We start from the raw sequence: 288,358 nt of genomic DNA on the forward strand, positions 1-288,358 counted from the left end.
AGTAATACAAAATACTCATGGTTTGTACAGTATATAGTACTTTTGGTAAGGGACACAAGGGGTTAAGATTGATTCAGGAAAAGCCTTCATCCCTTACACTCAAGTCAGAAACAGTATGGGTTGAGTGAAGCCTGGGGCCCCATATTTTTTTCAAAATTATGAGGTTTATTTAAAACAAATTAATCTTAATGTATAAAAGTGTGTATAAAATTGTATTTCAAGTACAAATCTCAATTTTCTTTGTGTCTGATTCTTATCTATGCATTGCAGTTGAATGTGTTTTTAAAGAAATATAAGGGCCCATTTGCATCTAAATGTGTGGGTTACCACTTGCGTTGTAAAGCACACATAATAAATTTGCTCTTAAACATCTGCGAGTGGTCAAAAAACTAGTTTAGATTAACTACCTCTTGACGCCACATTATAAATCTGCATTTGTAACTACCGTACATTCTTTTTATTCATGATAAATCTGCATTATGCAGATATTAGGTAACTCATGAGAAAATAGACTTTGAAGCTTCCCTATGGGGAGACAGAAACCAGGTACAAGTTTAGGACAATTATACTGTTACAAGTAATAAAATAGTAGCCAAGGGTGCCATATGCGTTGTAATTTTTCATCTTGGTCATAAAAGAATTTATTTAGGTCCTCCAAGTCACATAATGTTTTTAGTTCTAGACACCAATAGGGGTATTTGGCTACTTCCAGAATTTCAAGATTGGCAATGATCATATATACGAGTACAGATTTTTTTTATATGTAGATGGGTCTGTGTCATTCGGATGTAGAAGGAAGTAATAGGGTTATCCGAAGGTTGTATATCAGTTATGTACTGCTAGGGAAGAGAGAATGCTAAATTAGGATAATGTTCAGGCAGATAAAAAATTGATGGATTAATAGTGTTCCTTTAGACTTGGATCATCTCCAGCATGATGAGCTTGTGTCTGGGAACATTTTGTGGAGTTTTCCTGGGATAAAATACGAAAGAGATAAAAACTTGCATCTGGATTCTTGAGATCTAGTAGAGATCAAAGTCTTATGTGTGAGAAAGAAAATGTTGTCATATTGCTAATCTCTGAGTTGGAGCTCCTTCTCCCAAAAGTGATAAAGGAGGAGGTCAGACAGTTATCTGAATGGAGCCATTTGTAAATTTGAGAGAGTAGGCAATCGGGAACAGTGACGTACCAAAAGAAAAAACTGCTCCAGGCGTTGAGTGAGCTTAACAATCAGTCGTTATGGTTGAATATTATTATTTTTTTAGTGAATGCATAGAATATTACAAAATGCACAGTGGGTATAGATTAAGACAATAACCTACAAACAGAATACAGGACATACATAAGGTCAGAATAATGCATGACAAAAAAATTGATAAAGGAAGAATATTGCAATGTATAACAAAGAGAAAGATCCATAGAATGTCAAAGACATAACATAAGACACATAAAACCCCTGACATAAAGATCAAGCTGAGTCATGCAATCAAAAGAGTCCAGCATGCGGGAGAATGGCATGTAGCATTAGAATGGGGGGGGGGGTAGCTAGAGAGAAACAAGACCATCATCATATGCCATTCATATTTTAAATACCGTATTTACCGGCGTATATCGCGCACTATTTTCCCCTTAAAATAAGGGGAAAATCGTGGGTGCGCGATATACGCCGATAGCCACTTCCCGCACTCAGTTTGAAATCCTGCGCCGACATATACCGAGTGCAGTACACTTGGGTACATTCGGCTAGTCTCGGCTTCGCTCGTGCTCACGCATAAATGTCACAGAGCGTGAGCGCGAGCGAAGCCGAGCCTTGCCGAATGTACCCGAGTGTACTGCACTCGGTATATGTCGGCTGAGGCGTTCGAACTGAGCGCGGGAAGCGGGGACTCGACTTGAGGTGCGCGCTGGAGAAGCCGGAAGGACACCATCGAGGCCGCAGACGGACGCCGGACTGGACGATGGACGCTGGGAAGACACCAAAACTGTAAGTAATAAAATCATATAACATTTTTTTTAACAGGAATTTCGGGGGCAACTTTAGGGGTGCGCGGTTTACGCCGGAGCGCGTTATACCGCGATAAATACGGTATGAGCCTGCTACATTACAAATAAAGAAGGAGAAAAGATAGAAAGGAAAAGAGTGGAGAAGAGAAATAAGGAGGAAGATAAATGGTGTGTCTGAAGAAATCCCGAGAGTGCAATCTACAGGCATAATGAATCCAACTGGAAGGAGGGCTAAAAAGGTATGGCCGGGTGTCATGCATCTCACATTCATCTCTTAAATGAGTCAGAATAATTAGTCTCTCAGGCTGGGTTCACACTACTACACTACTTTCATCCTACTTTGCTCTGCTACATTGGTCCTACATTGATCCTACATTGGTCCTACATCCATCCTACTTTCATGAACAGGATACTACTTTGGTCCGACTTCAATGATATTCAATGGGCCTGAAGTAGGATCAATGTAGGGCCAAAAGTAGTACAGGGAGCATTTTCAAAGTCGGACGGACTTGTGTAGGATGCTACAAGACGCTCTCATAGGGAAACATTGAACACAGAGCAAAGTAGGATGAAAGTAGTGTAGTAGTGTGAACCCAGCCTGAGAGGTAATAGGGTTGATTTACTAAAACTGAAGAATGGAAAATCTGGTGCAACTCTGCATAGAAACCAATCAACTTCCAGGTTTTATTGTCAAAGCCTAAATGAACAAGCTGAAGTTAGAAGCTGATTGGCTACCATGCATAGACACACCAGATTTTGCACTCTCAAGTTTAAGTAAATCAACTTTATTTATTTAATAAAGTTTGTGGTCTCGAGGTAGCCATATGGATCAAGTTTCTGGCATCCAGAGGATTTGTAAATGTTGTGAAGGGAAATACAACCCCGTCTTCTTGCTTTAACGTGATGGGTGACCTCATTGATCACTAGGGTGTTGAGAAGGGAACATCTTGTTTTCTTAAATAACCTCTTGTTAATGTTTTTTTTTATCATATTTCCAAGATTTACTGCTACTTACTAATTATGTTTTTCTGACCACTTTAAAGCGGGGGTTCACCCGAAAAACAAATTTTTAACATTAGATTGAGGCTAATTGTGGGAAGCACAATCGGGTGTTTTTTTTTTAAATCAATGCAGTACATACCGTTTTAGAGATAGATGTTCTCCGCGGCTTCCGGGTATGGTCTGCGGGACTGGGCGTTCCTATTTGATTGACAGCCTTCCGACCGTCGCATACATCGCGTCACGAGTTGCCGAAAGAAGTCGAACGTCGGTGCTGTCAATCAAATAGGAACGCCCAGTCCCGCAGCCCATACCCGGAAGCTCTAAGACGGTATGTACTGCATTGATTTGAAAAAAAAAAACACTCGATTGTGCTTTCCGTAATTAGCCTCAATCTAATGTTAAAAATGTGTTTTTCGGGTGAACCCCCGCTTTAAGTTGATTAAAGTTCAGATGTGACAGTGGTATGACTTACACTTTGTACTTTTGTCTCATAAAATAAGACAGTAGTATAGTTAGGACACACACTTATGACCTATTTCCTTTTGTAGCACACATGATCTTGGGTAATCTATCCTTTAACTGCGATTATGATTCACACATCCACAGGTTTTTCCTTCTTACGTGACATAAATCATGTGCAACTGTTCATATCCAATAGAAATTTCATGAGGGCTTAGAACAATATATAATGGAAAGGCAGCTTATTTGTCCAAGATATTGTCAACTTGAATGAATAGTTATATTTTTAGGTACATTCATACTTTTCATTTTCCCTATTCTTTTGAAAGTATGGACATTTATAAGCCCCTCAAGGACTAAACCAATTAAGCGGTGGAAATTTAACAGGTAAAATGTTAGGAATGACATCTTAAAATAGCTTAAAATAGTATCTATATGTTTTTTCTACTTTAGTTCCCATGGTAACATAGTGCCTTGCAGGGATTAAGCCATATTTACTGTTAGCTCTTCTGAAAACAGTTCAGGAGGTTGCATTCAACCTGTCAGCTGGTGTTTGTCAGAGACCCTAGGGGTTTAACTCCATCATAAACAAATGTTAATGGATAAAATCTACATTAATTGCTGCTGAGTGAAATTCTTTGGGGAATGGTAACATTCGGAAGAGATATTGTACATGCTGCTATCCTACCTAGTTTATCGACCCAGATAAAATATATGTACTCTGATAAAGTATTAATGTTTGACACATACAACTGTTTATTGGTCACACAATAGATGCATGTCTTTTTTTGCTACCTAACACTGTTATGGCCCTTACACATGATCCGAAAATCAGAAGTTTTTTTGTTGCATGCTAGTCGCATATCGAAAATGGAGAGGTTACTAAAGTGATGAAAATGAAATAAAAATTTGGAAGGGATGTCATGTGTTGTAGTGTATTTCTATTGTATTATCGGACGACAACTGTACTGATTGAATGAAAATCGTACGATTTGGTATCGTACTAGAAAATTTCTCGTGTTTGTCTGATCGAATAATATCAGATGAACTGTCGTGATCAGCTCTCGAAAGCTCTGTACTAAAGATCTGATTATCATACGATCGCTTCGAAAGCGGTATTTTTCATCCCATTCTAGGATCGTGTGTGTGTGGGCCATTAGGCTGGTTTAACATTAAACTGAGCTTTTTGCAAAATAGCATAGAGGTAAGTGCACAGGTGCCTGAGTTGCATTCACTATGGGCCGGATTCAGATACATTGGTGTATCTTTCCGGGTGGAGTACGCCGCCGTAAATTAGGGCGCAAGTTCCGTATTCAGAAAGAACTTGTGCCTTAGGTTACGGCGTAACGTATGTGTGTCGGCGTAAGCCCGCCTAATTCAAATGTGGATGATGTAGGCCTGTTTTATTTAAATTGACCCCGAGTATTTGACGCCGTCGTATCTCCTTTCTGAATCCGGGCCTATGTGTGTAACATGCATTTTTGATACATTTTACATAGACGAAAGCGACTTAGAAACATCTTTTAAGGGCAAGAGTACAGGCAGATTTCATATTAGATCACTCTGTGCTTTCCTTTTCTTGTCACAAATATGGTATATGGTAAAGAGAATGTATAGTCTTTTCGGTTTCCTTTTTTTTTTGTGTGGGGTCCTTCCTAAAATCCATACCAGACCCTAATCAAGGATAAGGGAAACCCCATGCTGTTTGTCTTTTTTCTTTTGTGGGCCCACCCACTTAACAGAACCATCAGAATGCTATACTGATAGTACAGCTTTTGCTATATTTCCGCGCTCTGACAGCAGACCTGTGGTTCTCCTACAAACAAGCTGCACTGCTTGCCCCTACTCTTCCCTGTCTATTTACAGAATGCTTTGTATATTCTGAATGGGGTCAAAGAATACAAAGTCTTCTGTAAACAGACATGAGAAAACGAGGATCAGACAAAACTCAGGATGGCTACTGTATAGTAGAACTAGAAGTCGGCTATGTGAGTGCTAGAAATATAGCTGAATATGGGTGTAACTTGGTCACACTCCCCAGCCTCAAACTGCCCCCTCCACTTGTCTGAATCGTGGGTTTTTTCTCCACACAACATGCTGCACTTGTACAGCCACGTCATCTATTTACACTGACTTGTAAATTGAAGACTACAAATCCCATCAGCCACCAGAGTGACTTGTAGCTCTCAATAAAGCATAGGTGTGGTGATGTCACTGCACTCGTAGTCCACTGATTACTTCCTCCAGCCCTGTAACTGCAGTTCCGTACCTCTGTAAAAACCTGGGGCTGGAGGAATAGTCTGCAGGAGCCCACATATTGCACCTGTGATCACTGATTGGGGTTGCAATGCATTGCAGGCTTCAATGCAACAAAATTGTTAAATGCACATTTTTTTTTTCTTTTTTTCAGTAGGGTTGAATGTATTTTTAACTATTTTTTTTTGCAAAATGGTGAAATATGCCTTCAAAATAAGCCCTTATTCTTCTCTGTATCTAATGTGCGTTAGAGCTCTTTCACATGGGCACAGAGGTCCGTACAGTGAGAAGAGCGGTTTGTTGAAACAGAGCAACACTGACAGTGCATTCACACCTAGGCGACAAGTAACGCCGCGTACGCGGCGTATTTTGCCGCGGTTTCGTTAACTTTTTTTTTTTTACAAATAATTAAACATTGCTGTCTATGGCCGAACGCCAATGCCGCCTGAAAAAAAGGGTCCGGGACTTGTTTTGAGGCGGTAGGCGTACGGCGTTTCGGCGTGAGATGTGAACCATATCATAGACAGCAATGGAAATTCGCCCCTCCAGCGTATCGAGCGTCGGGCGTTTTGTCGCCAAGGTGTGAATGGAGCCTGAGCCATGTGCATGCAGCCTGTGTTGGTAAAAGGATAAGTTCACCTTTCATAGCTTCAGCATTTTTATATACATTTATTTTACTCTAAAATGGGTTCACTTCATAGGGACTTAACTCCATATGAGTCTCTTTGTATTGGGCATGCAGAGTGCTCTCACACTATCTCTAAAGCCCCATACACACCATCAGATTATCTGCAGATTTTTTTCTGCAGATTTACCAAAACCATCTAATAGGAGGTCAAACCTTAAGAGTTTCAATTTGTATGCAATCAGGCAGGCCCTTGTACTACATGGTTTTGGTAAATCTGAAGACAAAAATCTGCAGATAATCTGATGGTGTGTATGGGGCTTTAGGCCCCGTACACACGAGAGGATCCATCCGCTGAAAAATCTCAGTGGATCGGTTTCAGCGGATAGATCCCCTGGTGTGTACGTTCCAGCAGATATTTATCCGCGGATATTTCCGAATTCCAGCAGATAAAAATTTGAAGACATGTCTACAAATCTTTCCGCTGGAATCGGAACCAGCGGATCGATCCGGTGGTCTGTACAGACCCCCCGGATCGATCCGTCCGAACCCATCCCTCGCATGCGTCGTAATGATTGGACGCATGCGTGGATATCCTTATATGACAGCGTCGCGCACTTCGCCGCGGCACGTCACCGCGATGGGATTTCGGCGCGGATTTCGATCCGATGGTGAGTACACTCCATCGGATCAAAATCCGTGGAAATCCTCCGGTGGACCGTATCCGCGGATAAATCCTCTCGTGTGTACTAGGCCTCAAATATAATGTATACTGTTACCAATGCAATCCCTTATTGCCCGTACTACACCAGAAATTGGGAGAGAGAACTGAGCCATATGATTACCACGGAAGACTGGAAGAAATTATTCTTTCTAATCCTATCTTTAAAGCAGAGTTCCACGCAACTAAACAACTAGCTCATAAACTAAAGACCACCCCACCCCCCTCATTTTTGGATATATACCCGGCATTCCTTGGCCGGGTAAAAGAAAAGCTCCCCAGGTAGACATGCGTGTGGTAGGTTTCTTTTTTTGGGGGGGCAGTCTTTTGTCAATGGGAAACACTGGTTACTCTAGTATAGCTGTTCTTGATGAACAGGTGGCAATTTATATTCATATTGATTTTATTTTTAGCTTGTAAGAACTGTTTTGAAGGATTGCCATATTCCTATTGTATTAATGTTATGATATATGGGATTATGTCCCAGACTATGTGCTTTTTAAATGTAACCCTTAAAAAATATTTAATAAAATATTTATATTTAAGCTTACCTTTTGTAACATGTTACATCCATATTCAGGGTGTAACATACGGACCAGCTCCCGCTCTCCCCCCACTCTGACAGCTAGTGGAGATCTTCTCTCCCCCGCTAGCTGTCACAATTTTCCAAGTTTTTTTTAAAGTACAATGCTCAGCAGTATTTGCGGCTGTCAGCTTGTAGTTTTCAGTGAACTACCACAGTGCTGTCTTCCTGTCAGATTGTATCTGCTATAAGGTATGGGCACACAGATACACTGACAGATCTGCAGGAGACTTGCATGGCACCAAGGATCTGCTGGTCGCGGGTGCAATGCTTTAGAGGCTCCGGAAACAAACAAAAAAATTTTTTTTTTTAACCTGCAGAAAAATGTGCATTCATTATTTTATGTTAAAAGGTATCCTTTAACTGCTTGCCGACCGCCGCACGCAGATATACGTCTGCAGCATGACACGGACAGGCAAAAGGACGTATATATACGTTCCCCTTTAAGAAGCGGCATTGTGGACGCAAGCGCGCAGGCGCTGTGAGCTCCATAACTCCGAACGTGTGTCCCGCGGACCTCGATACCTGCAATCATGTCACCATGAGAAAGAACGGGGAAATGCTTCTTAGTGACAGGACAGTGACCACAGCTTCCTGTAATCACTTCCTGTCACACACAGTCCATCCCCCCTACAGTTAGAAGCATTCCCTAGGGCACACTTAACCCCTTCAGCGCCACCTAGTGGTTAACCCCTTAACTGCCAGTGTCATTTTCACAGTAATCAGTGTATTTTTATAGCACTGATCGCTGTATAAATGACAATGGTCCCAAAAATGTGTCAAAAGTGTCTGATGAGTCCACCATAATGTCACAGTCACGATAAAAATCGCAGATCGCGGCCATTGCTAGTAAAAAAAATAATAATAAAAAAAAAATCCATAATTCTATCCCCTATTTTGTAGACGCTATAATATTTGCGCAAACCAGTCAATATATGCTTATTGCGATTTTTTACCAAAAACATGTAGAAGAATACGTATCGGCCTAAAATGAGGAAAAAATATGTTTTTTTATATATTTGTTGGGGATATTTATTATAGCAAAAAGTGAAAAATATAGATTTTTTTTTAAAAATTGTTGCTCTGTTTTTGTTAATAGCGCAAAAAATAAAAACTGCAGAGGTAATCAAATACCACCAAAAGAAAGCTCTTTGTGGGAAAAAAGGACATCAATTTTGTTAGGGATCCACATCGCACGACCACGCAATTGTCAGTTAAAGTGGCACAGTGCCAAATCGCAAAAAGTGGCCTGGTCTTTGGCCAGCAAAATGGTCCGAAGGCTTAAGTGGTTAAAGAGACCGTACAGACTTATCCACACATCTGATTTTGACAGGCATGTGTGTATGGCCCCTGAACACACATACCGCCTGCTTACCTGTCAAACCGGGTGAGTCCGGGCAACCACTGCGTCTCCATAGACTAGCATGGGCTGCCTGCACACAGCTCTGCATTAGGGATGAGCTCAGACATGTTCTGATCTTAGAGTGAGCCCGCCAGGAAGCTGTTACTGTACCAGTGTTGCCAACTGTCAGTATTTTTACATACATACGTAAAAAAGGGCACTTTTCTCCTGCCAGTAAATGCCAATGACAGGAAAAGGCTGCCAGTAAAAAATACGGCTATGACGCCCAGCCAAGACCATCCGAGTGCCTGCTACAGTGTGTTCGGGCGGAGTAAGGTCTGGCAGAGACAGTGCTGTGTTGTGTGACGTCATGGCGCAAGGGAACCTGAGCAGAGCAGCCGGACCCTTGCGTGCAGGTCTGCAGGATGGGAGCAGGGGTGCCTGCCCATTCTAATTCCTTTTGCTATATCGAAAATAAAATAAGAAATATGTTTTTGTGCCCTAATATCTACCTTAAAGGGGCTGTAAAGGTTTGTTTTTTATTTTCTAAATAGGTTCCTTTAAACTAGTGCATTGTTGGTTCACTTACCTTTTCCTTCCATTTGCCTTCTAAATGTTTTTTTTGTCTGATTTTCTCACTTCCTGTTCCTCCTCAGTAAAAGCTGTTCTGGCTGACTAACCCCCAGTCAGATGATGGGGGAAAGCTTACTGAGGAGGAACAGGAAGTGGGAAATTCAGACAAAGAAAAAAAACATTTAGAAGGGAAATGGAGGGAAAAGGTAAGTGAACCAACAATGCACTAGCTTAAAGGAACACATTTAGAAAATAAAAAACTAACCTTTACAACCCCTTTAAATCACATTGCTGATTACATATCATACTTGTTTGTAAGTACTGAAATTTGCACTTAAAACTTTTATTTTTGGAAATGCCAGTAAAAACTTGGCTGTGCCAGTAAATTTTGAGTAGCGTGTCAGTAGGTTGGCAACACTGCACTGTATTGGTCCAATCATCTGCGGCTTGGGTGGTCTCCACCCTGCAGCGGCACATATAAAAGGGGCGTGCATATATGTGCAGCTGTAAGACAGGGAAAGCCTTGGCGGCTTCTGGTTGGCTTGGTACAGTGACAGCTCACAGCGGGCTCGCTCAGATGGGTTGAGACTAGGATCTGAATATGCCTTAGCTCCCCCTATTTTGGATTCATGAACACATAGGGCCAGATCCACGTACAGCGGCGCATCTCTCCGCCGGGCGCAGCGTATCTAAGATACACTACGCCGCTGTAACTTATTTTTTTTTTCGAATCCTCAAAGAATTTGCGCCGTAAGTTACAGCGGCGTAGTGTATCTTTGGCGGCGTAATGGCGCGGCAATCAAATCTCCTTGATGGGGGCGTGTTTTATGTAAATACGTTGTGACCCGACGTAAACAAAGTTTTTTTTTTTTAACTGCGCATGCGCCGTCCGTGGGGGTATCCCAGTGCGCATGCTCGAAATTAACCCGGAACAAGCCAATGCTCACGACGGTGACGTCATTCTACGCAAATCCCTATACGCAAACGACGTAAAAAATTCAAAATGCGAGGCAGGAACGACGGCCATACTTAACATTGAGTACGCCACCATAAAGTAGCTTTAACTATACGCCGGAAAAAGCCGAACGCAAACGACGTAAAAAAATGCGCCGTTCGTGGATCGCCGTAACTAGCTAATTTGCATACTCGACGCGGAATTTGAAGGAAACGCCACCTAGCGGCCGCCGAAAAATTGCATCTAAGATCCGACGGCGTACTAAGACATACGCCTGTCGGATCGATCCGAGATGCCGTCGTATCTTGTTTTGTAGATACAAAACAAAGATACGACGCGCAAAATTTGAAATTACGCGGCGTATCAAGAGATACGCCAGCGTAATTCTTTTGTGGATCTGCCCCCTAGCTGTCCATGCTGTAAGGGCCTCTGCGCCCACGTGAATGAGCCCTGCACAAAATATAACAACATTTATTGTGTGTGAATTTCCACGCTGGATCTTTGTGAACCTGACCTACGGCCTTACATACATGGGTGCCCTAAAATTCAGGCGTGCCCAATAAACACAGGTGCTCTGCGCCCGTAAAAAGCTGCAGCATTACGCCAGTACTGGAATAAATACGCACTTCTGTATAGACCTACGACCTGCGATTGTACAATCAGATTGCTGCATGTATCACATGCTTTTATCACTCCCCAATCAATCTCTCGGCCATTACTTTGGCAGCCCGTGTCATTCCCGGCCATGCTATTAATGGTAAATGAAAGGAGAAGGCAGCGCTGTTGTTTACATGTTGCCCCATGTCCCAGACTTGCTTTGTCACGGTGTTTATAAGTCCAGACAGCAGAAGGGCGGGGCAGTGACCTCAGTCCGGGATATATTATACATAAGCCTGCACCCCATCCCGCACAACACAGCGGCCTTCCTCCCAGCACTGACAGCACTTCGCCCCGCCCACCTACAGCCAGGTGAGTGACCAGGAGCCCCCAGCAGGTCAGCAACACACGCGCTCCAATGCACGGACACGTCTCTCATAGACCGTCATGGGCAGAGGAAGCAGGGAGAGCAGGAAGTGCTGCAGATTAACCCTTCTATTGTCACACAGCGGAGCTTCAGTGGTTAACAGGAAGTGAGGCGCGTCAGGGGCCGCGGAGCATGCTGGGGGATGTAGTTGTTGCTATCGCGGCGGGATATGAATAGGGCTCAGGTAGGGCTCGGCTCTGTCAGAGGGATTTCTTCTATTTGGGGGGGCAGTGTATGAAACATGAGGGCTGTGTGGGGGTACAGCGGAGTGCTATGGGATAGACGCTGCCTGTGTGGCAGGAGCAAGAACATATTGTTTATTATGTGGTTGTTTTTCTATAGGGGGGTGGTGCTATATAGAGAGGACCTATTGTGGTCAATTCGTTACCCTGTCTGCTGACACATAAAACTTCCTGAAAGGAGACCTGTCTTCATTGCTGACCTCCTCCTGGAGACAAGAACCATTCCTTTTATGGGGAACCGAGCTCTAAACTCTCCCCACTGAACCAGTGAGAGCTGATTAAAGTAACACTATAGGAAGATATATTTTTTTATGGTTATGGCTAGAGTAAGGCAGGCTATAACCCCCATCATATTTTTTTTTTGTTGCTATCTGTGTCCCCTTGGGGAGATTTACCTCCACTTCCTGTCTCATAACCAAAGTAGGAGGTTGGAGAAAATCCCTGCAACTTAAAGTGGTTTTAAAGGCATGAATGTTTATTTCTTACCTTAACCACTTAAGGATCGGAAGGATTTACCCCCTTAACCGCTTCCCCACCGCCGTATAGTTATATGATGGCCGCAGGAACCCTTTGTTCCTCTGGGTGGCCGTCATATGACGTCCTGGGATTCCCTGCAGTTGCGGCGCACACACTCGCCACATCACTGGGGACCCGATGCATGTGCCCGGCGGCCGCGATGTCCGCCGGGCACCCGCGATTGCTTGTTACAGAGCAGGGACGTGGATCTGTGTGTGTAAACACACAGATCCATGTCCTGTCAGGTGAGAGGAGATCGATCCGTGTGTTCCCATTACAGAGGAACACTGATCGGTCCCCTCCTTCTACAGTTAGAATCACTCCCTAGGACACACAATTAACCCCTTGATCATCCTTAGTGTTAACCCCTTCCCTGCCAGTCACATTAATACAGTAATCAATGCATTTTTATAGCACTGGTCTCTGTATAAATGTGATCGGTCACAATCACGATAAAAATCGCAAGTCGCCGCCATTACTAGTTAAAAAAAAAAAAAAATCCATAATTCTATCCCCTATTTTGTAGACGCTATAACTTTTGAGCAATCCAATCAATATATGCTTATTGCAATATATATATATATATATATATATATATATATATATATATATATATATATATATATATATATATTTTTTTTTTTACCAAAAATATGTAGAAGAATACACCTCGGCCTAAACTGAGGGAAAAAAAATGTTTTTTTTTTAAAAAAAAAGTTGGGATATTTATTATAGCAAAAGGTATTTTTTTTTTCAAAATTGTCGCTCCTTTTTTTTTGTTTATAGCAAATAAACTGCAGAGGTGATCACATACCACCAAAATAAAGCTCTATTTGTGGGGGCAAAAAATGATCAAAATTAATTTGGGTACAAAGTCACATGACCACACAATTCTCATTCAAAGTGTGACAGCGCTGAAAGCTAAAAATTGGCCTGGGCAGGAAGAGGGTGAAAATGGCCGTTATGGAAGTGGTTAAAGTGGATGTAAATATTTATTATTATTATTATTATTATTATTATTATTATTTTATTTTTTTTTAATTAAGGATTTCACCTTGTACAGTATAGGATTTCATGTCATCTGTGCCCAGTCTTGCCACAAAGAGTTAATCCAGCTCTGAGCAATCCTCTTTTATTGTTCAGTGAGGTAAAAACTGACACACAGAGAAATAGGACTCTGTTAGGTAGATTCAGAAGGAGTTAGGCCGGCTTATCAGTAGATAAGCCGACCTAACTCGGAATCTAAGCCGACCTATGTTTAAGCGTATGCTCAAACAGAGATACGCTTAAACATATCTAAGATACGACGGCTTGCACCGTCCTATCTTAGATTGCAATTTTTCGGATGGCTGCTAGGTGGCGCTTCCATTGCGGTCGGCGTAGATTATGTAAATGAGTTTGTACGCCGATTCATGAACGTACACCCGGCCGCCGCAGTCAATTTACGCCGTTTACGTAAGAGATAGGCCGCGTAGAGTTAGAGCTAGGCTCTAGTGGAATAGTAATGTCAAGTATGGCCGCCGTTCCCGCGTCGAAATTTTAAATTTTTACGTCGTTTGCGTAAGTCGTTCGTGAATCGGGATTTACGTAGTTTACGTCCACGTCAAAATCAATAGGCCCGTGCGGCGTACTTAGCCGCAATGCACACTGGGAAATGTAGTCGCCCGGCACATGCGCAGTGAAAAAAAACGTCAAAAACGTGAGGTCAAGCCTCATTGCCATGAAACACGCCCCCCCTCCAAGTCATTTGAATTCGGCGCCCTTACGCCCGCCCGCTTTAGGCTACGCCGCCGTAGATTAGCAGGCAAGTATATTGAGAATCATTACTAGCCTAGCTAATTTACGGCAGCGTAGCCTAAACAGGCTAAGCTACGCCGCCGTAACTTTACACGATTGTACCTGAATCTACCTATGTTTCTCCCCCTTGCTGGGAGTGACACGTGATTTACATATCTCAGGCGCTAGTGTGAGAAAGACATTCTGTGTACTTCAGATCCCCCTCCTCCTTACTTCTGCAGCTCTCCCAGGATTGGCTGCTCCACACCTCAGCATGATTGGGCATGCTGAAGTCATGTGGTGACTTTTCTGGGTTTTGACTAGATGTTGGTGATCATAGCAGAAGTTCAGTGTAAGGAATACACAGGATAAAATGCATATTGACAAGGGGAGTGTAGAGGTGGGCGGGGAGTCTACTGACATCATGACTCCACCCACCGAGCTCCGGAAAACAGACCCACCCACAGAATCTGCAGTTTTTCGGGTCTCATAACAGACAGAGGGGAGACATTTGACAGGTAAGGATACATGCAGGAGGCATGTATATCCCTATAGATAAGCACTATAAGAGTGGGTTTACATCCACTTTAATGACCAGGCCATTATTGTGATATGGCACTGCGCTGCTTTAACTGACAATTGCACAGTCATGCGACTCTGTATCCAAACAAAGTTTATGCCCCCCCCCACAAACATAGCTTTCTTTTGGTGGTATTTGATCACCTCTGCAGTTTTTATTTTTTGCACTAAACAAAAAAAAAAGCGACAATTTTGAAAAACAACATTTTTTTTTAACTTTTTGCTACAATAAATATTCCCACAAAACCAATAAAAACAAACACATTTCTTCCTCTGTTTAGACCAAAATATATTTTTCATATGTTTGGTAAAAAAAAAATCGCAATAAGCATATATTGGTTTGCGCAAAATTTATAGCATCTACAAAATAGGGGATGGATTTAGGGACTTTTTTTATTATTTATTTTTTACTAGTAATGGCGGTGATCTCTGGTGTTTTTTTTTTTTTTTAGCAGGATTGCAGCTGACAGATGGGACACCTAACTGACAATCTACCAGTAGATTGCAGACAGATGACTTGTAGATCGCAGTCTGGGCTTGCTGACCCACCATTCTAGAGCATCCAGTGCAATGCACGTGGCTAATTGTAAAGTTGGAGCTATAGTAGGGAGCAAGAGCCGCATAAGCCGATGCCTCCTCTGTAGTGCCGGCTGCTATACCATGCGGAGTGATACCAACTGTATATTTTATCCCAGCTAGTGGTCTCCAGAGTGGTGCAGGAAAGAAGAGATCTTCAGGTCAGTGTGGAGCATAATAGTATAGGGCTGCTTTCACACTGATGTGCTGCAGTTTAAACCCATGATTGCCGTGCAATGCATGCGATTGCAACACAGTAGTACGGCAATTGGAAGTTTAAATCAGGTGTGCGGAGACAACACTGTGCCCGATGATCTTTGACTTCTCTTATGATGTTCAAGTAAATCTCCACCTCTTAACCTCCTTAGCGGTATTCCCGAGTCTGGCTCGGGGGGGATTTTTCATACAAAATGAGGTATCCCCGAGCCAGACTCGGGATTGCATTGCAGGATACAGGGGGAAGTTACTTATATTGTCCCTGGATCCTGCGATGTGTCCCCGCTGTGTGTGCGGGCTCCTCCGCTGTGTCTCCTCGCTCGATTCACAGTGCCGAGCTCCGTTCCCTACGACGTTACGACGCATGGGATGGAGTTCGGCGGCAAATTCAAAAAGTGTAACACACAATACACATACAGTATACTGTAATCTTACAGATTACAGTACTGTATAAAATAATTACACATCCCCTTTGTCCCTAGTGGTCTGCCCAGTGTCCTGCATGCAGTTTTATATAATAAAAACTGTTCTTTCTGCCTGGGAACTGAGATTGTCCATAGCAACCAAAAACTGTCCCTTTACATTAAATGCTTTTAGAGCAGCTAGAAAACAGCGATAATAAATTACAATCATTTGCAGAATTGAGCGATATCGATTTGTGGGGAAATTCGTCATCAAACAATAAAAGTAATGACAGCGACAATTCTGCAACTGAGAAAATTTCAGTGTTTTTGATTTGATTACATTATTGCTGAATTTTTATTATTATTACATTATTATTTTTTATAGTTATTTATTATATTATAATTTATGATTTTGTGTTTCAAACTTTATCATACCCGTGATGTCTACTAGACTCTTGTTTGGACAGATTTAAGTGAGTTATTCCTAAGAATTGCATGCCTACAGTATAAAACGCCAAATTTCCATGCAAAATAATGGTACCGCTTTCAGCACCTAAAACCAGAAGGAATCGTACCACCAGGGAGGTTAAAGCTTGCCTACCCCTGATGTAAACCATACTTTATTACAGGTTAGTTACAGTGCCTTGCGAAATTATTATTAGTATTATTTGCGACCTTTTGCCACATTTCGGGCTTCAAACATAAAGATATAAAACTGTAATTTTTTTTTGAAGAATCAACAACAAGTGGGACACAATCATAAAGTGGAACGAAATTTATTGGATATTTCAAACTTTTTTAACAAATAAAAAACTGAAAAATTGGGAGTGCAAAATTATTCAGCCCCCTTAAGTTAATACTTTGTAGCGCCACCCTTTGCTGCGATTACAGCTGTAAGTCGCTAGGGGTATGTCTCTATCAGTTTTGCACATCGAGAGACTGAAATTTTTGCCCATTCCTCCTTGCAAAACAGCTCAAGCTCAGTGAGGTTGAATGGAGAGCGTTTGTGAAAAGCAGTTTTCAGTTCTTTCCACAGATTCTCGATTGGATTCAGGTCTGGACTTTGACTTGGCCATTCTAACACCTGGATATGTTTATTTGTGAACCATTCCATTGTAGATTTTGCTTTATGTTTTGGATCATTGTCTTGTTGGAAGACAAACCTCCGCCCTGTCTCAGGTCTTTTGCAGTCTCCATCAGGTTTTCTTCCAGAATGGTCCTGTATTTGGCTCCATCCATCTTCCCATCAATTTTAACCATCTTCCCTGTCCCTGCTGAAGAAAAGTAGGCCCAAACCATGATGCTGCCACCACCATGTTTCACAGTGGGGATGGTGTGTTCAGGGTAATGAGCTGTGTTGCTTTTACGCCAAACATAACGTTTTGCATTGTTGCCAAAAAGTTTGATTTTGGTTTCATCTGACCAGAGCATCTTCTTCCTCATGTTTGGTGTGTCTCCCAGGTGGCTTGTGGCAAACTTTAAACAACACTTTTTATGGATATCTTTAAGAAATGTCTTTCTTCTTGCCACTCTTCCATAAAGGCCAGATTTGTGCAGTATACGACTGATTGTTGTCCTATGGACAGAGTCTCCCACCTCAGCTGTAGATCTCTGCAGTTCATCCAGAGTGATCATGGGCCTCTTGGCTGCATCTCTGATCATTCTTCTCCTTGTATGAGCTGAAAGTTTAGAGGGACGGCCAGGTCTTCGTAGATTTGCAGTGGTCTGATACTCCTTCCGTTTCAATATTATCTCTTGCACAGTGCTCCTTGGGATGTGTAAAGCTTGGGAAATCTTTTTGTATCCAAATCCGGCTTTAAACTTCTCCACAACACTATCTCGGACCTGCCTGGTGTGTTCCTTGTTCTTCATGATGCTCTCTGCGCTTTTAACGGACCTCTGAGACTATCACAGTGCAGGTGCATTTATACGGAGACTTGATTACACACAGGTGGATTCTATTTATCATCATTAGTCATTTAGGTCAACATTGGATCATTCAGAGATCCTCACTGAACTCCTGGAGAGAGTTTGCTGCACTGAAAGTAAAGGAGCTGAATAATTTTGTACGCCCAATTTTTCAGTTTTATTTGTTAAAAAAGTTTGAAATATCCAATAAATTTCGTTTCACTTTATGATTGTGTCCCACTTGTTGATTCTTCAAAAAAAATTACAGTTTTATATCTTTATGTTTGAAGCCTGAAATGTGGCAAAAGGTCGCAAAGCTCAAGGGGGCCTTATACTTTCGCAAGGCACATATATATATATATATATATATAAATTACAGCGCTCAACAATGTCCGGGCGCCTGGTCGCAATTGGCACAAGAAATAGTGACCTGGCACCCGGGGAAGCTTAGGCCTGCCTCAATTACCGGCCGTGCGCCCCCACCTGCCCCGCAGGCCGGTAATTGAGACCGCGGCTTTGCGGCCTTCTGCAGGCCTTGGCTTCCTTCTGTGATCTGGCCTCATCTTGTGGTGGCTGTTGGCATTACAAGTAAAACAGCAATCCAGCAATTCTAATGTGTTTTTCACTGCCATCTCCTTCCCTCTAATTAGAGCCCCCAAACATTATATATATTTTTTATTCTAACACGCTAGAGAATAAAATGGCTGCTTTTGCAATACTTTCTGTCACACCGTATTCGCGCAGCGGTCTTCCAAGCGCACTTTTTTGGGGAAAAAAATACACTTTTTTAATATAAAAATAAGACAACAGTAAAGTCAGCCCAATTTTTTTTTTTTATATTTTGAAAGATAATTTTACGCCGAGTAAATTGATACCCAACATGTCACGCTTCAAAGTTGCCTCCGCTCGTGGAATGGCGATAAACATTTACCCTTTTAAATCTCCATAGGCGACGTTTAAAAAATTCTACAGGTTGGATGTTTTGAGTTACAGAGGAGGTCTAGGGCTAGAATTATTGCTCTCACTCTACCAATCGCGGCGATACCTCACGTGTGGTTTGAATACCGTTTACATATGCGGGCGCTACTCACGAATGCGTTTGCGCACGAGCTTGGCGGGACGGGCGTGTTTTCTGGCTCCTAACTTTTTTAGCTGGCTCCGAGATTCCAAGAAAATTTGTCAAACCCTGTGTGTGTGTGTGTGTGTGTGTGTGTGTGTGTGTATAAAATATATATATATATATATATATATATATATATATATATATATATATATATATATATATATATATATATATATATTAAGGAAAATAATGAATTTAATCCATTTTGGAATAAGGCATAACATAACAAATTGTGGAAGAAGTGAAGCGCTGTGAATATTTTCTGGATGCACTGTACATTACCATGTAATGTCTGATAATTTTATTTTTTTCTATCATTTTGAGCTACGACTTTGTGCACTTTAGTATTTTATCAATGTTGTTTTTATTGTGTTTTGTTTTATTATTCCTTGTCTCAAGCAACATATATTTGCTTTTATTTATGTATTATTTTTACAAATTTTTATTTTCCACAGGTGACTACAGTTTTATTGTTTACACTTGACAAGTTGATATATCCTGTCACCTAAAAGCACTTAGAAATAAATGAGAAAATGGATGAAAGAGCCCGCAGCTTGCTGCTGCAAAACCGAGCAGCACTGGCAAAGGACATCAGGACTGCCTACATCATGGATCACATGATTGGCGATGAAGTCATTACACCGCAAGAGGAAGAGAAAGTGAAAAGTCAGGTAACCTTGATATAGCGTTTCATAATATTTAATTTTATTAACATTTTTACTCCAAACATCTATGTGTGGACAATTTTTCTTTTTGAACAGACAAATCAGGATCTATAAGAAATCCGAAAGTTGCTAAACTAAATGCTCTAGTAAATGTTACCTCTCCAAAGATATACAACATGTAGCACCTGGAGCTCCTGGGCAGGGAAATGTGCCCAAACCTTATTGTATGGCCCCAGGCTGCTATATGCATGAGTCCTTAATCTATTCTATCCTGTAAAAACCTCATCATTTCCTATGTTTTATAAACTTTCTATGTTGTGTGTTGGTTACAATTTTTATATTAATTGTAGGAAATATCACAATTAATATATCAGTTTATCAGCTGTTTGTTTATTTAAATATACCAGGTTATCAGCCTATTCCCTTTGTGTAAATACTGTTTTTTTATTTTGTGTTCTATCCTTTTTATCTGGTAGGTTACTCACGTTGACCGAGCCCACCGGCTGATTGATTTGCTTCTCGGCAAAGACAATCGTGCATATGTTTCCTTTTACAATGCTCTGCTACATGAAGGGTACAAAGACCTGGCTGCACTTCTTAAAGGAGCTACTTCTATTGATGTGACTGGTAGTATCAAAGCTGCAGTGAATGGTATTACATCATTTGGTGAGTGTTTACAGCAGAAACTGGTGCTTAGTGGTGCACTATGAGGCAGTCATAAGCTACTAGCAATGCCAAGATTGGGGAGGATGTTTTGTCATAAAAAGTTGTTGTGACAATGTTTGTCTCTTCCTTTTGAATGTTGTATACAGAAGAAGAAACATTTGTATAACAAACAAATCCACATTTTAATTATGTAGCAGCTGTAACTTCCTGTTGACTATCATGTACCAACAGATCATTATTTTTCAAAGTCTTATACCGGTGATCTGCCGATATGGTTTCTCCTATCGATATGGTTCCCCTCTTGACTGCACAGGCGCAATCCGAGCCGACGGAAATCACCAAACCTGAGCAGCTGTAGCAAGAGGTCCAGGGCGGCGTGGAATGTGCTGTAAGTGGCCAGTCGGCGCTTGCTCGGCCTCCTGGCTCTTTTTTTTTTTTTTTTTTTTTTTTTTTTTTTAACATCCTCCAATCCACGGGGATGTCAAGGAATGAGCCTGGATGCCACCCGAGGTTCGGAGATTTCCGTGGGCTTCGTCTGCGCCTGCGCAATGAAGCAGGGAACTATCTCGCTAGGGGAACTAGATCGACAAGACACCGGCTCTCCTGACTTAACAACCAGGTTCCGTTCCAGTGACCAGGTTGTTGAACGAATTGGTCGCTAAACATAGAGCCATAAGCAATCAATATTTTAAGCATTCTTAACTACTGTACTGTGTTCTGGAAGGTCTAAACACACAGCTCCAATTCAACGACATTGTTTAATTTGCATAAATACAGAACACTATAATATAAACAACACAAATCCTGTACTGTATGTAGCGCCCTGCACCTGTTGATCAGGTGCTGCTTTAAATTTAGTGGGGTCTGAGCTGTTATTTGGCTCAGACAAGAAGGATTAAGGGCAATTTAGCCTCTGTTTCAGCCGTGACTGTGCTGGGAGTGTCCACCGTTGTTCGCCTAGGGGTGTCATTACCATCCCAGGCCAAGGGTGGCAGCAGCAAGGTCAAGGTGCATTGGGTATTCCCCTCGGCAGCAAATCAATGGGAGTGGTTGCTTGCTGTGCATGCCGGGGAGGGGTGCTTAAGGGACAGACACCATTAGGGTGAGGTCATCGGGGTCTGTCGTCCCACGCGCCTCATGGCCCGCCTGGCCTGAGGTACGTGTTTTGAATCCTGGTTCCGGGACTTTGTTGGCCCGGGGCTGTGACTTAGTTTGTAAGCCCAGTAGTCTGGCTGGGGCCTGCCTTGCAGAGGTGATCCTTTGCTGTCCGTCCTGCGGGAGGAAGCCACTTGATGAAGAAAGGCAGGGGAGGACCTATCCTGGAGAGGGCCATGCAAGAGGCTGGTACCTTAGGTGAAGGCCTGGAAACTTCATCGAAGGATGCACCGCACACCGAGGCTGGACAGTGTCGCTTGTCGGGCCTAAAAGTTCTACCAAAGCTAAGCTAAAGAGATCCGGGTGCTGAATCCTGTGGCAGAGGATTCCGGACCAAAGTGTCTCCTAATAAAGGAAGGTCCGTGGCAGAGACTGTACTTTGTGCGCCATCCCGGCTGCTAGGCCTTGGAGAAGGACCTCTCAGGGTGAGCAATACCCACTCTGGCTAGAGTGGCGACGATAACTGTTTGCTGGAAGCAGGAGTGTTTCCCTATTTGTGACTACACATCTGAACCTACCTACCTTTTCCACCCCTTCTTCTTTTCTACTGAAATTCTTCAAAATAAACCCAAGAAAAAGAAGTGCATTGTGTTGACATTGAAATTCTTCAGGCTCTCTTTTCACCCTGGACAGCGAAAATAACCCGCAGCTCCTCCGGGGGTAGTGCTACATGTACAATACAATGATGTATAGTGCCCAAAGAGCTGGTCGTAAGTCTGAGCGGTCCTTAAACGAGGAAAGTCTGTATGTGGAACAGAAATTATTCAGCATGCCGGAATGCTTTTTTTCCAGCGCTTCTACACACTGTCAGTTTTGCAGGCTTGCTGACATTTATTTATAACCTACATGGATGCCACCCAGTAATGCTGGCAGTGCTGAGATCTTTCTGTTTACGTAAAGTTGGTTAGCATAGCATGATTTCTTTCATGCACTCCTAATTTATCATGTATCTAACATCACAGCAATGTTTGTACACTGTTGTTTACAAGCCATAAAACGGTCACACTGCTGTATCAAGAATGGTGGTTTGGTTTGATATGGAAGGGTGGTGAACATATAGTAAAACATTCTCAGAGATCATTATATTTTAAACAACAAGGAAAACCAATTTTTGACCTTTGTATAGTTCCCTCATTTTGGTTTGAATTTACTTTTTTATTTTTATAATCCTCCCATAGAGAGAATTCACAGGGCACCTCAAATGGACAGTGGAAGTGTGCTTCGTGAAACCTTTCCTGTTTCACTACCTCTCCCTATATCTTTTATAATTCTTGCAAAAGTGTGCACAAATCTGCCAAATCATAGGGTATCTCCAAACATAACTATTTCTTTTGACAACACCAGAGGAGGCCACAGCTCTGCAAAAGGGGTTAGTGCAGTTTAGGGTGGGTAGATTTATTGAAGTTTGTATAAATCTTCCAAAGGCAAGCTGAACTTCTGAGCCATGTGCTTAGAAGACATAGGGGTAGATTTACTAAAGCTGGTGCACTCAGAATCTGGTTCAGCTGTACATGGTAGCCAATTGGCTTCTAACCTCAGCTTGCTCAATTAAAGGCGTTGTAAATGTACAATTTTTTTTTTTCCTAAATAGCTTTCTTTACCTTAGTGCAGTCCTCCTTCACTTACCTCATCCTTCAATTTTGCTTTTAAATGTTCTTAAGTGAAGGAGGACTGCACAAAGGTAAAGGAAGCTATTTAGGGAAAAAAAATTGTACCATTACAACCTAAAGGTTGATGAAGGAAGGCAGGGGAGGACCTATCCTGGAGAGGGCCATGCAAGAAGCTGGTACCTTAGGTGAAGGCCTGGAAACTTCATCGAAGGATGCACTGCACACCGAGAGGCTGTCGGGCCTAAAAGCTAAGCTAAAGAGATCCGGGTGCTGAATCCTGTGGCAGAGGATTCCGGACCATAGTGTCTCCTAATAAAGGAAGGTCCGTGGCAGAGACTGTACTTTGTGCGCCATCCCGGCTGCTAGGCAATACAACCTGGAAGTTGATTGGTTTCTATGCAGAAGTCCTTTTGCACTCTCCAGCTTTAGTAAATAAACCTCCATAATGTATACCCTGGCTGCTCCCTCACACTCATCTTCTTCAAGTTCTGTAGTTAACGCTCCATCTCACCAGGCAACTCTCCAGACCACTTATTGAAACCAGTGCTCTGTCTGTGAAGCTGATGTTCAATCACAAATTTAGCATGATATAAAATCATGTAAGTGTAACACATATATTGCCTTACAGAGAAATCTTGGTACACTGCTTTTCTCTCCGGAGAGACAGCGCCATCTTTGTTCAGGAATAATGTAGGGGTCAGCACTTACTTTAGGCCCCTTTTGCATGGGGCGGATGGTCTGCTCCACTTATGCAGAGTGGACACAGACAAAGCCTGATGTCCTTTTATGGAGGGTTGGATGTAAATGGGCCGTCTCTCCGTTTACACCACGCAGCCATTTGATCCGATCTGCTAGACTGATGGGGAACAAATCCCCACTTGTCTGTTTTTAGTGAACAAGATCGGATCACATGTCTGACACCTGCCGCTCCATAGAGGACAATGGATGGTCTGATCGGGTCCACTTTAAAAACTTAAAGGGCGGACCCGATTGGTGCATATGTGTTAAAGGGGACTTATGGATAAAGATCCTGGCTCATTGATAACACAATTATGTTGATCCTGGTGCAATCCTAAAGCCTAGTACACAAGGGCGGAATGACGTTCGTGTCGCATGACATTCGACCCGTGTGTATGGCAGTCAGGCTAGGCTGGCTTCTGTTGAAATAATCAACACGAGCTGGTTATCTAGCTGACAATTTGGGACCAGCAAGGCAACATGGTAACAATGTGCAATCTTACAAACATATAGGGGGCAAACACTGCAATAATAACCAAAATATGTATTTACTGAAAATACTATTTAAAATCGAGCTGCTCTTAGGAAATATTGCCCAAAGCTTTGTATGGCCTTTTCTTAATCGCCGTCTATATATAATACATACATTGCTTAACAAGCTGTACTAGTGTTCTCCTAGCATGCACAAGCTGGATTTACACAAGGTCACACATTTGTACAGGAAGTGCCAGACGACAGTGAACCAAACCAGAGCAGCAGTTCCACAAAGTTGTGACTTTAATAGTGTGGTATCCCCAAAAAAATACCACATTGAAGCCTTGCTAAGTATGGTACAATAAATGTCTGTGTGTTTATTTGGATAAAAGCATTTTGGGGGAGTGGAACCCACATGCAAAAGGTGAAAAATGGTTTATTATGTCTATCAAAAACAAAAAATTAACAGTGTTTGGGTGGTTTGAACCATGAAAGTATGACGAACCGTGTTGAATGAGTAAGACAGTGCAGCATGAGGTTAGAGAATTGGTACCTCCACTAAAAGCCTTTGGGTGAAAGAGAAAATAATTCTAACGTTCTGCTTCAGTAAGGTTTTGCTTGAGCTTAGTTTTTGGGTTTATACGAAAATTGCATTCATGTGGATTACTATGTTGTAGTGACAGATTGCTTTCTGTTCTGGTGACAATGTAAAATCTTCCCAGCAGGACACAGATAACATTAAAAAGCTTTGGCTAGAATTATATTACAGGCATACCCCGGTTTTAAGTACACAATTGGGTTTATTTACTAAAGCTGAAAAGCAAAAAATCAGGCTCACTTCTGCATAAAAACCAATGAGCTTCCAGGTTTTATTACCAGTCTTAATTGAACAAGCTGGGGATAGAAGCTCATTGGTTTCTATGCAGAAGTGAGCCTGATTTTGCACTTTCCAGCTTTAGTAAATAAACCCAATTGTGTACTTAAAACCGGGGTATGCCTGTATAATGCCATCACTGACTTTTTAATATATATAAAAACATTTTTTTTGTCTCTAGTAAAAACAGCTTTGTGTGAAGGTGGGGTACCACAGAGACCTGTCGTGTTTGTCACTCGGAAGCATCTTATACAGAATATCCAGGACTGCTTATACAGTTTGAGCAACGATGCTGGTTGGGTTACAGTGTATGGGATGGCAGGCTGCGGCAAGTCAGTGTTAGCGGCTGAAGCACTCCGGGACCACCAGATCCTAAATGGTAATGCTGACAAATCTCTTCATCTTTCATTAATTTGTTTTTTAAAGTGTTTTTCTAGGCAAAACCTAGACCCCTGGAAAAAAAAATCCATGATCAGAGCTTAGAGATGCAACGGCTGTAAGATCTTACTGCACATCTCATTGTTGACATCCATACAGGGATGGATGCACTGCTTTGGATGCAGATAGACTAGCTGGTAAACACAGGCTTGCTGTCAGGTGGTACACTTCTTCGATGCCTTGTGGCTGTGTCCTCGTATACACATTTTTGTCCCAAATATGCTACTTGAATTGGCACTAGGTCTCCCAAATGTCAATTGTCCTAGCATTTGCCTGTTGGGGTTGGTGGGGGATCTTGATTGGCTTCCATACTAAAAAAACTGGAAACAGCTGATTAATGCTGCCTTTCTATTGTATAGCCTATACCACTAGGGGTACACCAACAATGTTTTGATAAAATATTCAGCCCTTGGATCGATTCTGCTTTTACTGCCCGACCCTGCTGGGTTTCCTGTAGCCCACGATTTCCTTTTGTCAAATATATTCCTATAACTTTGACTGTTTGAGGCTGGGTTCACACTGGTGTGCTGTGAGAGATCACATGTGATTCGCACCGCACTGCAAATCACATGCAATGTCCGTGCAATGCGATTTCAGCCATACAGATAGTATGGCTAATATCGCACCACATTTAGACCAAACGCGCACAGGGTCCTTTTTTTGGTCTGCACCAGAATCGGATCGCATGGGTGTTCACACCTATGCGATCCGATTCATGTCCGAACTGTCAGTTCGTAGTGCAAAATGCGATCTGAAATGGGGGTGTCGTTAATGTTGTTTGAAACTCCCCAGCAGTTCGCATATGGCAGTGTGAACTGCCGTGCGAGTCGGGTGCGATGTGGGAACCCGCGGTGGATTCGCAGGGTTCTTGCATCGCACTAGTGTGAACCCGTTCTAACAGGATATATTATGTAATATTTGTGAAACTTGTATCTTACATGTGGGATACGGACACTTAGGCTCCATGCACACTGAAGCTTAAAAAAAAATGCCAGTAGCTTTGCAGGGAGCCTTTCAATGGTTTTTAGCATTTTTGCAATAGTTTTAATCAGCGTTTTTCAGTGTAGCTTTTTTCTCCTTAGTACAGTAATTGGTTGGTTTTACCAATAACGAATTTCTTCCATATTCTTTTGTGCAGACTGTTTTCCAGGGGGAGTACATTGGGTTTCTATTGGGAAACAGGACAAAGCAGGACTGCTGATGAAGCTGCAGAATCTCTGTACACGTCTGGATCAGGACTGCAAGTATTCACAGAGACCCCCTCTCAACATTGAGGAGGCAAGAGACCGCCTGCGACTACTCTTGAACCGCCTTTTCCCTAGGTAAATGGTGCACTTAGAATGAACAGTACCTTTTTATTTGTTTACAAATGTTTTTTATTGAGACAAAGTAAAATATACAGTCATAGGACAGTACATAACATAAAATGAATGATAAAGAAACAATCATGCAAATCAAAACAAAAAAGAAAAATATTGAAGCATACAAAACTAAAATACATACAAAAATAAATAAAAAATGCACCGATCATTAATATTAGACATTAAATACACCTACAAAACCGTAGGGAGGGTATACCTGAGAGTACCACTCATGCATGTTCCGGTGACCCGGATTGGCCACAGTTGTGTGGCAGTAAAATTTGCCTATGGGTTTTCCAACCTTCCCATCTACTCTCGAACAAGTGCATCTTATCCTGTAGTGTATACAAAATCCTCTCCATAAGCATAATCAAATCCATTCTATGTAGAATAGAGGACAGGGGTATTACGGGAGTCTTCCAGTGCAGAGCAATAGCCCATAAGGTAGAAATACAAATGGTATGTATAAGACATTCTTCTTTACGGAATATACCTGGGATCGGTGCACCAAGGAGACACATGGAGACTGTGAGCTGTAGAGAGGTACCAGGGATTGCAGAAGCAATGGCGGTTACTTTCCTCCAAACTGGGGAAAGTAGTACACAGTCCCAAAATATGTGTTTAAAGGTACCTGGGAGCTGACAACCCCTAAAGCATAGTCCAGATGTTCCTGGAAACATGGCTTGAAGTCTACATGGGGTATAGTACCATCTAGTTAGTACTTTGTAGGCCGTTTCTCTAACCGCCAGAGATTTTGAGGCTTTGCTCAAGTTATCCAACATTATGTCCCATACCTCCAGGGTGAACTGTTCATTACAGTCCGATTCCCATTTGTGTTTATATGGAGCATCCCTGGGGGAAATACGAAACCAGTGCCAATTTATACAGGCTGGAAATTAGGCCTTTGCCCCTGGGGGAGTCACGGCAGATCCGTTCAAAGGGAGTAGGAGGAGAGGATGGGGACAGAGCAAAATGAGAAACATAAAAATTTCTTATTTGTAAAAAATGATAGTGTTCCCTAAGTGAAATCTGTTTTTGTGAGCGGAGGAGGTCAAATGTGGCAAATGTATCCCCAAGTTGAAGATCAGCCAGTGTGACCAAGGAGTTAGAAATCCACCACGAAAAACTCTCAGGATGCTGAAAGGCCGTGAAAAATAAGGGTTCTCCCAGAAAAGACGAGCCTCTGGGCGCAGATGACTTCAGGCCAAGTCTATTCTTATAGCGATACCAAAGGATGAGAGAATGTGTCACTAGGGAGTTAAGGGAGGCTAGTTTATGTGCAAAGTTGGAAGGGGACCATAAAATATATGGGCGAAAATAATGTCTGATCGATAACGATTCGAACCTGACCCAGGGTACCTTGGAATCTGGAATATTCCATTGAGCCATCTGAGAGAAACGAGCGGCCAGGAAATACAGGCAAAGATTTGGGAGGCCAAGACCCCCGGTGGTTTGAGAGTTATATAAAGCATGTTTGGAAAACCTGGGCCGCTTGTCCTGCCAGATAAACCTATTGACCTCCCGCTGTAGTTTGTCAATAAGGGATTGATCATAACAGGAAGGGCTCTAAAAAGATACAAAAGCTTTGGTAAAAGGGTCATTTTGACCGCCGTGACTCTCCCAAGAAACGAAATGCGGTAGGAGCTCCAAACCTTAAGCAGATTACGAAGACGGGACACACATGCCGGATAATTTGCAGCAAAAATGGAAGACCAATGCGGTGTGATATAGACGCCCAAATAGGGAATCTTATTGACTGACCACTGAAATGGGAAGGAATTACGGAGAGTCTCACACTGAGCAGAGGGTAAGTTAACGGGAAGTGCAGTAGACTTTGTTACATTAACTGTAAGTCCCGAGATAGAGGCAAATTTGGAGAGAAGGGTGAACAGATTGGGTAGGGAGATCTGGGGTTGGGTCAGAAAGAGCATGACATCATCCGCATACATGCAAAGTTTTGAAGTAGTGGAGAACAGTACCTTTTTATGAAGACATATGAACTTTTTATAATATTTTTTGGTCTCTCCCAATATTAAAGCATATTTAAACCTAAGAAAATTGTTTAATAAATGCAGATTACTAATCCTTATAAAACGAATGCAGCCACCAGATCTTTTTCCGGCATATATTTTCATCTGGTGATCCTACCAGTAACACACTGGTTGATCCTGCCAATAAAACACTAGGGGGTGGATTCAAGAAGCAATTGCGCCTGTGTAACCATAGGTTACACAGCGCAATTGCTTACTTGCCCCGGCGTAACGAGTGCTCCTGATTCAGGAACCTCGTTACGCCGACTGCAGCCTAAGATCTGCGCGGCATAAGGCTCTTATGCCCGCATATCTTAGGCTGCATTCTTGCAATGACCGCTAGGGGGCGCTCCCATTGTGCTCAGTGTATAGTATGCAAATTGCATACTAACACCGATTCACAACGTTGCGTGAGCCCTGCGTACGCAATTTACGTCGTTTATGTACGGCGGTTTTCGCGCAAGGCTGCCCCTGCTATTAGCAGGGGCAGCCCATGTTACGTATACCCGTCGTTCCCGCGTCGCGAAATTAGAATTTTACGTAGTTTGCGTAAGTGAATCGTGAATGGCGCTGGACGCCATTCACGTTCACTTTGAAGCAATTGACGTCCTTGCGACATCATTTGCCGCAATGCACGTTGGGAAACTTTCCCGACGGAGCATGCGCTCTACGCTCGGCACGGGAACGCACCTAATTTAAATGATTCCCGCCCCCTACGGGATCATTTAAATTGCGTGCTCTTGAACCGGGCATTTTGCAATTTACGGAGCTTATGCTCCGTGAATCGAGGGCAGCACAAAAAAATTGCGGGGGCGCAGGGCAAAATCGTTGCCCTGCGCCTCCGTAATAAATGCGCAAATCTCTTTGAATCCGGCCCAAGGTTTCTAATGCTCATTCACCATACTGCATCTATGGAGGAGCAGTTTTCACACTCAAGGACAGGACTAAAGAACACCTTAGATTTCTTCTTTATAGCAGCAAGGAGGTGTTTTTTCTTAGTCCACAGAAATAGCTGGGAACAATGTAACTGAAAAGAGTACACAGGAAGTCGGGTTAGAAAATTTCTGTCAGGATCAACGATTTTTTTTTTTTTTTTGCACTTATTAAAAATGTATATAAACAGTTAACATTGTTGTGTTACAGTAAGCCTTTTTGATAATTTTTTTTTCCCATATAAACACTGAAAATAATGCCACACAACTTGGACATTCATTCCAGCTAAGATTTTACAAAAGGATTATTAAAAAGTATTGTATGTTAATGGTCCCGGAAAAATGGCAAACAATTACACATTCTTTTTTTCGTAGAAGCCTTTTAATATTGGATGATGTTTGGGATCCCTGGGTGTTGAAGGCATTTGACGTCCAAGGCCGGGTCCTCATTACAAGCAGAGACAAAAGTGTAACGGATGCTGTGTCTGGTACGTACTACGTGGGCAGCCACCATTGATCTCAGGTGTTCATTGTTCTCCTAATGATCACGTTATGTAAAATGTAATAAATTGCTGTAATCTTGGCTTTTAGTCATGGTATGATTTCTTTCACTACCACCATGCATTCACCATTGAGTGACAGTGTTGGATTTCTTCTCCCCCTTTTTTCTTTTTTTGATAGTTTTTTTTTCTTTATTTATCTTTTACTAGAACATTTTATCCAGTTTTAAAGTCATCTAGCCTCACTGATACAAATGTTCTCTCCCAAAGGAATAAAACGCTTTGTTCATGTGGACAGTGAACTAGAGCACACGAAAGGCCTGGAAATTCTGTCTCGTTATGTTGATAAGGGTGTGGAAGAACTGCCAGAAGAGGCGCAACAAATCATAAAGGAATCGAAAGGTAAAACACTCTGGTTATGTGTTTCAATATGCTGTATCAAGCTCTAGGCAAAGTCAGATCTCTAGTCAATGACATCTTTGCCATGCACACAGCTGTCCTGAGTGCTAAAGCCTACTACACACTAATGCCCTGTACACACGATCGGTTCGTCTGATGAAAACGAGTCAGTTTTCATCAGACGAACCGATCGTGTGTGGGCCCCATCTGTTTTTTTTCCCAGATGGGAAAAAAAATAGAACCTGTTTTAAAATTTTCTGATGGTTAAAAAAACGATATTTCTGTGGGGAAATCCATCGGTCAAAAATCCACGCATGCTCACAATCAAGTCGACTCATGCTCGGAAGCATTGAACTTCATTTTTCTCAGCACGTCGTTGTGTTTTACGTCACAGCGTTGGACACGATCGGATTTTTAACTGATGGTGTGTAGGCAAGACTGATGAAAGTCGGCTTCATCGGATATCTGATGAAAAAAATCCATCGGTCTGCTTTCATCAGGTGAACCGATCGTGTGTACGTGGCATAACAGTTTTTTTTTTTTTCATTCAACCCAACAGGTTGGATGGGGAAAAAAACTGACAGCTCGGGTCAGATCCCCTGTACTAACAATCTGATGCTAGTACAGCGATCTCCTCCACTGAGCTATTGTGTTCTGAGAGGGGAACCCTCCTGTCAGCACTGAACGGGAGCTGGTTGGCTGCTGGTTTTTCAGCATGCTCATCCGACGGAAGCCAGCCAAACTTCTGGCTTCTGTCAGACCATCTCCCGTACACACAGGTCAAATGTCTTGTGTGTGTTTTTTTTTTTTTTTTTTTTTACTGCCCGATGTTGCCCAGCATTAGGCTCGTGTGTACTAGGCTTTAGCGTAGGCAAAGCAACTGAACTTCAAAGACCTATTCCGCAAGCCAGTGCCAATAACTATGGTGCTGACCTAAATTGTTGTAACCATTAGGATCATGTCATGTTTCAATTTATTCTGTAGTCAGACTAGTAAAACTTCACACCATATGTTAATAAAATTTTGCACATCAATATTTGCCTTCTAAAATAAGCCCCTTACTGGAAAACAGTCAAATAAGTTCCTATTTTTATTTATCAAACTATTATTCATTTAGCCATATAAGTGTCCTTTACCATGTGTGATGACATCGGGAGTCTTCTCAGTACCTGAAAAGTTTTGTAGGAGAGATTATTGCAGTATACGAGTAGTTTGTGGCATTCAAGGCTAAATCAAAAACGGTAAGGAAGTATGAGTTGTGTCCATAAAGTATTGAGAAAGATATATTTAAATGTTTTTATTGAAAAATATTACAATTGAACATTGTCTTCTTCAAAGTATGCTCCTTGTGAGTGTACAAAATGCTCACAATTTTTCCATTCTTCAGAGCATCCCTGGAAGTCTTCAAGTGGGATGGCATTCAGAGCCTGCATAGTGGCTCTTTGGACGTTATCCACACTACCAAAATGGTGCCCTTTCAAATCCTGAGTCACGATTTCCTAACCAATTGACTTTGTAATTCTGTTTCCTTTGCAGTCATTCTGATAGGTAGCCATCAGTCCAAAACAGAACAGGATGTGGATGCAGTGAGGTATGTTCTCAACAGTGACCGATGGCTCACTATTAGATGGATTGCAGAGGAAATGGGAATTGCCAAGTCAATTGTTCATGAAATCGTGACTCCGTTTTGGTAGTGTGGATATTGTCCAAAGAGCCTCTAAACGCCATCCCATTTAAAGACTTCCAGGGATGCTATGAAGAATGTAAAAATCGCTGGGAGCGTTGTTTACACTCGCAAGGTGCATACTTTTTTAAATATTTTCAAAGGATGAATTTTTAAAATATCACTTATTACTTTCTGGACACACCTCCGTATAGCAATTTATATTAAACAGTAACCCCACAAGGGAAAGGATATACAGTATGTATACATACTTTTATTTATTTTTTATTTTTTGTCAGGTAGTATTGTTTGAGACTAACCTAGTCTTCTAGGCTTAAGACTTCTTTTAGGGCAGACGCAGTTCCGTACAGTTTTGTGTGCATTTTTTCTGCACAAAATGCATGCAGTGTTTTCCATGTATTCCAATGGCTCTAGTTGGCACCATGCAGTCAGTTTCTGCACTGGAAACTGACCGGAAACTGACTGCATGGTGTGAACGAACTAGAGCCAACTAGAGCCATTGGAATACATGAAAAGCACTGTACATGCATTTTTAGTGCAGAAAAAATGCACACAAAACTGTACGGAACTGCGACTGGTGTGAACTGGCCCTTAACATAAAAGATTGATATAAAAAATGCTTTTGAACCCAGAGCTCAGTAGCTAAAGCTGAAATTTACACACAAAAGTAATTAAGACAAAAATGCATCATCATCCAAGCAGTGTTCTGCCGCAAAAGAATAAAATAAAAAATTCAGCTGCTACAGATACTGCAGCTGCTGACGTTTTTAAAAATATTCGGACACTTGCCTGCCTGTCCAGGGCACCTGCGATGTCAGCACCCAAAGCCGATCTGTCCTGCTTTCGGGTGGAGGTGCCACCATCTTCTGTAAGGGAGTCAGGAAGTGAAGCTTTGTGGCTTCACTTCCTGGTTCCCTACTGAACATGCGTGAAAGTGCTGCGCTATCTCCTTGGTCTCTGCTGTCTCCTGGGACCTGTATGTCTCCCAGAAGACGGGGGGGGGGGCAGAGGAGGGGCCGGACATGGCGTAGATCGCCATGGATACTGCGGCGATCTATGCCTGGAAGTGGGAGCAAATACCTGGATTACACAGGTATCTGCTCCCCCCCCCCCCCGAAAGGTGCCAAATGTGACACCAGAGCGGGTAGGATTTCGAAAAGCGAAGTTGCATTTTTAGGCGGAACTCCGCTTTAAGATGATGGTTACATATTTTATCTTAGATTATGTTCATATATGTTAGAATGGCACGTTAGAGAGAGCAACCTAGTTTTCATTGTCCTCTTGTCTTTTCACAGGCTCGCCTCTTGTTGTGTCTTTGATTGGTGCTCTGTTGCGAGAATTCCCCAATCGCTGGGCCTTCTACCTCAAACAGCTTCAAAGGAAGCAGTTTCAAAGAATTAGGAAATCTTCCTCCTATGATTATGAAGCACTAGATGAAGCCATGTCTATGAGTGTGGATAGGCTGAAAGATGCTATCAAGGAGTTCTACAATGATTTATCTGTTATAGAGAAAGATGTGAAGGTACCAACTCAGGTAAATTTGCATTTTCAACCATTGGAGTTACTGCTTATGCTTCACAGTAAATATTCTACTTGATATCAACCTTGCAATGGAAACCTTTGTTGGATTACATTAGAAAGATTGGCAGGTATTGATGCTGCCAGTCACTCCTAAAAATACTTTTTGACTGTAAGTGGTCACCCTTAACCTACCTAGATAACATCCAAATGCTAAAGGAGCCTTCTAATGAAAGATTTATGTACAGTACAAACATACACATTTGCATTGGGTTTGTCTGGGCTCTTGCCTATGCAAAAGGATACCATTCCTTATGGTCCCTGTAAGGTTGAGCCAGCTTGCTGTTCCACTAATTCTCTGTGGCTCAGACAGATTATTACACAAGTATATGGTCTCAAGAATCAAATGTCACCCTTTCCTGTGAAGGAACACACCACTAGATCTGTAAGTGTCTCTTGGGGCTCTTCTGCATCAGACTACTGTTTCCCAGATATGCAGGGCTGCTACCTGGTCTTCTGTTTTACACTACTGTATAGCACTTTATTTGCTGTTGGATTGTTTTGGTACTCCCTGACAGTATAAGACCTATGTGTCCTTCAATGGACGAGAAAAAAAAAAGATTTTTATGCTCTCCATAAAATAATTTTCTAGGAATCCTTTGAACAGCGCCAGTTTCACTTTCCTGTGTTTTATGATCATCTTGAGTGCTACTTTGCCACAAAACTGAGGCATGCTGGGAGTAGGAGGGGTTATCCTGTGCTGCGCTCGTTATTTGTTTGTCTATGTCCAATCCTGTAGGCAGCAGTATCATCAAAGGTGAAGGACTTCCTTAATGACCCTGAATGGACTCTAGGAAAAGTGTTTTTTGCTAAATTTTATTTTCATATGTGGTTTTAACTGAAGGTTACTAAAATTATTTTACTTAACGGTATTGTTCACCTTTACCAAAAAGCTGCCTGTGCAGATAAGGGACATCTGTAGATGAAAACAAGCTGTGCAGCTTACTGTTCACCTTCACAGTAGAGAGCACTTACTCTGATTTGAACCACCCTTACGTGACCTTTCTCTCCCCTGTTGCAGTAGCTCTGAGCTCAGAGTCTGAGGCACACGGCCTTTCCATATGGTGACCTGTTCGGATCTCGGATCATTTACCATCTGTTGCACCACTATTACCGATCAAAAGAATTAACGATTATTCGAGGAATTAATCTTTAATTTCCACAGCCCTAATTTTTTATTTTAAACCCGCGAATGTGACATTGACCAAATACTTAGACTCCTTTCACACTGAGCTGCTCTATTCATTCTATTCGGTGCGCTGGCAGGGCATCAGAAAAATTCCTTCCAGCATCTTCTTTGGAGCACATTAGGAGCGGCAAACTCACGGCTCCTAATGCACTACTGCCCATTGAAATCAATGGGCAGCGCCGGCAATATTAACCCTTTTTTTGGCCGCTAGCGGGGGTTAAAAGCGCCCCGCTAGCGGCCGAAATGCGTCGCAAATCCGACCGTAAAATAGCTGCGTTTTACCGATATTTTACTACCGACGCTATAGACGGCACCAGTGTGAAAAGGGTCTAACTGGAGTAAATCTTCCTGTTTTTCATGAATTTTAAATTATAAGGGATGATTAACCACCTGTGAATGTTTGTTTGGTAATGTATCTCATTTGCTGCTTTTATAAATAATCCCCAATGTCTGACTGCAAATCTATTTGTGGAACTCAAATTGGACTTGGACCTCTCCTAGTGTAGGTGCTGTGGTGTTCACTTTGTAAGTTATGTTTATCTAGTAGTTTTATTGTATTGTATTGTGTTTTTTTGTATTTTATTGTTGGTATCAAGCTGTTGCTTAGAGGTGGTTTTCGAGTTATAGTAAATATAGTATTGATTTTTGGCAATGAATTTTTGCTTTTAGTGGTTTATTCTACAAGATATTTTAAGGGGCTCCTTCACACTGCCCCGCTGCGCTTTTCCTAAAGAGCAGCTTACCCTGTGGTTTTCGTGTATGCTAGCTAAGCTTTCCCATATACTTCTACGAGGTCTTGCAGTTTTGGCTCAGTTTCAGAAAGCGCGCCAAAACTTCTGCATGCTGCATCTTTTTGTACTGCCCCCTGAATGTGACCCATTCAAATTAATGGGGCTGCACCTCAACTGTAAGCAATGAAAATGGTTGCAGCACGGTAGTGCAGTTTTTTAGGGATTAAAATCTGAGGCAACCTGGCGCCTACTTGCCTTTTGTCAAACGCTCTCTCTGAAAAGTGATCTACAGGGGATTGATTTTCAGAGGACACCGCTAAAGGAGTTCAAAAGTGTTCCTTGGAACATTCATCCTTTATTTCTAGTTTTCCTACCTCCTGCAAATTTGTCTCTACCTTCTGGTTTTTATTTTTTGGGAGGCATCCCTTTTGCCAGGCCAGCATGTCTTGCCAATCTGAGGTTGAGGACCCTGTGGAAAGGGTGTATGGTATTCGGTCATGATAATCTACACCCCACGGTGCTCCACGGCTGCGTTCCACCGCGCCGAATGTGGCGTTTCTGCCTCCCCCAGTACCAGCGCTGTGATACCATCCAGGGACCTCCAGAGACACCGCCCTCGGCCCCCACTGTGTGGATTTACCATCACGCTGCCTGAAGCCTGTGAGAAGATCTCTCCAGCAGAGTTTATGCACTCCAGACGCCAGCCTCAGATGACACCAGTATTCCAATACCTGTATTGCCTGTATCTTTGTGAGTAACCCCTCATAAGATTTGTTGTCGTTTGTCCTTCTTATTAAACTCCATACTACGCTTAGAGGGCGCCGCTTTTTGTTTTTCTTTAATACCCCACAATACTCTGCAATACCCCACAATACCCTGCAAAGCCCCGCAAAAACCTTTCAATACTCTGCAATACCCCGCAATACTCTGCAATGCCCCGCAATACCCCGCAATACTCTGCAATACCCCGCAATACTCTGCAATACCCCGCAATACTCTGCTTCCCAGCCTAGAAGTGAGATATGGGGTCTTATTGGCCCCATATCTCACTGTAAAGAGGACCTGTCATGCCATATTCCTAATACAAGGGATGTTTACATTACCTGTAATAGGAATAAAAGTGATCAAAATTTTTTATTTTTTTGCAGAAAAACTTGTCAAACTAAAATAAAGTAAAGTAAAGTGAACAATAAAATATATATTTTTTTTTAAAGCGCCCCTGTCCTCGTGTGCTCGCATGCAGAAGCGAACGCACACGTAAGTCCCACCCACATATGAAAACGGTGTTCAAGCCACACATGTGAGGTATCGCTGCAAACGTTGGAGCGAGAGCAATAATTTTGTCCCTAGACCTCCTCTGTAACTAAAAACATATAACCAGTAAAAATATTTAAAACATTGCCTATGGGGATTTTTAAGTAGCGAAGTTTGGCGCTATTCCACGAGCGTGTGCAATTTTGAAGGGTGACATGTTGGGTATCTATTTACTCGGCATAACTTAATCTTTCACATTATGCAAAAGAATGAATAAAAAATACTAAATTTGCTAAATTTTCTAACAGAAACAAAGAAAAATTCATTTTTTTTACAGAATTTTCAGTCTTTTTTCTCTTTTATAGCGCAAAAAATAAAAAACCCAACTGTGATTAAATACCACCAAAAGAAAGCTCTCTTTGTGTGAAAAAAAGGACGAAAATTTCATTTGGGTACAATGTTGTATGACTGAGTAATTGTCATTCAAATTGTGAGAGCACCGAAAGCTGAAAATTGGTCTGGTTATTAGGTGGGTTTATGTGCCTGGTGGTCAAGTGGTTAAGGGAGGCGACTTGAATACAACTTTTGAAGTATTCAGAGATTCTCACTAATGCAGGATAGCCCAGTTGGAGAGGACTGGATGGCAGGTCTCTCAGGATTGATAAATTCTCATTTGTAGGAAATTAGAATTCAGAGTCTTGGAAAGACTTTGCGTTGGAAAGAACCTCAAACCCTTATTACAGGGACTGTGGTCCCGAAAGGTTTAACCTGTCTACAGAAGAGTGCGGGAAAGGAACAGGAAACAGCCAGCAGTTGTCTCTAAGGTGGGTGGAGTAGACTACAGCTGTGAGAAAGTGTAGGCTGTCTGATACTCTGTTTGCTGAGCTTCCGCAGCTTTTCTTGTACCTCAAAACAGACAGGAACCCTAAACCCAAGTTTGGGACCGGTATGCTGATGGGGAGCCATTTTGTGGCCTGGATTATGAACTGTTGGCATTTACTTTAGCTGAAAAAGCTATTTTGTTTGCTTGTCTTGAGAGACCAATAAAGACTGCCTACTTTTACAAGCGTCTGGCTGGTGATCTTGGTTCTCCATGTTACACCAGATAAATCTAGCTCTACTCAGCCACCACATTCTCCTATAGGGACAAAAAGGAAGGCAATTCTTATAAAGCCTTTCCCTATCCTTAATCAAGCCGATTGGACTGTATATAATGGAAAACCAAACGGGGGGGGGGGGGGGGGGGAATCAAAAAGTGCCTCTAAATGTAATAGGTTTAATGTAAATGACAATTGCACTGGCAAATGGTAACTCACAGAAGCAGTATATATACAGTATATAGGCTCATCGATATTATAATAATATGTGATCAATGAGCCTATACATATACTCCTTCTGTGACTTACCATTTGTCTGTGCAATTGTCTTTTACGTTAAATATTACACTTGGAGGTGTACTATGCATACAGAGTCGGCTTTTCTCTCAGAAGAGACTTGCCTTAAGTGTTTGTTTCCCCTTCTCCTGTTTGAGTACCTGTAGCCTGACAGGCTTTGAACTTTCATGCACTGACATTATGTGGACGCTTTATGAACATTACTGGTTATCACATCCTAATCCTGTGCGCATGCATCAGTTCCCCCTGGGCTGTTTATAATGACTTGCCCTACTCTGGAATTTTTGCTGCCTTGTACTCTATGGAAGAAAAAATTAAAAAGAAATGTACTGTTCCCACTGTGGACCCAGACATTTTTGAATATTCATTCTATTGTTTCTATTGAGGGCATTGCAACCTCTCAGGATTCAGTTGATAAGTGTTTGAAGAGTAATTTGAAGTCCTCCTTTGCTCTGGCAGGCCCAGCTTGGAGTACAATATAGGACATGGGTCGTTCCCCCTCCTTTTTTTTTTTTTTTTTTTCCAGTGATCCTATTATTGTTCAAAAACTGGAGCCTAGTGGAATTGACAAAGGCTTAATGGAAACATTCAGGGATGTACCCAGCAAAGCATTTGCCAGTGTCTTATCTGAAAATTCGACATGTAGCTTATGGTCTAAGAACCAATCCCTGTTTCCTGTAAATCTACTCCAAGACATGGAATTTACAGGTGTGTCAGAATTCTCCTCTTCTTTTAATTTTTTTTGGTACCTTTTTAAAGCTCGCCCTAGTTGAATACCCTTTGGACAGAAGAGAAGGTGCTTTTTTTTTCTCTGCACATGCAGTAAAACCTGAGAAAGTTGGGTGCACTGGCCCACGAATGAAACTTTGACCTTGCATATGCTTTCCCGCAAACCAGCCTTCAATGGAAAGTAATCAGGAATATCAGCTCATAACAGTGCAGAGTGATCCTTGTGGCCAATGGCCAATAAGAAAATGTTTTTTCTATTTCAGCAACTGGTAGAGGAGCCATTAATAACCCTGCAGAAAGGACTGGACCAGATCAAATGAATACCACTCTTACAAAGTGCCTTAAAAACTAGATTTCCTCCAGAAAAGAGCCATTAAAAGGCTGGCTACCAGCCCCCTCAAAGTTCAGGTGGCTGCACTATCCATATTTCTGGACAATAAACGTATTTAATCGCTAGTCAAATGCTTCTTCAGAGCATTACTCGAACTAAAGCTCAATGCTGGATTACCTCCATGGGACATTGCAACTGTCTTGGAATGACTTACAAGGCCACCCTTTGAACCTATCCAAAACATTGCAATGCTCTAGTATCAGTGCATCAATACTGTGCTGGTCCAGCCAGACCTCACTGCACACCAGTTGTCGCGTTGCAGTGCAGTGGCTGGTGTAAACAAGCCTTTAATATACGCAAAAGCATACTTTGTTACATAGATAACACAAGCGACTTCAGAAAAAGACGTGCCCTATATTTTATTTCCAGTGGTCCCAAAAATGGCCCAGTGGATACATAGAGATATCCGCTTTACCAATGCATATGCAAATAAACCTTGTCCTCTATGCATTACTGCTAACCCCACAAGAACGCTGTCAACATCCTGAACAGAAAAAGATGGTGCTTCAGCAAACCAGATATGCAAGGCAGGCATATGATCAAACCTAAACACTTATTTATGAAACCCTGTCATTATCCAGTCAAGATCAGGCTTTTTGGGAGAAAAGTATCTTCAAAAGTGATCGCACCCTAGGTAACATAATTGTAATCTCTAGTAAACCATCCTAGAGAGTAATTAGGGAAAACCTGACTTATTATCTGATTGCTGTTCCCAAGAATCTTCCAGGATGGGGAGTTCCCTAGTATTGATTATATGTTTTTTACTTCTAGTGTTCGGGTTTATATATTTTCTTGTAAATTACTGAAGCTGCTAGCTACTTGGAGTTCTTTTTAAATACTTTTAGGCTCTATTCACACTTTGCGTAAGAGGAACTTTTTTTTTTTTTGCACGTTTTCTATTTGTATCTAAACGTTACACATAGGGCAGCCCCTTTGCACAGCAAATATGCCAAAGAAGCTCCTGCACCTTTTCCAGGTGTGAAGTGTTGCACGTTTTTTCAACATGCATTTTGGCTCGTTCAAGGGGCATTTGCCACACAACAAGACCTGCTAACAGCGTTTGGGGTGCCATTAACATTTAGTGTGACATGCGTTTCCAAAATGTGCAGCAAAGCGTATGCATCCTGTGCATTAAGAAACAAACCAGTGTCCCAGTGGGACCTAAGCCATGTTTTTCATGAAGGTGGGCAAAATCATCTCTAGTGAACAGTCCTAAAAAATGTAGTTAAGTCCCGTTGGTACAGGACGCCGGCCTGCTGCATAACTTATTCCCTACGACGTCTGACCGGTGCTGGTTTTGGTCCTGCGACCTACTTCTGGCAAGAAGTCCGGCGCATTACCCGGAAGTTCACTGACCGCATTCTTGAGGATGATCCGGCGTTCCTTTTGCTCCACGCGGCAGTCGTGCCGGCGCGGGTCTATAAGAAATCGGTAGTGCGCCACCTATTAGACGCGGCTAAGGCCAGCATCCCACTGTGCTGGAAGTCCCAACACCCGCCTACCGTGGTCTAGTGGCTTAGGCGAGTAGACGAAATTAGTCGAATGGAGGACCTGATCCTCTCCAGTCAGCAAAGGGAGGAGACCTGGCGACCATGGAACATATTTAAATACTCTGACGAGGGACGTGCCCTCAGGGGGGAGTCCCTGGGGACTAGTAATTACGACCCGCAGGTGGAGACCCTGAGGCCAGACGTATAGGGCTCAGAGATGGGCGCTGTGGCGATATGGTCACATCGAGCCCCTCCTTGTCTCATGACTCGCACCTTGCCCCCCCCCTCCCCCATTAGCCTGAGCCCTCCCTCCCCCACCCCCCCCCCAAACTTTCGATCTCCTATCTGTGCTCTAATTCCCCCTCTCTCTCTGTCTATAACCAGGGGGGCACCTCCTGTGCCCCCCCCCCCACCCTGCATCCTATCTCTTCACTTTTCTCCAATATCTTTTCTTCCTCTTCTGTTTTCCAACTATTGAAAATGCGGTGCGGCTGGCCCTGCTGACCCTAGACCATCTGGGAAGACACAAACCGCTGTCCACTTGACATCTCTCCGGCATGGGCATATGTTCTCCCACACATATCTCTCCTAGGCCCCGAGGGGCCGCAGGTGCCCAGCCACCCTGCCTGAGTTCTATCACGGACCCATATACTTATGTTTGTTTACTCTACTCCTACATGACTGTTTTTAGTATAATGTCTCAGTGACTATGTTTTTGATGTACTTTGTTATTGTGGTCCGTATGGGCCAGTTTTCTCTGCTTTTGAATAAATAAAAAAAAAAAAATGTAGTTAAATATTTTTAGTAAATCCTTTTTTTTTCCTGAACTACAAATGTTTATCCATCTATCCTCCCCTTTATACCTTATACTTTTTACATGCTTGTCATAGTTGCAACTATGGTAGAATATAGATGGATTGTCATTATTCTGATGGAATCTTTTTCTGCACTATATAGCTAACCACCTGACTTTACTTACAGGTTCTGTGCATCTTGTGGGACATGGAAAGTGAGGATGTAGAGGACATGCTGCAGGAGTTTGTCAACAAATCATTATTATACTGTGATCGCAATGGAAAATCGTTCCTGTATTACTTGCATGATTTGCAATTGGATTTTCTTACAGAGAGGAACCGGGATCAGTTGCCTGTATGAATTGGCTGCAGTAATTTCATTATCAATATTATACAGCGTAAAAAACACAACTATTTATTTCTGTGTGAAGTAGTGCTTGTCATTTAAAGCTCATGGGCATTTAGCAGCAATACTATATGTACAAAAGTTTGTGGACATCTGACAGTCACAGCATTATGAGCTTGTTGGCCATCCTGTTCTAAAAGCAATAGGTATGTCTTTGATCAATGAACACAAACCAAGGCTGCTTGGGGCCTGATTAATTGACCATACTCTCAATACCCATAAAATAGATGACGACCTTAAGGTATACTTCGGGAAGATCTTTGCTTTTTTGAAACGCAAATCTCATTTACACTGGCATATTGAATATTTCAGACGTTACTTATTGGATAACATCTGTCCTATTGGACTACGTATCCAAATCTTCCCTACCATCAAGGAACCTTCACCTGACTTCAAAAAGAATTGGGAAACCACCCTATTGGGGTGTAGTACTGATTTAATGAAGTCATTAGTGATTCAGTATACTTCAGATATGACCTTACTTGATACGGAAATCAATGACCTAAACAGTCAATTCCAACATTTGATCGGCAATACTTTATATACCGACAAATGGAAGGAACTAAAAACCCGTTTAGAGACACTCAACAGAGACATTATTGTGAGTAAACAAACAAAATTCAACAAAGATAAATCAGCATATGCAGATGGTTATGCATACAAATGGTCTACCAATCAGAGCAATAGGAGGAGTAACAGACGCACTCAACATCCTGGTAATTCCAACACTGAAGTGGAATCCGACTCCTCTATTTCCTCTTTAACTTCCCAACAAAGCGGAACAAGACCTCCCACTACTTCCAAGGGCATTAAATCCGCCCGAAAAAGGTTGAGATATGGAGGGACTACCCCTCCACCCTTACCAGCTAAAAAGGATAGACAAACTGCTAAGGCAATAAAGACACGGGTACCAACTGCACGGGATCTGGTGGACACCAACTTGTCTACCGACAACTTGGGTAGATCCACATCCCTACATGGAGCAATACCCAAAGTCCTCAATTCATCTTTGATGACTAATAAACATACAAAAACCAATGATGAGGCCATTTTTTTAGACCTGAAGAAGCAGCAGGGAAACCTAGATACATTTGTTCTAAAATCAATGCCAAACCTACCGCCCCCATTACAACCAACTCCTCTGAAAATACCAGTCTTAACATAATTAACTTGACTCCATTAATACTATCCGAGGATCAATCTTCAGTATTACAGCTTGGCTTAGGCTTTTGTCCACTTGATCCCTTGAAAATCACTCATACTATCAAAGACCTTTATTTGTTTGCTCGCAACCTAACATATAAGTTTATTTTTGATAGAGACCGTGGCTTAATCAATTTAGAACGTGAACTAGCTGAAAGAACTAAACAGTTCACTATGAACGAATTTCGTGCCCTCCGAGACCTAATGCTCTTATATGATGAGAGCAATCCAGACGATACCGATTCATTATCGACCGCTGTAGATGATCCTATTGTATCTGTCCCAACTACTAGACCTCCACGTAAACCCTTTCGACTCCCTTCTAGGAGATTCCCTGACCTTATGACCTGCCCATCGATTTGGGCGTTTGTACAAGCTACAATTCGAGATCTTAAAAGACAGGAATGGCATACAATATCTCCCAACTTAACCATCAGACAGACCAGAGCCCTTAAATCTCTGCAAAAATGTACCGATATTGTAATCAAGCAATCAGACAAGGGTGGAAATATTGTACTTATGACCCATGAACTTTATCAAAACATGTGTTATTCAATATTGAACAACACCGACTGGTATAGTCGGATCCCTTCCACCTTTGTATCTAACTTTACTACAGAACTCAGGTCTCTCTGTACAGATGCTTATTTTCTAGGATTGATTGATAAGGATACTTTAGAATACTTGATCCCCAAATTTCCCCGATTAGCCACCTTTTATTCTTTACCTAAAACGCACAAAAACGTACAAAATCCCCCCGGCCGACCTATCGTGTCCGGCATGGGATCCCTTACAGATAATGCTAGTAAATTTGTAGACGCCTTCCTTATGCCTCATGTCACGAGCCTTCCATCGTACATTCGCGACACCGCTGACCTTTTGAAACATGTTGAGGGGACCCAAGTCCCTCCTGACGCCCTGCTCGTGGCATTGGATGTCGAGGCCTTGTACTCGAGTATCCCCCACGAGCAGGGTGTCAGAATGGCTGGGTCCTTCCTATATGAACAGGAAAACACCTCATGGTCATTGGTTAAATTTATTTTACAGCTATTATCATTTATTCTGACAAAAAATTATTTTACGTTCAACGACGAATTATTTTTGCAAAATCAGGGCGTAGCGATGGGCACATCATGCGCTCCAGCTTACGCCAATTTATATCTTGGTGGCTGGGAACGTTCATTACACGCCAACGATATTTTCCGAAGATTTTTGGATAAGGTTTTACTTTGGTATAGATTTATAGATGATTTGTTTATTATTTGGACCGGTACTTCGGAATTCTTACTAGAATTTGTACGTCTACTCAATATAAATAGATTTAACCTTAGATTTACCGTCCAATTTGATGACACTCAGGTCCCATTCCTTGACCTGACTATCATCAAACATAGTGACGGTATTCTACATACGGACCTCTACCGCAAACCTACGGCTGGAAATACCTTATTGTTTGCTACCAGTGCCCACCCCAAGCCACTAATTAGAAGTATTCCTTTCGCCCAATATCTAAGACTACGTAGGAACTGTACACTACCCAGTGATTTCAAAAAGCAAGCAGACGCACTAAGGCTGCGCCTACTTGACCGTGGCTATGCTCGGACAAACCTTAAAAAAGCCTATAATAGGGCCTGTTTACGTTCTAGGAATTCATTATTATATGATACACCTAAACAGAGAAATACAATCACTTCAGCTAATAATCCTGTACGCTTTATCACTACTTATTCTGCCCACCACAATGTCTTACGAGACATTCTCAACAGACATTGGCATATCCTCACTGATGACAACACTTTGTCCAAACATGTGAAGGTACATCCTGAAATGGTCTATCGCCGTGCATCTTCACTGCGAGACAGACTCACTCAGAGTCATTATTTACAAGAACGCCCACCCCCTCCAACACTCAGGGGAACTTATCAATGCGGCAATTGTCCGCGTTGCCCGTGGATATTGGAGGGCAAACGGTTTATTTTACCTAATAATGAAATTTTTTCTCCTTCCTTCTTTGCTGACTGTGGCACCAAGGGCGTGGTTTATTTAATGGTGTGCAAATGTAATGCTTTTTATGTTGGAAAAACAATTAGAGAATTCCGCCAACGCATTGGTGACCACCTGTATGACACAGGGGTGGGTAAATTGACTACCATCGGACGCCATATAGGACTTTATCACAGATATGACTTGACAGTGATACGATTCCTTATATTAGAAGTCATCCCACCACATCCACGTGGTGGTGACTGGGATAAATCCATTCTCCAAAAGGAATGTTTATGGATAGAACACCTGAATGCTATGACTTATCCAGGGTTAAATGAGGTCAATTCATATAAGTCCTTTATTTAGGGGGGACCTTAATTGATTGACTATTCATTCACCCATAGCCATTTTTTGATATACCTGACTGTTCTATTACAACGTCATTTTGTATCCAAACAAATCCCCCTTGCACCTCACCACTTGCAACTTTATTCAATTATCATTTCTATTACTGTTTATAATTTTATTATGTCCTATGTCACCATTACATTATAAATGTCTGTTACATCTCATTTGAATCTTTTTCGTTTCAATTGTCTCTCTCCTGATTTTTTTGAAATGCTGTTGTTTAATGACTCCACAATGAAAAGTATTGCAGGTATATCCCCCTGTATATATTTACAATCTAACGTTTATGATACCTGTATATCAATGATTATGCTGTAATTTTCCTCTATACGTCTCAGTGCTGTGCCTTGTCAGCATAGGACCTGTGTCATGTGTTCGGACCAGCCTCGGCCTCGCCCCCTGTCTTTTGATTGGCGCACGCTGGACCCTTCAGACCACGGGCTCCAATCGGCGCCCGTTGTTTGCAGCACTGAACCCGGCCCCCGGCCATTGGGTGTCTTGTCTGCAAGGCCGCGCATTGACCAATGCGCGACCGTCTGAACGGTGAGTCACGTCTGCGTCACGCCCACGTGACGCATGACGTGCCTTGGGATTCCTCACTTAAGCTGCTCCACGAGCGGCTTGTAGTGAGATGCACGGAGCTCTCCCTGGGGACGGACTGACACTCCACACTCTGTGGTAAGTAAAACCTATATATACCGACCCCGCATCAACTACCTCTGCGCCAGTCTATTACCTTGGAAGAATTATTTCAAACTAATGTTTGATGTTACATCTTTCTTAGATTGGTTCCTGCCGGTGCTTATTCACACTGGCTTCTTGACTGCTTACCGGTATATACCTGGTACTTTTATGTGTCCATCACCCCAGTATCAATTAAATTGATTAAATTATCCTGGACGGTAAGCTGGAGTTTATTATTTTTAACCCCCTCCATCCCAGCACTGAGTGTCACCTCCTGATGGTCACCCCCTGGTGTCTTGTTGCTGAACTATCAATTCCTTTTGGTTATCCCTTCTAGTCCTCTGTTTGGGCATTTTGGATCTCCACTATTCACTACCCCACGATGACCTCTCTTCCTTTCCATTTTCCTCTTGTGCTCAACTAATTCTCCCCTCTTTTTTCATTTCCTACCTTTTCCTTTTCTTCTCCCCCTCCCCTTTCCTTCCTTCCTGCCCCACCCTTCCTTCTTACTTCATTTTCCACTCTCAACTATACCCTCTTTCTTCTTTCTTTTCTCTTTTTCATTCCACTCCTTTTTACCCCCCACCTTTCCCCTCCCCCTTTTTTTCGCCCCCTTTTTCCCCACTCCCTCTTCCCTTTTCTTCTTTTATTATTATTTCTTCGTTTTCCCTCAACCTTACTTTTCCACTATCCCTTTCTTCTTGCACAACCGTCCCTCATTACAATCACTACTAGGAATAATCTATTAACCCTTTCTATCAGAGCCCGTTCCTATTATCCCCCACGTGCGCCCTAGGGGGCCACCGCCCTGGCCGATCTACGACCACTTTGGCAAATTAAGGTGAGTAGTCCGTTGACTCTCCTACAAGACGCAACACTGAGTGTTTGAAATTTCTTTATTAAACTATTGTATATAATTGCTTGCGATTTACCTGTTCATTTTTCCATATCTCACCTATATACCCTATAGACATTCTCCTGAAGAAGCAGTTTTACACTGCGAAACCGGTCGAGACTACAACTCCACCAAAAATGGTCCTGTGATCAATGTGATTAGTGGGGTTTGTCCCAATTGTTTTGTATATCTTTTGTACAATTTGTATTAATATAATCTGTCCAAATAAATATTTATATATATTTTTTATATTGTTGTATACCAGTGCCTTCAAAGTCCCAAACAACCTTCCCTCCTTTTCTTTCTCGATCTATGGTCAATTAATCAGGCCCCAAGCAGCCTTGGTTTGTGTTCATTGATCAAAGACATACCTATTACAAATACTAGGGATGTTGGCATAGTTTATAGATTTTGTTATTCAATTTTAATGAGGCAATACTCACAACTTTGACTGTTCTAAAAGCACTTTTTTGGGAGATTGTTGTAGACATTTTTGTATGTCTGTGGGAATTAGTGCCCATTTAGATAAAAGAGCATTTGTGTGGTCAGGTACTGGCTGGCAATTGCATTTCAATATATTATTGCATCTCATATGTGTAAAAAAAAAAAACTGTAAACAAAACATACAAAAGTGCTTAATTGCTAGTAGTGCAGTGAAAACAATGTGTTTCTATGGATAGACTAGTAATTAAAGTGGATGTAAACCCGATTTTTTATTTTTTTTATTTCGCTATGTACAGTATAAGATTTCCTATCATCTGTGCCCAGTCTTGCCACACAGTTAATCCAGCTCTGAGCAATCCTCTTTTATTGTTCAGTGAAATAAAACGGAATTACACAGGAAAACTTTGGTCCGTTCCGCCCCCTTGCTGTGAATGACAGGTTATTTACATATCTCATGCACTAGCTTCAGACGGGCATTATTTTTTTAATTCCCACCCCCACTCCTTTTCTGAAGCCATGTGGTAACTTTTCTGGATTTTGACCGGATGTTAGTGATCATAGCAGAATTCAGTGTAAGAAATACATAGGAAAAAATGCATGTTGACAAGAGGAGTGTAGAGGTGGGCGGGGAGTCTACTGACATCACGACTCCACCCACCGAGCTCCAGACAACAGATCCACCCACAGAATCTGCAGTTTTTCAGGTCTCATAACAGACAGAGGGGAGACATTTGACAGGTAAGGATACATGCAGGAGGCATCTATATCCTTATAGATCAGCACTATGGCAGTAGTTTAGAAAGGATGAGAGTGGGTTTACATCCACTTTAAGCACTTTTGTATTTGTTTACTGTTTTTTTTTACATATAGAGTATTTTATGTAGCTGCAGTGACTTTTCTGTGTGTGTGTGTTGTGTTTTTTTTTAATGTATTAGTATTTTTTTATATGCTGGCTAATTATTTATGAGATCACCTTTTTAGGTTCGGTTCACACCTATGCAGTTTGCTTTTGATCGGTTTCAGCAGTGCACTTTGCGTTTTGCACACGCGTTTTGCATTTTTTAATTTTTTTTATGCTTTTATTTTGTTTTTGTTTGTTTTGCTTTTAAGACCCTCAACTTCCTAAATGGACTAGTGTCATGTTGGTCAAAGATACAGGGGAAGGGGGGTCATAAACACATGCTTCTTTTGTTATTACTGTTGAGTCAGTCGCCATCAGATAGCTGGGTGTTTCTCTCTCAGCCAACCTGTAGTCCTGATACTAAAAGGAACATGTTTAAGGCTGGACCTAATGTGTGGAGGAGAAATAAACATAACATCTCCCAGCTAGAGCATCTGCAAAATATTGTCTGTTGTATACAAACGTAATAGGATTTTTGTGCACCTAGGCTACTATTTACAATAATGCATTGGACAAATATTGCAGACAATATATTTAGGTTGTGCATTCAGCTTTAATGTTCTTTGACTGTTCCTGAATCTTCTTCTTCCTTTTTTTTTTTTTTTCTCTCCTATTTCAGGCTCTTCATGCCAAGCTTGTAAATCAGTATAAAAAATACTATTCTCGTGGGCTTCCTACTATGGAACAAGAAGATTGTGCATACTGGTACCATTACCTAGCATACCACATGGCACAGGCTAATATGCCTAAAGTAGGTAAATTTACAAATACATTTTAGCAGGTATACAAGGAATCTTATTAATGGCATTAAACAATATGTGAACCTATTTTATTTCTAATGCTGAATATGTAGTAATAATTGTGGGTATTCTTGCTATTCAGTGGTCCAAATACTAAATAAGCCCTCTAAATTGTGTTGTTTTATAAAAGACCTCCACTTGTGGTATGTATTTGAAGAAAGTACAATAAGTACTAGGGTTGTCTTTTTTTTTTTTTACACTTTTTTAGGGCTGTCTGTATTACACCATACCAGTAATACCTACTTTTTATGTTTAAGTATTGCATTAAATAGAAATGGCATAAGCTCTAATAAAGTTGTTAAACACACAGAATTTCCAAGCTCAACTTATCAACCAATCGGCAACCAACCAAATTCACCTGTCTAACAGTGAGTTAAAAACAGGGGTTTAGTTGCACGCATTTGCAAATACATGCTTAAGGTGCAGGCCCCGTCAAGGCTCCCTGTGTACTGCAGTCCTAACTCTAAAATGTAAAGTCTCCTCAGTGGAAGCACATGTATGCTGATGGATAGATGAAGGGCAGATGGAGACGCTTTACATTTTAGAGTTAGGACTGCAGTACACAGGGAGCCTTGACCGGGCCTGCAGCTTACGCGTGTATTTGCAAATGCGCCCAACTAAACCCCTGTTTTTAATGCACTGTTAGACAGGTGAATTTGGTTGGTTGCTCCTTGCTGTGAAGACCAGTTATAGGTAGGAGCAGTGACTGTTGTGTTGTTGTTTTTTTTCTAATAATGTTGTTGTCTACCCAAATTGTATTGTAAAGCTTTGTAAACAATCTTACTGGGATAAATAAAAAGTGATTTCCAGAAGAGTGTATGTTAACCTAAATATGTTAACCTTTTTATACGATCCTCTGTGTGCTGGCGAATATATTCACATGTATGTTAACCTAGACACTTGGTTATGTGATCTCTCCAGAAAGCGAGGATCGCAGTTTAGATTTGCCGACCTTCCTTTTTATCAGAGTGCATGTGACCAATTGCCTAGATTTTCACACATGCAGTTAGCAGTGAAGAGAGCCTCAACACAGCATTTTCTCCTGAAAAGGGTATTTTCAGCTCCTTCCTTTTTTTTTTTTTTTTTTCCTTAAAGAATTCTCCATAACCTCTTTCTAGGTGCCATGTTACACTAGCTGCAATGTCGGACAGGGCACCTCCTCTCTGGGTGCACGGCCACCTGACATCGCGGCTAGCAAGGGAATGGCTGTTTTGCTATCCAGCACCTCTCTCTAGCTCTCGCCACTTTCCCAAACAAGCACCGTCACGATGAATGCAGAGGAAGGTAAGGCCATCAGAGGCTAGCCTCGGCCAAGTAAGGAGGCAGGACAGGCGCTCGCTAGCACAGCAGCTTTCTCCTTGCTAGCTGCTGTTTACAGTGTGTCCTGTCTGACATCGCAGCTAGGGTTAAAGGGCACCTAGTTAGATGGGACAAAGTGCTACATGTTTCCATTAAAAAAATAAAGTGATATTTCCATCTTTCCTAGCTACACTGTAACAAACTTTAGGTTCACATTTGAGTATGTCTGCTTTAAGGGCCAGTCCACACCACATTCAGTGCAGTGCGGTTTTTCAATGCATCAAAAATGCATTGAAAGTAGGGTCTATGGTTTTCAATGGCATAGTTCACACCAGTTCTTGCAGTTCCAGTTCCAAAAAAAAAGTAGAACATGCTATATTTTTCCTGCACTGGATAGTACTGGAACGCACCAAAAAAACACACTGGAACACACATGTCTTTATTTAAGGTTAAGAAGAAAAGGGGGGGGGATGCACTGGACTGCATCAAAAACGCGCACGCCAAAAAGCATCTGGGACACATCCCGACTGCATTTCTATGGTGTGAACTAGCCCTAATACTTGTGTTTTTATTTTGTTGCATAATGTTAAAAGGTAAATAGATTGTTTCAGATTTATTTCCAATTTTTCCAGGACCTCTGTTCTCTTCTGTTTTCTCTGGACTGGTTAAAATCTAAGATGGGATTATATGGGCCAGCACATCTCATTCATGAGTTTGTACGTTACCGGGACATTCTTAATAAGCAGGTAAAGCATTTCCAGCAAAGCAGATGATAGTAGAAGAGATCCAGACAATGCAGTAGACTGAAGAAAGTGAAGGGAATATTAACTGCATATGAAACGGCTGCAAAAGTATGTTTGTGTTTAGGCATACAGTAAATTAGGTACAGGTACATAACATTGTTATTAATGGGATTCTGATAATAACCTAAAAGCTGCTACTTTTTTTTTTTTTTTTTTACTGGTACAACAATCACAACAAGCATTTATTTTGATCTAATGTACCTAAAATATACTGTATTTATTGGCGTATAACTCTCACTTTTTTACCATGAAAATAGAGTGTAAACTGTGCCTGCGTGTTATACGCAGGGGGCTGTGGAACGTTTTTTTTCCTGAAACTTCCCTCTTAAAGTTAGGGTGCGTGTTATACGCCTGTGCGTGTTATACATTATGTTGAGAAGCTGATGTGAGCTAAATGGCAACTTAAATACTGTGAATTACAGCATTGCCTTTTAGAGCACAAGATATATTTTTGTTCTTGCTTTAATCACAAGTCCAAAAAGCAAGTGATTTATCGACCATTTATGACTATGTCCCAGAGTCTTGCAAACAATTTCTTGGTGCTCCAGTGCCAACTCTTTCCCCAGTACACAGATCTGTTTCAGGGCTGTTTCATCGCAAATTGGCTGCTTTAGTAGTTTGCTTAGCTCCACTCACTAACCAGTTCTTTTGTTTGTGGTTGGATTTGAGCACAATTTCAGCCACTTAGGGGCTTCTATAAGAAAGAAATACTGAATTTTAAAGTGTGTGGTTAATACTAGAGGTTGACCAAATTTATGGCCATTTTTTATAAATATTTGATGCGTTTAGATGCTCTCTGGTGTATTTTTGATGTGTTTAAATGCACTCTGTATTTTTGATGTTTTCAGATTAGAGGTCGGCCGATATTTGCCCATTTTTGATGCATCGGCCGATTTATTATACAAATTAGGCTGATATTTAACACTGACCGCACCCACAAGTGTTCCCCCCTCCCTTCTCCAAACTGACATGTAATAGAGAGGAGAGAAAGAGGAGCTGTCAAAATTGAGGTTCGCCCCTCTTCACAGCCTCTGCTCCAGGGAATAGCACCAGTGTCACTCAAAATAAAATGCTGAACTAACTATGGCCCAATATCTTCCATAACATATATTTATTATCTAGTGCGGTACTCAAAAGCAACAGCTGAATACAGGTATGTGAAAAGGCAACACCCACCCGCTGACGGAATGCGCAATGATTCATGAATAAGCTTCGCCTTATGTGTTTCATGGTAAGCATATCTTCAGGGGACCAGATCCTGTACCAGGACCTGTATTTGGTTGTTGCTATTCTGTTTTATTAACAGATAATTGGCATCTCATTCCTTAAGGATTTTTTGGAGCATGTCCTACACATTTCTCCTCTTGTGACACTGGGAGCTTAACCTGGTTCTTTCTGCCCCTCCCTCCTCAGAGGCTACCCTTTTGTATCAATTAGTGACATTCCTGTATCTAACCTCACTCAAGGTGGCCTTTGTGTTTGCTTCCACCTCTGTCCAGAAGAGTTAGGGGCCATATCCTGTAAATAACCTTTCCTAGTATTACACAAGAATAAGATTGTCCTAAGACCAAAAGCCTTTTTTTTATTTTTATTTTTTTCCCCCTAAGGTGGTTTCTTTCGTCTACTGCAACAAGGACATTGGCCTTCCCTCTTTTTTTTTTTTTTTTTTGTCCTCTTCAAAACATCTTAAGGAAATTTTATTCCACTGTCATGACATGGAAAAAGACGTGAAAGTCTCCCTCTTGGCTACATCATCTTTGAGACAGTCTGATCACCTCTCTGTACTTCCTGAGGGTTCCCACAGAGGGCTTCCTGCTCCATGCTGTATCATTGCTAGTTGGATTAGACAAGTCTTCATTTGAGGCTCTGATCTAATGGATAAGGTTCCCCCTTCTCTGTATCAGATCTGTTAGTGCTTTATGGGCTTTTCAGCATCAGGCCTCTGTTTCTCAGATTTGCAACACTACGACCTGGTCTTCAATTTGCACATTTTAAGTTTTACCAGGTGGCTGTTTAGGGCACTTTTGATGCAAGTTTTGGGTTATAAGGTGCTACAAGATGCTCTCTGAATTCTGTTGAGCTCTTCTTGACCCATTTGTTACATGGGTCTGTTAACATTTTTATTGCTCTGTTGTAACCCTTCGGTTGGACTGCTCTTGGACATCCTTTGAATAAAGACTAAAGATCCTGTGCCCTGTACTGTACTAATGATAAAATAGGATTTTTGACATGCTGATAAAATCCATTTCTTGGAGTATATACGTATAAGATGTCCCTAAGGCTTTCTTTTTTGCCAACATCATATACCCTGATGATAGTTGCATAAAATGCATTGTCAAAGACTATCAGGATCCTATGTCGTATACTAGGAAGTCATAAATCCTATTTTATGGTTCAACCTGGGGGTTTAGGTGTTCTTGGGAACTATATGGAGGCTTAAAATCTGGTACATACTGCTAGTTTTTCGTTTTGCTGACAGCACAGTTCTAAGCCACTGTACTAACAATCCAATGTTAGTACATCGATCTCTCCTGCTGTGCTATTGTGTCCTGACAGAGCCCCCCCCCCCCCATTGCCAAAACACTGGTCAGCGATCTTAGCCATCGAGTCGTCGGCTGCTGGTTTTCCAGCATGCCTGTCCAACAGAAGCTGGCTGATCTGTGTACACGGACCGAATGTGGGCTGTTTTTTTTATTGATCCAGCTGGTGTTTCTTTACATTTGGCCCCTGTGTACTAGGCTTAAGTCTTGTATTCAATCACCAGATATCTTTTTTTTTTTTTAAACGGCAGGTTATAATGAGATGATAGTAATGACATCTAAATGCATTCTGTGCTGAGAAGTCAGCTCTGTGTTTATTTGTAGGTGGGCATTACATTTAAAACCAATTTTTGTCTTGCCATTTCTTATAAATGTATGTTTGATTTTGAAGTTTTTGTTTGAATTTTACAGGACAGCAAAACACGGGAAGATTTTCAGGAGTTTCTGTCTGTGAATGGCCATCTCCTGGGACAGAATTCTCACATTAACCTCATTCAGTTGGGTCTTTCTCAGCCTGATGACTCCATGGTATACAAGCAATCAATTTGCCAAGCCAAAAATGAGCTCCAGCATGGAGCTCTCTATGTGAACTGGATGTAAGTATTGAGAACACAAGATGACATGGATACAAAATTCCCATTTAAGCAGCCATGTGCTAGTACATATAGATCACAGGTAGGATCTAAAAGCTTCAACTTGGTTTGACTGGCATATCCTACCTGTACAGTTAAAGGGTCACTAAAGGAATTTTTTTTTTAGCTAAATAGCTTCCTTTACCTTACTGCAGTACTGGTTTCATGTCCTCATTGTTCGTTTTTGCTTTGAAGTAGCTGTAATTCTGCTGTGATCTCCACACTTCCTGGTTGCCTGTTTCCTTATAAGCATGGTACTGGGAGATTTTCACGGTGGTCTAAGCTGTCATTACTGTGTGTCTAAAACTCCTCAGAACCAATCAGATTCATTTTAAAAACAAAACACTGCCCTGGATTTGTTTGTTTTTGTTCTGTGAGTCTTCCCGACTCACCTCTCACCCGGAACTTCATGTATGTACCTTTAAAACCGAAAGTGAAACTAGAGGCACATTATATGATAGATTAAATTCAATTTTTAATCATTTTTAAAAGGAATCAGTTAACTTTTATGTCTCTATACCCTGTAAACAGTCATTTCAACAAAAAAAAAAAATTCCTTTAGTGACTCTTTTAACAGTAAAAGCTACATTTTACAACACACTGTAACAATGCCACATTCATTTTCAACAGAGATAAATGGGAGAAATGTCTGTGGGGAAGTGTTTTGGATGAAGTGAAAATGCTTGTTTCACATATAGTAAATAATTGTAAAAGCTGCAGAAAAATAGGTACCAAAAGACTGAAATGTACATTTCCAATTCATCTGTGATCTTGAATACTAAATTCATCTAAATGACCCTTTTGATTTTTTTAGAAACAAACAAAGTATGAAGAACTTGGCCAGCCTGGCAGTGCGTCCTCACACAGAGGCAGTGTATAATGCGTGCTTTTCCCATGACAGACAGAAAATTGCATCCTGTGGAGCTGATAAAACCTTACAGGTAACTAACTGGTCATGATAATGGGTGGATGTGTTTTCTTATAATCCAATACACAGCAGGTTTCTTCTTTTTCTGAGATATACTGCGTTTTAGAAATTAAAAGGTCTGTTAAGGCAGACCTTCACCCTAAACTATGTCTCATATTGCCTTGCCCCTTTCCCTCACAATTGGATATACAGTGCACCCGGAAAGTATTCACAGCACTTCACTTTTTTCCACATTTTGTTATGTTACAGCTTTATTCCAAAATGGACTAAATTTTATTATTTCCCTCAAAATTCTACAAACAATATCCCATAATGGCAATGTGAAATAAGTTTGTTTGAAATATTTGCAAATTTATTAAAATTAAAAAACGAAAAAAAATCACATGTAAATATGTATTTACAGCCTTTGCCATGACACTCAAAATTGAGCTTGGGCGCATTGTTTCCACTGATCATCCTTGAGATGTTTCTACAACTTAATTGGAGTCCACCTGTCGTAAATTCAGTTGATTGAACATGATTTAGAAAAGCACACACCTGTCTATTTAAGGTCCCACAGTTAACCGTGCATGTTGGAGCACAAATCAAGCCATAGTGTGTTATGGATTGTTTAATACTCAAATCAAATGGCTATTTCTATTATGTACCATATACATGTTAAAATCCCCTTTGCTCAATATGCTGACTAGACACCCCCCCCCCCCCCCCATCAAGGAAAACAAGGATTGCTGAGACGTCCAAAAGACTGGATAGATCTGACCAGAAGATTGTAGATAAGAGATCACCAATCCATGAATGACAACACGAAGCTACAACTGTGATGCTTATGCAAACAATGACTCATGCTTCACTATAAGAAGGGCTATATGTCCAAGCAATAAACAAGAAGATTCATTTAGCTGAACAAAGCGTCCCTGTGTTTTCTTCTTCTATATGTATATATATTCACACTTCCAGTTAGGCCAGGTGCAGATTCTCAGCATTTGTCTGAATCTAAAACAAAAGTCCAAGGAATTGTCTGTAGACTCAGGATTGTATCGAGGCACAGATCTGGGGAAAGGTACAGAAAACTTTCTGCAGCATTGAAGGTCCCAATTAAGAACATATGTAAATGGAAGAAGTTTGGAACCACCAGGACTCTTTCGGCCAAACTGAGCAATTGGGGCAGAAGGGCGTTATGAAGGTGGCCAAGAACCCGATGGTCACGCTGACAGAGCTCCAGCGTTCCTCTGTAGAGAGAGGAGAACCTTCAAAAAGAACAAACATCTCTGAAGCAGTACACCAATCAGGCCTGTATGGTAGAGTGGTCAGACAGAAGCCACTCCTCCGTAAAAGGCACATGACAGCCCATCTGGAGTTTGCCAAAAGGCACTTTTAAGGACTCTCAGACCACGAGAAACAAAATTCTCTGGCCTGATGAAACAAAGATTGAATCCTTTGGCCTGAATTGCAAGTGTCATGTCTGGCGGGAACCAGGCACCACTCATCACCTGGCCAATACCATCTCTACAGTGAAGCATGGTGGTGGCAGCATGGTGCTATGGAAATGTGTTTTAGCGGCAGAAAGTGGGAGACTAGTCGGGATTGAGGGAAAGATGACTACAGCAATGTACAGAGACATCCTTGATGAAAACCTGCTCCAGAGCTTTCTGAACCTCAGACTGGGGCAAAGGTTCATCTTCCAACAGGACAACGACTCTAAGCACACAGCCAAGATAACAAATGACTACCAAGGGACAACTCTGTTCTTGAATGTCTTTGAGTGGCCCAGACTTGAACCCGATTGAACATCTCTGGAAAGATCTGAAAATGGCTGTTCACTGACACTTCCCATCCAGTAGGATGGAGCGTGAGAGGTCCTGCAAAGAAGAATGGGATAAACTGCTTGAAAATCAATGTGCCAAGCTTGTAGCATCATACTCAAAAAGACTTAAAGGCTGTAATTGGTGCCAAAGGTGCTTCAACAAAGTATAGAGAAAAGGCTGTGAATAATTATGTACATTATATTTTTTTATTTTTTTTTTTGCAAATATATTTGCAAAGATTTTAAACAAACTTCTTTCACGTTGTCATTATAGGGCATTGTTTGTAGAATTTTCAAGAAAATAATGACTTTAATCAATTTTGGAATAAGGCTGTAACATAACAAAATTTGGAAAAAGTGAAGTGCCATAAATACTTTTGGGATGCACTGTAATTATTTTTATTTATTTTTTGCTGCAAGGCAACACTTCCTCCTCCCCGCTATTTTGCACGTGCGCAGATATGCTGCAGAGCTTTGTGTCACATTGAGCCCTGTAGGATAGCTGCACATGCACATTTGCGCATGCACAGCTTTGCCTACTCTAGGGGAAAGATGGCTGTTATGAGATGCTCGAAACGTTCTTTGCACATGCACAGGAAATCTACTGGCCTCCCCTCCAGTCAGATTAACAATGCTGCTGTCTAAAGGTGTCCCTGTGCTCCTTCATCCAGAATGGAGGCACTGTAGCACATCAGGGGGTTACTGGCCAGGTTACCAGGTGATCGAGGATAAAAAGCCTACAAAATTAAAACGAATGCAGCCACCACATCTAATGACTGGTAGGCTGTAATATATTACATTTTTGGGTTTAGTACCAACTTTAAAATTTAGTTTTTTTGTTTTTTTTTAGGTTTTGATATTTTATTGCAATGTTTTACAGACTAGGGCTCAGATTCACGTCCAGCGGCGTATCTCTGCGGCGGCGTAACGTATCCGATTTACGTTACGCCGCCACAACTTAGACGGGCAAGTGCTGTATTCTCAAAGCACTTGCTCCATAAGTTGCGGCGGCGTAGCGTAAATCGGCCGGCGTAAGTCCGCCTAATTCAAATTTGGATCAGGGGGGCGTGTTTTATGTAAATGCACTGTGACCCGACGTGATTGACGTTTTTCCCGAACGGCGCATGCGCCGTCCGTGGAATTTCCCAGTGTGCATTGCTCCAAAGTACGCCGCAAGACGTCATTGGTTTCGACGTGAACGTAAATGACGTCCAGCCCCATTCACGGACGACTTGCGCAAACAACGTAACTTTTTCAAATTCCGACGCGGGATCGACGGCTATACTTAACATTGTTACGCCGCACTTATGCCACCATATAGCAGGGGCAACTATACGCCGGGAAAAGCCTAACGTAAACGGCGTAACTTTACTGAGTCGGCCGGGCGTACGTTCGGGAATTTGCGTATCTAGCTAATTTGCATACGCGACGCGGAATTCGACGGAAGCGCCACCTAGCGGCCAGCGTAAAAATGCAGTTGCGATCCGATGGTGTAAGAGACTTGGCAAGCTGCAATATAATAAATGTTTGCTTTTGGGTTCAATAGCATCACTTTAAATCACATATAACTTTCTATTCTTAGATCTGCACATCCATCAACAAAACATAATGAGCACTACACTAAATCTTTTTTGCTGACAAGATTTTACAATATCACTTTCAGCACTGTCAATGCATTTAATGGATATAAGATAATAATTTCAGCATATGATTGGAAGATATTATTAAAGTAATCCCAGAAAAATAAGATGCCTACAACACACAATCATATAAGCTGAGCCATGCTTATTTATAAGCCTTTTAATAGATGTCTGCCTGGTGTGAAAGATGGTGATATTCATGTATAATCTGATCTCTGAGCTAATTTGGTGGGTAAACATAACCCCTCTGCATGTGAAATCCAAGCTTTTTCCTCACATGTACTAGTAGAATAGTGTGCAGGGCCAGAGCCAATGTTATGAGATTCCTAGTGGAGATGTTGCCAGCTGGCAGGACAGCTAAACAAGGCTTCTGTTCTCTGTTCGCTGCCAGGTCTTTAAAAGTGAAACCGGGGAGAACCTGCTACATATAGAGGCTCACGAGGATGAAGTGCTGTGCTGTGCATTTTCTGCTGATGACAGATTTATTGCAACCTGCTCAGGAGACAAGAAAGTGAAGGTGAGTTAGTGCTCCGTATATAAAGTATATGATCAGTTTAAATACGCTAATAAATAACAATATGGTTATTTATATATATATATATATATATATATATATATATATATATATATATATATATAATCTATCTTCTTTATTTAAACAGTGCAACTTTCCTAATAATATGTGTATTTTGTGGATGGAAATAACTGACACTACAGACAAAGCATATTTTGGTGTATGGTAAATATGTTCATAAGCACTGATTGACTTAGAAGTACAGCAATTTGATATTATAATTTGACTTCATTTAAAGTGAATCTGCCATTACCCTAAAAGTGTTTAAAGTGGTTGTAATCCTCAGACATGAAATGCGAACAAAGCATAGCCCTCTATAGCGTGTGCTTGTCTCAATTAGGAGCACCAAGTGTAATTTCTGTCTGCTGCTTTGTTCCTCTGCTATCAGCATGTATCACTTCTGACAAGTTTTTCTGATACCAAGAGAAAAATTACGCCAGGAGAGGGACCTCCAGTTGATTGACAGATTTAGCTTGGTTCATGTCTGCTGTGTGAAGGGGGATGTGTTTTTTTTTTCCCTTCAATCAGCTTTCAGAGCTCTCCTCACACTCCCTGTAATTTCAGCTCTCCGTCCCCTTTTTTTTCGTAACTCCTCAGTCAAGCTTTATAATTTATCACTTTGAACAGATGTAGAGAAAAGAAGACTGCAGTTAAACATGTACAACTTATGTAGGAGAATGTGTTTAATCTGTGTGTCACCTGAGGCCAGTCGCTTCACTGGGCATATTTTAAGGATTTACAACCACAAAGGATAATTGGTAAAAAAATATCAGAAGGTATCCAAAGGATAAAAACTGATCCTAGCGCTCTATGGACGTGGTGGAATATGTGTAATAATCAATAGTTTTGCAGACAAGCAGCTGTTATAATAGGGTAAGAAATGAAAAGCAATGTGTCTCTGAATAGAAGCACTAACAGTGCTAAGGTGACTAATTAAATCTGTAATTAACCTTCTGCTAAATTAGTCTCACTGAGTGAGGATGAATGCAATGTGTATGACCACAAAATGAAATAGGTTTAAAATATAAAATCATGTAAACCAAAAGGAATGAAATGCATAAAGTCCATTCACAGAAAAAACTGTAAAAAGTCTCTTAAACCGATGTATTTCATAAAATCCTTGAAACTTCCAATTGTAAAATAATCTTCATACCGGGTCTCCCTTAGGAGTTCTACTCACCAGATGCCTATGGTGTGTTCAGCATTAAGAACTCCTTGCTCATACTGGGATTCCTTTCAATGGATTGCCTTAAAAGTCTCCTCAATCTTCCAAAAATATCTCCTTCCTCCTGTTGTCACCGTATCTCAGTAGGTTTGGTATAGGTCATAAATGAGGGAGTGTTTCATGTAAGTCAAGTGAAAAGACATATAGTGTAATACTGTTTTTTATTGAGAACCATGCCCCATAAAAATATATATATGCTTACAAATGTTGAAGATAAAATACAGCACATCAAACGTAGTGAACTGCAGCTCTCGTCCGCTCTAGGTGCACAATCAGCTCAGCTCCAGCTGACAGGCTCCCAGTTCAGTGTGAACGCTGTGTGTAGTGGAAGAAGCACGTCGTGTAGCCACGCCCTGACGCGTTTCGTGATTGGCTCACGTCTTCAGAGGGCGTGGCTACACGGCACTGACTCTGATTTTAAATAGGGCAAGTGGGAGTGCCCAAACTCACTCTAACCCGATAGGGAGAGGCATCCTCTCAGCAAAGACAAGGCAGTGGGATAAATAACCTGGTCTTATCCAAGCAAACAGCATCTTAACATTGCATGATGTCGGATGCATTTAACCTGCTCCTTGCCAAATTACTAGTACCAACACTATGTCGGCATAAACACATATCCGTGGCACTGCTGCCATCATGGCTATGTGATAAAATACATGTATAAAAAATAATGATTAAAAATATACATTAAAAATACACAAGGTGCACAATCTTTAGTAATAAACATTACAGTAAAATAAAGCAATGTTTAAAATTATATATACTATATGGACTAGATGCATGCATCTACATATTCTGGCACTAAGAGCAGAGCATGTAAATCTAAACCCATAAGAGACTAAAATAGCGTACTCCGCTAAGCATATAAAACATGTTACTTATATCTCATAAAAACATGTGACCATTAATAATACAAAAATTACCAATAAAATGTGACTAAAAAATGGCTGACTGGGCAAGAATCTAAAAGACAGAGTAAATAAAAGCAAAAGAGCATATATGACTGGGATAACATCATTGTAAATAAAATGAACCAGCATGAGGGAAAATATATGCTTTTTTGTCATATGTGTATATGTCAGCATGAGGGAAAATATATGCATTATAATACGCTTTATATCCATACTCTACATTGATTAATGCTTGCTTATAAAGCATTGTAAGTAAATTGAACCAGCGTGAGGGAAAATATATGCTTTTTTGCCATATGTATATATGTCAGCATGAGGGGAAATATATGCATTATAATACGCTTTATATCCATACTCTACATTGATTAATGATTGCTTATAAAGCAATTTAAATCAAGGTCTATGTTCAGGCCGTTCGGGCTGAGAGTGTTGGTACGGAAAATCCACTCCGTCTCGCGTTTGGATATTTCCCTGACTCTATTTGACCCCCTCCAATTGGGGTCTATCTTATCTATACCCCAAAATTTCAGTCCAAGGGGATTTTTATTATGTTTCTTCAAAAAATGTAAAGACACGCTGTGTTCTTCATACCCTATGGAAATATTGTAGATGTGCTCTGACACTCTTTTGGATAGCTTCCTTTTGGTGCGTCCAATGTACATTAGCCCGCATGGGCACTCTAGGGCATAAATAACATGCGTGGATGCACATGTAATGCATTCTTTGATCTCAAAAGTTGTCCCATTAGCCGTTGAGGTAAAAAGTTTAAGATCCCTCAGATGCACGGTTACTTGGCGACAGGCTTTGCACCTCCTACACGCCGTGAAGCCAGGTCTATCCCAAAACATTTTAAGTTTCTTTGGGGGATCTAGGACCTTTTTAACTATTTGGTCCCCAAACGATGGAGCTTTCCTATAGATAAATGGGGGGACACTTGGTACTTGTTCATTTAGTACTCTGTCCAACCTCAATATATTCCAATGTTTTTTGAAGATAGCTTCAACATCCTTATATTGTTCGTGATAGCCTGTAATGAAACCCCACTCGTGTTGCTGGTTTAGTGGTCTGATTTTAGGCTCCAATAGTTTATTTTGTGTGGTATTTCCTACTTCTTGCATTATGTGGTTCAATTGTGATTCTTTGTAACCCTTTTCAACGAAGCGCTGTTTTATCATGGATGCTTGATTGTAGTAGTCTATATCCTCAGTACAGTTACGCCTAATCCTCATGAACTGTCCCTTCGGGATGTTACGGAGCCATCTGGGGTGGTGCCCACTCTGTAGGGGAATATAGCTGTTTCTATCGGACGGTTTAAAATAAGCCTTGGTATAAAAGTTCGTAGCACCCTTCATAACTGTCACATCAAGATAGTGTATTTGTTCTCGATCCCACTGGAATTCCAGCTTGATGTTATTTACATTGGTGTTTAGCTTATTAGCATAATCTTTTAGAGTCTCTTCTGATCCTTCCCATATGATGAACAGATCATCGATGTAGCGTTGGTAGAAGATTAGTTATTTTGGTCTGTTGTGGAAAATCCATTTATCCTCCCACTCACTCATAAAGAGGTTTGCAAGGCTCGGTGCAAATTTGGCACCCATAGCTACGCCCGTTTTCTGATTATAAAACTGTCATCCGTACCAGAAGTAATTGTGTGTTAAACAAAACTCTAAGGCCCCGTACACACGACAGAGGAACTCGACGTGCTTGGCACGTCGAGTTCCTCGTCGAGTTTTGGGATGAAGCCGCCGAGGAGCTCGGCGGGCCGGCTTCTCCCATAGAAGAACGAGGACAACGAGAAAATAGAGAACATGTTCTCTATTTTCTCGTCGAGTTCCTCGGCGGCTCCATCGAGCCAAAACTGTACAGACGACAGAGATTCTCGGCAGAATCCGGGTTTTGACCGAGTTTCTCGGTGAATTCTGCCGAGAATCTCTGTCGTGTGTACGAGGCCTAACACCATTTTAAGGAACTTCTTCTGTATATGTGGTAATTCTTCCCTTTTACTGAGGGCCCAATTCAAGGCTAAAATCGCATCTTCATGATGTATATTCGTGTACAGTGACGATACATCAGCTGTCACCAAGAATAAAGTGCTGTCAGATAAAAATGTTACTGCTTTAAGCTTTTGTAAAAAATCAGTAGTGTCTTTAAGGTAAGCTTTGGTGGTAATTACACTACTCTGCAGAAAATGGTCTAGATACTGGCCCACTCTGGCTGTTACTGATTCTATGCCATTTACAATAGGTCTGCCAGGTGGCAGAGTAAGGTGCTTGTGCATTTTAGGAACTGTATATATAGTTGGCGTGCGGTTGAAACTTGGACATAGAAATTGTTTTTCCTTTTTGTTTATTATTCCCATATAGTACCCATAATCAACTAAGTTCCTTAATTCTGTTCTATATTGCTTATTAGGGTCACCTGATAAATGAGAATAGGTATTTCCATCATTTAACATCTCCTGTAATTGAGAGTGGTAGTAAGATTTGTCTAATACTACCACCCCTCCACCTTTATCCGCAGGCCGCACTACTACATCCTTACGTTTTTCCAGAGCCTGTACACCTTCTTTAATATGCCTTGGATTGAGACTTTTTCTTTATCGTTACATCACGGGACACAGAGCGGCATTTATTACTATATGGGTTATATGGAGTACCTTCAGGTGATGGACACTGGCAATCTCAAACAGGAAATGCCCCTCCCTATATAACCCCCTCCCATAGGAGGAGTACCTCAGTTTTTACGCCAGTGTCTTAGGTGTTGGTCATGGTTTAGCTTGCCTCCGCATCCTTGGGATTAGGTGAGCTAACCGGTTCTGTCCAAAGGCCTCAGTGCTAAAGTGGTCAGTAACCGGACCCCAAACCCTTGGGGTATAGCCCATAATGCTTTTCTTTTTAGAGAGCTGGACCCTGGGCCCAGAACTTAGAAACCTTTGGGGGCCTAATGTTTCTGTTGCCAGAGTGCTATATGGGCCCAGGACAGTGGATCCTTCATAGGAACCCAGGGCCTGAAGGTCTAGACAGCCCCACGGAGATGGGGGAAGATTGGGCCTCCTGCTTGGCAAAGTCCTGGGGCATGGAGCAGGTAAGTGAGGGGAAAGCTTGCGGAACTTGGTTCTTAGCAGGTTTTTTCTGGGGGGTCACGGGGGACATGCCTAAAGTTATGCGCTGCATCTGGCAAACTAGTCACATATCTTAATGATAGGATGGCTCTATGTGTATTATTCCCCATAAGCAGTGACCTCCCTGGTAGTGTTGGAAAAGCATTGAATGGGGCCTGTGTGTATGTGTGTTCAGAGAGCTGTGCTTACCTGCAAGCCTCCAGGCGATGCTGCATCGGTTCTTCCTCCTCAGAGCCTGCAAGGCAGGCAAACGCTGACATCCTCGTGGAGAGGCTCCCTTCCCCCCAACCCCCCCTGTCGGCGGGCGCGCGTCCCCGTGTTATAGGCGCAATTCGCGCCGTTAAGCTGAGGGGGGAAGGGCGGGTCAGTTGCTTAAGGAAGGGGCGGCCCTTCCTTTTTTCGTTCCATCAGCTCATTCTACGATTGGAACTGAGGAGGAAAAGACCAGAGCGGCAGCACGGGGCGCCGAGGACACACAGTGGCCAGAAAAGATATTACAGTCTTCAGAAGACTGTTTTCAAGCCTAGAAATAGGCTGTTCTTTTCCATCTCAATAGTTTTTTCTTGGCAATACTACAAAGGGGGACAGAATGCTTTTTCTTTCTTGGATTTGAAAAAAAAAAAAAAAAAGAAGTCCATCGAGGGGAGAGGAGGCATTTTTTTTTATCCCCCAAACAGGTGTTTGGGCAATTAACTATTTATAGTTCCAAGTACCGATAAGTTAGCAGGCGTACCTCGGTATTGTACCATGGCATCCGGGTCAGAGGGTACAAGAGGTGGGGATTCCCCCAGAGAGTCTGAGGTCTCGGGCAAGGTTATGCCGCTGCTTTCCCCAAAGGGAGCCTTGGGACCATCGGGATCTGGGGCTGGAGCTGGCGTGGGTCAGTCCAACCCTAAGATGGTCACGGACGAGGTATTACTCACCTCTTTAAGAGAGATGGAGAAAAGAATGGGAAAAATGATAGCCACAGCTATGCGGGGCAGTAAACGGATTAGATCTCCGTCGCCCGAGCGTGGACCCTCAGAAGAGGAGGTCCTTTCCTCAGGGGAATTGGACGACCTCTTGGACAAGAACCAAGTAGGTTCGGGGATCGAGGACCCGGATACAGAGGAGTCTGGAGCAGTCTCCCAAGGGGAGAGCTGGTGGATTCAAGCCTTAACGGACTTGGTCCATAGTGCATTCAACTTGCCAGTACCAGATCTCCAAGTATCAACGGTTTCAGCTTTGGGCTCACTAAGGGCGCCTCAAAGCAATGCAGTGTTTCCGATCCATCCTCTGCTAGAGGAAGTTTTGTTCCAAGATTGGAGCAAGCCAGATAAGATCTTTTTACCACCTAAAAGATTCTCTGCCCTATATCCTATGGAAGCTAAATTTTCCAAGAGATGGGCTACTCCTGCGGTGGACGCAGCCATCTCATGTGTTAACAAATCGTTAACATGCCCTGTAGAAAACATACAGGTGTTCAAAGATCCGGTTGATAAACGCTTGGAAGCACTACTTAAGAGCTCCTTCACTACTGCAGGGGCAGTAGTGCAGCCAGCCATGGCTGCGATTGGGGTTGCTCAAGCATTATCGGATCAAACTAAGCAGATGCTTAAACTTATTCCTGTCCAGCAGGCAGAAGAGTTTTCGGATGTCCCTAGGGCCATATGCTTTACGGTAGACGCGATTAAGGATTCTATCCAGCAAGCGTCACGTTTATCGTTATCCCTTATCCATATGAGAAGACTCTTATGGTTAAAGAGCTGGGAGGCCGAGCCCCCATGCAAGAAACTCCTGGTAGGGTTCCCCTTCCATGGAGGACGACTCTTCGGAGAAGACCTGGATAAATACATTCAGACCATTTCAAACGGCAAAAGCACTCTTTTGCCAACTAAAAGGAAGTTTCAGGGGCCTGCGTTTAAACGACAGTACTCCCCTGGGCAGGGGCCCTCTAATGCCAAACAGTATCGACGGCCTCCTGCGAAAGCAAACTTCAGCTTCAACAGCAAATCGCAGGGACAGGCTGCTAGAGGCAGAAAGCAGTGGTTTCGCAAAACCAGCCCCCAAGCCGACCTTATGAAGGGGCGCCCCCACCCACGAAGGTGGGGGGAAGGCTGCGTCTCTTTTCAGAGGTTTGGGAAGCCAGCATTCCCGACAAGTGGGTACGGTCTTCCGTGGCCACGGGCTACAAGTTAGATTTCCTAAGGTTTCCTCCTCCTCATTTCCAGGAGTCAAGGATTCCAAACGATCCGGAGAAGGGAGCCGCATTAATGTCGGCATTAGATCATCTACTCTCCCAGGAAGTAATAGTAGAGGTACCAGTCCTGGAACAGGGGCTGGGTTTCTACTCCAACCTATTCATCATCCCAAAGTCCAATGGAGATGTCAGGCCAATTTTGGACCTAAAGATGGTAAATGCATACCTAAAGGTCCGCTCATTTCGGATGGAATCCGTGCGGTCAGCAGCTGCCACACTCCAAAAGGACGACTTCATGGCGTCCATAGACATAAAGGATGCCTACCTTCATGTTCCAATTTATCAGCCACATCAAAGATATCTACGCTTTATGGTGGCTTTGCGTCATTTCCAAATCGTGGCGCTTCCCTTCGGGTTGGCTACGGCCCCCCGGGTATTCACGAAGGTCCTAGCTCCAATCCTAGCCAAACTAAGGATCCAAGGGGTCACGATCCTAGCATACCTGGACGACCTCCTAGTCATAGATCACTCGTCTCCCGGCTTGGAGCGAGCAGTGGCCCTCACGGTCCAATACCTCGAGAGGTTCGGCTGGGTCCTAAATCGAGGAAAGTCAGCATTCCAGCCCACAAGGCAGTTGGAATATCTCGGCATGAGATTAGACACAGAACAACAAAGGGTGTTTCTACCTCTGATGAGGGTCAAAGCCATCAAGGAATTAATCCTACTGGTTCTAAGCAAGAAGGAACCGACTATTCGCCTGTGTATGAGGTTACTAGGCAAGATGGTGGCCACATTCGAGGCGGTACCGTACGCCCAGAGCCACACTCGCATCCTGCAGGCAGCCATCCTGTCAGCATGGAGCAGGAGGCCACAGGCCTTGGATATCCCTTTGCCGCTCTCATCAAGAGTCCGACAAAGTCTGTGTTGGTGGTTAGACCCTCAGAATCTAGTGAAGGGGAAGTCTTTCAGCCCAGTGGCTTGGAAGATAGTAACCACAGACGCCAGCCTGACGGGCTGGGGAGCAATTTTGGATGGTTGCACTCGCCAGGGTACTTGGGCAAAGCCAGAGAGGCAGTTGCCCATCAACATCTTGGAGCTCAGAGCTGCTCGACTAGCCCTCAGGGCTTGGACGTCCAAATTGCAGGGGTTCCCGGTGAGAATTCAATCGGACAATGCCACGGCCGTGGCATACATAAATCACCAAGGGGGAACCAAGAGTCAAGCCGCTCAGAGAGAGGTGAGCTTGATTCTCCTATGGGCAGAGGCTCATGTGCCCTGCATATCGGCAATATTCATTCCAGGAGTGGACAACTTTCAGGCGGACTTCTTAAGTCGCCAGACTCTGTTGCCGGGGGAATGGTCTCTACATCCACAAATCTTTCAAGCACTCTGCCAAAGATGGGGAGTGCCGGACGTGGATGTCATGGCATCGAGACTCAACAAGAAGCTAGACAGGGTCATATCCCGCTCAAGGGATCCGATGGCCTGCGGAACCGATGCGCTGGTTTGCCCTTGGCATCAGTTCAAACTTCTTTATGCTTTTCCCCCGCTCCAGTTACTACCCCGCCTGCTACGCAGGATCAGGGTGGAGCACATACCAGTCATCCTGGTAGCTCCAGCATGGCCCAGAAGGGCATGGTATTCACTAATCCTGAAGATGGTAGTGGGAGACCCTTGGACTCTTCCTCTACGGCCAGACCTGCTATCGCAAGGTCCGATCCTCCACCCTGCCGTACGGCATCTAAATTTGAAGGCCTGGAGGCTGAATCCCTGATTCTCAGGGGTAGAGGTCTGTCTCAGAAAGTAATCTCTACCCTAATCAGAGCCAGGAAACCGGTCTCTAGGGTGATTTATTACAGGATCTGGAAGGCCTATGTAGGCTGGTGTGAGTCCAAGCGATGGCTTTCTCGCAAGTTTACCATCGATAGAGTATTAAGTTTTCTCCAGCTAGGAGTGGATAAAGGACTGGCATTAAGCACAATCAAAGGACAGATTTCAGCTTTGTCAGTGTGGTTTCAGCGGCCGCTGGCCACCCACTCGCTGGTTAAGACCTTCCTTCAAGGGGTCTTGCGTATTAATCCTCCAGTTAAATCCCCACTTTGCCCGTGGGATTTAAATCTTGTTCTGTCAAGTTTACAGAAACAACCTTTTGAGCCGTTGGCTGAAATTCCTTTGGTTTTACTGACAAGGAAGTTAGTATTTTTGGTTGCCATAGTTTCCGCCAGAAGAGTGTCGGAACTGGCAGCCTTATCCTGTAAGGAACCATATCTTATTTTTCACAAGGACAAGGTCGTTCTCCGCCCTCATCCTTCCTTCCTACCAAAGGTTATATCCAGTTTTCATCTAAACCAGGATTTGGTATTACCATCCTTCTTTCCTAAACCTACTTCCAGAAAGGAAGGGTTGCTGCATACCTTGGATATTGTCAGGGCCATGAAGGCCTATCTTAAAGCTACAGAGAAGATCCGGAAAACAGATGTGTTGTTCATTTTACCGGATGGGCCCAAGAAGGGACAGGCAGCTGCAAAATCCACCATCTCAAGGTGGATTAAACAGTTAATCACTCAGGCCTACGGCTTGAAGGGGTTGCCTCCTCCGTTATCATTAAAGGCTCATTCTACTAGGGCCATGGGCGCCTCCTGGGCAGCACACCACCAGATCTCTATGGCTCAAGTTTGCAAGGCGGCAACCTGGTCTTCTGTCCACACGTTTACAAAATTCTACCAGTTGGACGTAAGAAGGAATACTGATACAGCCTTTGGGCAGGCAGTGCTGCAGGCTGCAGTTTGAGACCCTCGGATTCCGGGGGCTCCCTTTTGAGTTAAATTTAAAATTTAAAATTATTTTTCTCAACTAAGTTGGATTTATTATGATTTGAGTATATCTCTAAATTAAATCCTTTTTGTCTTGGAGATGTTCTCCCTCCCCTCATTGTAAGCATTGCTTTGGGACATCCCATATAGTAATGAATGCCGCTCTGTGTCCCGTGATGTAACGATAAAGAAAAAGAGATTTTTAATACAGCTTACCTGTAAAATCTTTTTCTTGGAGTACATCACGGGACACAGAGCTCCCACCCCTCTTTTGGGGACCATTTTGGGAGGCATACTGCTTGCTACAAAACTGAGGTACTCCTCCTATGGGAGGGGGTTATATAGGGAGGGGCATTTCCTGTTTGAGATTGCCAGTGTCCATCACCTGAAGGTACTCCATATAACCCATATAGTAATGAATGCCGCTCTGTGTCCCGTGATGTACTCCAAGAAAAAGATTTTACAGGTAAGCTGTATTAAAAATCTCTTTTTTTCACCTGTAGTGTTTCCAAATCCTTGAGAATTAGTTGCTTGAATACTTCTACATGCTGGTTAGAAGATTGTTTTGGGTTGAAAAGGGACTTGTTCTTCAGACCACTATCAACTCCAATGACTTCTGAATATTTGTTACTCTTATTACCACAATTGTTATTAGTAAGGAAATACTTTTTAATATTGACTTTTCTTATATACTTGTGAATGTCAATATAAACCCCGAATTTATTCAGTGGTTTTGTTGAGGCACAACAGACCAAAAGAACTAATCTTCTACCAACGCTACATCTATGATCTGTTCATCATATGGGAAGGATCAGAAGAGACTCTAAAAGACTCTAAAAGATTATGCTAATAAGCTAAACACCAATGTAAATAACATCAAGCTGGAATTCCAGTGGGATCGAGAACAAATACACTATCTTGATGTGACAGTTATGAAGGGTGCTACGAACTTTTATACCAAGGCTTATTTTAAACCGTCCGATAGAAACAGCTATATTCCCCTACAGAGTGGGCACCACCCCAGATGGCTCCGTAACATCCCGAAGGGACAGTTCATGAGGATTAGGCGTAACTGTACTGAGGATATAGACTACTACAATCAAGCATCCATGATAAAACAGCGCTTCGTTGAAAAGGGTTACAAAGAATCACAATTGAACCACATAATGCAAGAAGTAGGAAATACCACACAAAATAAACTATTGGAGCCTAAAATCAGACCACTAAACCAGCAACACGAGTGGGGTTTCATTACAGGCTATCACGAACAATATAAGGATGTTGAAGCTATCTTCAAAAAACATTGGAATATATTGAGGTTGGACAGAGTACTAAATGAACAAGTACCAAGTGTCCCCCCATTTATCTATAGGAAAGCTCCATCGTTTGGGGACCAAATAGTTAAAAAGGTCCTAGATCCCCCAAAGAAACTTAAAATGTTTTGGGATAGACCTGGCTTCACGGCGTGTAGGAGGTGCAAAGCCTGTCGCCAAGTAACAGTGCATCTGAGGGATCTTAAACTTTTTACCTCAACGGCTAATGGGACAACTTTTGAGATCAAAGAATGCATTACATGTGCATCCACGCATGTTATTTATGCCCTAGAGTGCCCATGCGGGCTAATGTACATTGGACGTACCAAAAGGAAGCTATCCAAAAGAGTGTCAGAGCACATCTACAATATTTCCATAGGGTATGAAGAACACAGCGTGTCTTTACATTTTTTGAAGAAACATAATAAAAATCCCCTTGGACTGAAATTTTGGGGTATAGATAAGATAGACCCCAATTGGAGGGGGTCAAATAGAGTCAGGGAAATATCCAAACGCGAGACGGAGTGGATTTTCCGTACCAACACTCTCAGCCCGAACGGCCTGAACATAGACCTTGATTTAAATTGCTTTATAAGCAATCATTAATCAATGTAGAGTATGGATATAAAGCGTATTATAATGCATATATTTCCCCTCATGCTGACATATACACATATGACAAAAAAGCATATATTTTCCCTCATGCTGGTTCAATTTATTTATAATGCTTTATAAGCAATCATTAATCAATGTAGAGTATGGATATAAAGCGTATTATAATGCATATATTTTCCTTCATGCTGACATATACACATATGACAAAAAAGCATATATTTTCCCTCACGCTGGTTCAATTTATTTATAATGCTTTATAAGCAAGCATTAATCAATGTAGAGTATGGATATAAAGCGTATTATAATGCATATATTTTCCCTCATGCTGACATATATACATATGGCAAAAAAGCATATATTTTCCCTCACGCTGGTTCAATTTACTTACAATGCTTTATAAGCAAGCATTAATCAATGTAGAGTATGGATATAAAGCGTATTATAATGCATATATTTTCCCTCATGCTGACATATACACATATGACAAAAAAGCATATATTTTCCCTCATGCTGGTTCATTTTATTTACAATGATGTTATCCCAGTCATATATGCTCTTTTGCTTTTATTTACTCTGTCTTTTAGATTCTTGCCCAGTCAGCCATTTTTTAGTCACATTTTATTGGTAATTTTTGTATTATTAATGGTCACATGTTTTTATGAGATATAAGTAACATGTTTTATATGCTTAGCGGAGTACGCTATTTTAGTCTCTTATGGGTTTAGATTTACATGCTCTGCTCTTAGTGCCAGAATATGTAGATGCATGCATCTAGTCCATATAGTATATATAATTTTAAACATTGCTTTATTTTACTGTAATGTTTATTACTAAAGATTGTGCACCTTGTGTATTTTTAATGTATATTTTTAATCATTATTTTTTATACATGTATTTTATCACATAGCCATGATGGCAGCAGTGCCACGGATATGTGTTTATGCCGACATAGTGTTGGTACTAGTAATTTGGCAAGGAGCAGGTTAATTGCATCCGACATCATGCAATGTTAAGATGCTGTTTGCTTGGATAAGACCAGGTTATTTATCCCACTGCCTTGTCTTTGCTGAGAGGATGCCTCTCCCTATCGGGTTAGAGTGAGTTTGGGCACTCCCACTTGCCCTATTTAAAATCGGAGTCAGTGCCGTGTAGCCACGCCCTCTGAAGACGTGAGCCAATCACGAAACGCGTCAGGGCGTGGCTACACGACGTGCTTCTTCCACTACACACAGCGTTCACACTGAACTGGGAGCCTGTCATCTGGAGCTGAGCTGATTGTGCACCTAGAGCGGACGAGAGCTGCAGTTCACTACGTTTGATGTGCTGTATTTTATCTTCAACATTTGTAAGCATATATATATTTTTATGGGGCATGGTTCTCAATAAAAAACAGTATTACACTATATGTCTTTTCACTTGCCTTACATGAAACACTCCCTCATATATGACCTATACCAAACCTACTGAGATACGGTGACAACAGGAGGAAGGAGATATTTTTGGAAGATTGAGGAGACTTTTAAGGCAATCCATTGAAAGGAATCCCAGTATGAGCAAGGAGTTCTTAATGCTGAACACACCATAGGCATCTGGTGAGTAGAACTCCTAAGGGAGACCCGGTATGAAGATTATTTTACAATTGGAAGTTTCAAGGATTTTATGAAATACATCGGTTTAAGAGACTTTTTACAGTTTTTTCTGTGAATGGACTTTATGCATTTCATTCCTTTTGGTTTACATGATTTTATATTTTAAACCTATTTCATTTTGTGGTCATACACATTGCATTCATCCTCACTCAGTGAGACTAATTTAGCAGAAGGTTAATTACAGATTTAATTAGTCACCTTAGCGCTGTTAGTGCTTCTATTCAGAGACACATTGCTTTTCACAAAGGATAATTGCTGCTGAAGTATCTGGTAGGGAAATATTTCTACGTTCCAGGACAGGTTGTAAAAAAGGCCTGCAGTTCTGCCCAAACAGTCCAATTCCATAGTTTCTTTTCGCCACACTGACACTTTGCAGTTAGACTGTTTTTCACTTATTTAATATACCGTATAATATATACTCGAGTATAAGCCGACCCGAATATAAGCAGAGGCACCTAATTTTACCACACAAAACTGGGAAACCTTATTGACTCGAGTATAAGTCTAGGGTGTCCATCTGCATGCCTCTCTGTGCCCATGCCTCTCTGTGCCCATGCCACACTGTGTCCATGACTAGACTGATGTTTAACATGGGAGTCTATGGAAGGGGTGCCCGGATTTGAAAAATCGGTACTTCCCAGCCGTAGGTCCCCCAGACAACAAACTTTATACACTTGTAGAGAAGAAATGGGGCTACGTGTGTGCCAAGTTTCGGGTCCAGAGGACCTACGACCGGCCGGTACCGGGTCCCTAAAGTCACCAGAGAAATTACCGTTTAACATGGGAGTCTAGGTAGGTCCCCCAGACAACAAACTTTGCACACTTGTAGTGGGGCTACATGAGTGCCAAGTTCGGGGTCCAGGGGACCTACAGCCGACTGGTACCGGGTCCCCAAAATCTGGGAGCTCAGGTGCAAAAAGGTGAAAAAAAATGTGCTGAAAAACTCAGATTATACTCGAGTATATACAGTACCTATATGTCAATATTGTTTTCTCTAATAAAATTAGGTGAACTGTCTGTATTTTTACAGACAATGTGTAGACAGGTTGATTTTGTTTGCAGGTCAGATAAGCCATTCTCAGGTGTTGCTAAGCTAACCATTTTCTGGCCAGGTATAAGAAATGGGTTTGTGCTGCAAGATGAGGGCAAAATGGAAGTTCCCAGTTTAGAATGTAGACTTTATATTATAAACCCAGCAAAAGCACTGTTAGGCGGTACTTGCCTCATGCAGGGTGAAGTTACAGGTTGATTTAAAGTACAACTATAGGCAAAACTTTTTTTCATTTTGCATAAGAAATATTTTTTCGCCATCTGCGTCCCTATGCAGAGATTTCCCTTCACTTCCTGTCCCATAACCAAGCAGTAAGTGAGAGGAAATCCCTGCAAGTTAAGGGAATTCCTTGGGGACCCCCAGGTCACCATAACTAGTGTACCCATTGGAAGATTTCCCCTCTCTCACTTTTCTGGGGACAACCCAAAATGTAGGATTTTCTTTTACTTTCTCTTTCAATGATAAAGGTGAACAGAACAAATGGAGAGGGGTAATCTACCTAATTGGATCACAGACAACAATTAAAACTGAAAGGTGTTCAAATCCCTCTGCACTCCATCCAAAACAAAAACCTCAAAAATTGCTGTTCGTTATTATCATTTCTTTTTTTTTTTTAAGCCCTGCAAGGTAAAGGCATAATGTGCTAGTATGCATCGTTCTATGTTCTAAGGTAATATGAAATACTTACCTTAGAACAAAGCCCTCCACTGCCGAGCTGTCACCACTGACAGGCGCTTCCATCTTCACCCGGTCTTCCTTCCGGGTTTGCGTCCGCATGCCGCAATTGGCCACACCGCAATAACGTCACGCCCGCACATTCGTGCAGGAGTCACGGACTGCTTTGAATGGATGGCAAGGGGATACTGTCCCTTCAGAGTGCATGTGCTGGTGACGTCACCGGCTGCATGCAGTGTGAATATCTCCTAAATTGTGCAGGTTTAGGAGATATTCACAGTACCTACAGGTAAGCCTCATTATACAGTAGGCTTACCTGTGGGTACAGATTTACAAAAAGGGTTTACTTCCACTTTAACACCATGGGAGAGCATGTGACTGATTCCTCTTCCTCCCCACAATGCAGCGTTGGGTAAAGAAAAGTAGAGGAAAATATATAATTAAGCGCAACAAAGGTCCATCATGTTGTGGAACGAAACAATGTAGCTTTGCCAATTAGCACACTGGTGTATAAAGCATGCAACAAAAGTAAATGAAACATTTAATATAGCAGGTGCTTAGCTGTATGTCAGGGTGATGACCCTTGGTGTCAAAAGGCAGGTAGGTTGTGTGATCTGAAAATGTGCCCCCCCCCCCCCCCATCCTCTTCCCACCACATTGCAGCACTGGGCCAGGCCTGTTCGCTGTTATCCAAGTGAAAGCGGGAGGGTCCTTGGCCTTCTCTGAGCTCTGACCAGAACAAATTGGAGCTCACAAAGGATTTTTTTTCTTTTATAAAATTGGCTCTAACAGAAGTATAAATGTAAGAAGTCGAGGGTACCTTTTACATTTGGCTGAAGTTTATTTGCTGAATTCTGGATTGTCCTCTTCAGCCAACTTCTTTTACATAGTTAGTCAGGTTGAAAAAAGGCACAAGTCCATCAAGTTTAACCACAAAAAATAAAACAATAATATCATACAATTGCATATACCCAACTCCATACCCACAGTTGATCCAGAGGAAGGCAAAAAACCCCAGCAGAGCATGATCCAATATGCTACAGCAGGGGAAAAAATTCCTTCCTGATCCCCCGAGAGGCAATTGGATATTCCCCGGATCAACTTTACCTATAAATGTTAGTACTCAGTTATATTATGTACATTTAGGAAAGAATCTTTTGAGTCTTAAGTTACAAGCATTGACATCTTGTTGTGTAATTTCTTACTACATCTTCCTATTCATCAGTCCCTCAGTAATTACAAGCTGTCCAAGCACTTCAGTAACAAAGCATTCTGTTTCATCTCCCATGCTTGACAGCTGAGATGAGGACAGATTTTGGTATGCAGTGTTTTTTTTCTTTTTCTCCAAAGATAACATTATGTATATTTTAAGGATGAATGTACTTTAAAGTATAACTCCAGCCAAAGTAACAGAGGCTGTAACCCTAGCATTTTATTTTTAAAGATAAAGCGCAAGAGCTCCTCTTTGGTTATGTATAGAGTGGAGAAGTGTTTTTTTTTTTTTTGAAAACGCAAATAAGTCTTCTTTTAAAAAACAAACAAAACAAAACATTAGCCAGGTAAACATGTGATTGAAAAGTACACGTTGTATCACTGGAAGGGTAAAGATCAGCGTGAAGACATCTATATAGGGGGGGGGGGGGAAGAACCCAAGCCGAGTTTACATAACCAGAGCCATCAGAGAGCTTGGACAAGCTCATAGAAAAGAATAAACGTAAGTAATGAAATATTAAACACAGTCCCTATCAGCCTCCTGAAATGGTCCATTATTCCTGTGCTGGTGCGGCATAAACTTGAGTGTAATGGATAGTAGCTACATAATCTCAATGCGTTCCATAGTAAAAGGTTCCAGGGATGGTAAGGAGAAAACAAAGATGTGGCCTTGACATTGGTCTTAAAGGGTTATTTTAGAGGATTCTAATGCTTCCTTGGTGTGCGGTGGCTCAATAAGGCGTACAGAGGTTGGTAATGCTTTGTCAATAAATGGGGTCTATTTGTGTTGGTAAAATAATTAATTTTCATTGACTGGAGAAGGTTTAGAGCCTGGGTGTCAACCTGCGGCCCACGATGGCTATGAATGTGGCCTAACACAAAATCGTACACTTAAAATGTTGATTATTTTTTTTTGGGGGGGGGGGGGGGGTTTGTAACAAAAAGCATTTACACGTAGGGAACACATGCAGCCCCCAAAAATTTCCAGTGTTCCTTTACTGGACTTTTAGAAGTTTCCCACACATCACAATGACTCCTTATTCGTGTCATCAGTTTTCGGCAGCACCTATGTTTGTGAGCAACTATTTTCAAGGATGAAGAACATGAAGGGCAAAATTAGTACCAAAATATCTGATGAGCACCTTGAGAATTCATTGGGAAAGGGCGACTACATCCATAGAAACAGATCTTGATGCTTTTGTTTATCAAAACCTGTGTCAAATCTCGCACTAGTTTTATGTTGCCCTCTTTTACTTTTATAATAACATTTTTATTAATCGAGTACATTGCCTATATCAGTGATTGTTAACTTGTGATCTGCCTGACTTTTTCTGCTCATCAGCCTATATCTATTGTTAGTGTATTTTATGTGTGGGCCGAAAACCATTCCTCTTCTTCCAATGTGCCCCAGGAAGATCAAAAGGTTGGACACCCCTGGTTTAGAGCCTCTGTGTTTTTTTTTTTTTTTTTTTGTCACTGTTCCTGTTAAGCTCACTACTTGTCTTGGTGACCATTGTTCCAGGAGGTGAGAGGAAATCCAGCATGTCCAGAAGGCACATATACTTTAGAGAAAAAAACTCAGATTTTTATTTTGACTAGACCAGTGTGTTTCCCAGCACAATTGCAGTATTATATTGGGGAACCAGGGATGCATGGTACCATAACTGATAAAAAAAAAAGTTGCATTGGTCCTAGGTATGCTCACAATGAAGTCGGCCTTTTTTGTACTTCAGTACATTTTTTCTTTCTTGATACAGAAACTGGGGTGAATTTTTAGCTTTTTATCCTTTAGAAATTGTTTCCAGAACATTACCAGGGGTCTTACTTTTTTGGAATTCACTTTTTTTAAATAGTTGCACTGTCCCTATAAAAGACCACCAAAAAAGATTGTGAATTATTATTGAACCACTATAAAAACCTTAAAGCGGATGTAAACCCCAAAAATATTTTTTTTGCTGTCACAATGTAGAGTATAAGATTTCCTATCATCTGTGCCCAGTCTTGCCACACAGAGTTAATCCCGCTCTGAGCAATCCTCTTGTATTGTTCAGTGAATTAAAACAGACTTCCAGATAAAAACCTGTCTGATTAAAAAGTCCTTACCGCCCCCTTGCTTCGAGTGACAGGTTATTTACATATCTCTCCTGGATGTTATCATAATATGAGGTGATCCACAGTTCATAGACAAGTGACCAGGATGTGTTATGTGGGGAGAGAGAGAGAAATCCACCCCTCCCCCCACATAACACATCCTTGTCACTTGTCTATGAACTGTGGATCACCTCATATTATGATAACATCCAGGAGAGGTATGCTTGAAAATTACTTAGAACCCCCAAACGTTGTATGTATTTTTTTATTCTATTTTTCAGATACCCTAGAGAATAAAATGGCGGTCGTTGCAATACTTTTGTCACACAAATTTTTTTTTATATTGTGAAAGATAATGCTACACCAAGTAAATTGATACCCAACATGTCACGCCCGCTCATGGAATGGAGACAAACTTTGACCCTTAATCTCCATAGGCGACATATAACCATTTCCACAGGTTACCAGTTTTTAGTGCTAGAATTATTGCCCTCACTCTAACGATCGCATGCGATGCCTCACGTGTGGTTCAAACACCGTTTTTATATGCAGGCTTGACTTGCGTAATCATTAACTTCTGTGCTCAAGCTCGGCGGGACGGGAAGCTTTAAATGTGTGTTGTGTTTTTGTGTTGTGTTTTTGTTTTGTTTTATTTCTTTTACTTTTTTGTTTTTTTTGTTTTACACTGTCATTTTAAAGAAAAACAAAACAAAATCCCCTTTTAAGACTATTGGGCAGAAGTGACGTTTGACGTTGTTTCCACCATCCAATGCTATGGAGCTGAGTGGGGGCCCTCTTTCTCTCACTTGGCACCAGGCTGTTGATTGGAGAGGACCCGATAGTCTCCGCCGCTACCGACTGCTCCGGATTTGCCAGACATTGCAGCGTTTTTTTGTTTTATTTCGGAAGTGGGGAGCAGATAACGGAATTTGACAGGTATCTCCTCCCCCCTGAAAGGTGCCACATGTGACATCGGAGGGGAGAGGAATCCAAACAGCGGAAGTGCCATTTCTGTGTGGAACTCTGCTTTAAACATCCAGGAAAAACCATTAATGATCAAATTTCTTATTTATACAGCAATACAGAAAATCGCCAAGTGTCTGAAACAAAATAATATTGTTTCTAAATCCTGTATTTGATTGTGGATGTTCCTTTACGCCCCTCCAGGGCTTACACTATACAGTTATCAATAGGATGACTTTTGGTACCTTGTAAGCTCAGCAGATTAGGAGGAGCAAAGATAATTGGCTGGGCTTAAATTTCCCCACCAAGTGTTATTATTCCCCTAAACTAATTCCAGAATTAACCACTTGACCTTCAGAAGGTTTTACCTCCTTCATGACCAGGCCATTTTTTGCAATTCGGCACTGCTCCTTTAACTGGCAATTGCACAGTCATGCAGCACTATACACAAATTAAATATTTCTATTTTTTTCCACACAGAGTTTTTTTTTTGGTGGTCTTTTGTAAAACAATATCCCAATAAGTGTATATTTGGGTGTATGTATGTGTGTGTGTTTTTATATGCATTCATCAGAGTAGCTCAGTGTCACCATAGTAACACCGTACTACTCGGTTTTCTTTTCTTTTTTTTTTTTCACACTTTGCTGTTACAATGATGATCAGTGTTTTTAAGTTGTCATAATTGGGTTACATTCATAACAGCTGCAATTACTTATGATCTGTGTTTGGCTACAGCTAATCGCATGGTACAGGGAAGTTTCACTTTTGTTTGTCAAAAAAGCAATTTTTTTTGTTTGTTTACTTGGTTTTATTTATAAAGAGGTTGCATATCACATCTAAATCTATGTCTGTAGTGCATGTTCAAACCTTAAAGGGGTTGTAAAAGTACAATTTTTTTTTTTTTTTTCCTAAATAGCTTCCTTTACTTTAGTGCAGTCCTCCTTCACTTACCTCATCCTTCGATTTTGCTTTTAAATGTCCTAATTTCTTCTGAGAAATCCTCACTTCCTGTTCTTCTGTCTGTAACTCCACACAGTAATGCAAGGCTTTCTCCCTGGTGTGGAGTGTCGTGCTCGACCCCTCCCTTGGACTACAGGAGGGGGCAAGCACGACACGGGATATAACCTTTCCTTGCTCTATCCAAAATGAAAAAAAGTTTTGCTTATAGTTCTACTTTAAGGGTATCTGGTTTGTACATAAACATACACTCTGACTGTATACAGTCATGGCCCAAATTGTTTGCACCCCAGAAATTTTTCCAGAAAATCAAGTATTTCTCACAGAAAAGTATTGCAGTAACACATCTTTTGCTATACACGTTTATTCCCTTTGCGTGTATTGGAACAAAACAAAAAAGCGAGAGTTGGTCATTCAGGCCTATGATCTGAAACGTAAGGCTCCTCCCTTGAAAGTGAGAGCTCATTCTACCAGGGGTGTAGGAACTTCCTGGGCTTTTTTCCATCAGATAGATTTGTAAGGCTGCTACCTGGTCTTCAGTGCATATGTTCACAAAATGTTATCAGGTAGGTGTTGGAGCAGCCGAGGATTCGGCTTTTGGCTGTAGTGTACTACAGGCTGCCGTTTTACAGTCTGATGGCTATTTTTTGTTTGGCAGGGCATCCTCATACTCACCTGTAAAATTATTTTCTCTGAATACTTCACGGGACACAGAGGTCCCTCCCCTATTTTGAGGATTCAGTGCTTGCTACCAAACGGAAGTACTTTCTGTATGGGAGGCGTTAAATAGGGGCAGACTTCCTGTATAAGACTTTTTCTCCCCAGTGTCCATTCACCTGAAGATGGTGTATAACCCAGTAAGTAATGAATAATAGTCTAACTCTGTATCCTGTGATGTAATCAAAGAAAGTTTTTACAGGTAAGTATGACGAAAAAATCCTATTGTCACTTTATTTGTGGCCATGCAGGCTGTTGCTCCACTCCTAGCAGACGCCCAAACCATGGACATTTTGTGGGAAGGTACAGGCAGCACTGAATCCACAGAACCCTTCTGCAGCTCTCCTTGGCATGTAGCCTGTGCCCCCTCTGCTACCTTATTTTGTACAGATAAAAGACTAAGTCAAAAACCTTCCACAGTCACCAGCTGGTTCGGAGGAGATTGCTACATTAGTGGCTTGTGGCTTATGTAGTGAGTAATGGCAGTTGGTGAAAAGAACCATAATTTTTACAAAACCACAAGCCCATAACAACACATGCCATCAGCTACTACACTAATCTATTTTGGTCAAACGTAGTAGCTGGATTGTATTGTTGTGCACTTGTATTTTTTTGTGAATGATGGCGCTCCTCTCCTGCCATCCCTCCTATGAGCTATCCGATCACCCAGCTTAGTAAAGTCAGCACAATTTTTAATGGGCACAAGTGCTATGTATGTGCACATGTATTCCTTGGGGCTTTAACAAGCCTTTTCATTTATGGCGTGACTTCTTCTTTAAAGAAAAACTAAATATGATTTTGAAACATTGTTTATTATGTTTTTAAACTATATACAATATATAATCTTTGTCTGGGTCAAATACGATGTTGCACGAGAGACTTGGCTCCTGGACTCTCCTTCGTGATTGGCTGAGATACACAGCAGGTGCCATTGGCTCCCACTGCTGTCAATCAAAGTCAGCGAGCCAATGAGGAGAGAGAGGGAGTAAGGACACACAGCAGCTGCTCAGCTCGGGTGCCCCCAAAGAAAGCTGCATACTGTGGGGGCAGGAGGGAGGGGCCAGGAGCTCCGACGAGGGACTCGAGAAGAGGAGGATCTGGGCTGCTCTGTGCAAAAGCACTGTATAGAGCAGGCAAGTATAACAGATTTGGTATTTTTAAACAACAAAAAAACAGGACTTTAGTATCACTTTCATATGCAATCTTTCATTTTTAACATGTGTTTTTTTTTTTTTTTTTAGTTATGATCATAATAAAGAGAGAGCATACTCTCTAATGCAGGGGTGGGCAATTATTTTTTCGATGGGGCCACATGAGAAACTAAAAATATTTTGGAGGGCCGGGCCAAAAGGCTAAACTCAACTTGCTTGTCTTGAAGGGAACGCCTATACCAGGAAGTAATCCCCGCTCGGAGGCATAGAAGAGATACGGCTATAACGATAAGTACCAAAATAAAATAAAAAAGACCAGCATACTGCAGATGTCAGCAGTATGCTGGATCTAACTGCAAAAAGGTGATTTTTGGGTGAACTACCGCTTTAAGGTAGAAAAGCATAAAAATAGTTATTTTACAAAACCCTCACACGGACAGGATACAGGAGATATCAGAGACAGCAGACAGAGATAGCATACAATGATTTTGAACAATCTCACCACTGCCATTTTTGTCTGGAAACTGCTGCCTGTGCCTGTCTGACAGCAGAAACCCTGTAATGGTTAACAGCACCATTATACCTAAAATCACTGATAATCCACAAGCTAATTGCTCATCAGAATAAGGGGTTTTCTTTTAATTAGCACATCAAGTTCAGGTAACTGAAAACATCATGCATGCTGTTAAAAAATTAGCTAAAATAGAGCATTTTTAATAGCAACCACGCAGAGTGCTGTCAGACAGGCACAGGCAGCAGTTAACAGACAAAAATGGCAGTGGTGAGATTGTAAAAAATCATTGTATGCAATCTCTCTGTTGTCTCTGATATCTCCTGTATCCTGTCCATGTGAGGGTAAGCAGGGAGGCAGCCAGGCTGGAAAGATTTATTGATGGTGGAGGGGGCTCAGGTGGACCTGTGGTAGGTCCACCTGAGCCCCCTCCTCCCTCCACCATCAATTAATCATTCCAGCCTGGCTGTCTCCCTGCTTACCCTCACACACAGTCAACGGCGGGCAGCAGGCTCCACAAACTTTACTCACTCAGTCGGGCAGGCACTGGCAGGGGTCCGTCCGTTGCTCCGGTGGGGCTCTGTTATCCAGTCCACCAGTCCCGACTGGTCAGGCTCCCTCCGCAGCCGCTCAGGTCACAGACTGTGACTCTCAGATCTCTCTGGCTCCTCCGTCCTGTCCTAGGCTGGCGGGAAAATGCGCTCACTGCATTGGCTGCACGGGTAGGTGGGCTGGGCAGGAGGTAGACTCGGCGGCTCAGCATCGGATCTTCTCGGGTATTTCCGGGAATTGCAAATGCGCAGTTCTGACCCTGAGCCGATCGCCGCCATTTTTACTGGCACCTTTCCCTTACATTTACGTACAGGGGAAAAGTGCCTTGTTTTAACAAACTGTCCGTGGGCCGGATTAAAAGGTCCTCCGGGCCGTATACGGCCCGCGGGCCGTAGTTTGCCCACCACTGCTCTAATGCGTATAATGAATTATTCTGATAATATGTCATGTTGCTTTATGGCTAATAATGTATATGTGAACACCCTTTGATCTAGAGAATATAACTGCATAAAATTCACTTGCATTAGCTAGACCTTTGACATTATTCAAGTGCCTGAAGTCAACACAATTGGTCTTATAGTTTTTTTTTTCTATTTCATCTAGATTTGGAATGCATTGACCGGGAAGCTCATAAGGGAGTATGTGGAGCACTCCGAGCAGGTCACATGCTGCCAATTCACCAATGGAAACGCTGCTTCCCTGCTGGCCACCTGTTCCTATGACTGCACACTGAAAGTATGTAAATCCGCTCACAGACAAAGCTACTGCTACACTTCACATTGTCATTATTTTTACTACAGTTTCTGTTGATTGTTATTATTTTTAGCTAGGCAGAAAGAAGAGTGGTGCAGTTTGGACAGCAGCATTTTCTGCTTGTTTCCCTAGTAATTACTATGCATGCTCACTGGGGTAGAAAGCAGCAGTGCTGTAATTACCATGCACTTAAGTTGTCTGTAAAGCAAAGTCGAAATAATTATTATTAGGCTGCTTGTTCTTGAAATATTAAAAGAATATTCCACAGTGAATCTGCTTAGTTAACTCCATACAAACCTAGTGCAATACAGTTTTTTTTTTCACTTCCAGCTTAAAATTAGCATAAGCAATAGGGTAACAGGGATGAAAAAATTATTTATATGTTAATAACTCATTTATAAAGGTGAATGCTAATAACAACGGTAATGTGATCAAAATAGATTGGGCATATAATGTTCTATTTTACACGGGAATCTCTGCAAGAGCTAGGCTGCTTTCTGACTGTGAAAGGCAGATGTCATTTGACATTTTACTTGCTCTGACACCTGCAGGTGTAACCTGGTACCACAGGCTGAACTATAAAATATGACACGCTAAAGCCTTAAAGAGAACCAGTTGCCAATGGACATCTTTTAGTAATCTCTACATTTAAATTGTGCAGCCTTTACTTTCAGTAATTACTTTTTATTATTTACTTAAATTTTTTCCCTGTTACACCAGAAGTGTCAGACCGTGCAACCGTACTGTTTTATGCCAGAAGGTAGTTCTCATGTCTGTTATATGCGCTATCATCATGAATGTGCTCCCCAGGATTACATGAAAGAAATTGAAAAGATCCGTTCATTGACTTTTATACCCTTCTCTGATTGGGCAGTGTCTGTTATCAGTCCTGAGCTCAGACAGTTTGACGGGTCAGCCTTCGGGGTGAATCTCACACCATGACACCAGGTTGACTGTTTTGCTTTGACACAGAAAATACAAGTGAATAACAACACATACATCTATCTCTGAGAAGTAACTCTGCAGTGTTATAACAATATAAGATTGGAGTTTTAGATTTTTCCACATGCCCATTGCTTGAAGCAAGAAGGCAGTTGGGCTTCCCTGTTAAAAAAAATAAATAAAAAAAGAAGGCAGTTGGGCAAGAAATGTGCAATAACTCGTAGTAATTATTTTTTCTCGAGCACGTGGTGCGCACAAAAAAAACACCAATGTGTAACAAAGCCTTTGTGGACACACACAAAATCATGCATTAGAGTGTGTCATATGGTCCCCTCCCAAAGAGGAAAGACCCAGACTCTTACAAGTACTAAACTTGATCTTGGCCAAAAGGCTGAGAAGTGATAACTCGTAGCAATTTAAAGTACTGGTATATCTAAAGGCACTTTTTTTATATATATATATATATATATATATATATATATATATATATATATATATATATATATATATATATATATATATATATATATATATATATATATATATATATATATATATAAAAGTGATGAGTGGTTAGAATCACTGTCAACTCTTTATTGCAGTATGTGTCCCCATTATGGAGATTGCCACCCAATCCAGTTGTCTTGACCACTTGACTTGTTCCTGTGAGAACTGTTTAGGAAGAGATTTTTTATTTTCTCATCCATTTAAAGGGGAAACAGGAATTCTTTTGCTTCACTGTAGGGATGGTATTGGCCAGGTGATGAGCGGTGCCTGGTTTCCTCCAGGCATGACGCTTGCTATTCAGGCCAAAGCTTTCAATCTTTGTTACATCAGACCAGTGAATTTTGTTTCTCATGATCTGAGAGTCCTTCAGGCGCCTTTTTTGACAAACTCCAGGCAGGCTGTCATGTGCCTTTTACATAGGAGTGGCTTCCTTCTGGCCACTCTACCATACAGGCCTGATTGGGGGAGCGCTACAGGGATGGCTGTTCTTCTGGAAAGTTCTCCTATCTCTACAGAGAAATGCTGGAGCTCTGTTAGCGACCGTCGGGTTCTTGGTCACCTCTCTGACTAAGACCCTTTTCTCTTAATTGCTCAGTTTGGCCAGGTAGCCCGCTCTAGGAAGAGTCCTGGTGGTTCCAAATTTCTTCCATTTACGAATGATGGAGGCCACTGAGCTTATTGGGACCAACAAGGCTGCATACATTTTTCTGTACCCTTTCCCAGATCTGTGTCTTGATACAATCCTGTCTCGGAGGTCCTTGGACTTCATGGCTTGGTTTGTGCTCTGACATACACTGGTAACTGTGGGATCTTATATAGACGGGTGTGTGCTTTTCCAAATCTTGTCCAATCAATTGAATTAAACACAGGTGGACTGTGTTGTAGAAACGTCTCAAGGATGATCGGTGGAAACAGGATGCACCTGAGCTCAATTCTGAGTATCGTGAAAACTGTGAATACTTATGTACATGTGATTTTTTTTTTTTTTATTACGTTTCCAAACAAAATGTTTTCATATTGTCATTATGGGGTATTGTTTGTAGAATTTTGAGGAAAATTCATGAATTTAATTGGGACGCCTGCCTTTACATGCACATGAACTTTAATTGCATCCCAGTCTTAGACCCCCATACCCACTACAGTATACAACTTTTGTTGTCCGATTTCCTTTAGATTTACCAAACCCATGTAGTGCAAGGGCCTGCCTGATTGCATACAAATTGAAACTCTCAAGGTTTGACTTCATAATATAAGGTTTTGGTAAATCTGAAGGAAAAAATCGACAGAAAATTTGTATAGTGTGTATCCAGCTTTAGTCCGTAGAGTTCAATATTGAGTTGGTCCACCCATTCACCCATTGCAGCTATGACCGCTTTAACTCTTCTGGGAAGGCTGTCCACAAGGTTTAGGAGTGTCAATGGGAATGTTTGACCATTCTTCCAGAAGCACAATTGTGAGGTCAGGCACTGATGTTGGACAAGAAGACCTGGTTAGCACTTTCCACTCTAATTCATCCCAAAGGTGTTCTATTGGGTTAAGGTCAGGACTCTGTGCAGGCCAGTCAAGTTCCTCCACGCCAAACTCGCTCATCCATGTCTTAATGGACCTGGTTTGTGCACTGGTGCGCAATCATGTTGGAGCAGGAAGGGGCCATCCCCAAACTGTTTTCAGAAAGTTGGGAGCATGAAATTGTCCAAAATGTCTTGGTATGCTGATGCCTTAAGAGTTCCCTTCCCTGGAACTAAGAGGCCAAGCCTAACCCCTGAAAAACAACCCCACACCATAACCCCCACTCCACCAAATGATTTGGACCAGTGCACAAAGCAAGGGCCATAAAGACATGGATGAGCGAGTTTGGGGTGGAGGAACTTGACTGGCCTGACCTCACCTCAACCCGATAGAACACCTTTGCGATGAATTAGAGCGGAAACTGTGATCCAGGCCTTCTTGTCCACATCATGCCTGAAATCTTTGCAATGATTATATTTGACCAGCAGAGCATTATTTTTCTAAATATTTTGAAGGAAAAGTGTGCTTTCAAGGTACATCTATCCTGTCTGCTTGGTGCACCTGTTAAAATGCATCCCATCTTCCCACAATGGGAAGCTAGAGACACATGGGAGACATGGGAAAATGTAAGAAATAAAATAAAGCTTGTAAAGTACTCTCTAACACTTATTTGTTTTGCAGCTGTGGGACATTGATAAGAAGTATTGTCTGAACACCCTTTTTGGTCATTCAGATCGCGTGAACCATTGCAGATTTTCACCTGATGATAAGTATTTGGCCAGTTGTTCTATGGATGGCATTTTACTGGTGAGTTAACTATTGGTAATGTGACGCATATTTGATATTGTTAAAAAAGTAAACCCGTCTTGATGGAAATATGGGTGCTGCCATTGCTAATCTTGGGGAAAATGCTAGTTGCCTGGCTGTTTTTTGTGATTCAATGGCTTCACCAGCCTGCAAGTATGAAGATCTCTAAAGTTTTTGCATAGAGCAGCCCCAATCCTCCTCTTTAGGCACCCTGTCAGTGCTCCTGGACCCCCACCCCTCCACTTTCTGCCTAGTGCCCAGCATAGCTAGCTGCTTGCTATGGGGACACCCATGCGGGCTCATTACTGAGCTGGTTCTGTGTGTCCATTCGACCCTCAGAGCTGGCTCGACCCCGCCAGCAGCCAGAGCTAATGACTCCCATGGCTGTCTCTGAGCCAATGGAGAGGGAGAGAGCTACTGCTCTTGTCGCTGAATTTGGCTCAGGTAAGTATAGGGGGTGGGGGGGGGGCTGGGCAGGTGGGGAGCTGCAAACAGGAGCCTTCTGCCTTTACAACCACTTTAAAGTGGTTGTAAAGTCAGGAGTTTTTTTTCATCCTAATGCATTCTATACATTAAGATAAAAAGCCTTCTGTGTGCAGCAGCCCCCCTAATACTTACCTGAGCCCCATCTCTGTCCAGCAATGTCCATGAGTGTCTGGGCCATCCAGGACTCTCCCTCCTGATTGGCTGAGACACTGCAGTGGCACCATTGGCTCCCTCTGCTGTCAATCAGTCAGCCAATCAGCAGAGAGAGGGGCGGGGCTGAACCGCCTCTCCGTGTCAGAATGGACACACAGAGCTGCAGCTCGGCTTGGGTGCCCCCTATAGCAAGGTGCTTGCTGTGGGAGTACTCAATAGGAGAGAGGGACCAGGAGCACAGAAGGAGGTACCCATGGCAGTGTCAATATTTATTCATAACAGATTTCTTAAGGCTCCAGGCTGCCTTTGAAGAAGAGTACATACATCTGAAGCTGCCAGAAAATTTTCATCCTTTGGGCAGCATGCTTGCAAGATTAGTAGGCACGGTCAGTCCTATAATTCCAATGTGCTAGGTAGTTATGCAACCTATATAAGGTTCAGTTACTCTTTAGGCAGAATCAGAGGCGCATGTTCTGTTGGCTATAATTTGGAGCCATATGGGTTTACTATTATTTATTATGCAGATAGGAGTATGTTAATTTGTTGCACAGGATTTAATCATTGTATTTAAAAATTCAAGGAAAAACCAGACCACATCCAGTTTGTTTTATTGCTTTCTTTAAATTGTGGAATGTGTATTGTTTAACAGAGAGATCTTTTAAAGAGTATGTAAACCCAACATTTCATATTCCTGATATGTGCCTGCTGCACCATGTACTTGTATGGCAAAGTATCGTGCTATCTTTGTATTGCTTCCTTGGTGTGAAATCCCTGGTGTTCCTGCCAGTACCTCTGCTTTCCTATTAAAAACTGACTACACTAGGCATGAGAGCACTGGGTGGTCAGTTTTCTAGCTGTGCTAAGAACCCAGCCCGCTCACCTCCAATGCTTCTTCTCTTCTCCTCCAATACTGACATGTGCCCAGCCCCCCACCCCCCTTGACAACAATATACTGGGAAGTTTAGTGAGCTGCTGTGTGTGAAACCCCCCCCCCCCCCCTCCAGCTTTCTGTTCTCTGCAGCATAAGGAGCTTAGAGGGTATGTTATTACTTAAAAAAGAAGGGAAAAGGGGTATTTATAATGTTGCTGTCTTTTTTATATCTATACACAAATGTTTTGCCCTTCTATTTTAAACTGAATGGGTTTTTTACAAGGTGAGGGTTTGCATATACTTTGTTTTTGGCTGAAGTATATTTGGTTAAGTGGATTTGGTAACTCATCCCTGTGCCCCATTATAATACTAGCAGTGTAAGAGCAAGTGCCATCTATAGTACAGCTACCATCTCCTTGACAGAAGCAAACTGAGCAGAAATGAATGTATAAAGAACTCAAGGATACAAAGTATCTGCTCCACTTTATTAAAAAGAACAAATATTATAATACACACATGTGAGGATCAGGTGGACAAGTGTTAGTAAGCAAATGTTTAGAAAGATGGGTGATTGCAACGACATGGGTTGGTCTTGCTGGGCCCTAATGCTGAAAAAGGGTTTTGGTGCTGGGGCAGCCATAGAATCACTCTGGGAGTGGTGTGCAGAAAGCAGATAGATGACATGACACTGTGATGGACGTTCCTCTTGTGCGGAGAAGATGATGTCCTTTAACATCCGCCCCTAATGAAGTGGTATTCACAGAAACGCGTCGGGCACTTGGCACCAAGGATGTAGCTACTTGCTAATAGGACTTTATTTTATTCTTTTTTATGATTTATACCAATCCTTTACATATTTTTACACCATGTCGCTATGTGTTGTCCAGTCCATACAATGCAATTTATTATTATCAACTTTGTCATGTTAACTGTTATGTACATATATTATGTAGGTTATGTCATGTGCACATGCTCATGCTACCATTCACATTGTGAAGCATCAGTACTATACACATGTAATAAACTTGATGATAATTGTTTAACTCAACCCCTACCTGTCAACTGTCTCATCTAAAGTCCCAACTCCCCCCCCCCCCCCTCCTTATTGTCTATTCGGGATGGAAGCACTTTCCCCAGGGGCTTCATTCAAAGTCCCAACCTTTTCCTTATTAATGCTGAAAAAGAGATAGATCCAGTGACATTTGTTATAGTGCATATTTTTAATTGATACAGTTTCTTAAAAGATATGGTGGATTCTCAATTGTTCAATTAATCACGTTAGTATCCCCACCATTATTAGGCTTTAGCATGAGAATCAAGTTAATATTTAGGATATCCTTTATCAACATGTGATCATTGTTTGTTTGCATTATCAAATAGTTGGGATAGAGTAGTCGTGTACATCATTAGGCAATCATTGGCCTGAAAAATACCAATGCATTTGGTTATTTTCAGATCTGGGAAGTATCATCTGCTAATGAGTATAAGAGTATTGATGTAGCACAGTCTTTCCAAAGCGAGGATGAATCGCAGTTTCTACTCAAATGCTGTTCTTGGGCCAGCGATTGTTCCAGAGTTATGGTGACTGCCCGGAATTACCTATATGTAAGTGTCATTTTTTTATTTTATATTGCATAATGTAAAAAGAATGGATGTTTTTGAAAACTCATTGAAACTGTGTATTTGTAAAGGGGACCGATGTGTTTATGTTGAATACTTTGGGGGTTATTTACAAAAGGGAAATCCACTTTGCACTACAAGTGCAAAGTGCTCTTGAAATTGCATTTAAAGTGCAGTTGCTGAAAGTGCAGGGGTGGATCTGAAATAAGGGGAAGCTCTGCTGATTTTATTATCCAATCGTGTGCAAGCTATAATGCGTTTTTTTTCCCTTGCATGTCCCCCTCGGATCTACAGCGACTGCACCTCCAAGTGCACTTCCATTGCAATTTCAAGTGCACTTTGCACTTGTAGTGCAAAGTGGATTTGCCTTTAGTAAAAAAAAAAAACGATGTCTTAGGCCCCATACTCACGAGCAAACATGTCTGCTGAAACTGGCCCGCAGGCCAGTTTCAGCAGACATGTTTGGTCGTGTGTGGGCGCGAGCGGGCCGAATTCCAGCAAACATTTGCCCGCCGGGCCTTTTCCCAGCAGACAAATATTCCTGGACTTGTTTTAAAACAGCCCGCTGGAATTCAGCCCGCTCGGACATGTACGGTCGTCAGTACAGACCTACCGTACATGTCCAGCCGCCCGCCGTGCCTCGCATGCGTCGAATGACTTCGACGCATGCGTGGAAGCATTTTAAAGGCGGGCCGCCCACGTCGCCGCGTCATTGTCGCGGCGACACCGCGTCATCGACGCGGCGACACCGCGGACACGCCCCGCGTATTGTTTACGCGCGGACTTCTGTACGATGGTGTGTACAACCATCGTACAGAAGCCCTCTGGCAGACATGTATGGTGAAAACGGTCCGACGGACCGCTTTCACCATACATGTTTGTCCGTGTGTACCCGGCCTCAGTGTCATTTATATTTTCAAAAGACTTGATAATTTGGTGCCAGAACTAATAACACTTTCATCTACCACAGATATTTGATGTTGAAAGCAGTGACCTTGTGTCTGAACTTGAGGCATGCCACCAGAGCATAACTATTTTGTACTGTGATTTCTGCACATCCAATCAAATTGTAGCAATGGCCCTGTCGCACTATGTTGTTCAGGTAAAGTGATTATAGTGTAAAGTTAGAGCATTGATTGGATTATCAAGAAATATGTTTTCCGCTAAAGCAGCAGAATGCAAACCTGGGAATTTTAAAGCCCTGTAGCAGATTGGGCACCTTCCCACCACAAGGAGTATTTCAAACCTCTCAGAGCAGGATTGTATTTTTTGGCACATGCAATAATTTTTTGTTTCAGAAAAGCAAATTACATTTTTTACTAACAACTGTGTAGTGTGGGGTTTACCTAAAGGGTAATAATTGACTGGATTGTTTAGGCAGGCCCTAACTATACAGCAGTCAATTTTATTATTGTATCTATCAAAATGTTATCAGCAAGGCTATTGCTAATCTTTTAGGCTGGATTCACACCTATGCATTTTTAGTGCTTTTTGCATTTTGCAGATTTGCACTACTGAACGTGTTCCATAGGAAACCATGTAAAATGGAATGTAGTGCAAATCTGCAAAATGCAAAAAGCACTAAAATTGCATAGGTGTGAATCCAGCCTTAAAGTAATTTTGATGTGAAACAGTCAAACATTTTTTTGTGATTAAAGCGGCAATATGGATATCCGTGTTCCAAAACCAGGCAGATGCTGCCCTCCTCAGATGGGGTAATCTGGTAGAGTCTAGAAACAGAAAAAAAGGAAGGTGCGCACACCTAGTGCATTACCAAATGCATTTAGAAGGTGTTAAAAGTGTATACTCACAAAAGTGGCGACCCACAATGGGCCATACAACTGCACAATGAGACGCGGTGCGGAGAGAGAAAGGGCATGGGCTTCCTCGGGGCCAAGCCAAGCTGAATTTCACATATGCTTACACTGTTGTATTAGAGGAAGACATTTTTAGCTTGATTATTACAGGGAGCTCTGTATTTTTTTTGCCCACCTGCATTCAACCTTCCTGCTTAACAGCTGTCTAGATACTATATCCACAAAACAGGGAGTGCATCATTTTTAATGAATTGAGAAATTCACATACTTGTAAAGCCTGGTACACACAATTGTTTTTTTTTCCATTTATTTTTTTCAACCAAGCGGGCTGCAATATTTGATGACTGCTCCAGACTGCTCACTGACCGGATGCTGGTGGTATGCGGGAACACTTTCTATGACTGAGGGTCTCCCCCATACCTACGAGTGGATGAAAATATGTTTACCATGTCTTCTACGCCTATAGTGTCATGGAATGTCCGGGGGGGGGGGGGGGGGGGGGGACCATGATTTATGCAGGCTTGCGGGAGTTCCATACTGTTATAATTGGCCTGCAGGAGACTCGCCTGCAGGGGGACACGGTAGGATTCCTGCAATATGCCTGGGTGGGAAAGGCCTATCACTCCACTTACTCTGCCTTCTCCCGTGGTGTGAGTTTACTGATACACAAGGCGCTGGCCTACCAGGAGCTAGACTCCCTTGTTGATATATTTGTCAGATTTGTGTTTCTATACTGTAAATTATTTACGATTACCATGATTCTAGCTTTTGTGTCTATACCCCCCCCCCCTGTTTTTTCGGGAGGTGCTACAGTTGCTTCTGTCCTACCTGGCAAACGAACCCGATGCCCCAGTTCTGATTATGGGAGATTTCAATTGCTATTTAGATCCCAGATTAGATAGGCACCCCCCCGTGACACCCCCTAAAGGGTGGCCGGGCACTGCTCTTAGCCAACTACTGGCAGAGGTGGGTTGGACAGCTATATGGCATATTCGCAACCCCGACCCGGTCCTGAGCTTTGGGACCTGATCGCCGGCGTCCCGCGATCAGGTCACAGAGCTGAAGAACAGGGAGAGGTAAGTGTAAACCTTTCCCCATTCTTCCTAGTGGCAGTGTCAGTGATCGTCTGTTCCCTGTCATAGGGAACGACAATCAGTGATGTGTCACTCCAGGCCACGCCCCCCCTACAGTAAAAATCGCACACTAGGGCACACTTAACCACTACAACGCCACCTAGTGGTTAACCCCTCTTCACTGCCAGTGTCATTTTCACAGTAATCGGTGCATTTTTATAGCACTGATCGCTGTAAAAATGACAATGGTCCCAAAAATGTGTCAAAAGTGTGCGATGTGTCGGCCATAATGTCGCAGTCATGATAAAAATCGCTGATCGCCGCCATTACTAGTAAAAAAAAAATATTAATAAAAATGCCATAAAACTATCCCCTATTTTAACGCTATAACTTTTGCGCAAACCGATCAATACATTTTTTTTAACCAAAAATATGTAGAAGAATATGTACCGGCCTAAACTGAGGAAAACATTTTTGTTTATAGCGCAAAAAATTAAAGCCACAGAGGTAATAAAATACCACCTACAAGAAAGCTCTATTTGTGGGGGAAAAAAAAGTCGCCAACTTTGTTTGGAAGCCACGTCGCATGACCGGGCAATTGTCATTTAAAGCAACGCAGTGCCGAATCACAAAAAGTGGCCTGGTCCTTTAGCTACAAAATGATCTGGGGCTTAAGTGGTTAAGATCACCAATGGGCAGTCATTTGCTGAATATATTAACATGATAGCAGGCCACATAAACCGTTTGTTAAATGCGGTAGGTATCGAACTCACAAAGAAGGCTGGATAAGTGGGTGATGGTTCTCCACATCGGGTTATATTTTCCAGATACAGTATACTTGAATTGGAAATTATAAATGTAATGTAGATGAGAACCGCTAAGTGTGCAATTTGTGGACAAGTTGGAAACATTAATTATTGTAGCTTTTTTGACATTGTACAGTGCTTAAGTTTTACTTTTTCAGATGTCATTTGTTAAAATATTTGTCTTGTGCTTTGTGTCTGGTGTAACCCAGAAAAATCATAAATTGCAATATTTGATGCATTTGTAAACCAACATCTACTTTTTTCTGTTCAGCTTTGGAATATAGACTCCAACACGAAAATAGCAGAATTCAATGCACATTTAAGTTGGGTTCATTGTGTTAAATTTTCCAGTGAAGGGTCCTCTTTCTTGACCTGTTCAGATGACCAGACTGTGAAGGTAAGTCATTGTGTATAAACAGATTATTGTTGCCCTTGGCTCCCAAGATATGGCTGATATAAAAGATGTACTTGATAGAGGAAGTAAAGCTGGCCAAAAAGAGTGAATGGGCTAGATTCAGATACCTTTATGCGGGCGTAGCGTATCTCCTATACGCTACGCCGCCGTAACTTTGAGAGGCGAATATGGTATTCAGAAAGATTTTGCGGTCAAAGTTACGGCGGCGTAGCGTATTAGGGCCGGCGTATGCCCGCCTAATTCAAATGTTGAAGCTGTGGGCGTGTTTTATGTAAATTAAGTGTGACCCCATGTAAATGACGTTTCTAACGAACGGCGCATGCGCCGTCCGTGAACGTATCCCAGTGCGCATGCTCCAAATCCCGTCGCAAATAGTCAATGCTTTCGATGTGAACGTAACCTAGGCCCAGCCCCATTCACGGACGACTTACGCAAACGACGTAAAACGTGAAAAATTTGACGCGGTTCCAACGTCCATACTTAACGTTGGCTGCGCCATGTTTTTGGTGGTTTATCTTTACACTTAAAACGCCTTACGTAAACGGCGTATCTTTACTGCGACGAGAAAGCGTACGTTCGTGAGTAGGCGTATCTTGCTGATTTACATATTCTAGGCGTAAATAAGCGTACACACCCCTAGCGGCCAGCATAAATAGGCAGTTAGGATACGACGGCGTAGGAGACTTACTCCGGCCGTATCTTAGCAACATTTAAGCGTATCTCAGTTTGAGCATACGCTTAAAGTTGCGACGGCGCAGATTCGGACTTAGGACGGCGTATCTACTGATCCGCCCGTCGTAAGTCTATATGAATCTGGCCCAATTTATTTATTCTCTTTCTTTTTTTATTTTATTTTTTGTCAACATCAGATATACTATAACTGTTTATTATTCTAAAAATAAAAACTTTAAATGGGAAAAAAAGAGTGAATATTGACTAGCTTCTGATGAACCAGCTGACGATCACTCTGTGGGTGGCCATGTACGCACTCTCATGCCTGATATCCTTCTGCTGAAAACTGAAGAAACCACATGGAATTTGTTGACCGAAACAATGCCTGCGTCGAATCGGATGCAGACACTGCTCGGGTAATTTTGACAGCTGGCACTTCTGGCTGTCAGAATACAGTAGCAGCAGTGGGTGATGCAACATTGGTTATATTTATTCGCCAATTCCTTCTAGCATCCTTTAGAATTGTTACATCGTATCTGTTGTGACAGGCATACCCTGTATGTATTACCTGTGCTCCATCTATTGGCCAAAATGCAGTTTTCCCACTACTGCCCATAATAAAAGAACATTTATTCAGATAAGAAAATGGCCTAAAGAGCATTCATTTTTGTGCAGTTTAGCACAGAACAAATGTATGTGCAGATTTGTTGGATTAATGACTATGCAATTTCTATTGTAGACCCTTGTGTGAATGGCTAGCCTAAAGCCGGCCATACATAGTTCGAAATTCAGCTGGCCCCTGATGCACCGGCCGAATTTCAATACATTTATGGACAGGCTGGTTGTACAGAGGTAGATCTACCTGGCTCTCAGGGGAAGAAGGTGCAGGAGCTGGAACATGTTACATGTTCCACCCTAAAAGCTTGTTGGTTATCGCATAACCATACGTTTTTCTTTTTGGCAGAGATGGTTTCTTAGATATAATTTGAGCAACCAGGCATTTCCTACTAAGTCAATGTGATGAAAATGTTATACTATGCATTGTTTGACAAAGATGTAAAAGCAGAGTTCCAGCCTGGGTGTAAAAAAAAAAAAAAATAGGTCAACAACAACAAATACTGTAGCTGCTCACTTTTAATATTGGGACACTTGCCTGTCTCCTATAGTGTTTTCCTTTTTTTTTTTTATTTTTTTTTTATTTTAAGGGAATGTTATTAATACCGCTATTATTAATATGTTTGTGTTTTTTTCATATGTAATCTGGTGACCTCTAAATGCATGATAGAGAGGCAGGGAAGCTCTTCTGAAATATATTTATTTATATCCCTTCTGTCTCTACCATACAAAAATATTAACAAATGTGTAGGCTATAAAGTCATTTTCTTACAGCCATAAATTAGATTTACCACCTGCCTTGGAATTTGAAAGTGATTTGTGATACAACATACCTCCCAAATTTCTAAGATAAAAAAGATGGGCAGCATTAAGTACAAAGCATGTAGGCAAAGTTTACTCCCCTGCCATGCCCCCATTTTCGCAAAGATGAATGCACAAAGCATTGAAGCTTAAGGGCTGCAATGTTTGCTGGAATGCATTTGTAGCTCACTGATTGGTTCACTTGTTGCATGCAATTGCTCTGACTCTATATCTCTGCAACATTTTAAATTGCAAGTTGGAAGTGTTTAGATGTCTTGTTGCGATCCGCTGGTTTATTTGCACTTCCTTAATCAGCAGCTTAGAGAAGACCATGTCTGTTTGGTCTAAATGCAAACAAACTTCATGTTACAAAAAAAAGTCAAAAATAAAATACACTAGGTAATGAAGATAGAGAATGCATTTTTTATTTTTTCAATTTTTCCATGAAAAAAACAAATTCATAATTATAGTTTAAATTTGTAAAGCAAATGTCCTGTTTGTTTGTACAATGCAGAATTTGTGTTAACTTCTCTCTGAGTGGAAGAAATTTAAGGTGTCCAAACATTTGTACAAGTTTTCTGCATTGAAAAGATTCCTTGATAAATGTTTGTCCTGGTTTATATACCCATAGGTATAAACTGCACAGAATACAGCAAGTAATAAGGATATATTTTTATAAGCATCCATTATTAACACTTTTTTATTTTTACACCTAAATAAAATAGCTCTGGGAGACGAGTAAAGTGTGCAAGCCCTCAGGTATTATCCTAAAGCATGAATTTTGTAATTTTGATGTGGCATTCACTGGAGATAAAGTGACCGTTCTGGCATCTGACAAGGAAAATTGCTTACTGGTGAGTATTTTTTTCATAGCAATAATGTATATAGTTTCACAGTAGCCAATTTTACATGTGATCATAGAAAATACAGTTAAGATCCCTCACACGATCACTGATTTAAAAGGAGGACCAGCCTCAGAAATGTTCCAATACAACCAGATTACCTCTTCCCTTCGGAATAAACTTTAAAAGGACCACCCATCCTTTTATCTTTAATGCTATTTTTGAAAACTCTTGAAAAACCAGGGGTCTGGTGAATGGCCTATTTCCATACTATATAGCCACTTAGTAGATTAAGATCATAAGCTCCCCTATATTGAACACTTGCAAAGAGACCTTAATATTTCATGGGAACTACCAGAATGGTAAGATGTAGCCAACATTCTTTCCATGATTTCTATAAACATAGCTGGCGGAATCTAATTGTAAAACTCTACTGGGATAGTATATGGTCCTAATTAGGATAGCAAAGATAATCTTGGAGGCCTCCTCCAGGTTTTTCAGAAATTGCAGCCAGCTAGGCACAGTGGCTCATATTTTGTGGCAATGCCAGAAGTGACTTGGTTTTTGATTTCAAACTCCTAATTTAATTTGCTTGGTAACAGTTGTGAACATTACCAGAACCAGAAGTCCCAGAGATCGCTCTTTTTCAGAAACTGGATAATGGTTTCCCCAAAAACACAACCATCTGTTTTCATATAGAATTCTCACAAATAGGATAGCTATTGTGCGATGTTGGAACCAGTCGATAATGTTTAAGTATGTTAATCACAATTTAAATGAAATCATGAATAATGATAAATTATCTTGCTCTGTCCACAATAACCAGACTAAATCCTCATACACACAGTCGGATTTTCCACAGACAAAGTGTAGGACTTTTGTCCGAAGGGCGTTGGCCAGGAACTTGTATTGCATACAAACAGAAAAGAATTCTTGACCAACAAACGTGAAACTGTTTTTTCAGCTCTTTAGTGCCACCCTTTGGCCAAATTCTGCTAATGTTGTGTTATGGTTAGCATTGCTTCAGGGCATGTGTGTTTGTACTTTGGAGTTTTTGTCCGATGAACTTGTGTACACACGATCGGATAATCCATCAACACACATTTGTCGGACATTTTTAAAGCATGCTATCCCACATTTGTTGCCTGAAAATCTGACAACAATTGTCCGATGGAGCAAACAAACGGTCGCATTTTCCGACAAAAGCCTGTCATCACACAATTCCCGTCGGATAATCCGATCGTGTGTATGAGGCTTTAGTTCGACAAGATGTGGCAATTATGGATACAACATATTTTTGTGGATGAGTGAGGTTTGGGAAGTGCTACCCTAACTACCCTCAATACTCTTCTTCCTCTTTATTTTTTTCTTCCTTTTTACTTTTCTTTACTGTTCAAGCTGAGCTGTTCCATGTTGTTTTCTATTATGTTACTCTTTACACAAGAAAAAGGAAGGCGGAAAGGGTTTATACCCCTTCTGTCCCCAAACACAAATACAGGTGGTTCTCAAAAAATTAGCATATTGTGATAAAGTTCATTATTTTCTGTAATGTACTGATAAACATTAGACTTTCATATATTTTAGATTCATTACACACAACTGAAGTAGTTCAAGCCTTTTTATTGTTTTAATATTGATGATTTTGGCATACAGCTCATGAAAACCCCAAATTCCTATCTCAAAAAATTAGCATATTTCATCTGACCAATAAAAGAAAAGTGTTTTTAATAAAAAAAAGTCAACCTTCAAATAATTATGTTCAGTTATGCACTCAATACTTGGTCAGGAATCCTTTTGCAGAAATGACTGCTTCAATGCGGCGTGGCCTGGAGGCAATCAGCCTTTGGCACTGCTGAGGTGTTATGGAGGCCCAGGATGCTTCGGTAGCGGCCTTAAGCTCATCCAGAGTGTTGGGTCTTGTGTCTCTCAACTTTCTCTTCCCAATATCCCACAGATTCTGGTCAGGAAAGTTGGCAGGCCAATTGAGCACAGTAATACCATGGTCAGTAAACCATTTACCAGTGGTTTTGGCACTGTGAGCAGGTGCCAGGTCGTGCTGAAAAATGAAATCTTCATCTCCATAAAGCTTTTCAGCAGATGGAAGCATTACATGCTCCAAAATCTCCTGATAGCTAGCTGCATTCACCCTGCCCTTGATAAAACACAGTGGACCAACACCAGCAGCTGACATGGCACCCCAGACCATCACTGACTGTGGGTACTTGACACTGGACTTCAGGCATTTTGACATTTCCCTCTCCCCAGTCTTCCTCCAGACTCTGGCACCTTGATTACCGAATGACATGCAAAATTTGCTTTCATCCGAAAAAAGTACTTTGGACCACTGAGCAACAGTCCAGTGTTGCTTCTCTGTAGCCCAGGTCAGGCGCTTCTCCCGCTGTTTCTGGTTCAAAAGTGGCTTGACCTGGGGAATGCAGCACCTGTAGCCCATTTCCTGCACACGCCTGTACACGGTGGCTCTGGATGTTTCTACTCCAGACTCAGTCCACTGCTTCCGCAGGTCCCCCAAGGTCTGGAATCGGTCCTTCTCCACAATCTTCCTCAGGGTCTGGTCACCTCTTCTCGTTGTGCAGCGTTTTCTGCCACACTTTTTCCTTCCCACAGACTTCCCACTGAGGTGCCTTGATACAGCACTCTGGGAACAGCCTGTTCGTTCAGAAATTCCTTTCTGTGTCTTACCCTCTTGCTTGAGGGTGTCAATGATGGCCTTCTGGACAGCAGTCAGGTCGGCAGTCTTACCCATGATTGCGGTTTGGAGTAATGAACCAGGCTGGGAGTTTTTAAAAGCCTCAGGAATCTTTTGCAGGTGTTTAGAGTTAATTAGTTGATTCAGATGATTAGGTTAAGAGCTCGTTTAGAGAACCTTTTCATGATATGCTAATTTTTTGAGATAGGAATTTGGGGTTTTCATGAGCTGTATGCCAAAATCATCAATATTAAACCAATAAAAAGGCTTGAACTACTTCAGTTGTGTGTAATGAATCTAAAATATATGAAAGTCTAATGTTTATCAGTACATTACAGAAAATAATGAACTTTATCACAATATGCTAATTTTTTGAGAACCACCTGTAGACTTTCTTTATCATACATCACGGGACACAGAGCCGGTTATTATAATTATAATAACTACTTGGGTTATACGCCACATATAGGTAAATGTACACTGGTAGATCAATCAAACAGGAAGTCCTACCCTATATAACCCCCCCCCCCCACCCCCTTCACAGGAAGCACATCAGTTTTTTCGCCAGTGTCTTTTAAGGTGGTGGTCACTGATGCATGTGTTCTTGGAGCATATTTGGAAGTCTGGACGGTTCTATTAATCATTCACTTCAGTCGGATCCATTCGAAAAAAGCTATCAGCCAAAATTAATGGTACCCTGGCTTCATTGGAAAGAGAGATTCCTCAAGGTTTTGCCTGTAATGTGGCCTTATGGCGCTGGACCCTGCATAATGGAGCCCTGTGCAGTTTTTTCTGACCCAGGTGCATTCCTGCAGGGTGCTATACATGTCCAGGGGAGTGGATCCCAGATTAAGGGGGACCCTGTCTCTGAAGGTCTTTTATGACAAAGCTCGCTGTGATTGGTGAAGATTGGACTCCTGTTCTGTTCAGAGTCCTGAAGCAGGAATGGTATAAAAGAGAGATCTGACTGTCTGTTCTCCCAGAGGCCACTGGGAGCTGTGTGCTGTTAAATCATGCTATGTACTTCTTATTCATGTGGTCTGCGGTTTCTCCTCCAGCCACTAAAGGGAGCAGGCTCACTCAGTATGGCCTATTTTTATATAGGCAGAAAGTGGAAGGGCGGCCATGATGCCATGTGGCAACAGGTTCAGCAGGGCCTCTGGAGACATAGCAGCAGCCAATGGATACTAATAAAGTGTGAGTACTTACTATGGGAGAACTGTGTGGACAAGTCATGATTATATGCTGCATATTTGCTTAATCCTGGGGGACTGTTCAACTGTAAGGCGATGCACCCCTGGACAGATAGCAGTTCACTTTAAAGTGTTTTTTAATGCTCGGAAGGCAGGTGCAGCGTAGTATACATGCTTGCAAACTTGTTGCTTAAAGGCATTCTTAAATATACATACAACATGGGCATGGGAGCACTTTAAAGGGGTTGTAGACCTTCCAGTTTTTTCACTTTAATGCATCCTATGCATTAAGGTGAAAAAACATCTGATAGTAACAGGCCCCCCCCCCCCCCGCCACCGTTTTACTTACCCGAGGCCCGAATCCCCGTGGGCGCGATCCCACATTGGTTTCCCCCAGCTCCTGTGGCCTCGTCATTGGATGATTGATAGCAGCGCAGCCATTGGCTCCCGCTGCTGTCAATCAAATCAATGACGCTGGGGGCGGGGCCGCCTGATACACTTGGCGGCCATGGCCGCCACTGTATCACACGGGAATATGCCTACAAGCTAACCCCCTTTGGGAGAGTGCTTTCTAGAAGGGGGTTAGCTCTTGTGGGGAGGAGCCGAGACAGCCTCCGAAGGACCCCAGAAGACGAGGATCGGGGCCACTCTGTGCAAAACGAACTGCACAGTGGAGGCAAGTATGATATGTTTGCTATTAAAAAAATATATATATTTTACCTTTACAACCCCATTAAGGAATTTGGTCTTCAGTATAATGTGCGTTTGGTCTTTTTTCGGTATTCTGAAACAGCATAGAGGCTGCATTGGATGCATATGTGCTTGGCTAAATCCTGCAGGACTAGTATGGGACAAACTACAGTAAAGCAGTTGCATGCTTGCAAACCTAGCTAAAATTCATGGTTGCTGAAGTGCACAGTTGCTGGAACGCACGGTTGCTGAAACACATAAAGATACATTGCATAAAGATGCATGTCTGCATAAAGATACATCTCTGCACAAAGATGCAAGTTTATACATGTTTGCATAAATATACAGTGAGGAAAATAAGTATTTGAACACCCTGCTATTTTGCAAGTTCTCCCACTTGGAAATCATGGAGGGGTCTGAAATTGTCGTCGTAGGTGCATGTCCACTGTGAGAGACATAATCAAAAAAAAAAATTCCAGAAATCACAATTTATGATTTTTTAACTATTTATTTGTATGATACAGCTGCAAATAAGTATTTGAACACCTGTCTATCAGCTAGAATTCTGACCCTCAAAGACCTGTTAGTCTGCCTTTAAAATGTCCACCTCCACTCCATTTATTATCCTAAATTAGATGCACCTGTTTGAGGTCATTAGCTGCATAAAGACACCTGTCCACCCCATACAATCAGTAAGAATCCAACTACTAACATGGCCAAGACCAAAGAGCTGTCCAAAGACACTAGAGACAAAATTGTACACCTCCACAAGGCTGGAAAGGGCTACGGGGAAATTGCCAAGCAGCTTGGTGAAAAAAGGTCCACTGTTGGAGCAATCATTAGAAAATGGAAGAAGCTAAACATGACTGTCAATCTCCCTCGGACTGGGGCTCCATGCAAAATCTCACCTCGTGGGGTCCCAATGATCCTAAGAAAGGTGAGAAATCAGCCCAGGACTACACAGGAGGAGCTGGTCAATGACCTGAAAAGAGCTGGGACCACCGTTTCCAAGGTTACTGTTGGTAATAGACTAAGACGTCATGGTTTGAAATCATGCATGGCATGGAAGGTTCCCCTGCTTAAACCAGCACATGTCAAGGCCCGTCTTAAGTTTGCCAATGACCATTTGGATGATCCAGAGGAGTCATGGGAGAAAGTCATGTGGTCAGATGAGACCAAAATATAACTTTTTGGTCATAATTCCACTAACCGTGTTTGGAGGAAGAAGAATGATGAGTACCATCCCAAGAACACCATCCCTACTGTGAAGCATGGGGGTGGTAGCATCATGCTTTGGGGGTGTTTTTCTGCACATAGGACAGGGCGACTGCACTGTATTAAGGAGAGGATGACCGGGGCCATGTATTGCGAGATTTTGGGCAACAACCTCCTTCCCTCAGTTAGAGCTTTGAAGATGGGTCGAGGCTGGGTCTTCCAACATGACAATGACCCGAAGCACACAGCCAGGATAACCAAGGAGTGGCTCTGTAAGAAGAATATCAAGGTTCTGGCGTGGCCTAGCCAGTCTCCAGACCTAAACCCAATAGAGAATCTTTGGAGGGAGCTCAAACTCCGTGTTTCTCAGCGACAGCCCAGAAACCTGACTGATCTAGAGAAGATCTGTGTGGAGGAGTGGGCCAAAATCCCTCCTCCAGTGTGTGCAAACCTGGTGAAAAACTACAAGAAACGTTTGACCTCTGTAATTGCAAACAAAGGCTACTGTACCAAATATTAACATTGATTTTCTCAGGTGTTCAAATACTTATTTGCAGCTGTATCATACAAATAAATAGTTAAAAAAATCATACATTGTGATTTCTGGATTTTTTTTTTTTATTATGTCTCTCACAGTGGACATGCACCTACGATAACAATTTCAGACCCCTCCATGATTTCCAAGTGGGAGAACTTGCAAAATAGCAGGGTGTTCAAATACTTATTTTCATCACTGTACATGGTTATACATGGTTTCATAAAAATATATTGCTTTAATATGTGAAGCCTGTTTATCACACTTAAACTATAACCCTGTAGGCTTCGCTAGATATGGGTGGCTCAGTCCACCTAGAATTGATTTAAGACCTAGTGGGGATTATGTTTGCATATATTACTTTCTTTTGATATGAGAGCGTTTTATAGGCTTAGGTTAATTAGCCTTCTTTTCTGAATCGCTTTTGGATCTATGTCCTGTGTTCTTATGCTGTGATTCACATTGTTTGTTTATACTTAAAAGATGTGAGCAGTTGCATCTGCACGAAATACATATCTTGTATGCTACAAGTTTGATTTTAATAAACTTGGAATGTTAAAAAAAAAAAAAAAATATATTGCTTTGGGACATCCCAAGTAGTTATTATTATAATAACCGGCTCTGTGTCCTGTAATGTACGATAAAGAAAATAGAACTTTTCCTACAGCTTACCTGTAAAATCCTTTTCTTGGCGTACATCACAGGACACAGAGGTCCCTCCCCTCTTTTGGGAATTTATTGCTTTCTACAAAACTGATGTGCTTCCTGTAAAGGAGGGGGTTATATATGGAAGATCTTTTTGATTGATCTACCAGTGTCCATTCACCTATAGATGGCATATAACCCAAGTAGTTATTATTATAATAACCGACTCTGTGTCCTGTAATGTACTCCAAGAAAATGATTTTTTTTTTTTTGGCACAGCACGAGATGCACAATTAAAAATGTAACAAGTTTATTATGATTCACATAAAACCACAGATTCACAGCATAAAATACCGGGAACAAAAATGGAGCCCCCAAAACATTAAAATGTTCATCAATACCCAAATGATGGAATTGGAAAGCAAAACGCCTATAATCTTTAGCATATATAGCGAGTCAATGGTGTCACAAGGCTTGTCCACCGCGTTTCACGGTGGGATTGCTTCATCAGTACCAATGGTATGAATATAGAACTGAATATATACAAATGAAAAACATCATAATTAATCAACACACCTTACAAAATTAACAAATATTCCTCTTCATTTTGAATAATACTCGTGTTCACATCACGTTCTGGCCAGCAAGGAGCACCACATAAATAGAATCTAGCAGGCGGACATAGGCGCTAAAAGAATATCCGAACCCCAAGGATGCATAATAATCAATAGTAAACACACCAGCCTTCAAAGCAAAAATAAATTGTACATAACAAACAAAATCCATTCATTATAGTACTACATAAAATATAAATACAGTTTTTTTTTTTTTTTATATTGGCAGCAAGGACAACCAATAACATGCCTACACTTTATTTATCCCTGTGTGAACTACTGTTTGTTATCATACTCATAACTGTCTGGGGACATTTTTTTTTTCTTAACAATAGAAGGGGAAATTTTCTTTTAATTAAGCGTCTCAGAGTTACGTTTTAAACAGTCTATATCTGTGGTAAATAGTATTATAGCAGATAAAGGATCACTGGCACACTTTTCCTTTTGTCTGTGTAACCGGCTTAGCTGCTCTGTTATAATATTATATCCTCCTTAGAATTTAAAATACAAATGTATAATTCATTCTATAAATTCCTAGAAGTTGGAAGGTTGCAAACAGACAATCATATTGTTACAGCTCATTGATAAGTGAGAGGTGTGTAAAGGGATGATGGGTGGGAGGATAATTTTCCACTTTAACTATACCTTACAGCCTATATTCATATGTATGTATTTTCTAAATATACGTTTACTGTAAATATTCCTGTCACTGTTGTGTTCATTTGCCTTTTATGTACAGTGGTATTTTAAGAGTTTTTAAACATGAAAAATATGGTAGCAGATGTATTTTTATTTCGCTCCTAAACTATATATAAGCCAAAACATTTTTATTTTTTTGTTTGGTTTTGGTTAGAGTAGTAGTAGGGAAGACCTCTGTCAGACTTGTATTGCTATGTACTGTACATGCTGAGAAGATTTACCCTGTTTTGTCACTGGAACAGAAAGTCATGGGAAATCCAAAATGTTATGACACTTACTGGAACAGGGATAGAGGATGTTTCCTGACACTTACTGTTGTGTTTTTGGGATGCAGACAACCAAAAACAAAAAAAAAGTTCTAACTGTTCTCTACTAGATTTTTTTTTTTTTACCCCTTCCTGCCGAGTTCACGAGCAGAAGCGAATGCATACTTGAGTAGAGCCAGCATATGCAAACCACACATGTGAGGTATCGCCGCGATCGTTGGAGTGAGAGCAATAATTCTAGCCCTAGACCTCTTCTGTAACTCAAAACTTTTGAAACATCACCTATGGAGATTTTTAAGGGTAAAAATTTGTCGCCATTCCACGAGCGGGCACAATTTTAAAGCATAACATGTTGGCTATCAATTTACTCGGTGCAACATTTCACAATATAAAAAAAGACTGGGCCAACGTTACTGTTTTATTTTTTAATTTAAAAAAGTGGGTTTTTTTTTTTCAAAAAAAGTGCGCTTGTAAGACCGCTGCGCAAATACAGTGTGACAAAGTATTGCAAGGACCGCCATTTTATTCTATAGGGGGGTTAGGAAAAAAATTATATAATGTTAACAGTAAACATCAAATCTCAAAACGAGGCTCTGTCCTTATTTGTTAATTAAAAAGGAAGGAGCACATAGTGGGACTATAAATGAAGCACACCGCAGCAAAAGAGACGTCAAGTGACCAAGATATATTTATTTATATTGTATAATTTCATATAAAAAAATATTTATTTATTGGCAAATAACCTCCAAATAATTGTGGGCATAAAGGGCCTGATCCACAAACAGTGGGCGCAACTTAATTTTTGGGATTTAAGTTACACCGCCGCAAAATCTCTACCTACGTGCCCGATCCACAAAGCACTTACCTAGAAATTTTCGGCTGTGTAACTTAAATCTGTCCGGCGCAAGGCGTGCCCAATCTAATGGGGCGAGTCCCATTTAAATTAGGCGCGCTCCCGCGCCGGACATACTGCGCATGCTCCCGATGCGATTTTCCCGACGTGCTTTGCGCGAAGTTACGTTACGCCGAGTTTTGTGAATCGCGCCGGGTAAAAAAAGTTGCGTCGGGGAAAAAAAAAATCAAAAAAAAATTTACAGCGTCGCGGGAAAGAAGGGTCTACTTTTACATGGTGTACTAACTTTACACTTTGTAAAAGCAGCCCTAATTTTGCAACGGCAAACTAATACTTACGGAGAAAAAACGAAGCGTAAAAGCTTCGTGGATCTCCGTAAGTGCTAATTTGCATACCTGACGCTGGATTTCGACCAGAAATGCCCCCAGCGGCGGCTGCGGTACTGCATCCTAAGATCCGACAGTGTAAGTCCCTTACACATGTCGGATCTTCTGCCTATCTATGAGAAACTGATTCTGTGGATCAGTTCCATAGATAGAAACAGGGATACGCCCGCGTATCCCTTTTGTGGATCAGGCCCATAGCCTCTAACAAAGCTTAGAACATTTTCAACAACAGTTACATAATAATCAACAGATTTTTTTTTTTACAAATTTTTCAATTACCCATTTTCATTGTTCTCTCCCTCTCTCCTGCATCTTAAGAATAATTCAGACAGATTACCTAGGCCATTCTGGCCAATGTCATCTCCGTTATAATATGATTGTAATTATTATTTGTTTTATTTACCTTGTATATCCATTGAACTGTTGATTATTATTATTATGTAACTGTTGTTGAAAATGTTCTAAGCTTTTTTTAGAGGCTATGTGCCCGCAATATTTTGGAGGTTATTTGCCCATAAATATTTTTTATATGAAATTATACAATATAAATAAATATCATATCTTGGTCACTTGACGTCTCTTTTGCTGCTGTGTGCTTCATGTAAAGTCCCACTATGTGCTCCTTCCTTTTTAATTGATTACAGGGATGGAGGCGGCTATCCCTTTGATTCCCGCCTCATTTAAAGTCCCACGAATGCTCTTTTCCTTATTTGTTAAGTTGCAAGTATATGTTTTTTTGTTTTTGCCCATTCTAGTTCCAGCTCACAATCTTCTTTTTTTTATTTTTTTTTATAGCAAATTAATGGAAATACAGGAGATGTTGTTCAACACAGCAATAGCCAGCAATCTCCTATAACTTGCTGCTGTTTGAGCTGTGATGGCCTTTTGGCAGCTGTAGGTGGTGATGACGGATCTGTCCAGGTATGTTTTTGTTATATAAAATTGTCCATAGCATTGGGTATGTTCACTCTTCAAGGCTTATTCCATAAAGAACTGTGTGTAAACGCACTGACCCACAAAAACCTAAATAGCATCATCTTTATATCAATTTAAACACAATGCTAAATTACTGGATATCCTAAATGATTGCCTTTTTTAAATGTGTATACTTTTTTTTGCAGTATTTTTATAAACTCTACTGAGCTCCTACAGCCTCTTTGAAGCTAAATGCATGCACTCCACAAACTGCTGCGCATCATTTCTCATGGTGTGTGAACATGCCTGTGTATTAAGTATGTCAGCATTGCCACTTGTACTCTCTTTTGGTAGAGCATTTGACAGGGTGACAATGTGGGAGAACAATTAGCTGTACAGAACATTGTCACCCTATAACAGGATATGCCTGCACAAGTACCTCCATGGCAGGATCACTGCCTATTTCCATGAAAGCTGACATTTTTAAAAGATTTTAAATTATTGTAAATAATTGTAATTACAGTGATATTAAATGCAAATCTAGGGTTTTTATTAGCACATATTTTGTTTTGTTTTACATGCTTGCTTCTCAATATTTTCATTGTTGTGTTCAATAAAGATATTTGCAGATTCACTTCTAGAGGGAGCTCTGTATACAGTATACCGCAGGCTATTTCAGAATGGAGATATCAGCCATATAGGGAGTTGTTGTCACCCAGGTCACCAAAAGGGGGCTATTAATAGAAGAAAAAAATACAGCGGCTCCAACCCGAGCTGGGTTAAAGGAGGGAAAAAACTATTATGCCTTGTACACACGATCGTTTTTCCTGGCGGTAAAAAGTCTGCCTGGAAAACCAAGGGGAAAACCGAGAACCTGCTTGGTAGCTTTTTCCCCCTACACACGGCCAGTTTTCCTGGCAGGAAAACTGCCATGAGAGCTTTGGTCGGTAAACCCGGCCGTGTGTATGCTCCACCGCAGGCTTTCCCCATAGAAAAACTGCTGGCTTAAAAACCGCCGGCAAGAAAAAATAAAACATGTTCTCATTTTTTCCCGGCCAAAAGCTGTCATGGCAGTTTTCCCAACAGGAAAACTGGTCGTGTGTACGAAGCATAAGTGTGTGCCATTCTTTAGTTAAACTGCTTTTTTATTGCCAAATGCTATTGAGAACCACTTCCTCGGGAGAAAAAAAAATAAAGAAATGCACCACTTGTGAGCAATATTGCAACAGGCAATGCTACTTTAAGCTACATAACAGTAGAGAAGCATAAAACAAGACTGCAATCTGTAAAGTGAAGTAAAACGCACATGAATTAAGCAATGAACTGCTCTGGGTTTACCTTACATTTAGCCTGGTTAAATATTGACCAGTCTTTTTAGCAATGTGATTTACATGCTAACAAGTAAATCCAGTTAAAAATTGTTCCTGTTTTACCAGGACACCTTTTCTATACTCCCCATTCAGTCCTGGCTTTATAAGTTAAAGTGTGCATTCCCGCCTGTCAGAAGCGTTCATGGTAATTTGCACAATGAAAAGCAGATGAGGAATAGAATTCATTCTACTACTGCTGAACGGTGTTTATCAAGAGGTACACCCTAGGTGTGTTGTTGGCTGACCCTAACAAAGTGATATGTGCTGAAAGCTGGCAGTTATTAGGCTATAAATACAGTGAGCCGCTTTATCTGTGACACCACTTCACAGGCGTGCTGCTGAAAAGGTCTGCTGCCACCAGACTGCCACTGTGTTCTAAGTTCATCCCAATTAGAAGACAAAGCCTTTACAGAACTGTACAAAATCAATTCTAGCGGAATAAATTCTTTCCTCCACGCAGGTGACGGAGCGTCACACAGCTTCATTTTATTCGGAAACATCTGGTAAAATTTAAATAATGTCAGTGGAATGGAAACTCAAGGCAGGACAATAGCCACCTGCTTTGAAAATAAACGGTCTTTTTCTTGCAGCAGTTTTTAATTCCCTTTTTAAAGCGCAGGTTTTAAAACTCGGCATGGGGGCATTTCTCCTGCCATAATCTTCCATTTTCAATAACCAATTTGTTCTTTCTGCTTGAATAATAGAATGTGTATTTAAAGGATAATGCTAGCGAAATAGGTGCAAAGCTATTTCGAGGAAACGTGAAAACAAGGCAAATGATTGTGAATATGACGTTCATTTTCTGATGAAAGCTCTTTTATAAGACCCCCCCCAATATTATTTGACTTCATTAACTTCTGAGCCTGAGACGACTTGCCGGAATGCTTTTACAGTTCTTTAGATTGTCATAATTGTGTAGTTAAGTGCACTTCACAGAGCTGATTAACAAATTCATTATAAGAAATTACTGCATTGGAGACAAAAGGATGATAAAAAAAAAACTATTAGGGAGACTACAAAATTCCTGTTCCCTCACTGTCACATGGTACTCACTCCGGTGGAACTGAGATTCGCCTCGTTTAGTGCAGTAACCCATAGCAACCTAGTACCAATTTTTTTAACGGCTCCTTTTAGGCAGGCTAATGTAAGGTACTTTCTCTATGGTTTATCTGTTTCATTGAACTGTGCACATTGCTCTTATTTAATAATCTTTTGAAGATTTAATGCCTAAGACACACTGTGCAACAAGCTTATTCACCCGTTTGCCTGCTGCTTCTCCCCTGCCGATATCATTGATGTCTACCTTGAGCAGCTAGTTCTGCAAACTGCTTGTGGTATGTTCAAGAAACTTGTCCCCTACAGCTAGTACAGCATACAGGATGTATTCCCCAAACATACAGCCAGCTTCTTTTTAGTATAGAAATCCATAAATTATTATGCATGGGTAGAAACTACAGATTTGCCAAGAGGGTACATATCTCTTGACCTTAACTGGCTCATTTCAGCATCCAGATTTTCTGTGCTACTTGCCTAGTGCCCAGCAGTACTTATGATCCTGTCATTCTTTTTCATACAGAGGAGGGAGAGAAGGATCCGCTCTGCATTTACAGAAAAACTCTAGATGCAGAGCTTTCTGAGACACTTGTTGTGCTTCTCTTTTGCTAGGTATATTGGCATAAGTGCTTGCTATAATCCTTCTTTTAGTGTCCAAGAGTAATACATGTACACGGATCAGCCATAAGTTTATGACCGCCGACAGGCTAACGCTGGCCATACACTCTACGAAAAATCGTCCGAACAAACTTTTGACTGTAAGCGCAAACGATATTGCCATTATCTAATGACCGATAAATCGTTCAGTGGACATAAATAAAAAAAATTGCTTCGTTTTTTTACATATACCTAGTGCAGAAAGTTCGGACGGGAAACACATTAACCTTCCGATTTTATTGTTCGTTCGGCTCAAAAACTTCCCAACGATTATCGATTTTGTGCCCATTAACTGTTCGAAAAACGAACAAACTGACCGAATTTCGGCCGATTTTTCGTATAGTGTATGGCCAGCATAAGTGAATAATTGATTATCTTATTACAATAGCATCTGAAAATCAGTAATGATATATTTGGCAGTCTGTAAACCTGTTGTCGCTGAAATTGATTTTGTTGAAAAGAGAAAACGTGGCTGTTGCAGTTTGTTGTATATTAGGCTGCTTAGCCACAGACCAGTCAGGGTGCCCATGCTGAAATTTGTCCAAAGCATTTGTAATGGAAGAAGGGGCTTACTCCTATGAATTACATTTTCTTTTCCATTATGTGGATGACTGGGGGTACATGTGCGTCACTTACCTAGGGAAGAGATGGCGCCAGGATGCAGCATGCTGGCAGAGGCAAGTGTGATGCTTTTGGGCAATGTTCTGCTGGGAAACCTTGGGCCCTGCTATTCATGTGGATGTTACTTGACACATGTCATCTACCTAAACCTTTTTGCTGACCAAGTGTGTTGTGTTTGAGGCTGTTTCTCAAACTAATGATTGTTTTGGTAACAAATACATAGGCCGTCCTAAACAATGGGAACTGTTGACAGTTTCAACAGTCCATTGTCTCTACAGCTACAGTAAGAGCCCATTCACACAGGGGCAACATGACTCTTTGGAGGCAACCTGGAAGCGACCTGAGCCCACACCACAGCGCAACATGGGGCGACTTCAAGTCGCCTCCAGGACAGGAGGCTTTCCAGTGGCAAATCAAACTTGAATCGGCTCTGGGGGAGGGAGGGGTTTGCCCTAAAAACTATTTTCACTTCCTGAAAAGTCGCTGCATTAAAGACAGTGATCCAACTTCTGAGGCGACTTCCATTGAAATCAATAAATACAAGTCGCCTAGAAGTCTGATTGAAGTAGTACAGAACCCTTTTCTAAAGTCAGAGCGACTTCAGTAGTGTACATTAAGACGGCTCCATTCACTTCAATTGCTTTTCTCAACAGCGCGACTTGGGGCAACTTCAAGTCGGATCCCAAGTTGCCCCTTTGTGAATGGGCTCTAAACAGGTATGTTTTCTGTTGTTTGATAACAATGGTAAATGGCCTGACACATAAAAGGGGGGGGATTCAGGCATAAGTAGAGAGGGCTCGTTCAGGCTTTTAAGATCAGAAGCCACTCATCCACAGATAAGTAACTTTTAAGTGTATATCTACTGTTATAGACCATAGGCTGTTCATTTGCTAGGCATTTTGCTTGTTCTAGATATCTGTCAGTCTTGTATTGTATTCCTAATATTGTAATAGTTTTGTATGTACAACATCTTGTATAGTAAAAGCACATTAACACACTGAAGAAGTCTCAGCTTCCTTGCTTATACCACAAACTAACCTTGCTAGATAGACGCAAGCAAAACATTTGGGGGCTCGTCCGCGATCTGTGCTATAATTCAATTGAAGCAGACTTGTTTTTCTGTGGTGTGCAAAACACCAAGTACACCCCTTATGGAAACAGTATTCCCTAATGGCAGTGCCTCTTTCAGAAGTATAATTCGACCTGCCACACTGGAAAATGGTTCAAAAATGTTTTGAGGAACACAACAATGAATTTAAGGTGTTGACTTGGCCTTCTAATTCTCTAGATCTCAGTCCAATAGAGAATATGTGGGGTGTGCTGGGAAAACAGGCCTGATATGTGGTATATGTGGTATCAGGCCTGATATGTGGAAAACAGGCCTGATACCTTAAAGCGTTAGTAAACCGACACTAAAATAAAAATGACGTAGGGCCCCCTGCAGGATTAAGTCATAATGTACTAGTATGCACCGCATACTAGTACCTTATGACAGACTTGCCTGTAAAGCGGATACCACCCATGCAGCGCTGTCATGGATCCCCGGCACTGCTATATTCACCCGGTCTTTCTTGCGGGTTTCCCGAATCTGGCTGTATGAATGGCCAGGGCCACAGTGACATAATTCCCGTGCATGTGCTGGGGAGCCTTTGCCTCCAGCACGTAGCTTGGAAGGTACGGCACAGGGATTTCAAGAGCACAAAGTGCATGCGCTGGTGACCTCACCGACTGCATCCCTTGTGAGTATCTCCTAAATGGTGCAAGTTTAGGAGATATTTACTCTACCTACAGTTAAGCCTTATTATAGGCTTACCTGTAGGTATAAGGTATACATTCAAAAGTGGAGTTTACCTCCAATTTAAAGGATCTGCTACCAGGGGCATTGCTAGGTACCCTGTACATATCGCCCTTAGGAGCCGAAGGAGGAGAGCCGCATCATGGCGCGCCGGGTGGCATTGTAATTCCCACCTTCTGAGCTTGCAGCGCCTATGATGGACGTCGCAGGTCCCGGATTGGACCAGTGGGACATCCATCATAGGCACATAAAAATGAGATATAATTATATTTGTTGATATCCTCATTACAATGTGTATGCATAACAATTCATGTATTTACTTTTTAAAAGGTTTTTGATTTAGCAACTGGCAAATTTCTTAAGCATCTTCAAGGTCACAGAAAGACTGTACAACACTGTCAGTTCACGTCAGATGGAAAAATACTTATTTCAAGCTCAGATGATTCCTCTATTAGGGTGAGTTCTGTCATTGAAGTGCTGGTGTTGCCTAGATTAACCAATCAGATGTTTGCTGTAATTTTTAGCACATGTTTGTAGATGAAAGGATCAGACTTGTGGTAAATGACTTCACATTTCCTTTTTTTTTAATAAAGTGGCCTTTATAAACATGCACTAGGAGAACAGCTGTCTTTTTTTTTTTTTTTTTTTTTATTATTCTGTGGACAGATCAGCAGCTTTCTGCCTTGTGGAGGTACATGTGCTATATGTACAAAAGTATGTGGACACCCTTCTGAGTTATTGAGTTTAGATGTAGCCAGGGTGGCGTACTGTTGCTGCTGCAATGAAATAAATCGTAGCCAAGTCCTCCATTTTATGCGTCAGCAGTATAGGGAAGGCCCTTTTCTGTTTCACTATGCCCCTGTGAACAAAGCCAGGTCCATAAAGACAACGTTTGATTAGTTTGGGTGGAGGAATTCAAGTGTCTTACAGGGAGGCCTGATTTTTTAACCCTACTGAACACATTTGGGATGAATTGGAACACTGACTGCAAGCCAGTCTTCTATCACAATCATTCTTTTGGTTAACTGGGCACATATTGTCATGGACACACTCAATCATGTGGGCTTTCTGAAAGGAGTGAAACTGCTAAAGCTGCATTGGTGGGTATGGTGATTCTATATTAATGTCCAAAAACTCATATAGGTGTGATGGATAGATAGGGGGGTATTTACTGAAACTGGTGGGCTCAGAATCTGGTGCAGCTTTGCCTGGCAGCCAATCGGCTTCTAACTTCAGCTAGTTCAATTAAGCTTTTGCAATAAATCCTGGAAGCTGATTGGTTTCTATGCATTTTTTTACCAGGTTTTGCACTCTCCAGTTTTAGTAAATGACTCCCACTTTGTATGAGTAATGTCTTTGCCTTTATAAATGCAGTATGGTCAGGCCTCCACCCTCCTTCCCATAGTGCTGCATGGCAATATCACTTTCCTCCTTTAGAATTTCAAGCACCCAATTATCTTGTGTATGGCGATATGGCTTACTATTGCACATGCCTTACTATTGCTTAATGTAATATATCTACTATATGTTCCCTCCTCCTTCCCTCCTTGAGTTTAGAGATGCTTTCTAAATGGGTAGACTACAGTGGCAGCCCGTAATGCAGTCTTTAAAAAAAGGTGGGCTTGGGGCGAACTTGGTCTTGATGCCACACAGTTGTGTGACGATAGCGATTGGATGGCTTGCGCCACCCCCCCCCCCCCAAAAAAAAATATCACCAGCCGCCACTGGTAGATTATCACATTTTGCAATATTCTTTTAGATGTTTGTTTTTATAACAGCATATGTTTTTCTACAATAGAGTGGTTTCATTTTTTGTACTTTTGCCATTATGAAAAACATGCATTCAATGCTGAAAACACCACATATGTACGTATGTTCCCTGTTTATTGTTTTTTCTCTTAATCCGAACTAGGTTTTCATGTGCAGCTCTACACCGTTTTCAAATGAATAAATCTTTCCTGTGGATGTTTTGGTATTGGATCAATGCATTTAGCAATGTGTTCCTTTTTAGGTTTGGCACTGGATGGCTGAACGTAGCATTTTATTACTAGGGCACAAAGAAGCTGTGAAGTGTTTCAGAATTTTGCAAGATTACAAACTTCTGTCCTGGTCATTTGATGGGACAGTGAGGGTAAGGAAAAAGTTTTATTTTTATCAATAGTTAAGTTTCATTCACTCAGTCCTATTACAGTTTTACCTCCATTATCCCAGTTTTTAATTATTCCCCACACCTAGTGTCTCCCACCCACTGTTGCTATCACAAGAGGTCCCATTCTTGCTGAAAGCAGAATATTCTGCAGGAGGAGTTGGACTCCCTGATTTAGTAGAAGCATTTTTAGGAGCCCTGATAGAGTTAAAGAGTAACTACACTTTTGTTGATAAAAAAAAAAGTCCCCTCTCGGTGATTAAAATTGTAGCATAGATTTTAACACACTTTGTAGCAGATTCCTACCTTTTGTTGCCCAGAAGAAATGGCTGTTTGTTTCACTATGCCCTTTTCAGACTGATTCTGAATGGGAGAGTCTGGTTCATTATATTCAGCTGGTGCTCTCTGTGTTCAAATGAGAAATACTGCAGGGTTGCATCCCTTTAGAAGTAATTTACCCTTGGAGTATCTCACCAAAACTGAAAATCTTATTGCAGGGGATGCCTAAAGTCTGAGTTGTATTTTGGTGCAGACTTCTGGGAAAATTTGGGAGCCACAAGCGGGGAAATTGACCGTTCCCGCAGGCTCTATGTCCGCCGGTGTCCCGCGATCGTGTCACAGAGCAGCAGAACGGGGGGATGCTGTTGTAAACAAGGCATCTTCTTGTTCTACCTAGTGACAGACAGGACACTGATGATCTACTCCCTGTCATCGGGAGCAGCGATCAGTGTCATGTCACAGTAAGCCCAGCCCCCACACAGTTAGAATCACTCCCCAGGACACACTTAACCCCTCCCTCGCCCCCTACTGGTTAACCCCTTCACTGCCAGTGTCATTTACACAGGCATTTTTATAGCACTGATCGCTGTATAAATGACAATGGTCCCAAAATAGCATCAAAAGTGTCTGATGTGTCCACCTTAATGTCGCTGTCACGATAAAAATTGAAGATCGCCGCCATTTCTAATAAAAAAAATAATAAAAATGCCATAAAACTATCCCCTATTTTGTAGATGCTATAACTTGTGCGCAAACCAATAAATATAGGCTTATTGCAAATTTTTTTTTTATTTTTTTTTTTACCAAAAATATGTAGAATACATCTCGGCCTAAACTGAGGAAAAAATGTGTTTGTTTATATATTTTTTGGGGATATTTATTATAGCAAAAAGTAAACAATATTGCTTTTTTTTCAAAACTTTTATAGCGCAAAAAATAAAAACCGCAGAGGTGATCAAATACCACCAAAAGAAAGCTCTATTTGTTGGGAAAAACTGCCGTAGATTTGGTTTGGGTGCAACGTCGCACAACCGCGCAATTCTCTGTTAAAGCGATGCAGTGCCGAATCACAAAAAATGGCCCGATCACCGGTCAGCCCAGCCACTGGAATATACATTCTCCTGCCGCTTTTAGTGCCTGTTCATCTGTGTGAATATTGCCTTAACCTCCCCCTTCTTCTTTTTTTTTTTTTTAAGTGAAAGTATTTTGAAGCCCTCCCAAATTTTATTTTGGACCTAATCTCTTTTGGGAAGATTCTTTTCAATTCCTAGCCTAGAGATAGTTGTCACCCAGACAAAATGCGAGGGGACATCTCCAACACCGATCAAAACATGAGAAAAGCCCCTACATTTAAAGCTGCTTTACCTATGGTTATTAAAATTAAATGGTATTTAAAGCTTTGATGTTTTTAAACCAGATTTTTTTTCTTCTAAGTATAGTAATCTTTCTTTCAGATATGGGACCTTATTAATGAAACTAAAGAAGAAGAGTTCCTTTGTCACACTGGTGCTGTTTTGTCTTGTGATGTTTCACCCAACTACTTAATGTTTTCATCCACTTCCGCAGACAAAAGTGCCAAGGTACAGTAGAGACAGATTACAGAACTAAGACCCAGGCTGTAAAATTAAAAACGCAGGAAACCGTGTAGTAGATGCACTTTACAGAACAGTACTCGGAAACTGTGTCCAGACCTGACAGCCATTTGATGATACCAAAGGGCAAAGACATTGAGCAGTAGATGGGTCTCAAAAAGCCAGAGGAGATTACTATATCGGGTGGGTCTCTGTAGCCATGTGAGATGATTCTTGCCTTACAGTGTTAATGGGCTGCCTGCCACTATGAGGAATATGCATGGAATCTCTGTATCTGCACTCTTCCCTGAGTGTCCAGGACCTTCCATTGGAGAATGGTTGAATGTGTATTCCAAGTTGTTCTAAACTTGTCACATAACCTTATCTAATTGCACCTTGCTTTTGGAAAGTGCACACAAAGCCCCGGTGTGAGGCAGCCAGGAGTACCATTGTATAGATTGTGGCTAGGTGAGAAGCTGAGGCTGTGATTCTTTTTGCTTCTTTGATGCAGTGATGTTTTGCTGCACCAACTGTTCTCTTTGTACAAAGCCTTTTTAGTTCTGATTGTGTTAACAAATTTATTTAAGCAATGCATTCTAGGGGAATTGGATGAAAAAAATAAAAATTAATAACAAGGCAAGTTCAGCTGTAATAAGTAATCGTATGTACACATTGGGCTAGATTCACGTACCTCGGCGCCTAGTTTTGCCGGCGTAGCGTATCGAATATACGCTACGCCAACGGCGCGCAGAGAGCCCAGAGCAGTATTCACAAAGCACTCGCCCTGTACGTTGCGGCGGCGTAGCGTAATATGGTCGGCGTAAGCCCGCCTAATTCAAAGTAGGCAGGTAGTGGGCGTGCTACATTTAAATTAACCGTGACCCCATGTAAATGAAGGGCCGATCGAACGGCGCATGCTCAGAATCACGTCGCATATACTCCATAAGATACGACGGCTCAATGCGAACGACGTGAACGTCACCTACACACAGCCCCATTCACGTACGACTTACGTAAACGACGTAAAATTTGACGGCTGTTCCGACGTCCATACCTTTGCATGGGTAGCGCCACCTATAGCAGGGATAACTTTACGACGGATGTACGCCTTACGTAAACGGCGTAGATTACAGCGACGGGCGCAAGTACGTTCGTGAATAGGCGTATCTAGGTCATTTACATATTCGGCGCGTAAATCAATGGAAGCGCCCCTTGCGGCCAGCGTAAATATGCGCCCAAGATCCGATGGCGTAGGAGACTTACGTCGGTCGGATGGAGGCCAAATTCAGGCGTATCTAGTTAAGAGAATAGGGCGCATAGATACGACGGCGCATTTGTTCACTTACGCTGCGTATCTGTAGATACGCCAGCATAAGTGTTCTGTGAATCTAGCCCATTGTTTGTCCAAGAAGGATGGTACGATTTGTTCAGGTATAAGTTGCGTTGTCACTTTTTTCAATTTTTGTATGTGCAGTAGCCACTAGGGGGAGCATAATATCAAATGACCAGATGAAAGCACGGTTTGCCTGCATTAGCTCAGATGTTTTTAATAATCTCTACTAATGCATATATACTGTAGCATAAGCATCACGTGGGGTAAACAAAGTGTTTTTTTTATTTTTTATAATTTTTTTTTTTTCAAAGTAAGTTGTAGCATTAAACATTGAAGTTTAAACTTCACCTAACATTGCAGGTTTCTCACTATTTATCCAAATAAAAAAAAAACGCTGCTCAAGGTAGCTCCACCATGATGCACCTCACACACACCCAACCATGAGTGGCGGCCACACTAAGCTCTGTATCCCATCTTTATTGATGCAAAAGTATGGCAGCATAAAAGTACAATGTAAGCAAAGTGAGGGAGGAAAAAAGGTTCCCGCATTTTGCGCTTAATCATTACAATGGTTATGAATAAGTGCTAGGCAAATGCGAAACACAGAAACGTTTTTCCCTCCCCCACTGTGCTTACATTGTGTTTTTATGCTGTCATACTTTTGCTTCAATAAAGATGGGATACAGAGTTTAGTGTGGCTGTCTGGACTTTTCCCGCTTCACAATCCCACTACCTATTTTTAACAGATTTACTTGTGTAACTTGTATTTTTACATTTCAACAGTGGTAGAAAGAAACACATTAGAACCAGAAACACTGTAGTAAGGCTGTAAACTAATTTGACATCTTGAAGTTGGTCCTCCTTGGGACATATGCGTACAGCTATCAGCTCAGTATTAACTACCAATGCCAATGATACTGCACTGTGCAGTTTGATGTTTACATATGACATGAGCATATTTTATGTGTACTGGGCCATCCATCTGCTGTCCCTAATCAGTACTGTGTCCCAAAGTGCTATAATGTCCGGGCAGCCCCATTACAGCCTACCTAAAAAATTAATAAAAATGTAGAATCTGCTGAATTGCTTTTAAATGTCCTAGGCCAGGGGTAGGTAACCTGGGGCTCTCCAGCTACATTTCCCATGAGGTGTTGCAAGGCTGGCAGTTACAATTACTCCCAATGAATGAGGCCCATTGTATTCTAATGATTAGATGCTGATATTCTGGAAAAACAAAAGCCAAAATAAAATTGAAACCGTTGACATTGTCTTTTTTGTCTAAGATTTGGAGTTTTGTTGGATCTCTATTGCATGAGCTGACCGGTCATCAGAGCTGTGTGCGCTGCTCCAACTTTTCTTCAGACAACAATCATCTAACCACTGGCGATGACAATGGAGAAATCATGGTATGTCTGAGGACTGGCGTATGCAAACTGCACTGTTAAAATGTTTCTGATGGAGATGGGGAAAAAAAAAAGTATTCTGCACATAGTGTCTGGATTCACAATACATTGTAAAAACTTTGAGACTTATGGCTATTTTTTTTTTTTTTAAATGAGTAAAATATATGCATTTTTCTTCTGTTAGTCTGAGAGCACATCCAGGCATAATTGTTATAACTACTGATACCTGGCAAGATTTATCAAAAATTTGTGTAGTGATAAAATGGTAGTAAAGTCCGATTTTCTACTTGTACCTACCGGTAAGCCTATAACAAGGCGTACCTTTAGTTACAAGGGATGTCTCCTAAACGGTGCTACAATTTGTAGCAGCTGGTGTCGACACCAGCACATGGGCACCACAGTCTGAATCAAGGGCATACCAAGTGTGTCATCCATTCAAAGTGCTGTACTGCGATCGCGACTCCCGTGCACATGCGCAGGAGTGACGTATGTGCAGCCCGTCTATTCAAACGTTACTATCACTTTAATATGGCCTTATAGTCATTTGATAACACTCGTGCTCTCTGCTGATTGCAGCAAAGTAGTTTTGACAAGGCAGGGGGAAGGTCAGACCACGACCACTAGATTGTTTGTTGCACTCATAAAGAGCATGCAGCGGTCTTTAACTGAATCCCCCTATGAGCATAGGAGCTTTCTGTTGACACTGGTGCAGCTTAGCAAAAAATTGCAAACAATCAGATTACTATTGTGAGCTAACCTGTCTTGATTTGTTTAATTTGTGGATAAACTACAATTGGACTTTAAGCCAGGTTTTGATGTATCATGAGTTTGCTTCATCAGATTTATTGGGGCCCCTTTGGCCTTAAAATATACATTTCTTCATACAAATTCTAAATTGAAATTGTAGATGTCAGGAAATTTGACCATTCTTAAACTCTTTACAGTAGTTTTAATTCAAGCCCAATATGCCCTTGTTTTTATTCTCACTGCGATTGCCTTCTCATATTTGCTGTCTTATTTCTCCTTTTTATTTGTTGCCTTGCAGTTACTTTTTAGGCATACAGATTAAAACGAGTTGCTGGACTGCATGGTCGGTATGCTTCACAAGTCTAGATACTAATTTTTCTTGTGTCCTCTAATTGGCAGATTTGGAACGTGGACACTGGGGAGCTGCTCAGACAGTGTCATGTAAATAAAGGTGATGACTGGGTGAAGGATATACACTTCTCTCCTGACAATAAACTAATAGTATCCTGTGGAGCTGATGTCAAAGTAAGTTATATTATATTTGCTTTTCTCTGTGTTTTAAAAAATATATATATTTTCATAAAATTAGGGGCTCTCTTTGATTCCAAAAACTGCCCTTTCCTCCTGTGATTTGCAGGATCTCAAGTCCTGCTGGACAAGTTAATTTTCCAGTGTTTGAAATGGGTGATTTCAAAAAAATTCCAGGCTGAAGTACTGTATGTTTTAAATGCATAAACATGCTACTAATGTTGTTCATTTCTGGAATATTCTTCTTCTTGGTACCTATTAGCATATGGTTCACATATGTCAAGTTTCGAGGCAAAGTACATTATATTTTCAATTAGCATTATCTAAGAGTAGAATTCTAGTTTTATTGAAAGAAGCATTACAGAACACGTGATACAGGCTTATGAGGAATTAAACATTATATTGGATATATTTTTTAATTTGTGCAATAATAATTAGGACCACTTTAAACCAATAAACCACATGAACCCTTGCAAATAATTTAAAAGTTAACTTGCCCTTAACGCTTAAGCTAAAGTGGAGTTCCAGGCACAAGAGTCAAAGGCGGCAGTGAATGCAGTTATATATATTCCTTTAATAAGTGTATTTTTAAATACAAAAATGTACCTGAATTTGTCTTCATATTTGCTTTCCACAGTCCCTTGCACTTCAAAACTCACACAGAGAAAGGCTGGGCCATCGCTAGTAGCCAGGCTTTGTTACAGTCCTGACATTGGAAACATGGGCCCGGATTCTCATACCTCGGGGCATAGTTATGCCGGCGTAGCATATCGAATATACGCCGACGTAGCGCAGAGCGGCGAGCACAGTATTCACAAAGCACTTGCTCCCAACGTTGCGCCAGCGTAACGTAAATTCTTTGGCATAAGCCGGCCTAATTCAAAGTAGGTGGAAGTGGGCGTGATCCATTTAAATGAAGCGTGACCCCATGCACATGATGGGCCGAACGAACGGCACATGCGCTGTCCTGGGGACGCATCCCAGTGCGCATGCTCAGAATCACGTCGGAAATACCCCTTAAGATACGTCAAATCACTGCCTACGACGTGAACATAACCTACGCCCAGCCCTATTCACGTACTACTACGTAAATGACGTAAAATACGACGGCTGTTCCCTGGTCCATACGTTAACATGACTTACACCTGCTTTATGAGGCTTAACTTTACGCCGGACGTAAACCACGTATATTAATGCGCCGGGCGCAAGTACGTTCGTGAATCGGCGTATCGCACTCATTTGCATATTTGCAATGAGGCGGCCAGCGTAAGTATGCGCCCAAGATACGCCGGCGTAGGAAAGTTACGTCGGTCGGAGGAAGCCTATTTTCAGGTGTATCTAGCTCTATGAGCATGGCGCATGGATACGACGGCGCACATTTACACTTACGCGGCGTATCTGTAGCTACGTCGGCGTAAGTTCTACGTGAATCCGGGCCATGGTTTCTAGAGGAAAGCACAGTTATGACATCAGTAGGTTGCTGGTCCTTCATTGTCCAGTCAGGAGACTGGAGGGTGTTCATGATGATTAGGTCATGCTATTGTAGTGGAGGTCGAGGATTTGGCAATAACCTCTGGCTGGGGTGACTGCATAGCAAAACTGTCTGCAAAGTAATAAAAATCATTTAAGAGCTAAATGAGTTCACAAATACGTATTTTTGTGTTTTTAGCCGATTACCTGTGGTTGCTCCCCCCTTTTTTTTTTTTTTTTCTTAAAGGATAATTTTTATTCAAAAATGTTCAAAAGAACAAAACATAAGCAGATAACGAATGTATAAGTAGATTGTCATCAGTTGTGCCGTATACAGTAGAAAAATAGCAGATTTTGTGTATCCGACAATAAAAATTCAAACATTAACAATTCTTGCTCAAAAATAATGTATACATACATTCCTTAAGGCCAATATAGATAGACAGCTGGGTGGATGTTTTCTAGTTCCAGAAGGACATACCCGTAAGTGCTCCAAGATATGCGCCTTGTGCTCGCACCCTGTGGTGGTGGACAGCGTTGTGATTTGTGAGTGACCCTGGTACCATATGATCGCTGTGACCAATCACAACGATCAGTTATTGTGATTTGTCACAGTAATTACATGGTTCCAGGCCCAATCACAGCAGCCCTGTACCATGTGATGGCTGTGACCAATCACAGTAGTAAACAAGGTTTCATAAATGAAAACTTTGAAACGGCGTTACAGATTGCTTATAGTGATAATCACTATAATAAGCAATCGGTATAAAAAAATATCGCCCCCCTCTGGTGACCAGATGTTATATATATATATATATATATATATATATATATATATATATATATATATATATATATATATATATATATATTTTTTATTATTATTAATATTTTTTTTTTTTTGTATATACGGTCACCATAGCGACATTGTACCACTGTGGTGGTGATTATCTACAATGGCTGGCTGCTCTGATATCACTGTTTGTGCTGACAACCATTATCTCTGTTTACCACCACAGCAATACAATGTCACCAGACCGGTGCTGTCAGTCAGTGTCCCTAATTGCTGCCACCCACACATTGTCCCCAATTACCGCCTACCATGCCATATTGTCCCCAATCACCGCCTCCCACACCATATTGTCCCTAATCCCCCCCACACCAGTCTTATTGTCCTTAATACCCACCACCCACCACCCTTCTTTTTTTTTTTTTTTTTTAAAAACCTTTCTGTAATTTTTTGAAGGTAATGTTCTGATACCCCACAATATAGAAACAAGTTATTCTGGCGTCTTCACAGCTTTTCTTCACTAGTGAGTGGAGAACGCAAAAGTCCTAGTTGCATGGGCTTTTCCCGTGGATACGTGGGCATATCGGTTCCGCCAGCTCTTTCTGTTCTCCTTTCTCTGAATCTATGATCAAGCTGGATGGCAAGACAAATGAGGCTATCGAGGGAACTGGGGACCCCCAATCGAGCAAGTTCGTCTTTGAGCCCTTCAGACAGGCCAAGGTGGAATTGATGCCATAGGGCTGCGTCATTCCAACCTGTATCATAGACCCACAGACGGAATTCAGCAACATAGGCCTCAGTGGGTCGGTGACCTTGCCGTAGTGTATGGAGAGTAGACTCTGCAGTGGCTGATTGCCTGGGGTCATCATAGAGCTGAGTCATCGCTTCAAAGAATGAAGAGAGAGTCCAAGATTGTACTGTTGCGTTCCAGGAGCTGATGGGCCAATGACTGTGATTTTCAGAGAAGCAGGGATATAGAAAAACCCATCTTGGTGGTTTCAAATGAGAAAGTTCTTGGTTGCAGGGCAAAGTAAAGTTCACAAGAGTTCTTCAATGCCCGAAACTTGGGCCGATCGGCTGAAAATTGCTCTGGTGCAGGAACTCGGGGTTCCAGTGGTGGCATAGTTCCTGTGGATGCGGGAAAAGTCTTTTCAGACGTGGAGTGGCCAGGTGCTGTATCAGGTGCAGAAGTTGCTGAGGTAGAGGCCATGGATTGAAAGTGACCCTCCAGCTGGAGGTAGCTTTCTTGCAGGGTGCTGACTGCCTGAGTAAGAGGGGCAAGTTGCTGGCATAGCGTCTCCAGAGGTGGAGCCCCTCTCTCGATCTCTGACATCTGGCTGAGTGGTACTGGGAATAAGTAAAGATTTTTAACGGGAACAAGCTGAAAGACCACTCAGCAATGTGTATGTGTCATTGATCGGTTTAAATAGGCTTGTCTGGTGCCAGTGTGTGCGTGCGCACACTCACGCATGCGCCAATACATGTTTCTCCTTGTGCACACACTGGAGTGCCCACACCTGTGCGCCAATGTGCGTTTGTTAACCGGACTTCTCTTACACTCTGTTAGATTGGATGGAGAGCGTCTGTGAGCAGCAATTTTCAAGTCTTGCCACAGATTTTCAATTGGATTTACAGTGGGGATCGAAAGTTTGGGCAGCCCAGGTAAAAATTTGTATTAATGTGCATAACGAAGCCAAGGAAAGATGGAAGAATCTCCAAAAGGCATCAAATTACAGATTAGACATTCTTATAATATGTCCAAAAAAGTTAGATTTTATTTCCATCATTTACACTTTCAAAATGACAGAAAACAAAAAATGGCGTCTGCAAAAGTTTGGGCACCCTTCAGAATTTATAGCATGCACTGCCCCCTTTGCAAAGCTGAGACCTGCCAGTGTCATGGATTGTTCTCAATCATCGTCTGGGAAGACCAGGTGATGTCAATCTCAAAGGTTTTAAATGCCCAGCCTTATCTGACCTTGCCCCAACAATCGGCACCATGGGTTCTTCTAAGCAGTTGTCTAGAAAACTGAAACTGAAAATAGTTGACGCTCACAAAGCTGGAGAAGGCTATAAGAAGATAGAAAAGCGTTTTCAGATGTCAATATCCTCTGTTCGGAATGTAATTTAGAAATGGCAGTCATCAGGAACAGTGGAAGTTAAAGCAAGATCTGGAAGACCAAGAAAAATATCAGACAGAACAGCTCGCAGGATTGTGAGAAAAGCAATTCAAAAGCCATGTTTGACTGCACAATCCCTCCAGAAAGATCTGGCAGACACTGGAGTTGTGGTACACTATTCCACTATAAAGAGATACTTGTACAAATATGGTCTTCATGGAAGTCATCATCAGAAGAAAACCTCTTCTACGTCCTCACCACAAAAATCAGCATTTGAACTTTGCAAATGAACATATAGACAAGCCTGATGCATTTTGGAAACAAGTTCTGTGGACCGATGAGGTTAAAATATAACTTTTTGGCCGGAATGAGCAAAGGTACGTTTGGAGAAGAAAGGGCACAGAATTTAATAAAAAGAACCTCTGTCCAACTGTTAAGCATGGGGGTGGATCAATCATGCTTTGGGGTTGTATTGCAGCCAGTGACACAGGGAAAATTTCACGAGTAGAAGGAAAAATGGATGTAATAAAATTTCAGCACATTTTGGATGGTAACTTGATGCCATCTGTGAAAAAGCTGAAGTTAAAGAGAGGATAATGATCCTAAACACACCTCAAAATCCACAGGGGATTACATCAAGAGGCGTAACCTGAAGGTTTTGCCATGGCCTTCACAATCTCCTGACCTCAACATAATTGAAAATCTATGGATAGACCTTAAAAGAGCAGTGTGTGACAGACAGCCCAGAAATCTCAAAGAACTGGAAGACTTTTGTAAGGAAGAATGGGCAAAGATACCTCAAACAAGAATTGAAAGACTCTTGGCTGGCTACAAAAAGCGTTTACAAGCTGTGATACTTGCCAAAGGGGGCAGTACAAGATAATAACTCTGCAGGGTGCCCAAACTTTTGCAGACACCATTTTTTTGTTTTCTGTCATTTTGAAAGTGTAAATGATGGAAATAAAATCTAACTTTTTTTGACATATTATAAGAATGTCTAATCTGTAATTTGATGCCTTTTGGAGATTTTTCCATCTTTTCTTGGCTTCGTTATGCACATTAATACAAATTTTTACCTGGGGTGCCCAAACTTTCAATCCCCACTGTAGGTCTGAACTTAGAATAGCCCAGTCAAACACATGAATATGCTTTGATCCATACCAGTGGTCTCCAAACTGTGGCCCGAATGCCATATGCGGCTCTTTGCTTGCCTTTTTCTGCCCCATGGCGCACTATTCCTCCCACTGATATGAGCTGCTATTCTACCATCTGACACCAACAATGGGGTACCGTTTCTCCCACTGACACCAATAATGAGGCACTACTCCTCTCTATGATGCCAACAATGCGCCACTATTCCTCTGCCTTATACCAAATGTGGCGATGTTTAATCAGTGATGCCAAAAAAATTCCACTCCCGCTGGACACATTCCAGCCCCCCTAAAGTCTGAAGGACAACAAACTGGCCCTTTTGTTTATAAAGTTTGGAGACCACTGATCTAAACTATTCCATAGGGTCATTGTCCTGCTGGAAGGTGAACCTCCACCCTAGTCTCAAGTCTTTTGCAAACTCTAGTAGGTTTTTTTCTAAGATTGCCCTGTATTTGGCATCTATTTTCCCATCAAGTTTGATCAGCTTCCCTGTCACGGTGGGGATGGTGTGTTCAGGGTGATGTGCAGTGTTAGGCCCCGTACACACGACAGAGGAACTCGACGTGCTTGGCACGTCGAGTTCCTCGTCGAGTTTTGGGATGAAGCCGCCGAGGCGCTCAGCGGGCCGCCTTCTCCCATAGAACAACGAGAAAATAGAGAACATGTTCTCTATTTTCTCGTTCGAGTTCCTCGGCGGCTCCATCGAGCCAAAACTGTACAGACGACAGAGTTTCTCGGCAGAATCCGGGTTTTGACCGAGTTTCTCGGTGAATTCTGCCGAGAAACTCTGTCGTGTGTACGAGGCCTCAGTTTTCCACCACACATAGCGTTTTGCTTTTAGGCCAAAAGGTTACATTTTGATCTCATCCGACCAGAGCCCCTTCTTCCAGGTGTTTTCTGTGTCCCCCACATGGCTTCTCGCAAACTGCAAACAGGACTTCTTAAGAGGTGGACGGCCATGTCTTGGTAGGTTTGCAGTTGTGCCATACTCTTTCCATTTTCAGATTATGGATTGAACAGTGCTCTGTGAGATGTTTAAAGCTTGGGATATTCTTTTATAACCTAATCCTGCTTTAAACCTCTCCAAAAACGTTTTCCCTGACCTGTCTGGTGTGTTCCTTGGCGTTTATGATGCTGTTTGTTCACTAAGGTTTCCTAACAAACCTCTGATGGCTTTACAGAACAGCTGTATTTATATACTGAGATTAAATTACGCACAGATAGACTGTATTTACTAATTAGGTGACTTCTGAAGGCATTTGGTTCTAGATTTTAGTTAGGGCTATCAGAGAAAAGGGGGCTGAATACAAATGCACGCCACACTTTTCAGATAGGTTTTTTTTTTTTTAAACCATTTATCATTTTCCTTCCACTTCACAATTATGTGCCACTTTGTGTCGGTCTATGACATAAAATCCCAATAAAATGCATTTACGTTTTTGGTTGTAACATGACAAAATTTGGAAAATTTCAAGCGGTATTAATATTTTTTTCAAGGCACTGTGTGGAGGAATGTAGCCATACTCTTTTGCTTGCTTCCAGGATGGACTAGGGACTATGGTTGTGTAGTGTACATGGCCATACAGATGTGCTCATAAGTTTACATACCCTGGCAGAATTTATGATTTCCTGGCCATTTTTTCGAGAATATGAATGATAACACAAAAACTGTTGTTTCACTCATGGTTAGTGTTTGGCTGAAGCCATTTTTTATCAGTCAACTGTGTTTTAAATCATAATGACAACATAAGTTACCCAAATGACCCTCATCAAAAGTTTACATACCCCAGTGTATACCGTGTATTGCCCCCTTTAACATCAATGACAGCTTGAAGTCTTTTGTGGATGAGACTCTTTATCTTCTCAGATGGTAAAGCTTCCCAATTCTCTTGTCAAAAAGCCTCCAGTTCCTTTAAATTCTTGGGCTGTCTTGCATGAACTGCACGTTTGAGATCTTCTAAGAGGGGCTCAATGATATTGAGGTCAGTGTGTAGCCAATGACAGGTTGATTTGGCTTTGTGTTTTGGATCATTGTCGTGTTGGAATGTTAAAGTACGTCCCATTCACAGCTTCCTGGTTGATAAATGCAAATGTTCCTCCGGTATTTTTTTGATGACATACTGCATTCAGCTTGCCATAAATTTTTACCAAATTTCCTGTGCCTTTTGTAGCTCACACATCCCCAAAACATCAGCAAACCCCCTTTGTTTTTCACAGTAGGAATGGTTTACCTTTCATCATAGGCCTAGCGATACAGAGTACTGTCAAAACTAGTGTAGAGTCGCAATGTACAAAGTGCTGACAAGCCACTTATGGTAGTTTATGCCATGACCAGCTCTCAGTGATGATTATGGTCCTTTACATTTCTGATAGCTTAAAAGTTAAGTGCATAAGTGTCTACTGCAAATGTATTAGTGATAACTACAAAGTGTCTGAATGGCTTCCTTTTTTACAACATGGGGTGCTTAGCTGTCCTGTGATGTGGCTCATTGTGCTGATAACTGCCATGTTGTGATTTCAAGTACAGAGTCCTGTCTAGACAGATGTTGATTTCTGATACATCTCAATATTGTACCTTCTGGTCCAATCCATATCATGTACTATAACTGTACAATCAAAAATGTGGGAACAACACTTTTTATTTTATTTAATTTTTTATCCGTCATTGTATGGTAAATGTATTATCAGTTGAAAAGCTTTTTTATTCTTTCTTTTTTCAATTGTTTGTGTTCATTTATGATGTAACCACTTCTCTCACATCCATTGATCTATGACATGCCATTAGAATTTGTACCCAACGTGGTTAAATGGTCTTTGAGGAGAGGATAAATTATGTATTAACAATCTGCTTTTATAGCTGAGTGACATATCTAATTCAGCAATACGATCTTTTTGTTTTATGTCTGTGAGGTTGTCTTCCAGAGGAACAAATTGCTAAAAATTGGTGAGTTAGGTAGGCAGCTCCATCTAAACCCATTCATATGATAAATATGCAGGGAAGCACAATCATTCATTAAAAATGAAGATGTAATAGCATGACAAAGTGTATGTAAACCCTAACAATGAACTTATTTGCTACTATTGAAAGCTTTTTAAATCTGTTCTTTAAGTGGAAAAAAAATACCTGTTCATCCTGCCAGTAGTCCTGTAGGCTCATAACTTCATGTGCAAATCTCAAGCAGTGTTATCAGCCCTGCCCAGTTAACTACAGAACACTTCCTCCTTAAGATGTTCTGAAGTCCAAATCAGGAGTGAGTAACATAGAGTGACAACACTGACAGTCCATAGATATGGTCACCCTAGGACATTCCTTTTTTAATGGTAAGATCACCATATTCTATTTTCTTTTAGTGCCAGGAAAACAGAATAAAAAAATAGAACCATTGTTAGATTTTACGGTTATCAAGGGAACCATTAGCGTTTTACCAGACAAAGTTGTGGGAAAATATGCAATAGGGACGCTGAAAAAGCTGTCATGGGCTCTAGCCCTCCTATACTGCAGGGGTCGTCGGACTTTCTAAACAAAGGGCGCCAGTTTATTGTTTCTTTTTGGAGGACCAGACTGTGGTCAGTGGGAGTAGAAAATGCCCCAGTGTCAGTAAACCATGTCTATGGTTTGTAGGAGGAGGAATACTGCCCTATCATTGGTGTCAATGGGAGGAATAGTGCCCTATCATTGGTGTCAGTGGAAGGACTGATGCCTTATAGGTTTTGTCCGGAGGAATAGCACCCCAAGGGCCAGATAAAGGCAAGCAAAGGGCCGCACTGTGGATACCACTGCTTTACTGTAATAAAACAAAAATTCTCTGTGCTGCTGTTGAAGATTTTTTATCATTGTTGCCTTAAGAAAAAGTGGGAGGTAAAAATCTTAAATGGAGCCTCAGATAGCAGTAAAAACGAAATAGAATTTTTAATTTTGTTTGTCTGGCCATACACTTTCAGCTTTACGTTTATGCTACATTTTATTTATTTTCATTACTTGCATGATAATGCCCCTCTAAAACTGTAAAATCACATACATATGCATACATATGTGAAAAGTTTATAGAAATGTTTCACTTTTTTTAATATAATCGAATAGGCAAACACTGGATCTCTATTCAAACAGTGCCTACAAATAAAGGTGATATATATGAGCAAGTGACCCATCAAAATGTCTTGGTGTGTTCTCATGACATAAATGACCAAAATGCAAATTTGTCTTGTGCAAAAACTATGTACACACCTACATTTACCACCACTTAAAATCCATGATATCAGAATCCGGTCTTCTAGATTAGGTGCCAGTGATTCGAACCTCCTTCGCAAGTATGGAGGTGGAACATGTCTTAAAGGAGTTCTCTGAGCTAAAACTTTTAACCCCCGCTATGCCCGGGCTGTAAAACTATACAAAATAAACCTTCACTTACCTGCCTACGATCCCCCGTTGTTCCGATATCGCCGTCCCGTTCTCCGGTCCCGGTCTCTTCCACTTCCTGGGGGTCGGTGACTCACAGTGCGCTCAGCCTATCAGCGGCCGCAGCAATGTCCCGTTGCGGCCGCTGATAGGCTGAGCGCACTGTGAGTCACCGACCCCCAGGAAGTGGAAGGGACCGGAGAATGGGACGGCGATATCGGAACAACGGGGGATCGTAGGCAGGTAAGTGAAAGTTTATTTTGTATAGTTTTACAGCCCGGGCACAGCGGGGGTTAAAAGTTTTAGCTCAGAGAACTCCTTTAATGGGGGTACACACTAGGAGAACATCGGAAGAAAAATTCCATACGAGGCACGATCGTTCAATTTTCGTATAGTATGTACACAACTTTCGACATCCATTTCAGACTTTGCAAAACAAAAATTTCCAAAGGGAGAAGCTCCAAAATTGTTCTCGTACGTGAACAGAGCTTATCATTTTCATTTTAATGTGTACCAATTTCGTATGATTTTCGTACAGGGAAAAATGAAATGAAAGGCTGCACAAAATCGGAATACATAAACAACAAAAACCTTTGTCGTACGAGAATTTTTGTACGTTATTTCCTTACTCTGTTCCGACTTGATGTGAAACGTTGAGGAAAACCAAACAATTGTTCGCCTGATTTTCTCATGGTGTGTTACCAGCCTTAGTTATCAAGTGCCTGGTTGTTTCTTTGCTATTGATCATTGTGGTGTCATAATGCCAAGATCCAAAGAGGTTTTAGGGCCCTGAAAGAGAAGGTTAATTAATCCCATTAATGCCCGTTAATCTGGCAAGGAATTTAAAAAGATTGCTGATCTATTTAAAATTAATCATTCTGCTGTAAGGAAAATAATGTATAGGTGGCATCGATTTCAGACTGCCAATGTGTCCAGTCCAGCAAAATAAGAAAAGAGTTGATGAGTGATTTCAAAAGTCTCCAAAAGATCCCAAATTTCATTTTTGGATCTGCAGGTAACTCGTATTACAGTTGGTGTTAAATTGCATGCATTAACATAAAAAAATGCATCAATTTACCATCATGTGTATCAAAGTGTGCTTTATGAGGTCATCTGTTCAAAAATTGTTATTTTAAATGTGCTAATGATATGAAGCTCAGTAGAGATTCCACTAAATAGAAGCTCAAAATGAAAAAATGGTGGGTTATGAACTGGTCTAGTCAAAGCCCTGATTTGAACATTGAAATGTTGTTGGGGAGTTGAAACAGGCAGTTCATGCAAGGAAACCTACAAACATCGTACAACTGAATACATTTTTAGCAGGAGTCAAAAATTCACCAAGATGTCCGAGATTGGCAGGCAGTTATGCAAATGTCTAAAAAGTAATTCCTGCTATGAGGGGCAATACCAGCTTCTGATGCCAAGAGTGTATTTACTTTTTCAAAAGTACATGACTGCATCTGTAAAATATTTTTGTTGAAAAAAAAATAAAAAATTTGAAAATTTCCTGTTTTTATATTCAAGTATATATCATCCCTGTTTAAATATTTAAATAAAGATGAGTATTTGCCTGTTGAAATATGTGGAGAAAGTCAACAATTTCCATTGTATGTTTGTTTGTTTTGACTTTTTCATATGACTGTGTGTGTGTGTGTGTATATATGTGTATATATATATATATATATATATATATATATATATATATATATATATATATATATATATATATATATATAATGTGTGTAATACACTTATAGCTTTAATTGCTCATTTTATTTCTTTTTTTTCTCAGTGGTGGGACGTGGACTCTGGAGCCTGCAAACAGACCTTCTACACAAATGGCACAAACTTAAAGTCAATTCACCCATGTTCTTCTTTTAGAACTTTTGTAACCATTGACAATCTTGGAATTCTGTATGTGCTTCAGTTAGTGGAGTAACAATGACGCCACATGTATTAAATATGCTGTTCCATTATGTTCTTTTGATAATCTACCTGGTAGAGCAGAAAGCAAACTGAGAGCAAACCTCCAGGGATCCAGTACAGAGCTCAGCTTAGCACAGCTCTCAAGTACATTTTTTTTTCTTAATTGCCACTCCGTGGTAGGCAGAACAGAATAACACCGAATGTTAATTGTACCATTTTCCTTGTGTTGTCCTTAGCCTACTGTACTTTTTATCGAAGCAGCAAAAAAAACACAATACAAATTTGGTAACTTGGGCTGCAGCTATCTGATATCTTGAGATATGTTTACCATTTAATATGTGCATGTATTGCACACGGTGCACCAAAATGTCTTTTATATACTTTTATTATGTAAGCTGTGAATTACATCTGGGAGCAGTATTCTGATCCTTGATATTTTTCCTTAACAGTCATATGTGTTCACAGGTCTTAAATTAATATTATTTCTTTGACAAATTGCTTTCCTGCCAAAACCTGTGTGGGTATCTCCAAAATCATTCCGAAATGATTGATTATAATTGTCATAATGTGACCAAGGATCTCTTGGTGTAAACTTCTGTGCATCAGCTGTACCTTGCCCCAATAATTCTGATATATTTCAGAAATGTAGATCTTGGCAATAACTGTACCAACCACACTATGGAGTTGATTTACTAAAACCTATGAGTGCAAAATCTGGTGCAGCTCTTGTATAAAAACCAATCGGCTTCCAGGTTTCATTGTGAAAGCTTAATTGAACAAGCTGAAGTTAGAAGCTGGTTGGCTACCATGCACAGCTGTATCAAATATTGCACTCTACGGTTTTAGTAAATCATCCCCTATGTGTTGTTAATATTTGCAACACTTTATTTTGTAAAATAGTTTTGCTCTTCCAAATGTGCAGTAGACCTTGTCCTTCTATCAAAAAGTGGTTGCTTAATTTAAAGGGCCAGTTGACCTAAAACTGATAGTTCAGCCGTGAGAGTTTTTTTCATGGACTTGATTGGTCAGATCACTTTTCGGGTCTTGGCTCTTTTTTTAGCCCTTTAAATTGGGATTTTTTTTTTATATTGAGAAAAAAATTCAACAGAAGAGCTGGAAGAAACGTAGGTGGGTAGGAACACTGAAAGCTCATAGTTTGACAGGAAGAAGCGAGAAATTATGGTAACAAGAGCTTGCTGTAAGGCTTTACTGTTGTTTAAACATGTTAAACATTGTCAGTGGCAGGGTCATGCCTTCCACCTACCTCTGTGGACTTGCTCCCTTGCTGGCACAGATTGTTGCTGAATTGATCTACTAGCAGGGGTTCAAGGGATTTCATTGGCCCCGCTTAGTGAGGGATCGATTCCATCACGGCTCAACAATCTCGTAGCTATCCTGAAGATGTCCCCAATCGCAAGATCACCTGTATGACAATCCAAGACCTATAAGAAGCTAGTGGCTGACGCCATCCATCAGGCTGTGCAATATAAAGGGAATCTCTTAATTCTCTCATACTGCAGGACCCGCTACTGGCTGCTGTCGTGCATTGGAAAATATGGCTCCTAGGCTCTGCCAAATAGGAATCTGTCTGGTCTATTGAGGAAAACACATACCAAGTTTTAGTGCTGCATACAGGTTTATTGGACACTGGCAAACAAAACAGCTTTTGGGACAGCTCAAAATAACCCTCTCAACAACTAAGATGCTTATGTTTTTTGCTAGTGTCCTAAACGATGGATGTCTTTTCTTTGCTATGCTAGAAAAATACTAACCTTTTTTTCTAGCTACTTTTTCTTCCTTGGTCCAGTTTTCCAAATACATTGTTTCTTAGCTGGTATATATATGCAGTTATCCAGATCAGCCTATCCTAAACCTGTACCCCAAAGTCAGGCTTAGGACTGGAGCTGCTGACAGCTTCAGTTCATCAGAAGATTTTCATCCACTGCCAGGATATAGTTTGCAGTGTGAGAGTTTACATCACAGCCATTGCTTCCTTCAGAAGGGCTGGCTTTCCCTGGCCATTCTTGAAGGTCCCTGTAAGTGTCAACCAGTTTCTTGTTCAACCATTTCTGGGTGGCTCATGCAGACCATCATTCAGACTTATGGTCTTAAGATTTGCGTGCCATCCTTTCCTCTCAGGGAAAATTCTACTAGATCAGTGTCACTTGGGTTCTTCAGCATCAGGTAATTTGTTCTCAGATTTCCAAGTCCCCCACCTTATCGTTTTGTTTACAAGCTCTTTGTGCTTTACCAGATGGATGTTCGGGCCTTGACTGATGCGAGCTTCAGGTGTAAGGTCCTTCAAGCGGCTCTTTGAGCTGTAAGTGGCCCCCAGTTCTCTTCTTTTTTGTGGACCCAATGTTTGCTGTGCTACCCACCCCTTATTTGAACTGTTTTTGGACAAACTTCTTTTGTACATGTGGGATCATTGAGGTTTAGGGAGGACTTCCCACTTCAGTAAAATAGTTTTTATACTAACCTTAACATCCATTTGTAAAGTCCATTGGGGGACACAGGTCCCACCTCCCTATGTTTATGAGCATGTTCAGATTTACCACAAAACTGAAGCATGCTGTAGTGTAGACTATATTGTTTAGTCTTCCAGTAGGCCACATTTTAACCCAACAGTATCTGAATTCCTGTGTCCCTTAATGGTTTCCAAAAAAGGAATTTTAAGGTGAACACTAACATCCTAATTCATGATATAGCTCAAAGATCCTTATGGTGTCCATAGGAGACTTGATGAGTAATCACTGTTTACATGGGTTCTGTTCTAAACAACCTATTCTATAGTTGCTAATGAATGGCACTGTTCCTTTAGGTCTCTAATATAATATTGACAAATGTGTCCTGGCTTCTAAAAAGAGGACAGCTGCTAATATACAGACTAGCTTACCTCTTAAACCAAATACCTGGAATAATGTGTGGGCCATGTCAGTGCTGTTTTAAGATCATTAGGGGCCATGATATTTGGGTGATATGTCTAAGAGGAGTGGCCAGACAAGGCTCCTGATTTTTTTTTTTTTTTTTATTCCACATTATTTTGATGTTTTTCGATTGGACTATTGTCCTTTTTTTTCTGAAATCATGCTGTGGTGCCTCTCTTGCCTGAACCTTCCAGAGCTCCTATTACATAAAACATGTTACTTCTCCATTACATTGTACAGTGTTGTTACTGTACAATGTAATGGAGCAGTATAAGAATATAATGAATGTTCCATCTCTCTGCCTCATTTGTTGTACACATTGTGTGAATTCAAAAATAAATATGCAATATAAGTAGTTGGCAACAAGGGAGCTCTAGGGTCCTTCATGTTTTCCTGTCTATTCTTAGACGGTCCCTTGAACAAAGTCCTCATGTATACTGGGCTCAATAGCTCAAGCTGAGATCTATATACACAAGTGACCAATTTAGAGCAGATTCCTCGCCATCTCTTGTTGGAGCTTCTAAATTAGAGACCGTGTCTCAATGGAAACCACTTTTGCTATTTTATTTCTTTAGAAAACCCATGATCATATGTGATCACAGGTGCCTACAGCATTGAATGTTTATTTCTAAAGCAAAGGTTTTATATGAAAAAAGAGGAAACCGCATTTCACTGTTTACTAGGCTTATGTCACACACACACACTCGGGGTCCCTTTTAGATGTACTTTTAAGCCCAGCTCCAACCAAAACTTTTTATAAAATTTTGGATAGATTGGGAAGGGTTAGAGTCTCTGTCTGGATTTTATTGCTGTCCTTATCCTAATTGAGGAGAGTCAGAACATGGGAGTGTTTGTGAAATCTTTGCAGTCAAAGAAAAACACATTTGTAATAGAATGAGAAAGTATTAGAACTTCTAATGGTGATTTTGTTCCTGTCCATTTCTTGTCCTGCCACAGGGACAGAAAGCAAGGGTAAATCTCCCCACCAATGTATTTTATTCTTTTTTAAATCAAGGCAGGTGTTCGTCAGATTCGGCAAGCTGTCAGAATTTGTATCGGAAGTGATGTTCAGTCGCTGCCATCTTGCTACACCCCGCACTCATCCACAGTAAGGATACAATGAGACGGTGACAAGCGGACATCTTGTTACACCCCCCGGAGTCTGGCATTTTTATATAGTGACATTCAGGGTTTTTAAATCTGTCTGACTGGTTTGATGTTGAATTGTAAAAGCAACAGCAAGCCTGTTGATCTCTCAGGTTTACTGATCTAAAAGAACGCTGATTTTATACTTCAACATCAAAATACTGTATTTCACTATATAAGCTCTGTTTAGTGGTAAAAATAAGTGTGAAATGCCAGACTCCTGTGGGTGTAACAAGATGTCCACTTGCCACCTTCTCACTGTATCCTTACTGTGGACGAGTGCGGGGTGTAGCAAGATGGCGGCAACATAATGGCACTTCAGTTTTAAAATCTGACTGGTCGACTAATCTGATAAAGCACCTACACCAATTTTTTTGTTTTGGTTTAAGAGTTCAGATCATTTGAATAGGTACAGCCCTGAAGGTTCAGAAACCGAGATAGAAGAATAAATAGGTTATGTGAGACCTAACCAGTTCTAATAAATATATAGAAAATGTTTTCTGAGACAACTGTTTTAATAACTGATGTCAGCATTCCATATAGAGTGAAACTTACAGTTTACATAGTCTACAGTTTTTCCACAATCCGCATACTGTACTTTACAAGACGCGCAGCTTCTGTAAGTATACAGTACTCTGTTAAAAGCACAAGGTGCCACCAGCCAGAACCATTACTTCATACATGGTAAAACTCTGTGTTTTACTTTGCAGGTAGCGTGAACCGGCCCTAAACATTTTCAGGAGTAGGTTCTTGGTCAGGTGATGGCTATATATAACACTGATATTGTGATATAAAACAGTGACGACATGTAATGTAATTGAACCTGGACTAGTCTAATACATTTATTTGTCAATGCATGGGGTACAGGTTGGGGTACAAGTTTTAATGAGAAGGGGACTGAACGTAATGGCATTATACAACAGTCTCCATATGCTTGCACAACATATTTTCCAGTCTATGGTTTCCAGCTGTGATGCACCCTGTAGTTGCATGGAATCTAGCTTTCAAGTCTGAGGTATCCCTGCTGTCAGAAAACTATTATCTCTTTTTTTTTGTTTGCCTTCTCTTAGTCTGTATTGATCATACAGTTGGCCTGGGTACATCACTGCTGATTATGGGACAGAGTTGGATCCAATTGAAGAGACTACAGTAGTATCCTGCTCTCTGAGTTTGTGTGGCTGCCCTCTGTAGTTATTGTATGCCAGTTCTTGATGTCAAATGCTTGTTCTGGCTGCCCCACCAGCTTTATCTGTCCCCGCCTGAGACTAGGGAGAAGAAAAGTCAGTGGTAAAAGAACTGACTCCCAACCCTTCCTAATTGACAAATGAATATAGTTTCTAGGCTCACTTTGCATCTGCGCTTTTTGTAACTTGCCCAAAACCAAATTTGGTATTCGAATGTAGACCCCTTATTAAGCCTATGCATGCTTGAGAGTCTCTTCATTGGGCTTAGTCAGTTCAGCCATGGTCACTGGTAAATGCATACTTGTAGCTGTGTATTTGATATTGCGGGGACATGTTCAGACAATTATAAGATATTCCTTAAGTTTATTAGCAGGAAAAAAAACATGGCTTCCATAAATACTTCTACTAAACCATTATAGCATTACCAGGTGTGTCTCTGTGATAACAGAATTGTGGGTCAATAGTTACCTATTTTCCAACTATTCTAATAAACATCTTTTTGGAATTGTAATGAATTTTGAACTGTATTATCCACCAATCGTGCCAAACTCACAAAGCCTTTGATTTGGAAAGGTTGCGTTATGGTATTTAATGTGAAAAATGAAAGAGCTACAATTTAAGGTGCAATACCAAATACCAAATAATGTTTATAATTTAGTTATATATTTAATAAGTTGGTTCTGTTTGTTTCTTATGAATTGGATCAGATGAAATGGATTATTTTGTTAATGTATTAGTCTTCCTTTCTTATTTTCAGACTACTTGAGAAAAGCTGGTAATACTTTCTCTGCCCAATCTCCAAGTGTCATCAGGGAAAGCCTTCATTGTCATTCTAAGCACGGTACATGCTTAGAATTTCGGTACATTTTGTACAGGGTGTGTACATTATGCTTGCTTATTGTAAATCATTGGCTATTGCAAATCATCACGGACAATTCTGGTGCATTGATACATTTTAAGTGATATTTTCAGAAAGTTACTTTCTGTAAACGAGAAACAAAAATATCACATCATCATTGTAAGAAGTCATACATTTTCTATGCAAGTCTTAGGGTCTCCTTTTTTAATACTGTAGTATCTTGAATTAATAAAAAAAAAAATGAGAACATCCATGCTTGTTTTTATTCTAACATTTTTTTCCAGGACAGCTGCACCCAATATAAATACTTGACTGTTACTTTAAGGCCTGGTTCACACAGATGCGACAATCGCTTCAACTTTGGAGCACTTGTCGCATCAGAATTCAGACCGCATTCTGCACAATGGAACTGTTCTAATCTGTCCGACTTAGAAATAGGTCCCTGCACTACCTTTGGTCTGACTTTGGTACGACTTGCATTGACTTTTGTTAAAGAAGTCACATGCAAGTCGTGCCAAAGTCCCGCAGGGGTCCGACTTCAAAGTTGCGGGCAGTGTGAACCCAGGCTAAGGGCTTGTGTTGACTTTGGGCTTGTTTGGTGGTATCTGAGTGAGATGCTTCAAAATTCACTGATCGATGCAATCTGCAGGTAACCTCCTTCTGACCTGAATTTGACCTGCTTCAAGCACATTTTACCTTCCCATAGACCTGTAAAGAAATGCAATATCTGCTTGAAGCAAACAAGCCCTAAGAATATCGAACATTGCTATAAATTAGAGGCACTCAGCTTACACATATCCACAACAGTTCGTGTATAGGTATTGTAGCCACTAGGGGTGCGTGCCCACTGCTCTCCCCCAGAGCTGATGTGAGTGCCCGGCAGGCGCGATGACCACCGGGCACCCGCGATTGTTCATGACAGCAAGAAACGGGAGCTGTGTGTGTAAACACACAGCTCCTGGTTCTTTCAGGAGAGAAATGACTGATCGTATGTTCTTGCAAAGTATGAACATCAATCTGTCATTTTCTCTAGTAAGTCCCATCCCCCCTTCAGTTGGAACACAGAGAGGGAACACAACCCCTTGATCGCCCCTCTAGTGTTAACACCTTCCTGCCAGTGACATTTTTACAGTAATCAGTGAATTTTTATAGCACTGTAAAATCGCTGTAAAATTGTCAACGGTCCCAAAAATGTGTCAAAAGTGTCCGCCATAATGTCGCAGTCCCGATAAAAAATCGCTGATCGCTGCCATTACTAGAAAAAAAAATTAATAATAAAATTACCATAATTCTATTCCCTATTTTATAACGAATCAATATACGCTTATTGCGATTTTGTTTTTGTGTTTTTTTTTTACCAAAAACACGTAGAAGAATACATATCGGCCTAAACTGAGGAAAAAAAATGGGATATTTATTTTTGCAAAAAGTAGAAGATATGTAGCTCGATTCACATAGTAAGGACGGCGTATCAGTAGATACGCCGACCTAAGTTTAAGTGTATTCTCAAACAGAGATACACTTAAACCTATTTTGAATTAGGCGCGCTTGCGCCCGCCGCATTTACGCTACGCCGCCGTAAGTTAGGAGGCAAGTACTTTGAGAATACAGTACTTGCCTCTCTGACTTAAGGTGGCGTAGCGTAAATACGATATGCTACGCCGCCTTAAAGTTGCGCAGGGCTACCTGAATCTAGCTAATATTGTTTTTTGTTTTTTTAAATTGTCGCTCTTTTGTTTATAGCGCAAAAAATAAAAACCACAGAGGTGAATAAATACCACCAAAAGAAAGCTCTATTTGTGGGGGGAAAAAGGACGCTTGTTTGGGTACAGCATCGCATGACCGCGCAATTGTCAGTTAAAGTGATGCAGTGCCAAATCACAAAAAGTGCTCTGGTCAGGAAGGGGGTAAAATCTTCTGGGGCTGAAGCGGTTAAAGCCCTGACACTTGCGGGTAGTAAATGGCATGGTACACACTATCCGTTTTTTTTTTTTTATGTTCAACTCAGCGGGCTGAGCAAAAGAAACTGGGAGGCTTGAAAGGAGCTTGCTGTACTAACTGTGTGATGTTAGCACCACAATTTCCCCAGTGAACTATTGTGTTCTGACAGGGGGACTGCCCCCCTCCCTCCAGAACACACTGATCGCAGTCATTGGCTGAGAGTGCTGTTTGGATGCCAATCGGCAGATGTTATTGGGTCATGGCCCTTTGACAGAAGCTGGATGTTTGACTGGCTTCTGTCGGAAAGGCTTCTGTTCCCATGGGCCAGATGTCGGCCAGTTTCTTTTGACCACACGATATTCGGCCCATGTGTACGGGGCTTTAAAGGGGTTGTAAAGGTAAAAAATGTTTTCCCTAAATAGCTTCCTTTACCTTAGTGCAGTCTTCCTTCACTTACCTCATCCTTCCATTTTGCTTTTAAATGTCCTTATTTCTTCTGAGAAATCCTCACTTCCTGTTCTTCTGTCTGTAACTCCACAGAGTAATGCAAGGCTTTCTCCCTGGTGTGGCGTGTCGTGCTCACCCCCTCCCTTGAGGGGGGAGGGGGCGAGCAGGAGAGTCAGGATGCCTGCAACGTACAGAGTGCTCGCCCCCTCCCCCCTCAAGGGAGGGGGCGAGCACGACACTCCACACAGTAATGCGAGGCTTTCTCCCTGGTGTGGAGTTACAGACAGAAGAACAGGAAGTGAGGATTTTTCAGAAGAAATAAGGACATTTAAAAGCAAAATCGAAAGGATGATGTAAGTGAAGCACTGCACTAAGGTAAAGGAAGCTATTTAGGGATTTTTTTTTTACCTTTACAACCCCTTTAAAGCTTGCTGCTAAACTCCATCCACACACATTCCTATTAGCCCATCGCTACGGTCTCCCTGGCCAAAAGCAGAGAATAGGAGTAGGATGGGGGGTGGATAATTTTCAGCACTATGAGAATGGCCCTGCCTCTGGGTAACTTAATTTCATACTTTTCAGCATCTTTCTGTATTCTTGGTTACAAATTATTTTTCCATTCCCTGCTGAAACACAATCAGAATATATGACAGTATCTCCATTGCAGCCTTGTTTGGTTTTATGCATCATACACTGCTTTACAGTAACATGTCCAGCAGGGGGAGGGTGATACCAGCTCAAACATACGCCTCCCAAGGAACATCAATATAATCGATATAGGGCTGATCTTCATGCCTGCACAGCTTCACTTTAACAACACGCAACTGTGTTCATATTTATGAAAAGATGCTGCTGGGCCCACACATGGGATGAGTAGAGCTGTGTGACAGCCGTTGGCATCGAGAGTAAGCCCAGCTTTACAAGCAAAGATTATTTCAGCTTCTGCCCATGTTTGAGTTTCAGGCTATTTGCAGTGTTGGTGGTGAATGGATAATTGCAGTGTTTGGCTTTGGACTCCCATATTGCTGCATGCAGCAGTTTGGATGTGAGTCCAGTAGGATGGATTGGTAAAGATTTTCCTAGGAAGCTTACTATTGCATGTAAGCAGCATTATGAAAATCGCAGACCTTTGTGACTCACAGCTTTCCATGCAAGGTCTGAAAGAATTATTTAAGTGGAAAAGAAACTGCAGTACCATATGTCCAGGTGAATGCTAATACTAAAGAATTTTTATTTATTTTTGTGTTTTCCTTCCTTCTTAAATAAAGTGTCGCAGTTGTTTTCCTGTTGGCGTCTCCCTTTTTACATTGTAGTCAGTGGGAAGCGGATAAAAACTGAATTTTTGTGAAGGAATATACTGCATTGCTGTATGTTTATACCCTCCATGTAGTAAGAAATATATTTTTTTTATATCGTACTATTCATCTATTCATATTTTTGAGTTAAAGGGGTTGTAAAGGTACAATTTTTTCCCCCTAAATAGCTTCCTTTACCTTAGTGCAGTCCTCCTTCACTTACCTCATCCTTCCATTTTGCTTTTTAAATGTCCTTATTTCTTCTAAGAAATCCTCACTTCCTGTTTGTCTGTCTGTAACTCCACACAGTAATGCAAGGTTTTCTCCCTGGTGTGGAGAGTCAGGAAGACCACTAACACACAGCTCCTTTCTCTGCAATGAGAAGCGTTGCAGAGCGTCCCGACTATCCTGCTCGCCCCCTTCCCCCTCAAGGGAGGGGGCGAGCACGACTCTCCACACCAGGGAGAAAGCCTTGCATTACTGTGTGTAGTTACAGACAGAAGAATGGGAAGTGAGGATTTCTCAGAAGAAATAAGGACATTTAAAAGCAAAATTGAAGGATGAGGTAAGTGAAGGAGGCTATTTAGAGAAAAATGTATTTACCTTTACAACCCCTTTAATCGAATAGACCCAAAAATGCTGGAACCAGCAGGCAGACACATTTATATTTCCATTGTCAGATGTTGGGTCATCCATGTCCTGACAACATAGCAATTTAGTTAACAGAACAGTGCATAAAAATGAAAATTTCTGTAAAGTTTCGGATCACCAAGAGAAAAAAGGTGATAGGAGAGTAATCTCCAGCAGATTGACAGTTTTAGCTCTGTTCCAATGTGCTGTGTGAAGAGGCGGGGGGTTTCCTTAAATCAGCTCTTGGAGCTCTTTTCACTTTGCAGAGTGTAATGTCAACTCTCTGCCCACTTTTTCTAACCGCTTAGACAAGCTTTATAAATTCAGCACTTTGAACATATGTAGAGAAGAGAAGACTGCAGATGAACAGATGCAACGTATGTGGGAGGATTGGTTTTATTTCTGTTTTACCTGAGTATAGTTACTTCACTGGGTATATAAGGGTTTACAACCACTAATTATAAGTGTATCAGCACTTAAAACTTTGTCACCCTGCTCTGCTCCTGAGCTCAGAGGGGAGGGGGGCTAACAGCATTATCACTGCTAAATCACAAGCCTGTAGCTTGTCAATAAGTGCCTAGCTACACCTAACCCTGACTACGGCTGTCTGGATTGACAGTACTTTCTCTATTAGTGAAACCTCCCAACTGTGAGCTGGGTGGGGCAAATGAATGACACTTTAGCTTAGTCAATGAATGTAAAGCAATTTATTTGTTTACTTTATGGGGGTTGTAAATCACATAACTCGATTTTGGAACTGACATACAAAAGGCTTTAAATGAGCTTTAAAGCCCAACTCTGTGCTCCACACTGCCATACCCCCCACCCTCCCCTGAAGGTTATTTCAGTTGTATTTTATGCTATTTTCTTTCTGCTTATTTTTTATGAAGTCTTTAAGCCAGACATGTGACACCACAGAGTTAAGAGGTCCTTTCTGATATAAAGCGCAGCTCTGGCGTAATGATGTTGGCGCTACTCTCTGCACCAGTACATTATGAGTGAGGAGCACTGTGCTGACAACTGCTGGGCATCATTCAACCCTGAAGACATCATGTAGTAAAAAAAAAAAATACTGCAGGGGGCAGCTCTGGAATAAAGGCATTCCTCGCCTTTTTTTTTTTTTTTTTTTTTTTTTAACACTTCCTGAGGGACTTTATCATCAAATAAAAATGTATCTCATCATAAAGGTTTAAAGTTTTTTTTTTTTAATCCCTTTATACATCCATCAGTCATCCAGCCATTAACATGTCATAAAGGGGCCAAGTACCAGCAGTGGTTGGTCCTTACTCTAGGAGAGAGCAGAGCTTTAACAATAAACTAATAATAAACTAAACATTTAATAATAACAACATATAAGCACCATTCTATGAAGTGGTACTTTGAACCATGGCCAGCGTAATGGTGCACCCCACAGGTGGGGTGTCCAAGAAGCCTGGGGTTGCAGGAAATGGGTTGGATGACAATGGGCGTCAATCAACCTGAAAAAAGACCATTGCTACATCGTGGAAAGGGCAAATCTGTGGAAGACGACAGAACTGAGGAGGTGAGTAGCACTAGCACTGGCTTTTTAGAACATGCTGGGGTACTTTTTTAATTTTTTTTAATTTTTTTTTGTAAAGTTGAGTTGGGTTTAATTGAATTTCTAAATTCATTACATACAATGTGCTATTCGGAAATTGAATGGTCCATTGTCTTACAGTTGCAATAAAAAGTATGTTAACCCTTTTGGAATGATATGGATTTCTGCACAAATTGGTCATAATTTCATAAAATGTGATCTGATCTTCATCTAAGTCACAACAATGGACAATCAACGTTTGCTTAAGCTAATAACACACAAAATCCAAAGCGAATAGAAGAAAGAAAGTCACCGCTCCAGGTGGGTCTACTATATGGTCATACACTGGTACAGGATTCCAAGGGTGCTGGCGGTGCACTAGGCAAGCATAAAGGTTGAATGAAGGATGGATGGCCGCACTCCAAAAACCGTACAGGTTGTCTTTTATTAAACAAACAGCAAAAGCATTACCAGATCACAGCAACAGAAACAGGGGACAGCCGACGTTTCGCACAAAATCAGTGCTTATTCATGGCTGAGAATAAGCACTGATTTTGTGTGAAACGTCGGCTGTCCCCTGTTTCTGTTGCTGTGATCTGGTAATGCTTTTGCTGTTTGTTTAATAAAAGACAACCTGTACGATTTTTGGAGTGCGGCCATCCATCCTTCATTCAACCTTAATAATAACACACAAAGAATTAAATGTTACCATGTTTTTATTGAACACACCATGTAAACATTCACAGTGCAGATAGAAAAAGTATGTGAACCCCTAGACTAATGACATCTCCAAGAACTAATTGGAGTGAGGTGTCGGCCAACTGGAGTCCAATCAATAAGATGAGATTGGACGTGTTGGCTACAGCTGCCCTGCCCTATAAAAAACACACCAGTTCTGGGTTTGCTTTTCACAAGAAGCATTGCCTGATGTAAATGATGTCTCGCACAAAAGAGCTCTCAGAAGACCTACGATTAAGAATTGTTGACTTGCATAAAGCTGGAAAGGGTTAGAAAAGTATCTTCAAAAGCCTTGTTCATCAGTCCACGGTAAGACAAATTGTCTATGGATAGAGAAAGTTCAGCACTGCTGCTACTCTCCCTAGGAGTGGCCGTCCTGTAAAGATGACTGAAAGAGCACAGCACAGCATGAGGTAAAGAAGAATCCTAGAGTGTCAGCTAAAGACTTACAAAAGTCTCTGGCATATGCTAACATCCCTGTTAGTGAATCTACGATACGTAAAACACTAAACAAGAATGAATTTCATGGGAGGCTACCACAGAGGAAGCCACTGCTGTCCAAAAAAAAACATTGTTGCATGTTTACAGTTTGCACAAGGGCACCTGGATGTTCCACAGCAGTACTGGCAAAATATTTTGTGGACAGATAAAACCAAAGTTGAGTTGTTTGGAAGAAACGCACAACACTATGTGTGGAGAAAAAGAGGCACAGCACACCAACATCAAAACCTCATCCCAACTGTGAAGTATGGTGGTGGGGGCATCATGGTTTGGGGCTACTTTGCTGCGTCAGGGCCTGAACGGATTGCTATCATCAAAGGAAAAATGTATTCCCAAGTTTATCAAGACATTTTGCAGGAGAACTTAAGGCCATCTGTCCACCAGCTGAAGCTCAACAGAAGATGGGTGTTGCAACAGGACAACGACCCAAAGCATAGAAGTAAATCAACAACAGAATTGCTTAAACAGAAGAAATTACACCTTCTGGAGTGGTCCAGTCAGAGTCCTGACCTCAACCCGATTGAGATGCTGTGGCATGATCTCAAGAAGCGATTCACACCAGACATCCCAAGAATATTGCTGAACTGAAACTGTTCTGTAAAGAGGAATGGTCAAGAATTACTCCTGACCGTTGTGCACGTCTGATCTGCAACTACAGGAAACGTTTGGTTGAAGTTATTGCTGCCAAAGAAGGTTCAACCAGTTATTAAATACAAGGGTTCACATACTTTTCCCACCTGCACTGTGAATGTTTACATGGTGTGTTCAATAAAAACATGGTAACATTTAATTCTTTGTATGTTATTAGCTTAAGCAGACTGTGATTGTCTATTGTTGTGGCTTAGATGAAGATCAGATTACATTTTATGACCAATTTGTGCAGAAATCCATATCATTCCGAAAGGGTTCACATACTTTTTATTCCAACTGTATATGCCCTGAATCTTTATCTAATTGTTGCTGAATTGTATATTAAAATTATGGTAATTAGCTGGATTGATTCCAGGTCTTAAATTCCAGAAGCTATATATATAAAAATAAAAACATTTGTTCATACCCAGTGTTTTGTTTAGTATGTTCTGTATTCAGTGGGAAAACTATGGATTTTAAATCTGCTTGAGTAATGACAGCAGAGGAACCTATTGTTATGAAACAGCATCACCAATACTACAAGCAGAAACCATGAAATATAGAACTAGGTCACTCTGCAGTATAATGTGCAGTTCAGAGTAGCAATGCAAAACTGGTTCTCTCTCTGGCTTTCCCAGCAAATCCCTAATGAACCTGTTTATTTTTTACAGCTACTACTACTTTTAATTCTACACATTTAATGAAGGTTTACTCAGAGCTTAACGTAAAATGCAGTACGGCTAAGAAAATCATATTCTATTTTATAAGTTAGTTTGTGTTTTAGCTTTTTATAACTGAAATAAGTCTTTAAATTAGGAACATGCAAGCTGTATTTCCTTCCCATGCTCATGTTCTGCACCTTAAAGTTGAACTGTAGGCAGATACAGCCAGGTCCATTAATTTCTGGGACATCAACACAATTCTAATCTTTCAGTTCATTTCAAGTGTGCTATTTGCATTTGGAAACTGTTGCTGTCAACTCTCAATATGAGATCCAAAGAGCTGTCAATATCAGTGAAGCAAGCCATCATTAGGCTAAAAAAAACAAAACAACCCCATCAGAGAGATAGCAAAAACATTAGATGTGGCCAAATCAACTGTTTGGAACATCCTTAAAAAGAAAGAACGCACCGGTGAGCTCAACAACACCAAAAGACCCGCAAGACCACGGAAAACAACTGTGGTGGATAACCGAAGAATTCTTTCCCTGGTGAAGAAAACCACAACAGTTGGCCAGATTAAGAACACTCTCCAGGAGGTAGGTGTATGTGTGTCAAAGTCAACAATCAAGACAAGACTTCACCAAAGTGAATACAGAGGGTTCACCACAAGATGTAAACCATTGGGGAGCCTCAAAATCAGGAAGGCCAGATTAGAGTTTGCCAAACTACATCTAAAAAAGCCTTCACAGTTCTGGAACAACATCCTTTGGAGAGATGAGACCAAGATCAACTTGTACCAGAGTGATGTGAAGAGAAGAGTATGGAGAAGGAAAGGCACTGCTCATGATCCAAAGCATACCACCTCATCAGTGAAGTATGGTGGTGGTAGTGTCATGGCGTGGTTATGTATGGCTGCCAATGTAACTGGTTCTCTTGTATTTATTGATGATGTGACTGCTGACAAAAGCAGCATGATAAATTCTGAAGTGTTTTGGGCAATATTATTTGCTCATATTCAGCCAAATGCTTCAGAACTCATTGGACGGCGCTTCACGGTGCAGATGGACAATGACCCGAAGCATACTGCGAAAGCAACCAAAGAGTTTTTTAAGGAAAAGAAGTGGAATGTTATGCAATGGCCATGTCAATCATCTGACCTGAATCCGATTGAGCATGAATTTCACTTGCTGACGACAAAACTGAAGGGAAAATGCCCCAAAAACACACAGGAACTGAAGACAGTTGTAGTAGAGGCTTGGCATTGTATTTTATTATTACATCATTAAATGTATTTTTAATGCAAGTACCTGAATTTGACCTGGTATGAGCCTTTTGCAGTCCCTGTACTCCATGGCTGAATTGTGAGAAGTAGGTGTAGTACAAGGTGCTAATTTAGTTCATGTACTAACAAGAAGCAAGCTTATAGAAAGAGAGAGTAGAATGACAGAGTGATGAGCTCATCACTGTGCTACTTCTATTTCACTGTCCAGTCACAGGTTGGGGTGAGTCTAGAATGACCTAGACTAAGTGGGTAAAATGATACTGGCAATCAGGCTGAGGATATCTAGTGACAGAAAAAAAAAGGTTTAATTGCTGCAGCAATTTTTTATTTTAAAATAGCCAGGTGAGGTATCTCGATGAGTGAAATTGCAGGAACTGGGCTTGCGCGCACACACACAAACTAAGCTCTGCCTTCCTCCCGTGGCTTCTCCGTGTGCAGGGAGTTTTCCTCAGCTCTCTGGATGCATGATACCAAAAGGAAGGGCTATCTGCAAAGCTGAGTTAGGCACAGGAAAAGATCATACAACCTGTGCCCCTACAGACTCCAATCGGAGCCAACTAGGGTGGCGGCCATTTCTGGGTTTTTCCCTCTTTTACCTGATGCAACTCATTGCCACTTTTAAAAATGCCCTCCGTCCTCTTTCCTCTGACACAGAGATGCCAGCTATAGATGAGCCAGCTATAGATGATGGATCTGTAGGAAAAACTCTGGATGATTCACTGTCAGATTCTGAGTCCCTTTCTTTGCTGGAAAATTACCCTACTTTATCAATTTCCAATCCTCACTGCTTTTGCTATTGTCGATAGAACCTGTTTTTTTTTTTTTTGTTTTTTTTTTACTGTGGTGATTTGTTCCATCTTGAAGTTGGAAGACACCACCAATCCAGCTTCCAGTTTTAGTTTTCATAAACTGAAATGATCTACAAAAATAGCTTCCTTGTCATCCATTATTTTATTTAGAACAATTAGAAACATCAAGGCAAGCACTCCATCTCTTTTTGTAAATGATATTGTCGAAAAATTGTCTACTTCACCTGTAGTCCTTATTAGAACTCGGACCACTCCTGCAGAGCACTCTTCTTTTAGGACATTAGTACTAAAATATCGAATCGATTTCTCAGTCCATTTTACCTTGTTGGGATCTGTCTTGCAACCCATGCTGACTTTACACGTAATTCCCAGAATTTAACTGACTGGGGAAAATCTTGCAGTAGAGATTTGCCAGCCGATGGCTTTGACAGCTTGTAGATTGTAGCAACCAGTTAAATCATTGCATTGAAATTCCTGTGTGACATGCCACTGCATGCTAGCGAGTTATGTCTTACAGTAGGTCTTTCCTTCTGTCCTGATCTAAAGGACTCTAGCTACAATGCTGGTCAGCAGAACGAACGTGTACATTTTCTTATTACACTTGCTCTTCTTTTTGCTGTTTGAAATAATCAAGGATGCAATGGGGATACGAGTACTCATTCATATCAGAAGTACAAAGGTAACAAGCAACATCACAGCTCTACCCTTTCTTTTTCTGCCTTCCATTCATTTTTCCAATTCAGGATCTAGCTCCCGCGCTCAAAAGAGATCCTGTGGAGGAAAACTAAGGCAGACAAATTTCTCAAAACCCACAGACAAGTCCACTACTGCCTCAAGGTTTGCCACCACCAGTTTTATCAAAGGTAGGGAGGATGCCTAGTGGCCTTTTTCCACATTTTGAGAGGTTCATATAGCTGGTGTTTGAGTGTGGAACATTAAGTCCAGAGGCTATAAAATAGTTTGCCTGCTTTCTCCTTGGCTTTTCACTTTGTGCCTTTCAAGGTATCTACTCAAACCAAAACCAATACTGCTAACCATTTTTGATCATAAGGCCCTCAATGCCTTTGTCTGCCCTCAGAAGTTCTGAAAGGAATCTATTTTGTTATTACCTCCCTTCATCAGAGACCTCTTATCATCCATCAAAATAAGGGATTCACATCTGCACATTCCTATCTTTACAGGTTATTGGTGATACATTTTGTTTCTACTGGGCAACAATCAATTTCAGTTTTTCATCCTTCCTTTTGGACTTGCTTTGGCCCCTAGAGTCCATATAAAAGTTCCAACTCCAGTCCTGGGCTTTCTCCACCCTGATGTATCCCAGTTATTGAGTACATGGATGACCTTCTTCTGCGAGATCAAACCTCTCTGGCTCCCCTGAACAACAATGTGCCAATCACATTGCAAACCCTCCAGGACTTTGGGTGCATTCTCAACAGCTAAAAGTTATCTCTGATTCTGTCATATCGCTTGGAGTACTTGGGTCCTTTTCTAGATACTCTCCAGACCAGGGTTTTCCTTGACAGGTATTTTCTCATCAAATAACTTTTGAGAATGGTCTCTTCATCCTAAATTGTTCCAGGCCCTGTCTGTTAGGGGATGCTAGACATAGATCTACTGGCATCTTGGTTCAACAAAAAGGTAGACAGCTTTGTCTCCAGGACCCAGGATTCAACAGTGGAGCCGACTGATGCTCTAGTGGTGTTGTGGGATCAGTATGACCTCATTTTATGCCTACAATCCAATGAAATAATTGCCTCAATACTGCCGCTGAAGTTTGAGGTCAAGGGCATCCCTGTTATTCTCAAAGCTCCAGATTGGCCTTCAGGTAGGAGATATGACGGCGTATCTCCAGATACGCCGTCGTATCTCTGAGTGTGAGGCATCGTATCTTGGCGCCTGATTAAAAGAATCAGATACGCCAGAATTTGTCTAGGATACGACCAGCGTAAGTCTCCTACGCCGTCGTATCTTAACTGCATATTTACGCTGGCCGCTAGGGGCGTGTACGCTGATTTACGCCTAGAATATGTAAATCAGCTATATACGCCTATTACGAACGTACGCCCGGCCGTCGCAGTACAGATACGCCGTTTACGTAAGGCTTTTTCCGGCGTAAAGTTACCCCTGCTATATGAGGCGCAGCCAATGTTAAGTATGGACGTCAGGCCAGCTTCGAATTTTCCGTCGATTACGTCGTTTGCGTAAGTCGTTCGCGAATAGGGCTGGGCGTAATTTACGTTCACATCGAAAGCATTGGCTTTTTGCGGGTTAATTTGGAGCATGCGCACTGGGATACTTTCACGGACGGCGCATGCGCCGTTCGTAAAAAGCGTTATTGACGTGGGAATTAGGCGGGCTTACGCCGGCCAATTTATGCTACGCCGCCGCAACTTACGGAGCAAGTGCTTTGTGAATAATGCACTTGCCTGTCAAAGTTGCGGAGGCGTAGCGTAAATAGGATACGCTACGCCCGCATAGAGTTGCGCACTCCCTACCTGAATCTAACCCAGAGAGTGTTTCAAACATAGAATTGAGTTCGGCCAAAATAGGTCTCCCATTTGCATGGCCAAAAAGATGCATTCTTTACTTAGGGAAACATCTTACTGCATCCATATCAGATTTATTCTCATATAATTATCCCGCAATTCTAAAACATATATCGAATTTAATGAATTCATGGACCCATCTCCCATTATCATGGTTTGGAAGAATCAATGCAGTCAAAATGACGATATTACCAAAACTTTTATATCTCTTTAGAGTGCTATATATCCCAATACCTGCATATTACTTGAGGATAGTACAGAAGAGAGTTTCATCATTTGTCTGGGGTTCTTCCAAACCGAGAATAAAAACACAAACGTTATACCTCCCCAAAGTAAAAGGTGGACTCGGGTATCTCAACTTTGCGCATTACTACAGAGCTGCACAAATAGCAATACTCGCTAAATATCATGCACAACAGGAAACACCACTCTGGGTATCAATAGAAGCAATTGAATGCGATCCCATTCCACTATCCAATGTGCTGTGGGTTTCCCCCAAAGCGCGCAGAAATATACGAAACCCCATTATTAAACATTTACGGCCAGATCCACAAAGATCTGCCTATCCGTAGGCAGGCGTAGCGTATCTCAGATACACTACGCCGCCGTAACTTAGAGCGTAGTTTCCGTATCCAGAAAGAATTTGCGCCGTAAGTTACGGCGGCGTAGTGTAAATGTGTCGGCGTAAGGGCGCGCAATTCAAATGACTAAGATGTGGGCTTGTTTTATGTTAATTCATCTTGCCCCCACGTAAATGACGTTTTTTTTAACGGCGCATGCGCCGTCCGTGGGGGTATCCCAGTGCGCATGCTCGAAATCACGTTGCAAATAGTCAATGCTTTCGACGTGAACGTAATTTACGCAAAGCCCTATTCGCGAACGTTTTATGCAAACAACGTAAACAACGGAAAATTTGACGCTGTCTGGACATCCATACTTAACATTGCATACGCCTCATAGACCCTGGGGTAACGTTACGCCGAAAAAAGCCTTACGTAAACGACGTAAAAAAATGCGCCGGGCGGACGAATGTTTGAGGATCGGCGTATCTAGCTAATTTGCAAACTCTACGCGGAAATCAACGGAAGCGACACCTAGCGGTTAGCGTAAATATGCACCTAAGATCCAACGGCGTACTAAGACCTACGTCAGTCGGATCGAGCCCACATTGGTGGATACAAAACAAAGATACGACGGCACATCGTAGAACTTACGCGGCGTATCAATAGATACGCCGGCGTAAGTTCTTTGTGGATCTGGCCCTTACTTTCCCTTTGGGATAGATTTAAAATAAAAAAACAACTACAATCTCCTCACGATCCATTGTTATTATTCTATAAAAATCCGGCATTTTATCCTGCATGGGTCTCTCCCAAATCATTTAAGGAATTGGCTTCTAGGGATATCCTGTGCATGTACAAATTTGTAGACTCCACATCTTTCATCCCATTCCCGACATTATGTGAATTATATGGTATATCGCAAACGGAATTATTCAGATACCTCCAAATAAAAAACTTTTTTACGCCTCTAATAACTTCTTCACCTTTGTTAACCCGCTTGTCTATTTTTGAAAATATTTGTAAAAAAGAACTGCATGCTAGGGGTACAATATCTGCTTTATATTCTCAGTCACTAATACAATTCAACATGGATAAACTATCCTATGTCCTAAAATGGGAGGAGGATCTAGAATCTGAACTAAATGCCGCGGATTGGAATCAAATATGGTATAACACAAAAACAGTATCCCCAAACGTACTCGCGATGGAGGCAAATTATAAAGTATTAACAAGATGGTACTTGGTACCGGCTAGGGTAGCAAAATATGTGAAGAACTATTCTGCGCAGTGTTTTAGGGGATGTTCTGATACAGGTACATATCATCATATTTGGTGGTCGTGTCTGAAGGCGCTGACATTTTGGACGGAGATTTTCAAAATTGCAAGTATATTGACTAAAAAGAAAATTCCTTTAGACCTCAAAACAGCATTGCTCAATTTGAAACCTGGTAATATAACACAGGGATATTGAACTACACACTATATATACCTATTCAAAGATTTCATTAACCACTTCACCCCCCGGAGGATTTGGCTGCCCAATGACCAGTCCATTTTTTGTGATTCCACACTGTGTCGCTTTAACTGACAATTGCGCGGTCGTGCGATGTGGCTCCCAAACAAAATTGATGTCCTTTTTTTCCCATAAATAGAGCTTTCTTTTGGTGGTATTTGATCACCTCTGCAGTTTTTATTTTTTGCTCTTTAAACAAAAAAGAACGACAATTTTGAAAAAAAGCAATATTTTTTACTTTTTGCTATAATAAATATCCCCCAAAAATATATAAAAAAACAAATTTCTTTCTCAGTTTAGGCCGATATATATTCTTATATACCTTCTTTGGTATAAAAATGGCAATACGCGTATATTGATTGGTTTGCGCAAAAGTTATAGCGTCTACAAAATAGGGGATAGATTTATGTCACTTTTATAAAAAAAAAAATGTATTACTAGTAATGGCCGCGATCTGTGATTTTTATTGTGACTGCGACATTATGTCGGACACATTGGACACTTTTGACGCTATTTCGGGACCATTGACATTTATACAGCGATCAGTGCTATAAAAATGCACTGATTACTGTGTAAATGACACTGGCAGGAGAGGGGTTAACCACTAGGGGGCGAGGAAGGGGTTAAGTGTGTCCTAGGGAGTGATTCTAACTGTAGGGGGGCTGGGCTACCAGTGACATGACATTGATCACTGCTCCCAATGACAGGGATCAGAAGATCAGTGTCCTGTTGCAAGGCAGAACAGGGAAATGCCTTGGTTACATAGGCATCTCCCTGTTCTGCAGCTCCGTGACACGATCGCGGGACACCGGCGGACATCGAGTCTGCGGGCATGGTCTCGGAGCTCGCGGCAAGGGAGTGCGCACGCCGCTACATTTAAAGCAACGTACCTGTATGTTGCTTTGCGCAGCCATGCCATTTTGGCATAAAAATGTTGGAATAAAAATGCATTCTTAAAACCTAAAATGTACCATCCATGTGTTTTCAACAAAACTCTCTCTGATTACGAGAAGGGCTTCTTATCTTGGTCCTTGGAAGATTACAACTGATTTTGAACAATCTTTCCTGAAAAATGTATAACTGTTTCCACATTTCCATTTTCTAAACCGCTATTGACAGGAAAAGTGTTTGAAATGTCTTTAAGCTCTGAAAAAAGGACCTGCTTAGGTATTAACCTCTTGACCACTGGGCACTTAAACCCCCTTCCTGACCAGACCAATTTTCGGCTTTCGGTGCTCTCACAATTTGAATGACAATTACTCAGTCATACAACATTGTACCCATTTGAAATTTTTGTCCTTTTTTTCACACAAATAGAGCTTTCTTTTGGTGGTATTTGATCACCTCTGGGTTTTAATTTTTTTGCGCTATAAAAGAAAAACGACTGAAAATTCTGTAAAAAAAAAAAAAAAATCTAGTTTCTGTCATATTAGCAGGTTATTTTTCACACACAGCATATGCATACCACAAATTACACCCCAAAACACATTCTGCTATTCCTCCCGAGTATGGCGATACCCCATGTGTGAGACTTTTACACGGCGTGGCCACATACAGAGGCCCAACATGCAGGCAGCACCATCAGGCGTTCTGGAGCACCCAGGCCAATTCTGACATTTCTCTCCTACATGTAAAAATCATCATTTATTTGCTAGAAAATTACATAGAACCCCAAAAACTTATATATGCTTTTTTAGCAAAGACCCTAGAGAATACAATGGCGGCCGTTACAACTTTTTATCTTGCATGGTATTTTCGCAGAAATTTTTTGAATGCGTGTTTTTAAAAAGAAACTGTTTTGTGCTTAAAAAAAAAACAGTAAAGTTAGCCCAATTTTTTTTCATAATGTGAAGGATGAAGTTACGCCGAGTAAATAGATACCCAACATGTCACACTTCAAAATTGCGCACACTCATTGAATGGCGCCAAACTTACTTACTTACTTAAAAATCCCCATAGGCGACGCTTTAATTACTTTTATTGGTTACATGTTTTTAGTTACAGAGGAGGTCTAGGGCCAAAATGATTGCTCTCGCTCTAACGTTCGCAGAGATACCTCACATGTGTAGCTTGAACACCGTTTTCATATGTGGGCGGGACTTACGTATGCGTTCGCTTCTGCATGCGAGCACACGGGGACAGGCGCTTTAAAAAAATGGGTATTGCAGAGTATTTGGGTATTGCAGAGTATGGGGGGTATTGCAGAGTATTGGGGTATTGCAGAGTATCGCGCAGGGTATTGCAGAGTATTGGGGTATTGCAGAGTATTGGGGTATTGCAGAGTATTGGGGTATTGCAGAGTATCGCGCAGGGTATTGGGGTATTGCAGAGTATTGGGGTATTGCAGAGTATCGCGTAGGGTATTGCAGAGTATTGGGGTATTGCAGAGTATCGCGCAGGGTATTGCAGAGTATTGGGGTATTGCAGAGTATCGCGCAGGGTATTGCAGAGTATTGGGGTATTGCAGAGTATTGAGGTATTGCAGAGTATCGTGCAGAGTATTGGGGTATTGCAGAGTATTGCGCAGGTATAGCTGAGCTGGGATGGATGGATAGCTGGATCTGTGACTGCAGTTGTCACAGATCCAGCCCTCAGTGCTGCTGCTGACACCCGCTCCCCCCCCCCCCCTCCTCTCACACTGTACCGAACGGTACAGAGAGGAGAGGGAGGAACCGGTGTCATCATATGACGCCGGTTTGTTTACAAGTGATCACTCCGTCATTTGACGGAGCTATCACGTGGTAAACGGCCGCTATCAGCGGCAATTTCAGGGACGTCCTCCCAGAACAACTCGACCTCGCTGTAGCAGTAAAATGTCTATGGCGCGGTCGGCAAGTGGTTAAAGACAATTCACAATAACAATATATAGTCTAACTAAACTGTACTTGCTATAAGCTGACTGGAGATGCAACAGTTTCCAGCATCATTTGTTATATTAGAAATGATTAACCTGACATCTGATTATCTATGGGCAACCTTAAAGTGTTACTAAACCCAGGACCCTGCATTCACTATATCTGGTCTCCCACAGTACACAAAACATGGAAAAGCAATTATTTTAGTAAATATAAACTGCTAAATACCTTTCATCATCGGCAGTATATAGCAGTCTTGTTACTTCTATCAGTGTCTGGCTGAACACTGGTTAAAGCTTGTAGGAGGAGTTTTCATTCTCCTCTGAGTGTCCTATGAGGCTGTATGACCCCTGACATTTTGGACAGTGCTGATTACATGCACCCTCCCCCCCCCCAAAAAAACTCTCTAGCAATACACACCAAACTGAGCACGTGCAGAGTGCCTCCTAGAGCCCTGTGCTATGAGGAGATGGATTGAGGACAGTACAAGAAGGGGAGGATCAGAGAAGACAGGATCAAACAGCCTTTTTTACACAATGTGATAGATTAACCGTTTAGGTTCCACGGTGAGTATAGCAAGCATGCTTATATGTATATAAGCACTCATTTTACTGCTGTGGGTTTAGTAACACTTTAAGCAGGCCATAGATGATGTGATCTTCTTTCCTGCATTATTCCTATTCATACTGTTGTTAAAGCTGAACACCAGGCAACTATACAACCAAACCTGTTAATGAAGCCCTCTGTTACCGTGAATGCATTTTAAATTAAACAGTGTTAATACCTACATTTTACTCGGTATCAGTCTTGGTATCAGTAAGACTGCGCCTATGTATGTACGTCACCTGTGGATATAGATGCTTGCCTGTAGTTCAGCTTTAACCACTTCCGGACCGCCCCATGTACATTTACTGTTGCAGGGCGGCCCGTGTGTGCAAAATCACATACCTGTACGTGGTTTAAGGAGTGACCTGAGAGCGTGATTGGACACAGCGGGAGCCAATCGGCAGGTCTGGCGGCCACGACCCGCCGATCGTTCACAAGAGAGACAGAGTATTGGCGAGCTGATGTAAACGAAGCACACTGCTGCTCTGTCAGGGAGTACAAGAGAGAGAGATTGTGCTTCAGCTAAGCTGAATCATGATCTCGTTCCCTCCAATAAATCCATTCCCCCCACAGTTAGAAACACCTCCCAGGGAACACAGTTAACCCCTTGAGCACCCCCGTAGTTAACCCCTTGCCTGCCAGTGTCATTTATACATTGATCAGTGCATTTTTTTACCGCACTGATCACTGTATTGGTGTCACTGGTCCCCAAAAAGTGTCACTTAGGGTCAGATTTTTTCCACCTCAATGCCACAGTCCCGCTAAAAATCATAGATCGCAGCCATTACCAATAAAAAAAAAATGAAAAGTCCCTAAATCAATCCCCTATTTTGTAGATTTTTCTTTGTAGAACTTTTGCGCAAACCAATCTATATACGCTTATTTGGATTTTTTTCACCAAAAATATATATCAGAATACATATTGGCCTAAATCGATTAAGATTTCTTTATTCTTTTTTGGATATGTATTATAGCAATAAATAAAAAAAAATTCGGTTTATAGCGCAAAAAAAACAAAAAACGCAGATGTGTTCAAATAGCACCAAAAGAAAGCTCTATGTGTGGGAAAAAGGGACAACCATTTTGTTTTGGGTACAGTGTCACACGACCACACAATTGTCAGTTAAAGCAACGCAGTGCCGTATCGCAAAAAATGGCCTGGTCAGGAAGTGGGTAAACCATTCCGGGGCTTAAGTGGTTAAAAGAGAAGTTTGGGTTTAAGACAGAAAAAAATATATACCCAGCAGAATCAATCCAATGCTATATCTTTCCCCAGCTACCTCTACACTTCGCTCAGGTCTTGGCCTTTAGTAAGCAGAGAGCTGGTGACTGTCAATCACCTCCTCTGTGCTCTGCCCCTCCAGCGCTCACTTGAGCACTGAGCTGTGGAGGACATGGGATCGGCTGGCTTAGGCTCTCAGCGGCTCAATGAGAGGCTGAGCCAGCTCCCGGTCCAGGCATCTGGGTGGATCCTGGAAATAAAGCTGGTATTTCTCCTGACCCTGGGCAGGCTGAGTGACATCAGTTGACAGAGGGCTTTAGTTCACTGCCAGCTGAATACAAGTCACAGGAGTGCAGAATAAAGTATGGTCAAAAGAGCTTTGGCCCTACTTCTCTGGAAAAGGTGAACTTAGCTTTGGGAGAACAGCCAGTGCAGTCAAGGGGCACTGGCAGGTATTAATGTAAAAAAAGTTTGTTAATTCATTAATTTTATAGTCATACCTGTGAGCCATGTGTGCCCCCCTGGAAACCTGGCCTAAAAACTCCCAGTTAGCAATCCCCACATCTTGCTTTGTTTCTAAAAACATTGGGTTTTCTCCTCTGTTATGCTGGAAGGGGGGGTCCAACAGTTTTTATGTATTAACAACAAAGCAGGGTGCAGGGATTGCTAACTGGGAGTTTTTTGGCAAGGCTTCCAGGGAGACCCAAATGGCCTACAGGTATGACAATAAAACAAGTGAATTTTTTTTTTTAAATGACACATCAGAATTCACCCTTGCAGAGGAAAAAGCACCCCTCACACGGTCCGTTCTATACACTTCAAGCGTTTTTTAGCAATCTTTGTAGCCGATTCTTACCAGTCTTCGTTCTGTTGATACTGAAACAACTATCACCAACAACTTCGTCAGATTTACTACTGTGCAGTGTGTCTCCTTGCTATCAGTAATAAGAGTGGCTTTGTGTCCCTAGAACCCCTCCAATTGTATTCCCAAATTATATTGATGCTGACAAACTGTGTTCTCAGACATCTCTAAAGCAAAATTTATATTTTTTGTCAGAAGATGTCGGCTTCAGATTGATATGCGAAGGAAAATATTAAAATCATTTGATTAAATTTTTATGGCAATTATATATGCTACTTCTTTTTATTTTGTATTTAATGCCAGTAGAATTTCCCTTTAACTATTTAACTTTTGACATGCCGTAACTTGTATTTTGTATCTGTTACATCAAACATGCTGTGAGTGTAGATAATATTGTGCATAAAGTTATTTTATCGTTTTATATGATTTTAATAAGGGTGAAGGAGTCTATTTGGCACAGCTTTATGTAAAGAGTTGGTGTTCAGTTGCTATGGTAACACATATAATCTCCACAATCACAAAGATCACTAATAATAAAGCCAAGCTAATTTTAGTTCCGTGATATAGTAAAGAGGATCCATGCGACATGGTAAGGGGAGAAGAAAAGGGGGTGACTCCCTTGATTTTAGGGTGCGTTGACATGGCAGATGTATTCTCACTTAAATATTTATGAAAAATGGAAACAGATATTTTATATATAGTGTATGTGCGTGTGTGTATATACATACATTAAAAATAGTTAATCTTCAACAAATATGTACTTAAAGTGTTACTAAACCCAGGACCCTGCATTCACTATATCTGGTCTCCCACAGTACACAGAACATGGAAATGCAATTATTTTAAGTAAATATAAACTGATAAATACCTTTTCTCATCAGCAGTATATAGCAGTCTGTAACAGCTCTGGTGAACGGAGTGAACCACAACTGCGCTTAGCAAGGATTTCAATGTACTTCTCTATGTGAGAATTCAGTATTGGACCCCATGCGTCACTCCACACAAACAGGAGTTTGGGGGTTCTCTACATCATCTCTCTCTCACATAAAGAAAGGCGTTGAGCTACTAAGGATGGACTCATTACAACATGCGACCAGAGCTTAGCATTTAAAATTATAATATACACTTTAAGGATTCCAATGCACATCTATATGCAAGTGATAATCAGTACGGGATCCCAGGCGTCACTCCAAGCAAACAGGAGTTTGGGGGCTCTCTACATCATATCACATAAGCATATAGAGATGTATTAGGTCACTAAGGGAGTTGGTATGAAATACCATCAACCCTTAGCATAGAAAAGTTAGAGCGAACATGTTCAACAAGTTAGGCAAGGCCCATAAGCAATTTACACTTATGTCAAGCACGTAGTAAATAGGAGTTGTTAAGACAGCTAATAGTTGCATATGACAGGCAACATAGCTCGTAGTAAATAGGAGTTGTTAAGACAACTAATAGTTGCATATGAGAGGTAATACAGCTCGGGCAATTTGTGAGCAGATGTCCCTTTAAGATATTCCTTAGCAAACAGTCATAGGCACAACAGTCTATCCCAAGTAGTATGTTAATAGCCACAAGCCATAATAAATATCAGCAATTGTTTTAGGTGAAAAGTATGCAGCAGATGTTTCTATAGAACTGCAAGTGATACAATTGCTACTTATCCATTTTCAGGGCTTTAGTGCAGCGAGTAGGGATTCTGTAGAGTAGGGTGTCAGCAAGGAAGGTCTTGAAGGTTGTCCCCGGCAATGGCAATCTGGATTAGCTTCAATCAGACAGGCATCCAGGGTTAAGTATTGCTGGTACCTGTAGTTCATTGTACCCTTAATAGTGGGATGCCTCCAGGTCCAGGGAAGAATGGTAGCCTAGCCGGCTATGGCTGACAATAATAGAACAATGTTTGTGTAGCGCCTGTGTACTTTCAGTCCAGGTGCTATTCTAAATTTAGAGGGGGATGAGAGAGTTAGTTAGCTCTCATCCAAGTGATTTATGCAAATTGGGCCTCTGTTCTAGGTGGGCTGTACTGTCGGTTCATTCTATGTTCCTGAAGTGCCTTTCCACCCCGGGGCGGCAGGTGGCGGCAGTGGAGTTCAGGCTGGAGTGCCTCTTGCCAGCAGCCAATCAGGAGGAGTTTTCCCTCGCGGGGCATGCTGGGGAGGGTACTTCTTGAGCAGACGCCATTAGGCGCCATTAGGCGTGTGGCGCCCACCTTCAGGGTGACCACACATCACAGGCCCCGGCGATATGGCCTACCAGGCCGGGGCCCACGTGCTACTCGGAGTTCTTGGTTCCGGGACCATGTCGGCCCGGGACAACTGAAGCTATGGTGGGGCCCCAGTGGACGCACTGGGCCCCCAAGTTCTGAGGAGAGATCCCAAACGAGATAGCTGTTCGGTGAGGAGTCAGCCTGAGGAGAGCCAAGAGTGGCAGGCGATCCAACAGGGCCTCGACAATTCATCGGGGATCAGGGTGACCGGACACTGAAAGGTTGGATTCCTGCAACCTGTCAGTCGGTGACCCAAAACAAGGAAAACTACCTGAGGGAGATTCAGGCACCTATATCACTAAGTAAGAACTACCTCATTATCTACCTTCTAGAGAAAGGGCCTGTGGCAGAGGTTCCACTCTATGTCTCATTCCATTTCCTACCAAGTCAGTGGCAGAGACTTGTCTTTTCTCAAGGATCCGAGTGATACCCTGGCTGCCAAGTTAGTGTGAGAGGCCTGTCCAGGTACACTATACCCACTCCGGCTGGAGTGGCGACGAAGTTAAAGTGTCGTTGGAAGCAGGATTGTTTCCGTCGCTGTTAGGCCTGAATCTGCAATTCTCCTCCTCACCCATCTTTACCTATCTACCTCAAGTTCACTGTTTGCCGTGTTGGGCAAGAATAAAAGCACAAGAAAGACACCTGCTGTTTGGACATTCCATCATTGCTGCTCTCATCTATCTACCCCTAGACACACATAGAGGTAACACGCCATCCCATAATCTAACCAGCGGCTCCTTCGGGAGTGAGCGCTACATTTGTATTTAAAATTAATGCCTTTATAGGCAGAAAACGGCTGCAGTGCATAAGCACTGATTAAGGAAAACCGCCGATTTGCGGCGCACTTCCGCGTTCCACGGTGGAATGCACGCGGCGCCAGGCGATGATGTCATCGTGCGGTTGCCGTAATGCGTTCCAGCGTGGAACGCATTACAGGGAAGAGACAGCGCCAAGAGCGCCTGTTACACAGTCTTGTGATTTCTATCAGTTCCTGGTGAAGCTTGTAGGAGGAATTTTCATACTACACTGAGCTGTTCTATGAGGCTGCAGGGCTCCTGACCCTCTGTCTGGACAATGCCGATTGGCCATGTGCTGATCACATGCACTCTCCCAAAAAAAAAAAAAAAAAACTCTTTAGCAATACACACCAAACTGAGCCTGTGCAGCCTGACTCCAAAGGCTCTGTCTATCCGGGCTTGTCTAGGGGGACAGTGCAGGGAGGGGAGGATCTGGGCATACAAGATTAAGCAGCCTTTTTACACAATGGCCTTTTTACACTTTGGGTTCCACAGTGAGTATAACAAGCATGCTTTACTGCATATACAGACTGATTTTACTGTTATGGGTTTAGTAACACTTTAAAGGGTCAGTCCATCTGAAACTGATCTCTCATATTTTGTTAGATACTGAAAAGTTCTATTGAGAGATCTATGGGTTTCCACACTTGCTACTATGAAGGGTTTCCACTTTTTTTATGTATTTTATATTATGGAGAATATAACTAGAGATACTAGAACATATGATCTCCAAGGAGGAGCAGGAACAGATTTGTAAATGATGAGAGAGATTTCATTATTGAAGTATTCAGGATAATGGGACAGGAGAGCAGAAAGGGCATTCCAACATACTTGGTACTGCTTTGTACAGGGATCCAAGCAAGATGGGCACAAGTCGAGTAAGGCCCCTTTCACATGGGGCAGATCAGTAATGATCCGCCCCGTGCACCTCCGCTTGCTGTGCGGGGATCGCTCTGTTGATCCCCGCTGAGATGGCGGATGACAGGGCGGTCCCTGCACACTGTGCAGGGACCGCCCTGTCTTTTCTCTGCTCCCCCCTATTAAGTGATCGGATGAACACGGACCGTCGAGGAAATAGAGAACTTGCTCTCTTTTTGGCTCGTCGAGTTTCTCGACGAAAATGTACACACGACCAGTTTCCTCGGCAAAAAAATATCTCCCAGCAAGTTTCTTGCTGTTTTTTGCAGAGAAACTCGGTCATGTGTATGAGGCCTGACACCCATGGGTGCTGGCTGTCAGAATGCAATAGCTGGCACTGCAGATTCGTCCTTCCAAAATGTTTAGCATGGATGAGGGAATTGGGGGAAGCGTCTTGTTTAACGCGTGAGGCTGGATGAGAGAAATCTTAAAGCGGATCTTCACTGCATCTGAGCAACATAAACCAAGAACACAATTTAATTTAATCTTAATATCCGAGGCAAACTCCCTCATCCATCCGTGTGTCCATGATTTATTTACTGTGAAATCACTTGAGAAAACGCCCTTTTTGCATTTCTGGCCTTGCCCATCTTGAGTAAGGGCAAACGATTCACATAGCATTTACTTCCTGGAATCTATCGGCTCTTATCTCAAGCATGCATGTAGGAGGGTGTGCTTAGCTGAGAAAACCCCTCCTGAAGACTCCTGAGATGTATGACATCATTTGCCTAGGCACGAAACCAGAAATTAATTGAAGAAATGTAACAAAAAATAAAGTTTAAAACAAATATTATATACTTTCCTGTCTATTTACGAATGCAAGCAGCATTTAGGATTCAAAACAATCAAATGTGTGTCTATGTCACAAAAATGTAAAGTGTATTCTCCGACTATCGAACTTTGGTTTAAAACTCAGTAATGCTGCATTTACAGCGTTTTGCTGCGAATCTGCCTGCGATTTCACAGCGCCGATTTTTGAATGACAAATCGCGAGACTAGCGTTTGAGAGGCCATTTATTTGAATGACACCTCAAATCGCGGAGTGGGTCTCTTGTGATTGTTGCGCTGCTATCGCGACAATCCACATCATGGGAAGCACGTCACCCAAAAAAAAGTTCAGAAGCTTCTTTGGGGCGACATGCTTCCTGCGATGCAGATTGCAGTGCAAATTTGAGGTGACATTTAAATGAATGGCATCTCAAATGCGTGTCCCGCGATTTGTCATTTACACATTAGCGCTGTAAATTTGCAGGCAGATTCACAGCAAATCTACTGTAGCGTGAATGCAGCCTTACTGCCTCTGGAACAAGTATGCAACTCCAAAAAGACAGAGAGAAGTCTTTATCTACATATCTGTTTTAGGTGGGTGTTTTGAGTTAAGAGGGTCGGCTTGATAATCAGGGGATCAGCAATGGCAGCCTCCATGTCTTTCCTGAACTTGCGCTTAATTTTAATGATTTGAAGTAAAACTGTTGCCTAAAAACAGGCACCAGTAACAAAGCGAAGCTAGATCAGAGAGGGACACAAAAAAGTCAGATTGGTGTCTTGTTTAGGCGGGATGTTTACTTAACCACTTCACCCCCGGAAGCAACTGACAATTGCGCGGTCGTGCGACGATGTACCCAAACAAAATTACGTCCCTTTTTTTCCCACAAATAGAGCTTTCTTTTGGTGGCATTTGATCACCTCCGCGGTTTTTATTTTTTGCTCTATAAACAAAAAAAGTGGCCATTTTGAAAAAAAATATATAACTTTCCTGGCAGCTGCTACTACCCACAGATCGGAACATTTCTCTCTGTGACCCTAGCCTTAAATAAACTGAACCTGGCCTCAAATACTGTGTATACTTACCTGCTTGTTTGCAATACTCTGAAGAATGTACACTGAGCTGCGTATGTACCGCTCAGTTTACACTTTCGACACAGTGCCACTGCTTTGACTGATTAAGGTGGTCGAATACAGGCACCTATAAGAAGACAGACAGACAGACGGTGCTGGCAAGGGACCTTGCAGGCATTGAACCGCTGGTGCAGAGATAAGTATCTCTGGCCCGGATTCAGATACATTTGCGTATCTTTCGGCGGGCGTAGCGTATCTCAGATACACTACGCCGCCGTAACTTAGGGCGCAAGTTCCGTATTCAGAAAGAACTTGCACCCCAAGTTACGGCGGCGTAGTGTATATAGGGGGGCATAAGCCCACCTAATTCAAATGTGGATGATGTGGGCGTGTTTTATATAAATTACTTGTGACCCCACGTAATTGACATTTCTTACGAACGGCGCATGCGCCGTCCGTGAACGTTTCCAAGTGCGCATGCTCCAAATTACTCCGCAAACTGTCAATGCTTTTGACGTGAACGTAACTTACGTACAGCCCTATTCGCGAACGACTTACGCAAACGAAGTAAAATACGACGCTGTTCGTACGTTTCCGATGTCCATACCTAACATGACTTACCCCTGCTTTATGAGGGGTAACTTTACGCCGGAAAAATCCTTACGTAAACGACGTAAAAAAATGCGCCGGACGTACGTACGTACGTTTCTGAATGGGCGTATCGACCTAATTTGCATATTGGACGCAGAAGTCTAGGGAAGCGCCCCTAGCGGTCAGCGTAAATATTGCACCCTAAGATACGACAGCGTAGGAGACTTACGCCGCTCGTATCTTGGAAACATTAAGGCGTATCAGATTCTATGAATCAGACGGCCCGCACTCAGAGTTACGACGGCGTATCTACCTAATTTGCATATTAGACGCGGAAGTCTAGGAAAGGGCCTCTAGCGGTCAGCGTAAATATTGCACCCTAAGATACGACAGCGTAGGAGACTTACGCCGCTCGTATCTAGGAAACATTGAGGCGTATCTGATTCTATGAATTAGACGGCCCGCACTCAGTTACGACGGCGTATGTGGAGATACGCCGTCGTAACTGCTTTCTGAATCCTGGCCACTGACTTTAGTTCCCTTTTAAATTGGGGTCTGAACCCTCTACAGATGGAGCCAATTATATAAAGAAGGGGAACTCAGGTTTAACAGTTTTTTTCCGGATAGTATCTTGTGGCAGCCCTCAGTTCTCTGCGTCCTGTGCACAGACTGATGTTATTATCCAGCACACCCTGGGAACTAGTACGGTTTTCATGATTACAAAAAAATAAAAATAACAACTCCGTTGAATTAAGATTTGAAGGCTTCCTTGTAATTTGCTGTCACAATGTTCTGGCCCTGAAATCCCGCTGCCTTAGGCAAACACTTCAGTCTGTCGAATTACTTGTCTCTGCTCTGCATACAAGATTTTGTTCTCCAAATGACTGTTTTTGTCTTAAAATTACACTGTCTTATTTGTTGTTTACATGAATGTCAACCACAAAATATAGTCCTATTTTTTAATGGTAAGCTTTAATTTTAGCAGTATTAGGAAGTGATTTCTGGAGACTTGTTGGATTAGGGATTAAAGTAGATGTAAACTCTACCTAAATAACATTTGGTTTGCTATAGGTCTGTGTATTACAGTGCCTTGAAAAAGTATTCATACCCCTTGACATTTTCCACATTTTGTCTTGTTACAACCAAAAACGTAAATGTATTTTATTTATGATTTTATGTGAATGACCAACACAAAGTGGCACATAATTGTGAAGTGGAAGGGAAATGATAAATGGTTTTCACAATTTTTTACAAATAATTATGTGAAAAGTGTGCCATGCATTTGTATTCAGCCCCCCTTGAGTCAATACTTTGTAGAACCGCCTTTCCCTGCAATTACAGCTGAAGGTCTATTTGGGGATGTATTTACCAGCTTTACACAGCTAGAGTGACATTTTTGACCATTCTTCTTTGCAAAATAGCTCAAGATCTGTCAGATTGGATGGAGTGAGTCTGTGAAGAGCAAATTTCAAGTCTTGCCACAGATTCTCAATTGGATTTAGGTCTGGACTTTGACTGGGCATTTCTAACACATGAATATTCTTTGATCTAAACCTTTCCATTGTAGCTCTGATTGTATGTTTTGGGTGGTTGTCCCGCTGGAAGGTGAAACTCCACCCCAGTCTCAAGTCTTTTGCAGACTCTAACAGCTTTTTTCCTAAAATTGCTCTGCATTTGGCGCCATCCATCTTCCCATCAACTCTGACCAGCTTCCCTGTCCCTGCTGAAGAAAAGCATCTCCACAACATGATGTTGCCACCACCATGTTTCATGGTGGGATGGTGTGTTCAGGATGATGTGCAGTGTTAGTTATCAGCCACACATAACGTTTGCTTTCAGGCCAAAAAGTTACATTTTGGTCTCATCTGACCAGAGCACCTTCTTCCACATTTTTGCTGTGACTTCTTATGGCTTTCTTTCAACCAGTGGCGGTTCGTCCATAGTGGGCACAGGAGCACCGCCCCCCCTCTTCTGCACCCATCAATTAACTATACATAGATTCATGCATTGCATGAATCTATGTATTGTCGCTGCTGCCGCCCACTATTCAGGTGTCCGGCCCCCTGTTGAGAGCTGGCCATCTGAATAACAGCGGTGGGTGTGCTTTGGAAGTGCCTGATTAGAGCGAGAGGCTCTAATAGGCTTCCCAATTAGCGCCTGTGGGCTCTAATCGGCTTCCAAATGGTTAACCAGAGGGCGCACAGGCTGTGCGTTCCTTGGTTAAACAGTGCTGTGTTAGGGAATCACTTCCCTAACACTGACCCGCCTCTCAGCCAATCAGGTTCACCGGGTTTGGTTACCGGTTACCTGCTGAAGCGGCAGGCTTGGAAGGACGAGAGGAGGAGCGGGCAGGGGAAGAGTCGTCCTCATCGAAAAATAAATGGGGCACATCGCTCGCCGCCTGCTGCCGTTACCCGCTGCTGACCCAAGACAAGGTAAGGACCGGGCAGACGGCAGGCATGCAGGCTGCAACGTTTGGGGCACTGTGGCAACACTTGAGGCACACTGGCAGCATTTGGCACAATGGCAGCTATTGGCACAGTGGCAGCATTTGATGGCACAGTGGCAGCATTTGGTGGGCGCAGTGGGAGCGTTTGGTGGCACAGTGACAGCGTTTGATGGCACAGTTGCAGCGTTTGATGTGTTTTTTTGTTCAAATTATTTTCAGTTTATTTGCGCCTCCTTTTTTTAGCACCAGCCGCCACTGCTTTCAACAATTGCTTTCTTCTTGCCACTCTTTCATAAAGGCCATATTTGTGGAGTTCACAACTAATAGTTATCCTGTGGACAGATTCTCACACCTTACCTGTGGATCTCTGCAGTTCCTCAAGAGTTCCCATGGGCCCCTTGGCTGCTTCTCCGAATTATGCTCTCCTTGTCCGGCCTGTCAGTTTAGGTGGACGGCCATGTCTTGGTAAGTTTGCAGTTGTGCCATACTCTTTCCATTTTCGGATGATGGATTGAACAGTGCTCCGTGAGATGTTCAAAGCTTGGGATATCTTTTTATAACCTAACCCTGCTTTAAACTTCTCCAGAACTTTATCCCGGACCTGTCTGGTGTGTTCCTTGGCCTTCATGATGCTGTTTGCTCACTAAGTTTCTCTAACAAACCTCTGAGGGCTTCACAGAACAGCTGTATTTATACTGAGATTAAATTACACACAGGTGGACTCTATTTACTAATTAGGTGACTTCAAGGCAATTGGTTCCAATAGATATTAGTTATGGATATCAGAGTAAAGGGGGCTGAATACAAATGCACACCACACTTTTCACATATTTATTTATAAAAAAATTGGCAAACTATTTATTATTTTCCTTCGACTTCACAATTATGTGCCACTTTGTGTTGGTATACCACATAAAATCCCAATCAAATGCATTTACGTTTTTGGTTGTAACATGCACGGCTGCACCAGATTCTGAGTGCTCCAGTTTTAGTAAACCTACCATTGTGTCAACCAAGTACATAGACTCCTAGATACATCTGCAAATACAGGTATATATGGATCCCCTTCTAACTAGCAGGGAGAAATCCCATGTGTAACCATCCTATGTCCATAGAGACAAAAGCATTAACGGAGACAACAACAAAGCTTGGGGAATGCCCAGGGAAAAACCAAGCCTCCTTACCGACCTGCTTGCAGAACAACCAATTAACCTGTCTAACAGTATGTGTTAAAAACAGGGGTTTTGTCCGCACGCATTTGCAAACGCATGCGTGAGCCACAGAGCCACGCCAAGGCACCCTGTAATCTGTGGTCCTAACACTAAACAATGAGCGTCATTAACGGAGACAGGCTGAGCACAGAAATACTGTATACACAAAATCCTATATATGCACCCATAAAGGAATTGAATTAGGCTTAATTAAGAAAATACAATATGTACCGTCTTTTTTGGCGTATAAGACGACCTTTTGGATGCAGAAAAATGCATCCAAAGTCGGGGGTCATCTTATACGCCGATGACAGTCTCCGTCAGGCTGCGGGCATCCATGATTTAAAAGCCGTGCCTCCTCCTCCTCAGACTGTTCCGTGATAGGCGGAACACAAATTTTCCCAGCAGGCCCTCTGTTCAGTGTTCCGCCTATCACGGATGCCTTCTAATCCTCGGACGAGAGGACATCCGTGATAGGCGGAACACTGAACAGAGGCCCTGCTGGGAAAATTTGTGTTCCGCCTATCATGGAACAGTCTGAGCAGAAGGCGTGGCTTTTGAATCATGGATGCCCGCAGCCTGGAAGCCAGAATCTGCAAAAAAATAAGGTAGGGAGATCGTCTTGGCCGGCACAGTGGGGGCAAGTGATGGCACAGTGGAGGCAAGTGATGGCACAGTGGGGGCAAGTGATGGTACAGTGGGGGCAAGTGATGGCACAGTGGGGGCAAGTGATGGCACAGTGGAGGCAAGTGATGGCACAGTGGAGGCAAGTGATGGCACAGTGGAGGCAAGTGATGGCACAGTGGGGGCAAGTGATGGCACAGTGGGGGCAAGTGATGGCACAGTGGAGGCAAGTGATAGCACAGTGGTGGCAAGTGATGGCACAGTGGAGGCAAGTGATGGCACAGTGGAGGCATGTAATGTAATGGCACAGTGGAGGCATGTAATGTAATGTAATGGCACAGTGAGGCATGTAATGGCACAGTGAGATTTGAAAAAAGACTGTTTCTGTCAGCGGTTGTTCCTGTCAGTGGTTGTTCCGGCTACCCCTCAGCTTCCAGAAAGACTAGTAGGAAGGGGGTAGTCTTATATGGCGAGTATACCCCAAAACCAACATTTTTCCTGGAAAAATAGGTGGTTGTCTTATACGGCCAGTCGTCTTATACGCAGGGAAATACAGTACGCATATCTTGGTTAAAAAGAAGTCAAGTGAGGGAGGTTAAAAGAGAAGAAAGAAGTGGAGGGGGAAAATAAAAATAAAATCCAGGTCTAGAGCAGGATCTGGGGAAAGGAGGCTCACTGCACACAGGACATGGCCTCCCCCAACCAGCAGCAACTGGGGGATTCTTACAAAGACGATGTAAGTGAAAAAGGTTGGGGTTGGAGCCCCATCTAAGTCAACTATGTGGCAGTTTGGAGCATTCTGGAAAGGGGAAGGTTGCAGAGTAGATTGGATAACATGTGTAATCTATCCAAGGAAACCATGTTTTGTGGAAAGTTTCCTTATTATTATGAAGAGTAGCAGTCAGTTGCTCCATGTTGTAGATCTCACTGACTTTTGAAAAAAAAAAAAACACATACAGGTCACTGAAAAGGTAGTTGACTTCCACAATGTTAAAATACAAGCTCGGGCCACTTTGAGTAATTGAGCTGTAAGAGATATTTTATATTGTGTGGGAGCGCGTTGATATGCAATAGATAATTGACTTTTCTTGATCTTGTAAATTGACTTCTCGTAGAGACTCTTTGTAAATACCCACCTAAGCTTGCAGTATTTTCAGGAAAAAAAATATAGCATAAACCGATAATGTAACATGCATGCAGTGGGTTCAGCAGATCCTTCAGATGTACATTTAAAAAAAATGTTTCATTTTTCAATTCGCAGAGTTCTCAGCAGTTATACATATACTGTATGGTGTATCCATGTGTGCAATTTCTGCATCTTTACTATGCAAGATAACCTGAGCACTGGACGTTGTCATTATATCATTAAAATAATATGCAGACATCAAACAAAATAGCTAAAAAATCTTCAAAATAAAATATATACACGTATATTTTTTTTAAATCTCTTTCATAAAATCAACACCATAGTTTTATCTAGGAACATTCAATACACGGGATCTTCTCATGTGTAGTATTTAGCAGCCAGTTAATGTGAAAACACAGTGGGAGGTAGAGCTTATCACATTATGACTGCCAAGCGATGTCTGTTCTGATCCTATAATGTTATTTCCCTTATTGGCTTTCCCTATTTAAAGTAACTACAGATGGAGAAAGAGGTAGTGTGAAAAAAAAAATTGCACCCTGGGCACAAATCTATATTACTATAAGTCCCCCAAAAAAGGTTGATATGCATGCTATTTAACTTCTTTGTATTCGTTATCACAAGTCCACACTTCCCTGGCCTATTATATTACAGTTCTGTCCTGTTTCATTTGTTTGCCCGAACCCTTAGGCCTCGTACACACGACCGAGAAACTCGTCGTAAATGAAACATCGTTTTCCTCGACGAGTTCCTTGTCAGGCTTGTCGAGAATCTTGACAAGCTTTCTTTGCGTACACAATGTCAAGACAAAAACTTGTCGTTCTCAAACGCGGTGACGTTCAACGCGTACGACGCCACTATAAAGGGGAAGTTCGATTCCATTGGCGCCACCCTTGGGGCTGCTTTTGCTAATCTCATGTTACCGCGTGTTAGTAAAAGTTTGGTGAGAGACGATTTGCGCTTTTCAATCTGTTACAGCGTGACGAATGTGCTATCTCCATTATGAACGCTACTTTTACCGAAGGTGCGCTCCCGTCTCATACTTTATTCTGAGCATGCGCACATTTCTAAGCATACACACGAACGTGTTTCTCGTCGTAAACCAGCCCGACGAGAAACACGACGAGGAAATTGAGACTCCCGACAAGGAGTCTCAATTTCGTCGAGATCCACGACAGTTTTCTCGACGAAAAACATACATACGACCGTTTTCCTCGGCAAAAAAAGCTCTGCCACCAAGTTTCTTGATGGATTGTGTCGAGGAAAATGGTCGTGTGTACAAGGCCTATGTATCTGACTCCTGTTTGGCCCATACACAGAACTTGACCCATACTGTTTGAGCATTGTGCAGAAACTGGCCCTTGTCACCTGAGCAATGCACAAAACCAGGTTTACATTGCTTACTTTGTGCACAGAACCTTGGCCCACATTGGCTAAACGCTGCACAGAACTCAACTCCTGTTGTCTGACCAAAGCAGAGACCTCCAACCTATGTTGTCTGACCCAGCCGCAGAACCCATTCCATGTTGCCTGATCCAGGCACAGAATCCAACTCATGTTGTCTGACCGAGGCATAGAACCCAACCTATGTTGTCTAACCCATGCACAGAACATGTTGTGTGACCCATGCAGAGAGCTCCAACCTATGTTGTCTGACCCAGGCACAGAACCCATGTTGTCTAATCCAGGCACAGAACCCAAACCATGTTATCTGACCCACGCAAAAGAACTCAACCCATGTTGTGTGACCCATGCAGAGAGCTCCAACCTATGTTGTCTGACCTAGGCACAGAACCCATGTTGCCTAATCCAGGCACAGAACCCAAACCATGTTATCTGACCCACGCAAAAGAACTCAACCCATGTTGTGTGACCCATGCAGAGAGCTCCAACCTATGTTGTCTGACCCATTCACAGAACCTATGTTGCCTAATCCAGGCACAGAACCCAAACCATGTTATCTGACCCACGCAAAAGAACTCAACCCATGTTGTGTGACCCATGCAGCGAGTTCCAACCTATGTTGTCTGACCCATTCACAAAACCTATGTTGCCTAATCCAGGCACAGAACCCAAACCATGTTATCTGACCCACGCAAAAGAACTCAACCCATGTTGTGTGACCCATGCAGAGAGCTCCAACCTATTTTGTCTGACCCAGGCACAGAACCCATGTTGCCTAATCCAGGCACAGAACCCAAACCATGTTATCTGACCCACGCAAAATAACTCAACCCATGTTGTGTGACCCATGCAGAGAGCTCCAACCTATGTTGTCTGACCCAGGCACATAACCCATGTTGCCTAATCCAGGCACAGAACCCAAACCATGTTATCTGACCCACGCAAAAGAACTCAACCCATGTTGTCTTATCCAGGTACAGAATCCAGTCCATGGTATTTCACCCATGGTTGTGAAGCTTGGAAATGTGGGGGACTCTTCTATGTGATGCCCAAAACCACATGCCAAGAGCCATATAGTGTATTTGTCCAAGGTGTTACCTGTTTGAAACCACCGTTATTAAAACGGTAAATACTTTAGGTATCAAAGGGTTTGCTCCCCAATGCAATCAGATTGAACCTGTATTTTTTCTACAGCATGTTAGAAAATTAAAGGAGGAATCTAATTTGTTGCCATAGTAACCTAGACTTTCCCTTTATGCCCAGTAAAAAAAAAACTGTAACGCACACTAATTGTTCATTTATAACCCCACCAACTGTTTTTTGTGCTTATGTATTTTTACACCATGATAACATATTTACATATGTTATGCATTACATGTCCTGATTTTTCAAAGGATATATGTTACATTATCAGTTCTTTGCTTGTGTCTCCTTTTTTTTATATTTATTTTTTACATATATTTACCATTTTTTTTGTGTAATCTTTTCGTGCAAATTTTTCAAATATTTTTGCATATTTTTATTCTTTTTTTGTGTGCCAGTTTTTCATATGTGAGTTTGTCAAAAGGTGCTGACCAATGATTCATGGCTGAGACCTGCTGATCGGATGTGTCTAATCACAGCACAGAGATGAGCTCTCCGGGCCAGATCCACAGTGAGAGTACGCCGGCGTATCTACTGATACGCCGGCGTACTTTCAAATTTCCTGCGTCGTATCTTTAGTTTGAATCCTCAAACCAAGATACGACGGCATCTGGGTTTGATCCGACAGGCGTACGGCTTCGTACGCCTTCGGATCGTAGATGCAATACTTTGTCGTCTGCTTGGTGGAGTGCGCGTCGTTTTCCGCGTCGAGTATGCAAATGAGCTTTTTCCGACGATCCACGAACGTACGTGCGGCCGTCGCATTCTCTTACGTCGTCTCTAGTCGGCTTTTTCCGGCTTATAGTTAAAGCTGGTATTTTGCGGCGTATAGATAGACTTGCCATGTTAAGTATGGCCGTCGTTCCCGCGCCGAAATTTGAAATTTTTTTTTTGCGTAAGTCGTCCGTGAATCGGGATGGACGTAAGTCACGTCTAACTTTAAAAAATGACTTCCTTGCGATGTCATTTCGTGCACGGCGGGAAATTTCTAAACGGAGCATGCGCAGTTCATTCGGCGCGGGGACGCGCTTCATTTAAATGAAACACGCCCCCTAATCGCCGATTTGAATTCCGCCGCCAGAAATACACTACGGCGCCGTAACTTACGGCGCGAAATCTTTGAGGATTTGAAAGAACGCCAGGTAAGGTACGGCAGCGTAGCGTATCTCTGATACACTGCGCCTATCCAATTCTATGTGGATTTGCCCCTTTGTTTACAAACACACAGAACAGAGGGAAAACAGCCAGATAGAAAAGTAAAAGCAGCACACATTACACATTATTAGGCACATATTTAACTCCTTGATTGCCCCTAGATGTTAACCCCTTCCCAGCCAGTGTCATTATTATAGTGTCCGTTTTATCATTGTATTAGTGTCTCTAGCAATGTCAGTGTCAGTTAGTGACACCCCCAGATATTGCCTGTTAGTGCCAGATTGTCCGCAACCCTATCACAGTCACATTATAGGGGTTGAATTACTGAAGGCAAATAGACTGTGCACTTTGCAAAGTGTAGTTGCACTTTGTAAGCTTCAGATGAAAAGAATACCCAGTGATGTGCAATTAAAATAAAAATAAATAGTATTTTGCTTGCACATGACTGGATGATGAAAGTCAGCATAACTTTTGCTCATTTACTAAGCTGTGGAGCAACTGCACTTTGCAAAGTGCACAGTCTATTTGCCTTTAGTAAATCAACCCCTATAAGTCACTGATCACTGCCATTACAGTATAGCGTCTATAGCTGTGTAAACTGAACATTTTCCACATTTTGTCATGTTACAGCCAAAAACATTAATTTATTTTATTGTGATTTTATGTGTCAGACCAACAAAAAGTGGCACAAAATTGTAAGGTGCATTGGTATTCAGCCCCCTTTACTCTGATACCCCTAACTAAAATCTAGCAGAACCAATTGCCTTCAGAAGTCACCTAGTTAGTAAATAGAGTCCACCTGTGTGTTATTTTATCTCAGTATAAATACAGCTGTTCTGTGAAGCCCTAATAGGTTTGTTAGAGAACTTTAATGAACAAACAGCATCATGAAGGCCATGGAACACACCAGACAGGTCAGGGATACAGTTGTGGAGAAGTTTAAAGCAGGGTTTGGTTATAAAATAATATCCCAACCTTTGAACATCTCACAGAGCACTGTTCAATCCATCATCCGAAAATGGAAAGAGTATGACACAACTACAAACCTACCAAGACATGGCCTCCACCTAAACTGACAGGCCAGGCAAGGAGAGCATTATTCAGAGAATCAGCCAAGGGACCCATGGTAACTCTGGAGGAGCTGAAGAGATCCACAGCTCAGGTGGGAGAATCTGTCCACAGGACAACTATTAGTCATGCACTCCACAAATCTGGTCTATATGGAAGAGTAGCAAGAAGAAAGCCATTGTTGAAAGAAAGCCATAAGAAATCTAGTTTGCAGTTTGTGAGAAGCCATGTGGGGGACACAGCAAACATGGAAGAAGGTGCTCTGGCCAGATGAGACAAAAAAAATTACTTTTTGGCCTAAAAGAAAAACGTTATTTGTGACGGAAAACTAACACTGCACATCACCCTGAACACACCATCCCTACCGTGAAACATGGAGGTGGCACAATCATGTTGTGGGGATGCTTTTCTTCAGCAGGGACAGGGAAGCTGGTCGAGTTGATGGGAAGATGAATGGAGCCAAATTCAATGCAATCTTAGAAGACGCTTTACTGTAATTTTTGCAGCGCTTTTTCGGCTGCTAGCGGGGTACTTTTAACCCCCGCTATTGGTACGAAAAAGGGTTAAAACCAGCGCTTTGCCGGCGGTTTGGTGGCGCTGCCCATTGATTTCCATGGGCAAGGGGTGCTTTAGGAGCGGTGTATACTTTTTTTTACCGTCCTGCCAGCGCACCGCTCCAGTGTGAAAGCCCTTGGAGTGAAAGGAGAGGCTCTTTCAAGGCGCTTTGCAGGCGCTATTTTTAGCGTTATAGTGCCTGCAAAGCGTCTCAGTGTGAAAGCAGCCTTAAAAAAAACACCTCAAAAACGCCCTTGTCCATTGAAATGAATGGGAAGCGCTTCAAAAGCGCAGCAAACTGGTTCTTTTGAGTCATGTGACCTTAAAATAACGCACCGCTAACACCGCAAAAGCGATTGAAAAGTGCTACAAAACGTTTTATGGGCAGTTTTCGAGTGCCTCAGTGTGAAAGGGGTCTTAAAGTGATATTAAAGGTTCAATTTTTTTTTTTTAAATAACATACATATCATACTTACCTCCACTGTGCAGTTAGTTTTGCACAGAGTGGCCCCGAACATCTTCTTCTGGGGTCCCACGGCGGCTCTTGCAGGTCCTCCCCGCAATAGATAACCCCCTCTGAGAAGTTTTCTCCAGAGGGGGTTACCTTGCGGGCGCGCTCCATAGACGCCGAGAGTATGACTCGGCCCCACCGCCTGGTGGCCGCATCATTGGATTTGATTGACGGCAGCGGGAGCCAATGGCTGCGCTGCTATCAATCTATCCAATGAAGAGCTGGGAAGCCGCGGAGAGAGCGCGGTGTGATTGCGCCCACAGAAATTCAGGGCTCAGGTAAGTAAAACAGCTGGGCTGGACAATGCAAGGTGTTTTTTGACCTTAATGCATAGGATGCAAACACAAGGGGTTTACAACCCCTTTACTCTGGGAAAGCCTGAACACTTGGATCTATAGAGAGACCCTGTGTGACGGCAGTAGTAACAACAACTGCTCTTTGAAATCTGAATCATTTCTCTGCTATACAAGGGACTTTAGGGATTGGAAGTTATACCAGACCGGCTAGGCTTTATTTGTATATGTTATACTATTAGGTAGATTCAGGTAGCAGAGCCTATAGTTACGGCGGCGTAGCTTAGCGTGTTTAGGCTACGCCGCCGTAAGTAAGCTAGGCAAGTACATGATTCTCAATGTACTTGCCTGCTAAGTTACGAAGGCGTAGCCTAAATTGGTGGGCGTAAGGGCGCCTAATTCAAATATGTTGGGGGGGCGTGTTTAATGTTAATGAGGCTTGACCTCAAGTTTTTTACGTTTTTTTTAAACTGCGCATGCGCCGGGCGCCTACATTTCCCAGTGTGCATTGCGGCTAAGTACACCGCACGGGCCTATTGATTTCGACGTGGGCGTAAACGACGTAAATCCCGATTCGCGGACGACTTACGCAAACGACGTAAAAATTTCGAATTTCGCGGCGGGAATGGCAGCCATACTTAACATTACTATTCCACTAGGGCCTAGCTCTAACTTTACGCGGCCTATCTCTTACGCAAACGGCGTAAAAGTACTGCATTGGCCGGGATTACGTTTGTGAATCGGCGTATCGCCTCATTTACATATTCTACACCGACCGCAATGGAAGCGCCACCTAGCGACCATCCAAAATATTGCAATCTAAGATAGGACGGCGCAAACCGTCGTATCTTAGATATGTTTAAGCGTATCTCTGTTTGAGCATACGCTTAAACATAAGTTGGCGTAGATTCTGAGTTGGGTCGACTTATCTACTGATAAGCCGGCCTAACTCTACCAGAATCTACCTATATATTTCTATAAATACGTTATTTGAATGCTGGAAATGCTGTTCTGGGAGCCCAATGGCTGTCCAGCTTAAAACTTGGCTGCCCTCCTCACTAGATGGCAAAAGCAAAGCTGCCGTCATAATAACTGCGGCACTAAAAGGAACCAAATGTGTGCTGATAGATTTTTATCAGACTAGTCCCTGTGGAAAGGCCCCAGATACGTAGGTCCCCATTGTAAAATAGATTTCATTCATCTGTAAGCATAGTAACCAGTAAGCAAAGTATTCTCTTAATAATATACGTACTACAAGTTTTTTTTTTTTTTTTTTACTCTACAAAAGGTAAAAAAAAAGTTGCCTTGGGGTACGTTCACTACAATTTGTCTATTTTAAAACAATCTTTGGAACGCTGCAAAACCTGATAACAGGAAACACAGACGGAAGTAAAAATGTAAGGGTAGTGTAGGTGGATGATCTTTAACCCTACGCACCTACCTGTGTTATCTAATCTTCTATGGACTCTCTCTGCATACATGGGCAGGACCATCCTTATACCACTATATACATGATAATCACCTTTTCTATGACGCCAATCCCATTCTCTATACATCTTGTAATTGTGTGTCTCCTGATTGGCATGGCTGCTTCTGCTGTGCATTCCAAACATAATATGTTAGATTGTTTGAAATTTGCATCATTAACCACTTGCTTACTGGGCACATATACCCCCCTCCTGCCCAGGTGAAATTTCAGCTTCCGGCACTGCGTCGTTTTAACTAACAATTGCGCTGTCGTGCGACGTGTCAAAATTGACGTCCTTTTTTCCCCACAAGTAGAGCTTTCTTTTGGTGGTATTTGATTGCCTGTGCGGTTTTTATTTTTTGCGCAATAAACCAAAAAGTGCGACAATTTTGAAAAAAAATACAATATTTTTTACTTGTTGCTATAATAAATAGCCCAATTTAAAAAAAAACAATTTTTTTCTCAATTTAGGCCGATACGTATTCTTCTACATATTTTTGGTAAAAAAAAAAAAATAAATCGCAATAAGCGCAAAAGTTATAGCGCCTACAAAATAAGGGACAGAATTATTATTTTTTATTATTTTTTTTTTACTAGAAATGGCGGCGATCTGCGATTTTTATTGGGACTGCGACGTTATGGCGGACACATCGGACGCTTTTGACACATTTTTGGCGCCATTCACATTTATACTGCGATCAGTGCTATAAATATTCACTAATTACTGTATAAATGTGACTGGCAGGGAAGGGGTTAACACTAGGGGGTGAGGAAGGGGTTAAATATGTTTCCTATAAAGTGTTCTAACTGTAGGTGGAGGGGGGTGACTGGGGGGGGGGTGACCGATCTGTGTCCCTATGTACAAGGGACACAGATCGGTCTCCTCTCCAGAGACAGCACCGCTGTCTTTGTGTGAGCCGGCAATGACAGATGATCTCATATGTTTACATATGAGATCATCTCTCATTGGCCGCACAGATCGCATCGCAAACGGCCACTCTGATTGGCCGTTCACAGCGATCTGTAATTGGCTGTGTCCAAGGGACACGGCCAACACAGAAGTTCCCCACTGCGCGCTCTGGAGTGCGCGCGGGGAACGCCCAAAGGGGCGGACGTCAATTGACGTCTAATTGGATTTTGAGATCCGCGCTGTAGCCGTTCTTTGACTATAGCGCGGGTCTCAGGAGGTTAAGAGCCGGTTCACACTGGGGCGGCACGAAAGGCGACTCAGCCGCCTGACAAGTCGCGTCCCATTCTAGTCAATAGAACCATTCTAATAGGAGCGACGCAAGTCGCTCCAACTTAGAAAAAGGTTCCTGTACGACTTTGGGGGGCGGCTCGGGGCGACTTGCATTGACTTCTATACAGAAGTAATTTTGCTGGTCGCCTCTGAAGTTGTCTTCATGTCGCCCCTGAAGTCGTCCCGCCCCAGTGTGAACCGGCTCTTACATATATTCATTTTCATTTCGATTCACGTTCCTATTTTTGAAAAAATGTTAACACCCATGTGGACTTTTGTTTGAAATCAACTGAACACAATTCAGGAGCATAAAAACAAAACCAATGTAAAGTCTTGGGCCCCATTCCCGCTTTGCGATTTGGGATTGCGGGCATAATTGCTCCCGGTTCAAAATCAAGTGGCAATCCTTGCAAAACGCGGCACCCCTCAATGGCACCAATAATGTGATGCGATTCTGGCGCGATTGTTGTGTGGCATTTGCAGCACACATTGCCGCTCCTCCAAAAAGAGATTGTGGTGGACTTCTTTTCAGAGGCAGGTGGCGAGGGAGCTATATATAATTTAACGAATAGCATATGCAGTATTTCATTTTCAGTTTAAGCTGAACTTTAGTTAAAGTGGTGCTCCACCCAAAAGGGGAAGCTTTGCTTGTTTGCACCCAGCCCCTCCCCACTGCCACATTTTTTTTGGGGGGGGGGTTATCAGGTACCTGGTTTTGACAGGTACCCATTCCCAATTCCGAGTAGGATTTCTAGCCCCTCCTCCTTTCCCCCGCTGCCTTCTGGGACACACACAGGTCCCAGAAGAGGGCGGGACCATTCAGAAAGCACATGACAACGCGCGCATGCACAGCAGGCACAGTAGGCTTCACTTCCAGTTTCTCTTACTTACGATGCCAATGCCTTCACCTGAAGCCGATTGATAAGATGTGACATTGTGGGATCCCTCCCTGGACAGGTAAGTGTCCTTATATTAAAAATCGGTAGCTATAGTATTTATAGCTGCTGACTTTGAATTTTTATTTTATATTTTTCAGACTGGGGCTCCTTTTTAATTTTCCTTTTTATTCCCCACATGATCATTACATGCTTGCTGTTTATAATCAGTGGCCCAGATTCAAGTAGAATTGCGCGATATTTGCGGGGGAGCAGGGCAACGATTTTGCCCTGCGCCCCCGCAAATATTTTGCGCTGCCCTCGATTCACGGAGCAGTAGCTCCGTGAATTGCGAGGGCGCGTCGGCAAATTTGCCCGGCGTAAGCGCGCGCAAGTTAAATGATCCCGCCGGGGGCGGGAATCATTTAAATTAGGCGCGCTCCCGCGCGGAGCGTACAGCGCATGCTACGTCGGGAAACTTTCCCGACGTGCATTGCGGCAAATGACGTCGCATGGACGTCATTTGCTTCTAAGTGAACGTGAATGGCGTCCAGCGCCATTCACGTTTCACTTACGCAAACGCAGTGAAATTCAAATTTCACGGCGCGGGAAGGCCGGCTATACTTTAGCATTGGCTGCCCCTACTATTAGAAGGGGCAGCCTTGCGCTAAAAGTAGCCGTACGGAAACTCCGTACCTGGCTTGCGCGGGGCCCGCGCAAGCTTGTGAATCAGTGGTAGTATGCAATTTGCATACTACACGCTGATACACAATGGGAGCGCCCCCTAGCGGCCCCCGCAAGAATGCAGCCTAAAATCTGCGAGGCATAAGAGCCTTATGCCGCACAGATTTTAGCCTGCAGTCGGTGTAACGAGGTTCCTGAATCAGGAGCACTCGTTACACCGGAGCAAGTAAGCACTTGCGCTGCGTAACCTATGGTTGCGCGGGCGCAAGTGCTTCTTGAATCTGGGCCAGTATTATTAGTATTTATTATGAGTGGGTTTATACATATATTTATATTTTAGGATGTATTTACATCTTTTTTCAATAAGGATAATTTTGGGTGCCTGACAAAAGTATCTTGCGTGGCTCCAAAACGTTGCCTTGTGTTTACCATGTGACCACAAAAATAAAGCTTTGGACCCATTTTGAGGAATCTGGTGTGCTGGTGACATTTCTTCCCTCCAATCACAGAATACTTAGCATTCTTGGAAATAATAGTAACATTTCTATGGAGGAGCTTGGCAAGCGATGTAACTCTTCTACAGTCACAGCAGCTAAATTTATCCTCAGCAAGCGCTGATCTCCTAGCACCCCTATGATCCTATGATCTCTTAGCACTCCTATGATCTCCTAGCACCCCAATGATCCTATGATCTCCTAGCACCCCTATGATCTCTTAGCACCCCTATGATCCTATGATCTCTTAGCACCCCTATGATCTCTTTGCACCCCTATGATCTCCTAGCACTCCTATGATCTCTTAGCACCCCAATGATCCTATGATCTCCTAACACTCCTATGATCTCTTAGCACCCCTATGATCCTGTGATCTCCTAGCACCCCTATGATCTCTTAGCACCCCTACGATTCCTTTAGCACCCCTATGATCTCCTAGCACTCCTATGATCTCTTAGCACTTATATGATCCTATGATCTCCTATGATCTCCTAGCACTCATATGATCCTATCATCTCTTAGCACCCCTATGATCCTTTGATCTCCTAGCACCCCTATGATCCTATGATCTCCTAGCACCCCTATGATCTCCTAGCACTCCTATGATCTTTTAGCACTCCAATGATCCTATGATCTTTTAGCACCCCTATGATCTTCTAGCACTCCTATGATCTCCTAGCACTCCTATGATCCCCTAGCACTTCTATGATCCTATGATCTCTTAGCCCCCTATGATCCTATGATCTCCTAGCACTCCTATGATCCTCTAGCACTCCTATGATCCTATGATCTCTTAGCACTCCTCTGATCCTATGATCTCCTAGCACTCCTATGATCCTATTATCCCCTAGCACCCCTATGATCCTATGATCTCCTAGCACTCCTATGATCTCCTAGCACTCCTATGATCTCCTAGCACTCCGATGATCCTATGATCTCCTAGCACTCCTATGATCTCTTAGCACTCCTGTGATCCTATGATCTCCTAGCACTCCTATGATCCCCTAGCACTCATATGATCCCCTAGCACTCCTATGATCCTATGATCTCCTAGCACTCCTATGATGCCCTAGCACTCCTATGATCCCCTAGCACTCCTATGATCTCCTAGCACTCCTATTATCCTATGATCTCCTAGCACTCCTATGATCTCCTAGCACTGTTGAGATTAAATTCAGTTGCTGCTAGGACCCAGCCGCAGGCGCAAAAGGGAACTGGGCATGGGACACACATTAGAGGTTAGTGTCTCTTGTTCTCCATAGAAAAAAAAAACTAAACTGCAGATTTAAACTCAGTACAGCAATAAAATAAATTCTACGTATTTTTCTACTAGTAACAACTCTGACTACCAGGGATTCTATTCTTTAAAAGTGGTACTAGCCTTTAAAATTGGAGACAGTTAGGAGTAGATTTATAACATAGTAAATATTTGATTTTTATATTCCTTTGTTACATGTTTGCCACTGATTGCAGATTGCAACAAGTGGAGATTCTCTGAAACATATTAACTCCATATACTCCAGAAGGATTCACATATTTCCGGTTTATCAAAGGAAAAGTCCAGGTCTCGTACTTTTTGATATATTCTATTGGCTATATATTGATTTTATTAATGATTCACAATTAAGCAGATGTTTTAGTGTAAAAAAAAGAATTTGCATAAAGTGCCATTTACCAATTGTCGTATGATTAGTGGTCTGAATGTTGGCGTATAGTCAATAAATGGAAAAAAATAACTTGTGTGCAGTGTTATAAAAAAAAAATGGTTTGTGAACTGTGAAGGCCATATAAACTATTGAAATGAATCAGATTGCCCTTCACTTTTCACATGAAAAAGGGGAACTTTAATGGTGCTTAATCTTTTTACACTCAGAAAAAGACAAACCTTAGGTCTCTAAAAACACATCTTTTTTATTTAAAAAATATTTGTAAAAAGAGGATCAGTCAGTCCATATAAAAACATATTGGATAGGTGTAGTATAATTATAGCATCAGCTACCCCATACACCTTCCAAAAATGATATTCAATCACAAATATAATAAATATAGAACCAATAAAAGATAAATTGATGACAATGAAGATGATAAAGGAAGGTGTAATATTCCAACGTGTTTCGCTTGTTGAGCTTCTTCAGGGGTTCAACGGGTGCAGCAAAAAATACATATTCAAAGAAACGGACACAACAAAACATAACAAGTGTAGTTATAATCATGTACAATGAGTTACTTACAACACAATTCATCCAAAATAGAGTAATCTTTTCAGTGTGAGTTAAAACCCGCAGGGAGCAAGCATTAGGGCAAGGACAAAAAAAGTGCAACAAGACAGTGCAGGGAACCCCCAATAGGCCCAGCAAGGGAGCCTAGAGACAACAATAATGGAAAATAGTGCTTGGAAGCTGACCAAGGCGCCATTTACATTAGCGTACTTCCAAAGTCGCATGATTTCCAGAGAAACCTACCTGCCTGCTCACAGTCATCTTTGGAATGTACAGTGAGCTTCACAAGAGCAGTTCAGTTTACATTCTGGCACAGTCTGTGAGCCAGGATAACTGAATGAGTGACACCATTCCGGGCTGGCCAATGAATACAGCCACAGCCCAGCACTTGAAGATGCCAGCGCCGCTAAGCGACATCAGACCATTAGGCTACTTTCACACTGGGGAGGTGTTCAGGCACTTTAGCACTAGAAATAGCCTCTGCAAAGTGCCTGAAAACTGCCTCCCATTTATTGCATTGTGGCTTTTTCACACTGGGGCGTTGCGCTTGCGGAACGTTATGAAAAGACCGGCAAGCAGAATCTTTGGGGCGGGTTGGCAGCGCTGTATTTAGCGCTTCCAAAAAAATGCAATGAATGGGCAGCGCCTTAAAAGCGCTTTGAAAGCTTTGCAAAACGGGACTCTTTACCTTTTTTTAGGTAAATAGCGACCTGCTAGAGGCTGAAAAGCGGCGCAAGAACGCTGTTTAAACAGCGCTAAACTGCCTCTAGAATGAGCGGCGCTTTAGCACTAACCACCGGCGCTGTCTGTGTGAAAGTACTCTGATACCTTGTACACACGATCGGTTTTCCGAGAACATGATCGGTAGCTTTTTCTCCCTACACACGACCGATTTTCCAGGCAGGAAATCTGCTATGAGAGCTTTGGTCAGGAAACCCAACCGTGTGTATGCTCCACTGCAGGCTTTCCCCATAGAAAAACTGCCGGCTTAAAAACCGCTGGGAATCCCAGCAGGAAACAAGAAAACATGTTCTAATTTTTCCCGCCGGGATTCCCGGCAGTTGTCCTGTGGACAGATTCTCCCACCTGTGCTGTGGATCTCTGAAGCACCTCCAGAGTTCCCATGGGCCTCTTGGCTGCTTCTCTGATTAATGCTCTCCTTGCCCAGCCTGTCAGTTTAGGTGAACGGCCATGTCTTGGTAGGTTTGCAGTTGTGCCATACTCTTTCCATTTTCAGATGATGGATTGAACAGTGTTCTGTGAGATGTTTGAAGCGTGGGATATCTTTCTATAACCTAACCATACCTTAAACTTCTCCACAACTTTATCCCTGACCTGTCTGTGGTGTTCCTTGGCTTTCATGATGCTGTTTGTTCACTAAGGTTCTCTAACAAACCTCTAAGGGCTTCACAGAACATCTGTATTTATACTGAGATTAAATTACACACAGGTGGACTCTATTTACTAACTAGGTGACTTCTGAAGGCAGTTGGTTCCACTAGATTTCAGAGTAAAGGGGGCTGAATACAAAGGCACGCCACACTTTTCAGATATTTATTTGTAAAAAAAATTGGCAAACCATTTATTATTTTCCTTCCACTTCACAATTATGTGCCACTTTGTGTTGGTCTATCACATAAAATCCCAATAAAATACATTTAAGTTTTTGGTTGTAACAAGACAAAATGTGGAAAATTTCAAGGGGTATGAATACTTTTTCAAGACACCGGATCCCCCACTTTCCCCAGCAGATGGCGCTCCCCTATGCTTCAGTGGTGGACTGTCCCTCGATGTCACCATGTCCAATGCAGGGTTAAGAACCCTGCGTCAGTCTTGATAATGTCAGAGGGCATCTGACCCCTTGAGCATAGGGGAGAAGGGGCTGCACAGATAGGCTGCATTTACACAATAGCGTTTCATGAATGCGTTCAAAATTGTGCATGCATGTCATACCGGCAGTGTCATTCGTTGCTAAGCTTCACCAAACACAGCAAGTAGACATGCATTTTTTCACTTGCAAAAAACACAACGAAGGGGGCAAAATGCACAAAGCTTGAAGCTGAAAAAGGGGCATGAGCTACTTTGCAGTGCATAAAGCAGCCCATCAAAATGAATATATGTAGCGTGACAACATGCAAGAAAAATTGCATATGCAGCGTTTTACTTTTTATGGAATTCAGCTTTCTTTATTGCAGCTTAGCAATTCTTAGATGTGGTGGCTGCATTCGTTTTCTTTTTTTAGGCTTTCTTTCCTTTATTTTCACCTGGTGATCTGGCCAGGAAGGGCGGCCATATATGGATCAAAATTCAGCTGGTTCAGCAGGGACCGTCAGAATTCCGATCCATGTATGATCAGGCTGGTTGTACAGAAGGTGATCTACCCATCAACTTCTGTACAACCAGCCTGTCAGGTTTTTCCTGAACAGTTTTTGCCGTCGGCTATAGCTGGCAACATTGATCAGCGTGTTCTGATGGAGGGGAAGGCTCCCTGCTCTCAGAACACAAGAGTGATTCCCCCACCCACATCGAGCGTATGAATGGAGAAATCGGTCAATTTTTTTTTTCCTTTCAACCGCCTGATTGAAAAAAAGGGTAAAAACACATATGCATTTTTGCTGTGTTTTTGGTGCGTTTTGCACCTGTGAAAAAGGGACGTGACTCAGAAAAAAGGACTCTGTTGCAAAAACGTGGCACTGATAAAGGTATCGGTGCCGACACTAAGCATTTACACAAGTATATGTACTCGTGCAAATGCTCAGATACCAAAACCAATACCTGCTGTGCAATTTGAGAAGATTAAAGATGAATGGGCTCAAATCGCACTGCAAAGAATCACATGCGATTTGAACAGGAATGCGGTGCGATTCCTGACTGACTCACGTTCGGTTTTCTGCACCGCTCCTGTGTGAACCCAGGCTCAGCCGGAGGAGAGGGGCAATTGAGGGTGAGAAGGGAGCCGTGGCGCATGTATCAGGCTGGAGTTCAGAGGAAGCAGAGAGTGCTTGTATAGAAAGCACTGTGGAGGATCGATCTGTGTCGGGAAGGCTGGTAGCTGTAAAGAAGCAGAGGCACTGACTTGTAGTGTTCTGGAGGTTGTAGAGGACTTGGCACAAAAGGGGTCTGCCAGGCAATGTGGTGATAGACCTTGTGGCCACCGCCATGTCAGCCCTGTCTGCTGTTAGAAAATATTGCCTCCTCTCTTCAGGCTGAGCCCTCAATTACCTCTTCTCCTCAGACTGAGCCCTCCATTGCCTCCTCTCCTCAGACTGAGCCCTCCATTGCCTCCTCTCCTCAGACTGAGCCCTCCATTGCCTCCTCTCCTCAGACTGAGCCCTCCATTGCCTCCTCTCCTCAGACTGAGCCCTCCATTGCCTCCTCTCCTCAGACTGAGCCCTCCATTGCCTCCTCTCCTCAGACTGAGCCCTCCATTGCCTCCTCTCCTCAGACTGAGCCCTCCATTGCCTCCTCTTCTCAGGATGAGCCCTCTATTGCCTCCTCTCCTCAGACCGAGCCCTCCATTGCCTCCTTTCCTCAGGCTGAGCCCTCAACTGCCTCCTTTACTCAGGCTGAAGCCCTTAATTGCCTCCTCTCCTCAGGCTGAGCCCTCAATTACCTCCTTTCCTCAGACTGAGCCCTCCATTGCCTCCTCTCCTCAGACTGAGCCCCCCATTGCCTCCTCTCCTCAGACTGAGCCCTCCATTGCCTCCTCTCCTCAGACTGAGCCCTCCATTGCCTCTTCTCCTCAGACTGAGCCCTCCATTGCCTCCTCTCCTCAGACTGAGCCCCCCATTGTCTCCTCTCCTTAGACTGAGCCCTCCATTGCCTCCTCTCCTCAGACTGAGCCCTCCATTGCCTCCTCTCCTCAGACTGAGCCCTCCATTGCCTCCTCTCTTCAGACTGAGCCCTCCTTTGCCTCCTCTCCTCAGACTGAGCCCTCAATTGCCTCCTCTCCTCAGGCTGAGCCCTCAATTGCCTCCTCTCCTCAGGCTGAGCCCTCCATTGCCTTCTTTCCTCAGGCTGAGCCCTCAATTGCCTCCTCTGCTCAAGCTGAGCCCTCAAATGCCTCCTCTCCTTAGGCTGAGCCCTCAAATGCCTCCTCTCCTCAAGCTGAGCCCTCAATTGCCTCCTTTCCTCAGGCTGAAGCCCTCAATTGCCTCCTTTCCCCAGGCTGAGCCCTCAATTGCCTCCTCTCCTCAGGCTGAATCCCTCAATTGCCTCCTTTCCTCAGGCTGAAGCCCTCAATTGCCTCCTTTCCCCAGGCTGAGCCCTCAATTGCCTCCTTTCCTCAGGCTGAGCCCTCAAATGCCTCCTCTCCTCAGGCTGAGCCCTCAATTGCCTCCTTTCCTCAGGCTGAGCCCTCAATTGCCTCCTCTCCTCAGGCTGAGCCCTCAATTGCCTCCTCTCTTCAGGCTGAGCCCTCAATTGCCTCCTCTCTTCAGGCTGAGCCCTCAATTGCCTCCTCTCCTCAGGCTGAAGCCCTAAATTGCCTCCTCTCCTCAGGCTGAGCCCTCAATTGCCTCCTTTCCTCAGGCTGAGCCCTCAATTGCACCCTCTCCTCAGACTGAGCCTTCAATTGCCTCCTCTTCAGGCTGAGCCCTCAATTGCCTCCTCTTTTCAGGCTGAGCCCTCAATTGCCTCCTCTCTTCAGGCTGAGCCCTCAATTGCCTCCTCTCCTCAGGCTGAGCCCTCCATTGCCTCCTCTCTTCAGGCTGAGCCCTCAATTGCCTCCTCTCTTCAGGCTGAGCCCTTAATTGCCTCCTGTCCTCAGGCTGAGCCCTCCATTGCCTCCTCTCTTCAGGCTGAGCCCTCAATTGCCTCCTCTCTTCAGGCTGAGCCCTCAATTGCCTCCTCTCCTCAGGCTGAGCCCTCAATTGCCTCCTCTCCTCAGGCTGAGCCCTCAATTGCCTCCTCTCCCCAGGCAGAGCCCTCAATTGCCTCCTTTCCTCAGGCTGAGCCCTCAATTGCCTCCTCTCCTCAGGCTGAAGCCCTCAATTGCCTCCTCTCCTCAGGCTGAGCCCTCAATTGCCTCCTTTCCTCAGGCTGAGCCCTCAATTGCCTCCTCTCCTCAGGCTGAAGCCCTCAATTGCCTCCTCTCCCCAGGCTGAGCCCTCAATCGCCTCCTCTCTTCAGGACCAGCCTGGGTTTACATAGGAGCGGTGCAGGAAACCGCATGTGATTTGGACAGCAATCCCACATGCTATTCTTTGCTGTGCGATTTGAGCCCATTCATTCTGTATGGGTTGAAATCGCACTGCACGGTATTGGTAATTGTTATTAGTGAGTACTTAGAGTAAAAGTGTCGATACTGGTCCTTGCTCTTAAAAAAAACTAAAATGGTATCAGTGCATCCTCAGTAAAAACACATAAGAGTTTTTGCTGCATTTTCCATCCATTTAAATGGGAGGTGCATTTTTGGTGCCTTTCAGCATGCAAAAAAGAAAACGAATGCAGTCATCACATCTAATGATTGCTAATCTGCAATATATGACATTTTTGGTTTTGGATTTAATTCTGCTCTATGATCGATGACATGTAGTGTGACAGATGACAATGCCAGCTGATAGAGTTGGCCAGGATGGCCCAATCAGATGCATAGTTGGCATGTAAGGTGCCCTATACTTTCTAAAATCTGCCCAGTTGCCATTGGATTTTATTTTCTCTGGCTGTTTCTATAAAAGATGAGGGGGTGCTCTGGGGGGTGCTCGGAAATGAATGAATACTCCCCAGCACTCCAGGAAGTCTATGGGATCGCACTGTGCCAGCTTTTCTTTGGCTCTACAAGTTGTTTAGCCGAGGCAGACGTGTCAGCGTAAAGCTGCTGTTTGTAACCTCTGGACTGAACAGGCGGCTGTCAGCCAAACACACGGGAAGTCAGCGCCTTGTATGGACTAAGGAAGGCCCATGTATGGAGTGTCAGGAAGAGCCTTATATGGAGAAGGGGCGGGCCCTTTCCTGTCTGCAATCAGCGACTGACATTTCCGTTGGCTGTTGGCCCTGGCTCAGTCGGATCAGATGACAGTAATTATTTTTACACTGGCGGGCTGGAGCACAGCAAGCATGCGCGGACTTAACCGTGTTGTGCTAAGAATTCCAGGGGATTAAGTGTGCAGAAAGAGCCCAGAGAGGCGGCACATCAGACACAACACCGAGCCTAAACCCGCTACTACTACATACTACATTGTATGAGCGATCTCATCCTAGGTGCCAATACATAGCCCGACATCATCGGATACCTTTCCATGTGTATGGGGGGACATCTCTGTGCTCTCACTCTGACACCTATCACATTGTCACCAAAGAAAATAAATATATATTATAGCATTCATCTTATATTGTTTCAACCTAAAACATGTATTCCCACTTTTTCCATTAGCTCAACCCCCCCCCCCCCCCCCCCAGTTATTACTGATTGTATCCCTTGCACTCTCCCTTTTAGATTGTAAGCTCTAAAGACCTCTGATTCCTCCTGTATTGAATTTTATCTGTACTGTCTGTCCCATGTTGTAAAGAGCTGCGCAAACTGTTAGCGCAATATAAATCCTGTATAATAATAATAAACAATGTTATTTTTATATATGATATCAAAATATTATATATATATAAAATTACACATAACATATAACAATATAACATAATCTATCTAGTGAATGTTTTATTATTTTAATTAATTTAAATGAATCACATTATTTATATATATATATATATATATATATATATATATATATACATATGTAAAACTACACACAATTTATAATAATACATATTTTATATAATATAAATTATATAATTATATAAAATTATTACAATGTGCGTATATATACCGTATTTATCGCGGTATAACGCGCTCCCGCGTATACCGCGCACCCCTAATGTTGCCCCCGAAATTCCTGTAAAAAAAAAGTTATATGATTTTATTACTTACAGTTTTGGTGTCTTCCCAGCGTCCATCGTCCGGTCCGGCGTCCGTCTGCGGCCTCGATGGTGTCCTCCCGGCTTCTCCAGCGCGCGCCTCACGTCGAGTCCCCGCTTCCCGTGCTGAGTTCGAACGAGTGCAGTACACTCGGGTACATTCAGCAAGGCTTGGCTTAGCTCGCGCTCACGCTCTGTGACGTTTATGCGTGAGCACGAGCGAAGCCGAGCCTGGCCGAATGTACCCGAGTGTACTGCACTCGGTATATGTCGGCGCAGGATTTCAAACTGAGCGCGGGAAGTGGCTATCGGCGTATATCGCGCACCCACAATTTTCCCCTTATTTTAAGGGGAAAATAGTGCGCGATATACGCCGATAAATACGGTATATGTATGTATGTATCTCTCTCTCTCTATATATATATAGATATATGTATCTATATATAAACATTGTAATACTTTAATATAATTATATAATTTATATTATATAAAATATGTATTATTATAAATTGTGTGTAGTCTTACATATGTATATATATTTTGTATTTATACATATATATATATATATATATATATATATATATATATATATATATATATATATATATATATATATAATGTAAAAGGGGGCCCCATCGGGGTTGCCAGCCTCAGTAAAACCAGGGACAGTATGTAAAAATCAGTTTTTTTTTTAAATTGCAAGAAGTTGCCCCGCCTCTCCAGTACCTTTTCAGTGTGTGTATGTATACTGTATGTGTGTACTGTATATTGTGTGTCTGTGTGTGTATACTGTGTGGCCCCATAATCTATGGCCTGGGGGTCCCATAATTTCTATTGCCCGGGGGCCCCATAATCTCCTATTGCCCGGGGGCCCCATGAGTTGTCAGTCCGCCCCTGAATGGCACCACATTTGTAATAATAATTAAAAAAAAAAAAAATATATATATATATATATATATATATATATTTTTTTTTTTATTTATTATTACAAATGTGGTGCCATTCAGGGGCGGACTGACTCATGGGGCCCCCGGGCAATAGGAGATTATGGGACCCACAGGGCATAGATTATGGGGCCACACAGTATATATATATACATATATATATATATATATATATATATATATAATCCAATGGGTGCCACTGCACACATACCAGAGATAAAAAAAATGGACCTGGTTGCACAGCAAAGACTGTAGTAGAAAAGAGAGAGCATCACTCACAGGTCTCTTGAAAGGTGAACGCACAGTGAAGGTGCATAGTCATGTTGGTACAGGAAGGGGTCATCCCCAAACTGTTCCCACAAAGTTGGAAGCATGAAATTGCCCAAAATGTCTTGGTATGCTGATACCTTAATATTTCTCTTCACTGGAACTAAGAGGCCAAGGCCAACCCCTGAAAAACAACCCCACACCATAATCCCCCCTCCACCAAATGATTTGGACCAGTGTACAAAGCAAGGTGTATAAAGACATGTCTGGGTGAGTTTGGGGTGAAGGAACTTGACTGGCCTGCACAGAGTCCTCACCTCAACCCAATAGAACACCTTTGGGATGAATTAGAGCGGAGACTGTGAGCCAGACCTTCTTGTCCAACATAAATGCTCTTCGGTGTTATACCTAGAATTCCTTGCCCTATGGAATGAGGCTCACATTAACCCCTGTAGCTGCATTGACAGGCTGCGACTAGTTGCTAGGAGTCTGATGACAGCCTCTACAGCGGATGATGTGAGCCTGTCAGTGTCTTGCGTTTAGATATGAATTTTTTGTGTGTATTAGCAGTCATCTCTTCTATGTACATAGTTCAGGGCTCCAATCTGAGTTTATCAATCATAATGATGTCTATGGGAATAGTTTTTAGCAATTTGTCATGAGGCGATCAAGATTCGTCAGTGTTTGGTAAAATCGCAGGTGACTTTGACAGTGCTAAATGTTGCGGCAATCGCTATACTTAGTTACAAATCGCTGAAGAAGAGAGTTTTATAGCAACGCAAGCTCAATGCTGTAGAAAATCTTGAACGACAATTAAATCGCTAGTTACAAAACGTTGTTAATCACTGGCATTAACAATCTGTAGCAGCAATTCATCTCTGAGAAAAAATCATCAGCCATACTCCATTACTACAATTACTTATAAAGCAGGCGCTGAGAATGGAGAATGGATGCCTTTTGTCTAACGACTCAATAACCGACTCTGTGGATTTATCACTGGCTGCATTTTTAAACTGGGAAGAAATCAGGGTGGGGACAAGCGTTACACGCCAATATGGAAAGTCCCTCATGCATTGTAGTATTCTCATAGTGATTACAATACACCATAATAACAGTTACCCTAAGCAGAGATAGTCTAAAAACTGCTTCTTTGGGGAAATACTTCCTACCTAATCTCTCCCTACATTAAAAAGAAAACTCCAGACAAATCTAAGAACAAAAAAAAAAAAAAAATGTTTAGTTGTCTATGTGTAATTACTTTTTTTTTTTTTTTAAATACTGCTAACATACATATATGGACTCTTTATTTATATTTTTATATTTATATTATTTTATGGGCAAAACTTTTTTTACTCATTTTGGATAGAGCAACGGAGGGTTATAACTTTTTTTTTTGGCCATCTGTGTCCCATTGAGGAGATTTCCCTTTACTTCCTGTCCCATAGCCAAACAGGAAGTGGGAGGAAATCCCCTGCCAATAAAGGGAATTCCTTGGGGTGTCCGCATTGAAAGATTTCCCCTCTATTACTTTTCTGGGGACAACTCAGAAGGACATCAAGTTTTATTTACCGCATTTATCGGCGTATACCGCGCACTTCTTTGCCCTGAAAATCAGGGCAAAATCGTGGGTGCGCGATATACGCCGATACCCGCGCCGAGTTTGAATACTGCGCCGACATATACCGAGCGCAGTACACTCGTGTATAGTCGGGCAGTCTCGGCTCCTCTCGCGCTGACGTCCAGGACGTCAGCGCGAGAGTAGCCGAGCCTGCCCGACTATACTCGAGTGTACTGCGCTCTGTATATGTCGGCGCAGTATTCAAACTCGGCACGGGAAACGAGCGGGGAGGACGCAAGGACGCCGGACCCGACGAAGAGGACACCCAAAGCCGCAGACGGACGCTGGACCCAACGAGGCCGCTGATGGACGCCACGCAAGACACCAAAACTGTAAGTACAAAAAATCTTTTTTCCACAGGAATTCGGGGCAACTTTAGGGGTGCGCGCTATACGCGGGAGCGCGCTATACCCCAATAAATACGGTATATTGCATTACATCATACCAGTGCCAAAAATCTACAGTTACTTTTTGAAAAGCAGCAGGAAAGAGCGCTCTTTTCAATATGTTTTTTAACTGGTTATGGATTATTTGTCATACAGATTTATCTCATCTACGGTAAAGTGGTTGTAAAAGGTGAAGGTTTTTTTACCTTTATGCATCCTGTGCCGCTGACAGGACATGGATCTGTGTGTTTACACTCACAGATCCATGGTCCTGCCGTGATTGCGGGCAATCGCGGGTGCCCGGCGGACATTGTGGCCGCCGGGCACGCGCACCGGGTCCCGAGCAATGCCCCCTAGCCACCCGGGAATGCAAGGACGTCATATGACGTCCACTCTGAAGGAGGAAGGGTTCCCGCCGACGTCATTTTACAATGACTCGGTAGGGAACGTTTTAAGCTAGTGCATTGTTGGTTCACTTACATTTTCCTTCGATTTCTCTTCTAAATGCTTTTTTTTCTTTGTCTGAATTTCTCACTTCCTGTTTCTCCTCAGTAAGCTTGCCCCCATCATACAAGCCGTTCTGGCTGGGGGTTAGTCAGCCAGAACAGCTTACTGGGGAGGAACAGGAAGTGAGAAATTCAGACAAAGAAAAAAAAACATTTAGAAGGGAAATGGAAGGAAAAGGTAAGTGAACCAACAATGCACTAGCTTAAAGGAACCAATTTAGAAATTAAAAGACGAACCTTTACAACCCCTTTAACACACTTGTATTAAGTTAGGGCAGCGCCCAAGATCATTCAAATGAATCTGTTTTTTCTGTTGTCATAATCAGCAAAACTGATTATCCCATCATATTAACACCCTATTTGTATTCTTCATCTTTACTATATATGACATAACATTCAGAATATGACAGATGGGACAATACAGCTTACTGGATACAGGACCAGCTTTCACATTTCATTGGGAGCCTTTATTGGGGGTTGCATTTCATTGTAAGCTAGGATCCAGGTGAGCCTCTACTTGTACTTACAGTACATACATATTTCAATTAAAACTACAATAGGAAATTACCTTCTTTCTTTTTTCTGTTCTCTTCTCAATGGCAGATTTAAACAGACATACTTCAAGATCAATCTGGTAAAGCCATCATATGTGACAACCTAGCCTATCAAGCCATGCCTTGTTATCCAGAACACCTGCTTAATCACATGTCTACAATGAAATGAAGCTAAGTGAATCCACCCCATAAAATAACACAGCAAGGTACGAGCTTGCTTTGTTCTAGCAACTTGATGAACATGTTTACTATATCATAAAAAACAAGATCAGCCTTATCCTCCATCAGTAGAAAATACTGGACAACATTAATGGGATAAGGTAAGATTTTATAAAGATACATATAGGGGGTAATGTCACAAGACTTGTCAAAAACTGTCTACTGTATTTTTTAACACTACACTACTTTTTTCTAGTGAATGGGTAGGGGTACAATGTACCCCATACTCATCCACATGGGGGGTGGGATCTGGGGTAATTCCGATAAGCCTCCTGCCCGCAGACCCCAGCAGCCACCAGGCAAGGGTTGTCGGGAAGAGGCCCTTGTCCCCATCAACATGGGGAAAAGGTGCTTTGGGGTGGGGGGCGCACAGCCCCAAAGCACCCATCCCCCCATGTTGAGGGCATGTGGCCTGGTATGGTTTAGGAGGGAGGGGGCCGCTCGCTTGTTCCCTGCCTTTCCTGACCTGCCAGGCTGCATGCTCGGATAAGGGTCTGGTATGGATTTTGGGGATGACCCCCATGCCATTTTTTTTAATTTTGCCATGGGTGTGCCCTCCACACCCATACTAGACCCAAGGGCCTGGTATGGACCCCATGCTGTTTTTTTTCTCAATTTTTTTTTTAACCAGCAATTCTTTTTTTTTACATTTAGCGGGAAGCCCGCTGACAGCTGATGACTCATCGGTTATTAAGGACGCGGCGGGTTGGCTTGCCGGCCCCCTCCTTAGCAACCAGCTATATACAGTGTAAGAAAAAAAAATGCAAATTGCGGCAAAATCGTGGTAAAAACGCGGTACTTGCATTTTGGATGCGGGTCCAATAAAGTCTATTACATGCAAAACGCTGCATTTTGCGGAAAAAAAGTCCCTGGTCCTTTCCAAAAACTCAGAGGCACACAAATGCATTGATGTGAACATTAAATTAAAAAATGTCCCTGCATTTCTGCAAAATGCATCAAAAAACGCATTAGTGTGAATAGAGCCTTAGGCTGGATTCACACCTATGCAGTTTTAGTGCTTTTTTGCATTTTGCAGATATGCTCTACAAAACGTGTTCCATAGGAAACCATGATAAATGGACTCTAGTGCAAAATGCCCAGGTGTGAATCCAACCTAACGTATATACTGATGGGGCCTATTCCACGTAGGGCTGCTGTACAGTAGCATGGACTCCATAGGCAATAAGAATAGTTTTACCAATAGATTACAGACACGTAGGAACTATACCTAAACTAAAAAAAGTATACGTTTTTTTTTCTTTTTATAAACAGGAATCTCATTTTAAATTCTGCTTTAGCTTAGGGTTCAAATTTGATCCAGTACTCTTTTTAATAGAATAACAAGCGCTAAAAGTCTCACTGCTAATGAAAATAACAGATGTTGAAAAACAATGCTTAAAAACACATCATTTTTTAAAAGCCGTCACTTAACATAACTCTCTTCTCTCCTTCTTCAGATGAGTCACTGGCATGTGCAAAAAGAAACAGAGCAGATCTGAATAAGTACGGAAGATCCTGCGTAGATGGTCACAGATAACAGGCACGCTGATTGTCTCTTTATTATTACTCTCGTTACCCCCTATGATCAATAGCAAATAATTACAGTTGATCTTTATTACCAAATCAAAATGTATTTGTTCTACAATTAGCAGTGATCTGTTATGTAGGATGACTCAAAAAAAAAAAAAAAAAAAATTTAACACCATCACTTTACTGGAAAAATAAAAAAGTGAATTTCGTAGACATTTACTCCACTTGGAGTAAAGCCGTTCAAATGTATTTGTTGTTCTTTGTCATGTAACGTTTGGCAGAAAAGTCATGTTGCTCGCTAGTTCCTGACCTTGGGTGAAATGACGAGCTGTGTCCACAGTACATGTAGGAAACCTGATGTCACTGGTTGGATTTTTTTTTTTTTGTGTTGCCAAAAATTGTGATGAAATAGAACTTTAAACAAGAATACGATGAAACATCAGTTAAAATCAATCAATGAATTGCTTGTGCTCTTGAACCATAGCAAAGCGTACCTGCGCTGTACAGTCCAGCAGCACAGAGGCTCTCTACAGTCTGGCTGCATAGTGACTCATCCATGCAGATACACAATGTCACATATTATTTTGGAGAAAGCAAATGTATACAGGTAAAATACTACTGGCAGGCTGCTGTGAAAGCAAATAAATATTCTTCATTGTTATGGGCTTTGTTATAATGGCACATTTATCTGTAAGACGTTTTCTTTTAAAGAGCACCTGTACTGTGAGAAATACAGATATTGGCAGAGCTCAAGATAAGAGACATATAAAATGTTTGTTCTTTGGTTTAGACAGGGCTATGTTTCTCAAAGAATAGGTGCAGGTACTCACATATCCATCGTCCAGCCATCCTGCCCTTCACTTTGGCTCAGGAGTGAGTATTGTGCAGGCCACAGCAGTGTGTATCACATAGGGCTCAGGAGCATGTTTTGTACAGGACGCAGGGTTCTGGAGTGTATATCATACAGGGCTCAGGGGTGCATATCGTGCAGGGCTCCAACTGCATATCTCACAGGGTATAGGGCATAGGGGTGTATATTGTACAGGGCGTAAGGCATAGTGGTGTGTAGCGCACATGATGCAGAGCATAGGGGTGTGTATCGTACAGGGCACAGGACTCAGGAGTATGTATTGTACCATACTCAGAAGTACATATCATGCAGGGCTCAGGGTTGCATCTTGTGCATGGTTTAGGAGTGTGTATCGCACAGGGTGCAGGGCATGGGGGCATGTATCTTACAGGGCACAGGGCAAAGGGATGTGTATCGCACAGGGCAAAGGGGTGTGTATCACACAGGATGCAAGGCATAAATGTATGTATCACACAAGGCATAGGGGTATGTATTGCACAGGGCACAAGACATAGGGGTATGTATCGCACTGGGTGCAGGGTATAGGAGTAAGTATCACACAGGGTGTAGGGCATATAGGTGTGTATCATGCAGGGCTCAGGAGTATGTATTGTGCAAGGCTCATGCGTGTGTATCATGCAGGGTTCAGGGTTGCCTGTCGTGCATGTCTTAGGAGTGTGTATCAAACAGGACGCAGGGCATAGGAGTGTGTGTCACACGCGACATGGGGCACAGGTGTGTGCATCACACAGAGCGCAGGGCATAGGGGTGTGCATCACACAGAGCGCAGGGCATAGGGGTGTGCATCACAAAGGGTGCAGGGCAAAGGGGTGTGTATCATACAGGATGCAGGGCATAAGGGTATGTATCACACAAGGCATAGGGGTATGTATCACACAGGGCACAAAACCTAGGGGTATGTATCGCTCAGGGTATAGGAGTAAGTATCACATAGGGCGCAGGGCATAGGGGTATGTATTGTGCAAGGCAGGGCATAGGGGTGTGCATTACACAGGGTGCAGGGGAAAGGTGTGTATATTGCACAGGGTGCAGAGTTCAGGAGTATGTATTGTGCAAGGCTCAGGAGTGTGTATCATGCAGGGCTCAGGGATGCATGTTGTACATTGGTCAGAAGTGTGTATCGCACACGGTGCAGGACATAAGGAGGTGTATTGCATGGGGCATAGCTGTGTATATATCGCACAGAGTGCAGGTCATAGGGGTATGAATTACACAGGATGTTGGCAAAGACTGGACAACACATAGTACCCAGTACAAAGCTCTTTCCGCAACCCCCGGGTACAGGTCTCTTCCCTGAACCCCCCTCCAAGTACAAAGCTCTTCTCTCCAATAGAGAGCTCCCCCCACCCCCTAATGCAAGTGGCACAAAGAAGGGCTCATTGCTACCAACTACTCACCCAGTCTTCAGTAGTCCTCAACACAAGAGGAACCACTGCCACAAAGCTGGTGCGCAGACCTCCTCCTCTGCTGTCATAAGAATGGTGCAGTCCCTGCTCTGTGTGAGCTGCTAGAAGAGGTGCATTGTCACTTCTTAAAAAAAAATAGATTTTTTGGAATCGCGTGATTTGAAAGTCTATTTAAGGCCAAAAACAAAAATGTATTATGTGACACTTATTAATTCTTGTATATGGTGGCTGCATTTGTTTTCTTTGTTTTGTTTAGACTTATTTTCACCAAGTAATACTGTCAGTAACACACTTCCTGTATTAGGGTGACTACATTTGGTTCTACAATATGCCTATGGAAGAGCAAATTTTTTTTTTGAGTACTTTGTTTTTTAACTATACTATTATATACCCCACTACCATATTACTGTCTCTTTGTTTTTCAACAGACAGGAAGCTATTAGTTCAAGGTATCTTGTACTTTTTGGCTGACCTTATACTGATAGGAGTGATCACTCCAATCAGTGGGAGTTCTCGCAGTCACATTGGGCATATCCAGCTCCTGCCCTTTTATGTTGGTGCCTTGCTATCTCAGCGTTAACCATCTTTTTTCACCGCGTAGTAACTAGTGCAGGCCAATCCCACCCCTGCCAGGTCCCCCTCTGTGTCCATTGATGATCGGCTCATGTAAGTGAGTATCAGTCTCCCATGCCTATTTTTGTACTTGTATGGATGTTTATTTCCATGCGATAGGTTGATCAATGATAAAATTGTACTAATGTTTAAATATGTTCACTTTATAGAGTATGTATGCTTTAGATGACATTCAGCCTATGAGGAAGAACCTAGGAGTCTGAAACATGTCAGGCGTCATCTTCAACAGCTACGTGCAATAGCCCTTCATACCAGAGGGCATTTCTAGTTATGCCTGGATTTTTGTACTGCAATTGATTATACTTCTCTACTGTATAGATTACCAATTTTTCTAATAAACAATACTTATACCAGATAAAGGGTAGGGTACTGTGAAAGTTCACTACGCCAATGTTTATCCATTCACCATTCAGCCCATGTTGCATGACCTCAGTATGGGAGTCAATGAGAACTGCTATAATCCTATCAGACATGCAAAGTTGTTGGGAAGAAGCATCCCTCGTCTGTCAGGATAATAGGCATGCAACCACTGGCTTGTGTGAAACTAGAAACATGATGATTGATTGCTGGATGTGTCAGAGTACTTCATTATACAGTATCTAGTGCTGGATAGAAGGGGCTGTCTTGGTGCCTGTGTTCTGTCCTGGTGTTAAGGGTCACCAAAACAGGAGTGGAGGGAAAATCTGGGGATTCTGGTGACAACTGTCAAAGGTCAGATTATCCCCTAATTTCTGAGATTTCCTGTCACTTCCTGATGTGTCTTTGAGACAGGAAATGAAAAGAAATCTCCCAAATGGGGACAAATATAACAATAAGAACCAGACCCTTGAGCCTAATACACACTATTACTTTTTTTCGTTCAATCCAGGGAGGTTGGTCAAAAAAAAAAACCAGAAGAGATCAGGAGGAGCCACTATATGCAATGTTAGTATATTACTAGTATATTATGTTAGCAATCTCCCCACTGAGCTATTGTATTCTGACCAGGGGAAGCCCCCTGACAGATCACACCAGTCAGTGCTCTTAGCCATTAGCTGAAGGTGCTGATCGGGTGTCAATTGGCAGACATTTTTTCATCATGCCCTTTGACAGAGGCCGGTCTGGCTGCCATACACACGGCCTGATATTCGGCCCCTGTGTCCCCTTTGTCACTCCATCTAAAACTTCAATAGACTGTTTAACCCTCATGAGCTTGCCATAGATTTATGTGGGGACTCATTTCTCCTTTCACATGACTGTAAAGAACAGTTGTCCACTCAATGGGTCACTCCTCTCCACACACTTATAATGAGAAAGGGTCAATCACATTGAATGCTTCACCACTAGCCTTAAGCATAAACAGATGGAATTCTGTTCCATGGTTGGCTCTCTTGGCCCCAGCCCACCTCTACCAAAGTCAATTTAGCAATCGACTTCTGTCGAAGAAGCTGAGCGGAAAATTCATGACTGAACAATGCTTGGGTCCAATCAGATGCAGGCACTGTTCAGGTATTCCCACAGCTGCAGGTGACAGATATCATAAAGCTAAGTGATTGACGTAATGACAAAAGCTTCCCCCCGGCACATAAGGCGCATCACGAGTTTCCGAAAGAAGCCGAACTGCGAGTCGGCGCTATATGGTGCCTGCGCACCGACGTTCGGCTTCTTTCGGCAACTCGTGACCCGCCTTATGCGCCGGGGGGAAGCTTTTGTCATCACGTCAATCACTTAGCCTGTGCATAGGAACGCCCACTCCCGCGGGAGCCACTACCCGGAAGCCGGCGTGGAAAATAGCGATACAACGGTATGTACGACAAAAAAAAAAACATCAGCGTACTGTCAATGTCGACAGTGAGCACAATGTAATGTTAGAAAATAGTTTTTAGGGTGAACCTCCGCTTTAAGTCAAGAATTTATGCTGTGTACACACGATCGTAAATTCCGACAAGAAAACCGTGGATTTTTTCTGGCGGAATGTTGGCTCAAACTTGTGTTGCATACACACATACACAAATCTTGTCTGGAATTCCAACTGTCAAGAATGTGGTGACGTACAACACTACGACGAGCCGAGATCAATGAAGTTCAATAGGCAGTTTGGCTCTTCTGCTTGATTCTGAATTGCATACAGACGAGCGGATTTTCCGATAGGAACTTTTTCCGTCGGAAAAATAGAGAACCTGCTCTCAATCTTTAGTTGGCGGAAATTCCGACAGCAAAAGTCCGATGGAGCATACACACGGTCGGAATTTCAGACCAAAAGCTCAAATTGGACTTCTCTTGTAGGAATTTCCGATTGTGTGTACGCGGCATAAGAGTGTGCAGATACACAAGTCAAACCAAAATGATTTTAGTTTTGCGTACATTGCAAAGGATTAAAACCTTTGTCATGTTATTAATGCTGTGTGTCCCAGTGAGTGTGTGCTGGAAGTACTTCTTATAGAAACCACAGGAGAAGTCAAATCCTGACACCAGATGTGTTTTATTGTTGTTCCCATTGGAGGAGTTCTGTTTACTTTCTATCCCACACGAGATGCAGAAAAAAACATCTACAATGGGGTGGGATATAGGCAACATTAAAACCCCTTTAAAGATAATAAAAAAGAGATCAGCTTCTTTTCTTTTTCTGTCCAACATTTGGACCGGAGTTGCCCCAAGTAACCCAGAGTAAGTGAATACCTAACAAGAAGGGCAACTGCTGCTTTATCACTGGATCTAGTGAGAGGGCCCTGCATTGACAGCTTGTGACTACCACTAGAGACTGAGCTTTTAGGAACTGACTACACAGCTACTTTAAAGCTCTATTTCTGCATGCAGGCCTTATTGACTCTCCTCTAGCACGCCGACGGTGTTATTACACCTCAACGCTAGCCGTCTGAAGATTCAGGACCAAAGACTGCCCTTACAGTTGCTACCAACTGACCCTCACCCCTTTTTTAGTTATGAGTGGACACTGCACCATACCTTAACAATTCCATTAGAGTGCACTCCAACCCAGTTGTAGCACTATAATTCACCTTGCAGTTAACATTTTATGCACTGTTTATTGCTGAATCTGCTAGTAAACATGTACATTCCAGTTTAGTGTTTTAGAGCCTGATTCTAAATAACTCTTGCATACTGTAGCTATTGCTCTGTCTAGCAGACTGTGTCCCAAATTTTATTGCTGTGTGTTCTGTATTTTCAACTTGCCCTTTATTATAACTTGAACTAATATATTCAGTTTGTTCAACACTAAATGGGTTTGTGTCTATCTTCTGGTAGTAGCCCATAGTCAGGTTAAAGGGATTTATACTCAGAGCTTTTTTTCTCAGAGAATAGGTGAAGGAACTCCCCCTTTCCAAGTCACCCCTTTTCTCCTCCCCTGCCCACCTCTGAGCACCATTCCTTGGTTCCACCCCCTACCCATCTCCCAGTACTGCCCTTTTAGAGAACACAGAACCACATATAGTTTTGTGGTGTGAAGTAATTTGTATGAAACTTGGTAATGATAAGGACAAAAAAAGTAAAACAGATCCCCTGTAGCCAGTAACAATAGGGGCCCCCTTGCCAGCAACAATAGATCCCCCTAACAACAATGGACCACCCGCAACAAATAGTCCCCCCTAGCAACAATAGACTCCCAGCAGCAACAACAGATCTCCCTGCAGCCAGCATCAATAGACTTTCTGTCAGACAGAACTAATAGACCCCTCCCTCAACAGTAGATCTCTCCCAGCAATCTAAGACCCACCCTCAACAGTAGGTCCTCCACCTGCAGCAATAGACCTCCTCAACAACAATAGACCCCCCTGCAAAAAAAGATCCCCTCCAGCTAGAATAGATCCCCCACTCAATAGACTCTGCAGCACATGCCTGCACCCCTTGCCATTACATACAGTCAGTGCTGGAGGTACCGGAACTGCGTTTCCCCATGTTCCAGCTGAAAAAAACCCCTGTTTATACTCATGTTCTTATACTTGCTTGCAGTGACTTTCTTTTAACCAGGTGGGTCAGAGGGGCTGAGGGTATTCTTGGAGTCAAGACGCAGAACCCAAAATTACCAAACGGCTCCTTCAGGGGTAGCACTTCATGTACAGCGGGTATAATAAGTGTAGCGCTACCCCCGGAGGAGCCGCTGGTTAGATTTGGGACGGCATATTTAAGTTACCTCTGTGATGTGTCTAGGGGTGGTGATGGAGATGAGAGCTGTAACGGAATGTCCAGACAGTTGGTTGATGTTTTTCAATGCTTTATTTCTGGTCCAACACGACCAACAGCCATTGAGGTAGACAGCATAGGTTGGTGAAAGAAGAATAAACTTTGCAGATTCAGGCTGAATAGGGAAGCAGTCCTGCCTCCAACAATTATAAATGTCACGTCGCCACTCTAGTGGGTAAAGTGCCCCTGGACAGGCCTCTCTCACAGGTCTGGCAGCCAGAGTGTCACTTAGAACTTCTGGGAAGGAACAAGTCTCTGCCACCGACTTGGCTCTAATAGGATTTTGGATGGGTAGTGAGACCTCTGCCACAGGCCCAGTACTCAGGAACATGAGGTAGTAGAGCAAATCCTCCCAGACTATAACTCGCCTGAGTCTTTCTCAGGTGAACTTGTTAGCATGGGGTTACCGACTGACAGTTTACAGCATACAACCTGTCGATGTCCGGTCACCCAGATCCCCGATGGTTCGTTCAAGCCCTATTGGATCACCTGCCTCTGGGTTCTCCTCAGACCAATCCCCCACCAAACAGCACAACTCGCTTGGGATCTTCTCAATAGAGATGGGGGACCCAGTAAGTCACTGGGGCTCCTTTACAGCATCAGATGCTCCGGGCCATGAGAGCCCAGAGTCGGGAACTCCGTGAAGCACGTGCGCCCCGGCCTGGTAGGCCGTATCGCCGGGGGCCCGTAATGTGCGCACACCCTAAAGGTGGGTGCCGCACCTGGAACCAGAAACCCGCAAAGAACCCCGAGCAATGGCCTCCGCCACAGAAATACCCCTCCCCAGCATGCCCCGTGAGGGAAACACTCCTCCAATTGGCTGCTGGGGAGAAGCGGCTCTGCCTGGACCCCTCTGGCGCCACCTACCATCCAGAGATAAAACGGCATCTCCGGAGAATAGAATGACCCACAGGACAGTTCAGGGTTGGCGACAGCCAAATTTAAATAAATCAACATGGATGAGAGCAAAAAAGTCTCTCATCCCACTAAATTTAACATAGCACCTGTACTGATAAGTACAGAGGCGCTACACAAGTATTAAACACGTCACCATTTTTCTAGGTAAATATATATTGGTTGGTAAGCAGACTGGGTGGTGAGTTGAGCTGGGAATTTTCTCTGGTTTTGTCTTTCATGCATTGCCCTTCCATTTGATCCTTGCTGTGAAGGCCAGTCATAGGTGGGGGCAGGGGCCATTTCTTTGTTACTAGTATAAATTTGGTGAGTGGACACCCTGGACAAATTTTCTGCCATTATGCTATGTGCTGGGTGTTCGATATGTCCCTGTGCCTTTAAGGAGGAATGAGCTTCCTTCAGGCCCACATGCCCATTATCTATCCATTAGAATGCAGGTGCTAACACTGGGGAGACTCTCATATGTTTACAAGGGATAGGACTGTAAGTAAAACAGGGTGCTGTGAAGGGGCCTTGCAGCTTACGCATGCGTTTGCAAATGTGTGATAACTAAACCCCTGTTTTTAACACATCAAACAGAAGTAGGAGTGAAAAGCAGAGGTTCAGGAGCTCTCCACAAGTGGTCCTTGGCTCTTGGACAACTCTTCTGATAATTCTTTCCACTCCTCTGTCAGAAATCTTGCGAGGAGCACCTGGTCGTGGCCAGTTTATGGTGAAATGTTCTTTCCACTTCTGGATTAGGGCCCCAACAGTGCTCACTGGAACATTCAGAAGTTTAGAAATCCTTCTGTAACCAATGTCATCAGTATGTTTTTCAACAAGAAGGTTAAAAAAGTCTTCAGAGAGCTCTTTGCTTTTACCCATTATGAGATGTTTTTGTGTGACACCTTGGTAATGAGACCCCTTTTTATAGGCCATCAGTTGAGACTGAACCAGCTGATTTTAATTTGCACTCACAAGGAGCAGGATTGCTTTCTAATTACTGATAAAACTGCACCTACCTTTTTTCATGCATTCAATACTTTTTCCCTGTGTCATTTCATTTTATTAGATATAACTTCATTTCTGAACTTTATTTGTTTTGGTTTCATCGTATGTATGGATTGCATGGGTTGTTACCGACAAGTGGTGAACATTTTATGTCAATAGCACCTTTAGAAATGTATTTACCTAAAAAAATGGTGACGTGTTCAATACTTATTTTACCCGCTGTATCTTTCAAAGTTGTCTTCACACTAAATTATATCTGCTCCTTTGTAATGTCCTCCATGCACTCCTGACCCTTGGCTTTTCCCTCTCACTTCTGTTTGATTGGAACAAGCAGTGCACGTTACTTGCAGTCATGTACACTGCTCTATGCTGCTGTATCTCAACATTTTTTCAGTCAAGGCACCCTTTAAAATTCCACACAATCTCGCGGCACCCCATTCTACAACTAAACTAATAGTTTTGCATAATGTAGCAACATCCATATGCGTAGGACACCCAACATTAGAGGTGATGTATTCTTCCAAAGCAAATACACCTTTGCACACTGGTACTGACTAGCAGGGCCGTTTGAAGACATTTGGGGGCCCCAGGCAAAAAAAAAAAAGTGACATTTCAGTTTTTCAGTTGAGAAGCCGGGGGGGGGGGGGGTTGGCGGCTTACCTCTATCCTCACACGCACACGCCGCCAGATGTTGGTGTCCGCACAGGGGCCCCAGCAGGGAGGGCCCTTGCCGCATCGCTGCGTCCTCCTGCAGTCCGGTCGGCCGTGTACCATAACCGCGCGGTACAGGAGATTCAGTTTGCTGTTCCCGGGCCGGACTGAAAGGAAGTGAACACTCAGTGTGTGCACTTCCTGTCAGTCCAGCCGGGAACAGGAACCTGATTCTCCTGTACCGCACGGTTATGGTACAAGGCCGACCGGACTGCAGGAGGACGCAGCGGTGCGGCAAGGGCCCTCCCTGCTGGGGCCCCTGGCCAGCTCGGGGCCCCAGGCAAATGCTTGCTTTGCCTGTCGGGTTCAAACGGGCCTGCTGACTAGTATTCCATTGTTTCTCTTCTTCCTCGGTTTCTCTCACTCACTCAGCTAATGTGACCCTGGTGCTGAAGGAGAGGGGCAAGGGAGGGGCAACAAGGATGCTGTGCAGGCGTCCAACATCCTTCTTGTCAACCGATGACACCATTGGTTGTTAGCACACAGACAGCTGGAAGGTTGTAATGGTGCACAATGAAAACCCGTGGCTTTGTGTGACTTTGGGCAATTTCTAGGTATTTGTCAAGGCACCCCTGAAGACATCTGAAGGCACCCTGGTTGAAAATGGCTGCTCTAGGCACACTACATATCTCAGTATATCCGAGTAAGAAAAAAAGAGTGACTACATTCCTATATACGCAGTGGGATCATGGAGAATGAATGTAGCCACCCTCTAACAAGAAGTCAGATCACAGCAGCCAAAGGAATTTGGCGATTTGGAGGAGGCTGAGAGTAATACAAGGGACTTTCTTGAGAATACATACTAGAATAGAGATTTTTTTTTTTTTTAAACCACAGTTTAGTAGCACTTTAAATGAAAATTAAACTCCCAGTTCAACACATGAAATGCATGTCTTTTCTTTAGAACAAAAGTCCTGCTGCTTATTTCTTTTGTACTACCTAGCACACAGTCCCTGCATTCTATACTAAAGCTATGTGAACGCCAGCCCAAATTCTAATATTAGAATCAGATAAGAAAACAACCCAAGAATAAACTGAATATCTGCATTTTAATACAGAGTCTGGTCATTTTCATTTTATAGGGGATTTATGAATTTTAGCTAACTCTATGTTGGGTTGTGTGTTATAAAGTCCAGTTCACACCAGAACACTAAAAATGCACTGCACTTGCGATCTGCAGTGAGTGTCAGTGTTAACTTAACAACACCCCAAACTCAGGTTGCAAACGCAGTGCGTTTGATTGCACCAGAACGCATGGTACAGTAGTACCATGCGTTCCGGGTGCTGTGCGTATTGTAAAGTAGTCTGTGCACTATTTTTGGTGTGGTCCAACGCAATTTCAGCCCATTCAAATGAAATTGCATGTAAATCACACAGCGTGTTCCTGTGCAATTCATTTTGTGACTAAAGGTGGATACACTATACAATTTTCTTTAGATTTTTTTTTTTAGATTTACCAAAACCATATAATATGAGGTCAAACCTAAACACTTTCCGTTTGTATGCAATCTGCACTACATAGTTGAAGATAAATCTAAAGGAAATTAAACAACAAAAGTTGTATAGTGTGTATCCAGCTTTAGCCCTTAAAGTACAAAGGCTTTTCAAACCAGCCAGCCAGCAAAAAAAAATTAAATAAACAATCTGTCTCAACTACTCAGGTTAAAGGTTTTAGTTGCATGCAGGTGGAAGACACGATGCCACAACAGGGCACTTCTAATAAGTATGGTCCCCAATCCTAAACTATCTGAATTTCCATCTATGGGTTTTATAAAGCAATTCAAAAACAGAGAGAAGGCTCACCTGGAAGCAGCCCTATTCCCCTTAAAGCAAGTCTTCAGCTGCCTTGTAAAGGTGATCTTTTTCGTGTTGTTGTTTTGCTGTACCTATAGTACATCCAGACACTCTTGACAATATAGCAACCTCATTTTTCTTTACTACAGTTGTAATGCTACCCAGGGCTTTTTTTCAGGGGGAACTTGGGGAAACTCAGTTCCACCACCTCTGGCTCAGACCCTGGTGTCTGCTCACCACAATCACTTGTAAACACAGAAGTCTGGTTTCTGTGTTTACAAGTGACAGCTCTGCACTCTGTGTGTAACCCCCTGAACTCTGTATGTAATGCAATCCTGGTATTTAATGCCCCTTTAAGACCCTTCTACTGTTTGTGAAATTTGAATGGGGTCGTGGTTGAGTTCCTGCACCTATATTTTGAGAAAAAAAGCTCTGGTGCTACCCTCTAGAGGGCCACTGGATTTTGGGTTCCCCTATTCCTGTACAGCCAGCCAACGTGCATTTTTTCAACTTTCGTTCAGGGACAAAGAATCAGTGCATGGGCTTGTTTTTGTGGTTTTATCAGGGAAAACCACTTGGATAGGGAATAGGGGTTATGGGATGCCACACTTGACTTGAAGAATAATAGAAATTCCCCTTGTGGGATCTCTGATGTGGGGGGGGGGGATTTTAGCAAAGTCACAATTTGCAGGAGCTCTATGTCCCCTTGCTTGAAAATCTCAGCCCGATTGGCTGCTTGGTGAAAGGTCCCAGAGCAAGGGACCGGGTTTAGCTTGTTGGCATTGTCCCAGAAAGCTTGCAGTATATTGCATCTGGCAGCTTTCTCAATTCTTTGGTCCTAAGGGTGTAGAGATACTTACATTGTTCTTGGAAATTCTGCTTCTTTGGAAGAAACTGCTGTCCAGGTCCTTCCATGCTAGCCAGGGTGTCCAATAGAAGAGACTGTAGGGTAGTGGAGATCTTTCCTCAGCTCCCAGCCTGGAAGCAGAGCCCTTCTCAGCCCTGGATTCCTTCCCAGGCTACACAGCTTCCTCACTCCATCTTCCACACGACTCCGCTTGCTGGCCAGGCTTCACAATATTTATGGGCTGACCCAGTTACCCTGCCTGGCCTCCACCTGGGGATTGGCCAGATTCCCAAAACTATGCAGATCGGGACCTCCTGGCCTCCACACACTAGCTTCTAGAAACTTCTCCAAGCTAGAACCAGGGGAAGGTACCAGAGACCTGTCAGCGAAGCCATCCAGCCTGACCTATAGTAACCCAGACTAATTACCCAGACTCACCCAGATTGCAGTGAGTCAGAATAAATGTTCCTATTCTAGACTGCACACTAGAAGGTGCTACGCAGTAAAGAAATACAGATTCCCTGGCAGCCTGCTAACTAGACACTGAGTGCCACTCTGCTCTCTCCTCCTCCAGGTCAGCTGTATTTAAATCTAATATTTTTTCCCACGTAAACATGACATTATGAAGGTTTTTCTTATTTATTAACTTTTACGTTGCTAAGTCTATAGCCTCTGCTTCTCATGATCTAACAGTAAATCCTTCAACCCCCATTTTTAGAGATTTGTAACATTTATTGCAGGTAGTGGTACAGATCAACAATCTAATAAAGAAACAGCAGTTGAACATAACCTGATATACAGGTTTACTGATGAGTTGCCGTATGCTGACTGGAGTTTTGCATTAGGATATTTGTCCCAAAGTGTTTGATGATGATGCATCACTTTCTAAGGAATAATCCCCAGAAAGTATAAACAAAATATATTCTCAGTGTTAACATCTGCCATTGCTGAATACATTCTGGCATTGCACACCACTTGAGTTGTAATTCACCGAAAATTAAAAGGATAACAAGTTAACCATATTTTACCTTCGCCATTATTTAAGCCCAACTCAAGACCTAGTATATTTTTTTACTTTTTGGGGTAAGAACTTCTGTAAGTTTTTACAGAAGTTTTATCTTTTCCTCTCTCTGTTAAAACATGTTTTAGCTCTTGTCTCTGTTCTCATTGGAGAAATTTCCCATCTCCACAGACAGCAATAAAATCCGAAGGGCTTAGCACGACATAAGCTCAACACACGTTGCAATATGATGGTACAATCTCCTTTAGATCTACCAACAACAATGGAGTGCAAGGGCCTGCCTGATTGGATACTAATTGATTGGATACATTAGGTAGGTCCTTGTATTACCTACAGTAGTTTTAGAAAATCGAAAAGATGATTGTACAAAGATAATATGATCAGTATGGTGACTGCCCCCTTCAAAATTGGCAAGATAAAAGATTTACTTCCAAACATGCTCTGTATATCTAAAATATAACTCGGAGGTGGACAGAGTCACCAAAAGGGCTCCCATTCAAATACTGGCCAAGTAAAAACACTTCTCTGGGTGTCAAATGACAACTCAAAAGAAATTAACATTGTGAAAAATACCAAGAAACAAAATTGGGAGTTTTGAGGTGCAAAAAATTTAATCTAATTGATATTACAAATTTCATAATTTTATTTAAACAAACATGGTTAAAAAAAATAATAAAGTTTAAAACCAGAACATGAAAAGTCATACGGTCACAATACAAAAATTGGTTGCCTCAACATGTTTCGCCATTATTATGGCTTCTTCTGGAGCTTTTGTAGGACCTTTATACAATGTCACCCAAACGTGATCAATGTTCCAAAGGACCCTCAGGGCCCGCCAAGTGGTCAAATTAGGTATCATTGTGCCATAATGGGGGGACAGTAGCCCTAAATTCACACCCTGTTGTAATAAGAAGTCAAGGAATTCAAAGGCTGATAATTATATCACTCCTAAAACGTATACTTCATATACTTGTAGTAAGCTTCAGAGGGGCACTAGACACTAGACACTTCCTTCATCGAAGATAACCGTATTCCTAATCGAGGGAACTCCTGATGGGGTTCTTGCATCTAATAGGAGTGAAGGTGTATTCGCAGGTGTGAATGTACCCTAAGGCTAGCTATGAGTTTGAAGAGGGCTCTCCTCTTACCGCCACAGGCGTCCAACAACGTAGCTAGCAAGGAGGTGCATTTGCAGAATGTACGCTTAGCACATAGGAAGATGGGACAAAAAGGTACATTTCAGAAATATTGCATGAGATAATAAAAGAGTCAATTCATCAAAGTAAAATATTGAATGTACCGTAAGTACCGCAACAAAAATTTGATAAATCCCAAAAACAAACCCAACGCTGATATTTGACACTTGCACTCCTTGACAAATTCAAAGGACACACAACTCTGCTATGCTGGAGAATGTGTGGCGACACAGGAACAGTTTTACACATAATGTGGAACTGCCCCAGCTTGCAAACCTATTGGGATTTTTTTTTTCAAATGCTAATGCAAATAGTAGGCTACCCCATCCTACCTATCCCAGCCCTAGCAGTACTAAATTTAGATCAAGTACCTCCAAAATGACGGAAAGTGGTGACACACATCTTATTAGCAGCTCTGTGACAGGAATATGGAAGTCACAAGACCCTCCAATTTTTCTAGATACAGTCTTAGACTTTTCCAAACCCACTATAAATAGGAACTTCTGCTAACTAAAGACAAGGAAGCTCATTCCCAGGAAGTCACGGCTTAGGCCGCGTACACACGGTCGGACCAAACCGATGAAAACGGACTGAAGTTCAGTTTCATCGGTCCAAACCGCCGTGTGTACACCCCATCGGTCTGTTGTCCTTCGGTCCAAAAAAAGAAAACTTGCTTTAAAATCGAACCGATGGACGGCTGACCGATAGGTCAAAACCGATGGTTAGTACGCAAAAGCATCGGTTCAAAACTCGCGCATGCTCAGAATCAAGTCGGCGAAAACTTGGAAGCATTGAACTTCATTTTTTTCAGCACGTCGTGTGTTTTACGTCACCGCGTTCTGACCCGATCGGTTTTGAAAACGATGGTGTGTACGCACATCAGACCATCAGTCTTCTTCAGCGGTGAACCGATGAAAACGGTCCGTCGGACCATTCTCATTAGATGGACCGACCGTGTGTACGCAGCCTCAGTCTTCATGGTCTAATTGATACCATAATTACATTAAGGGTAACCCTACTTAACCAACATACCCTACAGCAGGGGTGCCCAACCTTTTGAAGAGCGAGGGACACTTAAGCGACTTTGTAACCAAATCGGGCCACAGTGAGCGGAGCGGGTGGATGGCATGTCTGTGTCTGCTCTGCATATACAGAGCGGACACGGACACAGCCCACTATACTCCTTTTTTTTTTTGCGGATCGGATTGGAGGTAGGACACAAGTCGGTTTATGTCTGCCACTACTTGAGGTGAATGGAGGGTCCAATTGGTCAGACTGTCGGACCAACCGTATGAAAGGGGCCCATGTCTGCTTTCACACTGATGCGCTGTGATTTACCTGCACCACGGGCAGGGCCGTCTTTACCGCAGGGCAAATGGGGAAGGTGCCCTGGGCCCTGTCACTGTTGGGGGCCCAAAGCAACCCCCTTTGAAAAAATTTTTTTTTTAGGGGTCCGGAGGCCCCCAGGGGCCCGGAGGACCCCAGGGCCCCAGATGGCAACCCCCCCTTTTTTTATTTATTTTTAAATTAAAAAAAAATATATATATATATTTTTATTAAACGGACAATTTTTTAATATATTTTTATTTTATTTTTTATTAAAGGGCCAATTTTTTTTTAGAGGTCTGGGGGTCCCCAGGGGCCCATAGTTCCCCAGGGCCCCGGATGACAACCCCCCTTTTTTATAAAAAAAATCTTTTTATTTATATATATATATAAATATATATATATATATATATATATATATATATATATATATATATATATATAATATATATATAAATGTTTATTATTATTATTATTATTATAGGACCCAGGGGTCCCCAGGGCCCCGGATGGCAACCCCCCTTATTTTTTATAAAAAACATTTTTTTTATATATTTTATTTCTTTTTTTTCTTTTTATATTTATATATATATATATATATATATATATATATATATATATATATATATATATATATATATATATAATTCTTTTTTTTTATTAAAGGGCTCAGAGTTCCCCAGGGCCCCATGTGGCAAACACCCTTTATTTTTTTTATAAATGTTTATTTTTTTATTTTTGTTTATATATTGTTTTATTTATTTTTTATTTAAGGGCCCAGAGGTCCCCAGGGCCCTGGATGGCAACCCCCCCTTTTTTTTTATAAATGTTTCTTTATATATATTTTTTATTAAAGGGCCCAGAGGTCCCGGATGGCAACCCCCTTTTTTTTGTAATTTATTTTTATTAAAAAAAATATATTAAAGGGCCCAGAGGTCCCCAGGGCCCCAGATGGCAACCCCCTTTTTAAAATATATTTTTTATATATATTTTTTATTTCTTTTTTCTTTTTATTAAAGGGCCCAGAGGTCCCCAGGGCCCCGGATGGCTACACCCCTTTTTTATATATATTTTTCTTTATTTCTTTCTTTATTTCTTTTTTTGTAAATGGCCCCCCGCTTCTAAATTTGCGGCAGCCCCCCCCCCCTGCTTTATTAATTTTAGGCGGCAGCACCCCCCATCCCGGTTCTCTGCTCCAGGGGGCCCATGCCTGAAGCTGTGTAAGTGGCCTCATAATTCCTGATGGCGGCCCTGCCTCCCGTTAAGCCCCTGTGCTGCCCACAAATCAGGCTGAAAATCATCAGCGGCACGCAGCCAGTGACAGTACTGCTTCCCTTCCCAGTGTTTTAAAATGTACAGCACCCCTGGCTTCCCTTTAGATGCGCACTTCTCCCTTCCTGCCACTGGGTGCTGCTTGCATATAAAAGTGAATTAGAATGTGATTTTATAACATCCCCAGTTTGCTCTTCCTGAGGCTGACTTCTTCATGTCCTGCTCCTCAAGGTATGTCACTGTTTGCTAATCTATATTGTAAATTGAAGTTTTCTGTAGAGTGTGCCCAAAGTCTTTATAATATTTGATGATTCACTGCAGGTCTGGTCAGTGTTTTAAAAAGTTCCTCTATTTTACACATGGCATGGCATGGCATGGGGGTCACAGCACCGTCTGTCCATTCTGCTTTAGCACCATGGGACCCCATGCCATGCCATGTGTAAAATAGAGGAACTTTTTAAATAACAGACCAGACCTGCAGTCCAGGCTGAGTAAAGCCTCAGAGCAGATGACATTACTGTCTGTATTTAACTGCTTGATGGGCTTATTTTGGGCCTGGCTGGTTCACATGTATGTGTTTTGGCGGCCCACATTTGCGCAGGCACAGCAGCCCATTCATTTGAATGGGCCGCCATGCCTGCGTTTCCTGCAAAGAAAAGCGCATGCCTCATGTAATAGGCTGCGCACACGGCACGCCTATGCCCATCAAGCACTGAAATACAGCACTGTCTGTCCATTCTGCTGTCTGCTGTGACTTATCTGCAGTTCCCGCACTGTCAAACTTGCTGCATTTTTAGATGTTTAGGTCACGCTTTTAAAAACACAGTGCGTTTGTGTGTGCAAGAACTGCAGGTAAGTAGCATGGGGCAAAAGCAGAATGGATTTCAAGGCAACTGTATTTTTAAAATGCTGAATGCACCTTTTTCTGCAGGAAACAAAGGCATGGCAGCCCATTCAAATCAATGGGCTGCTGTACCTGCACAAATGAGGACCGCCAAAACATACATGTGAACCAGCCAGGCCCAAAATAAGCTGGAGGGGGGGCCCAAAAAAAATGTTTGCCCTGGGCCCAAACCATATTAAAGACGGCCCTGACCACGGGTGCAACGCAGTGTACCTTTTTGGCTTTCCTGCACTTTGCAATAGACTTCTATTATATTCTGCAGGTTTGGTGCACTTTCAGAAAGCTCACCAAACTCGCAGGTAATAACAGAAGTCTATGGCTCAGTGGAGGTAAACCCACAGGTAAACTGCTCTGCACCTGCGGATCAGTTTGAAAGCAGCCCAGTAACCACTGCAGAACAGATATGCCCATATACTATATACACTGTGATTAGTAATAAACTGACCTTTAATAACAGTTTCCTGGTCGTCCTACGGCGGCACACAATGGGTTAAGCTTTCTTCTAACCCCTAAAGGAAGAAAGAACTAAACTAGCAGTGAGACAAGTTAAATCAATTAATTAACTGCAGTGAGTCCACCTGTCCTGAGCCTATAAACCGCCCCCAAGAACACAGACACACGTATTTTTTTCTTTCTTCCTACCTTGAAGAGATGAAGAAGTCGTGAGGCAAGTGCTCACCCCCGGTGCTTCTGGATTCTTGAGCTATGGGGCGGCCGTATACCGGGTGCTACCTCCGGTCCCTCAGCCTGCACCCCGTCATCCCCTGGTCCGGCAGCAGTGGAATTGATCCCGGTGAAGCCGCCATGCATCCCCGTTCTGCGACGGCTACATGGGTACCGGGGATGTTTGCGCTCCATAGGCCGGAAGTGGCCGCAGCGGACCGCGCACACCGATGACGCACTTCCGGGAGTTCCGGAGTTCGCGTCCAGGACCGGAGGGACGAATGTAAGCGCCAGTGCGGCGGTATTATATATCATTATTCCCGATTTTTTTGTGACTAAATGTGCACTGTTTTTGTACTATATTTGGGCAGCCAGGTCTGTGGGTTTGGAAACTCTGCAGCGTCACTTCCGGTCGGGGTCCCCTCACTATTTCTGACTGGCGAGGTCTGCAATGGCTGCACTCAGCCTAGGCAGCAGATTCCTCGGCCGGTCAGAGGTGGGAGCATATTCTTATATTGCCCTTTTGGTATTAAAATGTGGAAGTCATTTACTTTAAAGGGGGGACTTTCTCTCTGTCTCATTTTTTTCTTTTCCCAGATGGCATCCTCTGGAAAAGTCAGGAGAAAGTCCAAACATACCTTGTGCAACAAATGTGACCAGCCCATGCCAGAATCATATACAGATAACACCTGTGTATCTTGTTTAAATCAACCTGATGGTGCCAATTCATTTCTAGCATGGTTTAAAGGGGAAATGTCCAATACATTTAAAGAAATTAAGGACTCTCTGGTGCCCAAGAAAAGGAAAAGAAGTTCCAGAGATATTTCCCCCGCTGCATCTATCTCCTCCTCAGGGGAATGTACCGCTTCCTCTTCGTATCAGGAAATTCTGTTTGAGGATCTGGATGACGATTTGTATCTGTTACATAAGGATAAGGTTCCTAAGTTACTGTCGGCAGTAAAGGACACTATAGAATCCTCCAAAGACGTATCGGCCAGGCCGAAGAAGGATCAACTATATTATTTTCCTCAGGTTCCGGAGATGAGATTTCCTTTTCACCCCATTCTTAGTGATTGGTTTAAAAAGGACTGGCCCAACGCTGACAGGAAAACTGATGTGGGGGCCCGCTTTAAATCTTCTTACAGGTTGGATCCTAAAGTTTCATCCGAATGGGAAAACCCACCCAAGCTCGATCTGGCGGCTGCCCGGATGGTTAGGAAGTCTCTGTTTCCCTCAGATGAATCCTCCAAATTATCTGACCCTTTAGAACGCAAGGCAGATAGCTTAGCCAAAAAAAGTTACCTAGCCGCAGCCTCCACCTCAAAAATTGCAGCTTCCTCAATTCCGGTAGCGAGAGCTCTAAGGGTCTGGCTGAGCCAATTGTCTCTAGATATAGAAGAAGGGGTGCCTAGAGACTCTTTATTGAAAGATATTAACATAATGAAGTCTGCTGCAGAATTCTTATGTGATGCCCCTGTGGACGTTCTAAAGTTTTCATCCAGATCCCTCGCTTTATCCAACGCGACCAGGAGGGCGCTTTGGATAAAGCAATGGACAGGTGACTTATCATCAAAGTTCAGTTTTGTTAACATGCCTTTCCATCCTTCATCCATGTTTGGTCCTCATTTGAAAGATATCCTCAAATCTTACAACGAGGAGAAAGATGCTACCTTTCCTGTGGAGAGGAAGAGGCCTAGTAAGCCGTTTTATGGAAGATCCAGATACTCCCCGAAAAGGAATTATTCCTTTCGGGGCAGAAGACCTTTCTATAAGAAGAAGCAGGATTCAGCGACAGCCAAAAAGCAGCCCTTCAACAAGCCCAAGGAAGCTTGACGCCATCAGCGCCTCTCCTCCAGTGGGAGGCAGGCTGAGGTTTTTTTCTCAGATCTGGCAAAAGACATCATCAGACTCCTGGGTAACAGACATCATTGCCAGAGGGTACTCTCTAGAGCTGGATTCTTTTCCTCCACCGAAGTTCATGCTCAACAAACCCTCCAACCCAGTAGTCCTAGAATTAGTGAAAGAGTTCATAAAAAAGCACGCTCTAGAAAAAGTTCCGGATCAAGAGAAATTCCAAGGTCTCTACTCCCCGATATTTCCAGTACCAAAGGCCTCCGGAGGATGGAGGCTAGTAATAGATCTCTCTTTCCTGAACCGTTTTTTTGTGAAACGCAAGTTCAGAATGGAGTCAATTCGGTCTGCCATTGCGAACATAGAAGAGGGAGACTTCCTAGCGTCAGTCGACCTTCAGGACGCATACTTGCACATCCCTATCCTAAGATCTCACAGGAAGTATCTACGGTTCGCTCTGCTATTCAACCACCAGATTCTCCATTATCAGTTCACTTGCCTACCATTTGGCATCACCTCGGCACCTCAAGTTTTTACAAAGGTGGTGGTGGTCCTGACGGCGGCCCTTCGCCTACAGGGGATATGTGTAACACCCTATCTAGACGATTGGCTAGTCAGGGCCCCCTCAGAAGCTATGTTGAGACATCATCTTCTCAAGACCCTTCAAATGCTGGACTCCCACGGTTTTATTGTGAACGTAAAGAAGTCTTCTCTGATTCCGGCTCAGATCATTCCCTACCTTGGGTTCACAATAAACACACTTCAGATGAAGCTGTTCCTTTCTCATCAGAGAACTTCCAATGTCCAACAAGCGATACAGGATCTCCTAGAAATCAAACACTGCTCAGTAAGGAGAGCGATGAGGGTTTTGGGTATGATGACTTCATCCCTGGAGGCTGTTCCATGGGCCAAGGCCCATTTCAGAATGCTTCAGAACTGCATTCTGTCCCAATGGGACAGGAACCGAGAATCCTTGGAAAGGACTATCAATATTTCTCCTGTAGTGAGGAAGGATCTCATTTGGTGGATACACCCTCAACGCTTCCTGTGGGGCAGGTCCCTCAGGGCTCAGATTCAGACGGTCCTCACCACGGATGCCTCAGGCTCAGCCTGGGGTGCCCATGTGGGGGACCGTTGGGTACAAGAAGCCTGGTCTCAGAAAGAGCTTCAGATGTCTTCGAACTTGAAAGAGCTTACGGCAATCAGGAAGGCACTCATCCATTTCAGACCCGAGGTTCTCCACAAGGCGGTTCAAGTTCAGTCAGACAACTTAGCCACAGTTTTCTACCTGAACAAACAAGGAGGAACACGGAGCCCCTCTATGCAGGAGGAGTGTGCCCGCATCATGCTCTGGGCGGAGGAGAACCTTCTTTCCCTGACGGCCACACACATCAGAGGTGTGGACAATGTAAGAGCGGATTGGCTCAGCAGAAACTCGATCTTGCCGGGGGAGTGGGAGCTGAACCCTCTGGTTTTCAGGAAGATCACCTCCAAGTGGGGCTTGCCCGAATTGGATGCTATGGCGAACTCCCAGAACAAGAAGCTTCCCCAGTTTTGCTCCCTTTCCAGTATGGGGGACCCGCTAGCGATAGATGCTCTATCGATAAGCTGGAAGAATCTTTTCGTTTACATCTTTCCCCCGATTCCATTGATCCCGAAGGTGTTGCAGAAGATTTGGAACGAGAAAGTGAGGGCAGTAGTAATCCTACCATTCTGGCCCAGGAGGGCATGGTTTCCACTAGCCTTGAATATGGCAAGGAACCAGGTCTGGAAATTACCCATCCAGAAGGACCTTCTTCTCCAATCAGGGGTGCTCCATCCGGACCTCGAGAAACTCCAGCTTACGGCATGGAATTTGAACTCAGATCCTTGACGGCTCAAGGCCTATCGCAGGAGGTTATAGCTACCCTCCTAGCTTCTAGGAAGCCCGCTACCTTGAAAGTCTACAGTAGAGTGTGGTCCCTCTACTCGGCATGGTGCGCCAGGACTTCATCTTCTCCTGAGCAAGTAGCATCTCTCTTACAGTTTTTACAGGAGGGCTTCCAAAAGGGTCTAAAGCCAAACACTCTGAGGGTCCAGCTGACTGCCATTAACTCCTGCCTGAATGGAATATTTTCAAAAACACCCCTTGTCAGCAGGTTTTTCAAAGCAATTAATAAAATAAGACCAGCCTTCCATAAACCGTTACCAGCCTGGAGCTTGCCCTTAGTGCTAAAGAGGTTAACATCACCTCCCTTCGAGCCTCTGGAGAGTTCATCCTTAAGGTTCCTTACTTTCAAATGTTCCTTTCTGGTAGCAATTACGTCCGCCAGAAGAATAAGTGAGCTTCAGGCCCTGTCGTCCAAGGAACCCTATCTCAGGCTGCTTTCGGATGCAGTAATTCTAAGAACTATACCGGGTTTCCTTCCCAAGGTTTCCACCTCCTCGAATATCAATCAGGAAATTTTTTGCCTGTGTTCAAAGATGGTTCTGAAAATGGCCTACACCTCTTGGATGTTAAAAGAATTATCAGACAGTCTGAGGCTCTGTTCCTGCAATTCCAAGGGCCAAACAAGGGGAAAAAAGCAAGTAAATTTTCGCTGGCGAGGTGGATAAGAGACACTATCAAACACTGTTACCTTTTAGAAGGCAAGGATTCCCCTCTTCTCCTAAGAGCTCACTCTACAAGAGCTACAGCTGCGTCCTGGGCCGAGAGGTATCATGTTCCAATGGACCAGATCTGTAAGGCGGCGACATGGGCTTCACCGAACACCTTCATAAAGCACTACAGAATCGATGTAGTATCGTCCGAGGAATCAGCCTTTGGCTCGAGAGTGCTTCAGGGTGCCTTAAACCATTGATCTCCCCCCCTTTTCTTTTTTGCACTGCTTTGCAAATCCCATTGTGTGCCGCCGTAGGACGACCAGGAATAGGAAAATTTATTCTTACCTGAAATTTTCTTTTCCTGTAGTCCGTAGGCGGCACAGGTTTTCCCTCCCATTAAAATTACTCTATTGCTGCATAAAATACGTGTGTCTGTGTTCTTGGGGGCGGTTTATAGGCTCAGGACAGGTGGACTCACTGCAGTTAATTAATTGATTTAACTTGTCTCACTGCTAGTTTAGTTCTTTCTTCCTTTAGGGGTTAGAAGAAAGCTTAACCCATTGTGTGCCGCCTACGGACTACAGGAAAAGAAAATTTCAGGTAAGAATAAATTTTCCAAATTCTATTCCATCCCAGAGCAGGAGGTCGCCGGCCACATCAGAGGGCTCCGCGGGCCACATGTGTTCCCCCGGGCCACTAGTTGGGTACCCCTGGCCTATAGCGTTTGACTGACAAACTAAATGTTATTGTTTGATGATTGGATGGAATACTTATGCTATCATTCTTGTAATAAGCAGTTGCATATCTGTATTGTCCACAAGTTTAATCACATATTTGTTCAAAATTTCTATGAAAATATTGGAAAGAAAAATGAGAGAAATCATTAAAGTCATTCTTTAGTCATCTGCACTGACCAGTAAAGCTTACAATGTATCAGCATGAAAATGATCTGCCCTAAGCTCAGAAATTTTCACCAGAGGGAGATCATTTTTCGGATGAAAGCACACTACAATGTGTTCAGTTTCACCATATTTCTGTGTGCATTCATTTACAAAACCGTATTCTAAAAAAAAAAATGTGAAAAAACAAATACTGAACACCTAAATATCGCAAAACATAAATATTTTAACGCATTTGTTAAATAACGTACATCTTTAAGCGAATTGACTATTTTTCAAGATAAATACTGCACAAGGTTTTTTTTATTAAAAAATCAATGTGGTATTTATCTCTAGGTGAATTGACCCCAAAGTACTACATGTGTGTTCCCCAGGGGAACACAACACATTAAGTGGTTAGTAAAGGTTCTTTTTTTTTTCTGTTATACTTACCTCCACTGTGCAGCTCGTTTTGCACAGAGTGGCCCCGATCCACGTCTTCTGGGGTCCCTCAGCGGCTGTCTCAGCTCCTCCTCGCAAGAGCTAACCCCCTTTCTGGGAAGCGCTCTCCCAAGGGGGTTAGCTTGCGGGCGCACTCCTGTGTGATACAGTGACGGCCATATTCACCGAGTGTATAACTCGTCCCCACCCCCCCGGCGCACCGAGTCATTGATTAGATTGACAGCAGCGGGAGCCAATGGCTGCACTGCTATCAATCTCCACTGAAAAGCCGAGAACAGCTGAGAAGACCGGGCCGAGAAGCAAGCGCATTCACAACGCAGGACTTTCGAGGGCTCAGGTAAGTAAACGGGGGGCTGGGGGGCTTGTAAGCATCGGATGTTTTTTTCACCTTAATGCATAGGATGCATAAAGGTGAAAAAATGCAAATCTTTACAACCCCTTTAATAATAATTGAAGGAAGACTTCTTCAAGCCAGTCATTTTATATATATATATATATATATATATATTAAAAAAAACACTAATTTAAAAAGAACCTTTCAGTATAGATAATGGAATGGCCGTATATATAGCGCTCCCAAAACCCCCAAATGCTCCTGCCCATTGCAATCAACGCTTTGGAAGCGCCCCAACACAGGAATTTTTAACCCCTTCTTTGGGGTTAAAAGTGCCCTGCTAGCGTCCGAAAAGCACTGCTTAAACAGCGCTAAAGTGCCACTGAAACGAGCGGCGCTTTAGCGCTAATGTGGTCGCGGCCCCAGTGTGAAAGGGATCTCATTGTTCAAAGGAAGTTTGACAGTCGCCCTGTCAACTGCCTGACATTACACACTATGGTTGATTTACTAAAGGAGTAGAGACTAGGGTTGTCCAGATACCGATACTAGTATCGGTATCGGGACCGATACCGAGTATTTGCGGGAGTACTCGTACTCGCGCAAATGCTCCCGATACCTAAATAGAATACTTTTTTTGTATTTATCAACATGTTCTATGAAAATTCTTTGAGTTTTTTACTACTGCGTGACAAGCAAATAAAACATTTTTATTCATTTTTACTCATTTTTATTCTTTTATAATGTCTTGAGTTAGAGTTCTTCATAATTCTAAAGAAAATATCCTTAGTCTGTATTGTGGTTTGAAAACTGTCACATGACATTTAAAAAAAGTATCGGTATTCGGTATCGGCGACTACATGAAAAAAAGTATCGGTACTTGTACTCGGTCCTAAAAAAGTGGTATCGGGACAACCCTAGTAGAGACTGTTTACTTTGCAATGTGAATTTGTCACTTTAGGCTCCTTTCACATTAGCGCATCTAACACAGCTCACACTTGTGCAATTTGTCATGTGACTTTGTACATCAAAGTCACATGACGAATCGCACAGCATTCTATTTGATGGCACCCGTTCAAATCACAGCGACTTTGAAAAGGTGCCTGCACCACTGTGGTGCAACTTTTGGAGCGATTTTGATTAGTCTTTACATTCTATGGATCAAAGTTGCAATCAAAAGTCACACCAAAGTAGTGCAGGCACCTTTTCAAAGTCGCAGTGATTTGAACGGATGCCATTGAATAGAATGGTGTTCGATTTGTCATGCGACTTGGATGTCCAAAGTCAAATGACAAATCACACAAGTGTGAATATAGCCTTAGTGAATAAGGTGAAGCTGTGTTTACATCCGTCATCCTTGTTCAAGAATTATTTTTTTTCAACTTTCCTGGCATAAACATTTAGAGAAGGCACAGCTTCAAATTATTTGCCAACCTAAGGCTCCTTTCACATCTAAGTGTATTGCAGTAAAACTTGTTGTGCCATGTTTTTGTTCATTTTTGTAGCGCATTTTTTGGAGCACCACTATTCATTTGAATGGGCCTCCCTATCCAAAAACTTGCCAAGGAAGCTCATGTACCAAATTTTGGCACAGAGCCAGGTACATTTGGCATTAAGTTTATGTATGTGATTTTTGTGCGCTTTGTCACACAAAATTTGTGGCAAATACGCACCGCGTTTGGGGGGGGCCATTAAGAAATAATTAGCATTGCAAAGGCGTCCCACATTTTGCTGCGATTCTTGAATCACGGGCAGAATCGTGCGATTCTGCCTGTGATTTCAAAATGCTCAGGTGTGATCAGAGCCTTATTGAAGTTCACTATGCAAAAGTCACCATACAATTTGGTAAGTAATCGGCCCCTACTTTTTTTTTCTAAAACCTTCCCCTAGTGCAGGCATGTCCAAAGTCCGGCCCGGGGGCCAATTGCGGCCCGTGTTCTGGTTTAATGCGGCCCCACTGGCAAATTGGATACATATCTCTTTTGTTGCCCCCAACGAATCCCAGAGCATCGTGCATTCAGAGGCTGCATTCACGTAAATGGTGAGGCTGCATTCATGTAAATGGTGAGGCTGCATTCATGTAAATGGTGAGGCTGCATTCATGGCAATGGTGAGGCTGCATTCATGTAAATGGTGAGGCTGCATTCATGTAAATGGTGAGGCTGCATTCATGTAAATGGTGAGGCTGCATTCATGTAAATGGTGAGGCTGCATTCATGTAAATGGTGAGGCTGCATTCATGGCAATGGTGAGGCTGCATTCATGGCAATGGTGAGGCTGCATTCATGGCACTTGTGAGGCTGCAGATAGGCACTGATTAGGCTGCATTGATGGGCAATGACCCTTATTTTGCTTCACAATTATTTATTTAAAATGAAAAAAAAAATCCTGAAACTTCCCTCTTACAGTTAAGGTGCGTGTTATACGCCGATAAATACGGTATATCCAAATAACACGCCTGAGCTCATCCTTAGAATCTTGACCACACACAGCCAAAAAGGCAAGAGAATTCTTGTTGGGCAGTGTATTAGTTCATTTGCATTTAATTTTAATGGTTCAAAAAGAATGTCAGGCAAAATGGTCATGTTCACTTCATCAAATCTGGCCCGCTTTGAAAAAAGTTTGGACACTCCTGCCCTAGTGCATCAGGTGAAGTCAGCCAGATGACAGCGAGCAAATTCGGACTAGAGGTCACCCTACACACAGCAATCTGACTGTACAATCAACTTTAGATTTACCAGAACTATGTAATGTGAGGACCTACCTACTCTATTTAAATAATTTATATCCAATCAAGACAGGCCCCTGCACTACACTACATAGTTGTTGGTAGATCCAAAGAAGACCAGTCATAATTAGGTTCTTGTAAACATCTTAAATGATGTTTACAGGAGAAAACAGTGATTATTGCTACTGGCTACTATAGCAGCCACTTGCAATAAGTGCAAACGAATCAGGCTGGCTGGTTGTACCCAAGCTGATTGATCGATTACCTTGGTATATTCAGCCTGCTCATTAATGATTTGAATCTGAATTCACCAGGAACCGGCTGAGATTTGAACGTGTATGGTTGGCTATAGGTTAATTTTTTTCCCTTCAATCATGGGTTGAAGGAAAGAAAATTGCTTGATTTCCCCTGCACTATTGTATTCTGACAGCAGGAGGTTTCCCTGCCATCAGAATACAATGATTACTGCTAGCGGTTATAGGTGCCAGCAGTAATCGTATAGGGGGGGAAAACTGTCAGGCTGGTTATACTGCAGTTGATTGACAGATAAACTTCAGGACAACCAGCCTGCCCATAGATGGATCAAATTTCAGCAGATTCCTCCTAAACTGGACAAATTTTGATCCATCTATGGTTTGCTTAAGAGACAATCGTATCTCCAGGTGTGCTAAGACCTCAAAGTTTTCCTATTGAAGTTACAGTACATTAAATCTAGATGACTATATAGACTTATTTTTCATTTTTTGACAGAAGCTGTAAAATTTGGAATTCAGTGGCTATAGTAGACATTCTGTATATTTGTTTGTCATTCTCCACCATGTTGCAGGGCTTAGACCTTTGGATTCATGCCGTTGTTGTACAAATCACTTATTCCTGTATAGACATTCTTTGGTATTGAATGTTAATATTTTCCCATATACCCCACAGACAAGCCATACCTGTATTTGGAACCCTATGTGTATGTGTTACTCTGGATAACCAGCTTTACATTCAGACATGGGCGTCCGCTCCATAGGGCAAGGGGGGGGGCAAATAACCCCCCCTGGAAAATCAAGAAGGTGTTGAAGAGTCTCGCGGCCGCCGGCTGTCTGAGCAGTCCAGGGTCGGATGTCACACAGGCACAGCAAGCAGAGTAAAGCCGCCTCCCCCTCCAATGTTTATGTGTACACAGGGGGAGGGAACCTGCTGCCTGTACCTCTCTGATGGCTGATCTGAAGTACTGAATGGGAAGGGGAGGGGGGTCTGTCTGTGCTGAAGGGGGGGTTTGTGCTGAATGGGGGGTCCATCTGTGCTGAAGGGGGGTCTGTGCTTAAAGGGGGTCCATCTGTGCTGAAGGGGGGGGTCTGTTCTGAAGGGGGGTCCATCTGTGCTGAATGGAGGGGTCTGTGCATAATGGGGGGGTCTGTACATTCTCTAGAGGCTATATTTATATGGGCATTGAGTGAAGCTGAATTATTTCAAGAGCTATTTCACACTGCCAGCTGGCCGCGTTATCGGTAAAGCGCCACTAAAAAGCGGCATTTTACCATCGTTTTAGCTGCGCTATTCGGCCGTTAGCGGGCACTTTTAACCCCCGCTAGCGTTTGAAGAAAGGGTTAAATGCGACTGTATCGCTGCTGCCAAAGTGCCTCCTCCTGAAAAAATTTCAGCAGATGCCCATGCATCCAGAATAAAAATAGATATAACAGCCTATATATATGAAGTGCTGTATATCCAGAAATATCCCAAAGATTCACCATCTTTGCTGCCCATAACAACCTGTTAATAGATTCTCTTATGCCACAGAAGAAGAGAGGTTCATGTTCCCAATTCCTGCATTAGGTACTTATTTCTCGTATTTTGATGTAGTAATGGGGCTTGCATTGTCAAATGATCGTGGCCACTATACTAGAAGTAACTTTGCCATCAGTAGGGCCACCTATGCTGGCAATGATCCAGATGAAGAGATGCCCAGCTATTCCAGGTCTGGCATAGGTCTAACAACACCATCCTGGATGTAGAGCGATGGCTGCAAAGTTTACATGCAGAAGGCCAAGGTTAGGTCTATAGCTGGGCATACATTATACAGATTTCTTGTTCAATTTCCTTTAGATTTACCTTCAACTATGCGGGCCTGTCTGATTGGATACAAATTTAAAGTGTTTTGAACTCATTTTATATGGTTTTGGTAAATCTAAAGGAGAATTTTATATTGCACAATTAATTGTAATTGTATAATGTATGGCCAGCCTAAATTTGACCATACAGATTATAATCTGATTGTACAGTGTATTCACATGGATTGTTCAGGCAGGCCCTCGTGCTACATTGTTTTGGTACATCTAAGCGTACCACACACCATACAATCTTCGTATAATCAACTTCAGATTAAAGCTGGCCATACACCATACAATTTTCTTATTCAATTGTCTTTAGATTTACCTTCAACTGTGTAGTGCAAGAACCTGCCTGATTGCACACAAATTGAAAGTGTTTAGGTGTGACCTCATATTATATGGTTTTTGTAAATCTAAAGGAAAGTTGTACAAGAAAAAATGATTCATGATTCAAAAATCATTTGATTTTACTTAATTTCCACCTCGGGTGAAAGGAAAGAAAATTGCTCAGTTCCCGCTTCAACATTCGGTGTTGATGGGGGAATGCCTTCTGCAGCACTCTTGTGTTCTGCCGCTGGCGGGTGGCATGGGGCGCCTTACCAGCCAGGAGAACACAATGATTACTGCTAGTGGCTAACAGGCTGGTTGCACCCAAGTTGATCGATAGTTAGATCAACTTGGGTACAATTAGCCTGCCCATACGTGGATCGAAATTCTGCTGAACCAGTCGAATTTTCGATCCATGTATGGCTGACTTTACCAAAACTATGTAATATGAGCACCTGCCTATGTTAATCAACCAATTTGTAGCCGTTGAAGCAGGCCTTTGCACTACTGTACAGAGTTTTGTACACTCAGATTGTAATATATGTGGTGAGTTTAAGAGCCCATTCACACAGGGGCTTTGGGGGCCACTCGGCAAGGCGACCTGAAGACGACTTCAGAGGCGACTTGCAAAATGACTTCTGTATGGAAGGCAATGCAAGTCGCCCCCAAAGTCGTGCAAGAACCTTTTTCTAAGTAGGAGCGGTTCTATTGAACAGAGCACAACGCGACTTGTCAGGCGGCTGTCGCCCCTGACGAGTCGCCCCGTGTGAATGGGCTCTAAGGCTGACCATTGACTATACAATCTCTTTTAGATCTACCAACAAGGATGTAGTGTCATGTCTGAATGCATACAGAATGATTAATATTGATTAGATAGATTCAAATATTACATAAGAGTGTAATGTGCATGGTGACCCTAAAGGAGATTGTACAATCAGATGTCTATGTTCAGCTTTAAAGCAGTGGTTCACCTGAAAAAATAAAATGTATAAGCCATCAGCTACAAATACAGCAGCTGCTGACTTTTAAAAAATGGACACTTACCTGTCCAGGTAACCCACGATGTCGGCAGCCGTCGGCTTTCGGCTTCCCCCACCGCCATCCTTGGTGAGGAAATCGGGAAGTGAAGCGCTGAGGCTTCACTGCCCGGTTCCCTACTGCGCATGCGCGAGTCACGCTGCACCGTTCCCACTGGTCCCCGTTGTGTTCTGGGAGCCGAGTGTTTCCCAGAACACGCGGAGGGGCCGTACTCCCGTGGGAGTCTATACCAGGAATCTGCACCCCCTCCCCCCTGAAAGGTGTCAAATGTGACACCGGAGGGGGGGGGTGAGGGTTCCGAAAAGCGGAGGTTCACTTTTGGGTGAATCTCCGCTTTAACTAAACAAGTACATGATAATGCCTTAGGCCTCGTACACACGACCGAGTTTCTCGGCAAAAACCAGCAAGAAACTTGCTGTTTTTTTTTTTTTGCCGAGGAAACCGGTCGTGTGTACACTTTGACGAGGAAACTGTCGAGGATCTCGTCGAGCCAAAAAGAGAGCATGTTCTCTTTTTCCTCGACAGGAATGGGGAAATTTGGCTCGCCGAGATCCTAGACAGCCTAACAAGGAACTCGACGAGCAAAACGATGTGTTTCGCCCGTCGAGTTTCTCGGTCGTGTGTACGAGGCTTCAGATTTGTGTATGGAGCCATTGGACACAATTGGGTTGATATACTAATGGAGTAGAAAGTGTTCTCTTGGCTTAGTAAATACTCTGCATACCCTGATGCAAGGCAAACAATAGAAAGTATATTGAGCTTGTGCTTGATTGGATGATTAAAGTGAACGCAACTTCACCTTGGGCAGGCCACACATGGTTTGAATCTCGGCCGTTTCAGCAAAATTTGAACTGTGTATGGGCAAGCTGAATGTACAAAGTTGATCAACTTGGGTACAACCAGCATGCTGGGTTTTACCTGTGAATATCGCTAGCGGATGCTATAGCCGCTAGAAATAATCACCGTCTTCTCCCGGTGGGGATGGCTTCCCCCGCGGGAATACAATGGCCTGGCAGGAGGCATTCCCCTGTGTTGATGAGGGGGATCAAGCAAACTTCTTTCCTGCAACCTGTGGTTAGAGAAAAAAAATTTGCTCCGTGTATGGCCAGCCGTACTTATACAAGCTAAATGAACACTGGCCTTGCAAAGTGAAAACATTCTACAGGCATACCCCACTTTTAAGTACACAATGGGGTTTATTTAATAAAGTTGGAAGGTACAAAATCAGGCTCAATTCTGCATAGAAACCAATGAGCTTCTAACCCCATCTTGTTCAATTAAGCTTTGGCAATAAAACCTGGAAGCTCATTGGTTTCTATGCAGAAGTGAGCCTGATTTTCCAGCTTTAGTAAATAAACCCCATTGTGTACTTAAACGTGGGGTATGTCTGTACTTCTTTAGTAAATCAAGTTCTACAGGAGAAAAGTTGAATTAGTTGTCTGCTGTCAGTGTAAATCTCACACACCTGCTGATTCTCAATTAAACAGCATACACCTTAATTGAAGGTAAAGGTATTTTTTTTACTGAGGCTTCAGTTGAGACAGCAATAACAGTTATGGGTGCTCAACATGTGGCCCCCCATCTGTTGCAGAACTAAAAGTCCCATCATGCCTTTGCCTTTAGGAGCCATGCTTGTAACTGTCATCCCTGCAATGCCTCATGGGACTTGTAGTTCTGAAACAGCAGGAGGGCTTACAGGTTGTTTTCATTACAACCTACCCCTCTAACAAAGATTCACCTTCATAAATACACCTTCCCAAACCCAAGGCACATTCAGCCCAGCAATAAAACTCGTTAACCAGAAGAAATAAAATATTTTAGGTATTTTATTGTTTTCTCAAGGATATGTTGTACACCAAATATCCCATTGGCAGTAAAGCGCATTCAATGTGTTTTAAGCCAAACAGTCACTTTGTTTAAAACAAACACAAATATAAGTAAAAATAAAAAACACAAAATAATGAACTGCATGTTTATAACATACAAAAAATTCCATGCCTACTCAGTAGGTAACTACAACATTCCATCGCTTGAATATATATATTTATATATATATATATATTTATATATATAAATTTACATTTCAATTACAAAAATAGACTTTTTGAGTTTTTGCTTACATTCTACATAAACGAAGCTGTGCTTCAGTTCCCTCTCTGTACCTTTGACAGGTCTTTGATACATTCTTTAATAGAATTCCCTTACACCTTTAAGGCTAGATGCAATGCATCAATACACGCAAATGCACGTGCCAGGACATCAGCAAGGCTTCACAAAAAAGGCACCAAGTTACTAGATAACAAAACGTCTTTTTTTTTTTTTTTTTTTTTTACATATGCGAGTACCATCTGATGATATTTACAAAACAAAATAACATAAAAAATAAAGAGGAACAAAACAATACTCTTCCACATGCTCGAATACATAAGTGCTGATCCTCAAATAAGTTGAAAAAAAGTCATGGTAGCATTTTTCACAAGATAGATACCATTTACAAACAGCATCCCTATCGATTTCAAATAATACCACATGAATATGCAAAGGAGGGAGAAAAAAAAATTCACAACAAAAGTACCAAAAAAAAAAAAAGCATAAAAAAAGTAAACAAAAAACTTGCACGTGTACAATATACATTATGTATATAGTAAAAATCCCTTTATGCAAATAAAAGTTGATCTTTAAAAGGATCATGTTGAAATTATTTTAATTATTCATGCAAATTAAGTCTTTTTGAAAAGAATGGGAAATTAAAATGGCAGTTTCTTAGGCATTTGAAGCTTATTAGTTTATAATGGCCTTTCTGTTTGTTTTTGTTTTCAAGACAGTCAAGTCATCATTAATCTCCCACTCAGTGACCATGCTTTGGAAGTCTTCAGTTTGTGCCTATTAAGGTTTTGCACTTGTCACTGCAAACTCTCAACAGATCTCAATTGTCCTTGGAGAATATGTGATGGACATATCGGAAAGTGCGGAGGACACCGGTGAATTGTAGGAGTTGGTGACCACTGAAGATGAGAAGCTGGAGATACCTGGGCCCTGGTAGGTGGAGGTAACGGAGGGGTATGTAACGGCCGAGGAAGGAGACGGGTAAGAGCTGTGGACTGGCGAGGGGTAGGAAGAAGATACGGGAGAAGAATAGGATGTTGGCACTGGAGATGGGTAAGATGTTGAGGCTGATGGGGAATAGGAAGAGATGGGAGATGCAACAGAGACAGGAGTTGCCTTATCGTTCTTTTTGTCCTTTTGCCTCAAGTGAATTTTAGTGTGCCTTTTTCTCTCATCACTTCTGGCAAACTTTCTACCACAAATGTCACAAGCAAATGGCTTTTCCCCTGTGTGTGTGCGAATATGAGTTGTCAAGTGGTCGCTCCTGCTGAAATTTCGCATGCAGATGCGGCACTGAAAGGGCTTCTGCCCAGTGTGGATCCGGATGTGCCTTGTCAGTTCATCAGACCTGGAGAACCTTCTATCACAAGACTCAACGGGGCAAGCATAAGGTCTCTCGTGCGGTGGGGTCTTACTTGGGCGGTTGGGGTATTTCCTCATTCTGCTTGGCTTGATGAGTTGAGATTGATAACTGTTGTTATTGATAGTCTTGAGATCTTGGGAAACAGTCTGTGTAGCAAAGGCCTTGATGGTGGACAAGGGGGTGAGGGAAGGCTGGTGGGCTCTGTTTTCTATAGCCTGGAAGGGTTTCTGATCAGGAGACACCATACTGACATCTCCCTGTTGCTGTGGAAACAGGTAGTCTGGGATCATTGGCACCTGGAAACTGGTCTTGGTCACAGGGTAGGCAGGGGGTGGATATTGGATCGAAGCAGTTGAAACATTGGGAAAGGACTGTCCTGATTGATCAGAGAAAAGCTCTTGGTTGGAGTTAGGAAAGGTAGGTGCTGCAGAGTAGATGGGGCTGCTGTCACTTGAATGTACAGAGCAGCTCAATGGAGGGCTCTGGGAGGAAGAAGAAGATGAAGAAGGAGAAGATGAAGGAGTTGAGGTGCTGGGCATATTGGCCATGCCCACCAGTCCACTGACCAAGCTGAAGAGGGGCTCTGGCCACAGGGTGTTGCTGCTGTTGGGTGCAGGCTCCAAGGAGAAGCGACCAGTGTAGGTCAGGGATGGCAATCTGTTGGTCTGGTTGGCATAGCTGGTCTCGATCCCTGTCTTGTCGTTGTGCAGTGACATTTCAGAGAAGGCATCTGAAAGAAATAGAGCAGCACCGGTTACATGCTGGACACAAGAGGCACCCATCACACAGCAAACTGTCAAAGCCTAGGTGTGGAGAACATGCTCATCACCATCCTCCCCATCACCCTTCTGCTGTCTTACCACCCCCCAGGATTCTGCATGATCTGACGCAAACAGAATTCCCTGCCACCCCAGTGTTTAGTATTCAGGGCACAATCAGTGTGCACAGCCTAGAATAAAACCCTCCACCGAGATGGATGACTAGCCCTCTGCACACATACACAACACGTTCACATGCACACACACACACACACTGAGCGATCCATGGCACACAATGACATGTATGGGTAGGAGGGGGTGCAATGCTTACCTGCTGCCAGGTGGTCGAAGTGGTCAGCTCCATCCCCCGAGGAGTTAAATCCGTTGCCCTCGGGGACTGTGGCGCCCAGGAACTGGGATCCCCCTGAGTTGAGGAGCATCATCTCTTCCAGTTTGGGGTAGTTATCCATGGTGGGGGAATGTGGGAAAGAACCGAACGGGTCGGAGATCTGCAGAGGGGAGATGAGCATCTCTGCCTTGGCAACTGCCATCAAGGTCCTCCTGGAACCTTAGAGGAGAAGAGGCTGCGCGTGCATGCACACTGGGCTATGGACGGGGAGACTGTGTGTTATTGTGATAATACACCAAGTGTTGCTTGGGATAGGTGGCTATGGAAAGGTAGGTTGGCGGCTGCTGCTGGGGTTGTCGCCGGTTCTGTAATCCACCGCACGGCTCCCCCAGTCCTGCCTGCTGGAATCTCTCGCGGCTCCCTGGGATCCGCTCCTATATAAAGGGTTCGTAGCCGCCTAAGCCCGCCCACCCCGTGACGTACATGGCCATATATGGAGTGCAGGAAGCCCTTATTTGGAGGCTGATGGAGGACCCGTGACGTCGGACTCGGAAGGGGGAAGACTAAGGATGGAACTCCGTCTATTCCTATGGAACGGCAGGCGGACACGGGCAACCCCTGGCCAGGGAGAGCCCTGCACAGTGCCACCGGCTAGGCTTACCGGGGTACCGGCCTGGGGTTCCCGGTCGCCCGGCACAGGACCCCCCCCCCCCCCTAACGCTGGGGACCCGGGCACCACCTTCTCCCCGCCTCCCCCACCACCTTCCGGAAACCCCGGCCGGTCAGTCCATGTAAGGTGAAGACCATGTAAGGCGCTCTTCCGGCGGGGTTCCTTCCTGATCCTTATAAGGACTTTCCGGCCCGGCGCTCTCCCTCTCCGCTTCACATGGAAAATAAAAGTGCTGATCAGGAGCTGGAGGGAGCGGAGAGGATGGAGGAGCCGGGCACACGCTACAACGGCCGGGGACATCCCTGGCACTGCCACACAGCCCGATCACACACTACGAGAAATCCATCCATATATACATATCCATTGCCATATCTCTATACTCATCTCCAATAAATACATACATACATATATATATTGATCTCCAATAAATACATTCATCTATACATATATATATATATATATATATTGATCTCCAATAAATATTTTCATCTATATATATAAATATTTCCAATAAACACATCATCAATCTGTATATATATTGATCTCCAATAAATACATCCATCTATATATATATATATATATATATATATATATATTGATCTCCAATAAATACATTCATATATATATATATATATTTCCAAAAAAACATCATCAATCTGTATATATATTGATCTCCAATAAACACACCCATCTATATATACTGATCTTCAATAAATACATTCATCTATATATATTATATATAGATCTCCAATAAATACATTCACATATACTGATCTCCAATAAATACATTTGTCTATCTATATATTGATTGATCTCCGATAAATATATCTATCTATATATACTGATCTCCAATAAATACATTTGTCTATCTATATATTGATTGATCTCCGATAAATATATCTATCTATATATACTGATCTCCAATAAATATATCCATCTATACACAGTATTCTGATCGCCAATAAATACATCCATATATATATATTGATCTCCAAAAAATACATCCATCTGTGTATATATATATATATATATATATATATATATATATATATATATATATATATATATATATATATATGTTGATCTCCAATAAATACATCCATATATATATATTGATCTCCAATAAATACATCCATCTATATATATATTGATCTCCAATAAATACATTCATCTATACATATATATATTGATCTCCAATAAATACATTCATCTATACATATATATATTGATCTCCAATAAATACATTCATCTATATATATATATATATATATTTCCAAAAAACACATCATCAATCTGTATATATATTGATCTTCAATAAACACACCCATCTATATACTGTATATATTGATCTTCAATAAATACATCCATCTATATATATATATATATATATATATATATATATATTGATCTCCAATAAATACATTAATATATATATATATATATATATATTTCCAATAAACACATCATCAATCTGTATATATATTGATCTCCAATAAACACACCCATCTATATATACTGATCTTCAATAAATACATTCATCTATATATATATAAATATATATATTGATCTCCAATAAATACATTCACATATACTGATCTCCAATAAATACATTTATCTAACTATATATTGATCTCCGATAAATAAATCTATCTATATATACTGATCTCCAATAAATATATCCATCTATACACAGTATTCTGATCGCCAATAAATACATCCATATATATATTGATCTCCAAAAAATACATCCATCAGTATATATATATATATATATATATATTGATCTCTAATAAATACATCCATATATATATTAATCTCCAATAAATACATCCATCTATTTATATATATTGATCTCCAATAAATACACCCATCTATATATATATATTGATCTCCAATAAATACATTCATCTCTCTCTCACTCTCTCTCTATCTCTCTCTCTCTCTCTCTCTCTCTCTCTCTCTCTCTCTCTCTCTATATATATATATATATATATATATATATATATATATATATATATATATATATATATATATATATAGTGTTTATATATATACAGGTAGATGCGTTACACACAGAGTGATATATTTTCTTTTAATTTTGATGATTATGGCTTACAGCTAATGAAAATCCAAAATTCAGTATCACAGAAAATTTGAATATTACGTAAGACCAATAAAAAAAGAAGGATTTTTAATACAGAAATGTTGGCTCACTGAAAAGTATGTCCATGTACAGCATAGTATGCACTCAATACTTGTTCGGGGCTCCTTTTGCATGAATTTCTGCATCAATGCGGCGTGGCTTGGAGGTGATCAGCCTGTGGCACTGCTGAGGTGTTATGGAAGTCCAGGTTGCTTTGATAGCGGCCTTCAACTTGTCTGCATTGTTAGGTCTGGTGACTCTCATCTTTGTCTTGACAAATACCCCACAGATTCTCTATGGGGTTTCGGTCAGGCGAGTTTCCTGGCCCTGTTCACATTATTGTGCAACGGGAATGCTATTTTGACATGCAATTTTCACGCTATGCTGCGTGTCGCATAGGGCAATATTTTTGGGTGACAGGCTCCAAGCAGTGTATGAGGGTATGGTTTGCCACATGACAATTGCATCGCATCTGAGGTGCCATTGAAGGGTAATGACATCCAAACAAATGCGGCATGTTGTGCTGCATCTGCCATGCAATTTGGAATAGTGGGCAGAATGGTAGCAACATAACTAAAGACAAAACTTTTTTTGGAGGCATTAGAATGCTTGCCAAATTTTATTGCTGCCGGTGCCCCCGGAGATTCATCCTCTTTATTCGTCCTGTTTACCATTATTATTGGAAGTGAAAGTAAAAGAAAATTCCAAATTTGGGGTTATTCTCAGAAAAGTAATCTTCCAATGGGAGTACTGATTCGGGTGACCTGGGGATCCCCAAGGAATTCGCTTAATTTTCAGGGATTTCCTTTCACTTCCTGTTTTGCTGTGGAAAAGGAAGTGAAGGGAAATCTCCCTAATGGGACACAAATGGCGATTTTTTTTTTTACAAGGGTTATAACCCTCCCTTGCTCTATCCAAAATTAATAAAAAAGTTTTGCCTATAGTTCTACTTAAATACTTAAATCTAGCAGTTTTTTGGACTGCCGTTTTTTTTTTTTTTCCTTTTCTGGTTTAGTGGAGACAGTGGCTAGTGGTTTTTAATTCTACACACAACAGAGCTCTTGCAATGACATGTGAGTGGCATTCTGTGCAGAAGTACTAGGAGCCCAGACCAGCGTGATGATAGACCTCCAGGGGGCGTGTCCATGACAGTCTTAGCTCACAGGAAGTGATCATTCAACCTAATAAACAACAAACAATGGCCAAGATTCGCAGAGAGCGGGCGCACATTACTCCGCCGTAGCGCGAATAATATACGCTACGCCGACACAGCGCAGAGAGGCAAGCATGGAATTCACAAAGCCAGTGCTCCCAAAACTGCACTGGGTTTCGAAGGCTTATCGGGAGTAGGTGAAAGTGGGCGTGAGCCATGCAAATGAGGTGTGACCCCATGCAAATGATGGTCCGAGCGCCAGACAGATACGTATTACGAACTGCGCATGTGCCGGGACGTGGACGCATCCCTCTGCGCATGCTCACAACCACGTCGAAACAACTGCCTAAACTACGCCGGATCAATGCCTACGCCACACACACGTCCAACGTAAACTCAGTAAAATACGCCAGCTTGTGTTCCCTGGTGCAGACCTTTCAACGTTTGCTGCTGGGTTACACCTCCTTTATGGGGCTTAACTTTACGCCGGACGTACAACTTACACGCACATGGCGTAGCCTGCGTCGGGCGCACGTACTTTCGTGAATCGCCGTATTTCCCTCATTTGCATATTTGAATAGAAAATCAATGGGAGCGCCACATGCGTCCAGCCTAAATGTGCGCCCACGCTACGCGGGCGTAGGCAAGTTATGTCGGCGGGATGAAGCCTATTTTTAGGCGCATCTTAGTTTGTGGGTCCGGCGCACAGATACGACGGCGCACATTTCCACTTACGTCGGCGTATCTTGTTCTACGTAGGCGTAAGTGCTTTGTGAATCCGGGCCATTGGACCTAGTGGTAGGTAGGGTTACTGAGCATTGCAGCAAAAGCTGCGTTTTTATTTTATCAGAAGCTGGGCAATATATTTTCTATTTTTCAACAAAGGGATGCAGTTCACCTTTAAGGCTCCTTTTACACAGGTGGCCATTGCACGTGGTGCTGCTTGGGTAAGTACACATTGCCACATCCTTGCTGCCTGCATGTACAGTACGTGAATGGGGTGTGTTCCCGCAATGTAAAATTGTAGTTTGGCAATAAAAAACAAAAGGCATCAGGAGGCAATATCACCTCCCAAATGCCTGCAAATTTACATTTACTGCCATCTTAAAAGTGATCCACTGCAGATCGCATTTTAGAGGGATGGTAAACACTAGAAAGAGAAGATAAAAGAGAACTATTGAGAGAAAAAGGAAGAGGCTGGTGTAAATGCTGAGCTCCTACTGAAAACTGAAAATGCTACATGCCTGGCTGTCTCTAATCTCCGTTAATTACAGTCGGAACTCCTAATCTCCGTATATGTTCTTGGTTGGTGACTCTGCATGACAGCCACTTAATGTAAAACGCAGTAGTGACAACCTATTTATTTCAGTACAGGTTTCCTTTAATGTAAAAACCCCAGTTTTAATGGAACTTACACATCTGTCTCTGCGGAGAGCGCTGCAGGGTGTGGATTGCTTCCCAGCCAATCCCACTCTGGCTGTGTATCCTCTGGCAGCAGACGAACGTTAGTAGGTCCAAGAGCAGCTCAAATCTGATCCGGGCTTCGCAGATTTAGTTTGACACTAGGTGGTCTTGCATCTACACAGTGAATTCATACAGAACACTATACACTTTTCAAACACTATATTAAAAAAACGAATTCACGGGTAATGTCGATTTTATATAACAGTCCTTGGAAAAAGTGACATTAGCAGCCAGATTAAAGTGGATGAAAGGGAGCGCAACACTAACTACCAGTACATAGTGGCTTCCTCTCTGTCATTGCGGATTCTTGCTAACCATCGTGCTTTGGAAACAACAGGTTAAGCTGGAACCAAAACTTTTTTTTTTTTTTTTTGGATAGAGTGCAGAGGGATTAGAACACGTGAAGGTTTTTATTGCTGCCTGTGTCACCTTTAAGGAATTTCACCCTCTCTCATTTTCCTAGAACCTGTTATCACAGAAAGTGAAAGATAATCCCAATTTTTGGGTTCTCACTAGAACAGGAAAAGAGAAAACTAGTTTGAGTGACAACCAGGAATATTCATCACTTTGGAAAGATCTCCTCTCGCTTCCTGTTTTGTCTTTAATTCTACTTTAAAAACTAAGTCCATCAGGCAGGGATGGACTGGCCATTGGGACTACAGGGAGTTTCCCGGTGGGCCGGCATCAGTGACAGCGGACCGCCGCCCGCCTCCGCTCCTCTGTCTCTCCCTCCCCGCAGCGCTCACCTCCTCTCCCTCCCCGCATCGCTCACCTGGGGGGAACAGAGAAGCAGAGGGAGGACCAGAGGAGCAGGGGGGACGACAGAGGAGCATGGGGGAGGGGACAGACAGCTGACTCAACAGCTATGGCCTGGGAGTTTCTCACTTCTGCCTAATCTTGTCCCATAAGGGGGGGGCACCGTACTGATTCTTTGTCCCGGGTGAAATAATGTCTAGCTTCCCCACTAGTACTGCCTATAAGAGTACCAGTACCAGCTGTTCTACTCTAAGTAGAATGGCTAGTGGCTGGGGGAGAGGGGGCTTGGGTGGCCAGGGGGGTGCAGGAGTTGTCCGGCCGCCATAGGAGAGACCCGTCAAAGTGGGCCAGTCTAGATGAAGTCCAGGGCCAAATTTTTGTCCCAGTCCAGCCCTGCCATCAGGTGCCAGTGCAGGTGCACTGGCACACAATTTTATTTTTCCTTGTTTTCTTTTCTTCTAATTTTAATTAGTGGCCACGTGTCTTGTTAAACTCACTTCCGTGAAAAAGTTTTATCCCTATTGTGTGGTCACCAGTACGGTATTTGTAAATTGAAATCATATCCCCTCTCTAGCGTCTCTTCTCCAGAGAGAATAAGTTCAGTGCTCGCAACCTTTCCTCATAACTAATATCCTCCAGACCCTTTATTAGCTTTGTTGCCCTTCTTTGTACTCGTTCCATTTCCAGTACATCCTTCCTGAGGACTGGTGCCCAGAACTGGACAGCATACTCTAGATGTGGCCGGACCAGAGTCTTGTAGAGTGGGAGAATTATCGTTTTTTTCTCTGGAGTTAATCCCTTTTTTAATGCATGCCGAAATTCTGTTTGCTTTGTTAGCAGCAGCTTGGCATTTCATGCCATTGCTGAGCCTATCATCTACTATGACCCCCAGGTCCTTTTCAATCCTTGATTCCCCCAGAGGTTCTCCCCCCCAGTGTATAGATTGCATTCGTATTTTTGACACCCAAATGCATTATTTTAATGGATCCATTTGCCATGTAGCTGCCCACCCCATTAATTTGTTCAGATCTTTATGCAAGGGTTCCACATCCTGCAGAGAAGTTATTGTGCTGCTTAGCTTAATATCGTCCGCAAATACAGAGATTGCACTGCTTAACCTCATCCTCCAGGATGGGGTTAAGTTATGTATTGGTCCCAGCACATAATACATAGCAGCATTATAAATGATTTCAATAGCAGTTTATACCTTTGCCACCCAAAATCAGCTACTTATGTCTTTTTGCTTCTATTAACCAAAATGTATGTGTCTTTTTTTTTCACTTGGATTGTAAGGTATGGGTCTTTGGCCCTGGGCGGGGGAAGATGTGTGGCCCTTATGCCCTGTACACACGATCGGAATTTCCGATGAAAAAAGTCAGATGTAATTTTTTCATTGGATATTCCAACTGTGTGTGGGCCCCATCTGACTTTATCTGTCGGAGTTTAGAAATAGAACATGTTTTTATTTTTTTCCGGAAATTTCGATCGACTGTGTGGAACTCCGCCGGAGAAAAACAATGCATGCTCAGAATCAAGTCGATGCATGCTCGGAAGCATTGAACTTAATTTTTCTCGGCTCGTCGTAGTGTTTTACGTCACCGTGTTTTGGACGGTCGGAATTAGGTCTGACAGTGTGTATGCAAGACAGCTTGAACGGAATTCCGACAGAAAATTCCATCAGATTTTATCCCATCGGAAATTCTGATCATGTGTACAGGGCATAAGGTTTATTTTTCCACTGCCTTGAGGGTTCTCTCTTTGGAAAAAACCCACACCTAGTACTCCCTGTTGGTCGACTTTGGCTAACCATGAGAAGCAGAGTTTGCCAGGTTTCTTGGCTAGGTGGACCTAAGTGTGCCTTGCCCCCTTCAAGAGTCTTGTGCCTTAGGAGGTAAGGGAAGGGTCCTTTCCCTTCAGGAGGGGGCCATATAACGAACACTAAGTTCACTTTTGTGTGTGTGTGTTTTCACATACACTTTTTTTGCTCAAATTTCGTTTTTTGTTTTTACGCACACACCACGGGCTAAAAAAAAAGAAAAAGTTAAAGCTAAGTCTATGTTTTTGACCATATTTCATGTTACACCTATATTAAAGTGGTTAACGTTGGATTACTGACCCACTGCTTAACACATCCTAATTAGAACTTCCTCTGAAGACTCGTACACACGACGGTTTTCACGACAGGAAAACTGCCAGGAGAGCTTTTGGCCGGGAAAACCGGACGTGTGTATGCTTCCTCGCAGTTTTCCCGTCAGGAAAACAGACGGGAATCCCGACAAGAAAATAGAGAACCTGCTCTCTATTTTCCCGTCGGGATTCCCGGCGGCTTTTTTTCCACCTGATTTACTAATACTCTATGGGAAACACTGCAAGGCAGTGCCCATGGAGCATACACACGGCCGGGTTTCCCGGCCAAAGCTCCATGGCAGTTTTCCTGACTGGTTCTTGGCCTTCCCCTCGGTTTTCACAACAGACTTTTTACTGCCGTGAAAACCAAGTGTATGTGCAGGGCTTGACACTTCATTATTATTATTATACAGGATTTATATAGCGCCAACAGTTTGCTCAGCGCTTAACATCAGGGAAGACAGTACAGTCACAATACAATTCAATACAGGAGGGATCAGAGGGCCCTGCTCGTTAGAGCTTACAATCTAGATGGGAGGGTCATGTGGAACAAAGGTTAGTTAGCTGTGGGCATGGGTGTCCGCTTCATAGGGCAAGGGGGGGGCAATTGACCCCCCCTGGAAAATCGAGAAGGTGTTGAAGAGTCTCGTGGTCGCGTGCTGTCTGAGCAGTCCTGGGCCGGATGTCACACAGGCACAGCGAGCAGAATGAAGTCGCCTCCCCCTCCAGTGTTTATGTGTACGAGGGGGGTGGCTTAACCTGCTGCATGTGCCACGCTCATCTGAGGTACTGAATGGGATGGGAGAGGGGGGTCCGTCTGTGCTAAGGAGGGGGGGTTAGTGCTGAAAGGGGGGTCCATCTGTGCTGAAGGGGGGTCTGTACTGAAGGGGGGGTCCATCTCTGCTGAAGGGGGGTCTGTACCGAAGAGGGGTATGTGCTGACGGGGGGTCTGTGCTAAAAGAGGGTCTATCTGTGCTGAATGGGGGGGGGCTGTGCTGAGGGGGAGGTCTATCTGTTCTGAATGGAGGGGTCTGTGCTGAAGGGGGGGTCCATCTGTGCTGAAGGGAGGTTCATCTGTGCTGAAGGGGGGGTCCACCTGTGCTAAAGGGGGGTCTGTACATTCTCTAGGCTATATTTATATGGGCATGGAGTGAAGCTGAATTATCTCAAGAGCTATTTCACACTGCCAGCTGGCCACGTTATCGGGGTGCTTTTAACCCCCGCTAGCGTTTGAAGAAAGGGTTAAATGCGACTGTGTATTGCCTCTGCCGAAGCGCCCCCCCTCTGAAAAAATTTCAACGGACGCCAATGGCTGTGGGGGATGAGCTGATGGACTCAAATGAAAATACAGTTGTTAGGTGTTGGAAGGATAGGCTTCTCTGAAGAGAAGGGTTTGCAGGGATCCTCTAAAAGCTATTAGAGAAGGAGATAGATGGAAATATTGGGGTAAGGAATTCCATAGGCTTGGAGAGGCTCTGGAAAAGTCCTGGAGACGAGCATGGGAGCAGGTGATGAGAGAGCTAGAGAGTAGGAGGTCTTGAGAAGAACGAAAAGAATACTTTTTAAATCATTGGCCTGGAACAAGTTTGTGCATAAGGAAGTCTGACTTTGCTCTGACATTCCTGACCCATTTATTTGTTTCATTTTCAGAAGGAGGTCATCAGCATCACCCTCTATATTTCATTCTGCACAGGTGTTGTTTATGTTTAAGCTGTTTTAGAATCGCACATAATATATGTGAATATTTTAATGTGATAATCAGTCACAGGTCAATATTGCAGAAAATTTTAATTTCATGCATATGTATCCAGATAACTGTTTTGTTTACAGTATTAAAGCAAAGGCAACAACCAATTAAAATTGTCATTTTATTTTGTTAAGAAGCGTACTGTAAGTGCATAATCATCTTCCACTTTTGTGATTAGAACATTTCAACAGCAAAAAGACATTAGGAAGCAAGGTACCCAAAGAATCAAGTATCTAGTGTTTATCTGGCTGCCTCTCATTTACTGTATTAACCACTTCAGCTCTGGAAAATGTTACCCCCTTCATGACCAGGCCATTTTTTGCTATTCGGCACTCTGCTACTTTAACCGCTTGCCGACTGCCTCACGCACAGGACGGACGGCAGAATGGCACGGGCAGGCAAAGTAACGTATAGAAATATATGTGAAGAAATAATTCCGGACGGCTGCACTTCCAAAAATCCTTTTATTGAAGCTTCATATAACAAGTGGTTGACAGATGGAGCAGGGGACAAAGAGGTAGACGCGTTTAGCGCAAATATCAGCGCTTAGTCATTACCTGGTAATGACTGAGCACTGATATTTGCACAAAACACTTCTACCTCTTTGTCCCCTGCTCCATCTGTCAACCACTTGTTATATGAAGCTTCAATAAAATAATTTTTGGAAGTGCAGCCGTCCGGAATTATTTCTTCACGTTACACAGCATGCAAGCTGTAGGCGCACCTGACTAGTGTGTGTGGGATTTACCAGGAGCAGCTTTTCTTGCTTCATAACGTATATATATACGTTGCTTTGAATCTGCCGCCTGGCATGCGCCCGCCGCGGTCTTCATGACCGTGCCCGCGGGATGTCCGCCAGTGTCCTGCAATCGGGTCACGGAACGGCAGAACGGGGGGATGCCTTTGTAAACAAGGCATCTCCCTGTTCTGCCTAGTGACACAACACTGATTGTCTGCTACCTCTCATCGGTAGCAGCAATAAGTGACGTGTCACAGTAAGCCACACCCCCACACAGTTAGAATCACTCCCTAGGACACACTTTACCCCTTCCCAGCCCCCTACTGGTTAACCCCTTCCCTGCCAGTCACATGTATACAGTAATCAGTGCCTTTTTATAGCACTGGTCACTGTATAAATGTTAATGGTCCCAAAATAGCGTCAAAAGTGTCTGATGTGTCCACCATAATGTCACAGTCACGATAAAAATTTCAGCTCGCCACCATAATTAGTAAAAAAAAATATATATAGTTTATAAAAATGCCATAAAACTACCCCCTATTCTGTAGATGCTATAACTTTTGCGCAAACCAATCAATATACGCTTATTGCGATTTTTTTTAACAAAAATATATAGAAGAATATGTATCGGCCTAAACTGAGGAAAAAAACTTTTTTTTTAAATTGGGGATATTTATTATAGAAAAAAAGTACAAAATATTGCTTTTTTTTTCAAAATTGTCTCTCTATTTGTGTTTATAGCGCAAAAAATAAAAACCACAGAGGTGATCAAATACCACCAAAAGAAAGCTCTATTTGTGGGAAAAAAAAAACATCCATTTTGTTTGCGAGCCACGTCGCACGACCGCGCAATTGTCAGTTAAAGCGACGCAGTGCCGAATCGCAAAAAGTGGCCTGGTCCATTGACAGCCAAATCCTCCGAGGCTGTAGTGGCAATTGTGCAGTCATGCAATGCTGTACGCAAACAACATTTATATCATTCTTTTTCCACAAATAGAGCTTTTTTTTGGTTGTATTTAATCACCACTGGTCATTTAAATATATTTTTTATGCTATAATTTAAAAAAGAGCATACATTAAAAAAAAAAACAATTATGTTATGAAAAAATAAATAAAAAATTCTATTGTTAAAAAAATAAATGAAAAAATAAATAAATAAAATCTAATTTCTTCATACATAGAAAAAATCCCAATAAGTGCATATTAATTGGTTTATGAAATATATACTGGCATTTTTTTTATACTAGTAATGGAGGTGATCAGTGTCTTACAGCGGGATGGAGGGCAATCTAAGTGTATCAATAAGTTGCTAAATGTTGTACCTTCATTAAAAGTAACCATATTGCTACACTTAGAGGCGCCTCTCTTCTATTTTTATACTCAGTTGTGACATGACACTACTCTTATATCAAGACATCGCTTGTATATCAAGGCAAAATTTATTAAAACATTTTGCTTGTCTTGCAAAACGCTCTAAAACCAAGTTACTCTCAAACCAAGGTTTTCCTGTACCTGTAAGAAATGGTCAGGGATTGATGCAGTGCTACTTCTGGGCAGCAGAGGGGGGAAATTATGAATATGCCAAAAATAATTGAAGAGAACCCCTCACATTAGGCACATGCTACAATGGAAATATTTAGCCTAAAATGACAATACCTATGCAGACTTACCTAATAGGCTGCGTTTACACTTGTGAATGCGGATACTTGCAATTAGCTGTGGTAGAGACAGCAGGGGTTGCCTTGGATTAGCGCCTAAAGCTAAAATTGTGGCTCATTGCATACAGCAATTACCTATGACTGTTTTATTCCTTTTGGGATAAAGGTTTTACATAAATGAAAGCTGATCATTGTAAGTACCCCGGTCAGTGTTAAATGGTTCATTCTAAACAGTGCGTCACATTTACATGCATTAGTTCATTGCAGTGCCCTTTATTTTGAATGACACCTCAACACATCAAGGCAGCACGGCTCCGATGGACATGCTTTACTGTGCACTACTGTGGGTTGTGGTACACTGCGTTGCCATAAATGTGGTATAATTCTCTTGCATGCTATACTGGAATCCAATACTCCTCATCACATGTGATCATGCAAAAAGCAAAAACAAAACACATATCCTGGTTGCAAAAAAATGGTTAACTTAAATGCTTGCCGCCCAGCCGCCGCAGTTTTACAGCGGCAGGTCGGCTCTGCTGGGCGAGAGCACGTAGCTATACGTCACCTCGCCCAGCAGCCAATAGGGTCGCGCGCGCCCCCCGCTCGTCTCTGACTCCCGTGCGCGTGCCCGGCGGTCGCGATCACCTCCGGGCACCCGAGATTGCTCGTTACAGAGCGAGGATCGGGAGCTGTGTGTGTAAACACATAGGGCCAGATCCACAGATAATTAGATGGGCGCAGCGTATCAGAGATACGCTACGCCGCCGTACCTTACCTGGCAGATCTTCAAATCCTCAAAGAATTTGCGCCTTAAGTTACGGCGGCGTAGTGTATTTCTGGCGGCGGAATTCAAATCGGCGGGTAGGGGGGGGGTGATTCATTTAAATGAAGCGCGTCCCCGCGCCGAATGAACTGCGCATGCGTCGTTCCGAAATTTCCCGCCGTGCATTGCGCTAAATGACATCGCTAGGACGTCATTTTTTTAACTTAGACGTGAGTTACGTCCATCCCTATTCACGGACGACTTACGCAAAAAAAAAAAAAAATCAAATTTTGACGCGGGAACGACGGCCATACTTAACATGGCAAGTCTATCTATACGCCGCAAAATACCAGCTTTAACTATACGCCGGAAAAAGCCGACTACAGACGACGTAAGAGAATGCGACGGCCGCGCGTACGTTCGTGGATCGTTGTAAATCACTAATTTGCATACTCCACCCAGCGGGCACCGAAGTATTGCACCTACGATCAGAAGCTGTACGCCTGTCGGATCGAACCCAGAAGCCATCGTATCTTGGTTTGAGGATTCAAACTAAAGATACGACGCGGGAAATTTGAAAGTACGCCGGCGTATCAGTAGATATGCTGGCGTACTCGCTATGTGGATCTGGCCCTAAGCTCCCGATCCTGTCAGGGGGAGAAATGCCTGACCGTCTGTTCATACAATGTATGAACTGCGATCAGTCATTTCCCCTAGTGAGTCCAGCCCCCCTACAGCTAGAACACACACAGGGAACATACTTAACCCCTTCCTCGCCCCCTGGTGTTAACCCCTTCCCTGCCAGTGGCATTTTTTATAGTAATCAATGCATTTTTATAGCACTGATCGCTATAAAAATGCCAATGGTCCCAAAAATGTGTCCGAAGTGTCCGCCATAATGTCGCATTACCGAAAAAAAAAATCGCTGATCGCCGCCATTACTAGTAAAAAAAAAATATTAATAAAAATGCCATAAAACTACCCCCTATTTTGTAAACTCTATAACTTTTGCGCAAACCAATCAATAAACGCTTATTGGGATTTTATTTTACGAAAAATAGGTAGAAGAATACGTATCGGCCTAAACTGAGGAAAAAAAAAGTTTCTTTATATATTTTTGGGGGATATTTATTATGGTAAAAAGTAAAAAATATTAATTTCTTTCAGAATTGTCGCTCTATTTTTGTTTATAGTGCAAAAATTAAAAACCACAGAGGTGATCAAATACCACCAAAAGAAAGCTCTATTTGTGGGAAAAAAAGGACGCCAATTTTGTTTGGGAGCCACGTCGCACGACCGCGCAATTGTCAGTATAAGTGACGCAGTGCCGAATCGCAAAAAGTGCTCTGGTCTTTGACCAGCAATATGGTCCGGGGGGTAAGTGGTTAAATGGACTGACATTCAAAGCAAACATTTATTATATTGCAGCTTACCAATTCTTAGCTGTGATGGCTGCATTCATTTTATATTTTAGCCTTTCTTTCTTTTATTTTTCACCTGGTGATCTGGCCAGTAAGTCTGAATGTTTTTCAACAGAACAAACTGTCCTGCAGATGAAGTAGTTAGAGGGTTGAGACAAACCATTGACCAGTGACAGTGGTGCTTACAATGATCAGCTTTTACTTACTTAAAGGGGTTGTAAAGGTACAATGTTTTTTCCTAAATAGCTTCCTTTACATTAGTGCAATCCTCCTTCACTTACCTCATCCTTCCATTTTGTTTTTAAATATCCTTATTTCTTCTTAAAAAAATCCTCACTTCCTGTTCTTCTGTCTGTAACTGCACACAGTAATGCAAGGCTTTCTCCCTGGTGTGGAGTGTCATGCTCGCCCCCTCCCATGGACTACGGGAGAGTCAGGACGCCCACTAACACACAGCTCCTTTCTCCATCTGCAACGTAGAGAGCGTCCTGACTCTCCTGTGGGAGGGGGCGAGCATGACACTCCACACCAGGGAGAAAGCCTTGCATTACTGTGTGGAGTTACAGACAGAAGAACAGGAAGTGAGGATTTCTCAGAAGAAATAAGGACATTAAAAGCAAAATGGAAGGATGAGGTAAGTGAAGGAGGACTGCACTAAGGTAAAGGAAGCTATTTAGGGGGGAAAAATGTACCTTTACAACCCCTTTAAGTAAAACCTTTATCCAAAAAGGAACAAAACGGTTTCTGTAATTGCTAATAAAGTGTTAGCTGGAGTTTGGCTTCAGTTTATTAGTGTATTTAAATCTGTTAGCTAGTATATCTAACACCCACAGTCTGCCAGTCGACTCATTTGTGTTAACACATGCAAACCACAACCTATCAGGACACCAAGACCTGAATGGGCCCTTTAAGCAAAGCTTTTTCATTCAAAGCTTGTCAGTAGAATACAGGAAAAGGGTGCTCAAAAAATTGAAACTGTAACTACTATCAAACCCCAGTGTAACATTATTGCATCTACAGGCCATGTGATAGAGTGGCAACATGGAATATTACAATGTGTACATTATGGATAACCACACTGCTAGAGGAATTATTATGCGTACCTTAGTTTTGAAATAGGGACGGGTTAGAACCCAGGCTCCTCTATGGAGATTTCACACCAATCCCCATGCCAATGACAGTGTTGTCTGCAGGACAGGAAATAGTGGGAACTCGACAACACAGACTGCAATAAATACAGAGCAGGGGAAGACCACATTTATTTATTACTTGTCTATTATGTCTTAGGGTGCCCACGTGTCCGGGATTGCCCCGGACTGTCCCGCAATTGACATGTCTGTCCTGGGTCCCGGGCAACTTCATTCCAGGACAATACAATGTCCCGGAATGAAATAGAGGACACAGCCACCCCCTACTAACTAATAACTACGGGCCTAATCCACAAAAACCCGGCGCAACGTAATTTTTCCCATTTAAGTTACACCGCCGCAAAATCTCTACCTAAGTGCCCGATCCACAAAGCACTTACCTAGAAATTTTGAGCGGTGTAACTTAAGTCCGTCCGGCGCAAGGCGTTCCTAATCTAATGGGGCGAGTCTCATTTAAATTAGGCGCGCTCCCGCGCCGGACGTACTGCGCATGCTACCGACGCGATTTTCCCGACGTGCTTTGCGCGGTTTTACGTTACGCCGAGTTTTGTGAATCGCGTCGGGTAAAAAAATTTGCGTAGGGAAAAAAAAAAGATGCGGCGGAAAAAAAAAATGTAAAAAGAAATTTGACAGCGTCGCGGGAAAGAAGGGTCTACTTTTACATGGTGTACTAACTTTACACCTTGTAAAAGCAGCCCTAATTTTGTGACGGCAAACTAATACTTACGGAGAAAAAACGAAGCGTAAAAGCTTCGTGGATCTCCGTAAGTGCTAATTTGCATACCCGAAGCGGCATTTCGACGAGAAATGCCCCCAGCGGTGGATGCGGTACTGCATCCTAAGATCCGACAGTGTAAGTCCCTTACACATGTCGGATCTTCTGCCTATCTATGAGAAACTGATTCTGTGGATCAGTTCCATAGATAGAAACAGGGATACGACGGCGTATCAGTAGATACGCCGGCGTATCCCTTTTGAGGATTAGGCCCTACATTTCTGGAACTGGTTGCTAGGGACAGCACTGCCTGGCATCTTGCAACCAGTGACAATTTACTCTCACACAGTGAGACCGGGAGTGAGGCCTGCGCCTAGTGCAGCACTGCTGTCCCCACCCACCTCGGCACCTCCTCCTTCTCTGGCACCAAGCGGCAAGCAGCAGGGACTGGTGTGATCTTCACTCTCCAGATAGTGATGCCACTCCTTTCCTTCTACGCACGTGGCTCATGCAGAGGGAGTGACAGCAGCACTGCATCTGGTGGCAGGCTATGGGTGGCAAGCGGCACTGCATCTGGTGGCAAGTGGCACATTCACCTGACAAATAACCGCCGCCAAATTCCCCATCAACCTCGTGACTACATTGCCCCCCCTCATCTGTTTTTGGGGAAGGTGAGAGAGGGGGTTGTGTCCCTGAATGGCAGTTTGTAAATGTGGTCACCCTATTATGTCTCTGCTAGAGGATCACAAAGCCATCATGTAGAAAGGATGTTAAGGATCTGAAGGACATAATAAGGTGACCACATTTCCAAACTTCCATTCAGGGACACACCCCCTCTCTCACCTTCCCCAAAAACAGATGCGACGGCCAATGTAGTCTCGAGGTTGATGGGGAATTTGGCGGCGGGTTATTTGTCAGGTGAATGTGCCACTTCCCACCAGATGCAGTGCTGCTTGCCACCCATAGCTTGCCACGAGATGCAGTGCTGCTGTCACTCCCTCTGCATGAGCCACGTGCGTAGAAGGAAAGGAGTGGCATCACTATCTGGAGAGTGAAGATCACACCAGTCCCTGCTGCTTGCCGCTTGTGGTTTTTCAGCTCTTTAGCGCCACCCTCCTGCTAATGTTGTGTTTGGTGAGCACTGCTTCTACTGTGGACCTTTATCTGACGGACTTGTGTAAAGACTTTCGGAAAATCCGAGAACAGACCATTGTTCGCGGAAAACTTTAAGGCCGGAATCACACTTGTGCGGTGCGAATTTCAGCTCTCTTATCTCTGCAGAGAGATAAGAGAAGTGTTCAGCAGATTAGCAACGTTTTAGATGCGAATTTGGAGACCTGGGAGAAGTTACGGGTGAGAGGAGAGTGGGGGAGAAGTGTATTGAGCTGAATGAGAGAAATTCCTGAAGAGAACTGAACACATCTGCGAATCAGCTGCGTACCCATAGAAGATAATGGGCTTGAATTCGCACCTGAGCCGCACCGCAATGCCTAAAAGACGCACACGGTTTTACTGCAATGCGCAGTGCGAATGCTTCGCACATATGTGAACCAGCCTAATTGAAAACAATGTATTTAGAAATGTTCTGCGTATTGGATGCGGTTTAAGCCGCACTTAATTCGCATAGGTGTGAACCTGGCCTAAAGCATGCTATCCAACATTTGTCCGTGGAAAATCTGACATTAATTGTCCGATGGAGCGTACAAACGGTCAGATTTTCCGCCAACAGCCTGTCATTACACAACTCCCGTCGGAAAATCCGATCGTGTGTACGAGGCTTAACCCTTCCACAGTATATACAAAATACAAACACTTTCAGCTGGAGTTATACTTTATGGTTACTGGTGCTAGGAGAACAACTTCACACAAGCCGTAAGGTCAGTTGAATAACTGTTAATTGTTACACAGCAAAATGGTAACTATGCTGTAACAAAATCCTCTAAATTCAGTATTATAAAACCAATACAAATTTAGCACGTTTTTCACAGTGCTTCTGAGTCAGCTTCTGTTCTCCGAGGAAACTGGAATAAAGAGCACTGCTAGTAACCAGGCAACACACAGGCTAACATTTTTGCTGGCTCAGTTTTTGTGTAGGTGAAAAATATGATACAGAATGCCATATCGATGTATTGAGCTGCACAAAATGTACGCTGCGATAAAAAGTGGAGCCACTCAAATAGCAGACCGTGCCTAAGGAGGCCGTGTAAATGTCAAGTTTTCACGTTTCATTGGAGCCTACCTTTAATTCTGCAGATTTTTCTAACAAGTGGAGGCTTTGATTGTCTATATACATATGGATGTGGTTAAAAAAAACAAAAGAGTAAAAAAAATGGGGTCAACAATGACAGCCTATTGCTTTGTCTAATATATAATCTGAAAGATGTGTGATGCTCTGGAGCGGCTGCATTGTCCCTGAATTTTCAGTAATCGATTCAAAGCTATTTATCTGGGTGTTGGTGATGGTATGTAATGGACTCATTTGTTTTACATGGACAGTGCAACGCAACATCTCAAGGATGCAGTTTTATTGAGTATACATATAAAACATACTATAGGCTCAATTAACAAAGATTTAGCGCTTTAGGAAGGATCTTTATTTTAAAGGAACACTAAAGGTTCGTTTTTTATTCAATAAATTGATTGTGGTTGCGTTTGTTCACGAGAACTACGCTTGTTCTCGTCCACCGTTTAAAAAAAAAGGCTCTGCGCATGCGCGACGACGCTAAGCCTAATGGGAACTGTAGTTCCCATTAGGCTGTGACATAGCATCAATGCACGCGCACCGCAAACAAGGAAGTGAGTGGGAAGAATGATTCAGGAGTGAAAGAGGTGTATAAACCTGCTTGATTTTAAGAGGTATTAAGCCTCGTACACACGACGAGAAACTCGACGGGCGAAACACATCGTTTTGCTCGTCAAGTTCCTTGTGAAGCCGTCGAGAAACTCGACGAGGCAAGTTTCTCCATTCCCGTCGAGGAAATAGAGAACTTGCTCTCTTTTTGGCTCGTCGAGTTTCTCAACAGTTTCCTCGCCGAAAATGTACACACAACCGGTTTCCTCGGCAAAAAAATATCTCCCAGCAAGTTTCTTGCTGGTTTTTGCCGAGAAACTCGGTCGTGTGTACGAGGCTTCACAGTAGTTATAATGCCAATCAATACTTTTTACTTTCTCAGCTACTAAAAACAAAATAAATCTGCGCTATCCTGATAGTGAGCAGCTACAAACAATCCAGTGAACAAAGGAAAGCAACAAAATACAAAAAAACAAAATAGTAGCGCTAAATAATGTGATAGGAAGACATTAAATGTCTATGAAAACACCAAGTGACCAGTGTGTATATTTGTAAATAAAAAGTCCAAAATGAAGCAATTATAATAAAACTTGATGGATGGATGGTGAGTGCAACAAGTTCCAAATCAGCTCCTTCCCATTGAAAACGATGGGACACCTGGCTATACCGCCGGCAATGCGCCTCTGCAGAGGAGCATTGCCGGCGGTATTAACCCTTTTTAGGCCACTAGCGGGGGTTAAAAACGCACCGCTAGTGGCCGAATACCGCCGTAATTCAGACGGTATAGCGCCGCTAAAAATAGCGAGTCTATACTGCCACCGCACCTCCTGCCCCAGTGTGAAAGAGGCCTTAGGAACCTGATGACCACACATCCTCTCCCTAGACTTCAAGGTAGGCCCAAAGACTCAGGCCCCATACACACGAGAGGATTTATCCGCGGATAAATCCTCTCGAGGATTTCAGCAGATTTCTATGCGATGGCGTGTACACACCATCGCATTGAAATCCGCGCCGAAATCCTCTGGCGATGACGTGTCGCGCCGTCGCCGCGATTATGACGCGGCGACGGGCGCGACGCTGTCATATAAGGAATTCCACGCATGCGTCAAATCATTACGACGCGTGCGGGGAATCCCTTTGGACGGATGGATCCGGTGAGTCTGTACAGACGAGCGGATCTATCCGTTGGGATGGACTTCAGCAGATGGATTTGTTGAGCATGTCAGCAAATATTCATCTGCTGGAAATCCATCCCAGGGGAGATTTATCCGCAGATAAATATCCGCCGGAGTGTACACACCATAGAATCTATCCGCTGAAACCCATTCGATGGGATTTATCTGCGGATAGATTCTATGGTGTGTACGGGGCCTCACACTCCAAAATCCTGAGTGAGAGGTGACACAAAATTAAGTGTAGTGACATACAATTGATAAAAATAAAATAAAAGTGCCAGTGTGCAAGATAGCGGCTAAGGCCTCGTACACACAACCGTTTTTCTCGACAGAATCCATTAAGAAACTTGGTCGTAGAGCTTTTTTACTGAGGAAAACGGTCGTGTGTATGTTTTTCATCGAGAAAACTGTCGAGGAACTCGATGAGAAAAAAAGAGAACAAGTTCTCTTTTTCCTCGTCGGGAGTCTCAATTTCCTCGTCGTGTTCCTCGTCGGGCTGTTTTTCGACGAGAAACACGTTCGTGTGTATGCATAGAAACCCGCACATGACCAGAAGGGTGGCGCCACTGGAATCAATCTTCCCCTTTATAGTGCCGTCGTACGTGTTTTACGTCACCGCGTTTGAGAACGAAGAGATTTTGTCTTGACAGTGTGTACGCAAAGCAAGCTTGTCAAGTTTCTCCACAAGCCTAACAAGGAACTCGTCGAGGAAAACGATGTTTAATTTATGACAAGTTCCTCGGTCGTGTGTACGAGGCCAAAGCCTTGGGGCCTGGCCAAATGTGCACAAACCACATTTTTATAAATGAACGTTTGTACTGTTGCCGTCTGAACCTGATGTTCAATTTACTAATGAAGTCGACAACGTTCACCTAGTTTAGTGAAACTATGTTTACACAACTATCCAACTGTGTGCAAGGAAAAAATCCAGCTTTTATTTTAATTTGCCCAGCACAAGACTGGGTGTTCTAGGAAAACAGCTTTATAAATTGATATACTTCTATAGTAAATCAGTCCCATTTGCAATCTCTCTGTTCTCTTCACTTTAGCGCAGATGGAGAATCAAAAGGTCTGCCAGATGTATTTTATATTAAATATCACACAAAATATATCAACAATAAGATTTATATGGATTTTGCTTTGAGGGTTATAAGAATTCAATCCAGTATGAATATATGATATTTGTTATATTTACCTTAATTATTTTCTGGAACAATTTTTAAGTGTTTCCATTATTCCCTAATTATTTTGAAATCTGTAATTACACAGTACGTTCAGTTCCCACAAATTAAAAATCTGTGTACCATAAATGCATTTCTAATTATTTTTTTATAGAATGAAGCATTCTAGGCAGCCAGCATAATTAGCCATCCTATAACCACTTTAAAACCTATTAGGTACATTAACTGAAACAAACCTATAACAATGAAGCTATACAGATGTCTGAAAAATCAGATAGAGCAAAAAAACATTATAGAGTTCTGTGCTGGATTACATGTACATAAGTGCCAGTTATTGCTCTCCAAGGAATTGTGGCTTTTCTTGGAATGTTAGACAGGCCACAGTCACAAGACCCTTAGGATGGGCTTGTAACTGATAATGCCTATGAGAGCTGTTTTCTGTGGCTTTCTAATGGCACTGACATTTATTTTGAGTAGCAAACATATGAAAGCATTTGCCGTGTCAGTAACCCGTTTTCCCTTTTCACAGGATTTATTTGATCATTTCAACTTCAAATTCAATGAGATGGAACAAACTCCTCCAAACTCTGTTCTGCTGAACTTTACAAAGCGAAACTCCGGTCTAATTTAGAGGCAAGAAATTGTTTAAAAAAAAAACTTTGAGTTGTTGAAATCCCCTATACTCAACAGATATATCTCTTTCCTTTTTACAATTGGGGAAGAAATAATATGCCCCCTGAAAACCCTCCACACTTCATCATATTGACTGACAGAAAAGTTTACAATAATAGATGTATGTTTAGCATCATGTGACCATTGTTCAGACTCACTAAGCTATGATGTAATAAAGACGAACACTGGCCACAATTAAGTAATTAAAAAAATACTCAAATTCCTGACTGTTAGGGGCAAGTTAAAGGAGTTGTAAGGGAAACATTTATTTTAGCCTAGTACATTTAAATATTGTCCGTTTTATTTGCTGGAATGTTTTCTCGTCGTGCGCCCTTGTTTGTAGCCCAGCCAGGTATATTTTCGCCTATTGCTGCCTGGTTTCTAATGTAGGAGACTCAGGGATCATGGTGTCAGTTGTAATGCCCGTATCACACATAGATTTACAGCGGGGCTACAACAAAATGGCAGACGACGTCTAGCATAATAGACCTTTTCCGCGGTCTATTTAAGATACTGGTCTACACCTAGTCTCATCCCCTGAAGAAGTCACGTGGTGTGACGACACGCGTAGGGAACAGGAGCACCAGATCCGACACGCACTGACGGCGAAGAGACAAGCTTGCTGCTCGTAGGTTTTGGTTTTCGCCCTTCCGTTTTAAATGTGAGTTTTTTACTTTTCAATTAGCCTGTAATAAATTTTATATACGGTACTGCACCATGGGTCTCCCTCTCCTTTCTTCCACCCATACCCTCTGAGTACCAAATCGGATACCACGGGTTAAGATAGGAGGTGGAAGATTTAGAAGAGTGACTCTTTTTCACATATCCAGTGACCCTCCAGTACACAGACAAGATCAGGATACGAACTCGATGTTCGTGGAGATAGGCCCACTATTCACGGCCTCCATGTGAGTGTGTGCATATGTGATATATCAGTCTTTCTGCTAAGCAACCCCACAGGATTATGCTATTATTCGTAATTTTTTTTCCCTGTTTTATGCCAATTTGATGAGGAGTCCCTTCCCAGCCTTAACCAGTCTTGCTGCAACCTTGAGGATACACCTGTGGTACTTTGGGGTATCCGTGCTATAGCTCTGAGGTGAGCATTTAGTACCACAAGAGGTGTCTGCACTGAAGTCTAGAATCTCCCAGTACTGTGGTCATCAGGAAACAGACAACCAGGAAGTGTCCAGAACAGAGAAGAATTACAGCAACATCAGAGCAAAAACGAACAATGAGGACATGAAACCAGGACTGCAGTAGGGTAAAGGAAGCTATTTAGCTAAAAAAAAATTTTTCCTTTAGTGACCCTTTAAGCTCTTAAACAGTTTTATTTTAAATATTTCCAAGAACTAGATGTCTAAAAAAGGCATCTGTGATATACAGTATGTCACAAAAGTGAGTACATCCCTCACAGTTTTGTAAATATTTTATTACATCTTTTCATGTGACAACACTGAAGAAATGACACTTTGCTACAATGTAAAGTAGTGATTGAGTGACTTGTATAGCGCTACAAATGCAAACTTAATCGCCTCAAGGTGCTGTATCCAATGTCGTCGTCCAGCCATGCTTCAGAATAGATGGGTCTTCTCCAAAAAAAAAAAAAGTAAAGAATAGATGGGTCTTAAGTTTTTTTTTTTGAAGGCCTGATGGTTTTCTTCCATCCGAATGTCTGTAGATAGAGCGTTCCATAACCGTGGTCCTTGGACTGCGAATCTTCGTTCTCCTTTAGATTTGTAGCGAGACTTGGGGATGTGGAGGAGGTTCTGATTAGTTGATCAGAGGGCCCAATTTGGGGTGTAGTGTTGTATTTTCTCGCATAAGTATTGCGGCGTGTTTCCTTGCATGCATTTGTGGGTACAGCTTGTATAACAGTGTAAATTTGCTGTCCCCTCAAAATAACTCAACACACAGCCATTAATGTTTAAACCGCTGGCAACAAAAGTGAGTACACCCCTAAGTGAAAATATCCAAATTGGGCCCAAAGCATCAATATTTTGTGTGGTCTCCATTATTTTCCAGCACTGCCTTAACCCTCTTGGGTATGGAGTTCACCAGAGCTTCACAAGTTGCCACTGGAGTCCTATTCCACTCCTCCATGATGACATCACAGAGTTAGTGAATGTTAGAGACCTTGCGCTCCTCCACCTTCTGTTTGAGGATGCCCCACAGATGCTCAATAGTGTTTAGGTCGGGAGACATGCTTGGCCAGGCCATCACCTTTACCCTCAGCTGCTTTAGCAAGGTAGTGGTCATCTTGGAGGTGTGTTTGTGGTTGTTTAATGTTGGAATACTGCCCTGTGGCCCAGTCTCTGATAGGAGAGGATCATGCTTTGTTTCAGTGTGTCACAGTACATGTTACCATTCATGGTTCCCTCAATGAACTGTAGCTCCCCAGTTCCGGCAGCACTCATGCAGCCCCAGACCATGATGACACTCCAACCACCATGCTTGACTGTAGGCAAGACACACTTGTCTTTGTACTCCTCACCTGGTTGCAGACACACGCTTGACACTATCTGAACCAAATAAGTTTATATTGGTCTCATCAGACCACAGTTTGAGTAATCCATGTCCTTAGTCTGCTTGTCTTCAGCAAACTGTTTGCTGGCTTTCTTGTGCATCATCTTTAGAAGAGACGTCCTTCAGCAATGTAATGCAGTGTGCGGCGTATGGTCTGAGCACTGACATGCTGACTCCCCACCCCTTTAACCTCTGCAGCAATGCTGGCAGCCTTCATACATCTATTTCCCAAAGACAACCTTTGTATATGGTGCTGAGCACGTGCACTTAACTTCTGGCCTGTTCTGAGTTAGAACCTGTCCTGTTAAACCACTGTATGGTCTTGGCCACCTTTCTGCCGCTCAGTTTCAGGGTCTTGGCAATCTTCTTATAGCCTAGGCCAGTGGTCTCCAAACTTTGGCCCAGAAGCCAGATGTGGCCCTTTGCTTGCCTTTATCTGGCCCTTGGGCACCATTCCCTCTATTGACACCATCAATAGGGCACAATTCCTCCCATTAAAACCAATAATGGAGCAGTAATGCTGAGGCATTTTCTACTCCCAAAGGCCACAGTCCGGCCCCCTTAATCCTGAAGGACAGTAAACTGGCCCTTTGCTTAGAAAGTTTGGAGACTCCTGGCCTATGCCATCTTTATGTAGAGCAACAATTCTTTTTTTCAGATCCTCAGAGAGCTCTTTGCCATGAGGTGCCATGTTGACCTTCCAGTGACCAGTATGAGAGAGTGAGAGCCATAACACCAAATTGAACACACTTGCTTCCCAGTCACACCTGAGACCTTACAACACTAATGAGTCACATGACACCGGGGAGGGAAAATGGCTAATTGGGCCCAATTTGGACATTTTCACTTAGGGGTGTACTCACTTTTGTTGCCAGCGGTTTAGACATTAATGGCTGTGTGTTGAGTTATTTTGAGGGCACAGCAAATTTACACAAGCTGTAGCAAAGTGTATTTTCTTTAGTGTTGTCACATGAAAAGATATAATATAGTATTTACAAAAATGTGAGGGGTGCACTCACTTTTGTGAGATACTGTATTTCAGTGTATGTAGCTGGGAGCCTTGCTCCACATAATGAAAACCTGTGCCATTTTTATTGTTAGTAATGATGCATGCAACAAATTATTATTTTTTGCAACAGTTTTATTGTATTGCACTATGGTGTAAAATTCAGAAATAACAACACATTGGTGATAAGGAAGGTGGAAGTAAATGAGACCTCTTCCATTGTAGGCCTTGTACACACGACCGAGGAACTCGTCGGAAAAGACACATCGTTTTCCTCGACGAGTTCCTTGTTAGGCTTGTCGAGAAACTTGACAGGCTTTCATTTGCGTACACACAGTCAAGACCAAATATCGTCGTTCTCAAACGCGGTGACGTAAAACACGTACAACTGCACTATAAAGAGGAAGATTTATTCCACTGGCGCCACCCTTCTGAGCATGTGCGGGTTTCTATGCATACACACGAACGTGTTTCTCATCGAAAACCAGCCCGACGAGGAACACGACGAGGAAATTGAGACTCCTGACGAGCAAAAAGAGAACTTGTTCTCTTTTTTTCTCGTCGAGTTCCTCAACAGTTTTCTCGACGAAAAGTGTACACACAACCGTTTTCCTTGACAAAAAAGCTCTGCCACCAAGTTTCTTGATGGATTCTGTAGAGGAAAACGGTCGTGTGTACGAGGCCTTAGAGTAAATTGTTGATTTTGTTGCATGTGTGTTGCATATTTGAGACAATTCTATGACAAAATGTGGCATTAGATTCTGCTGGAACTGTTGTTTGGTAAGTTTTCATTATTGTGCCAACTTTTCTAAATAGCTTCTCTGCCTGTAAAACGCCATCACTTTGCAGCAAAGATGCTTGAGACAGTTTTGTAAGCGTTGGTAAAAGTTCATAAACACCTTATCGACATGTACATGAATCTATGACAAGTTCCGCAATCTGTCGCAATGACACGAGACAGGTTTCTAAAGAATATCTACAACATTCTTTATGAATGCCAATAAGTAAGATTTACTGACGCACTGGAAAATTTGAAAAGCCAGTTACCACTTGTTCTCTTTTCTCCAAAGAAAGGAACCAATTCTTTTAACATGTTGGGATCAAACATTCTGGTAGCTTCAAGAATAGACACAGCCATCTTTTATCACCCATCATTCTTATTGAGAGATCTACAATATACGATTATGTTCAGACAGTTATACGCAAACATCCTGGGGAATCTTTGAATTTGTATGATAGTTGTACCCGATGAATACGTAAGAAAATGAAATTTACAACATTTTATTGATCCTATTTTCCAAATTGTTGGAGACATTAACCACTTAACGATAGTTGCCTGTAGATATACGTTGGCAGAATGGCACGGCTGGGCAGATGGACGTACCGGTACGTCCCTTACATCTACCCAGCCGTGGGTCCGAAGCTCTGGGACCAGGGGCGGGAGACCCGCGGACCTGATCGCCGCTGGGGTCCCACGATAGGTCCCCGGAATTGAAGAATGGGGAGAGGCGCGTGTAAACACGGCTTCCCCGTGCTTCACTGTGGCGGCTGCATCGATCGTGTCATCCCCTTTATAGGGAGACACACTGAATAACATCACTCCTACAGCCACACCCCCTACAGTTGTAAACACACACTAGGTGAAACATAACCCCTTCAGCGCCCCCTGTGGTTAACTCCCAAACTGCAACTGTCATTTCCACAATAAAGAATGCATTTTAAATGCATTTTTTGCTGTGAAAATGACAATGGTCCCAAAAATGTGTCAAAATTGTGCGAAGTGTCCGCCATAATGTCGCAGTCACGAAAAAAATCGCTGATCGCCGCCATTAGTAGTAAAAAAAATAAATTAATACAAATGCAATACAACTATCACCTATTTTGTAAACGCTATAAATTTTGCAATTTCTACCAAAAATATGTAGAAGAATATGTATTGGCCTAAACTGAGGAAAACATTTTTTTTATATATTTTTGGGGGATATTTATTATAGCAAAAAGTAAAAAATATTGAATTTTTTTCAAAATTGTCGCTCTATTTTTGTTTATAGCACAAAAAATAAAAATCGCAGAGGCAATCAAATACCATCAAAAGAAAGCTCTATTTGTGGGAAGAAAAGGACGCAAATTTTGTTTCGGTACAACATTGCATGACCGCGCAATTACCAGTTAAAGCGACGCAGTGCCAAATTGTAAAAACACCTCTGGGCATTTAGCTGCATATTGGTCCGGGGCTTAAGTGGTTAAAGTATAACTTTTCGTTTTGGATAGAGGAGAGTTGGATTAGAACACAATCAGTTTTTTTTTCCGTCTGTGTCCTTGTTAGGGAGCTTCACCTTCTCTAATTTTCCTGTTTACCATTATCATTGAAAGTAAAATAAAAGCCCAAATTTTGGGTTGTCCCCAGAAATGTAATAGAGGGGAAATCTAGTTCTGGTGACCTAGGGGTCCTGAAGAGATTCCCTTAATTTGCAGGGATTTCCTCTCACTTCCTGTTTGGCTATAGGACAGGAAGTAAAGGTAAATCTTCCTAATGGGACAAAGATGGCAAAAATAAACCTTACATGGGTTATAATCCTTCCTTACGCTATCCAAAGTGAAAAAAAAAAAACTTTGCCTATAGTTCTATTTTAAGGTTGTCATGTAACAAAAACAGAACTTTATTCACAATTATACTGGTTTGTAACATGAATTCAAACCAACTAAGGAATAACAAACAGGAAATATAGATTACTCTAAGCTAACCACATTAGTTTAATAAATCAAATAAACCATTTATAAAAAGCCAAGACTACATTACAATTACTTCTATTATTACATTTATTTCCCTGGTAAAATGCATACTTTAGTAAACATACACATGATTATTAAAGATCTTCTGGGGTCTTGTACAGGGGCGTAACTAGAAATCACAGGGCCCCATAGCAAAATGTTGTATGGGGCCCCCCAGAGCCGCCCTAGTGTCAATGCAGCGTGACCTGTGCCCCATGCAGTGTGACCTGTGCCCCATGCAGCATGACCTGTGCCCCATGCACCGTGACCTGTGCCCCATGCACCGTGACCTGTGCCCCATGCACCGTGACCTGTGCCCCATGCAGCGAACGTGCTCGAACGTTCGAATTCAAAAAAGTGCTCATTTTAAAGCCCAATATTCAAGTTATTGTTGGAAAACGTCTTTGAGAACCCGGGTCTTGTCCCAGGGAACATGTATCAATGGAAAAAAACGTTTTAAAAACTGTAGTTTTTTCTTGAGCAGCGATTTTAATGATGCTTAAAGTGAAAAAAAAAAAATCCTTTAAATATGGTACCTGCTGGGTGTCTATAGTAGTGGCACGTGTTTAGAAATGTCCCTTCACAACATGAGATTACTATATATATACATACACACAGCATATGTATGTTTTATGTACTACTTTTTTAATGAATAAACTGCAATATTTATTGTGAAGCGCCAGTTTATGAGTTGAGGACACATCTAACATTCACATGCATTAAACAAATAAATATAGCACAGATGTAACAACAAAATAATTTAATCTGTATGCTATACTAACAATAAAACACACCACACTGTGTGATAATGGTTCCCTCGCAGGGAATTTCTAAAACAAGTTGCAACAACTGGGACTCCTTCTGCACTATATTTCTATTCAGGCTCCAATGTGTGGGACCCCTGCTGCCCCAATGCGTATGCACACATGTGTTAATCTGTGCAGAAGAGTAAGTTTGGGATTGCTGAGTATGCCGGCTTGTGGCCCCTCTCCTCAGGCTGCCTGCCCTGGGCCACTCACTCCTCAGTGCCCATCAAATGCAGCCTGATTAGTGCCCATCAATGCAGCCTTGCCAGTGCCCATCAAATTCAGCATGATCAGTGCTCATTATTGCAGCCTTACCAGTGCCCATACAATTCAGCGTGATCAGTGCCCATCAAATGCAGCCTGATCAGTGCCCAGTAATGCAGCCTTACCGCCTTACCAGTGCCCATCAAATGCAGCTTGATCAGTGCCCATCAATGCAGCCTTGCCAGTGCTCATCAAATGCAGCTTGATCAGTGCCCATCAATACAGCCTTGCCAGTGCCCATCAAATGCAACCTTACCAGTGTCCATCAAATGCAGCCCGATCAGTGCCCATGAAATGCAACCTGATCAGCGCCCATGAAATGCAGCCTTGCCAGTGTCCATCAAATGCAGCCTAATCAGTGTGCAGCAATGCAGCCTGATCTGTGTCTAGCAATGAAGCCTGGCATGTGTCTGAATCTGGGATTTGAATATCCCAGCGCCATCCCGTCCTCCCCTCCCTCAATCCACCTCCTCCTCCTCCAGTGGCCGCTGTAACAAAGTCCCGGCTCCTATAATTTACATCACATTGATTCAATTTGCCAATGGATCAGTGTTCACCCATCACTAGAGCTGGGACTTTGTAACAGCGGCCGCTGGAGGAGGAGGAATAGGAGGACAGAGGTAGGGGAGGTCGGTGCACCTTGACAATGAGAACGGCATTCCTGCTGTGGAAAAAGTAAAGGAACGTTGTTCCCATGCGTTGCCGCAGGACTTGAGCCCTGGGTGTTCACACCCATGTGATTCAATTCCTGTCCGAATTTGCAGATCGCACTGCGATATGCAAACTGATTTGGGGGTGCCATTAAGTTTTAATTGGCACTCCCAGCAGTTCATATGGGGCAGTGTAAACTGCCGACAGGAGACATGCGATGTGGGAACTGCTCTGCATTTGCGATTCCTGTGCGGGCTGCGACTCCAGAAATGGTGGAGGGTCCTTTTGACCTTTTCTTTGTATTTAAGGAGGCACAGCAGCCCACACAGTATAAATGGGCTGCCATGCCCACACAAAATACACCTTGCAGAGCCACATCAGTGTGAACTAAAGGAAAAAATCCCCCCCTCTACTGCTTAAGAACCCCCACAAGCAAAACTCCCCACTGAAAAACACCACCCTCCCTCATATATCCCCACAATATTAACCCCCCTGTCTCTGATCACACCTCAAGGCAAAAATATCTCCCTCATATCTAATGCTAAATAATATCTCCCTTCATTCAACAAACTTCCCACCCAGAACCAAATCCCTGCCAACCACCCCCTGTAAACTTCTCTACAAGAAACTTACAGGGGGGAGGGGGGTCCTTCTCCAAACCCACCCCCTTTCCTTAACCTCCCCACTAAAATAAACTGCTCCAGGCAGGAATTCTCACCCCCTCCTTCCTCCACATAGAAAGCCATGCTTCTCCACCTACCTGACCTCATCTTCAGAAATCGGCACGGCACAGAGGCAGGAAATGAAATCTTCTGCATCCCCGGTCTCCCTTCGGCTGTGTCAGAGCTTTGAAGTCTCTAGGAGATCCCTCGGAAGTGTGCTCTCATTGGCAGAGCGTGCCTGGAGCAGTGTGTGTGTAAGCAGCCACGGCTGCTAACGGGAACGACGTTCCTGCCGGGCCCCCCTGATCCTCACTCGGCTGCGGGCCCCATAGCGCCCGCGTGGGTCGCTATGGTGGTAGTTCCGCCACTGGTCTTGTATATCATAATCATTACAGACAGTCATGCATATCATACTTGATAAACTACTTCACATATAATAATTAATGAATAAAAGCTTTCTCCACCCACCAGTGGCCAAGTTCTCATATATAAATGATGTTGTTTATGCATAAACAAAAAAATAAAGCACAACATAGATAGTAGAATATATAGAACAGTTTTTTTTTTAATTAGTTACCGGTATGTTTCGTTATATTTTGATCTATCCAATACAATGAGGCCTCGTACACACGACCGAGGAACTCGTCGTAAATGAAACATTGTTTTCCTCGACGAGTTCCTTGTCAGGCTTGTGGAGAAACTTGGCAAGCTTTCTTTGCGTACACACTGTCAAGACAAAATCTCGTCGGGCCATATTCTGAAAGAATCTCCGCCTGCTTCGCTTAGGGCACTTACACTCCGCTGTCCCAACTTACTGGAGCAGGTGTTGTATTCCCCAACCACTTGCTCCATAACTTGGGACAGCGGAGTGTAAGTGTCCCGGCGTAGCCTGGCGGATCTCCAAGGGGGCGGCTTCTATTCAAATGAAGCGCGCCCCCGATGCAAAAGAACTGGGCATGCGCCTGGCTGCAAAAAGCCCAGTGCGCATGCTCCAGTTCTCGGCGGAAAACGTCAATGACGCCGACGTGTGCGTCATTGACGTAAAGTCGTATTCAAGAACGACTTACGTAAACGACGTATCCGACGAAAAAACACGACGGGGACCCGACGCCATTCGTAACATGGCCTACGCGAGACTTGCGGAAACGTACCCCTCATATAGCAGGGGTAAGTTTCCGCTTACGCAAACGACGTTAGCGCCGGTTACGCGACGCGAACTCGTTCGGGAATCGGCGTAGAAGGATCATTTGCATATGCAAATGACTCCTTCATGTAAATGCCATCTAGCGGCGGCCGGCGTCATTGCATTTAAGATCCGCCAGTGTAAGTGACTTACAGATGGCGGATCTTAAGTGTATCTTTGCAAAAATGATTCTGAGAATCAGGAGCATAGATACACTGGCCAAAAAAGGGAGTTACGATGGAGTATCCTGAGATACTCCATCGTAACTTCTCTGAAAATATGGCCCGTCGTTCTCAAACGCGGTGACGTACAACACATACAACGGCAGGGGAAGATCGATTCCACTGGCACAACCCTTGGGGCTGCTTTTGCTAATCTCATGTTACTGCGTGTTAAGTAAAGGTTTGGTAGGAGACGATTTGCACTTTTCAGACTGTTACAGCGTGCCGAATGTGCTATCTCCATTACAAACGCTACTTTTACCGAAGGTGCGCTCCTGTCTTATACTTTATTCTGAGCATGCGCGGGTTTCTTAGCATACACACGAACGTGTTTCTCGTCGAAAACCAGCCCGACCAGGAACTCGACGAGGAAATTTACAAAATCTGCAGGGGATCACATAAATATTTTCCCCACTGTGTGTGGACAGCTAGATTTTTTTGGACTAGACTGGAGTTGGGCTTTTTATGTGATATGATTGTGGGGTCATGGGGGAGATTTACTAAAACACAAAATAATGTGCAACCCGGAAGCTGATTGGTTACTATGCACAGCGGAACCAGATTCTGTGTGCACCAGTTTTAGTAAATCCTTCCCATTTTCTCAAACTGTTAAACATGATTGTCAGTTAAACAGGAGGCATTTTTGAGAGTTACATAATGGGTATATGAAGAGCCAAGTGTATGATTAGAAAAACTGTCACTCTCTGAAAATGTTAGTTGACTGTGAGGCCCCGTACACACGACCAAGTTTCTCGGCAGAATTCAGCCAGAAACTCGGTCGGAGCTGGATTCTGGCGAGAAACTCGGTCGTGTGTACACTTTTCAGCGAGGAAGCCGACGAAGAACTCGTCGGGCCGAAAAAAGAACATGTTCTCTATTTTCTCGTTAGTCAATGGGAAAAATCGGCCCGTCGAGTTCCTCGGTCGTGTGTACGGGGCCTGAGTCGTCATACTGGAATTTAGAAGGTAACAATGAAACTCCTCAATCAATCTGTACTCACTGACTGGATACCGTGTAACTGTACCTCATTTCTGAGTGAGCACTGTTTGCTCCTTTAATGCTACATATGCACTTAATTTTTTTAATATAAAATTATACCTTATAAAGAAAAACTGTCACAAACCTGCACAATGTACTTTAAAAATGCATTAACAGATATTACCTTTACTGAAACCGCACAAAGCAGTCAAGCAAATCTTGACTTTTCCTGTAAAAGTCGGGCCTGGCCCCTCCTCTCCGCCATTCCAAGCCTCTCTACTGCCACTGAGTACACCTATCACATTAAAGGACCAATATGGAGACACATGATGAGAGATGGGCCAGTCTCAACTTTTAATACAAAACAAACAAAATTAAATACAACTTCAGTTGTCTATATTTCTGGACATAAATATCTTTCTGACATACAGGGGCTGATTTACTAATGGCCCATACACACGATCCGAATATCGTACGACGGATCGTACAACTTTTTTCGCTTAATAGTCGCAAGTAAAATGAAATAGGTTATTAAAGTCACGAAAATTCTCGTACGACAGAAAAAAATAATCGGAAGTGATGTCATGTGTTGTAATTGTGTTTTCGGACGACAACTATACTGACTAAACGTAAATCGTACAATCTGACATCGTACGAGGAAAATTTTTGTGCTTGTCCAATCGAATAATATCAGATGGACTGTCATGATCGGCTCTCGAAAGTAGTGTACACACGATCTGAAAATCGTACGATTCTTCCTCGGACGATCGTTTTCGTCCGATATTCGAATCGTGTGTATGGGCCATTAGAGAGTGCAAAATGTGGTGCAGCTGTGCATTGTAGCCAATCAGCTTCTAACTTTAGTTTGTTAAATTAAGCTTTGACAGAGCTGCACCAGATTTTTCACTCTCCAGATTTAGTAAATCAACCTCACAGCTTTTTACAGTAGAAAGTGAAGTGATCCAGCAGCATGCCGTGAGCAAAAGGCAGCTCCAAGAACAGATGGCCAGTAATGAGAGAATGCAACACCCTAAACTTAAAAAAAAGCCCTATCAGAATTGAACAAAAATAAAAGACGGTTCTGATGCACACTTATTTACTTGCTGACATCAACACGTACTTCTGTAATCATCCCGAAAAACAAATGGGCATGCTTTTGCTAGTGTCTTATTAAAGAAATAATCCCTATCGATGCGTGTTTTTACTCTACTGGGTTTCCTGTCAGTGTCCCTTGCCAATGCTGCTTGCAGGTGTGGTGAATGATGACCCCCATTCCGCAGTCTATGCGGCTGTCTAAGTGTGATTTTGGGCACCTAAAAAGTCCATATGTACAATTGTAGCACCCTCTAGTTAGGTAGGTGCTAGAATGAGGATTTTTTGGTGGCAGAGTAGGTACATTTTGGCAGGCCTGTTTATTTTAATTCTGGGCTGGGAGTGGCTCAGGGTAGAAGCTGGTGACTAATATAACACATCACTTCACTGTCACCTCCCTCTTCCTTCTAGAAAGTGCTAGGAGAGGAGGGGAAGAGAGGTGGGTCTGCCTAGGGTATTTTAAGGAGCCTTGACCAATCCCCAACTTGAATTGGCAGGGGGCAGGCCTCCTTAAAGCGGAGGTTCACCCTAAAACAATTATATACCATTCCAACCAGCATACTGCCGACATGTACAGTATGCTGGTTTTTTTCGCTGTACATACCGATTTATTGTTATTTTTCTTTCTGTACTTCCGCGGGAAATAGGCGTTCCTATGAAGGGGCGTAGATGATTGACGTGCGGCTAAGGCGCGTCACGCGTTCCGAAAATAGCCGGACTGGGACTCGGCTCTATACGGCGCCTGCGCACAGACTAGGAGCTGACCAGTACCAGTCCGGCTATTTTCGGAACGCGCCTTAGCCGCACTTCAAACATCTACGCCTCTTCATAGGAACGCTATTCCCCGCGGGTGTCCGTAAAGAAAAATAACAATAAATCGGTATGTACAGCGGGAAAAAAAAAACAGCATACTGTACATGTCGGCAGTATGCTGGTTGGAATGGTATATAATTGTTTTAGGGTGAACCTCCGCTTTAAATACCTGGTGTCAGCATAGCTGGGGAGGAGTTGTTGGGTGGAAGAGCTGAAGTGAGAGAGTGTGGAGGCTGTCGGGCCCATGGGGAGCTTCCCAGTTTGGGGGGGGGGGGTGACGCTGGGCTGGGGCTCGGGTGCATCTAGGAGGAGTGAGGAGATCCTGGAAGGAGAGGCACATGAGAGAGCAAGTATAAGACAGCGGCAGAGAACACTTCTAAGATAAGGTGACCAGATTTTTTTAATTAAATCCGGGGACATTTCTTTACTAGTAATGGCAACAATCAGCGACTCTCTGCCCGTCGCCGCCCGCCTCACAGCCTCTCAAGTCTTAGGCCCCATACACACCATAGAATCCATCTGCAGATAAATCCCAGCAAATGGGTTTCAGCGGATAGATCCTATGGTATGTACACGCCAGCGGATCTTTTTCTGCGGATAAATCTCCCCTGGGATGGATTTCCAGCAGATGGATATTTGCTGACATGCACAACATATCCATCTGCTGAAGTCCATCCCAACGGATGGATCCGCTGGTCTGTACAGACTCACCGAATCCATCCGTCCGAAGGGATCCCCCGCATGCGTCGCAATGATTCAACGCATGCGTGGAATTCCTTATATGACAGCGTCGCGCCCGTCGCCGCGTCATAATCGCGGCGACGGCGCGACACGTCATCGCCAGAGGATTTCGGCGCGGATTTCAATGCGATGGTGAGTACACTCCATCGCATAGAAATCCGCCGAAATCCCCTAGAGGATTTATCCGCGGAAACGGTCCGCTGGACCGTATCCGCGGATAAATACTCTCGTGTGTATGGGGCCTTACTCTTCGGGCCCCAGCTACTACTGGATGGGGAGCGGAGGAAGATCACTCCGCCAGGGAAGGCAAGGTAGCTGGCCAGGATTTGAGCCAAGGCAGAAGAACATGCAAAAAAAAGCTAAATGGGCATGTGCCCGAAACTGAAGAAATATTCCCTCCGCTCCGACCAGCACATGATCATCAGAAAGGGGCACAGAGAGTGGGAAAAATACAACCCCCCTATGCTAGTAGGCACAGCGGAGCTGGGGTGTGTAATTCTATTTTTTTTTTTTTAATTCTGCACTGATTGTCTTTGAAATTGCCCCTGCCCCCTATTAAATCCAATCTGAGGAACAAAACCAGGGACAGACTTGGTCGGGGGACAGTGTCCTCAATCAGGGGACTGTCCCCTGAAACTGGGGATGTCTGGTCACCCTATTCTAAGAGTCTCCAGGGAGGACTACTGGTCGCAGGTGGGAGGGCTGGTGAGTGAGCACAGTCAGGAGGACTGGGGAGGCACGCCTCAGAGAACTGGGATCATTGCAGTTAAAGCGGGGGTTCTCCCTAAAAAAAAAATTCTAGCATGCCATTCAGCATACTAGCGCGAGCTACAGTATGCCTTTATATTTTTTTTTGGCGCCGTACTCAAACCCTTTAATGACTTTCAGAGGATGTGCAAAGAGGAATGGGACAAAATCCCTCCTGAGATATGTGCAAACCTGGTGGCCAACTACAAGATTGCCAACAAGGGTTTTGCCACCAAGTACTAAGTCATGTTTTGCAACGGGGTCAAATACTTTTTTCACTCATTAAAATGCAAATCGATTTATAACTTTTTTGAAATGCATTTTTCTGTATATTTTTGTTGGTCTCTCACTTTTAAATAATCTTACCATTTAATTATAGACTGATCATTTCTTTGTCAGTGAGCAAACGTACAAAATCAGCAGGGTGTCTAATACTTTTTTCCCTCACTGTTATATCCCGCGCCCATTGTGTTTAGCTGGTTAGTGGGGATGGAGGAAGAGGGAGGGAGTGGGCTGTCATTTGCCACTGTGTATACCCCCACATGCGTGATGCTATAGTCACATGGGCTGCTCAGATGTGATAGGCCTCGTACACACGGCCGAGGAACTGGACGTGCCAAACACATCGAGTTCCTCGGCCAGTTCAGCCCTGAAGCCGCCGAGGAGCTCGGCGGGACGAGAGCTCCCATAGAACAACGAGGAAATAGAGAACATGTTCTCTATTTCCTCGTCGAGCTCCTCGTCGGCTTCCTCGGCCGAAAGTGTACACACGACCAGTTTCCTCGGCAGAATTCAGCCAGAAACTCGGTCGGAAGCTGAATTCTGCCGAGGAAACTGGTCGTGTGTACGGGGCCATAGGGGGAAATGCTCAGTATAGAAACTTACTGAAAACTGAGCATGTGCAGAATTGCCACCACAGCTGGAAAAATCCTAGCTGAATTGGGGACATGGACAGAAGGTGGAGATAGAGAAAGGCAGGATCAACCAGTTTTTTTGAGGAATACAGAAAACAATTCTCACAGTGACTGAGTGAGTATGAACAGCATGAAATACACAATTTATGAATAGTTTTTATGTATGATGTGGGTTTAGTGATTTTAGTATCTTGACAAAGGTTTTACTGCCATTGATCAATATTTTTTCTAGGATAACACGGCCCACTACCTGTGGTCTTAATACAAAGAAAATGGTAAGCATGTATTTAATTGCCATGTTTGTGCAAGGTCTCTCTCTGAAAAAGTATATATAATATAATATATATATATATATATATATATATATATATATATATATATATATATATATATATATAAAGATTTCCTGAGAGAAATGACAATGCTGTCATTGACATTCTTGTGTTTTGCAAATCCCTCCAAAAAAATCCCATATTTATACTACAAATTGTAGTTAATCGCAATGAGCTAAAAACATTGCAGGGATTACTTGCATTGTGAATAATTTAGAGCATGGGCTTCTATCCTGTGATCGATCCCTTGATTGTGCAAGAAAAATTACACATGAGCCTGTTTCCTTGCCTCCCATGTGTACCAACAGAGGAGACTGAATGCTTACAGTTTTAGTCACACAACTAAAAATTGTCCCTATGCTTCCAGCCTAAGACACCAAGCTACCCACTTCACAATCCTCAATGCTGCCTGCATGGTCAAATGTCTCAAAAAATGACACCAATGCCGCATACACACGATTGAAAATTTCGACAAGAAAACCATGGCTTTTTTCTGATTGAATGTTGGCTCAAACTTGTGTTGCATACACACGATCACAAATCTTGTTGAAAATTCTGACCGTTCTGACGCGGTGACGTACAAGACGTACGAAAGATAGAGAACCTGCTCTCAATCTTTTGTTGGCGGAAATTCCGACAGCAAAAGTCAGATGGAGCATACACACGGTCGGAATTTCCGACCAAAAGCTCACATCAGACTTTTCTTGTCGGAATTTCCGATCATGTGTACACGGCATTAGAGTTGTTCACACCAGCAGATGAGGGGTGGTAAAACCCCACAGTTGAGATGTGTTTTTACCGCGCTCCTGTAGCTGCAAAGTCAGCGGGTGGTGGTGTGCACATGCCCGCTGAGCATGTCCCATTCAATTAAAAGGGGCTGCTCTGCAAGCTAGTATGGCACGCTAGTTCAGTGATCAATGATCAGTGATCAATGATTTAAAGCAGGCAGTAAGGAGGTGATACAACGCCTTCCCACTGCCTGTAGAATGCTCTCTGAAGAGCAATGCAAATGCAATATGAAAAGCTTGTATGAATGAATCCTATAAAGCTCAACTCTCAAAGCTAGCACACTGGTATACAAACCCTTAAAAAAAAAAAAAAAATTACAGTTATTTTCAACTGTCTCGAATGAGATTTGAAAATGCCAGTCACTTCCCTCCCATACTATGCGTATTTACCTACAAAACTGGCAGAAGGGTCTCAGACTAAGGCTGCATTCACATCTAGGCGGACGAAATCGCAGCGTTTTGTCGCCGCAAATCGCGGTAAAAATAGCGGCGTTTTGTACCGCGATTTGCGGCGACAAAACGCCGGTATTGTCCGCCTAGATGTGCCCCAAGATGACCCCCTCTATGGAGATGATTGCCATCTCCTATCCGAACGCTCGAAGACGCCTGAAAAAAAGGTCCGGGACCTTTTTTCACGCGGCAGGCGACAGGCGTCCGGCGTTCGGCGTGGAGATGTGAACCATCTCCATAGAGGGACATCTGTTTTCAGCCCTCTGGCGGCAGCGGCGTAGCGCTACAGGCGTAAAAACGCCTAGGTGTGAATGGGGTCTGAGTGTCCACAAGATTCTACAAGAATGAAGACAGCAAATGCTCTATCATTTTATTTGTAAAAATTGTTTAGGGGGCACATAAGAACTCAATGGCAGTGTTGCCAACCTACCAGATTGAAATTTACTGGCACGACACCCGAAATTTACTGGTGCAGCCACGTTTTTACTGGCATTTCACAAAAGTGCAAATTTCAGTATTTGGGCTACAATCAAGTACGCTAGGCAAATAGCAATGTTATTTAAGGTAGATATTAAGGTAAAACATATTTGTTATTTTCGATCTAAAATGTTGTCACATCACCCCCTGCCTCCGTCCCCCTCTGCCACCAACACCCCCTGCCTTCACCACCCTCTGCGATGCCTCCAATCTCCCCCTGCCTCCAATGCCCTCTGTGGTGCCACTGCAGCCACCATCACCCCATGCCTCCAATCTCCATGTGCAGTTCCAAGCCGAACCGATCTTGGTTATTTTTACTGGCACATTTCCGCAACCACAGACATTTACGAACGGGGGAAAAAAGTGCCAGTTTTTACGAACTGTCCGTGAAAATACGGACGGTTGGCAACACTGCTCAATGGGAGTGTATCTAACCCAAGCTAGAATAGCTCACTATGGGGGAGGGGTGAATAGGCTTCTAATTTCAGCTTGTTCAATTAAAGCCAAGCAGAAAGCACGGGTGTGAGATGCGTTTCCCGATTGGTCAAAAGGAGAAGCGGTCTGATTGGCCGTAGAGGAGGAGGTGAGGAGACGGAAGCTGACAAGCATGGGAAGGAGATGCCAGCTCATGAGGAGAGCCGGAGAAGCCACAGAAAACAGTGCACCCGAACCCCCCCCCCCCCAAAAAAAACAAGGCAATTCTAGAAAAGCACTTCAGATTGTTCTGGTGTGAATGGGCACCACAGAAAACAATGGGAATCCCCATGTTGAGCATTGAGTCAACTCTAGAAAATCACTTTAGATTGCTCAGGTGTGAATGGGCACCACAGAAAACAATGGGAATTCAATGTTGAGTGTTAAGGTACTTATAGGAAAGCACTTCACATTGCTCAAGTATGAATGGGCTCCAATGACAACATTAGAAGTGTTAAGGTACTTCTAGGAAAGCACTTCAGATTACTCAGGTGTGAATGGGCACCACAGAAAACAATAGAAGTGTTAAGGTAGTTCTAGGAAAGCACTCCACATTGCTCAGGTGTGAATGGGCACCACAGAAAACAATAGGAGTGTTAAGGTACTTCTAGGAAAGCACTTCACATTCCTCAGGTGTGAATGGGCACCACAGAAAACAATAGGAGTGTTAAGGTAGTTCTAGGAAAGCACTCCACATTGCTCAGGTGTGAATGGGCACCACAGAAAACAATAGGAGTGTTAAGGTACTTCTAGGAAAGCACTTCACATTCCTCAGGTGTGAATGGGCACCACAGAAAACAATAGGAGTGTTAAGGTAGTTCTAGGAAAGCACTCCACATTGCTCAGGTGTGAATGGGCACCACAGAAAACAATAGGAGTGTTAAGGTAGTTCTAGGAAAGCACTCCACATTGCTCAGGTGTGAATGGGCACCACAGAAAAAAATAGGAGTGTTAAGGTAGTTCTAGGAAAGCACTCCACATTGCTCAGGTGTGTATGGGCACCACAGAAAACAATAGGAGTGTTAAGGTAGTTCTAGGAAAGCACTCCACATTGCTCTGGTGTGAATGGGCACCACATAAAACAATGGGAATTCCCATGTTGAGCACTGAGGCAACGCTAGAAAAACACTTTAGATTGCTCAGGTGTGAATGGGCACCACAGAAAACAATAGAAATCCCCATGTTGAGCACTGGGATAACTCTAGAAGAGCACTTCATATTGCTTAGGTGTGAATGGGAACCACAGAAAACACTTGTGGTTGGGGTAGGGGTGGCAAAAACATGCAGCGGAGCCTTTACTGCCCCTAACCGCCAGGCTCATAAGCGGTAAAAGCAGCAGATGAAGTTGTACATGTGCCTTGGTAAGAATTAAACCCCATCCCATTCAGTGGACAGTACTGCCCGCTGGATGTGACCCATTCAACTGCGGTGGTGTTGTTGTTTTTAGGGGTTAAAACAGGCGATGAGGCGGCGACATAACATCTCCTCAGCGCCTGTCAATCTACCATGGATCTAACGCCAGTGTAAACAAGCCCTTCCGTATGTAAAAATAAACAGTCAGTGAACACAATAACCGTATGAGTACAATAACCGTATGATCATTAAAGGTTAGAGCGGTGGGGATCCGATCAATATTATCTTTGCCGTTCCACCGTTGTAAATGGCGTTTTACAATGCAAAAAGCATCAATAAAAAGCATGTTAAAGTGGGAAAGCTCCCAGAAGACAATAAATGTGGTGTCGGGTCTTGTCTGTGTGGTGTGATCTGGGTTTGCTTTCATCTCATTCACTGTAGGAGTCTAAATGACTGCATTGTGCTTTGAAAGGGAAATTCCTGATGATACAAGATGCTAGGAATCTCTGTGTGTGTCTCCACGCTCATTGCTGCACCCCCCTCCCTCTCTGAACCACATCCAGGGACAGGCGACCGCTCATGCTACTACAGCGCTCACACTGGAACGAGCCGTACCATCTCAGGAAAAGAGGGGTGCCTTTCATATGTAGCTGTGGGGGTGGAAAGTTTTAATGCCCCCAGAAATGAATGGTTTATTTTCTGGCATGTTTGTACAGTACATACAGACAACAGGTGGATACAGAACACCTGGAGCACCAGCCTGCATGTACTAAGTGCACTGTATAGATGAGGAAAGACACAGGTGTGATATGTGATCTGTATTCACTTATATTCTGGCACTTCAAGGGTGCTGGAGAACTGCAAACAACCAGGACCAATTCACTTGGCACCCGGCCAGCCTCAGCATAAAGACGCATTGAGATGACAGTGCGCACGCGCGGAGCTCGGCCTCCCCCTCCTCTCTGCTGCTCCTGTCTCCCTCAGTATGTGTGATTCCCCCGCAGTCTGGGGAGGATTGCTGCTCTCCTTACATAATTTAGTCAGCGTGGCCAGCCCGAAACTCCTTCTTTCCGTCATCCTCCATCTAGCTCCAGTGCTGCCAGGACTCCCCAAGCCGGCTGCTATTAGAGCTCCTGTGCTGGAGCATGCAGACAAACACATGGCAGCTGTACAGGGGCTGCCCCCGCTATTCAGCCTAGTCATTGCTGTGTGGAGACACAAGTACTAGCCCTCAGCTCCATTCCTTCTATTATCCTTCTGTAATCAGCTGCTGAGGGGGTCAGTGACATGGCTGCCCTCTGCTCTACATTATTACAGTGTCATCTTAAGAGCATTATAGGCCCCCGGGCAATACAGTGCACTGGGGCCCTGTCTACACAATCACGCACGAGAATTTACTGACAAAAATCATAAAATTTACTGGCAGAACCACATTTTTTACTGCCACTGCAAAAAAAGTAAATTACAGTTTTCAGTGCCCAACAATGCAAATGTCAGTATTTAAACTTTAAACATATAGCTAGTGCTATTAGCAATGTGTTTAAGTTAAACAAAAGTAAAAAAAATAAAATGTCTTCATTGACATGAAGGTCAGGTTACTATAACCCAGCCAGCACAGAGTTTCCTCTTACATCAGAGTCTGCAGGATTCCTCCTTACAGTGAAAGGGGGAACTTATGTAAAGGGGAACGCTGCAGATCATGATCTAAGGGGGGAACTCTGATGTGGAGGGGGGCTCTGGTGACCACCTTATATCAGAGTCCACTGCTTTTTTCTTTCCCACTTACATCAGGGTCCGCAGACTGAGTTCCCCCTTGCATTGTAAGGGGGAATCCTGCAGACTCTGATGTAAAGGCCACTCTGGTGACCAGAGACCACCTTCCGTAGAGTAAATACACTAAGGTAAGGGGGGTCACTAATATAGGAGGAGGAACCTTTATATCAGTGCCCCCTTACATTTTTGCATTCACTCCCCCCTTACATCAGCAACCCCCCACACTCGTGGAGGACCAGATCTTCTCTGTGATTTCCGCAAACTGGGCATGGGAAGTTCTAACCTGTCACTCTCCACAATTTTTTACTGGGGTTGCTGGGCAGCCGGTGGGGCCCCCAGGCAAGCGGGGCCCCCGGGCAACTGCCCAGCGTGCCCAATGGAAAAGATGGCCCTGCATTATTATAGCCTCCAATTCAGGTTTACCAGCTATGAGGGCTGTGGACATTGCATTGATGGATATAAGTAGGAGTTTAAGTAATAACCTGGTACATGCATACAGATAATAAAAAAAACAATGTATCCACGCTTGTGGAAAAAGCAAACAAGCTGCTAGCACAATATTGGACACACAATACTATAAATGGTATACAAGACCGCAGCACTGAAAGTATTTACTAAAGGCAAATCCACTTTGCATTACTTAGTGCAAACTACAAGTGCAAAGAGCAATTGAAAGTGCACTTGGAAGTGCAGTCACTGTAAATCTGAGGGGTAGATCTGTAATGAGGGGAAGCTCTGCTGATTTTATTATCCAATCATGTGCAAGCTAAAATGCTGTTTTTTATTTTCCTTGCATGTCCCCCTCGGATCTAGAGCGACTGCACTTCTAAGTGCACATTCAGTGCAATTTGAAGTGCACTTTGAACTTGTAGTTTGTACTTGTAGTGCAAAGTGTATTTGCCTTTCGTAAATAACCCCCACAGTCTTATTACCCATAAGTGCAATGAAAGGTATGAACAAAGATAAAAGCATAAACAAATGATAAAGTCCACAATATTAATGAATGCGCCCTGTTTTAGCTATGACTAAGCGCTGATACCCCAGTGCGAAACGCATCAGCTATTCACCCCACTGTCTGCTGTGACTTTTAGTGCTGTTTCAATTTTTTACCATTAAAAGCAACTTTTTAAGAATTTCATGGAAGTGCGGCTGTCCAGTCTTTTCTCCGGTCTTCGCTTTGTGCATTGCCAGCACCCACGCTTCTGAGAGGACACTGATTGCTGAGTGCACTCACCTAGAGCGGCAGTTTCCCTTTTCTCGCCCTGAAAGTATACAGTGCAGCCCGTGGTTGGTGCCCAAATGTAGAGAATCAAGAATCTGTGCCACTATAACCATCCGCATCTGTAGGTGCCCCTCACACCGAACCTCCTCACCATCATGGCAAAAATGGGGGCTTACTGGAAAGTTGTGACCTCCCTTAATCAGAGTGGTCAAACTACACTTAAGCCCTGTACACACGATCGGTTTGTCTGATGAAAACAGACCGATGGACTGTTTTTCATCGGTCAAACCGATCATGTGTGGGCCCCATCGGTTTGTTTTCCATCGGTGAAAAAAAAGAGAACATGTTTTAAATTTTTCCTATGGATAAAAAACCGATAGAAAAAAATGATCGTCTGTGTGGAAGTCCATCGGTTAAAAATCCACACATGCTCAGAATCAAGATGATTCATTCTCAGAAGCATTGAACTTAATTTTTCTCAGCACGTCGTAGTGTTTTACGTCGCCGCGTTTGGACACGGTCGGATTTTTGACTGATGGTGTTTAGGCAAGACTGATGAAATGGGAAGAAAATAAATCGTGCTAATCCCCTAACCATATGATGTATATAACAATAATGTGAAAAATGAGTCACAAAAAATCATAAATACCAAAAAAAGGCTAGTGATGAACTAATGAATGACTGGTGACATAAACAATACTAAAGTTATATATGACCAATGACATAAAATGCATCAATTAACGTTATTGTAACAATCTAAGGACAATAATTGGACGGTGCATATAATAATGACCAATAATAAAAAAATAAAAATCTCTAAATAATATAGTCCATAAGTGCTTGGTACTAGTGAACGATAATGATAAACACCAGTGCACAGTGTGAAAAAAGTCCATAGACTGATGAATAAACGTGTCCAAATTGTCATAAATCCTCCACCAATCAGCAAAAATCACTTCTTACCAGCTTGCCATGTTCCCTTATGACGGGGAATCAATGAATGCATGTAATAGAAACCTCACTCCAAATGGCGGCTCAGACAGGTCTAGTCCCTAAGTAATGACTCTCATCCAACAGTGGATATGGATCGTCAATACATATAGCCGATATGTAAGAGATAATGACAGCTCCACATAGTGCATTAAATGTAGAAAATATTTATTAAAAAGATGGTAATGAACTTACAATGTTGCAAGAAAAAATAGGCCTTAGGCCTCGTACACACGACGGGACATGTCCGATGAAAACGGTCTGCGGAGACCTCCCCCCCCCCCCCCCGTTCTATACAACACGATCACTTGGAGCCCGGGAGGGACGCGCCCTTTTGCTTGGGTCTTTCTTATGCCCTTCCCTTGCCTTATCCTCTCCCCCCTTCTTTCCTCTTTCTTTCTTTCTTTCTTTCTTTCTTTCTTTCTTTCTTTCTCTTATTACTTTTCTTTTGCCCCTCTCTCCCCCCCCTTTTTTAATTTATTCATTTATTTATTTTTTCCTTTCTCTTCCTTCCCTTTGGAATAGCGGGACACGCAAACGTAAACCGCAGACCTCACTAATGGTCTGTTTGGTGAGAGAAGCCTGCGCTATAATTACTTTAGCGCTACTTCGGTCTGATACGCAGTGCTTTCCCTTATTGACTCATGTCTGTGGTCTGTATGTCAATTTTATACTGTGTAGACCTCCGTGTCCTTTCCAGAGCTGATGCCGACTGCTGATTCCCTTTTACTTTTGTATTGTTTTGTTCTTTTGTTTATGTTTTAAACCCAATAAAAATTGTCAATTATAAAAAAAAAAAAAAAAAGAAAACGGTCCGCGGACCGTTTTCATCGGACATGTCCGCTGGCGGATTTTGGTCTGATGGCTGTACACACCATCAGACCAAATTTCCCGCGGACAGCGAACGCGGTGACGTGGCCGCGCCATCGTCAAAAGCCTCGGAGTCATCTTTGACTCAGACATGACTATGGACAATGGACTATGGACACAAATAGGATCAGTAGTCAGCGGATCTCACTATCTTCTCCGCTTGCTGCGTAGACTCATCCCCTTCATTCCGGAAGATGATAAAGCAATAGTAGTTGGAACAATCATCAATTCCCGACTCGACTACGCAAACTCCCTCTACCTAGGACTACCCAAATACCAGATTTATCGTCTACAAGTCATCCAAAACACAGCAGCCATACTGGTAACGGGGGAAAAAACCCTGGGTATCAATCGCCCCGGCATTGATGACTCTCCATTGGCTAGCCGTAAAGAATCGGGTTACATTCAAAACCCTCTGCCTCACCCACAAATACACACAAGGAAACGGGCCTCAATACTTATGCGAGAAAATAAAACACTACACCCATAATCGGGCCCTCCGATCAACTAACCAAAACCTCCTCCACATCCTCAAGTCCCACTACAAATCTAAAGGAGAACGATGATTTGCAGTCCAAGGACCACGGCTATGGAATTCTCTACCCATGAACATCCGCATGGAAGAAAACAATCGGACCTTCAGGAAAAAACTTAAGACCCACCTCTTCTGAAGGATCTGGACGACATTGGATACAAAGCGCCTTGAGGCGATTTAGTTTGCATTTGTAGCGCTATACAAGTTACTCACTCACTTACTCACTCACTCAAGTATCCTAGAAATCTTGTAAAATCATAAAGGAGATGATAGAAGAGGTGTAACAGCCATTCATGTGTCTGGTTTCTAAAGATGCCTGGCTGCTATTAATGTAGCTACCCTAATCCAAAAGGCCGGTGCAGAAATGTGCAGGCCAGCATATCTCCAGGATAGGGGACATTTTTTTCATCTGCTGGGCCAGTTGATCTAAAACCAGCTTCACCTGGACCACATAGAGAATCAGAGAGATAATTGTGTAGAAATGTATCATATTATCTTAAAAGTTGAACTCCAGACTTCTCACCAGCGGGGGACAGTGAACAAGTGGGAAAATTTCAGCAAGTGCCAAGTCAGGGACCCAGCGGAACAGCAGAGGTGATGCTTGTGGAGTGCCAAGCCAGGGACCTAATGTGTCGGCAGGGGTGAAGCTTGAAGAGTACCTGTGCCAGGGACCCAGCAGGGAAGAGGGGGTGACGCTTTAGGAAGATAATGAGTGCTACAGTGAAACAGCTCAGGGATTCAGTGGCTAGGGGATCTGAAGTCTAGTGAGAGAGACTGGGAGCTCGTTGAGTGAAGACCCATAGTGAGTGTGGGGTAAAGTGAACTGTTGGTGTTGCAGATAGTTGAATACCATTACCGTTAGTAACAACTAGAAGATTGTTGCCATAGGAGACAATGGTCCTACCTATACAGAATTGGTGTCCGGCTGGAGGCCTTCACCTGTATAGCTGTCTACCTATAGAAGGCTCTGAGTCTGCTAATTATCTTTGCATCTACCTGGCCTGGCCCTAACCCTCTCTCCCATAATTCTGTTTAATAGACAATAAATCTCTTTTCATTCAAAAAGTGTCTGGCGCCCACCAGTTTATCTTGCATTACACCCACCATGCCTTGTAACCCACTCTACACTGAAGGATGTCAGTTCTCCCTAACTCTGGGGGTAACTATTAGGCCTAAAGAGGCCCGGGACCTTACTACAATTGCATAATTACATTGGTCCAGCTTACAATGTAAGGGCTAGATTCAGATAGAATGGTCTATCTATCCGCCTGGCGTAACGTATCTCAGATACGTTACGCCGCCGTAATTTAGGGCGCAAGTTCTGTATTCAGAAACAACTTGCGCCCTTAGTTACGGCGGCGTAACGTATCTGTGTCAGCGTAAGCCTGCCTAATTCAAATGTGGATGATGTGGGCATGTTTTATGTATATTAACTGTGACCCCGCGTATTTGACGTTTTTTTACGAACAGCGCATGCGCCGTCCGTGAAAAAATCCCAGTGCCCATGCTCGAAATTCCGCCGCAAATCGTCTTTGCTTTCGACGTGAGCGTAAATTACGTCCAGCCCTATTCGCGAACGACTTACGCAAACTACGTAAAATTTTCAAAACTCGATGCGGGAACGACGGCCATACTTAACATAGGATACGCCTCATATAGCAGGGGTAACTATACGCCGAAAAAAGCCTAACGTAAACGACGTAAAAAAAAATGCACCGGCCGGACGTACGTTTCTGAATCGGCGTATCTAGCTCATTTGCATATTATGTATGTAAATATACGGAAGCGTCACCTAGCGGCCAGCGTAAATATGCAGCCTAAGATACGACGGTGTAAGACACTTACGCCGGTCGGATCTTAGGGAAATCTATGCGTAACTGATTCTATCAATCAGGCGCATAGATACGACCCCGCACACTCAGAGATACAACGGCGTATCTGGAGATACGCCGTTGTATCTTCTATGTGAATCTACCCCTTTGTGTGTATACTTGGCACAATGTAAGTGTGTATATCTCATATTAATAAATAACAGTGTAGCGCTTCCTTTAAAATGAATTCATCCACCAATGATAAACATAAATAATTTATAGAATAATAAAGTGTCTCTGTGCATCAAATTACTCACTAATATAGATATCGTTTTCATAAATCCTAAAGTGTCTTTGTGCCAATATTAGAAATAAATAATGAAGTGTTTCTGTGTTTAAATTGTGCTTCTATAAGTCCATATAGTTTCTGCAACCGTTAAAGTGCTCCAATCTTTAAGTATGCACTCTCTTGCTTCACAAATGTTTTCATTATTGTGTAAATCCATGCAGATCATCCAACATCCCAAGTGTACTTTAGACACCTCTGTGACCCCATTTGGATAGACCTTACTTTTAGATAAGGTCAGCTCAGTCACATAAGCCTTCAAGCAGGGATCTCAACCCTCTCTGCAGCTAGCTCTGTTAGTTCTCATATAAGTCTGAATTCAGTAATGCCAAAAATCCATAGAGAAGCGCATAGGGATAAAGAAAATCTCATAGTGTATACCGTCACTTTTTGGATCATAATAAATAAAACCACCATCCAATATAATGTAACATATACAGGTAAATCAGAGATAGCCGCTATGAGTAGCTACAGCATAGCTCTTTTTCCTCCTCGCGTATGGTGAAGTTATTGGTCCCCTCCCTGACGCATGGTGTGCTCTGGACGTTATTAAAATTAAAAATAAAGCTTTGCCTTTAGTTATACTTTAAAATAAAATTCCAAGCTAAACCTACTTATCTTAACCCCCTAGATGTTTACATAGGGTCTCATATACAGCAGGTAAAATAAGTATTGAACACGTCAACATTTTTCTAGGTAAATATATTTCTAAAGGTGCTGTTGACATGACAATTTCACCCTTTAGTCAGTAACAACTCATGCAATCCATACATACAAAGAAACCAAAACAAATAACTTCAGAAATTAAGTTATGTGTACCGTATTTTCCGGCGTATAAGACGACTCGGCGTATAAGACGACCCCCTATATTTACAGCCAAAATGTTGGTTTTGGGATATACTCACCGTATAAGACTACCCCCTTTCCTACTAGTCATGCCTCGCCTCTCGGTGCCACCATTACATGCCAGACTATGCCACTACATGCCAGACTGTGCCCCATTACATGCCAGACTGTGCCCCATTACATGCCAGACTGTGCCCCATTACATGCCAGACTGTGCTCCATTACATGACCAGACTGTGCCCCATTACATGACCAGACTGTGCCCCATTACATGACCAGACCGTGCCCCATTACATGACCAGACCTGCCCCATTACATGACCAGACTGTGCCCCATTACATGCCAGACCTGCCCCATTACATGACCAGACTGTGCCCCATTACATGACCAGACCTGCCCCATTGCATGACCAGACTGTGCCCCATTACATGCCAGACCTGCCCCATTACATGACCAGACCTGCCCCATTACATGACCAGACCGTGCCCCATTACATGACCAGACCTGCCCCATTACATGACCAGACTGTGCCCCATTACATGCCAGACCTGCCCCATTACATGACCAGACTGTGCCCCATTACATGCCAGACCTGCCCCATTACATGACCAGACTGTGCCCCATTACATGCCAGACCTGCCCCATTACATGACCAGACCTGCCCCATTACATGACCAGACCGTGCCCCATTACATGACCAGACCGTACCCCATTACATGACCAGACCTGCCCCATTACATGACCAGACCGTGCCCTTACCTTATCCCATGCGAATCGCGGCCGTGTAACCTAACATCTTACCTTACCAGAATCGCGGCCGTACGATTTTTCAAAAGCAGCGCCTCCGACGTCTTCTGTTACCGTGATAGGCGGAACATTCAGCTTCCCAGGAGGCACTGTGTTCAGTGTTCGCCTATCACGGAGGCCCTCTCGTCCGAGGACGAGAGGGCCTCCGTGATAGGCGGACACTAAACACAGGATGAGAGGCCCTCCGTGATAGGCGGACACTGAACACAGTGCCTCCTGGGAAGCTGAATGGCCCAGCCAATCACTTGACTTCAATCCAATAGAAAAACGATGGAAAGAACTAAAGATCAGAGTTCATAGAAGAGGCCCATGTAACCTTCAAGATTTAAAGACTGTTTGTGTGGAAGAATGGGCCAAAATTACACCAGAGCAATGCCTGCGACTAGTTTATTAAATAAATTTCAGTTAGCGTGTTCAATACTTTTCCCTGTGCCATTCCATTTTTTTACACATATCTTAATTTTTGAAGTTATTTGTTTTAGTTTCTTTGCATGTGTAGCACCCTCTTGCTAGGTGCTAGTGTACATAGTTGTTAGTGTAGGTAAATGGGCCTGGCTGAGAGCTGGGTCAGGGTTGAGTGACTCAGGGAGGCTGAATGACTCAGCAAGCAGCACCTCTGGTAACTTCCCAATGCTCTATATAACTTTGGAGAGGCTTTCAGAAGTAAAGAATGGAGTCTAGCAGGAGCTGCTTGGGGTATTGATGAGGGCCCCAGCCAATCCCCAGCAAAGTGGGCTGGCAGGGGGCGGGCACCTCTTAAATACTCTTGGGACATGCTAGCAGGGGCAGTCGAGAGGAAGATGTAGAAGGCGTGCTGAGGAGGCTGTTGGTGGCCCTTGAGGGTGCCCCCTAGTCTGAGGGGGGTGCCCCCGGGCCTGAAGCTTGGGTGCTGGAGGGACCCTCTACAACGCCCTTCGAGGAAGCCGAGCAGCTTGTGCCCTGAGAGTGTTCATGCCTTATTGATCTGCTGTCGCTGACAGGCAGATCCACGCCTTCTGGTAAGCGCATTCATATCTTCATTGATTATAAGAAAGTGATAGTTTGCCTTGAGGATCTACGTGGTCATTTGACCATCTATTTCTTTCACAAGTTTTTGGATGGACTTTCCATTGTTATTTTTGGTTGTGTTTGTTTACAGCACCAGTTTATTTATTCACTTCACCATTGTTTTTGTTTTGAAACTTCATCACTGTTTCAGTACAGTGATTATTGATTTATTATTCACTAAGAGAAATCACTGTCTCTATGTTATCACAGCGCTACATTTTTCCTATAATACTGCCATTTTAATTGAATTAAAAATGAGAAAGGCTAGGGGGTACATGTATAAAGCAGAGGTATGGTTGCACTTGTGGATGGAACACAATACAAAATAATGCGTCTAGTGGAAGGAAAAAGCTGGGAAGGGTTTTTGGTCACGTGACTTGTCAATGTCACGTGACTTGTCAATGTCACATTGACCGGCTTTCCTCCATCAGGGAGCCCCACACTGCATTTTATGTTTGGACCTTTAAAAGGCAAATAGATAATGATATGGTGGTACACATAGACACAAGCAGACAAGAAACAGATGCATCCCATCTTTATGGGGTACACCTGAGCTTTTCAGCTCACTGCTCTATAGTGTACAGCTGGTTGGACAAATTAGAACTTGACTTCTATTGCTTTGCCTTCACTTATTATGCTTCCAGCTAAAGACCCTATTTTTCTCTGTAGACTTAAACTATCAGGTTTTAATGAAAATTACATGTGTAATTGCATTTGGTGCTTCACAAAAAGGCAGCACACACAAATGTGTACCGTCAGTATTTTTGTCACAACAGGAATGTAATAACGTGTAGCATTGAATAGCATATGTAAGCCACATCTACCATGTTGTTTTAGGGAAATATTGTGGTTGACAAGCATAGACACCGGCTTTATGGTTCTTATAGCTTGAACAAAATTTTTGTTTTGTTTGGATAGAGTAGGGAATGGTTAAAACCCCTATCCGGTGTTATTTGTTGTCTGTGTTGCTGCCTGTGTTCCATAAGGGAGATTTTCCTTCTGATTTTCCTTCTGATCCTGACCTGTAGAAACAACAGGAAGTCAGAGGAAGTCTCTCCCAACTCAGGTAAATCCCCTCTTAGATAGTTGCCACCGGAACAGGTGCCCTCATTGGAGCATTTCCCCTCTACAGGCATACCCCACTTTTAAGTACACAATGGGGGTTATTTACTAAAGGTGGAAAGTGTAAAATAAGGCTCATTCTGCATAGAAACCAACGAGCTTCTTACCCCAGCTTGTTCAATTAAGCCTGGTTATAAAAGCTCATTGGTTTGTATGCAGAAGCTAGCCTGATTTTGCACTTTCCAGCTTTAGTAAATAAACCCCATTGTGTACTTAAAAGTGGGGCATGCCTGTATTCATTTTCTGGTGACAACTCAAAATGTTGTATTTTCCCTCACTTTCAGTTCCACTGGGAATAGTCACACATAAAGAGAAAATATCCCCAAAGGGGACACAAATTTGTGTTGTGTCTTGTAATTGTATACTAGTGTAAGCCTGAGCAAAGAAATTGTGTTTTATCACTTGGATACACGTTTCAGCAATTACTGGGACAAATTTGATTGTTGCTACTTTACCTAGCTGTATTACCACATTCATAGATAATTTTTTTTTATTGGCAACCCCCCTGATAAGGATGAGCTGTGGCGTGTCCGCAAAGTTCACGTGCAGAGCCCGACAGGAAGTCGGCACTGCGCTGAGCTAATCACAGGCAGTGAGACATTTCCCGACCTTTGCAGCCGTACATCAGGACAATGTCTCACTGCCTGTGATTAGCGCAGCACAGTGCCGACTTCTTGGCGGGCTCTGCACGTTGACTTTGCGAACACGCCGCAGCTCATCCTTACCCCCTGAAAAATAGATTCAACATTTGCAGATGAATGCTTTCTAATCACATGCT

The 288,358-nt window shown here is 42.6% G+C and overlaps 2 protein-coding genes and 1 pseudogene across 4 annotated transcripts; 1 reads left to right on the forward strand and 2 right to left on the reverse strand.

The window, feature by feature from the left end:
* Positions 1-11,387: 11,387 nt before the first annotated feature.
* Positions 11,388-134,832, forward strand: APAF1 (apoptotic peptidase activating factor 1). Of its 3 annotated transcripts, none has more exons than XM_040344340.1 (27): positions 11,388-11,489; positions 19,340-19,555; positions 20,026-20,215; positions 25,248-25,445; positions 26,643-26,826; positions 30,203-30,315; positions 30,598-30,729; positions 33,706-33,944; positions 42,148-42,315; positions 49,507-49,638; positions 51,619-51,732; positions 54,741-54,925; positions 55,776-55,902; positions 59,725-59,850; positions 84,220-84,351; positions 88,009-88,134; positions 91,100-91,249; positions 92,235-92,366; positions 95,232-95,357; positions 98,189-98,317; positions 108,904-109,029; positions 114,850-114,975; positions 116,531-116,650; positions 118,399-118,524; positions 121,132-121,254; positions 122,398-122,523; positions 134,247-134,832. In XM_040344340.1, exons 2-27 carry the CDS (start codon positions 19,418-19,420, stop codon positions 134,391-134,393), a joined length of 3,735 nt encoding a protein of 1,244 aa, XP_040200274.1. In that variant the 5' UTR covers positions 11,388-11,489; positions 19,340-19,417; the 3' UTR covers positions 134,394-134,832. The 3 variants fall into 3 exon arrangements, 2 of the variants coding, with proteins under 2 accessions (XP_040200274.1, XP_040200273.1); XM_040344339.1 differs by lacking the exon at positions 11,388-11,489 and adding an exon at positions 11,539-11,728; XR_005747927.1 differs by lacking the exons at positions 11,388-11,489; positions 55,776-55,902; positions 59,725-59,850; ... (11 more) ...; positions 122,398-122,523; positions 134,247-134,832 and adding an exon at positions 11,533-11,728 and having other exon boundaries at positions 49,507-49,642; positions 54,741-54,829.
* Positions 85,534-85,714, reverse strand: LOC120934001 (annotated as a pseudogene).
* Positions 134,833-231,870: 97,038 nt separating the features above from the next.
* On the reverse strand, positions 231,871-235,067 carry EGR1 (early growth response 1). The gene is made up of 2 exons (XM_040344341.1): positions 234,621-235,067; positions 231,871-234,261 (listed from the first exon to the last, which is right to left on the reverse strand). The coding sequence occupies exons 1-2, from the start codon at positions 234,838-234,840 to the stop codon at positions 232,979-232,981; spliced, it is 1,503 nt and encodes a 500-aa protein (XP_040200275.1). The 5' UTR covers positions 234,841-235,067; the 3' UTR covers positions 231,871-232,978.
* Between the last annotated feature and the right edge of the window lie 53,291 nt (positions 235,068-288,358).

Source organism: Rana temporaria, chromosome 3, assembly GCF_905171775.1.
Source record: "Rana temporaria chromosome 3, aRanTem1.1, whole genome shotgun sequence".
Lineage (NCBI taxonomy): Eukaryota > Metazoa > Chordata > Amphibia > Anura > Ranidae > Rana > Rana temporaria.

Bases quoted from the DNA above. Each gene is read 5' to 3' on its own strand.
- APAF1 (XM_040344340.1), top strand. From the start codon at position 19,418: ATGGATGAAAGAGCCCGCAGCTTGCTGCTGCAAAACCGAGCAGCACTG. The intron at 54,926-55,775 runs GTAAGTATTGAG...TGATTTTTTTAG, and splicing joins GCTCTCTATGTGAACTGGAT to AAACAAACAAAGTATGAAGA. The intron at 118,525-121,131 runs GTACAGTAGAGA...TTTTTGTCTAAG, and splicing joins CCGCAGACAAAAGTGCCAAG to ATTTGGAGTTTTGTTGGATC.
- EGR1 (XM_040344341.1), bottom strand. From the start codon at position 234,840: ATGGCAGTTGCCAAGGCAGAGATGCTCATCTCCCCTCTGCAGATCTCC. The intron at 234,262-234,620 runs GTAAGCATTGCA...TATTTCTTTCAG, and splicing joins CTTCGACCACCTGGCAGCAG to ATGCCTTCTCTGAAATGTCA.